This window comes from Homarus americanus, unplaced genomic scaffold (genome assembly GCF_018991925.1).
Source record: "Homarus americanus isolate GMGI-L3 unplaced genomic scaffold, GMGI_Hamer_2.0 scaffold4896, whole genome shotgun sequence".
Taxonomy (NCBI): domain Eukaryota; kingdom Metazoa; phylum Arthropoda; class Malacostraca; order Decapoda; family Nephropidae; genus Homarus; species Homarus americanus.
The window spans coordinates 744,759-983,847 of NW_024749657.1; the positions used below are offsets into that span (position 1 = coordinate 744,759).

At 38.6% G+C, this 239,089-nt stretch overlaps 3 protein-coding genes across 26 annotated transcripts; 1 reads left to right on the forward strand and 2 right to left on the reverse strand.

Moving 5' to 3' along the window:
* The first annotated feature begins 7,439 nt into the window (after nucleotides 1–7,439).
* On the forward strand, nucleotides 7,440–30,147 carry LOC121853439 (DNA methyltransferase 1-associated protein 1-like). Of its 3 annotated transcripts, XM_042347567.1 has the most exons (11): nucleotides 7,440–7,576; nucleotides 21,394–21,622; nucleotides 22,018–22,181; nucleotides 22,587–22,802; nucleotides 23,073–23,180; nucleotides 23,295–23,474; nucleotides 23,816–23,966; nucleotides 25,213–25,367; nucleotides 26,564–26,674; nucleotides 27,713–27,802; nucleotides 28,489–30,147. In XM_042347567.1, exons 2-10 carry the CDS (start codon nucleotides 21,412–21,414, stop codon nucleotides 27,773–27,775), a joined length of 1,359 nt encoding a protein of 452 aa, XP_042203501.1. In that variant the 5' UTR covers nucleotides 7,440–7,576; nucleotides 21,394–21,411; the 3' UTR covers nucleotides 27,776–27,802; nucleotides 28,489–30,147. The 3 variants fall into 3 exon arrangements, with proteins under 3 accessions (XP_042203501.1, XP_042203500.1, XP_042203502.1); XM_042347566.1 differs by lacking the exon at nucleotides 28,489–30,147 and having other exon boundaries at nucleotides 27,713–28,052; XM_042347568.1 differs by lacking the exon at nucleotides 28,489–30,147 and having other exon boundaries at nucleotides 7,448–7,576; nucleotides 21,406–21,622; nucleotides 27,713–28,052.
* A 6,435-nt stretch (nucleotides 30,148–36,582) lies between these two features.
* On the reverse strand, nucleotides 36,583–176,054 carry LOC121853648 (transmembrane protein KIAA1109 homolog). Of its 13 annotated transcripts, none has more exons than XM_042347953.1 (85): nucleotides 175,887–176,054; nucleotides 171,360–171,497; nucleotides 169,216–169,363; nucleotides 165,365–165,508; nucleotides 164,734–164,984; nucleotides 164,025–164,171; nucleotides 161,421–161,567; nucleotides 161,097–161,261; nucleotides 159,638–159,739; nucleotides 158,723–158,866; nucleotides 157,231–157,381; nucleotides 155,043–155,198; nucleotides 154,127–154,224; nucleotides 153,791–153,945; nucleotides 149,805–149,988; nucleotides 149,554–149,682; nucleotides 148,635–148,844; nucleotides 147,518–147,715; nucleotides 145,461–145,580; nucleotides 141,825–142,067; nucleotides 140,760–141,073; nucleotides 138,528–138,728; nucleotides 133,663–134,356; nucleotides 132,231–132,412; nucleotides 130,929–131,139; nucleotides 130,310–130,489; nucleotides 128,264–128,521; nucleotides 127,951–128,079; nucleotides 127,467–127,700; nucleotides 124,795–124,998; nucleotides 124,265–124,459; nucleotides 123,168–123,301; nucleotides 122,496–122,799; nucleotides 121,608–121,720; nucleotides 120,997–121,177; nucleotides 120,538–120,699; nucleotides 120,096–120,199; nucleotides 119,540–119,670; nucleotides 117,468–117,636; nucleotides 116,422–116,722; nucleotides 115,805–115,972; nucleotides 114,949–115,126; nucleotides 108,917–109,122; nucleotides 108,202–108,349; nucleotides 107,141–107,353; nucleotides 105,246–105,483; nucleotides 103,425–103,573; nucleotides 102,305–102,440; nucleotides 98,573–98,698; nucleotides 97,318–97,501; nucleotides 97,013–97,183; nucleotides 95,672–95,824; nucleotides 95,205–95,313; nucleotides 92,853–92,980; nucleotides 92,218–92,346; nucleotides 91,808–91,966; nucleotides 91,142–91,241; nucleotides 88,993–89,177; nucleotides 88,678–88,824; nucleotides 88,226–88,487; nucleotides 87,736–87,935; nucleotides 85,941–86,314; nucleotides 85,617–85,736; nucleotides 83,485–83,643; nucleotides 82,265–82,464; nucleotides 73,092–73,118; nucleotides 69,674–69,827; nucleotides 68,044–68,224; nucleotides 67,107–67,434; nucleotides 65,265–65,394; nucleotides 64,823–64,912; nucleotides 64,376–64,695; nucleotides 62,788–63,013; nucleotides 60,079–60,263; nucleotides 58,264–58,495; nucleotides 57,802–57,959; nucleotides 54,551–54,740; nucleotides 53,768–53,991; nucleotides 52,934–53,203; nucleotides 50,043–50,225; nucleotides 49,595–49,774; nucleotides 48,443–48,588; nucleotides 45,359–45,376; nucleotides 38,095–38,234; nucleotides 36,583–37,191 (listed from the first exon to the last, which is right to left on the reverse strand). In XM_042347953.1, the coding sequence occupies exons 2-85, from the start codon at nucleotides 171,486–171,488 to the stop codon at nucleotides 36,993–36,995; spliced, it is 15,345 nt and encodes a 5,114-aa protein (XP_042203887.1). In that variant the 5' UTR covers nucleotides 171,489–171,497; nucleotides 175,887–176,054; the 3' UTR covers nucleotides 36,583–36,992. The 13 variants fall into 13 exon arrangements, with proteins under 13 accessions (XP_042203887.1, XP_042203886.1, XP_042203884.1 ...); XM_042347952.1 differs by having other exon boundaries at nucleotides 127,951–128,073; nucleotides 133,654–134,356; XM_042347950.1 differs by having other exon boundaries at nucleotides 117,468–117,630; nucleotides 133,654–134,356.
* An 8,564-nt stretch (nucleotides 176,055–184,618) lies between these two features.
* LOC121853647 (tigger transposable element-derived protein 4-like) lies at nucleotides 184,619–225,264 on the reverse strand. 10 transcript variants are annotated; one of them, XM_042347943.1, is made up of 4 exons: nucleotides 225,181–225,237; nucleotides 204,199–204,299; nucleotides 191,399–191,526; nucleotides 184,619–188,609 (listed from the first exon to the last, which is right to left on the reverse strand). In XM_042347943.1, the coding sequence occupies exon 4, from the start codon at nucleotides 188,556–188,558 to the stop codon at nucleotides 186,237–186,239; it is 2,322 nt and encodes a 773-aa protein (XP_042203877.1). In that variant the 5' UTR covers nucleotides 188,559–188,609; nucleotides 191,399–191,526; nucleotides 204,199–204,299; nucleotides 225,181–225,237; the 3' UTR covers nucleotides 184,619–186,236. The 10 variants fall into 10 exon arrangements, 8 of the variants coding, with proteins under 8 accessions (XP_042203877.1, XP_042203876.1, XP_042203878.1 ...); XM_042347939.1 differs by lacking the exons at nucleotides 184,619–188,609; nucleotides 191,399–191,526; nucleotides 204,199–204,299 and adding exons at nucleotides 208,837–212,172; nucleotides 212,916–212,953; nucleotides 214,158–214,301 and having other exon boundaries at nucleotides 225,181–225,234; XR_006086376.1 differs by lacking the exons at nucleotides 184,619–188,609; nucleotides 191,399–191,526; nucleotides 204,199–204,299 and adding exons at nucleotides 212,194–212,561; nucleotides 212,916–212,953; nucleotides 214,158–214,301 and having other exon boundaries at nucleotides 225,181–225,234.
* Between the last annotated feature and the right edge of the window lie 13,825 nt (nucleotides 225,265–239,089).

Below are 239,089 nucleotides of genomic sequence, written 5' to 3' on the forward strand. Positions count from 1 at the left end.
CTTGTTCATAATCTACATAAACGATCTAGATACTGGGATCAGCAGTGACATAAGCAAGTTTGCGGATGACACCAAAATAGGGCGGTAGAATAATTCAGGGCAGGATGCAAATGCATTGCAGGAGGATCTATATAAACTGCAGAGGTGGTCTGAAAAATGGCAAATGAAATTCAACACCGGCAAGTGCAGCGTACTTAACATTGGAAGAACAAATACTCTCAATGTATACAGCCTTAACAACATCAACCTAGAGAAGTCGACTTGTGAAAGAGACCTAGGGGTACTTGTAAGCCCGGCAATTTCGGCGTGGGAGATTACTCCCATCTTCAGGTTGTCCCAATCGTGGACAATCATTTTTATCTGGATTCCGTTGATGTCGAGGATCTCCGCGAGTTGTACGGGCATACCATACTCGGCGAAGGTGATCTTGATGTCTCCATGCAGCTTCAGTCGTTCCACCTTGGTAACCCCCACGCTCCCTTTAGTTTCAAAGAACTTTTTGAACATAAGAATGGAGGAAACTGCAGTGGGCCTATTGGCCCATACTGGGCAGTCCCGTTTACACCCAACCTCTATTGCTCATATGAGCATCCAACCTATGTTTGAAGCAATTCAGCGTATTCGAGTTAGTGATGATATTTGGTAACTTGTTCCATTCATCCACTACTCTGTTTCCAAACCAGTGTTTACCTATTTCACGCCTAAATCTAAATTTGTCTAATTTAAAACCATTGTTACGAGTTCGCTCCTGGTTGGATAATTTGAGTACCTTTGTAATGTCCCCTTTGTTTAGCCCTGCCTTCCACTTATACACCTCTATCAGGTCGCCCCTCGCTCTACGTCTCTCAAGGGAGTGCAAATTAAGATGCTTTAACCTGTCTCTATACTCAAGGTTCCTAATGCCCGGGATTAGTCATGTCATTCTCCTCTGAATTCTTTCCAAGGATTCTATATCCATTCTGTAATACGGTGACCAGAACTGAACTGCGTAATCCAGGTGTGGTCTCACAAGAGCAAGATACAGTTTTAGGATGACCTCGCTAGTCTTGTAACTAACACTCCTTTGTATGAACCCAAGTACTTTATTAGCCTTGTTACGAGCAAAAACACATTGTTTACTTGGCTTAAGGTTCCTACTTATCATTACTCCTAAATCTCTCTCGCAGTCGGATTTCTCTATGGCATCGTTGTTCATCTGGTATCTGGTTTCCCTGTTTACATCTCCTATACTGAGTACTTTACATTTGTCGACGTTGAATTTCATCTGCCATTTTTCAGACCATTCGAAAAATTTGTTTAGATCTTCCTGTAGTTTTGCGAGTCCTCGTCAGATTTGATAACACGTCCTATTTTAGTGTCATCAGCAAATTTACTTATGTTGCTGTCTATGCCGATATGTATGTCGTTTATGTATATAATAAATAATAATGGTCCAAGTACTGAGCCTTGGGGAACTCCACTTGTGACGTTGCTCCAATGGGACTTAGTGCCGTTAATGCTCACTCGCTGTTTCCTGTCCTGTAACCACGCCCTAATCCATTTAAGGATGTCACCTTTGATGCCATGAGCTTCTACCTTTCTAATTAGTCTTTCGTGGGGGACTCTGTCGAAGGCTTTGCTAAAGTCGAGATATACCACATCATAATTGTGCCCCTCGTCCACCGATTCGAAAACTGATGAAAAGAATGTTAATAGATTAGTTAGGCAAGAACGTCCGCTTGTGAAGCCATGCTGGGAATCATTGATCAATCGGTGCTTCTCCAGGTGATTTCGAATAGAGTTTGAGATGATTGCTTCCAGTAATTTGCCTACTATTGATGTTAGACTGATTGGGCGGTAGTTAGAGGATAGTGATCTATCCCCCTTCTTGAAAATCGGTATTACATTCGCTATTCTCCAGGATTCTGGTACTACACCTGTTTTTAAGGACATGTTAAACAACTTTGCTAAGGGCATACTAAGCTCTTCCTTACATTCCTTTAATACTCTGGCAAATATCTCATCGGGACCAGGTGACTTATTAGGCTTTAGTTTGTCTATTTGCTTACTAACATCGTTACTAGTCACTACTATCTCATTTAATTTGTTTTCTTCACTATCTCTGAATAGAGTCGGTGCCTCGGGTATCATGTTTAAATTTTCGGTGGTGAAAACTGTTGAAAAATATTTATTCAAATTATTGCTCATTTCTCCGTCGTTATCAGTGAGCTGCCGGAGTCTGACCTTATTGGTCCAATCTTTTCTCGTGTTTTAGTTTGATACATTTGGTAGAATCCTTTGGGGTTTGTCTTCGCCTCCCTTGCTATCCTTACCTCATTATTCCTCTTTGCTTTCCTTATCTCGGTTTTAACCCTACTCGCCAATACCCTATAATAGTCCCGGAGGTGAATTTCGCCACGATTTATCCTTCTACCTATAGCCTTCCTTTGGCAGGTCGGCTTATTCGGGCGTATCCGCGCCGCCTTGTCGAATTCGTAACCGTTCATGGTGAGAGGCGCTAGGTTAGACGGCGAGAATGGGAGCTTATATACACGTCCAGCGGACGTGGAACGGAAGTACAAGTTGCCGGTGTCGACCCCCCCCCCATGTCTAGACACGTCAGAGAAACTTGGCGCGACTCTAGGCGGAGAACAGGACCCAAACAGGACTGAATGGACACTCCAAGAGAGCAAGAAGAGGAGAAGAGTAAGAAGAAAATCAACTTCAAGCTAACAAGAATACCAAGACATTTCCTCCAAACAAGAAAACACCACACCCAATCAAGCCGACCAAGTACTGAGAAACTATTGCCCAACCCAACACGCACCTGACGCTCACCTGACTCTGGGTCCTGCCACCTCCTCGCCGCGTCCGGGCGGGTTGCTGCTGCCTCCAACTTAAAACCCAAAATAACGCAAGCGGTGTTTAGCCACGGCACCTTTCTCTCCTTCTAAAATTCACTTCAATCCTCCCTTTATCCTTCCCCTGAACCTCCCCCCCCCCCTGTCACTAGCATTTAAGTCAAGGCAAGTCGTGTAGGGAGATTCAACCAGGAGGCCAGCAACACGCAACACCTCCTCTAACGAAGCTCCTGCACAGCAACTCAGCACGCTACTCACCCAACAAGACCTCTGAGCAAGCTTCTCACCACACGGCAACTCCCTAGCACTGCACTGTACTTACAATATATAAAGAAAACGCATTTTGAGTTTCCCTCCTACCTTGTCCTGAGTGTGAGATATCTACTGGCCACATTCATACCAACAGTGCATAACAATATGAAGTATAGATCGTTTGTTGCTACAGTACTTAACAATAGAACACACGGGTTAGCACTATTTAGTCTTTTTTCACCACGTATCAGCTTACTAGCTGTTCGGGTGGTTGGTCTATTCAGTGTTTGTACAGTAGGATGTAGGAAATCGGAGTCAGAGAAACATGTGATGCTAGGCCAAGCAGTCTCGAACCCTTGACATATTCGCCAAATATACATTTTTTTTTTACGGGGATTAGCCCACCTGGGCACAGGTCACTGACCCTCATCGGGGCCTAGGGGGCGAAAAATGTAATAATAATAATAATAATAATAATAATAATAATAATAATAATAATAAACAACAATAATAATAATAATAATGAACCATAAAGAAAAAAATCAAGAGTGAGAAATAATATATGTATGTTGTGTTGTCAAAGTAAGAGAAACAATTGAGACCCTGCACTTGTGTGTAAATGAGGCAGAAAGTCAGATCAGCAACCTGGGACTTGGTCACAATTTTCGTGATGTCATATGGCAGCAGGGTCTACCATTAGACAACACATTCTGCTTCCAATATCTTCCCAGGCAGTAGTACCTCCCTGTTTGGTAGCCGCCTACTACCCAATGGAAGCCCCTCGAAGTCGAGGATGGCCGTCCCAAGGGCCTCCTAGGCGTGAATTTGTTAAGGTGTAGAAGCTGTTGCCAACCTCAACCACCACACCCTAAGTTAACGCGCTGCATGACCCAGTGTCACGGAATAGTCCGAGAAGACTGGACAGCTCGCCAACTGCACTGGCTAACCATTACCCCGGAATACGATCCGCAAATCGATTAATATCCAGGTTCCCAATTACTGCTGGGTAGACAGAGGCAAAATGGCGTAAAGAAAGTTGCGAGGCGAGGATACTGACCATTGCACCTGGGGCGTACCAACGGTAAGGAGGCGTATCATATGTCCCAACGGGATGAAGAAACTGCACTAGTTGAGACTGTGTGTGAGAAGGACCTAGGTGTGTATGTTGACAATGAGCTGAAGTTATCTGGCCATTGTGAGAAGAAGGTAAATCAGGCAAATAAATTATTGGGTCTTATAAGAAGGTCGTTCAGATATCTAGACGGTCCGTCCCTCGTAACGATCTTCAGGAGTGAAGTGCTAACCCCATCTGGAGTACTGTCACCCCATCTGGTCCCCAAGATATGCTAGGAACTGTCAGTTAGTTGAAAATGTTCAAAGGAGGGCCACCAGACTGGTGCCTGCACTTCGGCACCTCAGCTACCCTGAGAGATTGGAGCGCCTGAACTTGCCTAGCTTATACTACAGACGGGCAAGGGGGGATCTAGTTGAGGTGTATAAGCATCTCAGGGGGCACTACTCAGTTGAGTGTCCTTACTTGGAGCTGGCGGACGCTCTCCCCACAAGGGGTCACAGCTCAAGATTGAAGAAGCCGCAAGTCCAGAAAACTGTGAGGGCAAACTTTTTTGGAGTGAGGGTTGTAAACTCTTGGAACAATCTACCAGAGAGTGTTGTGACGGCACCGAGTGTAAGCTCTTTCAAGACAAGACTTGACCAACACTGGAGTGGGTTCAGGTACATTCAGGAGCCGGTGCATGCCCAGTATTTGCCAACAGTGCGTGACAGAGACGTGACCGATCGCCCGGGCGGCTCGCGAGTCGATCTTTTGGTGAAGAAGATAAATGAAAAGGAAAAGTAATCAGAGACGTGACCGATCGCCCAAGCGGCTAACAAGCCAATCAGTGGCGAAGAGGATAAAAGTAAAAAAAGTAAAAGTATGACCATTACACCTACTACCTGCGATACGCATGTTACTGTTGTATTGTAGTGGATTCCTCCCCTACAAGCACCGAACCTTCTCGAATGCCCCAGCCTACGCCTCCAGCGCCGCCTACGGAGCGGGGGTCAACTATCAACCCACGCCTACCCCCGCCTTATAAGGCCTGACACCGCTGTGACCAGCCGCTTTCTACCCAGTGCCACCAGAAGCAAGACTTCCTCCTCCGCGCCAGCCTGGCGGCTCCCGCTCCCGCCGGCGACCTAGGCGTCCCTCAAGCCGTGTGCCCTCACTCTGGGCACCCTCACCACCCAGCTCTCTCTACTCATCGCTTGTTACCATGCTACCTACACAGCAACAAGCTGCATTGTACATCCAATACAATATGTATACAGTGAGCACATTGTGAGTTTCCTTTCTCCATCCCATCCTGAGTGTGAACCAATATCTCATACCCCAACAGTATTGTAGTGGATACCTCCCCTACAAACGCTGTTTGTCGCTGAGTATCCGACTCCGCGAATTCCCCAGTGTATGCCTTGTGGTCTAGGTCAACCAGCGCCGCCTTACATGACGGAGGTCAACTATTAAGCCACGCCTACCTCTGCTATATAAGACCTGACCTCGTGGTGACCACTCTCTTTTCTACCTACAGCCAGTCTTCAAGCAACACCTCCTCCTCCTCCTGCCTGGCGGCCCTCGCTCCCGCTGGCGAGCATGGCGACCCACAAGCTGGTCCTCCTCTGAGCACCCTCACCAACCAGCTCTCTCTACATCACGCTTGTAACCACGCTGCCACTTCCCAGCACCAAGCTGCACTGTACATCCAATACAAAATGTATACAGAGAGCACATTGTGAGTTTCCTTTCTCCATCCCATCCTGAGTGTGAACCAAAACATCACGCACCCCACAAATGGTGACCCCCGGAGATTCGCACTCACACAGGACGGAGGAGAAACTGATCACTCTCCCAGTCTTCAAGCAACATGGAAGACTGGCTTATCCACACAGAAGCAGCTCTCATCGGCTCTACAACTACTGTCTCTACACCGCAGGTTAGACATCCTAGAGCAGCACTGCTTCTCTAAGCAGATACCAGCTCCTCTTCCTGCCCCAAGCACCACGTTCTACCGGCCCCAACACACCCGTCCTGCCTCAGACGCCGCCCAGGCCCAGCAGTACCCCCTGCCTTTCCTCCTGACGCGGCCCCTGCTCCTGACGCGGACCCACACACCCCTCTTTTCTCCCTCAGGTACACCCTGCTACTGTCCTGCACCCTGCTGCTGTCGTGGACCCAGCTGCTGTCACGGACTCTCCTCCGCTCCTGCTGACGCAGCCCCTGCTCCTGACCCAGGCCCACACATCCCAGCAGGCGCATCTGACGACTCTGTACCTGCCGTGAGGGAAGCACAACATTCATCGTCTCCACACACCCTTTTTCTCCCTCTCTACTCCCACAGACATTGTGTATCTAGACAGTTGTCTCCTCTGGCGGCCGGCTCATCTACGCCCTCGCCGTTCTGCCTCACATGAGGCATGCACCGCCCGTTCTGCCTCACGTGTGCCATGCAACCCTGCAGACAACAAGTCTCCTACACCGCCTGGAGGGAAGGGGGAGTACTGTAGTGGATACCTCCTCTACAAACGCTGTTTGTCGCTGAGTAGCCGACCCCGCGAATTCCCCAGTGTATGCCTCGTGGTCTAGGTCAACCAGCGCCGCCTTTCATGACGGAGGTCAACTATTAAGCCACGCCTACCTCCGCTATATAAGACCTGACCTCGTGGTGACCTAGCTCTTTTCTACTTACACCAACCAGCAAGCAACACCTCCTCCTCCTCCTGCCTGGCGGCCCTCGCTCCTGCCGGCGAGCATGGCGACCCACAAGCTGGTCCTCCTCTGAGCACCCTCACCAACCAGCTCTCTCTACTCAACGCTTGTAACCATGCTGCCTTCCCAGCACCAAGCTGCACTGTACATCCAATACAATATGTATACAGAGAGCACATTGTGAGTTTCCTTTCTCCATCCCAGCCAGAGTGTGAACCAACACATCTCGCACCCCACAGTATCACCAACACTCCTTTGAATATGATCATATTAAAAGTTTTTTCTTGTATATTTAGATTTATTTACAAAACACAAATCATAAATAAAGAGTTAGTTAAAGTTGATTTTGCGATATTTGGTATTAAGTAAGACCAATTACAAACACCCAAAGTTTATCCTTAAGCAAGACATCTTTGTACTTTATACAGAACAAATTACGGGAGATGATTTTTCTTAATTTAGTTTTTAAGTCGTAATATATAATTTACTGGGTAATTTAATTTATAAATACTTGAATTCATCTAAAATTCCATAGATAATGTTGTTGAAAAAAGATTCAATAGATGTGTAGGATGAAGTAAGTTGTAAACAAACAGTGCAGCTGTGTCAGGTCACCCAGTGAGAGGTGTTGACGAGAGGTGTTGATGAGAGGTGTTATCACTGAAACAAGGTGGTCCTCTCACCCCTGACAGTGTAACGGGTCACTTGTTATAGTGAGGTAATACAGTGTGTCAATTGTAATATAAGAGTAAAGTGCTTCATTCATTAGTTTCCCTACAGTACAGTATTACAGTGGAGTTTGATGTCTCGAGCCAGTTATGTGAACGGTAGTACAATACTGTAATATTAATATATTTATATAGGTAGAGATTCGTTAGTGACCATAACGAGAAATTAAGGTAAATTTGTATTGTCACACCGTTCACTATTTGCAAGTAAAAATTTTTTTTCTAGTATATTTGTGTATGACCTTCATTTTTGGCGGAAATTAGCCGGGTTTTTTAGCGATTTTTTTCGTTTGACGTTTTCTGAAAAAAGTGGCTAAGCGACAAAAAAATACAAAAAAAAAACACTAGAAAAAACAAAACCTAACTTAACCAAACCTAACCTAACTTAACTGACTCTCACCATAAGATGGAATCACCTATTTCTTACCTTATTGGCCTGGTTCTTGTTCGTCGTTGCATTCTGGGATTCTTACCCAACGCCACATATGTTGGTCTTTGCGATATTTACATTCAGTCTTGCTCTTGGTACACTTTACTGAGGTTGGAAGAACACCATGCGATCGAAAAATGCTATAGTTTCTACGTTTTTTTTCCAAGAACTCGCAATCAGCTCCATATACTTTAAGTGACATCCATCGCAGACTTCCATGGTCGGAACTGAATTTGAATTTCAAAATATGAGACCCAAAATAAAATTCGATTTTGATTGGGCCAAATATACTCTGAATTAGAAAAAATGCTTTTAATTGGCCGCACGACGTGCACGGGTAAGCATGCGCGTCATGATTTATGAAGGAGACGCGAGAGACACGCAGTGTTGGGTGAGAGGCAGACGATAATAGCGGGAAATAATGGAAGAAAATAGAAATTTATTTGGAAAAGCTATCTCCGTTATTGTACATTTCCGCCGGTAATGTAATAGATGAAAATTATCTTATAATTAGACGTCTTATTCGTATGATAATAGATTAGTGGTAGGAATGAACGGTGTGTAAACGCAATAACACCGAAATTAATAACCAAAATAGGTTTAGTAATTTATGAGGAAACTGCTACCACCAGAAAACGTTTATGGATGTTCTTTGTTTCTTGTTGGTTTTGTTGAGTGCGAGTAGTTTAGAAGGTAAGCCTACTTCATATTTTGGGTAAAATTGCAGTTTCGGCCAATCTGCCCTAATAGTTTAGAAATTAGTTTATCCTGTGTATTTTGGTGTGATTTTTAATAGAATTTTACCTTTATTTCCGGGAAGTTAACCCCCCCCCCCCCAAATATGGAAAAACTTTAAGATTCATTTCTGACATTATTCTTTGTCCCCTGGTTGAAATGGGGTTAGAAATACTCCAAATAAGATCTAAAGGTTGGGGAAGGTTAAAACAGTTGGCCGTGTATTGGCCGAAATCGCAAAAAAAAACATTTTTACTTTAATTATTTATTTGTTTTCCTATTTAGGTTAGATAAACTGATTTTTCGGTGGTTTTCACCGATTTTGACATTCATTTGTATCGGAAATCAATAGTTTTTGAGGTACTCGTGCCCCCTTATCCCCAGTGGGATTCAGGGGTTTTGGGATGGGGAAAATCACAAAAACCAGTTATTCCCGATAGAAATGAATGTCAAAATCGTTCAAAACACATAAAAAAACATCGGGAAAACATAGTTGCCAAATCTAACCTAATCTAACCAACCTAACCCCTGTTAACCCAACCTAATTCTTACCTTATTCAGATGGGCAAGCTTCAGGTTCATCAACTTCAGGCTCGTTGTCGTAGTCTTTGTGGGGATGGCAGGATGTACTGACGCCTGCTGCTGACGGTCACAGTGATGAGGATATAGATGACCTGTGTCGATCAAAAATCTATGGATTTTGTCATTTTTATAATTCTTAATAAACAAATAATGTGCTAAATATTGTGTTAAATATGCAGCACAAATACCAGACTGTTAAACATGCTCTTTTACATTGCGCCAGAACCATTCACTGTTATAAGTGCACGTTTGAATTTGAGGGGTACACAAAGGTCTCTGAATGATTAACGGCTAAGTGAGTATACCTGTGATCCTTCAAAGTAGAATATGTCTTCCACGAGTCACTGTAGATTATGGAGCCTGTACAAATATACTTAAAAATAATAGTTAATAGAGTATCCTCATCTCATTTAGTACCATATGGTTCACCGAGGGGTACAGAGAATAATTTCTTACTGGTGCTTTCAGTACCACTGAACAACAACAGCTGACATAACACACGACCTCGTTCGTACTTTCGTTTCACTATTAAAGTTTCATCGATCTCTACTTCAATGTCTTCACCCCCAATATTGTCTTGATTTTGAAACCCAAATTCAGTTACTTCTGAACAGAATGAACGCCAGTCAAAAGATGTATGCTTTGATAATTAATTGTAGACACTTGATAATAATTTGGTGATCCCAATGTTTGCTTAACCAGTGGTTAATAAAATACAATAATTTCCATGACAGCATTACAAAAGAAAAGTGCCTTATCTTGCCAAAAATCACACTCATTATCACACTTCAGGCACTTGACAGTTGCGGGTAGCACCCAGTGGTCACGGAAATATTGCACTACAAAATCGTTCTTATTATAAAAACGTGCAATAGAAGACATATAATTGTCAACGCAGCCAGTGCACAGCGAGGCCATTTCTAAACTGACTTGTAATTTCAAACTGCCCACCAAGTTGGCAGGCTGAACGGATTTTTACTTGATTTTGAAACAATTAATGATGATTGGCTCCCTCAATCACATGACAACATGGTGATGCATGAAACGGGAAAAAACTCCTCCCACGCATTAGGCAGGGCCTGGGCAAGAGGGGTAATGCACATATGAACACACGGGAGCGCTCTCCGCGACACAGACAACAGCAATTTCCAATCTAAATTGCGCAATATTTCGGTAACCGTTCGTTTCCGATGCAGATGCCATAGAAGAAAAGTGTCTTAGAATGGTCTGAACTATGCGAAAAAGTGTTTTTAATTAAGAAATTGATTTGGGCCCAATAATGCAAAAATACCAAAGGAACTTATGGAATTGAACTAAAATTTCTGGAAATGTTATATGTATCATACCAAATGAGGCTAATATATGACTGGTGACCGTCAGCGGCTCGGTAATTATGGAGGGTCTTTTTAGACTCGGTTTTGTACGCTGTTTACTTTCACTTCTATTTATTTTCTCGGCCAAATGCTTAGTTTTCGAGATATAGGCGAGTTGAGATAGCATCATACAGTCGTTTCATCAGCTGTGATGCGGCAGATGTAAACAATGTACCGTGGCCGTCAGTGGTTTGGTAATTATGAGGGTGTTTTTAGACAGATTCGTATGCTGATTACTTTTAGTTCTATTCATTTTCTTGTGTAAACGGTTAGTTTTCTAAATATAGGCGAGTTAAGATATAGTTAGGTTTCTTAGGTTTGTTTAGGTTAGCACATGATTTTAGCTCTTTTTATATTTTCTCAACATAATGCTGTACAGTATCTCCTAATAAAGTATGTGAAAACTGGGTATTTTTAAACCCATTTCAATGAAAACCAGCAGACGGTCATTATCTGATTAATTATTGAAAATGGAAACGAGAGTGCACAGAACCTGACCTAACCATATTAAGTTGCTATCCAGGGCCTACGAACACTTGTAACAGCAAGAGAAACTTACCGTACTTTAATATTAACGTGGGTTGAGTGTAGTGATGGCATCCGACTGTTACACTTAAAACAATCATTTTTCCTTTAAAGTCTGTTCCCTGCTGCAATTTGGACACTTGCACATCCTTCCAATAAGTCCATGATCACACATTAAGTTCTTAACACAATCTTGATCCTCAACAAGCACTTGCTATAACTAATTGAATACTATCATGACATAATTGCATAAGAGGCTAAGCATCTTCTTCAGGGAGAATAATAAGATTAGGAAACAGAAAAGTGCAGCCTATTAAATTGAAAACAAAAGACAATCAAGCCAATATTTAAGGTATTAAAACCCCCGGTGAGATCTTTCAGTGTTTATTTTACTTTTTGTCATCCAGATTCAAAAATTTATTGTTTAATAGTGGACAAGAACAGTGGACGCGACTGGAGAATGAACAGCGGAATATTTCTGAAAAAAAATTGTTTCTTTGCATCGAAAACATGTCGAGATGTGAAATTAATGCCATATACCTATTCAGTTTTCACTGTGTTTTACCCTGCAATTTCCCTCTTCTTTCATATCCTGCCCACTACAGGTGATTTATGATTGAAGGTAGAGAAAAATGATAAAAATAAGTGATATTCTCCGTTAGCCGGAACAATTGGCACAGAGCACTTCCAAGAATGAGAGATTTCTGGGTAACGAGACGACTCTCTCAAAGCCGGAAAAAAATCCCTCATCCCTGGAATTTTCTGGGTAATGGAAAAATTTTCTCGGGAGTTCCAGAAATTGCCCATTATCTCAAACCCAGAAAAATCTTCCCCCATCCCCGGAATTTTCCGGGTATCGGGAAAATTTTCTCAGAATTTTCTGGAAAATAGTTCCCAAATCCGGATTTTTCGGAAAATTCTGGCTTTGGGAACGATTTTCCGAGTAAATTCCAATTCTGGCTATCATAGAGTTCCGGGTTTGAGGGATTCCGGCGAATGGAGATACTGTATTACTGTACTTACGTACTTACAATTAAAGGAAAAAGATGTATAATTTTTATTAATTACAGTTACTGTACTATCATCCAAGTAACATTTCTGAAACAATGAACCAATTCTTTAAACTCTTGATGATAACCGTCTCATCCAATTTTACCAATGAGGGAAAATATAAGGTTAAATCACGAATTAAACACCTGTCAAACCTTTGAAAATCTATCCTAACTTATCCTCATCTAAAATTATACCTATTTTTACAAAAGTCTTACCTTATTTAGCCGATGGAGGTGTGGTGTGGTGGATGTAATCCTAGACAAGGTTCTTGAAACTCCAGGGCACGAGCAGTAGGTATATTCAATAAGTGGTACAAGGCTGGGCGTGATAGCCAACCGATACAGGAGCGGTTACTAGGGACCCCGGACCGTAGGTAGGCCGAGGCTGATCTGAGGGAAATTAGCTAGCCAGGCAAAGAGAGTTGCTAGACATTCCTAGGACAATAAATGAGGTCTTCTAATTACTCGACTAGCGCGGTACAGACATAGTACATCGGGACATAGTAAATGAACATAGGCATTAGACATAAGCATGGACATCAGACATGCTATAATAATATGTAGTGATACAGACATGTGAATAAATGGTACAATGAATGGTAACAAGAGTCCTGGTGTCAGGCGTGTTCACATATCTTGGTATGTACATATCTATACACCTCCCTCCCCCTTTACGCTCGTAGTGCAATCTCGAGCGGCTACGGACTCTTTTTCCATGAGTCGGGGGGAGCGGCGAGGGACAATGGGAGGATCAACTGACGACCTTCGTTCCTGGTCTGGGCAAGGGGACACAGGGGACGGGGAGGAAGGTTCGTCACTAGAGGGTGGCACTGGGCGGAGGTGGCGTCTGTTTCGCCACCACACACGACCACTGGGGAGGCGGACTTGGTACGAACGAGGCTCGCCACGGCCCATGACGACCCCAACCTTGTCCCAGCGGTGTGACGTCGGGTCCTGGATTCGTACTTGCTGGCCGACGGCCAACCTGGGAAGGGGGCGGGCTTGGGCGTCATAGTGGCTTGTCACTTGGGCCATCCGGGCAGCCTCACGGCGGTCACACTCGTCCGCCTTGATCTGCCATTCATCTAAGAAGGACTGGGGGTGGGCAGGCACACAAGTACGAAGGGGGCGGCCATACAACACCTGGGCAGGAGAGCGTCCGGCAGGGGTAGGGGTGTTACGGAGTTCCAGTAGGCCCCTGTCGAACTCCTCGCAGTCCAGGTTCCCCGTCGGTGCTGTCTTGAGGATGAGGTATTTTACGGACTTTACCGCTGCCTCGGCGTGGCCATTCGCCTGCGGGTAATGAGGGGAGGTGACGATGTGGTGGACGCCCCAGCGTTCGGCGAAGCTCTTGAACTCGTGGCTATTGAACGGGGGCCCACCGTCGGTTCGGAGGCGGAGAGGCACTCCGACTTCCCGGAAGAAGCAACAAAACATCCGGATGACCCTGGAAGAGGTGGTGTCCCGACCACAGGGAACTACCACGGGCCATCCAGAGAGCCTGTCGGCGACCACCAGGAAAGACTTTCCGGCCACATTAAAGAAGTCGGCGGACACGGACTCAAAGGGCCGCTTTGGGAGGTCATTGCACAGGTACGGCTCTTGTTGCTGGCTGGGTTGGAGTTGCTGGCAAGGCTCACAGGCCTCAACCGTGCTCTTAATATCGGCGTCAATACCAGGCCAGAAGACGGTCTGACGGGCTCTGCGCCTGGTGGCTTCAACGCCGCGGTGGCTGTCATGGAGGCGGGATAAGGTGCGCCGGCGGAGGGCAGCGGGAACGACGATCCTGGGGCCGTACAACACCAGCTCTCCGTCCGCATAGAGGCTATCCCTTAGCTTCCAGAAGGGGAGGGCGGAGGCGTGAATGTCGTAGCGGTTGGTGGGGAATCCAGCGGAGACGTAGTCGAGGAGTTGGACGTATGCCGGGTCTTGAGCGGCGGCGATGCGAAGCTCCTGGAGAGTCCTATCGTCTTCGATGGAGGGCGTCGTCGTCGTCTTGTCAGCAAGAGAAGTGGCTGTGTGTGTCACTAAAGACCGAACGTGAGCAGCGGCCGTGGTACAGTCGACTTCATCTTCAGGTGTGGGGCGACTAACAGGGGCTCGGGAGAGGGCGTCTGGTATGCACAGAAGCTTCCCGGCGCGCCACACAGCTGTAAAGACGTAAGGGGCGGTCTTCTCTTTGAGACGTTGGAGGCGAGGATTTTCGATGGCGTCCAACGTGTAGTGATTAAGAATGGGTATGAGCGGGCGATGGTCCGTCATGAGGGTGAAATGCCCAAGGCCGAACAGGTAAAGGCGGCACTTGGCCATAGCCCAGGCGACTGCCAGCATCTCTAGTTCAATGGTGGCGTATCTGGTCTCCGTGTCCGTCAAAAACCTGGAGCCACACTGAACTAAGCACAGTCTACCCTGGCCGTGGTCTTGAAGGAGGGCATATCCGAGGCCGTATAGACGGGAGGCGTCGGTCTGGAGGACCACTGGTAAGGACGGGTCGAAGGGTGCCAGGACTGGGGGTGACAGCAACGCCTTCTTAACATTCCTGAACGCTAGGTCGTGGTCAGGAGTCCAGAGGAACGAGCGCTTGGGGCTCATGAGGGGGCGTAGGGGTTGGGCTGATGTGGCGATTTTAGGGGAGAAGTCGGCCAGCTGATTTACCAGGCCCATAAATGAGCGAAGGTCGGTCAGGTTCGCTGGAGTAGGGAAGTCCCTGATGGCCTTGACCTTCTCCTCATCAGCTGAGATCCCCTCTGGCGAGATGTTGTAGCCGCAGTAGTTAACTTGGGGGGCGGCGACCACAAATTTATCTTTGTTCAGGGTGATACCATGGGCACGACATCTTGTGAGCATCAGATGAACTCGGTTCAAGTGGGCCGGGAGATCATCGTCGAAGAGCAGGATGTCATCTACGACCTTCACGCAGTTGGTGACACCCTGCAGAGCCATATCCCCACGGAGGCAGTACGCATCCCCCGTTGCTGCGAAGCCCATGGGTCCGCGGCAGTGTTGGAAGCGGCCGTAGGGCGTGATGAATGTAGTGAGGTGGCGATCTTCTTCCGCCAGGTCGACTTGCCAGTACCCATGTAGTGCATCCGCCGTGGTAAAGAACTTTGCAGACGGGGTGACGCTGCGGACTGCTTGGATGGGCGTAGGCGATGGATGGGCGGGACGGGAGACCTGCGAGTTGAGATGGGTGAGGTCCACTGTGATGCGAACACCTACAGGCTTGGGTGCCAAGACCATAGGGTGGCACCACTCGGAGGGCTCCTCACCGGCGTGTCTGATGATCCCCTGCTGCACCAGAGAATCGAGCTCCGCCTTCACCTTGTCCCGTATGGCAAAGGGGATAGGCCTGGGTGTGTGGATGGCGAAAGGCGTCGCGCCAGGCTTGAGGTGGATTCTCATCGGGGGGCCTGTCATCTTCTTGAGCGGCGTCTTCTGGAGGTCGGGCTTGGAGACAAGGACGTCGCTGAACTGACGAAAAAAGAACTCCCGGGCGGCAGCAGGTGTGGTCATGGCTGAAACAGGTATCTCTGCACACCTGTTGAGGTGTGTCACAGCGAGGATGGGCTTTGGGAACTCGGATGAGACGATGGCCAAGTCCTGACAATGGCCACATGACAAGAGAGGGGTTTGGATGCCCTCATGGACGTGGACTGTGGCAAGGCAAGACTTGGGACCGAGCTGTAGTGTTGCCTTGAAGCAACCCAAAGGTGGAGACATCGGGGACCCGTCCGCTGTGAGCACGTCGTTCATGGCTGTGGGTGACAGGCTACTCCTGGGGATGTTGAGGGCGTCCAGGTGTGTTGGTCCAATCACCGTGATGTCCGCGCCCGTGTCAGGTATCATCAGGAGGTTGGAAGAGTTGGTACCGTAGGACAGACGAACATTGACGGGCTTGGGGGACCTGTCACTCGAGGTATCATCCACGCGTCGGCATCCTTTGTTATTCTTGGGAGACGGTGGTGTGGACGTTCTGTCGGGCTGTGAAGAGACGTTTTGACCTGGAGATGGAGGCTTCTTGGTGGACCTGCAACACTTGGCGAAGTGTCCTTGCTTGTTGCAAGCGTTGCATGAGGCCTTGTTGGCAGGACATCGAGGTGTGCGGGGCCAATGGCCTTGAAACCCACAGTTTCGACATGTACTATCAGCCGCAGGGCACTTTCCTGGACCATGCTGGTGCTGACAGTTTCTGCAGGATTCGGGAGAAGAAACTGGTGACTGTGACGGGGGCTGTGGAGAGGACGTCGTCTGCATCTGGCGTTGATTCCTCTTGTAGGTGGAGACGGCGTGGACTTGAGATGGCGATGAGTGTATAGCTGAGGCAGCCTCTCTTGTGGCCTCATACGACCTGCAACAGGTGACGAAGTCGGTGAGGGAAGAGGCGGCGTCGAGGGTGAGGAGTTTCTGAAGCAGGTCCTCGTCACGTACACCCATCAGCAAGATCATCTTGAGCTGGATCTCAGCACAGGTTACAGGATCGCCTGTACATAGGTCCACCTCGGTTGCTAGGTCCTTAAGTCGTGCATAGAAGTCTGAGAATGATTCCCCAGAAGCTTGTTTGCAGGATAGCAGTTCCCTACGACGCAAAGCTTCATTGCGGAGGCCACGGAAATGACTCTGCAAGGCGTTTAAAACCTCTGTCACTGACCTGGGGGAGTCAGGGGGGATGGCTAGCGTGTGCTCTAGGAGGCGTTGAACATCGAGGGAAATGCACGATCTTAATTGGATGAGTTGTTTATGAGGGGGCATTCGGTTGAGGTCAGACATAACAGCAAAGTCTTCGAAACGACGTCGCCATTGACGGTATACTTGATATGTTGCATCAGATTGAAGAGGTGGGGGGCTGGGAACTGAAGACTTGCTGTGCAGGGGTGTACTCGAGACGGCAGGCGGTGGAGGAGGCACGGAGAGGTCGACGAGAGTTGAGACTGGAACAGGTGGTTGAGAAGACACTGAGGCATACCTAGGGGAGATAGGTGACGTGTGAGGAGGCGTTGTCTGAAGGATAGATGAAGAGGCTGAAGCTGGCGAATTGGTTGTGGCAGCTGGTGAAGTCGTCCTCGTTGCCAGCAATTCCAATAGGTCCAGGAATTTGCGGTTATCAGCTTGGTGTTGTTGTTGAAGTTGAAGGCGGTAAGCTGATTCCTCTGACTGTCTTGACAATTCCTCTTGACGTCGTTTTTCCTCCTCTAATTGACGTCTTTGGGCTTCCTTCTCTTGAGAAACTTGTAGGAAGTGGATTAACTGACGTATATCCTGGCTCCCATCCTTTGAATTTGGCGCGCCCGGCGTGTGAGGCGTGAGGGGGGGTGGGAGGGTCTGTGAGGCGTCGTCTTCCTCATAATCCTCATATAAATTTCCCAGCAAATCGTCGTGGTCAGACATCTCGTGCTTGGTATTGTTGCGATGGGGAAGACAAGGAGAATAAGGTGAAGTGCTATATTTTCGCCAATGGATTTGCTTAAGTGCAGGAACTGGCTGGCAAGTAAAAGAGTACTGACTGTAATATTTGTGAAGTGAGAGGAGGCGGCTAGCGGCGGTGTATTCCTCCGCGCGCCCGGGCGAGATGCTGGTTCAGTGGGAGGGGACGCGGGCAGTGGCTTGCGAGCCTCCGTGGATGGGGGGTGTATGCCGGAAGTGCTGTCTTGGAAACTGGGCTGAAGGCGTGTCTGCTACCTGTAGGGCCGCAGAAACATAGCAAAGAGACATGAAAGGCACTGCACTTCACTTAGGGCACTTCACAAGGTCACAAAGCACTTTAAATCCAGGGGCACTGTGGAGTATATCTTCTGGGCGGGAAACACGAGGCCGGAAACAGACAGGGCCGGCTCTTGAGGCTTGTAAACTGTCGTGTTGGAGCTACTCAAACTGCGCCATGTGGTGTGGTGGATGTAATCCTAGACAAGGTTCTTGAAACTCCAGGGCACGAGCAGTAGGTATATTCAATAAGTGGTACAAGGCTGGGCGTGATAGCCAACCGATACAGGAGCGATTACTAGGGACCCCGGACCGTAGGTAGGCCGGAGCTGATCTGAGGGAAATTAGCTAGCCAGGCAAAGAGAGTTGCTAGACATTCCTAGGACAATAAATGAGGTCTTCTAATTACTCGACTAGCGCGGTACAGACATAGTACATCGGGACATAGTAAATGAACATAGGCATTAGACATAAGCATGGACATCAGACATGCTATAATAATATGTAGTAATACAGACATGTGAATAAATGGTACAATGAATGGTAACAAGAGTCCTGGTGTCAGGCGTGTTCACATATCTTGGTATGTACATATCTATACAGGAGGAACATAAAGTGATTCCGTGTGAGCGGTTTCATACACAGCTAAACATGTTTACTTCTATATGTGATATAGACAAGATCAACATTGATGGATTTTAAGTTCACTAAAGACACTTTTGCGAGATATATTAAATTTTCATTCACGTGAGCTTCATATGATCAGCCTCGACCAATCAGAGGCAAAAATTAAATTACAAGTATTCATTCGTATTATGGTTTCCTTGTGACGAAACACCGAAAATGTGCAAAAACAATAAGAGAATGACTTAATCCTTCTCCTTTGGTTAAATAAGAGAAGTTTTTTGTAGTACTGTACAGGGTATTGGGACTTTTTGTAGGTTAGGTCAGTAATTATTTTTAGTGTTCTAACCTTACATTTTCCCTCATCTTCAAACTCCTGCCCACCTTCTGTATATCATTGTCATATCTCCATAAATAGACATTAGCAATTAAAATAAAGGTCATATTTCCCATTATGGTTACTAACGAATCTATACTGAATGAGCAATTTTAGGAATAATCTCAACAGAAGAAAACATGCTTCTTACCTCTCAAGTATCCAATAATGGCTGGAGGAATTGAAGCTTTCATACTGCTTGTTTTTCTTTAGTTTTTGTAAAGAGTAAATACCACTTGGTTCACAGATGCCATGTTTAGGATTAAGTTGTTGATGGTAATATTTCTCTCCAAACTGTGTGCACCTTTTCCACAGTGGCATGTTTATCTCATTTACAGTAGTTCATATGGAAAGTGTACCGGGAAAAGGTCAAACTATAGGTGATTTATGATCGTAGGTCGAGAAAAACGAAAAAAGATTATAGGAAAAAGTTGTCCTATCATTTTTATCACACACTATCATCCAAACATCACTTGTAGAAAAAATAACAAAATAGAAAAACTCTTTCTGGTGTTAGCCGTCTCCTCCACCATTACCTAAACTTATAATAGTTGATGACTTAATTTTCAAACAAAATTATAAAATTATGGAGAAATAAAAAGCAACATGATAAATAATTAGTTAGGTGAGTCCCACCTTAAAAGTAAATACTAAATACAGTACGTATTGTACTACTAAATTACAGCACTATACCTTCATATTGGTAGCAACACTAGGGTATCCCTAATGAACCTGGAGCAGTAAGAGCTCCAATATGTCAAAAGATACTTAAGGTTCTTGAAGTAAGAGTTGAGATGTTAACTTACATACATATCCCACAACTATTACTCTTCAACTACTGTCTGAAACACACCAGTCTCCCACCTAACAACCAGGTCCAATCACAGTGGTTCACACTACACTACCTTCATACTGGGAAAGTCAAGTCATATATATTGTACATATGATGTTCAACTCTGATGGCCAACGCCATCTTTTGAGCAAACACTTCCCTTCTCCATATTCACCTTAGAAGAACTCATGAAAATACAGCTAGACCCCGACTTACGACGGGGTTAGGGACCCAAATCCAGGTCGTAAGTCGGACATGGTCGTAAGTCCGACATAGATAAAAAAAAAAAAAAAAATTTTTAATAAAAAATCTACAATGAAATACAGTGCAGTAAAAGTAATGAATAAAGAGGAATGGATACAGTACAGTGACAGTAATAAATAATAAGGAATGGATACAGTGTGACTGAGCACTTACCTTTAATGTAGTCAGCTGAATGCACATGGGGCCCCCATAATTTTCTAATTATACATGGAGACTACATTAACTGGAAACGTTTCGGTATAGAAAATGCGTGTCATTTGAAAAAAAAAATATATATATATTTTTTTTTTAATAAAAAATCTGCGGCGGTTGTAAGTTCATAACTATAGAATAATTTTACAGACAAATAATTGTTTTAATGTTTAGATTCCAATTCTTGATGGGATCAAGGAAAAATGACTGACTTAGCGAAGCAAATGGCAAGTAGACTGTGGTATCAGTGCCTTCAGTTCACCAATGAATTAACTAAAACATAATTGAATTATGAGTTATTTCAGCAGAAAGTACCATAGCCACTGAGCAATATATACAGTACAGTATCTATTATCTGTTTGTCAGCACTCTGGTTCATTCTTGCTAAAATCAGATTGTTAAGTGATGGTTTTTTGAACAGTTGGGATGGAGACTAGAAGACTATAGTGCAATTCTGTACAGTATACTGAACTGCACAGTACAGTACTGATCTTAGAATTTTTTCTATTTATTTTAGTTAAATTACGTTTCAGTTGTTCTTTGTGAATTTTCGCTCTCACTGTTTAGTACAATACTCCCAAAGAAGATTTGTTTGTATGTATTCAGGAAAGCTTTTAAAATATTCCAAATTAATACCTGTACTGTTCTACAGTTGATGTGCCTTTATTTGGCATCTTACTGAAATTTCAGTAAATGATGTGAATTACTTTACTGTACTTGTGCTAGCTACTAAAGATGTTCTGCTGTGTATACACTGGCATGTTTGTCAAGTGCTTTGTTTGATTCTGTTGTTATCCTGAGGAAAAAAAAAAGGTTACTAAACCACAGAAGTAAAGACTGATGTAATGATCATAAAATTTATAAATTTTACTTTTACAAGTCAAGAGAAATCTACCAAGGCTGGAATGCACAACTTAATGTAATGTGATGTTTTTTTAATTGGTTAGGAGAGGAGTACAGTACTGAACACTTCAGGCACAGTATGTGTGCTGACATTCTAGTATATAATCGTACGTGTTCCATTTATTTTACCTTTATGGATACCGGGTAATTTTTTATTTATTTATTTTATTTGACTATTGTTTAAGTTATGTGTTGTGCATTCAATGATTTTCCATGTGGTAGTCTCACACAAAGAACAAGATGGCGGACGTACGAGACATCTTGGAACTGGAGCGGTCACCTACCCCAGAGGTGAGCAAGGAGGTCATCCTGGGCCTGCGTAAGGAAGCGCCCAAGAAAAAGAAGGAGAAAGAGGGCATGCGGAGACCTGAAGGCATGCACAGGGAACTTTATGCTCTCCTCTACTCTGACTCAAACAAAGATCTGCCCCCTCTGCTGCCATCAGACAGTGGTGAGTATTGTTTGTCTGTTTACTGAAGTATCTAGTTCAGTGAACTTTTGTGTGTATTGTATATCTGTATGGTATTAAATTTTTCCCTATACTTAGTAAAGGTTGAGGCAGAGAATTTTTACCTAACCATATAATTTTCTATGCACCTGAACCTTTCTAGTTAAGAAAAACCCAGTATACCCTGTATAACAGTTTTAGGCAGACATGTTTACAAGTAATTTTTACCAAGTTTAGAGTCACCTTGGATGAGTAATTTTTTTCACAATTTCATTATTATGTTTATATGCTCTGAAAAAGTGATAGGTTGCTTGACACACACACACGCACAGAGGTAGATTGATAGCTGAATAGATAAATACAACACCATCCTTATCTTCTGATATCTTCACAAACAGGTCAAGGATATAAGAGCGTGAAGGCCAAACTTGGAATGAAACGAGTCCGACCCTGGAAATGGATGCCATTTACCAATCTTGCTCGCAAAGATAATGCTGTCCTGTACCACTGGCGGCGAGTGTGTGACGAGGGCAAGGAATACCCATTTGCTATGTTCAACAAGGTAATCTGCTTCAGTTAATGATTAGGTTTAGGTTAGGTTTATTTAAGTTCAGATTTGGTTAGGTTAAGTTAGATTAGGTAATGTTAGTCCTCGGTGAATCGTGTTTGGATTGACTGGCTGGGAACATATCAGATTGAAGTGACAACAAACAAACCAACCGCCCCCAACAGCTAGTAAGATTCAATTATTTTGCCATATGAAATTCTCTTGATAAAGCTATAGTATTTTATATTCGTTTGTGCTTTGGTCTGAGTACCTGTAAGTAGTCTGCCTTTCCTAACCTGATATCTTGACTCAACATCATTTTCTTTATTTTGTATTTAATGAAACTAATGTGGCTTTTAATTTTATGTTCAATAAACCATATTTGAATTGTAGACATTTTGATTGTGCTTTCAATTTCAGAAAGTGGAGTTGTTATCATATTCAGATGCAGAGTACAGTGAACACCTGCTGTGTGATGGCTGGACTAGGATAGAAACAGACACTCTTTTCGAACTGTGTCATAGATTTGACCTGCGCTGGCCTGTCATTCACGACCGCTGGCCATCACACCTCACCACGCGTAAAATGGAAGATCTGAAGGAAAGATACTATAGTGTCACCAACATACTGAAAAAGGTATTGTGTGTGTGTGTTGTGGTAGCTTGTGCTTACAGCTATTTTGCACAATTATTATCATTTATTGTTACTGTGCTCTATATCCATTTTTGCCTCCATAGCACAAGCAGGGGACATTTATATCCACAACTGTTCCTTTGTCTTTACCTCAATCTGTATATGTGCCACTCCCAAGTTTGTTAGGAGTACATTATTATGCAAAAAATATTCAGCATAGAGCAATAAAGTTTTGAATATTTTTTTATATACTGTACATGTTTACACTTACAGGTAAATAACTTGACTGGACCAGAAGGAAAAATTGTCAACTACGACGCAGACCACGAGCGACGACGCAAACAACAGCTCCTTAAACTCTGGGACAGAACACCAAAACAGGTAAGCAATCCTTCTGGGGTATAAGGTGAGGAATAGCCAATTAGTTTCAGACAGATAGTTGGAAACAGCAAGTGCTAAAATGATGTATTCCTTCTCTCATTTTGGAACTTCCAGATCGAGGAGGAACAACAGCTGCTGTGTGAGCTGCGTAAAATTGAGGCTCGTAAGAAGGAGAGAGAGAAGAAGACTCAGGACCTGCAGAAGCTGATCAGTGCTGATGCTGATGCTCGCAAGATTCCCAAAACTACCAAGAAGAAGATACAGCAGACGAAGATTGCCAAGTTGGACGCACAGGTAAGGTTAGGTTAGGTGGTATTAGAGGTTAAATTAGTTTAGGTTACACTTACTAAGTTCTTTCCTTTAGTAATGCAAGGCTATAGGGAGTGTGGAGGGGGAAGAGAGAGTGAATGGAAGGAGAAGGAGTTTGTAGAGATAAAGGTAGTTAGCTTGGTCCCTGGATTTTTTAGGATAGAACAATAAACATTGATACACAAATAGGAATATGGATTAATAAAAGTGGAGAAATAAAGGAAGGTTAGATAGACAATAAACATAATGCATTTTATATTTGCCATATTCTTTTATTTCCATGAGCAATCTTTCAAAAGTAATAATTTATTTCTCTTCACCTTTAGCCTCCAAGCCTGGAGAGTTGCACGGGCATCAAGTTCCCTGATGTGAAGTCTTCTGGAGTCAGCTTAAGGTCACAACGTATGAAACTTCCTGCCAGTGTTGGACAGAAGAAAGTTAAAGCCATCGAACAGCTTTTGACTGAACTGAACTTAGGTGAATTAGTTATGCATGTCTTTGGGGTATTCTTTGTGTTTATTTAGTAAGGAGGAGTAACTTTTTCATTATGGTTTCAAATTTTGATGTACATATGTATAGTACAGGTATAGACCCTCAAATCCATGAACCCTTGGAACCAAGATCAAACTGATTTTGAGAATTTTGCTAGTTTCCTGAGTCTTGGCCATCTATCTGCCTTAACTTGGCCTACCAGTGTGCTTCCACACACACACACACTCACACAGACTCAGTTGAACTTTTGTTTCACTTCTTAAATAACAAAATAAAGAAAACATCATTGTATGCTTCCTTTATATGGAAAAAACATTAAATATATCCATTTTCTTAAACTGAGTTACCTAGGTAGGCCTTCATCACAGTGTAATGTGTGTTTATGTCCGACTCCAGCAGCTTCACGTGTGCACCACAACAGTTAGGAAGTAGAGAGTTCAAAAATAGATTATTATTTTTTGTTCACATAGCTAGCTTTTAAAATTAAAATTGGTTGAATTAAATCAAAGATTCTAGGAAACTTATGGTAGATGCTGCCTGTTCTCACATGACTAATGTGACAAGCAGCATCTAGCAAGAGTTATGATACCTCGAATCTATGTGTTCAATCTGATTAATAGTAATTTTAAAATCTATATGAACACACAAATATTCTATTAATAAAAATTAACACATTATACAGTGAATAAATATAATCAAGTTATTGGGCTATTTATCCAATCAGACACGAATTGTTTATGAACTCTCCTTAATGTGTAAAAAAAAAATTTAACTAACTTTTAGGAAACACCCAACTTCTAAATAGATTGTACTGAAATGTTTTTTTATTACAGGTTATTACTTTATTTTGGTATTTAAGAAGTAAAACAAATGTTCAGGTGAGTGTGTGTGCAAGCAAAACCTGTAGCCAGGAAAAAATCCGGTTTTTGAGATTCATCAGTTTTATGAAATTCGGTTTTGAGAGTCTGTACCTGTAGTCCACCTGACTCTGTGTTTGGAAAAGGACAAGTTGAGTTGCTTCTTTGAACAGATAGGACAAGAAAAAAGATTAATATGCTATAATTAACTAAGACTTATTGAGAAGTTTAGAACTCAGTGACTGGAATTTTATCCAGTTGAGTCATCATACAGTACCTTCAATGGTTTTCTAGTATTGGGAAAATTACATTGAAGTACTGTACAATACTCCAGTTATTTTTTGTGATGTGAACAAGGTATGTTCTTTTGACAGAGACAAATCCAATGGCAGTAGAGGAAGTTTGCCAACACTTCAATGACCTGCGCTCCGACCTGGTGCTTATGTATGACCTCCGGACCATCCTGATCAACTATGTATTTGACCTTCAAACTCTCAAGCATCAGTGTCAGAGTGTCATGCCAGACAAGGTTTGATTCACGAGCCTTTTTCAGTCACCTCAAGCTTGATTGTGTGATGTGACAGGGGTACATTAAATAGATAATTGAGGCCTTGTTGTGGAGAGAGAGTACCATAGTGGAACACATCTATTAGGCACTAAGAGTGAATGATGGGAGAATGTGTGTGTGTTTGCTTTTGATCTAAGCCAACGAGAACATTAGTGGGTAAAGGTTAAAAAACAAAATGTGAACTATCATTAATACACCTAAATATTTTTACTCAATAAAGTAATGTACAGTATATAACAAATCCCCAAAGTTGGAAATTTATTGTATAATCCTCCACCATAATTTTTTTACCGTTAAAGTCAACATGGGGGGGTGAATGATGGAAGAGACCAGTGAGGATGATAAGAATAGAAGAGTGTGTAACCGAGAGGCATTAATGTTGCAGTGTTCGGGAGAAAGGAATTGGCATGAGAGAGTGCATGTAAGGTGTGTATTAACATGGAGGGTTGTGTGGAGATATATAAAGATTGATGGATGGGTTATGAGTTGATCGCTTAATTCCGTGTACTGTATGAGTGGCTTGACAAAATCGTAAGACTTTAACTGTCAGCAAAGTTACAATTAATGTCCTGGGCTCCTACCACTGTACATCAAGAGACAGCAAAAAAAACAGTTCTTTCATGAAGGGAGACAGAAATTGATATTGTAGTTTGAATGGAGGTAGAGAAGCTTTTCAATTATTTGGGAATGGATGTGTAGGCAAATAAAACAATGAGTAGATGAACTAAATCACAGAGTGGTGGATTGAAAGAAAGCAGTAGATGGATTTAAGAAAAGCATGGAGAGAGAAAATGGTGGATAAGGTCATGTTGGGGATGTACAGGGGAAGTGATGTATATAAATGTGATTCTGGTGAATAATGTGTGGAGTGAGTACATAAGGATGTAGAGAATAAAAAATAAGGAAGGACTTGCTACTGATGGGTAGTGCAGGAGCATGTGAAGTGACAAGTCAACTAGATAAGATATTTGAGGCCTTGTTGTGGAAGGAAAACACCATAGCAGAACACATCTGTCACAGCAGTAAGAATGAAAACATGATAGAAATTGAGGGAATAGTGTGTGTGGGGGTGTGTGGGTTCTTGTTTACAACCACCCTGAATCTTAGTAGGAAAAGTCTCTAAAATGTTTTAAGTTTTCGCTATCATCATCTTTCAGGTTTTGGAGATCCCCGAGTCACTGACCATCAACCCAGGGGAAGAATCACCAAGTCGTCCTCGGGCCATTTCCGAAATGATTGATGCTGTTGCAACACCAACCACACCTAATGTAAGTTGGCTGTGCATGTCAGCAGAGAGAACAAGTGTACTGTATTTCAAGTATACAACATTTGTTTCCAACAGTGCATTTGTGTTGCAAAAGTCAGAAATCTTTCTTGTTTGGAATTCTATATTTCTGTACATGTGTTTGTGTCACCAAAATACTCAATAACTAATGGGGATACAGACTGGAACACTCATAAAATTCTGGTTACTTTTGGACAAAGTCAAAGTCACCAAGAGCTGTCTGACTGTGGGTCTAACTCTAATAACTCCAACCCCTGAGTTTTCAATTTCATCACTACTTCTAATATTAGTCTTAATTACTTGGGTTAAGTGGTGCATAGGGTTAACCATTTAAACAAGCACATATTGAACTTACATACTTTGTTTTTAAGTTACAAGACAAGGAAGTGTGTAGGTTGTTGCAGCACAGTCCTTTCTGTTTCTATTTCATTATGTTCTGCTTCCACATCTCCTCTAATTAAGGATTCAGTTTCACTTGAGCCACCCCGCACATAACTGGGAAAGGAGGAAATATAATAAAAGTAAATATCATTGCTATTACATATGTAGGAAGGATACCACTGGTAATTATCATGGGATGGAGCTTGGGGTATGAAGAATGAATTCTAGGGTTTAGGACCTGTTTAGTTTTTGATAGTTGGTGTTTAGTATGAGTATGTGAAGTTCTGTAGGATAGCAGCAGTCTCTCTTAAGTGTTGATGACCAATAGCTTAAAATCACAGCAAGTATTTTCAAGTCCGCTTACAGGAAAAAAGGTAGCTGGGGTTACTAACAGGAAATGATTAAAAGATGTGTGAAAATTTTATTTATTTATTTTATTTTATTTTGCACTCATGTTGATGTGACTAACTTGACCAGGACAGAATTTACAGAATGAGAACAAGCATGTATGCTTTTGATATCATCAAGGGTGGGTCATGTTGTACAGATTCCTGTGTTGTTTTCAACTTCCACAAATTCTCTCCATATTTTATGTACTCGATATGTACAATATTTCCACACAAGTTTTTTACTGTTACAGAGGAAGCGGAAAGCAGCGCTGGAACAGAGCAACGTTCTCAAGAAGATAAAAGCGAGAACTTAGTACTAGTGTTATTGATAAATAAATTTCGTAAGTTAATTTTTACCTCTAACAGTATCAGTCAGATGTATATATTTTGATGTACCATTACTTTTTAGTTTCCCACCTAATCTTTCTCATCATTCCCTTGAAATAAATTATGAATAAAAAATCTAGAATGCCTTGAAGATTACTTATAAATCTTACTTTTGAAATCTTCGTTTTTTTTTATAAAATACTTTCTTCTCTGCCTGTATTACTTTGTGATTTGATAACCAAAAATAAAAATTGTCTGACTTAATTATGTGTGGTTATTGTGACTTGATAAATGCATGTTGCACCATACTATACCTAATAGTCTTGTGGACCTCTTCTGTCTAAGATATCACACCTGCAATTCCTTTATCATTATCATCAAAGGAAAACATTCACAGTTTTTTGAGATCAGAGGCTCGTGTTGAGGTGTAGAGAGTGATCAAACCATGAAAAATCCAGATTAAAGTTCAGTATTTTCAGTTAGGGACAGTGTGAATACAGAACACTAAATACTAAGCCTTTTGTTACACAAAGAGACAGCATTGCTGGCACTGCACTTGTATTGCCTTCCACTCCCAGCAATTAACTCCCCTGCACCAGACTAGGGTCGGTCTGTTTGTGGGGGCGGGGCATTCTAATCTTACAAACTGGTCATATACAATATAAATAGTAAAGAAATACATGTACTGTATTTAACACAGGTTGACATCATAGAGGCTAGGAAGAGTGTTGTTGCGGAGTCAAGAAGGGCCATGAAGTGTGAGGCAGGCAGTACAAGGTACACTACACTTGTTTTATTATGTTATTACTACAGTATTTACCATTATTATTACTGCCTCCAATGATTGATGGTCAAGACCCCTACCATTCTTGCACTTGGGGGGTAGAATCATGTGGTGAGGCATATGAAGTTGAAGGGTAAGGCTCCTCCATCACAAAAACGGGGATGGGAGGCTCGCATGCGTGAGCGAGCGAAGATAAATGCCTACTTGGCAACATTATCTAGATAGGCCCATGTGGCGATTCAAACAGTACCGTGAATATAAATTTTTTCATATGACGGGAAATGAAGCTTGGAGGTTTAAATAAATAGCATACAATATTTATAAGAAATGGTACAGTACTGCAATGTGTTTTGGAATCAAATTCAAGTGAGTCTTGTGTAGATTTAGCAAAGATTTTAAGGTAGGGGTTTAAGTAATGTTTATATACAGTATTATAAAAAAATATAGTAACTTACATCCAACAATAAAAATGTCAAAAGGATTATGTATGAAAAAAAAAAGCCAAGTCTGAGGAGTTCTATTTTATATACAGGAATTACAACTTGTTGTTTGACTAGACATAACAAGTTTGGGAACGGCAGGAAATTTTTTTACATTAGTGGCAGATTACTGAAAATTTGAGAGCGAACTCTGATTGTGATAAGACTTCACTTGGATTTTATATCTACAAGTGTAAATTCTGAACCCAAGTACAGTAATTGAATATTATTATAGTTATCAAATAACCTTTGTACAATTTAGTTTGAATATTTTGTATTTATATACATGCTCTGTGATCATGAAACAATAAATGCATCATGAAAAGCTACAACTTGGACTGGAATTTTATTAAATAAAACTGGTTTTATTACACTTAAAAATTGAAACTAAATTGACTAAGTAATAATAATAATAATAATTTGTGACAAGTATTTGATGATTAATTTATTTTCAAATTTGTTTCTTCATAAGGCTGCCACACACACAACTGACCTGACATACCAATAAACATTTAATAACTGCAAGTACATGACCTAACATAAAATTTGAACAGGTTTCACATATTGCAACTTCCTTCATGGATAAGCAGTATTTAAAATCTTTTGCAATACAAGAAATGGTATCACTGAATTTCTCTTGCATTAATAACCTTATTTGTCATAAATATATCTTTGATCAGTATACAGTAGAACTTCATACATTATTTATCTCGAAGTCACAGAGAATTGACATTTTGGGGGGGAAAGACTAAAGCAACCAAGTGCTATTTTAAAGCTATGCTGCCTGCACTTTGTTGTGTAACAGTTATCAGCTAGTTTCAAGTGTTTTAATGCTTGTACTATTATTTTATGAACTTGTACTTCATTAAAAAGACCCAATTTCAATAGAGTACTGTATTTAAAAATCAGATAAGTTTATGAAAAAAAATTTCATTATTCACATCTCTATACAAAAGTACATTAAGTTTTAACCCTTTCAGTGCAAATCCAGAGTGAAAAAAACTGAAAATCTCAAAATATTTTACCTTCCAAAGTTTTGTCTTACAATGTAAAAATAAATTTTATGCATTTGTGTAGACACACAAATACACATGTACAATGAATGACAAAACTCGTGTCGTGAAATTTGGTGAAAACATATGCCGAAGGGCTAAACTTTTGGTGCGCTCTGCCTTGTGGTAGGCGGCTCTCATAATGTTTCACGAGTTATATTTAATCTTTGGACAAAACCGCGACACGACTTTTGTCTTTAATTGTACAGTCGACCCTCGTTAATTTGGACCCCTTTAATCCGGATTTCGGATAATTTGGACAAAATCTGAACTTTTTTTTTTTTTAGATTTGTAGGAATATTACCTACGCGGATCTTAACCTAAAATGCTGGTCCACCCACTGCTGAGATAAAACACCAGCGTCTTTTTGGTTAAATGTAACATCACCACTAGTGTAGAGGGGGGATGCAACTTTTAGCTTCAGACATGAAAAATATTTACCATTTACTGCCAGTAAACAATGGAAACGTAAAATATGTACCAATTAGTAATGAAAAGTTGTGCAGTTCCTTCAGCAAATGAAGCTCACCAACTTACAATAGGCTAAATTACCTTACAACGTGTTTTCAGTTGTCTATGTTGAAGTTCTTAGCACAGGCTAACTTATCATATCACATACGGTATCACAGTTCTCATTGATCTACAAAAAATACCGGTAATAAAACCCTTTTCTATATTTCACACTTACTATAATACCCGGTAATCTACTTCAACCTCCTATTGTTACAACGACGCATGACGCACCACCAGCTGTTGAGTATCAGCTAGACCAGGGGTTCTCAACCAGGGAGGAATTTCCCCCCTCAGGTTTTCAGGGGGGGGGGGAACTGATACTAATATGGAAAAAATAAAGGATTTTCAGTATTATATGCATATTATTTGGAATGCACTTTTTGAGGCAGACAATCTTGGAAAGGAGGGGGAATGACATTCTGACATATGGTGAAAGGGGTGCATGGGGCAAACAAGGTTGAGAACCACTGAGCTAGACGGTACACTTGTTTCTCGAATCGTTTTCAGTTAAAAAACTGTTACATCACACGTATATTTTACCTTAACTGTGCCTGAATGAATATATTCTCAGAAATAAATAGTAGTTTTGCTGAAACGTGATGTATTTTAATGTAAAATAGGATAAAATACATGACGAAAATAAAAGATTTTACCTAACCTTCCGATGTTCAAGAGAAGTTACTCGTTTTTTTAATAGTTTTTGGTTAAAATACTGTTATATTACAATGGTATTCTATTCATACTGTGCTTGATATAATGCATTCACGGAAATGTAATATTTTTGCTGAAATGACGTACGTATTACAGTGGAAAGTGGGATAAAATTGTGACGAAAACAATGACTTTCGCTTTCTTTCGTTCAAAAGATGTTGCCGTAATTGCTTTTCGAATGGTTTTCAATTAAAAAACTGTTGTATTACAATAATATTCTATCCTAATTGACTTGAAAAAATACAACGATGCCATATTTCTGAATATTTTCATTAAAATCCATCCAAATCATTTTCCTTGTCATCGTCTGCAGCACCAAACAGCTTCTCCCAGTCCTCTCCTTGAGCAGGGCTAGAGGGTACGCGTTTTTCGAATCGTCTTCAGTTAAAAAACTGTTACATCACACGTATATTTTACCTAAACTGTGCCTGAATGAATATATTCTCGGAAATAAATAGTAGTTTTGCTGAAACGTGATGTATTTCAATGTAAAATACATGACGAAAACAAAAGATTTTACCTAAGCTTCCGATGTTCTTGAGATGTTATTCGTTTTTTTAATAGTATTCGGTTAAAATACTGTTATATTACAATGATATTCTATTCATACTGTGCTTGATATAATACATTCACGGAAATGTAATATTTTTGCTGAAATTACGTACGTATTACAGTGGAAAGTGGGATAAAATCGTGACGAAAACAATGACTTTGAAATATAATGCAATATTAACCACTAAATCGGTTAATTCGGACAATCGGCTAAAACGGACACCCTTCCCCCCTATTAGTCCGAATTAACGAGGGTCGACTGTACACACACACACACACACACATCCACAAAACTGCAGCTCAGCTCTGCCTAGTACAGTATGTCTCATTTCATCACATACTGTACACACTCATATACTCACACACAATACTACTATCATATCCTGGGTCATCTGCATCTTCTTCACTACCAGACAACCACAATCATTCTTCAATTTCCTGGGCACTCAGACCGTGGTGTGGATGCTTGGACTCTAATCTATTCTGTCATGACTGAGAAGTCACTGGCAGGCCAATACCTTCAACATACCAGGTGATCAAATGGAATGAGTTTATTTGCCAATATACCAGGTGATCAAATGGAATGAGTTTATTTGCCAATAAGATTCAAAGTATGGGCGGGAAAATTATTACTGCATGTGGTGTGGCGATCGCACTGATGTTCTCTGCTGCATAGGATGCAGGAATTGCATTAAAAGGGTTAAAATATAACTGCCAACCTTTGCTATTGTACATGAGCTGCACCAGGCCTTGAGACAATGATCAGTATTGAATTGGGCAGGTTCGCAGCACTACTACTGTACAGTGTGTTGTACCGTGTTATTGTAAATTAAAAGAAAAGTGACATAGCTCCAAAGAACAGTGAATGTAACTGGCAACAGTGTAGATGTGTGGCCAAGGCAGCAAAGCTGGTTGGCTAGCTGCCTTAAGAGTATCAGTTGATTCAGCCTGTTAATGTTATCTTTGGGAATTTATAAATGTTCACTTCAGTGGTGCACGGCTATTGAGAGGAATTTATTTTCAACAACCCCACAGTTTTTGTTATTGGAAACAACAAAGCACTGTTGTGACACTTAGTACTGTATGCATAATCACGACTAACTCGTTTTAGTAAAGTGATTTGTTGCTTATAAGATAAGAACTGTAACAACCAATATTGTATATAATTTTAAGAAAATTCAACTAAATAACTGTGCAGCACTAAACTGATCAATTATTTACCTCTGGGACTTCACCAATGAAATTCTACATGATTTAGGGTGTGGTTGGGCTGTAAAGGAAAGAGGTCCTGTTCAGAAAACCAAAAATTCTGAGTTTCTGAGGTCCTACTGTACTGTATACTGTTTATCCATTCTGGAAGAATAATCTTGACAATACAATTTCTTGCCATCTCTCAATAGATCACAATGTTGTATATTTTTTATCATGAAGACAGGGCCTACTGATAATTATTAACAGCAGTGTGTACAGCACAGACAGTAAAGTATCTATTCTGTAGTAGCCACACCCTCAGCTGTTACACTTTGCACTACAATTATTTTTGTATGCTATTGTACAGTAGCTAAAAGAACTATCTGTACATACTTTGTGGAAAACAATATGAGAACATGGATGATAAATATTGGTATATGAGGGCTGTCACTAGTAACACGTAAAATTTCGGAGCATATCGACTCCCACCTGCACAGATAGTTATTTTAGCTACTGTACATATACTGTAGCTAGAAATTGTATTTCCGATATAAAGTTTATAAAAAAATTAATAATTTTTTTAAATCAAATGGAATGATCTACAATAAATATTTTAAATCTACAAAATATTTTAAGAAAAGTATGATAATATAGTACCATTTTATAAGGCTTTATTTTAATAGAAGGAAAATAAATACATCTGCAGTATTCTCATCACAAAACAATTAAATAAAAAAAAAAAACATTCACAAGCTCATAACTAAATGAACAAATAGATAAATATTAAATAATTATGATACAGATTGTAGGCCTGAAGTATCACAGACTACTTGAAAAGTGTTTTTTTTTATATATTACATTTGTAATCATCACTCCTGTAAAAAAATTGTTAAAATATTTTTCCAATCTGAAAACAGGTACTCCTCGACATATGACCTACTCAACTTACGACCACCACAGTCGTACAATTTTTTTTTTTTTTTAATTACGTATTTTCGAGTCCCGACGTCAGTGATCGCGCTGTGTACTGAAAAATTTTTCGTTCGTAATTCCCTTTAAAATGGCTGGCAAGCGTAAAAGTGAGAATTCTCATGGTGCTGAGAAGAAAAAGAGACACCCATTTTAGATTTTCTATATATCATTTTCGCATTTTCGACCTGGTCGTCGGTCCCTAAACCCATCGTAAGTCGGGGACTGACTGTATATATTTCTCTCTCTTCATTATATGTTCCTATTAAAATAATAATTCAATAAACTTTCAATGCTCAATAAACAGTAAAGGTAAAAAAAAATTGGTCTTTGTGTAAATGATAAATAGCAGCCATTATATAAATAAATTACTGTACTCATACTATATTATATATCGCTGAGCTGGAGTCCAGTTGCTACATACTTTATAAACTATTGTCTGTCAGTTAGTTTAATTTCTCTCAATATATATTGCAATACTTATCATCATCGACTCATGGCCTGATACCTGATGACAGCTGTCCATGCTGCATGGCCTCTAGCAGTCTCTTGTCAAGTTCCTAATTCTTATGTAATTTCTTACAACCACTCCCCATGTCATTCTTGGTCTACCCGTGGCTCTCCTCCTTTCCACATTTAGGCTCGTGCACCTCTTAACCCAATTGGTCAAGAAAGGAGCGAGTGAAACCCAGAGCCTGAAGTTTAACTACTTAAGTTGAAATAAGTGCTATAAAACCTGTAATTTTCTCTTCAGCTTAATAGATAGTAACTAAACTTTCCTACAGTTAAGTGTTGTGGTGACTAGGCTCATTTGGTTCAAAACCTATGAGGATGTTCAACACATATGGCACAAACAGGATGAAAATCAGTTCCTCCATCACTGAAATATTGCTTAACTTTAAATACCATTAATGCAGGTAAACATTACACAATTCATGCTGGCGATGCAACAATGAAGTTTCATCCAATATCTCTACAAAAGTTAAGAGATCAGGCAGGAGTGTCTGGTGCTTTCTTTTGGTCCTAAAGTTGGTTGTGGCCTCATGATCCTTTCCATCTAAATCCATGACAAACTTGTATTAAGAGCAAGTGTTAAGGTAAGTACAAATGGATGATTAGATGAAAAAAAATGTGCCAGGAAATGATTCTCAGAACCATTTACAGTCAAACCACAGGAAGAGCCATATATGGTGTGTAAACAATGTAATAATCAGGCTTTCTTTTCAAAAGATTTCTGGATTTTGGATAATATATTGTGCAAGTCTAGGCTCCAGCAGAGGTTTTCTATTACAATTGGAGAAGCAAGATTTTCCTCCATATTATACATGGGAAGTTGGTTGACCTATACTGTATACACACCTGCTACCTTCAAGTCCTATTTAACTTCTTCATGAGAGAAATAAACTCATGTAGCAGTGCCCAAGACACTTGCTCTTTGAAGCACCATATTTTACCAGTAATTTTGTTTGTCTGGTTATGACTAGATATTTTCATGTACTGTACTGACAATATATTTTTTTGTGTACTGTATTTTGTATGTTTGAAAAGACTTTCTTTGCAAACAGCCACTGGAAAAAAAGTTAACAAATTGTGAAATTGGATGTCATGGTGTACTGTACTTTCTATATAAACAGTGGATCTACATACAGTGCTGTACTAGTAAAAATTTATTAATTTTTAGATTATTAGTGTGAGGCTTTGATCCTCATGTATTATAAATTTCTGGTTGTTTTAGTGACTGTATGAAAAGTACGTCTTAACGGTAATGCATCCAGTCTTGTGATGGATAAAATCATCAAATATGACAATACTGTACTATACATATATGTTCTCAAGACTATATAAATACTATTATGTCTGCCTTATACCTAAAGAATAACAGTCAAGTGATTTTCAATACTCTGAAAATATATATTATTGATGAATAATCAGAAGAGGTTTATAAGCCTAGCTATGTCACCTGATGTTTATGAGTACAGGTTCACTGGTCTTGCTCACATAATAAGAAATTTTACTGGTAATAATTCCTAGTGCTAGATTACTATTATCTCTAAATATTTTTTGAGACTGAAATAGAGGTAATTTTTATCATGATAAGGATGCTAATGAGTTGTTATTATATAGTGTATCCCAGGTTGTGGGTAATATGTATATACTGGACATATCTTGAAGTGAGTTCTGGGTTGTATTTTAATATATATTGTGCCCCAACATGGCTGACTTCTTAATATAGCTACCAGGGCTTACCACATAACAAAGAATTACAGCATATACAGTCTAGGGGCACAAGCCAAGATTATGTATGGAGGCATTAGCCATCTGGAAATTGGATTCTGTTGATCTCTTAAGTAGAAATTTTAGTATTTGCTGGGAATAGTGATGTGTACTTCATAAATTGATAATTCTATTACTATGAAGTAAAGTATCCAATGTCATTTAGAAATTATAATTATTTTTTTTGTGAAACTGAGAAATACAAAATCAACTATATTGTACTAGGTGATGGTGAATGTTGTGATTGTTTCTGTTAAACCATTAAGTAAAGTATCCAATGTCATTTAGAAATTATAATTATTTTTTTTGTGAAACTGAGAAATACAAAATCAACTATATTGTACTAGGTGATGGTGAATGTTGTGATTGTTTCTGTTAAACCATTACTATCTGCAGGTGACTTGTTTCATCAGGTTAGGAAAGTTTGGTTTTGTGTGGTGTCACAAATTAACATAACATCTATATTCACTCAGCTAATAATTTTTTCTCATAAATTAATGATTTTTTCTTCATAAATCCAATATAATTTTTTTTTACAAGTAAATGTATTATGAAGGTAGCTAACACTACTTGACAGGAAATACTTTTTTTCCACTGTCTTACTAACTTCAAGATTTCAAGAAAGACTCAAATAGTGTTACATATCATTAGGTTGAGAGGCCAACTGTAGTCTTACCTATTACCTGTTGGCAGTATCATGGTCATATATGGCTGCTATCATGCGAAACATAAGCAAAGACAAAACTTTATCAAGAGGATCCATACACCCTCGTTGGAGCCACTTAGGAATTGTAGTTCGAGCATGACTGAAACCAAGTTTCTGCAGGATGTAGTCCACACCATAAGGCTCCAGGTTCTTTGTGGCCCAAGACAAAAGCCTGCAAAACAAGGTGAGTCATTGAGTGTCAAAATATACACTGGGTCTAATTACAATAATTTAAAGAGTACAGTATTGTTAAAGGCAGAGAATCTGTAAAAATGAGGCGAGGATTTTATATATTTTTAAATGTGGGTGTTAACTGAAGGTAACATGGGTATGTGCTGATTCCAACAAATGTAGATATCTGTGCCAAGGCCTGGAGGTACTTGAGTCTTAAGAAGCTGAAGGTTTCTACATGCTTGGAAGTGCATTTTGCAAAAGTATGGGGCACTAATCTGAAAGGTAAAAAATTCATTACACATTTACAGCAAATCCTCTGTTTACATTCAAGATGCATTTCTGAAAACTAGAGTGTAAATTAAAAAAGTAGAAAATGTTTTTTCCCACAGGCATAACTGTAAAAACTTAGGATGCATTCATGGGCAGTAATTTTGGGTCTCCTCTCCTAACTAAAGTGAAAACTAAAGACAATTCATACAGAAGATAAATAAACAAATGAAGAACACAGATAAATATTTATAAGTATAAATTACTGTATTGTATTGTATTAAAAAAAATTGAAATACAATGATTTAATGACTTGAGTCAGAAAAATGTGAAATATTAATCTTCAATATTTTAAAGAACACTTTTCCGATTGTGAATACAAACCTTAATAATCTTGTGTAGCAAATAGATGTAAACAAAGCACACGACAGCTGAGCACATACATGTGGCAGGGCTGAACGTGGTGCTGTATGGTGGAGGCGAGATATTGTAAATGGTTGAGTTGTTTGATATCAAAGTGGAGAATACAGGTATGACAAATAAATCTGGAGGTTGTGCAAGTACAACTGCTGTGAGTCACTGGCACAACAGAGGATAAACGTATGTTACAAGAAGCTGGTAAGATCTATGGTACCTGACTGTAGGTTCCAGATGCCAGGTGGGGCAGGTGAACTCCCTCCAGTCTTGTTGAAGCAGCTGGGTTGGCTCATTGACTCGCACCACCTTGGGTTTCTTATCTGCGCTCTCCTTGTTGTTCTCATTATCAGCACACGACTGAAATTAGTATTTATTTCTCAAACTTGTGCTTCTTGGTTATGGAAACTTTTCATAACCAAGAAAGTGACAAATGGAATCTCTTGTGCTTATAAATTGTGAAGAAACATACTAGTCAGAATTCACTTTATTTCTGAAAACTACGGTAAATTTGAATCCACAGGTTTGTAATACAGGTTGCACCTCTCTAGTCTGGCATTCTGTGGTCCAGAAACTCCCGTGGTCCGGAACGACTTTAGTTTGTCCAATAGGTAGATAGGCAGCTCCTTCTTTTTTTTTTTTTTTTTTTTTTTACTTATCTGAATTATTATTATTATTACAGGAGTATTAAATTTTTGCCCCTCAGGCCCCAATGTGGGTCAGTGACCTATGCCCGGGTGGGCTAATCCCCTTAAAAAAAAAAAAAGCCGCGGGAAATTAAGGTTTGTTTACATCCGGCAGTTCGGCTGCTCTCTCTCTCTCTCTCTCTCTCTGCTTGTCTATACAGAGTACAACATTTAACCCTTCAATATATATGAGCAGTAAATAAGTGTTGCTTTCATATTCTTATGTAGAGTAATGACGATATGTTTTCACATGTGTGCACTTACATATGCGCAGTCTCACTTTTTTTTACCATTAATGGTTAGCTACTTATATTGTTCCATTTATTAACATTAAATAACATTACAGGTACTTTAAACAACCATATTAAGTTTTTTACATTAATTTTACTACAGCTAAAATCAGGGTCTTATTTTCTTCAGTTTTATATGTAGAACCAATCAGTCACTGGTTTTGTAAGCTTTAACATAAACAATGCCGGCAGCCGTCTCGTCTCCTCTAATATTCCACGTATTATTAATAAATTGTATTGTTAATTTTGCACACACAAACATTAATTCAATAAAAACAAATTCAGAAACATTAATTAAAATATATATGAACAGTAAATAAGTGTTGCTTTCATATTCTTATGTAAAGTAATGACGATATGTTTTCACGTGTGCGCATGCGCACTTACATACGCGATCTCTCTTTTTTTTCTTTACCATTATCGTTAGCTACTTCTATTGTTCCATTTATTAACATCACTTAAAACAACCATATTAATTTTACTACAGCTACAGCCAGGGTCTTATTTTCTTCAGTTTTATAGGTAGAACCAGTCAGTCACTGGTTTTGTAATCAACAAAAACACTGCTGTGTCATTTCCTCGTGTGTTTTAATATTCTACGTATTATTAATGAATTGTAATGCTCATTTTGCACACATAAACATTAATTCAATAAAAAAGACATGTACAAAAGATTCATTATTGTTTATTACTGAATGTCTTTTTGTACAAAAGATTCATTATTGTTTATTACTGAATAAGAGAAATGACGCTGTTTACACGATTATGCACGTCGTCTGCACGTTGGCGGGCCGTTCAAACCCGTCGAAATTCAAGTTTCTGCCGTCAAAATTTTTATTTATTTATTTTTTTGTGTTCCAATAAAATACGTTAAGAATTAAAAACTCGCGAAATTTGAGAAGCTACTATACGACACTTAACCCTTCAATATGTCTTCAAAGAGACCATGATGCAGAGAAAGTGGTGCTAGTGCTTCCAAGCATAAGCACAAGTCACTATCTATCCAGGAAAAGGGTGAATTTCCATGGTCCGGCACCAGTCAGGTCCCGAGGTTGCCGGACTAGAGAGGTACAACCTGTAATAGATTTAATGTCTCCCCATTTAGGCCTTAAATGTATGTATTTGAGTTTAGTATCATGGTTCTAATACTTGCATCTAAATATCCATTTGTAAATATGTGCTGGCCACAACTGAAGTGTTATTCACTCTATCTAATATGTGACACTTACCTGAGACTTGTCCAACTATGTTGACTTGTACTGTACAGTATTGTACCACTCATATATTATGATAACACTTCTTGTGTGGCATGAGGACTTACTGTTACAAAAATATGTTACCTGATGGAAAATTGTTAGTAAGTATTGTACAGTACAGGTATCCCTCAATATCCAAATGGGTTAGGTTCCTTGTAAATGGCTAATAACAATGAATGGGAAAAATAGGGTTCGGTTCCCCAACAAGACGGCCCCAATATTATACCCCAAAACGAAATTGGTTCACAAATAACAAAAATCCTACCTGACTGCTGGAATTTCCAAACTGCAAGGAAACCCCAACATTATACCTAAAAATAATGAAATTGGCTAAAAGTCTTCCCACATTCAGGAAGTCATTATTTCAAGCTTGTTTTCTGTTATCACAAGCTTACACGGTCTCTTACCAATGGTGGGGGTAGCCAAAGGATCAGCACAATGCTTGGATATCATTGCAAACACATTCACAAAAGGATGAAATAAATATACACGGATAGAGAGAGATCACTTCAGTTTCACTAAACACTAAGCAAAAGGCCCACGAGATGATGCAGGCTGAGCGGAATGCGAAGGAAGGGGGGTGAATTAGCTGACTCCCGGGCTGCGCCTGGCGAGCGCGATTTGAATTTTTGGGCAAACCTTCTTTTGGATAAGTGAAAATCACTCGGGTAGTGAAGAACAAGTGTAAGAATAGAATTTTGGGATATGGGGGTATACCTGTAATTACAATTTATGAGAAATCCTCCTTTCCCTGGGTAGTGGAAATTTTGAAGTCCAGCTCCTTCTATGGGCAAATGAGTTCAACCAATTTCAACTGGTCATCAAAATAACTGCATCCAGTATAAATTATTCTGGGAAAGTAAATTAAGATCAAATTTTGTCAATGTAATTTGACCATTAAATAAAATACGTGCACACACACACACACACACACACATGGAGAGACTGGATGAGATCAACTGGGTCAAGAAATACACACAGTCTAAATGTGAAAGGGAGGAGAGCCAGGGGCTGGCCATGAATGACATAGGGAGAGGCTAATAAAGTGTTCGAGAATAAAGAACCTAACGAGAAGCTGCAAGAAACCATGCAGCGTGGAGTGTTGCCGCCAGGTAATCGCAGCTGACTCACACGCATGGAAAATGGCCTTAAAAATTGATGATGATGATATATTGCACATACACATATAAATGCACACGCATATACCTGTAAATCTTGCCCAAAAGAACAAGTGTGAAAAATATTATCCATATTAAGGATTTAGGGAACTACTTTTTAACATTCTAACTTTCACTATCACCAATCTTTCTTTTGGAACATCTTATGAGGATTTTAACATTCCAGAAAAGTTGATTACCATGATGAGGAAATGTTACTCCATCAGTAAAATACTGTACTGTATGTATAAAACTAGGATTAAAGAAGGTCATATTATTTCAACACCACAAAAGAGTGTAGAGTGGAGGTGTCTGTTGTCCATGGCCTCCTTTAACTTTGTGTTGGACAAGGTCTATAGAACAATGTAAGCCATAAAAGAAGGTACAAAACTACAAGATGTAACAGTTAAGCATATGCAGGAGTGAAACGTCTTTTACGGCCATTCAAATTATCAGCTGTGAGAGTAAGACTCAAAATGAATGAGAAGAAAACAAAAGTGATGAAAGTATCAGGAGCAGAAGAACCAGTAGTCTAACAGGGGCAAACTGGTGACCTTAATATTGTTAAGTGAAGGACTTTAAATATCTCGGACCACTACTCATAAAAAAATGAAATCACAAAGGAGGTAAATCTAGAAATTCAGCAGGAAACTGCTACTACTACAACCTCCAGTCCTTGATGAAAACAAGAAGGGTCTCAAGAGCAGCCAAACAAAAGCCTACAACAGCCTGATGAGACTTGTAATGACATATGGCTGCCACACTTGGCCACTTACAAAAATTTTTGCTTCCTTGTTTTTTAGCACTCAGAGCTAAGGATAACATGTAGTCCAATCTTTGATGTATGAGAGAATAACTGACAAAGACAACACAATGCCCAACATAAAGCTGTTGGCAGCCATGGACCAACATAAGAATGGAGGAAACAGCAGCAGGCCTATTGGCCCATACTAGGCACCGTCAACATCAAAATCAATTCACTGTATTGTGACCAAATGTAAGGAAAACGGAACCATTCATAACCTAAATAAATGGGCATCAGGTAGACCAAGGACCTCAGGGACGTTGGTCACAGAACCAATTCTTGTGAACACCTTCAATGCCCTTTTCATGGACTGCTAACCACTGAGTGCTGCACAGCATCAATGTTCTCCAGTGTCCCTGAGGTCCTTGGTCTACCTGATGCCCTTTTATTAAGATTATAAACTGTTCTGTTTTCCTTACATTTGGTCACAATACAGTGAATTGATTTTAATGTTGGCACTCTTCTGAAGTTAAGGGGAGTGTCCGGCTGAAAAACAATGAAAATCATTAAATTACGAAAATATTCAGAAAAATTCCTGAGGAAAGCTGTTGCCTATGGCTATCTGCTGACATATTTTGATTGCGTGATTCATAATATTTATGTAGCTATGCATGATTGTTCTACCCCTCCACTTCGTTTAGAGGGCCCTTTTGTTTATGTAGCACAAGCTGTAGAAAAGTATTTATAATAATATTTTGGTGTAAAGTAATACCAATCACTTAGTAAAAATTAGTATCTGGCAACTTTCTCAGATAGCTAATAGTAGGACCAGTCTTGTACACCGCGGTTACACACAAAAGAAGTGAGGGAGAGGTCCCATTTATGGGCCGATTCTAATAAAACAAAAGCTAAGTAGTAGAATAACATATTTTGGGAAGCTGAACATATAGATTTTCTTTATATTTGGCTTTGTTTATTATTTGCTGATTTATCTTTATAAATATTTGGAAGAAAAAATTATGTTAGGAAAAAATTCATGCACCCACAACAAAAGCAATAATCAGAAATATCTATATGTCACATTCAAGAGGTGTAGATTTCCTATAATACACCTAAATTTCAATGTAATCTAGCAAGAAGTTATGGAGAAGTAGGATTTTGAAATTTGATAAGAGTATAAGGAAAAAATCAGGTATCAGGGATTAGGCAGAACCAATTCAGGGGTCTAGTAACAATGAATTTAGTGTCCTTAATTGCCGACATGAAATTGATATTGATTGTTCAATTATTAACGCATTCCGTGCTTCAGCCGAATGCTCCCCTTAAAGTGACAACAACAGCGATGTTGAGTCTGTATCACAGATTTTGTTTCAATGTACAGTTCAACACCTTTCACTTTTTGTGGCGTAGTCAAAACCATATTACTGTAAACTCCCAAGTGTCTCCTTCAATTATCTACAGACAAAACAAAAATATGTTAAATAATTACAGAAATACACGTACGTACTGTATTTAAAATTAGGTACATTTTATTGGTGCAACCTGTAGATGAATTTAAGTCATAACTGATGGGGTTATGACACATGATATGGAGGAGACTTCTGCAGCTGTATGTACTGTACTGTACAGTCACCCAAAAAAGTCCTGTCGCGAACCACGATTCAGACTCGTGAACCCGAAGCAGTAGACACTGATACATTATTCTGTCCATAAATGCTTCGGATTCAAGATTCTGAATCTCGGGGTTCATGGTTAGCGACGGGACTTTCTGGGTGACTGTACTTATGTCAACACCATGATATAAAACAACAACTTCACCTCAGGGTTGCTACCTTACAATACAAGTATTCATGTACAGCAGGTGACATCAAGAGTATGACTTAGTATTCATTCAACTCCCATAAAATACAGTTCTTTCGTAAATAAGTTGACTTTTTTGTTGGTTGTTTGGCAGTTCATTTGAGGTAATATACTACGGGCAAATTCACTCTTTCTCTCTCTTAAAAAAACCTTTCTGCAATGCCTCACCTTATAAATGAGAAACAGCTAAAGTACTACAAAGAGGGAAGCCTTAGTGATATCTCTCTAAGAAGGAAGCCATAGTGATATCTCTCTAAGAAGGAAGCCTTAGTAATATCTCTCTAAGAAGGAAGCCATAGTGATATCTCTCTAAGAAGGAAGCCTTAGTAATATCTCTCTAAGAAGGAAGCCTTAGTGATATCTCTCTAAGAAGGAAGCCTTAGTGATATCTCTCTAAGAAGGAAGCCTTAGTGATATCTCTCTAAGAAGGAAGCCTTAGTGATATCTCTCTAAGAAGGAAGCCTTAGTGATATCTCTCTAAGAAGGAAGCCTTAGTGATATCTCTCTAAGAAGGAAGCCTTAGTGATATCTCTCTAAGAAGGAAGCCTTAGTAATATCTCTCTAAGAAGGAAGCCATAGTGATATCTCTATAAGAAGGAAGCCTTAGTAATATCTCTCTAAGAAGGAAGCCTTAGTGATATCTCTCTAAGAAGGAAGCCTTAGTGATATCTCTATAAGAAGGAAGCCTTAGTGATATCTCTATAAGAAGGAAGCCCTCTAGTAGATATCTCTCTAAGAAGGAAGCCTTAGTGATATCTCTATAAGAAGGAAGCCATAGTGATATCTCTATAAGAAGGAAGCCTTAGTGATATCTCTCTAAGAAGGAAGCCATAGTGATATCTCTCTAAGAAGGAATAGTGATATCTCTCTAAGAAGGAAGCCTTAGTGATATCTCTCTAAGAAGGAAGCCTTAGTGATATCTCTCTAAGAAGGAAGCCTTAGTGATATCTCTCTATAGAAGTCTCTTAAGAAGGAAGCCTTAGTAATATCTCTCTAAGAAGGAAGCCTTAGTGATATCTCTCTAAGAAGGAAGCCTCTCTAAGAAGGAAGTGCTCTTAGTGATATCTCTCTAAGAAGGAAGCCTTAGTGATATCTCTATAAGAAGGAAGCCATAGTGATATCTCTATAAGAAGGAAGCCTTAGTAATATCTCTCTAAGAAGGAATAGTGATATCTCTCTAAGAAGGAAGTGATATCTCTCTAAGAAGGAAGTAGATATCTCTCTAAGAAGGAAGCCATAGTGATATCTCTCTAAGAAGGAAGCCTTAGTGATATCTCTCTAAGAAGGAAGCCTTAGTGATATCTCTCTAAGAAGGAAGCCTTAGTGATATCTCTCTAAGAAGGAAGCCTTAGTGATATCTCTCTAAGAAGGAAGCCTTAGTGATATCTCTCTAAGAAGGAAGCCTTAGTGATATCTCTATAAGAAGGAAGCCATAGTGATATCTCTCTAAGAAGGAAGCCTCAGTGATATCTCTCTCAGAAGAAACTCACCACTTTAGTTTTCCTGGCCTGAACAATGCGGCACAAATACATGGATAATATAATTAATAATTCATATATGGAACAGGATGACAATAACTCATAATAAAAATTCACAAATGTTGAAAAGATTTATAGACGTAAGCAGCAGTCCTTCCCTCATGTATGTTACAATGAACAGTCATCACTGACTGACTGTTTGTGAGCACTGCACTGAATAAAAGCCACAAAAATCTATCAAAGAACACTCGACATAACACGTTAAAAAGAGTGTATGGCAACTTTGTATGTCTTGCAGTAAAACATATATTCACACTGTTCAGGAAATGTCTCATCAATTTATGGTACACAGGTGAGACATAAAACATGAACTATTTGTCTCTGTATTGTGGGTTTGAAGATTCTCTGAACACAATAAGTGTAACCAACAGTTGGCCAGTTGACAAAGCTCTAACCACTTTTGTTATCCTCACAACCATTACAATATGTTGGGGTTTACTGGCTGATCATCGCTAAGTGAATCACTCGGCCACATTGAATTCACTGCCATTTTTTTCTTTTTAACTTTTAATCCTTAAACTGTGGCCAATGTCAATAGACACCGTCCTTTTCCGCCAAGACATTTAAGTGTGTATGGTGTTCCTGCACTTTGTTTTAGGCCAGCCTCCACTGGTAAACACCCTGTTTCCCTCCAGAAGCCTTTGTAGTTGTTTCTATGTGTGTTTGTAAGTAAGTTAGGAAAGTTGAGGAAATTAATTCATGGACAATATCTGTAAAGGTAAAATAAGTAAAAACAAACCCAATGACCTCATGGTAACACTGCCACTTGTCAACACCCAAATATCAGCCACTGCGACTGCCAACATCCAAACTTCACTTGGCAAGAGCGGGGTCCCTGGCCATTATTGTGTTATTATAATGGAATTGGGCATGAAGAAAAATGCTCGTTTCTAATTCCCTTTAAAATGACTGGCATGCGTAAAAGTGAGTTCTGGTGGTGCTCAGAAGAAAAAGAGACAGTCAATTACTTTTGAGATGAAAATGAAAATAATAATACAATATGAAAATGGAAAAACGGTAGCAACCATTTCACGCGACCTTGGCTTCTCTCACTCGACGATATCAACAATTTTGAAGGACAAGGCAGAGGTATTTGCTACTATTAATAAGGGGATGCAAATGTTTGAAGAATTTGATAAAAATGTTGAGCGTTTTGCAAAAGTTGACAGACAGATCCAAGATGCACTTGCTTGCTACAGGGAGATTTACAATATAAAGAAAAGGCAAACTGTGCAGTCTAAATTGGACATATATTTTAAGAAGTCCCCCCACTGCTGCCTCTTCACTCCCTAAAGATGATCCAAAACCTTCAACAAGCAAGTATGTTAGCCTGTCTTTAGAAAGCAAAATTGATGACCCACCCAGCCTTGTCTCCTCCTCTGCTTCATCCAATTAATGTAGTCTCCATGTTTAATTAAAAAATTATTGAGGCCCCGTGTATTCAGCTGACTACATTAAAGGTAAGTTCACAGAAACACTATTCATTTTTCATTATTGATTACCTTTACTGTACTGTATTTCATTTTAGATTTTCTATGTATTATTTTCGCATTTTCGACTTACGACCTGGTCGTCGGTCCCTAACCCCATCGTAAGTAAAGGACTGACTGTATGTATGGAGAAAAGCATCCACCAGATGAGTATAGTAAGATAAGTAAAGATGTTTTTTCCCCACAGTCTGTTATTCTGCTTGCTAGCATGCAATTGTATAAGAAAATATACTATTGCGATTTTTGTAAGATTTGAAAAACTCCAGTTTTATAACACCTAAGAAGAGAAGGTAATTTGTCCCGGGGAGCAGTTCATGCATAATAAAGTAAATTTTGGGGTGAAAGTAATTTTCACATGAAATAGTTTTACTAAACTAATCTTATGTGTTGCAGCATTCAGTATCTCTGTACGGAATTTACGGTGCCCCCAACTGTGGTTACATCTGTCTACCCAGCAATACTTGGGGACCTGGATGTTAACCCATTCTAGCACAGTTAAAATTATCTGCACTTTGTTTCAGCCCAATACAGTAGCTAATCATTAGTTTGTTAACCTAAAGAGTTACCAAATAGTGATATGCATTTGTAACAAGCTTAGTTAGTGCTCAATAGCTGTAGATAGAGAGGGTGTGTGTGCAGGGGCAGATCCAGGAATATCAAAAGGGGGACTCCAAGAATTTGTAGGTGGGAAAACCATTGCGAACACAGAGAGAGCCCACCCGGTTGAGGAGGGGTATACTGCACCCCACCCCTCAGAATTTTTTTGAAATCCGACCAATATCATGGGCATTTTGAAGCCATGTGCACATCATATTAGGAGATATTCTGAGGTCACTAGTAATTACTTTTTACAATACAAAAATGTCTGTACAATACTGCATTAAAGAAAAAGTATTAGAATTTTCTGATGAAAATGGGGAGTCATCTGTTTAGTGGTCCCATTCATGACTCATACATCAGTAATATTCTTCTCTCTATTGAAGTGAGAGAAAACGTAAAGTAAATACTTTCATAACAATTGGATATGGAAGACATTACTAAAAGTTAGTTTAGTGAAGATGAAATCAGTGATGTAATAAAAAATTCAAAGGTGGAAAACATCTTATAGCATGGCAGTCCCACTGCTGACTCAAGCAAGCAAAAATAATGCAAGTGATGTCATATCATGTAACTTTCAATGCTCTTTGTCACAGTAAGTAAAAATGAAATCTGCTTTTTTTCATAACTTTGTTAAATACACTAATGTATTTTTCCATCTTATTATAAAACAAAAATTCTCAATTGGCGGATTTGGGAATACAGTATGTGAGATTACCGGTAATTCATTAACCATTGGTTTAGGGTTAAACAATTAAAAGAAAAACTGGCAGTGATTTGGGCAAAACTCACTTAACAAATTATGGTGGTTGTTATGGACAATTAAGAGGACAGAACTTGGTCAAGTAGTTAAATGACACTATGGGATGGTCAAAACTGCTCTTCCTCGGTCATAATTAGTTTTTATGGTGGTGACTGATAAAAGTAAACAAAGCCATGGATGCCTTACCATCTTCTCTTTAGTATCCTTGACATAGGAGGCGATCATGTCGTGGAGGAAGAAGAAGTTCTCGGCGTCAACAGCAACAAATATGTGGTCCTGGAACTCTGTCACCAGTGAGCACTCCACTTTAGGCTTCTCATCTGTTGGACAAACTGTATACTGTAGTAAAAAATGCACCACCTCTTTATTTGTAGCTCATACAAGAAATTCAAGTAAAGTTTCACTTAAAGCAAAGTTTATTTATTTTATTTTTTGTGAGACTTAAGTGAGTGTCTTCCATCTACTTGGAAGACAAATACAGAAACTAGGAATTAACAAAAAGTGACAACATACAATTTGGTCACTATACTGTTGGTATATACATCTGCAAACCCAACCTGACCTTGACACATGCATGGGTGACCAATCAAGTGTTTTCTAGCTTCAACTTAATTTCTGTATTATTTATATCAAATACAGTATACCATTTGTTTTATCCTAATAAGTGAATAACTGATCCATGCGAAACACTGAGATCTGACCTAAACTTCATGAAATTTACTCTCTCTAGTTTGTGATTTATTTATTATTCTGTATGTATCTTTATGCCATTTGCCTGTCTACCCAGCAGTAATTGGTATTTGTGAATCGCATTCTTGAGTAATGGTTAGCCAGTGCTCCGATTTTCTCGGACTATTCCTTGACACTGGGTCATGCAGCTCGTTACCTTTGAGTGTAGTTGATGTGTTGGCGACAGCTTCTACACTTTAAACAAATTCATGCCTAGGTGGCCCTTGGGCCGGCCATCCTCAAACACGAGGGGCAACCATTATTATTATTATTATCTATGATACTCTGTTATGGGGCAGTAATGTTTGTGCTGAACTTTATCTGAGCACTTATGTCACTGTTTCTGTATACCATTTTACATATGTACACCACTTCACATCTGTACAGTACACTACTTCACATCTGTACAGTACACTACTTCACATCTGTACAGTACGCTACTTCACATCTGTACACTACTTCACATCTGTACAGTACGCTACTTCACATCTGTACAGTACACTACTTCACATCTGTACAGTACGCTACTTCACATCTGTACACTACTTCACATCTGTACAGTACACTACTTCACATCTGTACCTAAAAAAAAAAAAAAAAAAGATTTACCCATAAAGTCAGGCGTTGTTGCTGTCTGCAGATGTTTAGTGTTAAGGTGAATCTGCATGGAAGGTAAAGCAAAGATGGTCTCTGAAGAGTGGTTATGGTCCTGCAGGCGGGCTGATGACCGCTTGCCCTCTGATGAAGGTAAGCTGTCACTGCGGTCCAGGGAAGGGAACCGATCCACGTCTGTAAACATGACATACATCGGTTATAAAGATTCATTTACAGTAAGATTTTTTCCTCATTACAAAAGCTAAAATGATGTCAATTACATAACACTTTACACCAGAGATACTGTGTAATGATTCCAAGTGAAATGTTTCATGTCTTATGACACCCTGGATGGTTACTGACCAATCTTCATGAACAGACTTAAGATGAACCCTTATAATTAGTAAAAGAAACTAAACATTCAGTAACACTATTAAGTAATAAAATCTTATATTAAGCTTACTGTCAAGTTCCGAGGTGCAAAATGCATAGTGGAACCATTCTTGAATGGTGCGGAACTGAGGCGGGAAGACCATGTTTCGTGTTATCCTGCAGACAGTAGCCATGGAAATGTGTTGTGCGTGAGTCTGCTCCATAACTCCCAAACTGAAGGTCAAGTTCTGAACGATGTGGGTGTCACGAGGTGCTGGTGTGTCAGAAAAGAGGATCAGCATCAGAAAATTCAAACTGTATACCAATATCTCTATCAGTGTACTTCTTTACCATTTCTTGTCGATTTATTGACCTATCTTTCTCTATTACTCATTCTTTTTATTCAATACCTAGTTTTCCATTCCTGTTCCTTTCAAATATGTTTATCCAGCATTATCTTTATAAATTTGCTTAAGTTCATACTATATGAGGAGTATGAAAGGGACAGGGGCAGCCCAAGGATTGAAAGCAAATGGGTGGAGGGAGCAACTGACAAAATGGAAAATAGAAAGACAGCTCTTGGATAGTTGCAGAAATACCAAAAGCATCAGGTGATGTAGGCGTGTCAGTGGTGACCAAATTGATTAATGCAATTATGATGGAATGTACTGTTCCAGATGACTGCAGTAAGAGTGTGATCATGAATACTTACAAGGGTAAAGGTGATACTTGAATGCGGGAACTACAGAGGCCTAAAGCAGTTATGAAAGTTGTAGAAAAGTGATTGAGAAATTGATATAGGAGAGAGAAGACAAAAGAAATGCAATTTGGGTTTATGCTGGGGGGACTACAGAGGCAATGTCTATGGCCAGGCAGCTCCAAGAAAAATATCTAAGAAAAAAGAGAAAATTGTACTACATGTATGAAGATTTAGAGAAGGGATATGACATGAAGTTATAAAGTGGACAATGAGAAAGCTAGGAGTCAAGGAGTGTTTTGTTCGAGTGGTTATGGCAGCATATGAGGACTCTAAAATCACTGTGTAAGAAATTTTAAGTAAAAGTAGGAGTCCATCCGGGGTTTGTCTTGAGCCCCCTTCTATATATCATGGTGTTTGGAGGCACTATCACGAGACTTTAGGTCCGGTCTGGTCTGCCCTAGGAGTTATTGTATGCTGCTGAGTTAGTGCTGATATCGATAGTATTGAAGAGGTAATGGTGAAATTCAAGAAAAGGAAGGATGGAACAGAGGCAGTGGGCCTGAAAATTTACATGGCAAAAACAAGAGTACTGATTAGTGTTGTGGGAGAGAGACCCATGGTGGAAAGTGGAAAAGGGCCACATGCTGTCTGCAAGAAAGGTGTTGGCAGCAACTCAATAATGTGCAATGAGTGTGGAAGGTTGGCACACAAAAGGTGCAGTGGAGTAGACAATAGACTGTGGGATATTACAGACTCAGTGTTTGGTATATATAGGTAACCATGTGCCCACAGCAAGGCTGGAGAAACTCAACATTGGGGATATATCCCAGGGTGACATGATCAGTGCCGGTGGGGGTGGTGAAGCCTGCTCATTTGTAAGAGTCAGAAGTAGCTGGAAGAAGCTTAGGGAGCTGCTGTCTTCATTGATAGCATGAGGACCTTCCCTCCAAATGAAAGGAATAATATATGATGTTGGTTGAGAAGTGTGATGATGTATGGAAAGTGAAACATGGATATTTAAAGGGGATGACAAAAGTATACTTGAGTAAGCTGAAATGAGGTGAATGTTTAATGTGACACTGAAAGACAGAAGGCCCTGTTCAAAGCTAAGAGGGTAACTGGGTATTGAGAGTATTGGTGAAGTCCTACATAGGGCCAAGTTGAGATGGTTTGAGCATGTGGAGAGAATGGATGAGACCAATTGGGTGAAGAGATGCATGAGCTTAAATCTGGAGAGAAGGAGAGCCAGGGACAGGCCAAGATTAACATAGGGAGAGGTAGTAAGAAATGACATTGGAGTTAGGAACCTGCCAAGAGAGATTGCAAGAGATCATGCAGCATGGAGAGTTGCCATCAGGTAACCATGGCTAACCCACAGAAGCGTGGAAAATGGCCATAAAATGATGATGAGGATTATTTCAAGACAACACTGACTCTCCATCATCCTGGGATTTCAACCCCTTAAAAATATTATACTTTTATAAACCAAGACCCTAATTTTTTTTACTGAGATAAATTATTCTAATAAGTCAGTTTATGCAGACATGTAAATAAATGCAGATCACCCAATGAATAGCTCACAAAATGCTCACTTGATGATTTGCTACCACAGCTTAACCCACTTGCAGTTTAACCTCCCTGACACTACCTGGGAGGGAAGGCATATCTTCAGGTGATGGTGGACCTCAGTAGTCACCTAAAGAATGGCCCCCCAGCATATCCCACCTGGAGTTTAACCATCCTGATGCTACCTGGAGGCCTAGTCTTTAGCTGATCCATAAAGATTAAAATTGTGAATGTTCCCAACAGTCAGGTCTCAGGCTCAGTCTCAACAGTCAGGCCACAGTCTCAACAGTCAGGGCTCAGGCTCAGTCTCAATAGTCGGGGCTCAGTCTCAGTCTCAACAGTCAGGGGTCAAGCTCAGTCTCAACAGTCAGGGCTCAGGCTCAGTCTCAATAGTCAGGGCTCAGGCTCAGTCTCAATAGTCAGGGCTCAGGCTCAGTCTCAATAGTCAGGGCTCAGGCTCAGTCTCAATAGTCAGGGCTCAGGCTCAGTCTCAATAGTCAGGTCTTAGAATCAGTCTCAGACTTAGTAGTCTTGATTGCATCACTGATTTAAGTATAATTTTGTTGTAAAATAATTATAAAAAATTAGTAAGTACAGGACTGTTACCTCCCAATATCTGGTCTGAATTTGAATGTAAATCTGAAATAAATACATAGCCATTACTGTACATATGATCTGTTAAGATTAAAGTTCAATGAATGTGGAGCACAACTTACGGTCTCCCGGCACTTCCTGAACTTCTGAGGTGAAGTTGATGTATGGTTCCTGAAGACTGAATAATGCCCAAGACTTGCTTCTGAAGTTAACACCATGGAAACAAGCTAGAGAGATTGTTTTGCCATGGAGCTCCAGTGATCCACCCAGGACTGTCCCAGAGTCTGGCAGGGGCAGTGGCAGGGTGGTGAGTCGCAGGCCAGACACACGATACAGTACACCCTGCCAGTGTCGATGGTGGCGAGCGTCCTGGCCCGATGTCACTCCCAAGACTGGAACAACAGTGAGGGCAACATAAGAAATACCACATGTACTATCCAAAAACTGGCTAATATCCAGGATGCACACAAATGATGCATGTGACACAATGATAAAAGTTGTTCTTCAGAGATAGAGGAATTTATAGTCTCCTCTCTTGCTCAGTCAGACACCATCTGTCTTACACCATGCTCCAGGAAAAAAAAAAATTCTCAACCTTCAAAACACTACCCACCACATGGCTGCTGCAGTGTGCTGCCACCACCCACTACATGACCTTGTTTCTCTCATTTTCACATTTTGAAATGTATTATTACTTTATTTCTACTAATATTCGGGAAGGGAACACAGGTTTAAGTATAATCAGAATAATAAACTAATTATTCCCGTATATTACACAGACAGGTAAATGTTTAAAGACCCCCTTGACTTCTTACAATTGTGTCACTGTACAGGAATTTAATCCTTTTATTACCTGAGTGTCTATAACTATTAATTAATAATTGGTTATAAGATGCATCAAAAGTTCCATCAGTTATAGTTCAAAAATTTTTAAAGAATAGTTTAAAAAAGATTACCATTAACTAGCTTGCGGTTTCCATCCCTGAGTCTTTGTTTGACTGAGGACTTATGTCTGGTGGGCTGGAGGGAGGAAAAGACACGCTTGCTGGACTTAAACTGTTGAGAGAAGAATTCATCAAGCTTGTGGTGCATCTTCAAAAGGTCAGCTGTGGTGGACTTGCTGATGATGAGCTGCAACTGGTCCCACTCCAGGTCCCCCAGGATGAAGATAGTCGCACCTCTGTACAGTATGGTTAAAAAATTAATTGTTATCAAGTTATCTTCTACTGCATGTCTCTGAGGAAAAAGTCAAAGTAATAAAAAAAAAAAAAATGGGAGCTGTTATGCATTGCTTCTGGTTATTTGCATTTCACTCTGAACTATGCAAGATGATGATAATATTGGTTGCATTTGTACAAATAGACAACAGTGAATTGGGATCAGATTCAATCTTATTTACCTCCCACAACACGGTTCACATCATGAAGATAGTGGCAGCTGTACACAAGCAGTTACCACAACTTTAGGTTCTTTCACTATTGGCTGTTTAAGTAGACAATAGTAAAGTTTCTGCATTTTTCTTACTCTTGGTTTCCTAAGATATACAAGATTACACTGCCATAACAATGGTCAATATAGTAGCAGAATAAGACAAAGGCATGTGCACCTTTACATCAAAGTTAATTTCTCTATCTTTACAAGTAATGGTCCCACTATATTTCTCACTACAGGTTCATCATAAGCCAGGCCTTCCTACCTTCAGCATCAAAATGATTAAAGACACATAAGAATCGTCATACCTGCGTGTGGTATCTTCATCTGAGTCAGCACACTGCTTAAGCTTCCACTCATCTCTCAATGTTACTCCAAAGGATGAGACTCGGCCCATCAGGACGCTTGTGCCCATGTAGTCTAAGCGTGACTGTGAGGCAAACAGCTTGACACCAATAGTGTGGTCTGGCTCTGTTCCTGGGTCTTCACGAATTTTTACTGAAATGAAAAGATGATGCACTCACTCTTACTTATATTTTCTATTTTATCATAAATTAACAGAGAAAAAAATAAGGTAAAATGGTTAACTTCGTGTTTTTACTTATCCTCCCAGATTTTGTATCCCCACAGTGACCGCACCTTGTAATCCTTTATGCTACAGAAACATGTAAAGATGTATAGAATTAATGTGACCACAGCTGCAGTTACATTCATACATGTTCTTGCACATTTAAAACTGGCTACACTTTGTTTTGGTCTAATATAGTAACTTAATCACTTCTTTGGCAGCCTATACAGTTACCAGACATTAATATATGGTAATTAAAATGTTCACTGAGACTATAGAGAGAGGGTGTGTGTCATAAAATGTTCACTGAGACTGTAGAGAGAGGGTGTGTGTCATAAAATGTTCACTGAGACTGTAGAGAGAGGGTGTGTGTCATAAAATGTTCACTGAGACTGTAGAGAGAGGGTGTGTGTCATAAAATGTTCACTGAGACTGTAGAGAGAGGGGTGTGTGTCATAAAATGTTCACTGAGACTCTAGAGAGAGGGTGTGTGTCATAAAATGTTCACTGAGACTGTAGAGAGAGGGTGTGTCATAAAATGTTCACTGAGACTGTAGAGAGAGGGTGTGTGTCATAAAATGTTCACTGAGACTGTAGAGAGAGGGTGTGTCATAAAATGTTCACTGAGACTCTAGAGAGAGGGTGTGTGTAATGTGAAGAGATGTCATAAAATGTTCACTGAGACTGTAGAGAGAGGGTGTGTGTCATAAAATGTCTACTGAGACCTAGAGAGAGGGTGTGTGTCATAAAATGTTCACTGAGTGTGTAAAATGTTCACTGAGACTCTAGAGAGAGGGTGTGTGTCATAAAATGTTCACTGAGACTGTAGAGAGAGGGTGTGTGTCATAAAATGTCACTGAGACTGTAGAGAGAGGGTGTGTGCTAAAATGTTCACTGAGACTGTAGAGAGGGTGTGTGAAAAATGTTCATGACTGTAGAGAGAGGGTGTGTGTCATAAATGTTCACTGAGACTGTAGAGAGAGTGGGTGTAAAATAAAATGTTCACTGAGACTGTAGAGAGAGGGTGTGTGTCATAAAATGTCTACTGAGACTGTAGAGAGAGGGTGTGTGTCATAAAATGTTCACTGAGACTCTAGAGAGAGGGTGTGTGTCATAAAATGTTCACTGAGACTGTAGAGAGAGGGTGTGTCATAAAATGTTCACTGAGACTGTAGAGAGAGGGTGTGTGTCATAAAATGTTCACTGAGACTGTAGAGAGAGGGTGTGTGTCATAAAATGTTCACTGAGACTGTAGAGAGAGGGTGTGTGTCATAAAATGTTCACTGAGACTGTAGAGAGAGGGTGTGTGTCATAAAATGTTCACTGAGACTGTAGAGAGAGGGTGTGTGTCATAAAATGTTCACTGAGACTGTAGAGAGAGGGTGTGTGTCATAAAATGTTCACTGAGACTGTAGAGAGAGGGTGTGTGTCATAAAATGTTCACTGAGACTGTAGAGAGAGGGTGTGTGTCATAAAATGTTCACTGAGACTGTAGAGAGAGGGTGTGTGTCATAAAATGTTCACTGAGACTGTAGAGAGAGGGTGTGTGTCATAAAATGTTCACTGAGACTGTAGAGAGAGGGTGTGTGTCATAAAATGTTCACTGAGACTGTAGAGAGAGGGTGAGTTTCATCTGTCTTAGGAGGTCAGTGGCCCCAAAGAGTTACTGACTCATTCATCAGTTATAGTTTTCTGTCTCCTGAAGTAAGACATAATGATAAGCAACTACTTTTTGTATCCTTTGATTTGGGGAATAGTACCAAAATTAAGATTAATGAAGATGAAGTTTAGTGAAATAACAAGAGCAATGATTGAATAGGATAGGTAGGAATGGAAAACATTGAACAGTGTGAGTTTCTGCAGACTTAGTTAGTCAAAATAATACAAGTAACATCATATCATACAACTTTCAATGCTCTATATCATGGTAAGAGAAAATTAAATTAATTTTTTTTATTGTTTCTAAATACAGTATGCATATTTTTTTCTATTGTAAGAAAAACATGGAGAAAAAATCTTAAGTTCACAGCATTGGGACTAATAAATTCAATGAATTAGCCAAAGGTGTGTGGGTTAATTCCATTCATTCCAGTTCTCTCTCCTACCTTCTATTTTGCCCATTAATATCTCTATTATTACACCCTCATCCCTAATTATATGGCCAAGGAAGTGTCCTTATTAAAAAAAAAATCCAGTATTGTACAGTAGTTCTCTTGTTGCTCCAGTCAATCTTAATACACTACAGTATTTTTTCAATTGTTTTTGTATTAGTGTGAATCATCTTCAGCATTCTTCTATAGCACCACATTTCAAAAACCTGTCGCCTCTTTCAGGTGTCTGCTGACAATGTCCACCAGTTAATGACCAGTCCAACACAACCACTCACCATCACCACTACTGATCTTATTTACCATATCAGTCACCTTTCCTCAAACTAAAATTAATGTCTATTCTCAAATGATGTTTTTTTTTTACTTATACTGTACTATACGTGTAAATTTCTTTTTCACTTCTACCATCAAATACAGAAGACAAAAATGTCCACCTGTTTAAATTTTTTGTTCCCTGATGAATGGTTAAAATGCCTACAAAACAATTAACAATATAATGATTACTAGAACCTCACAGTAACACGATACAGGCATCCCTCCACTGACATAAGGTTTCCTCTCCTGAAAAACATTGCACTGTACACACATCCCCTGCATTTATGAAAGGGTTCCATTCCTGTGACTGTTCCCAAGGAGTTAGTATATATGCTGAGTTACTGTGCATCCTGAGTTACTGTGTATCCTGAGTTACTATGTATCCTGAGTTACTGTGTATCCTATTGGAAAAAAAAATATGAATAAGTTTTGGAAGCAAGGAAGTACTTGTATGTCATACTTTAATTAAAGAAGTTGTTGCTGCTGCTTCTGCTCTGTAGCTAAAGTACAGTCCAGAGAGAAGTAATAAATATGTAAAAGAAGATACCTGACATGGACAACTTACGGTACATGTTGATTTCTGAGAGTTCGATGGTGCCGCCGACAATTCCACCTTTAGCTTCCAGGCCCGACCCTCCCAGACCAATTCCTATATACATATTCTTGTGGCCAGTACTGCCTATTGACAGTCTCCCATTTGCCTTGAAGTCTTTTGTTGTCCAGCTGGGGTAAGAAAAAATCAGTGTCAGTTACCATAACAACTTTCACTATAAATTATATATCCTCAAATACTTAAATAATAATTCAAACAAAACTTGGATACTAATGATCAAAACTATTTCAGCAGATGCAATGATCTTATTCACAATCCTCCACCTCCCCTAAAACTCTAAAGAAGAGTAGAACATAATACTTTACAAAAATGGTAAGTAGTAGCTGAAGTTTGTAGCACTCTACTTCTAAAAAAAAAGCTTATTGATGATGTAAAGAGTAGCAGTAATGGAAGGTAAAATGATGTAACACATACACAACATTGCCCATCACATTTCCCATGTTCATCTGCACACCCAGGCGGGTAAAGTTGACAGCAAAGAGCACCAGCGTTTCCCAAGAGCCAGCTTTGTTTGCCATCTGAGTTGCAGCTGTTCCCTCAGTTTCCGACGACTTGCCCGATGCCGACGTGTCCGCTGGATCTGCTGCCCCAGTTGTAGCTCCTGAGCCTTCCAGGTCCTCCTCACTCACACCCTCAGCCTTCCCACCTATACATTGTACAAAGTTTCTCAAATATTATGGTGATTAAAACATACCTGAAAGTTATACAGTAATAAATTTTCTATTTTCAAATATTTAGTTCTTGTGCTTTCAGAAGATGTATTGTTCAAAGAGCTTCTGAGCTAAAAATGCTTAACTGAGCCACAAAATTCTTCACATAACATTTCTTAACTGTAGTAGCTGCTATGTGACATCTAGTTTCAGCTCAAAATTTCTCCTCAATGAAGCCTTTTCATCCCAATTTGATCTTAAAATAATATTTTTGAGATCAGATGACAGTTGAGGAATTTACCTAAATGTTAATACTTCCCAACATAGTAGTGAACAAGCTTTCTGATCAAGGCTTTTGCAACTTAAGGTGAGCAAAGTGTTCACTGAGTTTTGCATTGACGGCTTCACTTGGTGTGTTAACAATGATGGGTTTTATAGAAACTGACTAATAACTGTTCATTATAACACAAAATGCCATGGCTTATAGAAGCGGAAGTCGATCAGCTGATGGAACTGCACCAGTAGTTTTCCTTGCTCTTACTAGACGACAGGACAGCCATGTACGTCGTCTGCAAAGCCTCAAAGGCCCAACACTACACGAGTCACCTTGAGTCTGAACAACTGAAGGCCAGGAAACAGTTGTTCAGACTCAAGGTGAATTATAATTGATTAAAAATTGTTTTGAAGTGATGAAATTAGTATTAAAATGAGGAACAGTATTATCTTAAGAAATGTTTACTTCATTCCATTTTTTACTTGTTGTTTGTCTAACACACTTAGGGTACTGTAGCTTATCCTTTTGATATTCAGTGTAAGATCATAAATTATGGCTTTAATGTTTCATTTCTTAATGATGTGCTAAAAGTTTTTAACACTTTCCATTTCATTAAATAAGTTTTTAAAAGATAAATAAATAAATATCAAATGAAGACAGTCAATCAGTTGATGGAAATGCACTAACAATTCCCCCGCCCTCAATACTATACAGTACAGTAGATGACAGCACAAGCGGGCACATCGTCTGCCAGCAGATATTCAAAATTTCTGTACACTACAGTATTAATACTTAGTATTTTATTGCTTCCCACATATTGTCGAAGGTACAAATACGAAATATGTAAATAATTAATCAGTAATTACTGTACTCTTTAATGGTGATCAGTATGTAAGTTGTTATTAGATAATGTCATTATATATCTGAAATTACCAATACTGAACAACTTCAATTTTATAAGCTGTTCAGTTTTGGGAATTTCAGATTGAGGAATCTCAACCTGTATAATGTTTCTAGGACAAAGATGGATCAATCAGACATGTGAGCACACCTTTTTCATATCATAATAATAAAAGTCAGCCATAATATTTAACTTTGGCTTCTCAAATCCACATCACTCACTTCTAACTTTATCCTCAAAACATTTAAGCTTTAAAATTTGCACTACATATCAGTAATATCCAGCTACATGAAAACCTAAGTCTTATAAAATTATCATCAAAATGATCATGAAATAACACAATGATCTTAAAGTATAAATGAAATACTGTATAATAATAACAAGACCCCAATAATGTACAGTACCTGATAGCTTTGGGCTTCTCCTGATGTTGACTTCCGAATCAAAATTGAGTCTGAGTTTATCTCTTGCTCGACTGCCAGCACCAGCGGCACCAAGAGGCTGAGAGGAGGTGGTGGGCGTTGACTGGCTGGCACCGCTGCTTATGCTCCCGTTCTCCCTACGACTGTTGTCAATGCCCTCCGCTGAGCTGTGGAGTATAATCTGCCATGTCATATCATAAGCTGGTGCAGTTGGTTGTTAACACCTTATACATCCATCATCTTCAATCTTTCCAAAAACTAGATCAGAAAGATGATGTGAACTGAGTCTTACAAGAAGCTAATGACAACTCCTATTTTGGTAATGCTACTTTTAATTTTACCTTGACTGGCAGTCACAAAGCTTGTTTACACAACTTACATCAATGAATGATATCCACTGCCTGTTTATAAAGGCACAATTAGAGTAAAGTATAATGAAAATGGGAATACAGTACAGTGGAGTGGAGTCTGGATTTATGCGGTTTTGGTTAACGCGTTTGGTCATTTAAGCTGTGCCTTGCCAGAATCGAAATGCTTTAATTACGCGGTAAATTTGGTCATTTATGCGGGTGAAGTATAATTTGTTTACTATATTTACTGAAGATATTTGTTTTAGCTCATAAAATTCATACAAATTACCCGGCCAGAATATAATTTACATTGCTGGAATTCTTATAAGATTGTGATTATTTTCAATATAAACATCATAAAATTTGCATTAGACATACAAATTTCAGATCTAATTTAAGAATTGTAATTAGAAAGAGCAAAAATTTTATCTTTTGTGCAAAATATATGACATTTATATTCAAAATATTCCTTGTCTTGCAAGGAATCCAGCAATGTCAATTATATTATCCTAACTTTAGTCTGAGGTATTATTTATTACTAAAAGTGTAAGCCTACTGTTTTCACCCAAACATTTCTCAGAGAGGGAGGAGCCAGCGAGCGTGGGAAGAGGGGAGGAGGAGTTGAGTCCATTATTTGAATGGACATTAACCGGCGACTGTATTTCTCTTAAATATTAATTGTGTGCGTGTATCATCATAAAATTAAGATGTTATTTTTACTACAACTTAGGTATTGTGTCGGAAAAAGTGGAGTTTGGGGGTCGGCCCAGTCTCTATTTCAATTAATCACATATGTTCTGTTATTTCATTTACGCATTTCTCGTTTTACGCGGGCCTCCACGGGTTCAATTGACCGCGTAAATGCAGACTCCACTGTATATAAAAAAAAAAACGGTAGACAACTGCACCTCTGAAGGTCTGAGTAACCAAATACTATACAGTACATCTGTAATGCCCAATTTGCTACCATTACAATTTTACCACGAGTGCTCATCTGCATATCAGGAATTTCCACATAATCCCCCAAATTTTGCTGTAAGACTAAATAATCAGACTTGGTCCTTCTTGTTATGTGACTGGCTAGTAATTGAGTGATAGACCTGTACCATCACTGGCCAACAAGTCACAAGACTGCAATGTGAACTTGGGTATAGAGCATTGTCACTGCTGTGATCATTTGTCTCGGTCAATGAGATCCCGGCAATGATGTGCACCGTACTCACATCTGTGGTCACTGTTCTTTGGTTGTGTTCTTTACAATGCTCTACTTACTTTCTGGTTTATTATGGCTCTCAACCAGGTAATAAGATAATAAAATGGAAACAAGTGGTTGTTAACATCGTAAGGAATGCTGCACCCATTGACTACCATTCAACTTTCCATCTTGGCTACACTGTAAAGTATTACTTTGGGACTCATGCCCTTGAGCATATAACATTAGGTGTACTGTATAATGTACTGGGTGTACTGCATCCCCCGGGTTATTGAAACTCCGGTTACGGAAATTCGCTCTTGCGGATTTTGTAAATTATGACCAATAAATTTAGGATACGGACAAAAATTCCCCCTTACGGGAATTGGGTACATTTTGATTTTTTTTAATACTATTAGAAAAAAATCACAGAAATTATAAAATTTATTTTGTGTGGATTTCTTGGTGGTTGTTATAATACTGTACAGGGCGAGACAGGGGTCAGTAGTGTCCCTCCGTCTCCCTCCCAGCAACTCCGATTGCATCACCTTACCTCACCACCTCACCTAACATAGCACTCAACATCGTTTGTGGTAAGTTATATTCAAGTGTTTTGTATATTTATTATCATATTATATCATAAAATAATCAATGTATGTGTCAAAAAAAATTATTTTCATTCATATATACCTTCCGTACCCAGGGGATGCCTGTACGTATTCTAAGGCTTGTTTATCCATTCCTAGTATTTTCATTTTAACACTTATCTTAATCTTTTCTTTTCCCACAATATTTTATATTTATATAAATATATATATATATATATATATATATATATATATATATATATATATATATATATACACCAGTATCCATAACTTTTTTGGGGGGGACTTCTGGATACCTGTAAGACAAATGTTGTGTAAGGTCTCAGGGATGGTTCCCTTAGCTATGTGCACTTTTACTGTAGTCTGTTAAAGAAACAAATGAATATTAATGGAAATATTTGGAGATCATTCTTTTCCAGTCAACATACACAGGTAACTACAGTACCTGCACAAGGTTGGCTGTGAGGAGTTGCAGTGAGCAGTATTTTATTTACCTGATGACTTCCCCAGAGATATGTAACAATGTAATGAGGAGACATACCTTGAAGAATGTCGCTTAGGTGGGACATTGTGACTGGGTGGTGATTCTCCAGAAGAAGCGGCAGGACTGACCTCGTCCCACTCGCTGGACATTGCACCCCCTGTAAAGTCCCCTAAAAACAATCTTCTTACAATCGACCGCCTGTACCATGCCCGAGGGAACGCTAGGATTTCTGTCAGTCTCCGCATATCATATTTGAAGTGTGCGGCTCCGATGTCAACAATGGCTGTTGGCAGAAAAGGAAAAATATAGAGAAAATGAAAAGGTTGCCAATGATTATTACCAAAAATAGGGTTTTACTGTTTGACTAAATATGTAAAATTTGCAAACAATGAATATATCTAAATTTCTATTTTTTTTAATCGTTCGCATCTTTTCTCATTTATTGAGGTGTATGGACTCATGCAAGCACAGACAGAAAACCCCCTCACATGTTGCCATTCATTCCCTCTTACTGCTATAACATACAGTATATCGCTTCTCACTTTTGATCTTTTTTTTCATTTTTGTATTTATAGTTCTTTATTATCAATATTATTATTATTATTATTAGTTACTGTATTATTATCATCATTATTTTATTATTTTACTTTTGTTTGTTTTATCATAAATTTTATTTATTATGAATTATTATGACTTATTTATTATTATTAATACTGTATTATTATTATTATTATTATTATTATTATTATTATTATTATTATTATTATTATTACATTTTCGCCCCCCAGGCCTCAATGTGGGTCAGTGACCTGTGCCCGGGTGGGCTAACCCCGTAAAAAAAAAAAAAAAAAATTGTTTTCTGCAATTGTTCTAAATACTGTATCTACTAATATTAATAATTTTCTGTGATATACCTTAGACTCCCCAAGTACAAACACTGTTCACTGTTTAATACAATGGAAAAAAAGTAATATTTATAGAAGCCATCTTTAGCAGAGATAGGTCTGCCAGGGTTGTAATGTACATAACGAAAGGTTCCACTAGAATGTGTACAAACATAAGCAGTTGGAATAATAACTCCATCAGAGTACACATGAACACTTAAGTTTTCATATTTGAAGGTACAGTATATGACTCCTGAGTGGTTTATTGCCTCAGTCTTAACTGAGCAGAGACAATGACTTGAACAGTAATGAATATGTTGTACTGTACTCAGCAATTTTCATTCTTTTACCACTTGTAGTTAAAGAAGATATCTATCAATAAAATGCCCACACACACACACATACCAACAACATGACTGCTGTACAGTACAGGGGATATTCCCTTCCTCTCTGGGTTGGGGATAATATGAGGTTCCAATAATATTATGACAACAACACAATTTAGAATGTCAGAAGATAATAAAGATAGATAGTAAGCTACTGACCAACATTTAAATGAAAATGGAAATTTGTATAATGCTATTGTGCATCAGATTAGATTTTTTTTTCAATAAGTGTAATGTTGTATAATTTTTTTTTTCAGTCAGTGTGTGGATGAGTGACCAAGTAATGTACAAAGTTGCAGGTGCAGCTAACATTTGCTGATTTTATGGTTGCTGCAAGACACTGCCTGTGGTGGTACAATGTACTGTACAACTTACTGGAGAACCTGATGATTGCCTTGGCTGAGTCTGCAGCATTGGAAGTTTTTATCTTGGCGCTGAGCTCTGGTTTGTAGTTAATTTTACGTGACCTCGAGATGTGAAACTTGACAAACTCTACCATGACACTGAGGGAATCCTTTCGTTCACTGTCTGTGAGTGCTGCCAAGGGTGAAGCTGCCAAGTAAGGCGCCCCTGAGGTGCCTCGCTGTTTTCCACCGTACGGGTGAAACACGTAGAGTGAGAAGTCCTCCAAGACGCCAGTTACACTTAATCCTCCAATTGTTGCTGGCAGTTTGCTGGCTAAATCTGGCATGGATCTGTTCAAAGTTCAAGAAGGAACTATTAAAAATAATAATAAATGAAACAAGAAAGAAAATTGCACTCAAAAAATGTCACACAAAAGTCTACAATAAAATATACACAGCAGTTAAAAAGTCAACTGACCCATCTTCTGCCCTCTTGGAGGAGAACACAAGGTTGAGGGAGGGCAGCTGCAGCAAACATTCTACCCGTGACACTGGCTGACAGGAGAACCTGTAAGAATATACATAATACAGTAACTACAATATTCTCATTCAATTTTTGACCTTCCATTCTTACAAGTCTTGTATTACTATGATATAGGGGACCAGACATAAGAGCGTGATATTCCCTAGACAAAACTGGCTGAATGATTACAAAATAGTGACTGAGAGGGCCATATGGAACTAAAAAATCTAAATGTGCACCCTAGCCCCTTCAGTACAGGGATGCCACTTCCAATATTTTATTTGGCTAAAAGCAGATGATTTTATTCAGCTCAGAGGTGACCCCATACACAAGGGGTTAAGGTGGACAGCTGAATGAGGACGTAATTACATCAATGAAAATCATTAACAAAACGTACCTGATGGTTGATGGCTGCATGTGGAAGTAAACAACTACATCAACAGGGAAAGAAGAATACACATAAGGCACGCCTCCTCCGCCAGGAGCTCCTGAAGTGTCTACATCCACGTTGAACACTGATTCACGTTCTGAAAAATACCATAACAGAATTATTAATATTGAAGCAAGAGCACACACACTAATATTCAGTACAACACTGAATCATGACAGTGGGTTTTGTACTGCTCACGACCTGTTAGGGGTAGTGCTTACACAGCACACTGAAGACTAACATTTTTTTCTGTAAACAACAGGGCAGCATGAATGGCACTACGCTTGACCACCTTCACTTTCTCAACAGTAAAGTTGGGTAGGCATACACAGCTGTGTGGACTGTGAGTGCTCTAGGCACATACCTGTGGTGTAATGGTCAGCATCCTCGCCAGCAGTAATTGGGAACCTGGATATTAATGGATTTGCGGATCGTGTTCCGGGGTAATGGGTAGCCAGTGCAGTTGGCGAGTTGTCCGGTCTTCTCGGACTATTCCTTGACACTGGGTCATGCAGCTCATTAACTTAGGGTGTGGTTGTTGTGTTGGCAACAGCTTCTACAACTTAAACAAATTCACACCTAGGTGGCCCTTGGGCCGGCCATCCTCGATTTTGAGGGACTTCCATTATTTATTAGGCACACACAAGTTACTCTCAGGACAGGAGGTATGAGCTGTACTCATTGCCATATGTACAGCTAATCAGGGTGTGCAGCCTTGAAGATACAGCAATCATTTCTTGTATGAAGGGTTGCTGGATTGCAGCAGGGGGAACCTCCAGGTCAACTAGCTGTGAATGGGTACCTAAGTTTGCAGTTGGGAAAGTAAAAGAGGACACATTACCATACTAGCATGATTTTTCTCTCAGAAAAGTCACCATGGGTCCAAGAACATGTTAAGTGAGGAAAACGATCACATCCTCTCCCTGCCGAGTGAAAAAACTCATCCGAGGGACATCCAGGACAAGGCACAATAACAGTTAACACTGAAGCACACAGCACAGAATTTCCTGCCAGTTCTATTCCATCTCAGAAATCATCTTCTGGGAGGTCCAAAAAGACCTTCAAGGCCACTGACATGCTTAGGAGACAGGAAATAATGAAGATTCTGACAATGACTGCAGCAGAAAAAACCCATTACCCTATAATTTCTTTCAAGATGTATCAAAACAAAAGGTTCAGCACTTACTGCAAGTACCTGAACATCCCAACCCATCAAGCTGCCAAACAACCACTCCACACAAAGCATATGCAAGAACTACTGGAGTGCTGGAGTGACCTGGAACTCACTAAACCTAATTTAGTAAAGAGTTCATGGGATCACTTGTTACACAAGCTGTCAACATAGTACACATCATCATTAATTCTCCTGCAGGTGATAAAGCAGATCTGGACAATCCATGCCAAAGAGACTTCAGCTAGTTTTAAACTTAAATGGAATCATTAAAACAATATTAAATAATATAATAAAACAATTGTGTGTTTGTCATTTACTTTTCCTTATGTTTTTGCCAAGTCATGTAAAAAGGTTCAAAGAATCATTATTTTTGCATATTCACCTGTAATGTATTGCAGTAAATATGACAGTGTGTAACAATGGAGGGTGTGAGCATTGAGTGTCTGAAGGTTTTTTTTTTAGCCAATCACATATACATTATACAAAGTGATGCCACACCAACTTGAAGCTTACCTGGTGAGGGAGAGATAATATGGCACAAAAACTATATATGGAAGTACAGGTATTCAAATATTAGTCCAAGAAATTTTTTAACTTAAATAATGAAAGTTTTGTATTGTAGGAGTATAAGAGACCTTGTGAGGCAGCAGGAGACTTGTGTTGTGTCTCAGGTACTGGTAGTGGTTCAAGGGCTAACTCCAGGAACTCCAGAATGTTGGGGCTCACTGTGGTCTCTCTCTGTATGCTCTGTAAAGTCAGCCACGTAAACAGAGAGGCACGTTTAATGCCACCAGTGCCAATGCCACTCTTGCGGGAGCTACTGCCTCCCAGACTGCTGCTGCCTCCTGTAGTACCGGCAGGCGACCAACCGGATCCATCTGGCACCCCAGCACTATTGCCAAACCCACCACCGCCGCTTCCAACTGGAGTCTCCTCATGAATGTTGTGGGACTCATAATGTACCTGGGTAAGGAAAATACATACAGTATTTTTCACATGTTTCTTTACTGTTACTCATTACTGTACAAAATACCATATAAATACAAATAAAATATTTAAATAATCTGCATTTCATTATGATGTACAGTATTGTACTCATGGGTGTAATGCAATTAAATGGCATCTTAGTGAAAGTTAACGTACTGAGAGATTCAAATTACTGTAGGCACAAACATCTACAGTATATGGTATTTAAAAGTTACCTACAACTGTACTTAAGTATAAATATTACAAACTGATTAACCAATGAAGACCATTTCTCAAAATACTCATTACCGGATACTCCATAGCAAATCATTGTGGAATGCAGAGAAAAAACTTTGTGGTAGGTGGAGAGACAGAGTGTGGGAGCTTCTCAGACTAACACTGCCCATGCAAGGATGAGCATGCAAGTTGTAGTGAACATAGTTTTATTAAAAGAGAATCTTAATTTAGATATTTTTCTTTTCCTGTAATAGATAATAGGCAGAATATGTAGATCAGTATAGTATATACTGTACAAGAAAGGCACATTACTGTACTGTCATTGATTCAGTGACTGAAATAATGAGTAAGGTGAAATGTTGCACTGACCTTAACATCAAGACCTGGGATATAAAACACAGTGTCAGCTGACACAGAGAGTAACGGTGGTGGTGGTGCTCGCAATTTGCCACTTGGTATATTGGGGCGACCTTCGTTTTTTTTACGAATTGAGCCGGGGCTGCTGGGAGTCTCAGATATTCCTCCCGAGAAACTCCGCTCCTTCTTCATCCTGTTACACAATAATTCTTCAAGTATTATGACCTATGCTATGCCTAAAGGGAGCAAAGAACATGATATCCCAGCTGGTAATTTTCTCAACTTTCAACCCATCAGAAACTACTTCGACCTCACAGCCAAGCAGGGTTAAGGGCTCTTACTGGCTCTGTGTATGATGGTTCACCCACTCACAATAAGGATAATTGGCCCTAGGGTCCCCTATGTACCAATTTATTTAAGGCGTAGAAGATGTCATCAACAAACAACTACAGCCATATTTGGCAAATTGTGTAACCTTTCATCAAGGAAGAGCCTCCGGAGACCAGATGACTTATGAACAATACAGTGTGTACAGAGGTGGTCACCATACACCAGGAGGCCACATTAAACTAATCCATCTTGCTTGGGAGTGACATGGTACAACACAGCTAACATGTCATAATGAAGGTTAACATCTTAGCTATACCTGAACAACTGACAACATAATAATATACAGTATCTGGCAACCCAGACCAATATTACCGTACCATAAACTTCTATCTTTCTCTAAGCAACTAAAATACTGGGGTTACAGTGTCTCTCACACTCATAGCTGGAGGCAGAGGGGTGAATACTTCTTACACACAATACCATTAGTTAAAAAACACAACAATATGGCATAGTTCATATGTTGCCAACTTTACCACAAACAATCATATGTGATGAGCAAGTATCACTGTGGGATCCAATATACACAAAAAAGCACCAGTGTGGAATACATTATATACAGAAGGTACAACTGTGAAGTCTGTATACAAGGCATATTGGTCAACCTTTAGATATAATTAAACCATAGCATTATGAATTTCTCATCTTCATTCTTGCAAGCCATTTCCCACTAAGCTGCAGTGTAGCTGGAATCAAAATTAAGGACAGACTCTTGCACACACACTCATTCTTAACTGCTGGGACATCCTCATAAAAATCACTCAACCCCATGTTCTGCCATCACTCACATGCTCTGCTGCTTCATGGATGTTTATCCCCTCATTTCTGGTACCTCTTTTACTCCACCCTTTCACCCCCTTGGTCTTCTCCTCTTCCTCCTACCATCCACTTCTGAGATATGATTTTGCCTTAGCAATCTTTTACTTCCTATTCAACCAATATGTTTATTCCACCAGAACAAACACCTTGGTCAGTCCTCTTGTCTAGCACTCCTCATTTCCACACACTGTACTGTACTGTACTGGTATCCATCTAACTCCTGTACAGCATTTTTTATTCTCTGGATCTTGTTCATCCAAAATATAGATCTCAAGCATGTCATTTTTGTTGCTTTTAATTTGCTATTTCTTATGAATTCTTATACAGTACAGTACATAGAGGGAAGTTATATTCCCGAGTTTTATCAGATGTTTCTTCACCACCAGCTTCTCAGAACCAATGGTTCCAAACTGAAGATGAGAAAGTAGAAACTAACCTCTTCTCTTCCTCCCTGGAGACACACTTGGTGTACAGATTACACATCCCGGAGCTGATGCACACTCGCACGTCCAACTCCAAGTCAATGCTGGGGTCGAGGGGCTTGACTGTACCTGAACTGCTTGACCCGTGGCCACCTGGTGTGATGGGCCCTGCAAGATGATGTAATGTGAAGTTGTGTGTATGTGACACAAGCATAAGGCTGAGATTCTCAACGGACATTGACACAAGCTTCAGGGAACTGATGATGTTTCAACCTGTTTGGGCATAAATAAATCAAGCACAACATATCACAGCACCAGTGTATCACTTCAAAGTATATTCTGTTCTTCATACCCAGTTGCCATTACTAGTATAATGCAAAATAAAACCATTCCAGAAGAATGTCAAGTGACCAATAGCTATTCAAAGCTGCATTGATGGAATTCATCAGACACTTGTATACATTTATGGAATTTATCATAAACTTATATACCGTACATTGATGGAACCTATCAAGAAGCTTGCATGTAATGATGCAAATTAACATACACATGCAAATATTACTGACATTGATATCAACTTTCTTAAGTCTTTGCACACACTACACCCTCTTGTATACTGTGCCTTATACACACTCCCTCACTACTGAAGGTAAAATATAATAATTTTAGTTCCTACTTACTGGGTTTATATCTTGGCAAGTATGGCAAGTTCTGTATGAACCCCAAAAATTAACTCTTTCTATACCAAGCTAGCAAAACAAATTCATGGTGTTCATTATTATTTCAGTTGTGATCTTATACTGAGTAACTCTCTAACAGTCAGTGAGTAACAGTTTTTGCTCTACTAACTCTTCTAATATGATGAACAAGAAGGTAGAGAAGCCAGGTAATATAAAATGAAGAGTTGAAGGCAGTGGCATAGATGCAATGTAACACAAGAGGAACATTTCCTACCTTGTCTTGGTACACAGTCAACATGCCAACAATATGTGTGAGGTACCCCCAGGTCAATCTTAAGCTACAGTGACTTTGCCATGAGCAGTGACCCTTTAAAGATGCATATACATACATCGGAAAGTAATAATAATAATAATAATAATAATAATAATAATAATAATAATAATAATAATAATAATAATGCCTATCAAGTTGTCAACAAATCTAATCGATCCACAATTTATACATGAGATAAACACACCCATGAACACCTTGAGAGACAACAATACCCTTGGTTATAACTTAGTAAAAATAATAATGCACAAATTTCTCATTTTATGAGTTACAAAAATGGCACTCACCTCTTATGTTTAAATTAATGTACATATTGTACATGATCTGTGATGCAGTGTACAGACACATCATCCATACATTTAACAACAAAACATTAATGCAGAAGGAGGTACTCATGACAGAGGTTCAAACAGTACACTTCTGTCTCTATTACTAAAACTAATAAGTACTGTTACCTCAGAAGCTACACCACTCTACTGTCTCACAAGCAGCACCATACAAAGATGCTCATAAACCAACATGCAAAGTGTAAGGGGTCATATCAGAGGTTCAAAATCGGTGTCATCCTTAACCCTTAAGCCCCGGGTGACGTTCCAGAACGTCCGCCTATTCCCGCCACTTTTTTTTTTTTTTTACAAGTTGAATTTTTTTGTATTTATCCCCACAGGGGGGTGGGGGGGGAGGGGGGGTTACTGCCAGCATTCTAACCCAGGGCTTAAGGGTTAACATGATCAAAAATTCAAATGTACACCCCTGCCACCCCTCAACACACCTGAATTTTTGTATGAGTTCAAGCTGTGGGTTTAAAGTTGTCATGACACTGTTTTTCAAGCCCATAAACATACTGTAAACAACTAAACACACACACTGGTATGATCCCTTTAAGATGGAGAAAAAACAAACTTGGCACAACATAGAGCATCATTCATGACACTTGGAGGAAACATTGTGGCTGAGATTACAAGAAATTCTAATACAGGTACTAACAATAACAGCAGCTTTTCCACTCATGAGGGACCTGCAGGGTGGCCAGAACCAGTAGTAAACAAAAGCTCTGTCTTCATTTTGTGTCATTCATTCACTCTTACTGCTGTAACATATGTGTATTATTATAGTGTTCCTCTTCCTAATGCATGGTCCAAAGATATCCACCTGGTTTACCAGTCGTTTAACTCATTTCACACAAACCAGAAACACACACACCCTCAGGAAACACTCAATGATAAACTCTCCTGTCTCTCTCACACACACACACAGGGGCAGATCAAGGGGGGTCCTGGGGGTCCAGACCCCCCCTTTCACCAGAAAATCCCAACATTTTTTCTTTAATGCAGTATTGTACTCAGGAGTTTTTGTATAGAAAAAAGTAATTACTATTGACTTCTGAATATCTCCTAATATCAAGTGCACATGGCTTTAAAATGCCTGTGATATTGGTCAGATTTCAAAATATTTTCTGCTGTGGGGCTTACATCACCCAGCTGGGTTGTCTCGCTGTGCTACCTATGTACCCCCACCCACAACTTCTTGGACCACCCTTTTGATATTCACCCCATCCCCTTCTTCGTCTTTCTCTCTCCCTCAAACCATCCATCTCTAGTTATACATCTTTCATTTTCATATTAAAATAATTAAAATGAATGTGAAGTATAATATGTAATACAGTTATGTTTGTTGGCATCACTAACCTTTTCCTCCTGGATTCAATGTGTTCACCTTAAATTATCTCTCCATTTCAGACAACTCATATATTGTCGTGCCATATTGCTGACCTATATTCGGCTTAATTCATCTACTGGTTTATTATAGTATCAACAAGACTTTTGACTTCATTGGAAGTTGCATTTTTTTTATTTATTAACATTAAATGCAGTAACACAACAATCCTTGGAGTATTCTTGATGACAGTGCTGAAGTAATGTTCAGCATTAACACCTGACCACAACCCCCAAGCTAATGCAACATCACATTTAGATATGATGAATATTTACCTGCCTGAGTGGTTCAGTAAAGAAAATGGAATATTTACTGAACACTTACTGCACCCACTTAACACCACTGAGACCAAAACAACAAATAGAAACACACTTTATGTCTGTAAATAAAGTCTGGAGAAACTGCCAGCACACGACTCAAGAAGCAACTTTAAAAACAGTGAAAATTTATGGCAGCTTTTTAGCAGCATCAGGCAGCTCTATGAATACCAATCTTGACTGGCTGAGAGAACATTTTGACCAGCAGCACAATGCTGAGGATCAACCTTTGATCACACTCGTTTTCAAGTGATTGTTTAAAATAGGTGAAGGCTGAGAGGAATAAGTGTTGACCAAGACTGAGGGATTTAAGATACCATTATTGTACAGTAATATAAATAAGCATCAGAGAAAGATGAAGGAAAGGAAAATATGATTGTTCTCTTACCTGCACAGCCAGGTAGAAGAGGGAATACTGAAAGAAATAAGACATTGTCAATGTTTAAAACAACATCAACAATTAGGGTGCAGTACACGAGAAGGCCCCAGAGTACACAAATCATTTCAGTTGACGGCTACATATCCACAAGTCAGTACAGTACACACGGACGTACAATCTAATGGGTAAAAAAAAAAAAAAAAAATTCCACCAAACTTACAGTATATCCGTTGAACACTATCTATGACTTTTAAATTAATAATACATAAAGGAATACATTCACATGAACCATTTTCTACTAATATAACAACACATAAAGGGTCATCACATGCCAAGACAAGGTTGGTACTGACACTGATAACATGAACCAATACACTCACCAACTGACTAAGATGCACCAGTGATCACCACTATCATATAGTACACATAATAACGGACAAAGTGGAGATCTAAACGCACCATTAAAACAGTGTCCAATGGTAATTTTATAATTTATTAGGCTGTCAGCAATGAGTCACTGTCAGATACAGGTTAATTGCGTGCCATTAAGGGATATAAATAGAGTATTCAACGTTAGGTGTCATGAGAATTAACCTGGAAATCGTCAGCTCTAAGAGTGTTCTAACAACAATAAAGGTCTCTAGCTCTATCATGGCACAAAATTTTTAACTATGGCAACAGTGAACTTGAAGATGATGCACCATCAATATGTTTCAGGTACAGTGCAGTATCGGTGATCACTGTAAACTACTCTCATACGTCACACAAATTCTTACAGAAAATGTCATAATAAATTAACAAAATTTCATCACGATGAAGGCTTGGCACTGGAAAATAGATGTTAAACTGGGTGAAAGCTCAATACTATTCAAGACTGTACAGTAACATAAATGAATATACAGTATGTAGCAGAAAGATTAGTCTTAGTAAGTTGTTACTGATCACTGATCAAAATCCAATGGTTGACAAAAGTAGCACCATTCTAATGTGTTTAGTGATATTAGTAGTGATGATGATGATATGATGATAAAGATACTGATGATGACAATAGTGGTGGTGGTGGTAATGAGGACAATAGAAGTGGTGGTGATAATCGTTATGAGGCTGTTTCTTTCTATCTATCAATCAACAAGACTTCATTGTTACTCACAAAGTGTGGTCAAGATACACCAGCCTTTTGACTGCTTTCCTTTTACAAATTAACTCCAGTATTGTTATTCACAAGTACAGTACTTACATCACATTAAACTAAAAAAAATATATATACGTACAGTAATATATTTGTTTATTTCAATGAAGTGTGAAAGTGGCAATATACAATGTGTACATGTTAAGAGTGTGGCCAAGTCAGAGGAGAGAGGGGATGATGGTCATAAGTGCCAGCAGCGGCTGATTGGTTTTGTTATAATTCTAAATGTTTTATTAAACTTTCAACAGCTCAAATACACTGACAGTGAATGTAGGTCCTGTTAGCCTGATGATCCGGTATGGGCAGTGTTGATACAACACACTAAAGACTAAGCTTTTTCAATACAAAGGGAGATAGTATGTCCAACACTGCACTTAACAGTCTTTATTTCACCAACTGTAAATTTTGGGTGATCTATGGGTGCCCTGGGCATGAACCAGTGACTTTAAGGAAAGAAAGTGAGTGCTGTATCCACTCAGCTACCACACACCTTTTTAAACTTACTAGGCATGTGTCAGTATGTTAATAAGTTTTAAATACATTTCTTTGTTGTCTAGGTAACACAGTAACTTTTTAAATACTGTTAGTAAATGGGTGCTAATATATCTGCACTTGTACTCATATTTCTAAATTTCGTTTGTATTACTGTACTGAACCTGCTATCAGAGTACGCTGAGTGACGGAACACTTTCTGTAAGATTCTGAATGTTATTGTCCATTTCTGAGGCGATATATCACTTATAACCTTTAAACACAAACTGACTACAGTACAGTACAAGATAGACATAACTGCACTGTGTAAAATGCCATGCAAAACAGCTAAATACTATTTGCTTTCAGTGAGCATTGCTAGTGTTTAATGATTCATTCATAATACAGTATCTACTACAAGCAGCTCACCAACATTAATTCAAACCCTGTTTACTCATGTCAAATTTATGATGAAGCAGTTGGCGGAGCAAACACTAGGGGTAAGAAAACAAAAACACACCTCTACTGTACATTCTCTACTTGTTGTGAGACAGCTACAAGGGCAAGATAATATTGCCACAAAACACAATCTCACCAAGATGTGAGCTCTGCAAACCTCTTCTATTCCATTTAGTTGGAAATGGAGTAAGGTTGATAAGTGATGGAGCTTTTGAGAATCTTAAAAGTTAATAATGGTAAAAATGCCTTGGAAAATATATAAAACACAGAGTAACCTCACTATACAAACAATAACTTATGGATAATACTGCTAATGATGCCATGTATGCAAAACTGAACCAAATGATAAAACAAAATGAAGCGTGTTTATGAGAGGATGGGGTAAGTGAAGAATGACATGTGACACAGCACAGTCAAGAAGAGTAAGACTTTGATGAGACAAAAACCTGCAATGTATACTTGAGAAGGTCATCTTCAGGAAGTTCATTTACAAGTAAAGTGACCAAGATTTTAATGGTTGGGTGAGGAACTTCATTAAGTAATATGTGAAAGGTACAAGAGATGGGGAAGTGACCCACCTTGGGTATGCTCTGAGTGTCAGTGTTTCAATTTTTCAGGTCATGAAACAGGGTTTGGCTTATGTGTGTGAGATAACATGTTCACCTTAGCCAATTGTGGCCGTCATATAATAACTAAAACAGCAACGAGAAACTGATACAGTAATGAGCTTCTTTAATTTTCATTGTTGATGAATTAGAGAGAAAAAATTAACGGAGATGGACCATTTTGAATAGCATGAGCATGCTGACCAACCACTGAATTCTTCCACTGTGTCCCCTTCCCAGTATCAGTCTATCCTAGTGCTGCCATATTCACTTGAGCTTGTTTCTTTTGAGTGAGTTAAAACCTTATCAACACCCTATAAAATGAGTGTAAAACACCCAGCAAGTGATACACAGTATTTGTTGCTAGCAAGAAAAAATCAAGGAACAGTATTAAGCAAGAGGTTAAATGAATGTTTTGAAGATGGTGAAGGAGCTGTTGACATCACCAGTGTTTGGCCTACCTGCCATGGTCAGTGAGTGTGACCCAAACAGAGAATGCATCTCTACAGTTAACAAGTTAATAACAATAACTGCTACAGGCAGCTTCACAAAAAGAAAATGAAATGTCCATCCTTAGATGAAGAGACAGACAGTCCTGTAATAACTTCACCATCTCCAACCCCAGCCACCTAAAGCATCTCCAGTCAGTGTAATTTTGCCGACATCTATTTTATATATCAATAGCCACAGGTATCTAACTTTTAGTACTGTAGTTTACTATAATTTTGGTATAAAATTAATACTGTACTATACTTTAGTAAGAAAAATTTGACCAGAAATGTACCCCTATTTCTATCATTAGGTCTATGGTAAAACTGTGTTAACTATAAGCTGTTTCACCTAATGTCATACTTTTCAAGAAAGCATGTCCGACATATAGCGAGGCAAAAGATTTACTTTAGAAAGTTAATCTTTGTCAGCTAGCTCCATGAATACCAGTCATGAGTGACGGCTTCCTTCACTAACTAAAAGTACTTTCAGTTTGGCCCGCAGTACATGAGCTCCCTATGCACATAATTTATCAAAAAATTTTGGTTACTTTTGTCCATGTTTGTTTAGCTATAATACAAATGCAACACAATGAATCCCCAGAAATTAAGATTTCAGATGTCTAAGACAACTGGAACATTCAAAGAATAATATCATCATCATCATCATCATCACCCTTATACAGTACAGCCATTTTCCATGCCTGTGTGGGTTAGCTGTGAATACTTGAAGGCAGCTGTTGGGTAGACTATTGTGGAGAGTAAACTACACACTACTTTTAATGTTCTGTTACCTGTAGCATTACAATTTTTCATGCCTTACGTACACAGTTCTCAGTTTGATTTGTGTTTGGCAGAGCTGCTCTGTAATTTGATGGACCTTTATCATGTAAAAAGATGAGAAAGTGCCCAGCATCATCAATACCAGGATCTACACCCAAAAGAAAAGTGATTTGTTGAACTAGAGTATTGAAGTAGACAAAAGAGTCACTCCTCCCCATCCTCTGCAGCCACACCATCCACTGCTTTGTTTATGATCACAACTGTAAGACTGTTAATAATAAACAATAAATTTGATTTGTTTTTATAAATGTACTTTCTAAAATTCAAGAACATAAAAAAATACTGAACACTTAGCTGTTAAATTTTCATGATTTGGTTACATATACAGTAAAGGGATATTTTAATCACAAAATTTAAGTGCCAACCTCCACCACCCCCCAAAGACCAACCATATGATTTATCATCACACCAACATTTGGAAACTGAATGAAAATAAGAATTTAAACTTTTGTTTTTGAAAACAAATGTTGTAGGAAAACTGAGAAGTTGACTTTCTCCTCACCCAACTGGCAATGTTGTGGACACAATACTGAGGCATGACACAGTGCAGCACCAGTGCACTGTGTTTTAGGACTCTCCAGATGGAAAAACTCTGTGGTTTTAGGGAAGGGAACAAAGGGGTTGAGACCCTGTTCAGAACACTGACCAATTCGCATACTCATGATGCTCTTCATCCCACGAGTTCCAAATTTCCAAGGTCATCCTTTAATTATCTTTTGCCTGTATTATTATGTCTGAGATCTATACTTTTATTTAATTCTTGTCAATGTAGCTGTTTAGACATGAAGTCTTCATTGCATTAAGACAAAAATACTGGCAACACACTTGGTAACATGTTTAAGTTTATAATTATATGGAATCTACACATACATCCTCGGCTGTATCTTGCAAACTAACTCTGAATTTATTATGTTTTTAGAAAGTTCCACATCCAATGATTTAGCTTAATAAAATGATCTGTCTACAGAACTATGAACAACAAAGCCTTTTCTAATTCTCTAATACAATTAAATTTTATTATTAAACAGACTAGAATGAATGCACAACAGCGAATCTGTGTTGTTCTTGATGCCAATCATTCTGCACCACTAGGAAAGAGATTGATAGAGTGAAACAACATAATCCTTCACAACTTATTGGTGTGTTCTTACACTTGAATCACTCACTGTTGTGTGCTGTCTACCTCTTCTTCTCTTACTACCTACACCTGTTATCTAATTTCACTAACATTACTGTATATTGTTTCACTTGCCCTTCAAATCATAACACTTTCTCCAATAAACTGATGAAATTATTTTCATTAATGAAACTAAACTCTGTTAACCCTCTGGTACTCCTGGCCATAGTCAGAAATCTCACCCCTTCGCAGTCTTTTGATGCAGCTTGCATTGGTAACAGGAACGGCTTTTCCATTTCAGTAAATATTGGGTAGAGTGATCCAAACCTAAATTGCACCCTTAGAGATGCATTTGCCAGTCCAGGAGGCTAGTGTGGAGAACTTAGGCGGTTGATAGGACCGGTCCACTGTTACTGTGTTTCTGCTTACGACAGAGGTGCTCTCAGTGAGAGATATGGCTGAGCATGTGAGTGCTTAGCGACGTAAACTGCGTCAAAAAACCACGACAGGGTTAACCCGTACAGCGTCAACGGCGTAACAGTTACACCGCAATGTATCTGTACTCCCAGCGTCAAAGGCATAACAGTTAGGCCGATATACTTTCGAGATAAATGAATAAGTACTGTAAAATCTATACTTATAATGCAAAAGTGAAACAAAAATAAAAATAAATAATTATAAAATCATAAAAAAAAAATACGTATTGGTGAAAATTATTATGAAAATGAGTGTAAATAATCCGAAAAAGGATAAATATATTTTTGTTCCGAGATCGAGATAGACGATAAATAAAGAAAAAACGGCTACAGAAAGTGAAAACTTATGGTAATTAGCATAATTCCACTCTCACTCGATGTAAAACGTCAACACCCGTAAAACTCTACGGGTTCTACGCGTAAACTTTCAACGCCGCGCCACGTTCACCCATGGGCGTAACTACACCTTCCATGGTCTGGTGAGTTGCTAAATGATGTTTTTCCTTCATTATATGATAGCATAAGTCCATTTCAGCCAAAATCCAAAAGTTGAAAAATTTCCAACGCCAGCCGAACATAATTATATTAACTTAGCTGACGCCGTACAGGTTAAGGGTCTGCTTCCTTATTTAAAACTCTCTTTTTCTCAATATTTTCTTTCTTGTTCAAAATTTAGATTTTGTTGTAATATCTATACATACCAGGTTTGGTCAAAATCCATTGATGTTTGTCAGAGTTACCATATTGACAATGTAGGACACATGCACACAGACACAACGACACAAACATGAGCACTGGTCATTTGTCCTTCTCTGCAGGAGTGGCAGCAACAATGACCTGATTGATATACAGTATTTATGTTCACATTAATTAAAATACCTGTAACACTAATACCCACTATTGTACACAGTCCATGTACTATACAGTCAGTGTCCGCCTAACGTACGTTCGATGTATTCACATTTGCAGATACCTGTACATACATTGCACAAACATTGAAAGTGATTACTACCACATAATCACAGATACTGTTTGTTTACTTAATTTGTTTTGGCAGTTAAGTCAGGATGCAGTTGTGTAGGTACAATTTGTATTGCAACTGAGAAATTTGTTGTACCCTACAGTAGTATGAGTGAAAAGACAATGCAGTGTAAAGAGATGCTGCTACATCTGGTGGTATTAAGAAGAAGAGGCAAGCTATAACTTTTAATGAGAAAACTTAAATAATTTAAGAGATTGTTGAAAGAGCGAGAGCTTGGTATCCATAGGTCGTGAGCTTGGTTCTGTCTGTTCAACAATAAATACCATGTAGTCGAAGATAAAGAACAGGGCCGGTATACTGTACACAAAACTTTTAAGTGCTAGCAAACAGTTGTTAAGGCTGACATTTTCCTGTTAAGCACTAATAGTACATGCACAAAACTTTTTAGGACCTTAATAGTTCTGTAAAGTTTAAAGACCTCGGGAGCACTTTTAAGTCCCGTAATAGTTGTCTGTTAGTTGATACCATGGCGAACCATCAACAACATCAGCGGTGGCAATGCATTTATCGAGAAAGGAGAGACATATTTAATGAATATAGTGAGTATATATTAAATATACCCATAGTGTGTTACCTGACCTAACAGGCCATGTCCTAACCTAATTAAAAAAAGGTGATTTGCCCCAAAGATAAATGTCAGAATCCTCTAAAACAGCAAGAAACTTGCAAAAAAATATATTTTTCATGTGGAAAAAAGGGATGGGTGGTTAACCAAACAAAAGTGACACTGTGTCACCATAACATTAAATTGGGACTTGGAAAAATTCTTGATTTTTACAAGCCATAAATCGTGAATACAATATCGCGTTTATTTTTGGAAAGTGCCGCTTAATTCAAGTATATTCTTTCGTTAATCAATGAGATCTACTAAATGGTAAGAAAAAAGACCCGTAAAAAGGTGATGGGTTAATAACAAAAAATAAGCCCCTCTTTTTGTCTTTATTATTCAGGAAAGCCTTCAAGTGGCCATTCAATATTAACTTTTTCTCTTCAATGGCATTCACCAATAATAAAGTCTGGTCTGCTCTCTAGTTGGGCTTCCTTTTCTTTTGTGGGGTTGAGACTTCCATTTCCTCAATAACACGTTTGTTTACAAACAGCACAGTAAGGAAAGCCACCGATCACTATCCTTGGTTCATCAAGCCTCCTTCAAACTGCATAGATTAATTTATTTTTATTTTAATGGTCAAAATGTATATAAATGTAAACATTGAAATTAATCTTCATAATTTTATTGAGGTTATTCAGCCATAAGATCATTTTGTATGATGAACTCCTGCTATCTTTAGCGCTGTTTAGCGGTACTTAACAAACAACTATTTGTGCGGTAAAAGTCTGCTAGTTAAGCTTTGTGGTTAACTTTTAAATTTTACTGCTAGCTAACAGTACTATTATGTCATTAGCATAAAAGTTTTGTGTATACCGGCCCAGATCATTCAACACATGAAGAGTGGTGCAGGTAGTTAGCAAGTCTCTGCAACTCATACATATATACTGGTATAATGGAGGAGATGAGAAGTCTTCTCAAATTGTTGATGGAAGAATAATTTCAGCATTGTGCTCTTCTTAGCTTTTTTATAATTCAGGTAAAAAGCAAAGAGATATATGAAAATCTGAAAACACGAAGGGGGAAGATAGTTTTGCTAGTGATTTTGTCCCTCTTAATGCAAGTTGGGGGTGGTTCTGCAGGTTTAAGATCCATGCTGATAATATTAAGTGACATCTCCAGCTATATCTCTTTAAAAATAACCTGAGAGGAGCCACTCCACTACCTTCAAGCAATAAATTCTCTTCTCATCGTTAACTAAACCTCAAGGTAAAAAACCTGCTCAAACTTCTATGTTTCTTTGTTCATATTTCACTATTCTTTGAGTAAATCGGGGTAATAAAAAAATTGGGGGAGAGGGGACTGCTCTGAGACCAATCTTAATTTATAACACGGGTTTCTGCGAGAATTTTTTCCACCTAATGTACGGGTCTTCAGTAACACGTGTCTGTTAAGCGGTGATGACTGTGATTTACCAGAATTCTTCCATACTTACCTGTGACTTCTCCTTCTACTAGTGAACCTTCCCAGCCCTCCAGTACTCTCCTGACAGTAACCTAATTTTTCCCCTCCACTTACCTACTTTACTGCCTATTTGAAGACTCATCCAAAAATGAAACATCAAATTCACTCTTTCCCTTATTAAAAAAAAAAAAAAAAAAAAATCTTTGGTATCTAGTCCTCTTGTTTCTATCAACCTTACTTCATCAATAACTAGATGGTGAGGAAGATGCTCATGTAGACCTACAAAACTACAGTAAATACATTCATCATCAATACCAGAGAACAGAAAAGTGAATCAAAAGTTCCACATTGTTTAAATGTTTTGTAATTATTCACTCTTCTGTCACACTAAGAGGTGAGTGAGGTGGAGGCAGGGCAGGGCAGCATCTGGCTGGAAGTGAGAGTTACACCAAACTGTAGCAGTAATTATCCTTAACTTTACCTGAGCTGTGCGTACTTGAGTGGCCAGAAAGTGGTGCTGTAGCTGTTCCAGGAGTGCTGCCACTGCCACCACCCTGGGTGCCATCGTCCCTATAGTAACCATCGCCGGCACTGCCTCGAGTTGTGTCACGATCTAGGACTGTCACCAGGCCTGTCAGTCCACCTACGCTCTTGCTAACGGCACTCCCGATGTTGTCACTACTGCAAGAGATAAATTTTTACACTCCTGTTAATCCTTAACTTTACAATGAGCAATATAAAGTAAAGTAAGTGCTTAACTGGTGTACAGACTTAACTATTATTTCAAAGACCAATTAGCTTATATATACAGTACAAATAAATTATAACATTACAGTAAAAGTTACTAAAAAGAGTAAACTCTCTCTAATAAACTTTCTTCACTTAAAATTTGTGATATATCTTGACAGAGCTGAAGCCCCAAAATACTGTATAAATGTACAGTACAGTACAGTACACAACCCCATAATCTGAAAGTTTTTAAATAACAAAAATAAAAATAAAAATGATATTTGTCAAATATTTCATATTCTCTAAAAGAATTTTCAACTAACATTCAAATTTATAGACCAGTAACCTATTGTACCCAAAAGTTAGTGTAAACTGTTGCAATACTTTACAAAAGACTACAAGGAGATGTTTACAGGTTGTTATACAATCTGGTTATATCTATAATTATATCATAGTAACATAGTAACTTAAGAAGATTTGCTACAGATATGCCAGTTTTATGCTCTCAATGACACTGGTCTCAGAAAAGGTCTTTTTAAAAAGTGCTGTTGGCTTGTGGTTTATTGACTGGTTGAGTTGGGGTAAGTTTGGTTGATGTGAGAAATGTCTGTGATGCAATTTACATAATAAATCTCTCTACAAATGAGAAATGAAAAATTAAACCATTTTGATCTCAAACTAAGATGTCTAACAATGTTTATATCTAATTTCTGTTAAGTCTTTATCTGTGGTGTTACCCTCACTCAAGTTGTCAGTCTGTTAGTGAACCAACTGTAACACAGGTCTGATTCTGGAAAACAAATCCTCATGTAAAAGTGTCAAAACTCAGTTTACATATGTATATAGTATAAACAATACATAAATACATGTACAGTACAATATATACATAAGTAGACAATATACAAAGATACAATTATGTAGACAATATGTATACACAAAGATGGAAAATCCCAAGAAGATCCCCCAAAATACCTGAAGTTGGTGATAGTAATAGTTTCAGTCTCAGTGTCAGATACATTGGTAGGAGTGGGAGTTCTCATGTGCCCTGGTGTTGCCAGGAACACATCCCCATTGTCAATCTCATCTGTTGGGTATGAATCTGACGAACCACTAGTGAAGGACAAATGCCGTCTGCAAGGACAATGGAAAACACAATACTGTACTGTGGTAATCTGGTAAATGACAAGTGACATGTTATGACAAGGAAACAAATGAACAATTGCACACCAATACATGTTCCTAACGGGGCCTCTTTAGATGTTCCCTATTCATATTCCATGGAAGAAAAATGGCCACTCTATTGTCATTTTCAATGGGATCAAAACTTTGCTAAACATACATCACAATACAAGTGCTATGATGCTGATCATTTACATTGACATTTGAGGCGTCCCGCATCGTAAGGTGCATTCAAACCGTACGGCCGAAACCCGTTTTTTGTTGGAAAGCAGTATTTTCGGCCTAGCTCTATACGATGGTAGTTGATAAGATCTCCTTACTACACTGTAAATTAGGTTGAAAGCCCTTTGAAAATAGGGTAGAACAATGATTTGTGGCAGATCGGAAATTATGGGCTTGGCTTTCGCGTCGTAAGGTGCTCTCATCCCGTCAGTGAGCGAGTGAGAGGAGCGGGCGGCCAATCACAGCGGCCGGCATACAGCCTCCTCCACCGTCTTGGCCACTGACAGTGAGCTTCTGCTATCTACATCACGGCCCCTCCAGCCAATGAGGCGGAATCCCTCTCTCCCTCTCCCTCAGTTCTCCTTTGTTGTGGCGGGAACTACACTGATATCGATTAAAGTAAAAAAAAGCCATAAATGGGTGGGAGTTTTGTTGCTTCAAGTCAACACTGCAACAACCCAGTACATTACTTCATGATGCGCAATGTATCAATGGTAAGTACAGTTCTTTAGCTTCAAAATGCATCAAAAATGAAAGCTGTATCTCAAAAAACAACAAAGTTATGCATATTTGAAGTTGGAAAAACTTTACACTCGGTTTTCTCGGTTTCAAATTTTGGCTCGAATAACCCGTACGATGCAGGGCGCCTCCTCATTTACAGGTAGCAGGCAATTATCAAACAGCGAGGTACTACCCACCTGGGAAGATATTGAAAGTACAGTATAATGTTGTTGTCTAATGGTAGACCCTGCTGCCATATGGCATCATAAAAATTGTGACCAAGTCCCAGGTTGCTGGTCTGACTTTCTGCCTCATTTACACACAATTGCAGGGTCTCAAATGTTTCTCTTACTTTGACAACACAACATAATTTATAGTGTATACTATATCGTTTTTCACTCTTGATTTTTATTTTTTTTTTTGTGTGTTTACTTATGGCTCTTTATTATTATTATTATTATTACAGTACAGTATTATTATTATATTTTCACCTCCCCAAGGCACTGATGTGGGTCAGTGACCCTTGCCCGGGTGGGTCAATCCCCATTAAAAAAAAGAAAGAAAAATATGTAGAGTAGTTAATAAAGTGATGCTGTTTACACACAAACATACATAATGATGGAATGGACAAACACAGTCCCTCCTGGTTTCACCAACACTGAACAATATGATGATGATCACTTAAGTACTGTAACATGGATGATAATTTACTCAGTACTTTACTTTTATCTCTTAATGAACAAATTTTTTCCATATCCCACCACTTATCACAGAAAAAATTTGTTAAGTCAAAAGTTTGACTATTTTTGCTGGTCCTGAAAATTTTAGGTCAGTGGTCTGGAGATTGTCCAGGTCACCAGTACATGACCAATATCTTCCTTAATGTCTCCTAAATTTTCTCATTGAATTCATGCAGATCTCAGAAATGATCCTCAGCAACCAAAAATCCAGAAACTCAATCCAGTCTGAAAACTCTTTGTCTGGTCATAATGAAGTTTTCAAATACATGAAGCATCTATTCTCATCCAGGGTAAGACAAAAATTTCATAATGGTGTAATGTCATCATATTGGAATCATGGTCCCTGTACTTTGTATTGTATTTAAATTTATATTCCACAATAAAATGAATATACTGCAAAACTTGTAACTTGTACCAACTTACTCAGTAATAGTTGTGTGTACTTTAGTCATAATAACTCACCCATGAGATGATCCATCCACAAACTTGACTTTCTGAGCAGTGGCATCATTGGCAGTGTGACAGGGGGAGCTGTCCACACTGATGGAGGCCTGGTCTATACTCCCACGACTCCCACAACTTCTGAAGTACCAAAAAAAGTTGCTTTACATTGTTCTTAACCAAGTGTATGCTGAGTTTCAATGATATTGATACATTAAATTTTGATCATATTTTGGTAAAATACTTATATAATCACATTAGTGTTCCTAATGATAGGCCACACTATGAAATAAGCACAAGTGTCATCATTAAGAGCCATGTTGTAGGGAAACAGTGAACACTTACGCTGGTGGCTCTTTCACCTCAATAGTTGGTGAGGGAACTCTGAAGCTCTTAGACCTTAGGTGATGTTTGGGTCCCAGACCCAGCCGGTCTTTCATGGAAGTTGCCTTTACACTCTGGCGGCGAAGTTTCTTTATAACATCTCGACGGAAATCATGAAATACTACTGCTTCCAGTTCTTGTAACCGCCGCATTTCTTGCTCGATAGTGGATGCGGACGCTCCGAGCATCTTGAGATCATTTACCGTCTTAGCCTGTTCATTCATTTCAATCTCCAAGAGCTTCGCCCTCTGTCTAGCATCAAGGTTGGGGTCAAATATGAATGCTGGAAGACTCTCATTAAAAGCAAGTTGTCTTCGCAGGGCATGTGATTCTTGCTGAAAATTCATAAAGAGTTTGTGAGCAACACAACAACAAAGAGTACTAGTGTGTGGTAAGTGTTGAATCAGATCTAGTGGGTGTTGTTAATACTGTACAGTTAACCCTCCTATAACACAATTTTTTAATACATGGTTTTGGTTTTGGCCTCACAATTTTTGGGTTTTAGAAGCCCTCCTTGGTCACCAGGGTGTGTGTGTGTTGTCCTTACAGTTTCAGTTTTGAGCCTTAAACCTGCACCTAATAAACTGAATTAGCATAATCCCAGATTGGGCAAAGTTCCCCCTTACCCCATAAAAAAAAAGGAAATTATATGTCACCCATTATTACAAGAAATTACCGAGAAAGTTTAGTTTTTTTATTTCCTTTTTTTTATCTTCAAAAAATTTCAAATAAAACAAGGAGCAAGGCAAGACCACATTTATTGAAGTACAGCTTCTATTACTGAATTTTGGTCTGCACAGCCGAGTACCCTATCAACATTGCAGTGTCGGGCGACTCGGTTACCTATAAAAAATATGATTCAATTTACTGAGCATTTGATTTTGGCACAAATCCTTTATATTGGTCACTTTTTTTCCATTTTCATATCTTCAAATATATATCTTGAATCATGTAGGGCACTTTTTCTAGGCAACTGAAATCTTATTTACAGCAAAAGTTCAGTACAGTCAATTTTTTTTTAAAATACAGTATATGGTAACTGCATCCACACTTCCACAACAGAGGGTGGCTGCTATACATGAGCACCTACAAGAACATTGAAAGTTGCAAGACATGACATCAACTTGCTCAAGTGAGTAAGATGTATTTATTGACCTCCAGTCCTTGTGATTAAACTATGATAAACATTATGTAGCGGTTTGCCAGTCACTGATGTAACCTTCAGCCTATTCATATTAATTCTTTGTAAAACAATGCAAGTTGTTATCCATATAAGTGAAAATAGTTGGTCTTGGAGTAGAAGCTCAAGGGTCTAAGAGCCTAAACCCTTATTTTCCTCAAAGATTTTAGTCTCACACAACATGGTTTTGGTTTGTCTGGGGTTTTCAAGGAACATAACCTCTTTGTTATAGAAGGGTTGACTGTAACAGTGCCACAGTAAATGGTGGTAACAAATGGGAAGAAATCTAATAAATGAATAATGTTTCAGTGTAAGCCATTTTACATATAGGATGAAAGTCTTAATTAAATGAAGTAATTTACTGAAAAAAATATTCAGGAAAAAATATTGAGAAGAGAAGAAGGGAGTCATTGTGTGCTGAAGGAAGGAGCAGAGTTGAACTTGAGTTGTTATGAACACAGACTAGGCTGAATGCTATGTGGGTCACCTTAGGTTTTAGGAGGAAATGTAGTGTCATATAATATAAAGTGCTAGTATAAATAGCAAACTAGCCAGCTTTATGTCCAGTTACCATACCTGGGAAGTAGCATGATCTGTGTGGTCAACATCGTCGTCTGAATCATAATTGGCTTGAGGCGCTGCAGTATCAGGAGCCCCTGTGAGCATGGTAAGTGTGCGAGCTAATGCACTCAGGTGCTTACCAATGTTGACATCCAAGTGAAGGTCAACTCCCTCCATCTGCCACTGGACATTCAGCAACCACTTCGCATTCTCTGCTGTATGAGAGGGAAGTATAACATGAAGTTAACCTTACATGGGTTGAGGTAATAGAGTACAGCTGGAGAAAGTAATCAAGATAATGACAATTACAAAACTTGCGTCTATTGTTCACCGATAATGTCTACATGAATTTGGTTTTGGATCTTAAAATAAAAGATGTGAGCTGGAACTCACTTAAGAGTGCCTGAATTACTTTATCTCAACTTGAACTTGGATTTGGAGGATTCTACTACAACACTGATGACGGGTAATATCTCACAACAAGGACGTGAAAGTGGAGTTATACCCTTTTCGGAGTGTCCGGCAACTGTACGACTGCAGACCTCGTACGTTCCTTCGGACACTGTGCACAAGTTGATTGTATGGTCCTTAAAGTCAGGCTTCCAGTCATCTAAACTTGTCTCAAACTCAGGAGCAAAGCGCATGCAGAAGCCCTTGAACCTTGCCTTACACACTAATGAGCCAGAGTTACAGGCAGAGATGATGGTGCTCTCTAGTGTGACCACCAAAGCATCTCTCGTCTCTGTTGAATCCACCTGATGGCTCACCTATTAAAGGAAAAGCAAGTTTCATCATATACAGAGAAAGAAAAGATGCAATGCAAATCTACTGTAACCGATGTGCCTCATTTTAAGAAAATTTATAAGCATTTTATAAAGTAAATCTCAATGCCAGTTTTCAGGAAAAATCCTTCGTGCCACTGCCATTGCTGCTATTTAGTACAGTACGTCTACTCACAGTTCGACAAGGGTTCAGCGGCAAGCAGATGCCTATGTCATCTACCGTGAGTTGTAAGTAAACATTGTTCGTTATGTGGGCAGCTGAGGACAATGATGAAAACTGTGGAACCTTTTCAAACACCTGTTGTGTTGCTGTCAGTACTTCCTGAAGAAAAATTATATTTTACTCAACTATCATATAGTTAAACAAAATATATTAATTATTACCAGAGATGTGTATCTAACAAACACAAAGATTACTGGGGTCTAAGTGTACACAATGATATATGAGAGCAAAAAAAGAGAAGTACCCAAACTAAACTTATAAGCTTACTTTATTGAGAGACGCCCGCTGCTCACTCCAGTACTCATAAGCATTTTTGTAGTTGAGCCAGACAAGAACAGCTCGGTCTACGGCCAGGGGCTGCACACACACCAGTGGCCTCGTCAGTGTGATTAAAACCACCTCCCCATCATCACCAACACTCAGCATCTCGTTGTATAAAGCATTGCGCAAGCCTTCAAAATAAAATATATCAAAAGATCAAGAGGACAGTCAGTCATAGAAATAATGGGACAAGATTTATCTGAATAGTAAATACATTACAAGTTAAGAAGGAAGATCAGCTTTAGGAAAAACAGGACAAAACACCAGTTCACAAAATCAGCACCAGACATTTATCAAATGTAATCCAAATTTAATTTCCTTACTGTGTGATTAATGTGATGCTCATTCAGTTCTATGATTATAAATAAATTGAAGCAACATGAGTGGAGGAATATTATGAAAGTATATTCAGGGTTAGGATTCCTGATTTTAAGAATACAGTACAGTTCTCTCCTGTAAGTCCTATTTAAAATCAGCGTCAAGTATTTCCCAAGCAGATAAGGGATATTTCCCACTATTCCCCACCTGCAAGCTGTATGTTATGTTATGGTTATTTTTAACTCATAATTTCAGGTAGATACATGTATTTTTTAAAGTTATATACAGTACATTATGTGTGTATTCATGTATATTTGGCCCCCCCCCCCGTATACGGTATATACATACAGTATAACCTCAGATATCCGACATTTAACCATGCGGAACTCTCAAGCAACCGGCAATTTTTTGGTGGGGGTCAACTTTCAGTATGAAATGTTGAATCACATTTAAAAAATCAAGAGGTCCACCTACTTGAATGTTTGTGCTGGTGTAACCGCTATGATCACCCCATCCACATATACACTTTAAATGTACAAACAGACACTCAAACCATCCTCTGGGCGATGTGACACAGTTCAGCCTGGCAGTCACCCAGCTGACTCAGAGACGTGTGTGTCTGCTGCACTGTGTGTATACCATGATGTCACACAGGGAGAGGAAATGTGCAGCTGGGTGGCAAGTTGGCGATGCAGTTACAGCCCAATGTCTCCACAGGCACGTTCACTCCCACACATACACACCCATGCTTTTCAATTTTCTTATTTTATAGTTTATTATATTTTCTTTATTTCTTAGCCACATTAAAGTATTGTACTGACTTTTTTTTTCTCAAACGAGCACAGACAAGTGATAAACAAGCTGAACTAGCGAGAGATGTTGGGTGGGTTGGCTCACACGAGAGTGAGACCCAAGCGTAAGGGCGGTTCAGGGAGTCAGAGCAGGGTCTTATATTATGGATATGCGTACTGTGCAACCCTATGCTTACAGGTATGTAATTTTCTTCATTTTTTTATTCAGTTACATACACACACAATCCTACATACAGAAAGTGCAAAAATAAATAAAATAAATAATTATCATAAGGAATAAAGTTTTAAGTATCTACAGGCTTCCACCGTGAAATTGTGCGTAGACGTCAGAGGGTCCATGGTGGAGCACTGTAGCTAGGGATGATGCTATGTTGCTAAGGTGAGCACCAGGGGCGACTGTAACACAGTGTAAACACTAATTTGTATCATTTTTGTTCTCTTTATGATTTCATTAATGCTATTTATATCCTTTTGTTATTGATGTTTATATATGCCTACAATTTTAAGTTTTAATGTTACAGTGTACAGTAACAGATAAAGCTACTTTTAGTGGTGAATCTAGCGATCTGAAAAAGGCTTCACCGGCAGTTACAGATGGTTTACTGTACAGTTTGTATATTTCAAGCCTGGTGCTCCAAATCCCAGAAAAAAATACCCTATTCGGCAACCCCCAGGTCCCAAGCATGCCAGATGTATGGTCCCATACCTGTATAGTAATTGTATTTACATTGTGTGTACTATGTGAGCTCACTGTGTTGAATACATATAGGAAAAGATGTTACATTACATTTGTAATAGTTAATTATCCAGCCAGATGATGGATGGTATAGGCTTAGCTCTCTCATCATTCTGTATTCCATATGAATTCCTGTCAAGCTTTTTTCAGCACATCAAATAAAGTAACTGAGGTGAAAATTTTCTCTTTAAAAAAAAAAAAAAAACTTATGAACACAAGTTGTACGTACATATTCTTGTCCGGAAAAATGCAAGCTGCTGGAACTCAGGCTCTGCTTCCTCGAACATGTCGTTTCTGAGGAGCTGTCCCAGAGCCACGTTGATGTCCACCTGAGGAGAGGAGGAGGGTTAACTCAAGCTCCAGTCTGCTGTAACCTTCAATACTGCATCTTTTACTACAGTAATTTTGGACTGAGCAAAGTCATTCAAGCTTTTGGAATAATTATGTAGTTCTTTTAGGGTCTTGTTCAACAATATATTTTTTGTATCACTCTTTCAAGACCTTTCCCAATATATTGCAGGACGGCTGGAATAAACAGCCCACACAAACTTTCTCTCCATTCATTATTTCTTACTAACTGTACAGTACTGTATTCCTCTGTGTGGTGTTTCCCTGCCATAACAAGACCCCAAATATTGTATCTACCTGATTTATTCCAGTTACTTCAACCAGATTAATGCAATACAATAGTAAATATTCCTAAGTTTGCCAAGACATATTTTTCTCATTTTCAGATTCATATATTTCCGATTCATACTGCGGATAACAAACACATACAATTTCCAATACAAAATCTGAACAATTAACTTGTAATTCATCACACACTAACATGAGTTGAATGATTAAAGAATACACTTCCAAACACAGTACTGTACTTAGACAACAACTAACTAACCTGAGCTTTGCCAAATATTTTCATGTGTTGCGTTGGATCAACAGACGTGCGGCTCGGTCGACTAATGTTTTCCACTCTGTTGCTGAGCTGCAGCTCCACCACACCAGTCTCTAGCCGCACTGCTGACTGTGTTGGTGTAGTCGCTGTGATGATGATCCCCTGAAACCAAATCAATTTTACGTCCATTTCATCACTCTTACATCACACACTCCTGACCCATGCAGAGACAAGGTGGTGTGGGCACAGTCATCCCAAAGTGCATTATGTTACTACAGTAATTCTAAATGTAGATTAATTATGAAGGTCTTGCACTGATTTTAAATCTGTGAGACTTCACTATAGTACAAAGTCTACTTCTCTCCCATGATTACATTCACTACAATATACCAGAGAGATGTATAGTTGGTCACCTTAAGTCGAAGCTGGAGTGTAAAGAGGAGTCTTCGAGGCTGAGAGACATGGCTGGTGGGTCCCTCTTCCGTCCACAGTGGTACTGGCTTGTCTCCACCGGCCATTTTCTGCACCACTTCATTTACTTCCTGTTAAGCATTCAGAGACACGTTATTAATATGAATTCTACACATAAACTAGCACACCTTTCAGAGTTTTTTCAAGACCTTTTCTGCTTAAATGGAAGGTGGCCACAATCAGCAGCAATTACACATATATTCTCCCTCTTTATAATTAAATAATTAAGCAATGGATCTCTAGTCCTTAGGGGCCATCTTAATAAAACAAAATAAAACACACATATTAATAAAATTACTACTGTATTCCCTTCTTGTGCACACTTTGTGGCCCTTCACCGCTACTATCATCAGTGCTACCTTTACTACTACTCTACTGCACACACACTGATCCTTACAACTGACTTCAACTTTTTTATACAAGAACCATGAGTAAATAATAAAGAACAAAATAAATAGCCAAACATGTGAACATTGTCTACAACTACCCAGTCCTGTACTGTACACAGATACACTATAACTAATAACAACAATATCATTGGTAACTATGAAGAGGAAGGAAAACTTTTGCTACTAACTTTCATGAAGACTTTCTGTACAAACACCAGGTGGTTTAACAGGTCAGTTGTTAAGCTGTGTTCCAGAGCACCAATCTCTGCTACAGCACTGAGGTAGCTCCCCTCACGCAGCACCATGCCATCTGCTGCTGTAAGTTAGGTCCATTTTGTAATCTATCCATCTAAAATCTTTACTTCTCTTCCACTTGTGTAGGAGATGGATCAAGTGACAGGAAAAGAGATGAGGCAACAAGTTGAAGTTCTCCATATATACTTCCTCAACTTTCATATAGTTTAAGGCAATGTTTTACACTATACACTACAGTAACGTGATGGCCCTCCATTGAAACAGCACTAAGCTCTCCAACATCTTAACAAAAGTATTTTATTATGTCTCAGGGGGGGGGAGTGCCCAATAAACTAGCCCCCTCGGGGGCAAATCTGAATTATGTCTCAGCTGACTGACTATCTGATAATTTCCTGTTGACCTTGTTCTCTTGCACCCACTGTAACTTTATCAGTAAATATTGCAGACACTCAACCATCATCTATGTAGAGTATCCATAAGTAGGATAATTCTTAACCTTTATACTCCTTCAGTGACATTCCTCTTGTGCCTTTCCCATTTACATCATCAATATTTTACGGCCATTTACCATACTTGGATGGGTCAGTTGTAATTACCTGATGACAGCTCTCCATGCTCCTACATCAATATTTTCTTAAAAAATTAGTTATGCTGTAAACCATCACATCTCTCAAATTTATAAAAAAAATTATACCAATCTATATTGTCAGCAAATTTTCTTAATCTCAAACACTTACTCTTTATTACAGCCACACCTTCTGAAGCTTACTATAATATGGTGGTTTATGGAGACTCATGACTGCCCTTAATTAATTAGGATGTTGTCTGACCAAAGTAACTGAATAACAATTATGAAGAATACCTTTGAATACAAAGACAGGAAAATGCTCCTTCAACTTTATAAATCTCACATGCAACCCAGTCTGGATTATTGTATACAGTCATGTAAACCCTACCTCCAAGAAGACCTAACATCCCTAGAAAAGGTGCAACATAGAGCAACTAATATCCAAGTAGACTGAGGGCCTTAGAACTAACAACCCTTCAGCCAAGATACAATAGGACAGATCACATTGAAACATTCAAAATCTTGATAGGGAAGGAAAACGTGAACCCAGACCCTTTTTTTTGTGATGTCATGCACCACCAATGACGGGACATAACTACAAGCTCGCCAAGATATCATGCAGAATGAACATAAGGAAATATTTCTTCACACACGAGGCTGGTAGACCTATAGAATGGTCTACCAGCCCAAACTGTGGAACTGAAAACAGTGCTGGGGTTCAAAATAGTCCTTAACAAAGATTATCAAGAACACTGGAGGGATCCTACACAGGTAAAATCACTACGAGTAAATGGCTTTTACAGTAAGTCCGTGCTTAATGTCGTCCCGCTTAACGTTGTTTCGGTACTACGTCGCTAAACTTTAGAGACCAATAATTTGCTTAATGTCCCGGTGATCCGATACTACGTCGTTTTGTGTCGTTACGGACTACATTTTACGGTGCAACACCCGCTCTCATCTGGCCACGCTATGCTCTCTTGGCTTGGCACAGAGTCTCAGTGACTCACCACCCTCCTCCTCTCCCACCCTCCTCCTCCTCCGCTTCCACCCTCCTCCTCCTCCGCTTCCACCCTCCTCCTCCTCCGCTTCCACCCTCCTCCTCCACTCCCGCCATCCTCTGCTTCATTACCCACCACACACTCACTCTACCACCTCCACCCATCAGTGAGTACCAATACAAACTTAGTAGCTGTATATGTATGCATTATTTTCTATAGAAATGGCAATGATTTTCTGTGGATGTAATGTATTTCATGGGGCAAAGGGAGGCTCAGGAACGTAACTCCCGTATTTTATCTATTTCTTATGGGGAAAATTTATCCGCTTAACGTTGTTTCGTATAACGTCGTGTTTTTAGGAGCGTAACCCCGATGTTAAGCGAGGACTTACTGTATGTTAAATAGTTTTCATATAAGTATAAAGGCAGGCAAATAAATAAGGTAAAATCACTCGGAGTAAATGGCTTATATGTTAAATAGTTCTCATACAAGTTTCTATTTGCATCTAGGTTAAGGTAACATCATCATGAGACTTGTCATTACATACTGTACATATTGCTGTTATTATACTTTATATCAAAATCTATTCTTATACTTACTTTTATGAATAAGGTTTCTAAATGTGAATTTAAATCACAATTTCATTCATCCTTTCCTTCTGTAACTCAGGAGTGAGTCATAAAACTCATTCCATCATATAGAAATAAAGAGAACCACACCTGCATGTTGATCAATACGAGAGGGGGGGTCGTCCTGTATCAGCTCTGCCTCAACGTGCACCTGAGGTAACTGGATGCTGGCAGATGACGGAAGGTGAGTCTCGGTCGGCTGATGAAATACAACACTGATGTGAGTAAAACATATCATGAAAATCGTATTATCTTTAATGAGAATATCTTTTAAACTCCTCCAATATGGGAGTGTACAACAACCAGAATAATTACTATATATGATAACACTGTACACACATTCTCATCAAACCACAATACAGAATAACAGTGGAATATATAAAATGGTGCTTGTGTTTGATGAAGTCATTAAACTATTCTATCTGTTTTCAATAAGTCTTCTATTGGGGCTATGAAAAATAACTTCCTTATCTAGAAAAGGCACAAAGATGAGCAGAAAGAGAAAGGTGAGAGAAATGGGAGGAAGAAGAGGATGAGATAATGAACAAACCACTCACCAAGTCCTGCAGTCTGGTGGAAAAGGAGAGGTGGTGTGTGGGCAGATGTATGGTGAACTTGGCTTTGGCACCAGTGATCCCCAGGCTGGACACTTGTTCCATGCGGTACTGAGCCTGTAGTGAAGGCAGGAGAGCTGCCTGGATGCTTAAACTCTGGAAAAACAAAAAAATATGTTGAGAATAATCTTAAATGTATAAACAATATTAAAACTGTTTACATCTTATTCATCTTCCCCGTAATGCAGCAAGACAAGTCAGGCAGCCATTCTTCCACCAAATGGCACACACCTCACCTATCTCGCTCTCACTGCCTTTTATACTACAGGTATCTCCTTTCATTCTTTTTTGTGGTGTACTCTCTTTACCTAAATGTCTTTCTCACACTCTGCCTTTCCTCTCTCTCTGAGTTTCTCTCTCACTCTTTATCATTTTTTCCCATCTAAAAATATTTGCTGGATATATACAAGAGTGACCACAGGCAGGTAAAAATTTGTATTAGCAGTTTGGTCAAATAGTTCTCTTAGTCAGTTTTAAGACTGGTATTCATAGACCTGGAAGCTGCTGCTAAAAAAATAATTACAGTGCAACCTTGAAAATTTGAATTGCATGGGCCCATGAAGTATACGAATTTTAGAAAAATTTGAATTGCAGCTGTATGGAAGTGCCAGAGCAAATTGTTGTATCAAAACATGCTACAAAAATTATTTACATATCTAAAAACTGTCAATAAGCAATAGGTATAATAAATTAAAAGTATTACTAACTTACTGTATTTATATTCAACAACATTTATTCTAATATATTTAGAACATTATAGCTACAGTGGTCTTCATGTGATCCTGCCAGTCTCCAGTACACCACCACAAAACACGGAAGGGTAAACAATGCGTGACCTAGCATGTCTTGAAACCCGGATGCACTTGTTGTGCTTAGCATTATGATCGCATTTGAAAGCTTGAATTATTATGGTAATATTTTCAAATTCAAAACCTAAAATTTGGCACTTATTTTTAATCAGATGCTATTCGAATTTTAGAGGTTTTACTGTGTCTATTAATATTGATTGGTACTGTTTACATCCTAAGTGTTCATGCATAGGCCAGTGACTGGTTGGCAGAGGGAAACAAAGAGAAACTTTAAGTAAACTCTAATTCATATCTACACAACAATTTCCTGAAAGAAATATCTTAACCTTAAATTTTATTTCATGAAAGCACTTGTTCTTTTTGGAAAACCAAATAACACTCTGACACACAACTTGTTTTGCCAACCAGTGATCTGTAATACCCTCAGTAAATGCTTGAACACCTGGCAAGACTAACCATAACATAGACTGGGTACCTGTAGCAGGATAGAGAACTGAATGACCAGAGGGTGGAGCAGTGCATCAGGTGGGATGGGCTCCTGAGGACCAGGCGGTTCCTGAGGGGGACGAGGTGATGCTGTAACATCTTGCTCTTCTACAGTGGCTCCCCGGCTCAGGCGGGCACTTGGACGTGCCACACGCAATTCCTGTAATTCAGAAGAAGTGCGTAGGAAAGAGAAAAAAGACCTTAAAAGATGAGTGCTACTAATATTAGGAGTTAATATGAAGTGTTCAAATGAGAGATGTTAAAGATGTCAGCGCTAAAGATGTCAGCACTGACCATGAGTGTGGAGGATAGCTGCTTGCTGCCTCGAGTCATCATGTCATGGAGGATGACCGGGTGCTGGGGGATATCTATGTGAACATCTCCAATGGTGATGAGAGCAGAATTCTTGTCTTTGGTCTTACGAGAGAGGCTGGAGTACAGCCCTTGACTTTTGCCAATAGTCACTCTCACCACAGTCCTGAAGGATAAAGCTTACTATAATGTCCATTTACATTTATTTATCTATTTCCCTTATAGTCTTATCACTTTATTTGCCATGACAGCAATCTAAATGCGCCCCCCCCCCCCACACCGAGTGATTTTTTACAAGAAACTTCTGTCTTTTACAGTTACAGTACAGGGGTAATTTTTTTTATTTTTTACAGGAATCAGCCCACCCGGACACAGGTCACTGACCCACATTGGGGCCTGGGGGGCAATAATAATAATAATAATAATAATAATAATAATAATAATAATAATAATAATAATAATAATAATAATAATAATAATAAAAATAAAAATAAAAATAAAATAAAAAAATAAAAATAAAAATAATAATACAGGTAATAATAATAATAATAATAATAATAATAATTATTCATAATTAATACAATTTATAATAAAAAATTAAAAATTAAAATAAAATAATAAAATAATAATGATAATAATAATAATAATAATAATAATATTAATAATAATAATAATAATATTAATAATAATAATACAGTAATAATAATAGTAAGAGAAACAATTGAGACCCTGCAATTGTGTGTAAATGAAGCAGAAAGTCAGATCAGCAACCTGGGACTTGGTCACATATGGCAGCAGGGTCTACCATTAGACAACACATTATGCTTCCAATATGTTCCCAGGCAGTAGTACCTCCCTGTGTGGTAGCTGCCTCCTACATCCTACCTTAACTATTTTTATTTCATATTCCATTATAACAGGGTGACTATACATAATTTATGCACAACTATAATTTGTTTGTTTTAGTTGAGTAATATTATCTTTTCAGAGATGTATAGGAAGATGCAAATGCAAAAAATACAAACTGATGCATCTAACACAAATTAAAGCTTATCTTATGCTGTAGAGAGAAGGTTTACTTTCACCTACCTACACCTAATACTGTATATCTGCATAACCCACTCTAATCTACATCTAAAGATACTGGACAACTACTGCAAGTTAGTTAAGATAATTTGCTGAAATAATTTTCTTAATTCACGAATGAAGTCAGTTCATGATGGAGTGGACGACTTACTGCTGGTTGGGAGCGATGCCTTCGAGGAGTACGATCATGGTGCTGCCGATATGGCCCGTGTGAGAGAGTTCAGATGTTGTGCGCTGGGTGGCCCGTACTGGAGTTCTGGCTCCTCGCACTTTCTCTCTGCAGCACATACAGTGCAACACAATTAACTATTTATCTACATCTTATTTACTTAGTGACTTTGGCACATGTAAGAGATTTGACGGTATCTTTGGAATGACAAAATTAAAAACAAATTCTAAATGATATACAGCATACAGTACAGTAATACAAACACAAGATATACTGTATAAGGGATCATTTTAACAACTCAAAAAGTTATGGACAAAGGTTACATAAAAAAACTGCCAAGAAACACATCTCTAAATTTTCTCTTTCACTCAATTCTGTTTTTGCCAAAAATATATTTTTTTAGCCTTGCTGAGTAATGAACTTCACACTTCCTGTTCTACCAAGGATACTGAGTTTCAGAAGAAAAAAAAATAAAGAAAATCAATAACTCAAATTCCACATCTCCTAAGTTAGTTAGTTTTGGGAATGCGCTCCCCGCACGTAGCAAGAGGTTGTGGAACTAGGCCTATACGATATTAAATGTAATTTACCGAGTTAAAAGGGACGCGAATAATGAAATTAAATATCAGTTATCAAATTGAAAATAATTATAGATCGTTTCCCAGTCTGAAAATGTTGCGTACGTCCTAATTAAGCTGTTAATCGTCTGGTAAATAAGTCACTCCTGGAAAGCGTGAACCAGTGAGCAAGCATGGCTGGGGAGCTGTGAGAGAGGTCAAGGACCACCTCTGTGCTGTACCCAGGAGAGACTGATCGTGTGACCTGGTTCCTTCGTTTATTTAACATCAGTATTAACAAGTAAGTTTTATTCAATCTCAGACAAAGCTTGATAGGGCGGTAGGAACAAACGGTGATGTGAGACAATAGCTAACAGCCCGGGTTTTTCAGGGTTCTGTAGACCCCACGCAGTATGATAACGTCCACTGGAGGTATGAGACACGAGTGATGAAGCGAGCTGTATGACCGTCCATTGACCTGGGTTTGAGCCACCTGTTGAGTATGGTGAGAGTTGGAGTGAACCCAGCTGTCTAGGTGCCCAACTAACGACGTGACGATCATTTGGGGTCATCAACTCTCCTCTACCTCGGCTCACAATACCACATATCGTCAAGAAGCTTAGTGAAAACCTTTTACTAACGGGAAGCTAAGGCTTCTCTCAACTGTACAAGGTCTGAGTGGCTCACTCCCTTCCGTTTCATGGGTGTACTGGGGGTAAAGTGAAGCCAGCTGAGTGATACAGGGTCACACACTGGGACCAAGAGTCCAGTGGAACTTAGAGGTACATTTCCAAGGTTGAGAAAGGCTGGTTTGGGCCTTAAACTACGGGTGCCTGTTGGTTGTGTAAATTTAAGTGTTCTTGTGCTGCTTCGGGATTTCCCTCAAAGGGGCGCTTCCACTGCAAATACCATCGAATAATCTTTAATAAACCCCAAGTCTAGTGAGAAATTAAAGTCCAGTAAATTCTGACCGGTTATATATATATATATATATATATATATATATATATATATATATATATATATATATATATATATATATATATATATATATATATATATATATATATATATATATATATATATATATATATATATATATATATATATATATATATATATATATATATATATATATATATATATATATATATATATATATATATATATATATATATATATATATATATATATATATATATATATATATATATATATATATATATATATATACAATCCTTCCTGTTTACTTGAACCGTAATTTGCTGAACTGCCTTCATAAGGATCTTCAATTGATTACGAAAAAAAAATTCTGCTTAACGAACTTCTTACGAACCGACCTCAACATGTTTTCGCTTGCACTGACCGGGCAACCAGCTTTAGTATCAGTCCGCCAATACATTAATCGGTTCTAGGGCTTAAATTCCTTACTATTTTTGTAAATATCAAGAAGTTTATACTATTCAATAATTTTAAAAGTTTAATATTCAATTTTTTAGTCATTTTAACAATTATTGAACGAAATTGAAGGTAAAGTGACTAGTTTAATGCGCGGCATCCAGCCTCTTAACACAGCAAACAGGCGTCAGTCTCTCTCTGTTTTCACTGGAGGTAACATCTTGCTTGAGACTCTCTTCAACTAAATGCTTTTTTTCTGTGTTTCCAAGCAAATTATTGGTCATTTTGAAATATATTTTATATATTGACAATATATAATGCAGTGCAGCATTGATTTAAAGAAAATAATCTTGAATTAAACCAGAGAGCTAAAATTTTATGGGTGAAATGGCACCATGGGGTGACTTCTCTTCCACCCCAATGCCTTCTTTTCTTCCTTCTCCTCCACCCCCATTCTAAATCCCATCATCATCATCATCATCCAGGAGCCTTCTACATACACACCTCAAAGTAAGTGAACTTTTCTACCATTTTTGTTGAATTTAGGAAATTTTCGGTGAGCTGGAACCAATTACCCAAAAACCCATTGAAACAATGGTTTCGGTTAACAATTTTCGTTAACGAACGACCTTCTGGAACGGATTGAGTTCATACTAATATATATATATATATATATATATATATATATATATATATATATATATATATATATATATATATATATATATATATATATATATATATATATATATATATATATATATATATATATATATATATATATATATAAATATTTCATGTAAATCCACAATGAAAACGTGGATAAGATAAATTTGATAAAATCACACGAAAATGGAAACAACGGAGTACCTTAGCTTTCGTCTTTATTCAAGACATCTTCAGAGGCAACTGGATTACATGGACAGAGAGAGGCTTAAATATACAGGGTGACCTAAAAACATGAGGTCAGGTCATAATGATGACATCCACTAATCCCCACACCAACACACACGTAGAGGAGCTTAAGAGAAGGGTGGTGACGTGACTAGACAGGTCAGGTCAGAAAAAAGGGGACCCACAAAATAATTATCATACATCAAGATCAAAGGTTTTCAAAGCATTTTTAACCTTGGGCCACTGACAAATAAATTTATGTAACATATTATCAGTTTTGAACTGACCATCACTAAGGTTTATTGATTTTAATTCCTTAATCAAACTGTCCATGTAATCCAGTTGCCTCTGAAGATGTCTTGAATAAAGACGAAAGCTAAGGTACTCCGTTGTTTCCATTTTTCCCGTGATTTTATTAAGATATATATATATATATATATATATATATATATATATATATATATATATATATATATATATATATATATATATATATATATATAAAAGTTTAGCCTTATTATGTTGCAGAAAACACTTATAAAACATAAAATCAATAATCAGGTATTAATAAAATGTAAGAGTTAATTTCAGTTAGATGCTGAGTGATCTTCATGAGGGAGAAAGAGAGAGTGAGGGAACACCCTTCTTTCCCCCCCTCACACTGTACCAATCACAGCAGACACCAATTCAACCAGTTTTTTCTTTTAATTATAGTGGAAATAACAGAAAGGTCATATTATGTACCTCCCACTTTTGGCCTACAAAACTAGTGAGGTAATATCTCTTACTGCTCAAATGGTTCAGCATGAGAAAGATAGTGAGAGACACAGGTGACTGGTGCTAGACAGGTGCCTCTCTCACCCACCTGAAGGTTAGTGAAGAGTGAACAGCATTCATCTCAGCCTCCAGCTTCAGTCCACTCAGTGTTGCCAGCAGCTTCGTTCGTTGAATCTTTGCCAAACCAAACACAACAAATGGTGTCCTCTCTCCCGAAATCAAACCTGTCCACAAAACACAAGTATTTAGCAAGTACATGTATGTATGTATGTATGTATGTATGTATGTATGTATGTATGTATGTATGTATGCATGTATGTATGTATGTATGTAGTACAAGGAGGAGGGACAAAGTCCCTCGGGCCTGAGCCTTTGGGGGCCCAGACCGTGAAAAAAAAGTAGGGTAAAGTGTCTTAATTTGTATGTACAGTTCCTAAATATGTACATTCATAAGAAAAACAATATTGGCAGCACTGTGATCAATCAACCAACAAACTCACACCTCAAATATTGGCCTACGGGAGCCCTTTACTTACCCTCATGATCTTGAAAATGGAAGATGTTGCCTTCATGAGTAAATCACATTTTTGTAAACTAAACCGTCAAACATTAGTGGTGAATTTCTTACTGATCTAAAATTGGGTTATAAGTTTCCTGTTGAGTGTTTTCATTTTGGTCATTGTATATTTTATATGTTGCTGTTGTTGAAGTCTTGATGTGCTTAAGAATTATTGTGCTCGCTTAATTTAGCTGCCAATGACATCTGGCTCTTGTACATTTAAATTATTTTGTATGAATGTTTTTAGGAAGACTGTGTCGTAATAATGCACTAAAGCATGGTGGGTGTGTAAGTAGTGTGTGCAAGGCTGATCATGCCATCACATACCCTCCCAGACTACATGAAATTACCAGGACTTGAGCAATGTCTGGAAGGAAACTCTTATGTGTAACTAGGAAGTACCACATACAATGTCTGTTTACTGTAACTCCTCTCCTATTAGAGCACTGTGTCATGAGGCTTAAGGAACACCACAAGAGGATAAAACTATTTGGTTCATAACATTTTAAGGTGATTCACGAAATGATTCATTAACACTTCAATGTGATTCATAACACCAAGTTGAGTATTATCAATATACATTATGGAACTACAAAACTCCCATAATCAAAGTTTAAACAGCATAACAAAATGAAAAGGTTAAACTTACCAAGTTCTTTGGTCTTGTCGGCCACTACAGGCGGTGAGGGTACAGAGGGTAAGGGGCCGGCTTCTAAGTCCGACTGTTTGCTCTCCTTAAGAATGTCATATTTTCGACTACCTTTGTACCCATCTGAGGCCTCAACAGTTACTGACGACCTGATGGTGAAAATTAGCCCCATGAGTACAGTACAGTACCAACCCCCTGAGATCTATGCCTTAACCCCTTGAGTACGATGCCTTAATCCCTTAAGTAAAATTACTTAATCCCCCTTGAGTAAGACAACTTAACCCTTTGAGTAAGATGCCTTAACCCCTTGAGTAAGATTACTTAACCCCCTGAGTAGATAAGTCAGGGAGTTGATTCATCACACTCAAAAGGTTAAGTAGTCCCTTAGGTCAACTTTCAAACATACAGTATATATCAAAACCAAGTACTGTATACAGTCAACCCTCACATTACGCGGTCCCGCATTCCGCGGTTCACCGTTAACGCGGTGCCCTGCCGGAACCTAACATGCTCACATTCCGCGGTCGTGAACCCCATTACGCGGAGAGCGGCTGGCAAGCCGCGCCATTTTTGGATCCAAACCTCCCGCCATCCGCCATGTTGTGTAAGAGGCGCGAAAATGGTGCGCACAAGGTCGCCCAGTCATCAAAACATTACCAGTTCTTCACCCGCCACCCACTACAGCCGGCCCAAGTCAGTGATAGTGATAATTATAGTGAGGATATGGACTTATATGAACTTTGGGGGGTTTGACAAAGAGGCCCTGCAAGCCTCTGTGGTGGATAGTGATACAATTGATACAAGTGATACAGGTGAGGGCCAATAATCTGCCCTCTGCCTCGGAACCAACCGCCCATCCCCGTGTGCCCAGCCATCTTTTCTACTAATGTAAGTGTTAAAAAACCTAATATTATTGATATTTCTCTTAATTATTAATTGTGTGTGCATGCCATCATAAAGTTAAGATAATATTTTTACTACAACATAGTTGTGTGTCATCAAAAAGTGGAGTTTGGGGATCGGCCTGGACTCCATTTCAATTAATCCCATATGTTATGTTGTTCACTTTACGCGTTCCTCACTTTCCGCGGTACCCTCCGGGTTACATTAACCGCGTAATGTGAGACCCAACTGTATAGATACATGTTGATAGACCAGAAGAATTCATAAATAATAACAAAACAATAACAACTAATGTGCAGTGCTGTACAATGTAATAAAAGTCATGGTACACTTCAGGCATTCAATCAAGTAAAGTACATTGTAATACTTCCCAAGCCTCTGCCAGACACAGTTTTGTACTTTTATGTCAAAATACAGTATAGACCAGAGTACAGGTATCCTTCATTATCTGAAAGTTTGGTATCTGAAAATGTTATTCTTACACCTCTTTTTAACTATCTGAAAGTGATCCTCACTTATCTAAAAGATGGTCTGATCAAAAATTCAAATCAACCCCTGTGCTGAGCCAAGACTGCCCTCCAATAAGGTAATGTACCCATTGAGCAGTGTACCTTATTTAGTTTAGGTATAATATTGGGGTTTTGTTGTCACTGGGAACTGTTATTAATTATTCAAAAATTCAATATTCAAATAGTTTTCAAGGAACCTAACCCATTCAGATAATGAAGGATACCTGTATTGTTTCTGAAGTTTGAGTTGAAGTGTTTGTTTAGTTCTCCAGAAGGACATTTACAACTAATAAAATACTACACAGTACTATTAATGTTTATTAAGAAATGAAAAGTCTAACAACCTAATGCACATACAGTAATGATAGTGAACATACTGTATACATAACACTTTTAACAACTAACTTACCTCTGTTGTACTGTTTTAGTTTCAGGCGTTGTAGTGTACAGGTCCAACAGGTAGTAGATGTTCCGCCAGCACTTGGGTGTGGCAGTGACAGCAGCTGGTGGTGTGGAGGCTTCGGGAGGACCCAGTAGTGGCGACTTGTCAGAGGAGCAGATAGTGGCCCCTTCTAGCCCTGAGCCACTCACACTGATGCTGAACAGTGGACTGCCTGTACCACGCTCTGTCCCAAGATTGGTGTAGCCTGAGGAACACGACATGACACACCATACAAACAGGTGTGTATTTTTTTTCTTTGTCAGTTGAGTGGATGAGTAACTTATACCATCTTATAAAAGAGGTGAAATAGTAATGGACAGCAGAAATGTTGTAATTGTAATCAGGAATTGAAGTTATTGGAATCAATTACATATTTTCTGAATAATCATAATTGTAATCAATTCATTGTCTTAGGAAACCAAGGAATTGTAATCGTAGTCGATGCCAAAGCAAAAGGATTCATACTCACGATTACCGTATATTCCATGATTACAACATACCAATTTGACATTATGGAAATCAAAGGTGGGTGAGGCAGGACCTCACCCTTGCTATGGGACACAGAGTTGGACGATTCCAAAAGGACTTAATGCTTCTCTGCTGGCAAACTATTCTCACTCAGAAGCAAGACTGGGTGAAACATGTGTAACAAAAATCTGTCAATATATTTACAATGTTCTGAATTTATATAAATAGTACTTTATAATATAAGTATGAAATAGTTTTAAGAAAATTAGAACTTGTGGAGCCACACAACTATAAATTAAAATACTGTACAGTAATATAATTGTAATTTTTGTTGGGCCAATTGGAAAGTTATACTGTACTGTACTTTGTATTTTTTTTTAACATGTACTGCTGCTTTTGTTGGCACAGCATACTTACTGAAACACTGTGACTATCAGAGTGACAAGTTGGCTCTGCTTTATATTCTAGATAATTAATTATCAAATTATCATCAGTATGTTGGTAATAAAATCTTCAGTTGTGTATAATCATAAGAAGCCTGAATATTGTGAGAGTGGGTATAAAGCTAAGTGCAAGTATTGTGCATCCATCATATCTGGGACAGGCAAGACTACATCCAACCTCCTCAAGCACATATGATGTTCATCAAAGGTAATGAGCAATTTAAGTGAAGGACTCTATACTAATATGGTGATATATGACTGCTGATCAGCTTAATAGTTAGGCACTTCCAGTTGTTATACTTAGAAATAGGTGCATTTACCTGCAATATGTGACTTTAAAGAAGGAAGATAGATCACATCAATTGTAGGAAAATTACCAGAAGCAATAGTTACAACCTCAAATGATAATCACCTTCAGAAATACAAGTTGATCAATGATTTTTGGTATGGCTTCACCTCTGGGCATTTATGTCTCACAAATCTATTGTCATTCTTTTCAACTGTTTTCAAATCAGTTGATGACAGACCCGATTATGATGTAGTTTACCTTGACTTCAGCCAAGCCTTCGACGGGATCCCCCACGAAAGATTAACATGTTAAGTGAAGGCTCATGGAATTAGAGGGGATATTCTAAATTGGATTAGGGCGTGGTTACAAGACAGGAAACAGTGTCAGCATTAATGGCACTTAATCCAATTGAGATTATGTCACTAGTGGAGTATCCCAAGGTTCAGTACTTGGACCAATACTATTCATTATATACATTAGTGACATAAAGGCATAGACAGCAACTTTAATATTCACTAACGTACAACATTAAATTAATTTCATGACAGTGATTATATACTGTTTCTTTTGTTTACCTAATTTGAAATTGTAGGAATTATGATTACAATTTTTTATGTAATTGTATTCACTGGGAAAAATACATACAATACTAAATATATTACCTTTGCTCATCTTTGTGGATGACCTCAGTCTCTGAGCAAAACTCTGTGGCCGATTAACTCTGGAGGTAGTAGGAGGTGGAGAAATGCGAGCCGACAGTGAGGAGACAACGGATCCTCGGGGGCCCTTGATGCCAGCAAGGGAAGACACGGTTGCCTGCTCCTCGCTGATGCTCAGACTATATTCATTACCCTTGTATTCACCCTCATGCAACTCTGTAAATGATGATAAAAATTAAGGGGCACCAAAATGTAAACAATGGAAGTGTCTAAATAAGTTTGGCTTAAAATCCAGTTTAACATTACTATATATGTTCCAAACTTCTGGCTATTAAAAAATAACTTCCTGTTTTATGTACAAATCCAAATAATAACTTTTTACAAAATTAGTCAGTACGTAGTCTATAAAGGTCATGAGGCCATCCTCCAATGATTAAATTGCTCATACTAGCACTCAGTAATCCTTCCTATATACTGTACAGTGTATATTTCAGCATCCCCTTACAAGTAATATCTTAATGTGTATGACAGTTTGGGATGGGACAACTGGCATTTTTCTGGGGTCTCCTTTCACCTCTCTCCATATACTGTACTGACAGGCACTGGGGGCTGACAGGTTGTACAATATTTTAGCTGCCTTAATGCAACCATTTATTACCGAGACTCTCCTCAGCAACACCCCTGGAGACGAACCATTACCCTACTTGTCAAATGTAACTATGGTGGGCCAAAGGTGCAGAAGTAGTTTCACAGCCAGACAAACTGAGATGCCGGACATACTATTAGACGAGCTTAAATGCCACTATAGCACTGAGTCTTAGACCATCTCTTCTACAGTAAAAGGTTGAGTAAAAGATCACATAACAACCTTGGACTAGTGCTACAAGACTGTGGGGGTATGACATCAACAGCACCAAGGGATGTGACATCATCACCAAGGGGTGTGACAACATCTCCAAGGCTGTGACATCATCACTAGGGAGAGTATCACCTACACAGTCCCTTCATGCCCTACAGGTGCAGGAGATAATCAAGTGAACTACCCTTGAGCCTCATGGTCCCACCTGAATATGATCCTTCCTTACGGTGTGATGGCAGATTTGTATCCTTGGTGCGTGTTGGTCTCTGCTCTCGGAGTCCCAACTGGGTTTCTCTTGCATTCTGGTACATGGAGCTGATTTGGTGCAGGAGTCGCAACAGTGGCATGTTAACCTGAAAATAAAAACCATATTACTTACTTCTCTATTTATCTACTCATTTGTGCCCAAGTAAATTATTCAAAACAAAAGCACGATAAACTGTAATCAAACTACCATAAATGATTTACAAACAGTTGTCACACTTGATGCTGAAACATTAACGAGTCAACCTCCTGCACAAATTTCTTCTTCACTGATTGTCATTCAAAATCACAGTCCCACAAAATATTTAGAATGAAACTGTTTCAGGACAATGTATTCTGCCCACAGTATATTAAGCTGTATTATAGCTTAATGGTTAACACCTTTGAACACATACTGTATTCTAATAACTAATGCCATTTTGGATATAAATTTCAGGTCCATATATATCAAGACAGTCTTGTGTTTGTATAACACTAATGGCTATTGCAGCAAGTGGGCTATTAATTTTCATTTCATATACATACTGTGTTTCTTTACCAATAAAAGTCAACATAGGTTGTACAGTACTACAGAAATTAAAAATAAAAGCCCAAAACCAAAACTAACCTAACCTACTTTAACTTATGCTACAACAAACAAGTCACAGAAAACTAACCTGCTGAGCAATGTAGTTAACATTGAGAGAAAAGTGGACCATGGTGGACGTGTGCTGCTTCAGTGCACTGCGTGATACAAACAGCGTTGGCTGTTGGCTCACCCATTCTCGCGAGTCATCTGCTACTTTGCTCACATCAATCTCGAGACCAACACGCTCACAGAGGAAGGCTGGAACCTCACTCCCAATGTCTAGGAAGAATTTACCTGCACACAGAATAAAAAGAAAGTATTGAAACAAAATTCTCATAATTTAAGCAACACACAGCACACTTAACTATCTTAACATATTATTTTTCTCATTGTCTTCTCAACAAACAGAAATATTGGCATCGAATTTATACTTGTCTCTTTATCTACAAATAAATAAACTAAACTGGCCACCACCACAACACAAGCTTCTGCTCTTAACATAACTTAAGACTCTAATTTGAGACACACTGTCTACCGTTAATTAAATTTTTCCTTGTACATACAGTACAGTACAGCACTGTACCTCTCCAAACTCACTCACAAAATTCATCAAAATCACTCAGCACATTTTTAGACTGTTCACATACCGTATACCTGTACATGAAAAACATAGTGATTAAAAATACCTAATTAATTATTTTCTTAAGTCTTAGTACTGTACATGTGTTTAACACTAAATACATTAGAATGAAGTTAAAAAAGAAAAAGACAGAATGTAACCTATATATTAACTAAAAAATATCCCAATGTAGCTTATTTTGTTTACACATCTTGAGGAAATAAAATTCTTTATATTGTACTTTTGAAACAGGGATATTGAAAATAAATAAAAATTGTTAACAAAATGCATGAACTGAAGCAAAAGAAAGAGTTTCTCCATGAACTCTAAGAGAGATGTAACTAATGTGGTGCAGCAGAGACAAATGTAGTACCATGTGATTGTTTTTTTATGGCAGGGGATAAGCAGGTAGGGTCATGCAAAACCTTTGTATTACTTCAGGTTTCACAAGAAATATTAAACCTTATCATCAGTTATGAGAGAAGATCCACGGTGTAGAGGGCAACACAATGGACTCACAACTTAAGGATGCACAAAATTATACCTGGGAGCTATATGCAGTAAGTAGTGCCACGTACTGAGGCATGCATAGAGCTTGTAATCTTGTAAAATATACAAAAAAGGTCTACTAATCAGTTTCTGCCTCATTCAGGAAACTACATAGTTTGCCTGGGTCAGGTTAGGTTCTAACCTATCCTTTCCATCACAAGACTTGAACTCTGATCACTAGACCTTGGTGTATACCTGCTGTCATCCACAGGTCATTTGTGAACCCTGGGAGCCAGAAGCAATAAGCATTGTCACTTGCTGAGGCATGTGCAGAGCTGGACACTCTGTTGTTCACATAAAAGTTATGGGGGGTTACAGGCTGGTTCATCCTTTTCTGAGTCTGAGATTGTCTCCACTGTTAACAGTGGTCATGTTACTGACATATCTTCATGAATTACAAACATTATGCTCTCTTGTTCAACACCAAAGTTAACAACAGACAATAAATTTAGGCTCCTATTCTATTGTGTATTTATTTTAACCAAGTCTAGGAACATATACTTGGTTCACTTTCTCCTAACCTAACCTGTAGACATTCACTTTATTGTGCACTGACATCACAGCATAAGTTTACACCTCATAAAATTTCTATATGTTGTCATCTTATCTCAAATTATCTCCCTTAGAACTAATGCACTGCCTTGATTTTAACCTATTGTGATAATTTTTGCCCTTTCTTCTTCTGATTTAGAGCATTAAATTGTATTGTGTTGATTTTAAACCTACATGTGTTGTCTTGACATATATTTTATTCCATTACATCAGATGTGTTAAGCCTACATGTCATCCAGTTAAGAAAACACCAAATACTTTATCTTGAGTTATACAAGCATGATAGCACCTTCTTCATCACAGATTTGCTGACCCTCTATGCCCGGGTCATTACAGCCATAGCACGTTTTCTTTTGTCATGGTTTAGTCGTCCTGAGAAGCTAAGAAAGCTAACATAACCATATTCCAGTTGTTCTTTGTAACAGTTTTCTCCACTCGTACTACGTGCATCTTGCTGTTTCTTCTTCTCATCTTATCTAAAGTATACAAGTTACATACTGTATTACTTTAAATCAGTTTCCCTCATTGAGTTCTAATCTTCAGCCAGACTTTCCCAACAGCTATAACCACATCCTCAACTGCTTATTGTAAAAAACAAATTTGTTCACAAACATACAAAAAAAAAAGTGGTAAATATACTGTCCTGTCTCAACCAGTCTGTGATATGTGATGCTAGACACAAATGGATGCTATTGTACCATTGCTTGCTTTATAACACTTTTCACTGTAGGAACCAAACTGTGAATATAGGCTAATTCTTCCCATTAAGTTTTTCACAAAGAACAAACCAAAATCACTAATCTAAAGACAATATTGTTTCCAGCCACTCCTCCATGCACTTGGCCCCACCTTCTTCTTCTCTATCTCATTACTTTTTATTCATCCCTGTCACATGACCCAAATAAAACAGCTCTGTCTTACTCCTTTTCACTTTAGTTTTATTCAGGTAATCATTCATCACTCTTTAAACACTTCCTAGATGACACCTCCTTGCTATCCTCACTCTGAGTTAAATAATATGGTACAGCCTTTTCTTTTTTAATTTAATTTTAAGGTTCATAATGAAGTCAATAAAATCTGACCATTGTTCTGCCTGGTTTGCGATGTTTCCCATGCGTAGCAGTCATGCTTGTGTGGTCAGAGAGCATAAAGTTATCATCGATGAGACTGACTGTGGTGCACTAGTACAGGTATCCCTTGTTTAATGATTGGGAAGCATTCCTGAAAAAACGATTAAGCAAAACGATCGCTAAATGAGGGTTAATGAGAAATAACTACGTAGCCAAGTCACCGCCTCGCCACCCAGTAGCACTCAAGAGTGGGTGAGGCTGTGCTGCGAGTTATATTATTGTTCAACTCGTAATATCGGGTAGATATACGCAATTTTATTAATTTCCTTTTACTCTGTTACATGCATGCATAATCGTTCATACAGAATGTGAATAAAAAAAACAAACAAATTATCATCAGGTCAAAAACATAAAGGTAATAAACATTTCTTAAGTACTCAGCAGTTATCCCACAAAGTGGGAAGGGAGAGTGGGAACTTGGAAGGGGAGGGATCTCTCAGCTGTTCTCTGCCTTGTGTCCCATGAAATGATTGCCAAACTGCACTGCAGTATTTTCTCATATATTTTATATACTGTATTATTATTATTTGTATTTATTATTACGGTATCATAACTATTATTATATATATTTATTCCTTGCGTTTACTGGTGCAGTATACAGTACATGCAACACACTTCAACCGGGCAGTCACCAAGCTGACTCAAACGATGTGTGTGGCTGCTGCCTGTATGCCATGACATCACATAGGGGGGGATGGAGAGTTTGGCTGACCGCAGTTACAGCCTCAATACATACGTTCACTTCCCACACATACACACCCATGCTCTTCATTTTTCTTATTTTACAGTTTTATAGTACAGTAAAGTCTCCGATAACAACAGTTCGACCTACAACTTTTCATATTTAAAACCTTAGTTAATTTAGGACCCAATTCAATTTACGTCCTTATTTCATTCGTATTTACGACTAAAATATAATAAAAATAAAATAAAATTACATTTTCATATAAATAATATCTAAATCCCAATATGTTTCAAAAAAAAAAAAATTACTGTAAAAAAAATGAAGAGCGCCTTGCGCAAAGAAGCTGCCTTGCTAATGAATGGTAAACAACAGTCGGAGCTTAGCGGGCCTTTTGTTTTCACGCATCAGGAACAGGAACTAGAGAAAAACTTTCTCAGGTTTCTTACAGCATTTTTACATCCCTACTCAACATGAGCAAGAAAGCAAGTGATGGTAGTGTTGTTTCAAAAGCTAATAGAAAGTGTCTAAGCTTGGCCGAGAAACTAGATGTGTTAAAACAATATGAAAAAGGTGAGAGGTCTGTGGATATTATATGGAGCAAGCAATGAACATTTTTCTGAAGTGGATCCATTTACAGAACAAAGAATAAAATTTAAATAAACGCAAATGACCTCGACATAAAGATGTATAATGAGAAAAGAAAGAAGCTGTGCAAGGTTCTTTTGACAGTTTTATTATTCGAAGGCCTAAACCATCAACTTCAGCTACACCATCAAATTCGGCATCATAAGCAGCTTCAACACCAACTTCAGGTTCAGTAACAGTTTCAGCAACAGCTTTATGGAAAGCTACAGCTTCAGCCAGAGTTGAACCTGATGACTTCGTCATCTGAGAAAAACTTGCACAATATTCATTGGCTGTCCTTATGTTTTAGACTTTACCACCATTGGTGAATAAAATTTTAGTTTTACATTCGTAAATATTATTTACAACATATATGAACAGTAAATAAGTGTTGCTTTCATATTCATATGTAGAGAAATGACGATATGTTTTCACATGTACGCACTTACTGTTCATAAGTTGGCGTTCCCAATCGCCTTGCCATATTTCTTTACCGTTAGTTGTTAGCTACTCTTAGTGTTCCATTTATTAACGCACATACAGGTATTCAATTTTTTTTAAATTAAGTTCACTACAGCTACAACCAGGGTTGTAGAACCATCGTTCCCAATCTTGTGTGTTTTAATATTCTACTTATTATTGATGAATTGCATTGTTCATTTCACTTTTCTTTCAAATTCCAGTAATTTAGTTGTAAGATAAAGCTATGTTTCCTCATGTATACATTGGGTGTTCCATTTATTAACGTATTAATGAATTGTATTGTTAAATACAGTATAAACATTAATTCAATCAAATACATATTCAGTTACTTAAAACAGTATTCCTAAGATAAATGATGCGGTATCCTTAAATGCGCACATATTTGTTGGCGTTCCCAATATTGCCATTAGTGGTGAGCTACCTCGATTTTTTATTATCATTAAATAACGTTACTTAAAACATATATATTAATTTTTTACATTAAATTTATAACAGCTACAGCCAGGGTCTTATTTTCTTCATTTTCTTGTGTAAAACTATCGTCCAGGACTCCCAGCTGTAAACACAAACGAAAACAATGGAGTCCCATCTCCTCTTGTGTGACCATATTATAATTCATTTATATTGTATAAGGTGCATTCAGAAACATTATTTAAAGAATATAGTTTGCACTTTTCATTAATTGTATTGTTTTGGGGGGAAAAGAGGGTAAAAAGCCACACAATAGATATGAAAAGGTCACACTTGGGAAAGCATCTCATTATTATTGCTTTATTTTAATGGTAATTAATGATTCGCGATAAGACGATTCACCTTATACTGCAATATTGGAGGACACATTATGTCGTTATTCGAGGCTTTACTGTATACAGTCTCTCCTCGACTTACGACATATTCGACTTATGACGGCCATGGTCATATAAAAAATTTTCACATTACGTATTTTCGAGTCCCAACGTTAGTGATCGCGCTGTGTACTGACAAAATTTTCGTTTGTAATTCCCTTTAAAATGGCTGGCAAGCATAAAAGTGAGAGTTCTCGTGGTGCTGAGAAGAAAAAGAGACACCCATTGTAGAATTTCTATGTACTATTTTCGCCTTTTCGATTTACGACCAATTCGACTTACGACCTGGTCTTCGGGACGGAACCCCTTCGTAAGTCGAGGAGAGATTGTACTATAAAACTGTAAAATACCGTACTGTACCGTATACTGTATACAGTATTGTAATGATGCACACTTTGACCACAGAATCCCCAGTTTTTCCAACTTCCCTTACGAATTTTTCCAAGTGAGTCAAATATCGCTAAACCGAAAATTGACGATTGTTAAATGAGAAAGGGTGTTAAAAATTTTGAATCGCTAAGTGAATGATTGTTAAACGAGGGATACCTGTAAGCTGAGAGTTGGAGAAGGAGTTGATGGGAGAGGCAAGCAGGTCAGTCCATCACCATTACTTGACCCCAACCCTCTACCTACCGGGAGCATCACTGCTGTCCCCTGAGGTGCCGACTGTGTTACCTGGGTGCAGCCCCGTTTTTCTCTTCTTGCGATTTTGTTTGGATGCCTCTGACTCTATGATGTCGACACGGAGGGTCTCCACGCTTCCTGTGATGGACACGTTGGATCCTAGCTGCTCCAGAGCTCCACCAGTCACCTGTTGTTAGAATGAATTGTTCAGCAGCAATAGCCTAATTCTACTGACTTACACATGAACAATCTTCTATTCAGCATAACTCCTAAACAGTAAATTCAATCAGCCCTAAATGAGAGAGGCAACAGCTAACACAATAGTTAACACAAGCAAAAATTTACACACTTCTACCTTTATTAGCCACAGAAAAGATCCATAAAAAAATATTCAAACATACAAGATACAACATAACAGTTACATCACTACATCTTTAACTCAGGGGGATGAAAAATATATATTCCAGAAGCCTCAAAGTATCATATTAAACACTATTCTCAAGATAAAATAGAACATTTCTATTACTCTAGTATAACATAACTAACCTATAACGAGTTAGTTCAATCAGCCCTAAATGAGTATTAGGCAACAGCTAACACAATAGGGCACTTGGAGAGCCCCTGAAAAGAAAAATATTCAAACATACAAGATACAACATAACAGTTACATCACTACATCTTTAACTCAGGGGGATGAAAAATATATATTCCAGAAGCCTCAAAGTATCATATTAAACACTATTCTCAAGATAAAATAGAACATTTCATGAGATTTAATTAATTATATGAGTTTTTATGAAAGGTTAATGTTGTGTATTACTCCAAAACAGAACTATGTGGTATAACAGTGTGGAGATGTTCTAACCTGTTGAGTGATAACCCCGATGGCTGAGAGTAGTGGCTCAAAGATAACGTGGGCTTCCAAAAAGTGGGCACTTTGTGGTGGCTCAAGTACTGTGTTGGGGTCTCTGATGGGGGGGTATTCCCGCCGCTCACTGCCACCCTCACTCATGGCATGCAGGCCCTCACCCTGCTGTTAACACAATATTTTGGTCTCATTAATATCTTAATATGTACATCTATGGTCATTATCATATCTAAAATTACAAGTTAAATCTTTAACATCAATCTATTAATTTGCTATTTACAAAACTTATAAGAGAATCCTTCAGGCACAATATCCTTATTAACTTAAGCTCACTGCACTTTTCAATGTACTGTATTAATCTGCATGTACACATCTCTATACAGCAGCACATCTTTCAATTTACACTTTTACATCTCTCATATACAATGTTAATGATTTTATACCATCTTTGGTTTCAACATTTTTCTAGGACTTCAGGCAGTGTCCAGATTAGACCACAGGGTGGCCAGAATTAAGGAAGATCATTTTCATGTGTCATCATCTTCATGTATGTGTCCATCAATCTTAGTCAGACTAGTGGTACAAGTGTGTGGGATAACACAGAGACACAGTACCTTAGGAAAAGTGACAGTGGGTCTGGTGGCATCTGTGGTGTGGGCGTACTCCTGCTGGCGCACCATCCAGTTGTACAAATTTTCATGATCTTTTTCACAATTAACAGTGGGAGGTCGTCCAGGGGTGGCCAGACCGGAACCTCCTCCACCGTCCAGGCTGGATGATGAAACGTGATCTGAGCCAGAGCTCCTGCTGCCACCACTACGGTTGTCACCAGCTTGTCCACCGCGGGAAGGCTGGCCTCCACGTAGAAAGGCTAAGTGTCCACCAATACCCGTGCCAATTTTGGGAAACTGGAACCTGTGGTTTGGAAGACAACAAATTCTTTTCAGTGTGGAATATGTATTGTATTAATATATAGGTCCTGAAATTAAGTACTAATGTGTTTCCTTAAGTTATAAATTTTGTGGGGATTTTTAACAAACCCCAAAACTCTTCATTACCTAATAGTATTAATAAATAAACACGGTAAACTTTACATACATTTTAAAGAATAGGATCAAGTAACTAACCGACAATAATCTGTCAAGTTTTATAAAATCTCAAGTAAATTTTCTAAAATAAAAAATAACACTAATAACAACTTTTGATGTGTTTCCTACATGTTCTAAATGTACTAAACGTATTTATTTTCAAAGAAACACATTTGTTTCCATACCCAACATCCATTACAGAAATTTTGCCAGTGTTGTGGCATGTTCACAGAGCCATCAAGAGTCCATTATATGGATGACTGATTATACTGAGTTATCCTGCACCTGTGGATCCATCCTGAGGTCCATGAGAGAGAGGCACATAGCCTCTTAACGACTTAAGTCTTAACTTTATAAATAAGGAAACAAAACCCAGGATGATGGATCATAAGTGTTAAAGACAACACTCACAAGGCTGGATCTTGAAGAAGTGTATGAAGAAAAAAGAAATTTGTTGCAAAGTTATACATACAGTAAATGAAAACCAGGAAATTTTTACCCAAATTAGAAAGGTAGAATTTACAACAACAAACAATGCTTAAGGAAGTATACTTGGACCATGTTGCACTCACCTCGCTGGGGACTCAAAATTGGTGTTGAAGATGGGCAAGATGACTGATGCTCTGGATGACCGAGGGGGATAAGATGGAAGAGAGCGTCGAGGAGGAAGCTGAGTAGACTCTGAGCTCATTATACCATCGGTCACATCCTCTACACCATTGGTGACACTGCCATCTGATTCTTACAGAGAACACAGTTTTATTTTAAAAATAATCCAATATCTGTACATATATACTTAATGATATCCTACAAAGCACATCTCAACTCATATCATGTATTTCACTGACAAACTTACTATAATTATTTCCTTTTCTTTAATATTTCAAGGCTTTTCCTGTGTAATGTAGGGTGGCCAAATATATGGACAAACACATACAAATATTTTCCCTTCATTTATTTTCATTTATCCAGATTAACTGTTGAAAATGATGTGTTCTGCTATGGTAATACCCATTCACAACAAGGCCCTACATCTGGTTAACCTGTGACACATTAGCATCACACATGGGTAGTACGACCTTTCCTAGAAATAATTTTATTACAGGGGCAATTCTTTTTTAATTTAGATTTATAGCTGAAATACTGTCTTCTTCAATTAAAAACATTAATACAGCGTGCTCTTAAAATTCGCGGAGGTTAGGTTCTCAAAATGGCCGCAAATAACATTTGCTGACGGGAGAGGGGGTTACATTCTTACCCGTACGCAAAGAAATGTATATTCCCTTTACGTGCTTGGCCTTAGGACAATTATTTCTTTTACCTGTTAATAACTAAGAACGGAGCTGACTTGAGGGTAGACTCACCTTTTTAATACATTTTGTGTCTTGTTTTTGATTATTTGTGAGAGGATTTTCCCATTATTATGTATTTGTATGTGTTTTGTGTGTGTCTATGTGTGTGTGTGTGTCTACACACACACACATACACATACAATATATACAATACAGGTAAAAGAAATTACTGTCTCTAGAACGAATGGCTCCCTGTCCCGGCCGCAAAATTGCCAGCAACTTTAAAACTACCCTTAGCCATTCTTGGGTACATCCAGGGTGTCATCCGCAAATAATCGAGGTCAGCGAATTAAAAATCTGCGAATTGTCAGGGCATGCTGTACAGTATTTTCTCAATTTAATGAACTAATTCGAGCCACCCCTTTCTGTTAAATCAAAATTTCCGCTAAATTGAACTTTCCGTTACTTTCGCTCGATTACGAACTAGTTAGCTAAATCGAGCTTAATTCCATTAAATTCTGGAGCCTGGGATTTGTTTACATCCGCTCAGTCTGTGTCCTGCCGCCACAGCGTGTGTTGTTTACTGCTACCTCTCGGTCCACATCTCGGTCAACTAACTACTGTGCTTAGACATCATGCCAAAAGTCTCTCAGAAGTCTCAGAAAGGAAGTGGTGTGGGGGAGAAAGTCATGAGTGTGGCTATCAATTGAAAAAAAGTTTGGAAATTATAGACAAAATTTATAACAATCACTGAACCCCCAAGTTTAAGGCAAGTCATGAATAATGTTTCTACGTATATATCATGTGTCTGAGGTGTCTCCGTAGGTCTGAGCGTATTAATGGAATAAATCTTGAATTAGCAAACTCGTTCACTAAATCGGAAAAATTCATTACGCTAAATCGAGTTCGTTATATCGGATTCTGTTAAATCGAGAGTATACTGTACTGAAAGTGCATCCATCTGAAAAATAAGAACAGACATTAACTAATTATGTTTTCTTCTTATCATAACTCTTGCTCAGGGAATTCTTCAAGTTACAACACAGCAATACATATCAACTTACTCATCCTTTTGCTGCTGTCACATACAGTATAAACTTAGTGACTCGCCTATTGTGACTACTATAATGTAATGTAAACTTTCAATCATCTGGTTTACATTCACTCTCACTCTTACACATATATACAGAAAGTGGATCCTATAAACCTGATGGCTTATTATGGGCAATGTAGGAGGCACCACACTTGACACCTCACTTCCCAACTGTATCGTGTTCATAGCAAGAGAAACACAAAAAGAGAGAGAGAACAAAAATTAAGTGTTGAGTGGCCAAGAATTGTACAATACCTACCACAACCAGCTCGGGAGTTGAGTGACCCTCCCTCTGCCTCCAAAAGTGTTGTCTTCTCGTCTGTCACTTCATTGGGTATCACGTTAGGATCAAATCTGGGAGTTGTACGACCTTCAGGAACCGTGTTTGGCCTGTTGAAAATGGTCACATGGAATACACCAATAAACAGTGTTGACAGAGTGAGATATTTACACATCAAGAAGCTTGGCACACATAATTGACAAAACTGAAGATAGAATAAATGAAAAATTGAAAGAAACCACTTGAGTTTTCCCCTAACCCCTCTTTTGACCTCTGACCTTTATCTCTAACCCCTCTTTTGACCTGACCTGTGATTGACCTACATAGCTTTAAATTTCTCACTGGCAGAACCAATCCTGTTAACTGAATTAATCTGTGTATACTAATCTTAACTTTGACTAGTCTTCCAACATTCTCATTAATCAACAGAATACGCTGCTTTATTCATGAACACACAAAAACTATGTCGATTAAGACATTTTATAAACTAACCTTATAAAACTGTTAAACACTGGAGACAACACAAGTACTGTACCTATATGTGTATGTGGGACGGGTCTGTTTGTTCCTGAATGTCTGTTCCATGAGCAATGGCATATACAAGGCATTCTTCCACTGGCGACTCAGCACAACAACTCCCTGCAGGTGGGAAAGGGGATCAATCGATGAAGTAATAAAAGTTATCTATAGATATATATCCAACACATCAACATCCACTGACTAAAAAGGTGGCTACAGGTGTATCTATGCTCCACCCTAAAGTATCTGAGATGTGGCACTGGAAGTATTATTTCTACACAAGTTAAATCACCTGTTATTTGCACAACTGTGACAACAAAAATATGTTAATAAAAATCTTACACATGCATAAAATGATTCCATATTGATAATCTCATAATCTTCTACCAGACTCTGTACATGGAAGATGGTTCCTTACTGCCTGGATGATACTAAGCTTTGCATTACAAAGTACTTACCTGTCTCAATGTAGCAAGTTTAGGTAGATGTGGTGGGATGAGGTTCCCCTCGATGGTGCGAGGAGATGACTGTAACACGTAGCGACGCAGAACAGTGCACAGCTGGCATGAGGGATCCTCCTGAAGGGTCTGGCTCAGTGGCATCAGCTTCTCATACTTGTTCTGGTGAGTTTACCCAAATATAAATAACCTTTTCATACTCATAAGTAGGAGGTCTGCTGCTTGTAGCTTTGATATGTTATGCAAAACTAGACAATCAATGATGATGGTGTTTGTCTCTGTCAAACCTTCTACGTTAAACAGAAGCCATATAAATGGCAAATATTCTCAGAAAAAATTATTGAACTCACCCAAAATATCATTGACAGAAATTGCATATCCAAATACATTTTGATCTGTCAATCTAGGGTATACATTTCCAGAACTTCATATAACTGATATTGATGAAAAAATGGTCACCTTGACAGGAACATGGAGGCTCTGTACGTCCAGTGCCTCAGCCATTAGGGACGCCATGACACCCAGCCTGCGACTCTCTGAAGCATGGAGGAACTGGATGACAGCCACCGTAAGCCTATCACTTGGATTCATCCACGCATTGATGGAGGGCGATGCTGTGCTCAGTAGGTTCCAGTCCAGCCTGAAGTGTAGAGGTTTTAAGAATTAGGAAACAGTGTAAACAAGGAGGCCAAGTACAGTACTGGTCGTATAATTACTGTGTTAGTGTGAGCTGGGCCCAGGTGTAATGCTGAATAATAGTCTTGCAAGGGAGGGTGAGTCAATCATATTCAAAGCACATACACAGCAGGATTTTTGTAAAGTGAAACAGATACACATTGTTATTCTTCAAAACACTCAACCTCCCTCCAATTCCGTAATTCTCACAATACTCACTTCACAAACTAGGCATCTAACACTTCTTTTAATAAATGATGTAACCTATCTACAGAGAAGTTTGTAGGGATGCAGGTATTAATAGCTTATTTATAATTTCTTTGATCCTCTTCTAAAATTTCTAAACTTCACCTTTATCTTTATTCTACAGCTTGTACAGTTTTGTTTTCCCATACCTGGTGTAGTCAATCTTCTTGGTGATGGGTGTGTGAGGCGGAGCAGCAAAGTTAAACCAGACGGTCCTCAGCTCTACCATGAAAGATGTTATGTCCCTCTTGTCGCTCTTCATCTGCAACGAACATTACAGTATTGTATACATCGAAAGAAAATATTTTCCACATCAAATAAAGTGATCAGCCTACTTCATTACCAACACACCCTCATCTACACAGGCACAGTAATGCTCCTCACAGATGACTTGTCTTTACACACCTTCCCATGCCTTCAAGATTGCTTATTAAAGAACCCAAAGAGCATTTACAAATCAGTCCACACTTCTAGCAACTGATCCTCATGTGAAATCATAGACAGAGCAAGAGAATATAAGTTCAGGTATCCTTAACAGTTTGCATCAATCCCCAGATGGATGAAGGCCTCTCCCCTTAATGCTTCACTGGATGACAGTCTATATCATGTTTCCACAACCATCTACCTTGAGTCTCTGCCCACTGAATGACACCATATTTCCTGGTTTCTTCCTTCATCGGGTAGTAGAGGCATATCTTACCCCTTGTATTATCTTGATCCTTGTAAATCACCTGAGATGTATGACAAGCCAATGGAAGTCATGTCGGATATTAATGAAACACCATATTTCTAATTGGGCTACAAATCTGTGGGTGCTGGATTGATTAATCACTACACCATAACATTCAATGAATATATGATATTTAATTTATTAAAATCTATTCCTTTAGCTGGCATCTGTGATTACATCCCTGAGTGAGTTCATGGATAAAATGAAATTGTGAGAACATCCAAAAACTTTGTATATCATACAACACTAATGGATTATAAGACCATAATAAGTGAACCAATCTGACTATTTAACACCTTCAGCTTACCTGCATGATTGGGAGGTCCTTGGTACTATCATTGGCTGATGAAATGGAGTGAGCCACTCCTGAGTGGCTTGACATGTTAGACATTTGAGACACTGAGGCAGAACACAGACGGTCAGACAGTTCCCGGCGGGATTCGGGACCAGTCCTCGGAGGTTCCATAGAAGCCGTACCAGGAGCTGAGCCACAACTGGGGCCGGCTCCACTGCCTGCTGACGGCACGGCACAGTTGTTCCCAATTGGTGCATTAACATCGTGTCTTCCGCTTCCTTCTGCCTGTTGCCCAAAGCCTTTCCGTTTCACCGCCCTGGTGAACACACAGTTGAATATTAATGTATAGTAAATCTTTAAAGTTTGGTCCCCTATATTTCCTCTCTCTTTTACCATCAACCCTTCCTGCTATGATGCAGTGTGGGTGTGGCCTGTGTCAAAGTTAACATACATACTGTCCTCATATTTGCTGTCACTCACTGTTTCTGATAACTTTATCTGACATGTGAGCCCACAAGATATATAGTACTCATGATATACATCTCACTGGATAAGTTAAAAATGTGTTACAGTGAGTACTGTACACGTTAAATGGCACAAGAATTTGGTGAAGATGCATGTGACAATAATACTGACTTTAGCAAAACAAATGAACACTTAAGTGGAATAAAGAAAAACACATACCGCAGAGCAACATTTTCCAGGCCAGCCTCACACATAATGAAACCCATGCGATCATCTTCCATGACAGGAGTCCCACTGGCACCACCATTATCACCGTCCTCTCCACGTGCACACCGCCTGAACCCAAACAGTACCTGGAGGACACAAAAGCTGTGGTTATGAAAACATTTTAAACTGGGATAGATTGGATTAAGTTAAGTTAATGTAAGGTTGAATTTTTATTCTTACAACACAGTTGGTCTATGAAAAATGTCCATTGTCTATACAGGTACTCAGCATTCAAACTGGGTATATATTAACATAACAGTAAAAAACTAATACCCTTTACGCTATTCCCCACAAATTGTGGAAAAAAGACAAAACTGGTTAGCTTAGCCCACGATACTGATGTGGCTGGTGGGCAGCTTAGCAGAACTAAACCTTTGTCTCATTGGTTTGGAGCCCCAAGCAATACTAACTCAGCCAGTGGTGAAAGGTGAGTAGGTGGTGTATACATACTGTATGTGACAACACAAGAGGTCTCAAAATAATGCACCATCCAGCAGGTCACCTAAATACCTGTACACCTACATTACTGTACCTACATCACATCAAGCTACTCTGCTGCTTCACATACAGTATACATATGGTCAAATATTTATTATCTCATATGCAGCGAGAACAAATATAGATGAACAGTACTACAGTCAGTGCTCGAAAGTCCACACAATTTGGAGGGAAGGGGGTCCAGACTTGCTGATTGTCTGGACTATTACCAATTTGGGGGGATTTCTAGAGGCCACTGTACACTAAGCAGCCACTAATTAGCCCCCACCCCAGCAACCCTTAAATTTATATTTTAATGTGCAGTAAATATCATGTGTGTTTCCTTATATATATATATATATATATATATATATATATATATATATATATATATATATATATATATATATATATATATATATATATATATATATATATATATATATATATATATATATATATATAAAAGTAACTGTTACAATCTAAACTATGATCATTGTGTTCTTGTTGTGGAAGCTGAGAGTTGACATTTATTCTATCAATATATCTTTTGCAGGTGCTGCATTACCCACCTTAGACCTGTGGTTGGGTATGGCTGTAACACTTGCATCCTTGAGCAGTGCACTCTCATTCTTGAGACGTCTTAGCTGAACGTGCATCTTGTTCACATCAACTGACACCATATTTTCTTCCTGTTGCCGCTCCGAGGTTTCAATGTACACGGGCTCTGCCAACAAGTCCACCGCCTGTCTGGCCTTGGACTTGCTCTTGAGGTGATTAACATATCTTTATTAACAACAGTTAGTTAATCAAAATAAAACAAAACACAACTTATAAAACTGGGAGTCAATTACATCATGTGAAGGTCATTCACCATGGTTGGATTCACATCAGGTAGTCCACAAAATTTGGGGATATTGAACTACATTAGTTGCAATGACAATTGTGAGTGAAAACAAACTACAAACATGAATACACCAATACAAAATGAGTGACGACAAGACTCCTTGGACCAACTTACTGAGGGGTAAAAAATGAGGTGATATTGGTCCCTTAGAAGCTGAAGCAACACTTATCACAGCACACAATTATGAAGACTCACCTTCTTCTGCATGACGGGGTCATGTGGGTTCCTCATGTACATCTGTACGGACTTCTTGGACTGGTGACCAGAATAAAATTGAAGAGTCACACTATCAAGGCTCACAGAGAAGAGAGAAACACAGGTGAGATCTCGAATATTATCCAGTGCAGAGAATGAGATCACCTCCTCCACCACTGATGCCTGAAGCAGGGTGATATTTATCTGAAATGAATGAAAAATTATAAGAAATAATCTGGGATGAGCTCAAAGAAAAGTGTGAAGACTGAATATATATATATATACAAGAGTTTCAGAGTGTCCCAAGTGTTTTAGGGTGTCCAAAATGTGTATGAAGATGTCCTAAGTGTGTTTGAGAGTTGTAAGTGTGTTTGAGAGTTGTTCTATGTGTGTTTGAGAGTTGTTCTAAGTGTGTTTGAGAGTTGTTCTAAGTGTGTTTGAGAGTTGTTCTAAGTGTGTTTGAGAGTTGTCCTAAGTGTGTTTGAGAGTTGTCCTAAGTGTGTTTCAGGAGTACAATACAGTAAGTGCACTTCAGGGTTGCTATGGAGTAGAGAGATGTGTGTGTCCAGCCATCAATATAATGCATGGAAGATGTACAATATACTGTATAGTGTATGATGCACACTTTTGTATAATACTAAACACATTTTATTTTTGAAAACACATACAGCAACTCTTAACATTTTTCTTATTTCACAACAACCATTTGTTAATGGTCTAATTACTTAACATCTAAAATTAGATTCTCAAACTTTAGAATACACCTTGTGTAAGTTAGTGTAAAATGTTTTCCTGCCTCAAAGGAACCAATTTATTGGGAGAAGAGGAAGCGGCTCACAAAGAACGATCAAACTATCAAGTGATCATTATCACCATTTTCTATGCTTGCATGGGCATAATATAAATCTCAAATCTGTTTCTGAGTCACACCAAGCAAACCCTCCCATCTTGCCTCACTACTACAATATAAAATGCACAAATTGATAACTGCAAATGAATGGCAATATATATATATATGGTAGTCATGTGCATGAGAGCATAGTGGGGCTTGTTACAGATATTATGTACACTCTTGTAAAATATGTTCAACATCTTAGACAAGTACATCTCTCAAGAAAGAAAATCAGTTGCCAAATAGTCAATTCTTAGGTCCAAGTATGATACTCTGCTAGTCTGTATAAAACCAATTTAGCTTAGGACATGACCCTGTACTGTAAACATTTCACACAGTAAAGCTCCTCTAATACTGTCTGGTAACTGGATCAAACTCATATCTCCAGACTTTGGATTCCAAGGTGTTACCAATGTAGCCTTAATGTCTCAAGTATGTGACGAATGTTATTACCAATATAATTCTGGCACCTTCAATATCTACATGACAAGTAATAACAATGTAGTTCTGGCAAGCTTAATACAGTCAACCCTCGCTTTACGCGGTCCCACTTTACGTGGTCCCACTTTACGCGGTACCCTGCCGAAACTGGAATGCTCACTTTCCGCGGTGTGTGTACCCTTTTACGCGGAGAGCGACGCGAGCAGGGTGCGCACAAGGTCGCCCAGTCATCAAAACATTACCGAGTTCTTCACCCACCACCCACCACAGCCGGCCCAAGTCAGTGATAATGATAGTGAGGATATGGACTTATATGGACTTTGAGGGGCTTGACAAAGAGGCCCTGCAAGCCTCTGTGGTGGATAGTGATACAATTAATACAGGTGAGGACCAATAATCTGCCCTCTGCCTCGGAACCAACCCCCCATCCCCGTGTGCCCAGCCATCTTTTCTACTAATGTAAGTGTTAAAAAACCTAATACAGGTTGACACTCCCTTATCCGAAATCCTTGGGGCCAGAGGCATTTCCGATTTCGGAATTTTTCGGTTTTCAGATTTTTTTTTTTTTTTTTTAGCCCACCCGGGCACAAGTCACTGACCCCCATTGGGGCCTGGGAGGCGAAAATATAATAATAATTATAATAATAATAATTATAATAATTCATAGGCTCTAGGTCGTGTTTCTCACTTTTTATCTTTTTTCATTCTTGTATTTCTTTATTATCACAGTATTATTAATATTTTATTAATACAGTATTGTTGTTGTTATTATTATTATTATAAATTGTATTATATTTTATTATTATTATTATTATTATTATTGTTATCATTATTATTTTATTTTGGTGTATTTTTTTAATTAAAAATTATATTTACTATGAATAATTATTATTATAATTAGTATTATTATTATATTGTAATTAGTATTACTATTACTTTTCGCCCCCCAGGCCCCGATGTGGGTCAGTGATCTATGCCTGGGTGGGCTAATCCCGGTTTAAAAAAAAAAATTAAAAAAATTGCTCCACCAAAAAAGTTTCGGTTTTCGGAATTTCGGATAAAGGGTTGTCAACCTGTATTATTGATATTTCTCTTAATTATTAATTGTGTGTGCATACCATCATAAAATTAATAAGTTATTTTTACTACAACGTAGGTATTGCGTCTGAAAAAGTGGAGTTTGGGGGCGGCCCGGTCTCTATCTCAATTAATCCCATATGTTATGTTGTTCACTTTACGCGGGCCGCCGTGGGTTCAATTGACCGCGTAAAGTGAGGGTTCACTGTATCTACCTGGCACTTATAAGGAGAGTTTCAATACATATGGGTATATATCTCACCCTGGGCACTGTGACCTGCCCCTGCATCTGCTGGAAACAGCTCTCCTGGTATGTTGTGCTCAGCACTGCTGACTGTTCTGGTGTTCCAGCCACCTTCTTGTCCCTCAGTCGAGACCAGTACATGTAACGCTTCTTCTTCAGTGTGTTCTGGCCAGCGACGGTGGACAGAGACCTCATGTGGGCTTGGTTGATGATGGAGAGTGGATGAAGGCTCTCAAGAACTGGAGTTAGTGCCTGGAATGAAAGAAACCACATGATAATTTTTCTTGTTAATATTTTATCTTTAGTTATAAGCACATAGACAAGTACTGTAGATACTTAGGGAGACTAAGTGCCCCACACAGCAGAATAACACCCCAGTAATCCTGCTTAGCTAAGGGATTACCTGAGGCCTCAAGAGTTGGGAGGTCTTTCCACCTGAGTTATAGTCTTGGAAATTATAGTTTCATCAAATTCCTTCAATATAATTATTTCTACACCTTACCTCAAGGAAGAGCTGTGCAGACTCCAGGGCCATTGGAGAAAGCATGATGTCCACGTCTTTCTTCAGCTTGATGACAACAGTAGTGCGAGTTGTGTTAGAGTCACACACACCTCCCACAACATCCTGTAACTAGTTATTCATGATGAAAAAGATAAATTTTTCAATAATAAAACATTTATTTCCACATTATGAATAAGAAACATCCAACTATGTCTTCAGCTTTAGTGGTAAAATGAGACATTAAAAACAACTAATATAACCAATATTCTAAAAAAAATAAAAAATATTTCTAACCACTAACAGCCAGACACACCTGTGAATCTTCATGACTCTGTTCCTCCTGTGCATCACCCCAAGTGAATATGGGCGTATCCCAGGTGTAGGGATGTGACGGGGTGCGTCCAGACGGTGGGGGAGGCGATCGAGGCGGACCGTGCCTCCCACCCTCAACCATCCGTATTGCTGTGAACCCTTCACTTATCTTTTCAAACATAGGCGTGTGGATTTCTTGAGGTTTACTAGGGCTTGACTGGAAGCTGGGCACCGAGGCATCCCAATTGAGGCAACGCAGCTGGGGGAAACAACCAGAGTCAAGCACTGTGTTGTAGCAGGTTGAATGTGTCAAGATACATTCCTCTCACACACACACGCAAGAACGCACGCACGCACACACACTGTGAGGGAATTACTACACCATGTGAGGCCCCCTCATAACACCATCTGTGAGGGAACTACTACACCACGTGAGGTCCCTCCTAACACCATCTGGGAGGGAACTACTACACCACGTGAGGTCCCTCATAACACCATCTGTGAGGGAACTACTACACCACGTGAGGTCCCTCCTAACACCATCTGGGAGGGAGTTACTACACTACGAGTTTGCTGTTCAACACCTACATTAATCTGTATGTTCACTGTTTGTTCCTTTACCTTTCTCTAATGAAGGCTTTTGTTAAACCACCAATGTATGCAATAAGTCATTTATGTCCAATGTATATTTTCAGCCTTCGGGCTGCAGAATTTTTTCAATAAACCGTCAATTATTATTACACACACACACAAAAACTCTTCCAATCTTATAGTTCTCAGTCCCCTCATTCAGAATATAAAACTTAAGGTTAAATGTTGGTAAATGAGAGAGATGTCAATGATAAACAGACATATCTCATCAATGGATGAAAGTGCTTTGTGGGAAACAAGATTTTTTTTTTTTTAAACGGGGAATAGCCCACCCTGGCACAGGTCATCAACCCACAACAGGACCTACGGGGCGAAAAAATAAGACCTCTTATACTCTTGTACCACAGAGTGATGCTTAAAACACAGTCCCTCTAACCCAGGTTTTGAATCTATGAAAATACAAGCAAGAGTGTAGAGCAGGAGAGAAGGCAATTTTGATTTGGATTATTTGTGGTGAGTTACACCATTTTATCTACACTGCTGTTGTGTTACTCAGTACCACATGAGGCGTTAAGCAACAATCCCGAACTCGCCATGGTTCCAAAATTCCATTTTCTATGGTACCAGAATAGTCTCCCCTTTCTGAGAATGTGAGACTGACAGCTAGTTGAGTGTTAGGCATTGTCATCCTGAAAATGGCACTATTTTACAAGGGTAGCAGCCCACCCAGTTTCAGCTAAAGTTGCGAGTCAGCTGTCCGAGCAGTAACCCCAAACCTACAACACCCCACAAGTAGTGAATTAGCTGCAATTAATTTGTACTGTATTTATTATTATGCTATGTAAAACCCATTATTGTACTGGATCAATATTTTGTTTTGACTCATTTCAATTTTTTTTTTAAATTTCTACCAACTAAATCCATTTTTCATCATTATTCCCAAACCTTACAATCAATTGGGCAGTTTGTCTTATTTGTTAATGAAATAATTACTATCTTTCATAAATCTGATACAGGAGTGTGGTACTCAGGAGGGTTGTAGTTTCCATAATTGTTTACCTTTAGAGCAACTTTTTCTGAGACCATAACCATTGTTTTCTAACTATTATTGGTGATGTTAGGGCAAAAACCAGGTTTTAAAACTTTATTGCTCATTATCTAAGTTTTTGTTTTTGGTGAGTTCAAGGTTGTTGCATAGAACACCTCCTGGCACATTGTACCATTTGTCTGACTGCCTCTAATCTTTGTTATGTCATGGACAACAAAGGAGAGTAAACACATATGGACCTAAGACAAAATTGATAGAGTTGTATAGGTAAACACTTGAACCATCATTACTTGAATTATTTAGGTTTCCCTTCTAAAGGTAGGAAACAACTTTAAGAATACAGAGATCACTTATCTGAGGACCTATACTGTATACATTTATACACAAGTTGATTTGTTCATATTATACCTGAGTCATGTGGTTGATGTAAGATGACATGAGCAGGGGAGACTCTGTGATGGGTTTGTTTAGCTGCATGTGCAGGTCCACCAAGGCAATATCTTCCTGGGATGACACAGCCGAAATAAATGAGGTACTGGACACACTCCCTACTTCTGAGCTGCTGTCTCCACTACAGTCCAGAGATGCCTGCAAGTTTGGAGAATTTATTTACCATATACAAGGCCAACCATTTAGCTAAGAAATGATTCAAGTGCTTCTTCAGAGTAGTATCTCTCAGATGAAGGATTAGTTATGTTAGGTGAGATGGTGAACTTAGTCAAGAACATCAAGCATCACACCCAGCCAAGCTTGTCTCAACTCTAGACTGAAGGAATGAATGATTCTATGCCTGGTGCCTACAGGTAGTTTATAAAGTTATGGTGCAGTTGATGCACTAGCTTTTTGTATAAATCCACATTGGTCATAAATATCTACACAAATTGGGGAAAGATCTACCTTTCCTATTTCAACCTATCTGTTGTGCTCTCACTGAGGACGGATTTGTAAATTTTCACTGTAAAAGACAAGATCACAGTGTAGGGTAACAGGGCATATCTTCACTTAAGTCCTTCTTCAATTACTGTACCTGAATCCTATCCGCTTTCTTCCAGGCTCTAGTGGGACGATCACACTCCCATAATCTGGAAGACTCTGACCCAACAGAGTGTATCAGTGATGCCTGACTGTGGTCTAGACACGGACTCTGTCCACTACTACTGCAGCTACTGTTGCTTCTGGCACTGTCATGTCTGGTTCTGCTGTGAGAGCTTGGGCGGCGTCTGCGTCCTTCTTCAACACTTGTAGAATAAAAATTATATAAATTAGTCACTAGTCAGTATCATAACTTGTGTATTGTTTATCATTATTATATTTGGTTATTATCTACTGCACTGTACTGAGGTAAACAGGTAATACAGGTTGACAACCCTTTATCCGAAATTCCAAAAACCGAAAAGCTCTAAAAACCGAAAACAAAATTTGTGGCCAATTTTATTTTTTTTATTTCTTTATTTTTTTAAACAGGGATTAGCCCACCCGGGCATAGATCACTGACCCACATCGGGGCCTGGGGGGCGAAAATATAATAGTAATAATAATTATAATAATTATTCATAGTAAATAAAAAATGTAATAAAAAATACACCAAAATAAAATAATAATGATAACAATAATAATAATAAATAATAATAAAATATTATAAAATTAATAATAATAATAATAACAATAATACTGTAATAATAATAAAATAATAATAATAATAATAATAATAATATTAATAATAATAATAAAGAAATACAAGAATGAAAAAAAGATCAAAAGTGAGAAAAACGACCTAGACCTATGAATTGTTATTATTATAATTTTTATTATATTTTTGCCACCCAGGCCCCAATGTGGGTCAGTGACTTGTGCCCGGGTAGGCTAAAAAAAAAAACATTCCAAAAACCGAAAAATTCCAAAATCCGAAATGCCTCTGGCCCCAAGGATTTCGGATAAGGGATTGTCAACCTGTACAGTTGTCCCAGGGTTATATCTCTACCAAGGAGGCTGTATGTCATTAATACAAGCCACCATTAATGGTACAATTATCTTCCAACCAGTGCACTAAAACAAATTAAATGATTCACAAATGTTAGACATTTTACTCTATGAATTATATCTACAAGGTTCAGCAGTAAAACTTGAAACACGAGTTAAAGAATATCGCTAAATGCATTTGACACAAGAGTCTGAAAAAAAGAAAGAAAAAAAGTGAAGTAGAGTGAAGGGGACTAAGAGAATGAGCTGGGAATATCATTTGATCTATTCATTGTTTCTAACACTGGATTTCTATCTACCTAAATATATACGTACAGTATAGACCTACCCACTTTTCTGGTACACTGACCTAAAATGTCCATTTGAATTTATGGTGAGTGTCCCGGAGTCATGGTGAGGAGTAGGTGGAGTTGACGTCTCACTGGAGTAGCGGTCGTTGTTAGACTGGAGCTGGTCTTCGGGCACTGTCGGGAGGCTGAGCTGGGACGACACACGGGACAACGTGCCTTCACCATTGCCAACCACAGTCATCTGGTGTAGTGAGATGTATCCTTAATTATATAATATTTTTCATAAAGTAAGAACATGGTGGCCAGTGGTTTATGGGGAAGTCACTGCAGTTAAATAGTGAATGGATGAACCATAGTGAGAGGAGAAACTGTGTTTGCTCTTGACTCTGGCCACCCTGTAGTATAGTGGAAAATGGCTTACAAGATCAAAAACTAAATAAACAAATAGAATGGTACAGATAAGGGGAGACACCAAGGGTATAATGGGAAGGCTGATGCAAACACATATATGGTGTGAGTCATCAGGATGCAGGAATAGTGGAAGATACACACTGACTCTGGAACTGGAAGAATGTAATTAGATGACCCATTCACTTACTTACAATAATAAAGAGCCTTGGATACAAAGGAACAGACATGCATACATACAGACAAGTATACATTGATACAGTATTACACAAAATCATGCACACACACACACACACACACACACACACACACATACATATATAAACATATGCACAATGGCAGTAACTATTTATGAAACTACAAGACCAAATTCAATGACCAAAGTAAATGGTGATAAAGTCTTCAAGTAATGTGAAAGATTGTTGATTCATTTTGTCATTATGTTGAGTGTGTTATTTGGTTTCTTTGGCCTTCTTTTATTTGATAAATCAGTTTAGTTAACTAACTGTGTCTGCTCTCTAAAACTATAAGAGCATGAAGGTATGAACTGATCTTACTCCAGTCCCAACTTATTGTAAGAAAACAATGCACAAACCCCACAAGAAACTAAATCCACATCTTGTACTCTTAAAAATACCCAAGGGTAAACATTGACTTGAGTGAATAAACAGAGCTTATTGATAAGGTGATTCTTGGCAGTGCATGAGTCACTGTTGGATGCTGCTGGGTTGTATAAAGTGACAGGGGTAGACCTGGGGCCCTGTGGAAGGGGATTACCACAGTTAAACACATCTATTTCAGCAGTATGAATGAATGAAGAACATTAACTGAAGTGAGAATGTATGTATTTCAACAACAAAATAAATAAAAACTGTTAAGTGTGAGCAACTGACCAGTGAAGGTAAGAGTAGAGATAAGTGTACACTGGTTATGTGGGTGTTGAGGTTGGACCAAGTTTCATTTTTCCTCCTTATGGAGTTGTGTCCAGTTAATGAACTTCATGTAGACTGGAAATGAGATTATGACCGATACACAACAAAGAGATGCTGAAAATGTATCAGATACATGACTCACCTTACTTACCTGGTCTTCATCAGCAGAGAAGAAAGCCTCTGACTGGGTCTCACTGCCAACAGACACAGTTCTCTGTACACTGGCTAGTAAGCTGTGTTGGCTGGAGAGTGACTGTCTTGAATTTGATTCTTTCATCCCACTCACTGACAACCTGTGGCCACTTGCAGCATGAAGAGGTAGTTCTGTTTGTAAGGAGAGGCTGGACGGCATCTTACTCTGCCGACTAGAGTTCACATTATCTACGGAGCGTCGTAGATCTGATAGACTGCCAGGCGTAGAGAGACCCTCTGTTCCTACTGGAACACCCAGTACTACATCCTTGTTTGTTGCCCTCAGGGTACTTGAGTCCCCAGCACCCCCGGATCCCCTTGACTCTACTTCTGTCACGTGAGGATTGGAGTCATGACTTGTGACCGACACTTCTCTGTGATAACTGTGGCGGGGATTGAGTCTCTCCGTGCAGTGTGCGTCCGAGCTGTGGTGAAGTGAGCTGCTTCCTCTTGATGCATGTGCATCAGCTGGTGTAGCAGGAGATGCACTTTTAACATATCCTGAGCTCAAGACATAGTGATCTTTACTTGTTCCTGAATGTGAGTCATAATGAGAATGAGCAAGATCAGAATAGGCCCCAACATGAAACACCAGCTGATCATCATGTAAAATACTCTGGCCATAACCTGGACCTTCTGTGGGATCATTCACTCTGAAAAAAATAAAATAAAATAACAAAAATAAATAAAATAAAATAAACAGTTTCTACAGTACAGTATTTACCTCACAAAGCCTTTTACTGAACAGTATCTACATAATCTCTCGACTAAAATGTATTAATACTCTTGCTGTAGTCTTCCAGGTTAGGTAGGTCGCGGTTTCATCTTTAATGATGACAAATGATACCTAAATACTCTTTCCTGAATTACTGAGATAATTTTTGTCTCTCACTTTTGATAAGTTTGAAATAAATATACAGATTAAACCATTTGGCAGAGTAACATCACAAGTTTATTACTGTGAACTCTCACTGTTAGAGTTCTCCACATGAGACCTACGTCTTCTTTCACACTTGTGCGTGGGCTGGGTCAAGGGGGTAAAGGAACCTCACAAAGAAGAACAACCCTAAGGAGAATGGTGCAAGACAAATGTAGGTGACAAGAAGAGATAAGATGTACAAGTAGAAATATCCACACAGCTTACCATACACACATGGAAAATGGCTGTAACACTGTCGACGATGATGGTGATTATTTACATTGCTTCTAGATTTGAAACCTTTGTATTGTGTACATGACTTTCACACATCTTGACATGAAACAAGTACTGTACTGTTAAGTACTGTAATATAATAAAAGGTCCCTCCTGGTGCCTCTACTCTGTAAGGGACAAAAATTATTGCCAAATTGCTATTTTCATCTGCTTAAAATACTGTTCGTGTCAATCAGAGCATCATAATCCTTCACACTTGTGCCAAATATAAATGAAATACAGTAAGATCTCATATTTCGAGCGATTTCATTTTGCGTTTTTTAATTTCGCGAGCACTACCTAATGTAACCAAATCTTATGTTTGGCGTAAAATATCGTGAATTTCGCGAGATCCAGCCAGCTGAGCGTGAGATCCAGCCAGCTGAACACGAGATCCAGCCAGCTGAGCGTGAGATCCAGCCAGCTGAACGCGAGATCCAGCCAGCTGAGCGTGAATCTGAGCGAGATCCAGCCAGCTGAGAAGCCGCTCAGAGATCCAGCCAGCTGAGCGAGATCCAGCCAGCTGAGCGCGAGATCCAGCCAGCTGAACGTGAGATCCAGCCACCTGAACGCGAGATCCAGCCAGCTGAACGTGAGATCCAGCCAGCTGAACGCGAGATCCAGCCAGCTGAACGCGAGATCAAGCCAGCTGAATGCTGGCCACCGTCTTGAATGACGTCACAACCCTCATACCAGTTACAGTCATTTTTGCTGCAACGCGTGTTTTGTCAATGCGATTGATGAATAGGGGAACGCTGTTTGTACAACGCGAACTTTTGCATACGAATGTTGGCTATAGCGTGATTCCATCCTCAATGTTTTCATTCTATCCTCAACGTTTTAAGCATGGCCTGGGGTAATGCAATGTTTACAATTCACGTTCGACATCACATGTTCAATTGATTCGTGTCTTTTGTTTGTGAAATATTTTTTGAGAGGTAGTCTGTAATTTTATTTACTGTATTTATTTTTTGCAGATTTAGCTGTTACCCACAAATGCTGTATGAAAAGAATAAGTAAAAAGACTATCGCATTGAGGACTAATAACGGTTTACACCAACGCTCTCTGTTTACATCACGTGATCAGTTGAATAGCTCGGTTTCTGTCAATTACTCCGTGATTTTCGCTGTTTTCTCCATTTTTTTGGTGTTAGCGATGAATACGGAAAGACAAGGTAAGAAGAATGTCTCCAAGTAGCGTTCTGGTGATCGAATTGCAGGTGGTGAACGTAAAAGAGGTTTACAAGAATGCAACTATTGCGTTGTAGCCCGCGCCATCCTAGCGACCGCCCGGGCTGTTATTGTGTGCTTTTTTGGGTGGTGCTACCACCTGTCGAGTCAAGATAATGGCCTCTACCTCTACTGGGGGTCCTACTGGTGCTGGTGGGGGTGGGACAGACTCACCTAAGCGGCCAAATAAGGAAAAGGAGAAGAGGGACTATCATAAGGGAGTTAAGTTTGCCAAGTACTCGATGCAGGATAAGCAGCGTGTGATTAAGTTACTTGAGGAAGGCCTAAAAACTAGTTTCTGGAAAGCACAATCAAGTCAATAAAAACAGAATTTGTATCATTTGGAGGTTATAAATGGGAAAATCAGAGGTTGATGTAGAGTGGCCAGTCTATATTGTTATTATTCCCATGAGTTTATGTATTTGCATTTGGTGAATTTGAATTTGGCGCAATTTTTCCAGTCTATATTACTCGCGAAATACAAGATCTTACTGTAAAGACAGGAAAATGTTTATAGAAAACCCAATTTTGCCCGAGGGTGAGAATGCCTATTAACATGTTGAAGGGTGGATGAGTTACAACTTGTCACCAAGCAGAACCACTAATGTTTTTTGTAGCAGAGAAAAACAAACTTTTTAACTGCTGTGGACTTACCCTCAGAAACAGCAATACACATGACTTTTTAATAATGATTGCTCCTAGTAAATGTTTTTTGTATATAGTACAGTACAATTAATATCTAAGTTAGCCAGAATACCCCTTAACCAAAACTCTCCGATAGCCGGAATGGAAATTTTCTCGGAAAATCGAGGGGCACAATTTTAGGGAAATTCCGGGGATGGGGGATTTTTTTCTGGATTTATGAGATGAAATAATGTATCATTCTGGAAAATTCTGAGAAAATTTAACTTCCCGGAAAAATTACGGAGATGGGGGATTTCTTTTGGGGTTTTAGAGATGATGTAATACAGGGCTGCCATACTTATCGCAAAGGTTAAGGGCATGAAACTCGTTGTGAATGTCGAAATTGCGAATAGCGGAGCAATTTCTCCCATAAGAAATAATGTAAATAGGGGGAATAAAGGCATCGCGGTGGTCACGGCCGTCAGATTTTAACACTTGTTTTACTCAATACATATCGACATAAAATAAATAAAGAAACAAGGGCATAATATCAAATAAAAACATCAATAACAAACACTTTGAGTTTATTAGGTGCATATGTTTATAAGTACAGTATACAGGGGTACTTTACATGCTTGAGTGTGTGTGTGTTTGAATGTTTACGTGCATAGGTGTGTGTGTGTGTGAGGTAAGTTTTAAACGTAGACTGTTAATTTACCTCTAATGTGCTGTGTTGCTTGCTTGCTGAAGTTGGCATTAGGGGAGAGGGTGAAGGTTTACTGGGGTGAGAGGAGGCTGGGGTCGTCAGCCACCTCACTCGCATTATCGCTGTCAATTTGCACTGAAAGCTGTTGTTCTCCACTGCCTTCTGTTGAATCATGCATTGCAATAAAGGGGTTTTAAGGTGCTGGGTCTGGTCGTCAATCCACGTACTCAAAATCCGCTCCAAACTCTCCATCTCGGCATCACGGAACCTCGTCACCTTTGTAGCCGTCCGTGGTGTTCCAGACCCCCATCTCCTTGATCTTGTCGGCACTTTTAACGATAGAATGCACCGTAGAGGGAGTCAAGCCGTGCACGCGCTCAATCACTGACGTTCCTTCTCCGTGTTCGTGTCTTTTTACGATATCCAATTTCACGTCCAACGTAACTGCCACACTTGATCTCTTAGCAACATTGGTTGGAGTTTTAGTAGCTGGTCGCTTAGGCATTGCGAGATCACACAAAACACACGCCAGCAAGTGTGAGACTGAGGTGAGAGGGAGCATATGGCGGAGGAATACGTACACACGCTGTCCTATGCTACGGTTGAGGGCCGGCTCAAAATTTTTGCTCGTAAGAATTTGCGAATAAATGGGGCAACCATTGCGAATAGTGGAAATGGGTAACAATAAATTGATTGCGGATAAATGGGGTTATGAATACCGAGGCTATGAATAACAGGGTTTGACTGTACTGTACACAAGTTCTGGAACTTCAAGAAAATTTTCCCATTACCCAGAAAATTCCAGAGAATTCCGGGGATGAAGGACTTTTTTCTGGCTTTGAGAGAGTCGTCTGCTCTGCACCAATTGTTCTGGCTAACAGAGATATAACTAGTACCTTTGTTAGCAATTAGTAATAGAATATTATGACTATCTAACTATCTACCCATCAATCTTCTATCATCATCAATGTTTTACAACCATTTCCATACCTGTATTCCCTCCAACCCAAAAGTTTCCATTCAATTGCTTTATTAATATCAAGGTTATTAAAAAATGGCCTGGTGTACTGACCTGAGCTGAGCAATATTTACACCATTGTAGAAGTCCTGCTTGCTGGGCTTGAAGAAGGTCAGGCCGTTCTTGTTGTTACCGAAGAAAGAGCAGCCACCAACACAACCACACTTGCCAAACACCTGTGCTGACACTTTTGTGACCTCCTGTGGCCACAGGAACCACAGTCTTTTGGTATTCTCATCATGAAGTTTCAAGAACCTGGTCATAAACCAATTATGATTTAATACTATACAGTATAGTATACCGTATATACTCGTGTATAGTTCGAGTTTTAAAGATAAAATTTTTAGGCAAAAAATTGAGGGTCGTCCTATACATGCGTAATAGTTTTGTTAGGTTGAACCCGTGCATGATGGGAAGGGCGAGGAGCAACTTTTAGCTTCAGACATGAAAAATATTTACCATTTACTGCCAGTAAACAATGGAAACGTAAAATATGTACCAATTAGTAATGAAAAGTTGTGCAGTTCCTTCAGTAAATGAAGCTCACCCACTTACAATAGGCTAAAATACCTTACAACGTGCTTTCAGTAGTCTATGTTGAAGTTCTTAGCACAGGCTAACTTATCATATCATATACAGTATCACACTTCTCATTGATCTACAAAAAATACCGGTATTAAAAACCTTTTCGATATTTCACACTTAATATAATACCCGGTAATCTACTTCAACCTCCTATTGTTTACAACGACGCATGATGCATCACGCACCACCAGCTGTATCAGCTAGACGGTACAAGTGTTTTTCGAATCGTTTCCAGTTAAAAAACTGTTACATCACATGTATATTTTACCTTAACTGTGCCTGAATGAATATATTCTCAGAAATAAATAGTAGTTTTGCTGAAACGTGATGTATTTTAATGTAAAATAGGATAAAATACATGACGAAAACAAAAGATTTTACCTAACCTTCCGATGTTCAAGAGAAGTTACTCGTTTTTTTAATAGTTTTTGGTTAAAATATTGTTATATTACAATGGTATTCTATTCATACTGTGCTTGATATAATGCATTCACGGAAATGTAATATTTTTGCTGAAATGACGTACGTATTACAATACAGTGGAAAGTGGGATCAAATCGTGACGAAAACAATGACTTTCGCTTTCTTTCGTTCAAAAGATGTTACCGTAATCGCTTTTCGAATGGTTTAGTTAAAAACTGTTGTATTACAATAATATTCCCTCCTAATTGACTTGAATAAATACTTGAATGGAAATATACAATACTTTTGTTGAAACTACCCGCGTTTCAGTGTAAAGTGTCGTAATAATAAATGGTAAACAATTTGCCTTCGGCACCTGTGTTTCATGCACGGCGAGCCTCAGTTTATAGGACGTAGAGCGTTTTTAGTGAAGGTTTTGTTGTTCCATTACCCTCAAAAACGTGGGTCGAACTATAAACGAGGAATATCGTAAATTAACGATTTCTTGGGCAAAAAATCAGGGTCGACCTATAAACGAGGGGGGATTATAGACGAGTATATACGGTATGTCTGTCATGTACTAACTCAAGTCCCTTTACAATTAAAAACTTGATCCAATCTCTTGCTTCTCAGGGTGTACAGTAGCTTTAAGAACATGGTCACAAACACATTATAATACACTTTTGCATCAAACACTGTACAAATTTTCTTTAGTTCTTAATTATAGTAATGGGCTTAATATCTGATGTTATTTAAAAAATTTGACTTGATTACAAAAATTAGCACAATACATTTTATAACGGATTATTTTCTTTCTGATTTAATTAAAGAAAGTTTACTGAGACAAAGATTTAGGTAATAAGCACAGATCTAGTAGAGTAATTTCCAGGTGACAATAATATTACAATGATGATGCCTTAACCTTGATAAGAATAAAATTCTTACTAAATACTATTTACTTGAATCATTAACACAAGAGTAAATCAACCTTTTTCACTGTCACCTTAAACACAAAGTACAGTATGCCTAAGTTAACATCTCCACCTAGCATGCTTGCCATCAAACCCTACTTATTGTCTATACTCTGCCTTTCCCCACTCTACCTTGATCTGTACTATCATCCATCTTCTTTACCACTCAGTCATCCACCGTATGTTCTATAGCTCAATTAATATCACCAGTGTAAATATAAAATGAACACATTTGACACCATTACTCGAGGGAGTGACATTTAGACCCAGTCACTGCAGGGATCCAACACTAACATATGGGCCCAATAACCTGCTCTACAGTACATACTTATGCTGTATGAGCTGCATGTCATGGTGGAGAACATCCATGCTGGTGGCAGCATCCACATACACGGGACCAAGAGTAAGAGCTGCTGCCTCCAGCCACACATCATCCGTGTACACATCTGCTAGACCTAGACCGCCCACACCGCTCGTGGATGTACCACACATGGATGCTGCCTCGCCTCGGCCACCCCCCTCTTTGTGCCCATCCTGAGCACAGATGTAGTTTCGGGCACTGATGTTCTGAATGTGAGCAGTAATACCAGACCTTGTGTGCTGGCCATGCAGATTACAAGTTGCCACTCTCATTGGGTAAATCTGGAAACAGAGTAACGTCAAAAAGACTTTAAAATTATTTAATGCTAATTATTACGACAGTAACCTTCCAGGCTAAAACTTAATTATTCTAATTCAAATTAGATAAACAAATATCATTAACATGGAAAAAAGAGAAGTGGAAGTGTACCGGTATGGGGTATCAGATGGAGGGCAGATGAGGGTGTGTCACGGTGGTATGGGCATACTGAGAAAATGAAGAGTAATTGAGAGGTAAAAAAAAATTTAAAAAAATTTGAATATGAAAGGAGAGAGAGACAGTGGAACCCCAATAAGGAGGTAAAGTGAGGTACTCACAAGTGGAGGATAACATCCACTGAGGAAACAGCAGTTAATAGGTTTCTTCAGGTGGTTATGAGTGGTTTATAGGGCTGGTAATGGGTGAATGTTGGGCTGTGTGAAGCAACAAGGTTGTTTTGTTATGGAAGGGAATGCCACAGAATGCATGTGACAGCTGGTAGAGGAGTGACACCACATGGTCATGAAGGGAGAGTCTGTGTTGGTCTTAATTCTGATCAGCTCCTCCAGCTACACACAGTTGAGAAACTGAAATAAAATTAGCCAATTTCCCATGGATGGCTGAAACCAAGACCAAACACAGACTCTCCTTCGACTCTACTGTTACCCATTATTGCTGTAACACCATTCAATGCCATGCTCTCTCAGGTAGGTAATAAATATTCCTTTATCTTACGTGTCTAACCTCCCAGTAATATATATTGGCACAACTCACCTCAACATTAAGGATAGCACCGCTCTCCACAAGGTTAAGTGAGAGGCCATCAATGGAGGCTCGCACCATCTTGTACTTGATGACATCAGTGGTGGGACAAAAGTGCTCAGCTGTGGTGTGGATGCACTGTGGCTGTGGTGTTCTATGGTAACAGAACATGTGTGGGCGTGGGTGACGTAGACAGTTTTCCATGTCCTCAACAGTGAACAAAAATGCTTCCAATGCTGTAATTATGTTTTGTAACTGTGAATAGAAGAAATACAAAAGTTGTTACATCATAGGGCACATGTAATAATTTGTCTAATCACAAGGACATACCAGTACATAATAAAACTGAAACTTAATTCTTACCGTATATCACGGCCTATAAGGCGGCGGGGTGCATAAGACGCCCCCCCCAAATTTCCATTTAAAAAGTAGCTTTTGAGCTCTATTTGCTGTATAAGACCAGTACCCCAAATGTGACACTTACCCACTGACTCAGTAGTCCTTTACCAACCATCCTTGATTTTTTAAAATAAGGCCAATTCACTTCAAGTAATGTCATCAAATTATACCCGCTGGTGTAGTGTAAACACTAGTGACGTCACTGAAGCGTGTTGGGAGTGTTCCCTCGTCTCGGTGGTGTGACTATTTATACAACATGTGGTTCAACAGCAACCACCGTATTCTAATTGTGGTGTTTCATTAGGATTTGAGTGAAAAAGGTTACCAGTATGTACTTACTACATACATTTATTACACAAATATATATATATATATATATATATATATATATATATATATATATATATATATATATATATATATATATATATATATATATATATATATATATATATATATATATATATATATATATATATATATATATATATATATATATATATATATATGTACAAAAAATGAATGTTCAATGAATTATTTATGGTGCATTAGGGTACTGGTCACTTCTGATGGGCTATAAATAGCCTTCTTTATCTCCCCTACATCTCACCCTGAGCCAGACGGAAGGGTCTTGGTAAATAACATGTTTGCTTATTTTCCATTTACTTTAAATAGATTTACCGAATTATTTGTTTTATTTATTTATTTATAATATACTGTAATATATTAAACACACTGTAATTATTTTCTTTAATTTATAAACTGTTTTGCGACAAAGGAATGTTCTCCAGTAGTGTTTCATTAGGATTTGAGTGAAAAAATATTACGTACTTACACAATTGTTCCTCTTACTTTGACAACACAACATACATACAGTATATTATTTCTCAGTTTTGATCTTTTTTTTTAATTTTTGTATTTATTTATAGTTAGTTACTTAAAATAAGGCCAATTCACTTCAAGTAATGGCATCAAATATTACCAGCTGGTGTAGTGTAAACACTAGTGACGTCACTTGAGCGTCTGTAATTAACCGTCGATAGTTTCAAGAATTAATGCACTCATTTACTGAATATTCTTTGGAAAAAAATAAAATTTAAATCAATTATTTATAGGAGATAAATATTATTATGAGTAAATATACCGATACCGGTATGCATTACTGACCACCTCCACGGCTCCTCACTGGCAAATGGGGGGGGGGCGTGGGGAGGGGTGTGTGATGATAGCTGTGTTTATTATAGGGGTATAAATCTCTTTTACGGTATGTTAGACAGGTTTATAATACATTTTTATTATTTTAATATACCGGTAATCTTAATTTGAATCCAGCTTGCCAAACGTAAGTTTCAGTATAAAATAATTAGTGGTAAGACCTTGTGAGTGGCTTACGATGTTTTCATCACCACTCTTGACACACTAAACCACAATATTTAAGAGGTAAGAATTTTAAACTTGGTGGTTTAGACGACCCCCTAACTTTGGGCAGATTTTTTTAATGTTCAAATTTCGTCTTATAGGCCGTGATATACGGTACCAGTGAGAGAGAGAGAGAAAAATTAATAAACAATGTTGGATGTTAATAAATTATGTTTGTGAACTTAATTTTTATCATTAAATGTTCAACATAACCATAAGCACAGCCAGGATTTATCTGGGGGGTTGGGGGAGGCACACAAAATTTCCAAGTACAATTATCAAAAGGAGTTGGAAAATACACGAGGAAACACTCCTCCATTTTATTGCCCAACAACTTGTATAATTGTAGAGACTTGAAGCCTGCTACAGGCTGTCTACAAGATGAATGATGCATGAACCAGTCACAATTACTGCAGGCTGGTGGTGGGAAACACTCCTGTCGGATAGATATTATGGAAGTATTTCACAGATGTTAATGACATTTGAGTAATTAAAGTATACAGTAAACCCTCGATAACTCAGAATATATGGGGCTCTAGCCATTCCGAGTTATCAAATTTTCCAAGTTATCGAGGCACTTTCCTCCCAGTCTTTTATCCTACCCCAATACTCAACTTTTGGCCAAAATAACCTACCATAGTCAGAAAACTTGCACAAATATTAACACTTACCAGCACTGCAGGAGAAGGATGAGGATAATTAAAGCTTGTGGTGCCATGTGGTAGGTGGGGGGGGGCTCAGTACACAACAGTATATACAGTAAGCACTTACAGCACCAACTTTACCATGAACAACTGAGAGATGTTCACAGAACCAGTGCAAAAGAGAGATGGGAGCCAGAGTTAGCACTCAGAGCATTTATTTTCCAACTCGCAATTTCAGAAATAAATACATAATTTTCCTTCTTTTCTCTTTTACTCTGTCACGTGCACATACAATGTTTCATACAGAAAGTGCAAGAAAAAAAATATCATAAAGGTAGAAACATAAAGGGAATAAACATTTCTTATGTGTGCGGAGTCATCAAATTCCAAGTTATCAAGGGTTTACTCTTCCAATTCTTTCAATTCGTACAACAGCCCGATACATTATCAAATTTATGAAGAAAATATACTTTAAATTGGTGGGAGGGAGAGGGGTAATCTGCATTCCTATAATCAAGATACTTTAGAATATTTCTGAAATGAATTCCAAATCCTACAATTACCTAAATTACTTACCTTGCTCACTAAAACCTACAGTGCAGAGATGTCCATATTCCCATGTCACATCATAACAGAGATGTAAGGACCATCTATACATATCACGCCACAACAAACAACTCATGGTCACAAATATTCTCATGTCAGTTATCAAAACACAAGGTTGGCTGATATAGTAACAAGAGGGAGGTGATGCTATTGTCTTGTGACTGATCTGAGGAGAGTGCAAGTGATGCTGATTGATTGTGACATGTTGACACTGTTGCCCAACTATCTAACCACAATTAGTTTCCCTTGTCAGAAAGTGCTTGTTATGTGCTGTAAAAGTACTTCAATCTTGTGAGTAGTAAGGTAAAGTTTCCTTGCAAATGACTACTTTCAGTTAGGGAGATTCCATGCTGTTCCATGGCTGCAGATGATCCTAAATAATATTCCAACTCCCCATGGGAGTTTTTTTTTTAAAGAAGCCATCCTCACCCTCACGTCCCACTGACCACACCTCTGAACATATTCCTGGTGGACATATGTGGGTTATCACTTTGGTCGTTTGTACATGAATTAATATCTACTTTGAATAATCGTAGGCAGTGATGGAGTGCCACAAACAATGACCGACTAAACAACCAACCTGAGGGGTGGTGAGCTTGCCACTGAGTGTACCAACAGTCAGCTCAACCAACCACGCATACTCCAGAGTCTCTTCATCCAGGGACCGCTCCTCGGAACTGAACATGGCATGACCTCGCATCTGGGGGAGAGGGAAAACATATGTGACCAGTGAACTCATGGAGACCACAGTTCAGCATTTACTTAAATAATTATTATAAACAATTTGTAACCAGCTTCTGATCATGTAATCTAAAGGTTGATTTAAATATTTTAGTTGTCATACACCTGAGTATCTCTTGTTGTCATACATTCAACAATAATGTTCTGAACATTTGTGCGGGGAACCCAGATGATGCAGGAGTTACCTCATAAGAAACATCTTTCCTTTAGGTATCTCCTGCACACACTGTCTCCTATATTTACAGCAGTCAATAATCAAGGTTTAGTCTCATTTTGGAAATTGGTTAAGTTAAGCTGGATTTCTGTAGCTTAGCAATGTTAATCAATATTCAAAATGAGGCACAAACTAATGTGCTCCTGAACCCTTAGATTGCTCCTCATTTTTTCCAGAAACACCAATATAGCTAAAAAAAAAAAATTAGGCCTTATGAAAGTTCTGAAAAAAATTAAGGCTATAGTCTGGTCCAAGTACAGTAAGTCCTCGTACAATGTCGGCCTGCTTAACATTGTTTCGGTACTATGTCACTAATCTTTAGAAACCAAAAATTCGTTTAACGTTCTGATGACTCAGTACAACGTCATTTTGCGTCGTCAAGGACTACCTTCTACGGCGCATCACCCTCTCTCATCTGGCCACGCTACACTCTCTCAGCTTAGCGCAGTCTCAGTGACTCGCCACCCTCCTCCTCTCCCGCCCTCCTCCTCCTCCTCTCCCACCCTCCTCCTCCGCTCCCGCCATACTCCCCCCCCCTCCCGCCATCCTCTGCTTCACTACCCACTACACACTCTCTACCACCTCCGCCCATCAGTGAGTACCAATACAAACTTAGTAGCTGTATATGTTTGCATTATTTTCTATAGAAATGGCAATGATTTTCTGTGGATGTAATGTATTTCATGGGGCAAAAGGAGGCTCAGGAACTTAACTCCCGTATTTTATCTAGTTCTTATGAGGAAAGTTGATCCGCTTAACGTTGTTTCGTATAACGTCGCATTTTTAGGAATGTGACCCCCGACGTTAAGTGAGGACTTACTGTAAATTGATGTACAGTGATTAGGGAAGCCGTTGAGGCAATTCTAGCGGTGATCGCTAAAATATACAAACTAAAAGAAAATAAAAGAATGGAAAATCACTTTACAGACCACAATAATGCCCAATAATCACATAGAAGTAGTTATAAGCACAAAATAATACTCTGAGAAGCACTGAGAAATGTTTATTATACTTATAGCATATTTTTCCCACCTTTAAAATCTTTATTTTACCATTTTATTCACTCTCATACATCATAAGGACTCCAGCACACATTATCAACTATCATACAGGACTGTTCAGGTGGCCTGCACCAGCTTAAGGGTTAAACAAATGTCACACAAGTTCTGCCTCTTTGTAAATCAGTCTGGGAGATACACAACCCCACCAAATAGACAAAACTGAGGGGCATGAGCACTTGAGTCCCTCCTTATTTCAATGCCTGCAATAACTCCAGGGTACTGAAGGTTAAGTAACAAAACTATCAGCCACAGTTGTCCATGGTGTTACTATGATGGGAAGTTTAAGTGATAAGTGTCTCAATGACAATTGTTTTCTTTGGTTATGTTCACACTGGACCACTGCCACAATCCCATCACCAAACACTGGTGTCAGGGTTCATCTCCACATCTTCCTGTGTTAGACTGTAGAAACACCTAAAACAATTACTGTACTGAAGAATTTGTTCATGTTTGCTTGGTTTTGTCATAATGTTGCATTTGCCTATATGTCTTCCTCACTATTATCTATTTTCTGAATTAAATGAAGTATAACTGGAATCTATTTTACTAAGCAACTCAAAACCTTTATGTTTCAGAGCTTTGGTCCTGGTTGGGAAAAACAATAAGAAAATATATTAGCACCTGTAGCCCAGACAACATAAGGAAGCCAGTGCGAAGGTGTTGATGCGCGGGTGGTCTATGGTCGTTGATGTCAGAGGTGGTGAGGATGAGGGGAGACACCACAACTTGCAGCTGTGTCTCTGAGAACCTCTTGTCCATCTCAAACACCAGACGGTCCAAGGCCACAGAAGGGCAAGGTGGGTCATTCTCAGTACAGTCCTAAAAAAGAAAGTTTATTTAAAGGACTTGTCTGACCATACAGGTAAGTGCCCTCTCAAGAACTAAACCAGCACCTTTAGGACTAGATTATCTCTCATATATCAACTCAGGAGGTGCAGGAAATTAGATTCCAAACAATATGAATTTAAAATATTGAAGATTAATCACATCAAGTAACAGAACACCCAATGAAGAAAAATTATTACTGATACTGTAACTATTTGTGTGGCTGCTGCTGGATGAAGCAAGCCTCCATATTCCTTGACTATGAAGGTCATCTCTCTCCAGGATTGTATGACATTCAATCGATCAGAGTGCCATCCTCATATCTGAAGGTTGGCGACCACAGTCCTCCATACTAAACGTTCTCACGTTCTCAGGTTGTTGTTACCAAACCTCCAAGGTTTTGTATCTCTCAGAGGACCCAGTTTTTATTTCATTCATCCATCCCAGTTTCTGCCTTCCCCTGACCCTCCTACCCTCACTTTGCCTATTAATATTGTTATTATCCCCTCATACCTAATTATATGACCAAAGTATCTCATTCTTCTTTTTCTGTACATTTCAAGTATTTCTCTTGATGTTTTTGCTAATCTTAATACTTCTTGACATTACTGTTCCATTAAATTGTTTAAGTATTGCCTTGAACGTAAAATTTAACTAAAGTGAGGATATAGATGTTGGTTGGCACATGGCTGCCATGATAAAAGAATAGTTTTCCTTAACTTGTAAGGTAAACTAACTATTGTCTCATTAAAATTATTTTTTCATAGATTTTCAAGTGTAGCAATCAATTTTTTTAAAAGGAAACAAATTCCTTCTTTTAATTACTTCAAAGTTTAACAACTCTGCCAACAAATAATAAGTCCCCATTGTAAACTTGTTTGCATACCTTCCCTGCAATAAAGACTCCCCTTACCTTAACAAGGTGACCGAGGACATTTCTGATGTCTAAGTAAACAGTGACCCTAAACTGGCGGTACTTGCGACAGTCGAACTCCAGCTTCTTTTCCTCTACCAGACTGTTAGACTTTGACTCTTCCTGCTGACTCAGCTCAGCTGGGTTGTCTTCATCCACATGTATCTGGTTCATGTCTGTGAATTTCTGATCTTCACCAAAGATATTTTCCTAGGAGATAAAATTGTGAGATTCAGAGAGACATCTCTATCACAGTCACTAAGGTGTGGGGGAACTGGCATCATCTTCATTTACAACTGAAGGTCTTTTAAAAAAAAATCTATGGAGGACTCAAAAGAAAGGGATGGCTCAGAGACCCAATGTGGTCCCTTACGCCAACCTGAGGTGTCAGTCAAGAGGTCCTGTGTCATACACCACCAACTGGCTGCAACAGAATTTGTATTTCTTCCACAGTTTGACAGCAAATTTGTGGACAGATCTGAGAAACTTTTATTTATTAATGTCAAATTACTGTACCCATCTTTTCCCAGTGGTAAAGATAAGACCTCCAACACCTGCCTCCTACATCATTTCACAGCACACATAAATATTCTGCTTAATTTAATTTAGCTTTAAAAACAGCACAGGTATAATGCATACTTAACAACTACTGTATATGACCACAATACAATACTGTACAATATAACTAATTTTCAAATCCTTGTCTTACTAAAATCATAAATCTTGGCTTAGGAAATTTTTCTGGAGGTACAGTATGCTGCCACACCTTTTAGAAATTATTTACTGACTACAGTACCTTATTCTCTCTAAATTAATGTATATGAGCCCTTCTCTGATTTTCTGGGAAATCAAACAAAATACGACTACCCAAACTGTATACCAATACTAGTCGAGCAATCGAGTCTTAACGGTACTGTACCTTGAGGTGTATAAACTGACGAAGTACAGATCCATATAGTTTAATCTCTGATGGTTGAGAGATACGCAGGTCAACACTGAAGCAGTCGGGCGTCATGGATGTTGGCTCAAACTGTTCAGGAGTAATGTTCTGGGGGGGGAAAATACGTATCACTTAATAAACATTAAAAATATGCAAGAACTATTCTCAGGTAAAGATTGAGTGGTATAATATAAAGACTGTGACAAGAATATCAACAAAGAAAGCCTTACCTTTATAATCTCCATAGGTGACTTCTTCCTGTGTGGAGCTCTGATGGGAGACAAGAGCAACTCCTCTTTCTCCGGGGTGGACACATTGGCCTGAGGTGAGGGTCCCAGGGGTGGCACTGGATGGTAGGTGTAGCCAATGTTCAGCTGAAGTTCTGGTACCTGCCAGCAGTCCACCCAGCCAGCACTGGAATATCAAATTTCTCCTCTTAAGCCCTTATCTCATGTGTCTCCTCTGGTTACAATTTATTAAACACTGTTCCTTATTCCATTTTATAGAGGACAACTTCAACATGACTTAAAATTGTAATTTCCTATATAAAAAAAATATAAGGCACTTCTAGCCCTTTCAATATGGGGATATGATTTTATTCAGGTCCGAGCCAACCTTGGACACAATGGGTTCAGCAAATAATCTAACTAGAGTATTTTGATCATTACCATGAAGAAAACCTTCTGAGTAGTTGAAAATAGGTATTCATATATAATACAAGATATATCATCTGCACAATGTTTTAACCATGCTAAGACAATTTTGAGTGAAATAATGATCAAGTGAATATTGAAACTAAACCACTTACAGTTTTCTCTCTCTTTAGAAGTATAACTTTTGCATTTAACTAACAAATATGACCATCCTATATTTATGTAAATTCTTCTAGACTCCAAGTGTCTCAGACCACACTGTATGTCACCAAACACCATGATAGTCTTTAAAAACTCCACAGGATGATGACAACTCCATCCATCATCATCATACTGTTCACTTTATTTAAAATCTCATCCAGTGTCTTGTAAGTACAGGTATAAAATTGTTTTTGTATTGTACTGCATGTTCACTATACCCTCACTAATTCAACAAACAAGGGGCTCTGGGTCACTCAAATTACCGAAATATCCAAATTAACCGAATTCAGAATATGTTGACATTATGTGACAAGTTCCGAATTTTTATGTTCATTTTTTGTTCTTTTCTGTTCAGTTTTTGCACCTTATTCAGATTGTTCCAAATATTATTCCTCGTTATTCTAATCAGCACACACACACTCAGTTACCATGCCTTGGCTGCCACATAAAATATTTTATTTATAATTACTGTGCAAACAAATATTTTTTTAAATGTTGTACAAACAGTAATAATAAGGTAAATAATACAGTCACAAATAAATGTAACACACAAAGAGGTGAGGTGATGAGGCACTTACACAGTACTGTACTGTAATGTACACAAATAAACAGCATTACCAAACCATTGTCTTATAACATTTTAATTTCTAATTTCTACTATAAAATTAAATTCTAATCATTCATTTAATGTTTACAGAAATTTTTTTTCTTCAACAACATTTCACTAGAATCAACACTCGTGTATTGTACAGGAAAAACACTAGTGTACAACACACATGCCACACAGGTAGTACACAGGGTGTTGTCAGACGTATGGGCGTCCATGATGCAATAATAGTTTAAGCATGGTTTTATCACAAATTGCATTAATTTTACTCAAAATCTTATCCCACAAATCTACTAAAAACATCTGCTTTAAAGTGCTGAGCACCTCAACTAACACCTTAGGAAGCAGCACCACATAACCTCGCAACTACGCTGGTGACCAGTTCCCACATGGTAGCACCCAAGATTACATGCCACTAAGATACAGGTACACCACCGATTTTCCGGCACCCTTGATTCCAAAGCTTTGCCAGATTATCTGTTTTGCCCAACCAACCGAGGTCAGGTAATAATAATTCAACAATACACCTCTTACCCACTAATTGTGCACCTCCCGTGTCTCTAAAGCACCATGGACTGCTAGAAACTTAAATTAAACAAATGTTAAATTTAAATTAAATGTGAAAAAGCCATAATTTTGAGCAACATATTACTGTACACACTTTGTACTGAAATATACTACCCTAAAGGACTAAAAAATTTATTTGTTGTGCAAACTATGCGACGCTTAAACTCGAATTATTCACAACCTTACAAGAATTCCGGCAATACAAGTTATATTTTGCTAAGTCTAGTCAGCAACATTTTATAAGATAAAAACTTTAAGCCTAAAACCACCTTCACCCTGACTGGGAGGAAGGGGGAGGTGAGGTGTTGACAGCTGTCAAGGAGGGGAGATAACAAAGTGTGTAGGTAGTTATCCAATAGAAGGAGTTTAAGCTTTGCACTTATAAAATGTCACTGCATTTACTTGGCAGAATATAACTTACATTGCTGGAATTCTTGTAAGATAGTGATTAATCTAAGTACAAACGTCCCATAGTTTGCACTAGACATACTATTTTAGTAATTAACTTCGTATATTTGAGTACAGGTTTGCCTTTAGTACAATTATTTCTTCTACTCTTTTTCCCAATACGCTGTACAGTCTCTCCTCGACTTATGACGGGGTTCCGTCCCGACGACCAGGTCCTAAGTTGAATTGGTCGTAAGTCGCAAAGGCAAAAATAATACAGTACATAGAAATTCTAAAATGGGTGTCTCTTTTTCTTCTCAGCACCATGAGAACTCTCACTTTTACGCTTGCCAGCCATTTTAAAGGGAATTACGAACGAAAATTTTGTCAGTACACAGCGCGATCACTAACGCCAGGACTCGAAAATACATACAGTAATTTGACAAATATTTTATACAACCACGGCGGTCGTATGTCCAGGTTGTCGTAAGTCGAGGAGTACCTGTATGTATTTAGGATGGTGTGTGCATGTAAATGAGTGAAAATAGATGAATAAAGTTACCTATATCTACCCGAAAATGAGTTGAAAAACAACCATAACACCTCACAGCTTGGCCCAGTAGCCTGGTGGTTGTAGTGATGAGTCTAACCTGGCTACAGTGCCATGATTAATCACTATTAAACATTATTACAGTATATCAGTAAACACTAATAGTAGCAGTAAATCCAGTGAAATATGGCAGGGAGGGAGGGAGGAAAGTTAAGTACCCTCTCGTAATTTTGTCCGGACTAAAGGGGGTGCCGGACCTTCAGTTCCCGGAAAATCGGTGGTGTACCTGTAGATGATTTCTTTTCACTTGAACAATTCCCATGGAAGATTATAATGAAAAATCATCCATACATCAAAAATTCTATCAGAAATACTATGTTTATCTCAGGAATATATTATGAATTATATTAGGATGAATGAATTATAGGAATATTATATAAATAAGATTAGGAATAACAAAATACAGCATAAATTATCATAGGAATGTTTTACCATAAAGATTATACTGTATGAGTATAATGACGGTCTCCTCACAAACTCATGACTTAACTAAATGACCTCACTATTTCCACCTGTTTCAGCCTTGATGTTATTATGAGGTCACCTGATGTCAAGTGACCTGACCACATGTCATGTGAATATTAAGCTTGGCAACCTGACTTACTGACAGAATATACAAATACTTTACTTTTTCATGAATATGAATATTCTGGGAATTGTCCAAATGGGATGACACCTGACACAAGCCTGCTTGGGTAGCCATGAGAGCACAGTTGAATCGAAAGACTGAAATTTCAAGCCCATCGCCATGTAACTTTTTGGAACTGCTCAGTTATTTTAGATTCATTCCAAATTAAAATTAAAATATTCAAATTGTTTAATTCATTTTTGTAAAACATATGAATTAAGCCAAAGTCATAATTACAACAATCCAAATCAACGAAGGTACAGTGTACGGTATTTCATCTATTTTGTTAATTATTGGTTTATAGTCATTGTGTACACCAAAAAGTTTCAATAAAAACATGTTTTATGGCATCTCAGATATTTGGGGAAATTATTTTTTTGTAGGAATGTCCCTCAGTTTTTTATAATGGGAGTCTGTAAGAACATATGATTCAATTTACAAAAGGCAGGAACTGAACCCTTTCATAAATCAGGGAATGCTTGTACTGTACTGTACTGTATTGTTACAGCCATTATGTACCCTCACATGACAAATACTTCTTACTCTTAATATATCCATCATACCTGAGTTTACAGAACTTTCTCCACTTGTCATTAGAAAAAGCATGTTTGGGTCTATCTTCTTTGTCAATTAATTTAGCATTTCGGTCGAGGGCGGTGATGATGTTCCTTGAAGTGTTGGAAGGTGGCAGGTACAAGCTCAAGTCCACAGTTTCTGCCTGCAAGAAAATTTTTTTAGTAGATACCAGTAAGTATACTTATGGTACAAGAATTCAATTTAAGGATATTTTCTTTAGTTACAGCAAGAGGTGTGTACATATTTAGGAGAGGGTAACAACAACACGATAATGTACTGCAATGTAAAGTATACAAAAATACACTATACAATGGATTACGTACCAGTATTGCAAACTTTAGGAGGACAGTCTCAGGCAGGAAGTCAATGAAAGGCAGCGTGAATTTCAGCTCAAACAACTCCCCACAGAAGGCAACATGAGCTGGAGCAAGAAACAATAGCATTAACAGCCCCCCCAGAGAGGCATTAATGTATCATATAAATAATTCATGAGATAAAGCTTTTACTCCACTTTTATACTGTTGACAAAAACCTAAAATTTTACATGAAGTTACCTGAACAGGGGTAGCAACACCCTTCCTATCTGTAAGGCCAAAAACAATCAAATGAACAGGTGGGAGGCAAGTTTTGTGGCCATGTCTGAACACTTCCTTGATTGTCTCGTGAGAATCACCGTTTTTATGGCCATTTTTCCACACTTGCAGGACCTAGCCGTGATTAACTTATGGCAGCTCTTTATGCTGCACAGTCTCTTGCTGCCTCTCTTGTCAGGTTCTTAACTCTTATGATCACTCTCACAATCTCTTGCCAAGTCATTCTTGGCCTTCCCCTGGCTCTCCTTCTCGCCTTACTCAGACTCATGCATCTCAGTCGTGCAGCACCCCACCCACAACACATTATACTAAAAGATTAATTTTTTGAAGAAGCCTTAAAAGACAACTACTGTAATGCTTTTGCTAAAAAGGAATAGCTTTTCTGTCTCTTTCTGGTACAGTTATGTCTATTTTATGAGACAAAATGTACTTGTTCCATCCCATTCCATCAAGAGAGACAAAAAAATAATTTATACAGTTCTGCATTACAAACCTAACCTAACTAACACAGGAGTGTGTTGAAACATACAAGAGGAGACAATAATTAATAAAGTATTTGTACTCCAGCATGTGGCATAAATATTTCAAAGATACAGTATAACTATCATAAAAAGGTAAACAGTTTTAGAGTTTTGGTATTATCTACCATTGGCTAGATGCTGTGAAGAACAGTCCACCCAGTTGTAGCCATTGGCGAGGGTGACTAATTCAAACTGTTGTAGCTTGAGGGTGAAATTCCAGGCGTAGGGCACAAAGTGTAACAGGTCTGGGGGCACGCGGCACGACCAGTCTTCAATCAAATCTGAAATACAAAGACAAAACATGTAGCATTTAGTGATATTTACAGTGTTACCTACAAGCTAATCACAGTTCCCTCTGTCAATCAGGAAACTGTACTCCAATTCTATTTCTTTATTTTACTCTTTCAAGCCTTTCCTGTTATACTGTCAGGTGGCCAGAATCAACAACAAACAGACTCTCCTGTCATTCATTCCTACTGCTGTAACACATGTATTCTACTATGGTATTCCCTTCCTATAACAAGCCCCTTACCTTATCTACGTTACAGTATAGCATTGTATGTTACGATTCCAAAATAACTACTGTATATAAAACAAGTCTCCACATTATTTTCCTTAAATTAGGTGAACAACGGCAATAACAGCATAAATGACTATTGCTGTGTAATCATATACTGTACACAGACTAACAATTCATTATATAATGTAGTTACAAGTTGTTGCCATGTCAATAAAGGCTTAACTATGAACTTCTTCACAATACGTCTGTGTGTCATATTCTGTTTCTTTGCCCAACCATTTCTAATAACTAATACAGGTTGGACCCAGCTAATCCAGGGCCCGATAGTCCGGCAGCTTCGATGGTTCTGGACGGTGTCATAGCTGTTGCCACTATTTTACCTTTAAATACTTATAATTTACCCCTAAATATGCCTCCTAAGAGACCAGCAAGCAGTAGAAGTGGTTGTAATGCGGCGAAACATGAGCATGTGACGTGAACTATTTTAGAAAAGGTGTCTATACTGAAGAAATTAGACAATAATAGTTTATTTTATGCCTTATTTTGACTTTTTTAACCTCAGGTTCGATGGTTCAGAATTTTTGCTAATCCAGAACCGGTCTGGTCCCAAGCTTCTCGGATTAGCGAGGTCCAACCTGTATAAAGCTATGTAAGAGGTCTCTTATATAGTACAGTGGTCCCTCGGCTAACGAACGCCTTGGTTAACGAAATGTCGGTTAACGAATTACCTTCCATAAGAATATTCAATTCGGTTAACGAATTCCTCACGAATTCCTCTCAACATGTTTTCGCTTGCTAACCAGCTGGAATATTAGTCCGCCAATACAGTAATCGGGTCTAGGGCTTAAATTTTTTCCCATTTGAGTAAATATTAAGAAGGTTGTACTATTCAATAATTTTTCAAGTTTTATACTAAATTTTTTAGTCATTTTAACAATTATTTAACATAATTGAAGTACAGGAAACTAGTTTTTAGTGCGCCAAACAGTCACTCAACTCACCAAACAGGCGTCAGTTTGTATCTCTGGTCAGTAGAGGTAACATTTTGCTTGTGACTCTCTTGAACATAAATTATTTTTATGTTTTTACAGTACAATTAATGGTCATTCTGAAATTTATTTTACATATTGACAACATATAATGCAGTGCAGTGTTGATTTAAAGAAAATAATCTCGAATTACACCTAAAGAACTTAAAATTATATGGGTGAAATGACGGCATGAAGCATGGGGTGATTTCTTTTTCACCCCCACTTCCTTCTCTTCTCCCTTCTCCTCCACCCCCACTTCTAATTTCCATCATCATCATCATCAACCAGGAGCCTTCTACATACACACCTCAAAGTAAGTGTACTTTACTGCATTTATTTTTACTTTGTATGTAATTTTCGGTGAGCTGGAATCAATTACCTAAAATCCCATTGAAACAATGGTTTCGGTTAAGGAACGACCTTCTGGAACGAATTGTGTTCGTTAACCGAGGGACCACTGTACTGTTTAAGACATTCATTTCTACAACTTTTATTTTTAATTCCCTTTTATGTTAAGAACCTACAGCTTACCATCCAAATATTAGGTATTCATTTACACTTCATCAAATATAATCCTCTAGTATTTTCAAATATACAGTATTCAATTTTCTTGTGAAAAAATACAACTTTCTTCAACTCAGTTTAGCAAATGGAAAAGTATTAAAATACTGTACCTGACATAAGAGTAAAGATATAATAAGGCTAATGATACAAAAGGTCGAGAGCATCATTTAGGGCATCACACGAGACAGTCAAACCCACCTTGGAAGAATTCTTTATGGGAGTACAAGAAGTGGTAGGTGGCTTTGCTGCTGCTGAAGTCCAAGTCCCACATCTGGTGGTGGTTCCACACACGAGGGTAGTGGATGGTCACGCCGTAGTCCAGTGTCTCAGCTTCCAGGAGACTACGGTACTGTGGGCAGAGTGTGTACTGTACTGTGATAGCCAAAAGGACTTATAAAGATGGAATAGTGATATTGAACAAGAATCACCAACTGGCAACACATCCCTCAGCTCTGTAGGTGACATGAATGGAAGAATTAGTAATAATAAGAACAATAACAATACTAATACTAATACTAATAATAATAATAATAATAATAATAATAATAATAATAATAATAATAATAAAATAGTCATAATAATAATATAATAATAATAAGAACAATAATAATAATAATAATAAGAACAATAATAATAATAATAATAAGAACAATAATAATAATAATAATAATAATAATAATAATAATAATAATAAAAATAATAATAAAATAGTCATAATAATAATAATAATAATAATAATAATAATAATAATAATTATAAATAATAATAATAATAAAAAATAATGATAATAATAATAATAATAATAATAATAATAATAAAATAGTCATAATAATAATAAAAATAATCATCATAATAATAATAATAATAATAATAATAATAATAATAATAATAATAAAATAATAATAATAATAATAATAAAAAATAATAAAAATAAAATAATAAAATAAAAATAATAATAATAAAATAATAATAATAATAAAAATAATAAAAAATAAAATAATAAAATAAAAATAATAATAATAAAATAATAATAATAATAAAATAATAATAATAATAAAATAATAATAATAATAAAATAATAAAATAAAAATAAAATAATAATAATAATAATAATAAAATAGTCATAATAACAATAAAAATAGTCATCATCATAATAATAATAATAATAATAATAATAATAAAATAACAATAATAATAATAATAAAATAATAATAATAATAAAAATAATAAAAATAAAATAATAAAATAAAAATAACAATAATAATAAATAATAGTAACAATAATAACAAAAATAATAATAATAATAATAATAATAAAAATAATAATAATAATAATAATAAAAATAATAAATAAAAATAACAAAAATAACAAAATAGTCATAATAATAAGTCATAACAATAATACAATAATACTGTAATAATAATAATAATAATCTCAATAAAAGTCATAATAATAATAAGTCATAACAATAATACAATAATACTGTAATAATAATAATAATAATCTCAATAAAAGTCATAATAATAATGTAAAATAATAATAAAAACAGTCACTGCTTATGTCACAAAAGATCCAAGAACTTGCTTCAACATCTGATGCTGACATTAAAAATATAGAAAATAAAAATTCATACTAGAACGCTTAACATGGGAGAGGTGAATGTTGAAATATAATAGACTCACTCACTCACCTGTAGACTAGTAGAAGCATCCACATGGAAGAGTTGACCATTAATCCTGGTTCTATACCCTTCTTGGTTTATTGCCCACGGGAGAGTCATCTCAAAGTAAGATCCTCGCTGTACATTCATGTGGACTGCGTTGGTCACTTTCTCCTAAAAATAAATAAATTTGAAAATCATTGTACATTTTTTACACTTTATGCTTGAACATTTTTACACTATATTTGTACATTTTTACACTCTACGCTTGTAGAGTTTCACACACTTCACTTTCTGTTTGTACATTTTTCAAAGAAAGAAAATGCAAAAAATGGAAAATACACTTTCTTAAGCCAGGCTCACTGAGTGTGGGCTTGTGATGGCACCAAGTGTGAGCTCATTCAAGATCAGACCTGACCAACACTGATGCAGGTACAGGTACATTCAGGTGCCAGTGCATGCCCAGTACTTGCCAACAGTGTGTTACAGAGATGTAACTGACTGCCCAAGCAACTAACAAGCCGATCAGTGGCAAAGAAGATAAAGTAAAGTAATTGTATATCATTGTGCTCCAAAACTTAAAATACACAGGTACTGATGAAGGATTTGATAACACTCACCTGATCTCTCCCTGCACTTTTTATTTGTTAGGGGTGTTGGTGGCACACCAGTAGAACATTTGCCTAGGTTCAATTCCCAGCAAATGTCAGATATAAGAAGGGTGTTAACTTAGGTGACCCTCCCAATCAGCTTAGATTTTCTCCGGGTAATGTAATCTGGTTTCCTCATGTACTAACACAGGACAATGTAACAAAGAACAGACCAACTGCCTAAAAAGCCAGTAGCTAATAAGTTGTAAAACTGATAAATTAAAAATTGAATTAAAATAGAAGTTCTTCCAGTGCAAGAATAAAGAAAAAGCAGTAAACGTGACATACACAGTACCTTGGAGAAGAGAATGTCAATGGTTGCCTCAGTCAGAATGCTGAGACGTAAATCAAACTGCTGAACTTTACGTAACTCCCCAGGAACTGGTGCATTTGGCATCTGTTGGAGAAATGGAATAAGAACTTAAGTCAAATTCAAGCGCTGTAATAAACAAGAGCCATTGTTAGCCCCATCAGAACCCACTGGTTGTCTGCCCCTTCAGAAATGACAATACTGTACTTACAGAACAACATCAGAATAGGTGAGCAACTGATAGGGAGGGTTTTGTTCATCCTTACACTGAAACAATAGTAATGTAGATTAAAAAAAAACTTTATACCCCGTATAAAATTGCCTCAAATATATAATGCCATAAAACTAATTATATTTTCTTATGCAAACTTACAGGCATATAAAGGAAACATAAGAGCTAACAATTTTTTTCATTTACTAAGTGTGCAGAAATTAAGTACTAGGTGATTGTACCAGTATGAGGGAAACAGGAGATACAATGTCACATATTGCACTTCAGTGTGGGAGAGTATAGTGGGAGGTGTGTGGGAGGATGTGCTGGGGAAGGGTAGGTGGCAGGATGTGATAATATTTTGTTAAGTTCCACTGGTTATTAGTCTGGGACCCTGAGAAATTATTAGGGGTGTGTCTCACTGGTTACAGGAGACTGAGATATATGATATCTTCACCAGCCTGTGTGAACATGCTAAAACAATGTGAGCAGAGACAGCCTACAAACTGCAGGTCAGGGGACTAACATTCTGACAACAAACTATGTACAAAATAGTAAGGGATAATAAGAAATAAAGGTTGCCACTCATGAAACGAGCATGGCTGGCCCAAGGGCCACCTAGGCATGAATTTGTTTAAGGTGTAGAAGCTGTCGCCAACACAACAACCACACCCTGAGTTAACGAGTTGCATGACCCAGTGTCAAGGAATAGTCCGAGAATACCGGACAACTCGCCAACTGCACTGGCTAAATATTACCCCGGAACACGATTTGCAAATCAATGAACATCCAGGTCCCCAATTACTGCAGGGTAGACAGAGGCAAATGGCGTAAAGAAACTTGTCCGTAGTTTCACCCTGCCCGGGGATCGAACCCGGGTTCACTAGCTTGCAAGGCGTGCATACTGACCATTACACCACAGGTTGCCACAGTAGTAAGGGATACCTTGTTCTGTACACTATGTAACAGAGCAACATACAGCAATCTTAAGTCAAGACTACATCCACCACCTCACCCATCTTCTGATCAGTCTATTAACTTATCAACAGTGTCATAATGGTGATAGTATGGTGTTAGTATAATGACAGTAACATTACAATGATGGTGGTGATACTTAATTAGACCCAATATTTACCATTAAAGAGCAACAACCAAAGTTCCACTTTTTAAGGCTCCATGAACACAACTTAGCATCTAAAGTTCCCCTGGGAGGTCAGTGGGCCCCAGCCTCACCTTCACTGTCTGGTAATCTTGTGGGCAAAAGAAGCGAAACAGCTGCTCTCGTTGACGGTCGGCCCACGGACCATAGCTGAGGTTGGTACCCTTTGCACACTTAATATCCAAGCCCCACACAGGTGCTGAGGCCGTTACTTCATCTCCATTCGGCAGTCTCATTGTCTGAGATCATTTAATAGAAACTGTGTTTATTATTTAATGTAATACATCCAACCAAATATTAGTTACTGTGCAAAAACCATTTATGTACAGACAGGATAGCACCATGACTACAGTACCCGAAATATTTTCAATCAAGAATGTAACAACTACCAAGCTCACCTGAGGGTGCTCTGGCACAGGTCCTGGTTCATCCACATAATAGTAGAAGTGCACGAGGCTGGATGACATCACCACAAACCCTTCACCCATATATCTAGGTGGCTCATCTAAAACACCAGTGTATTTTGGGCTTGGAGCAAGGATCACCTGGTCAAAGAATTCCCTCATTAATTTATGAAGATCAATCATTCAAAGATAACTCAGTAAAGAGTGAGAGAGGTGTGGACATGGAGGAGTGAACAGACAAGTGTAAACATCACTGTAGAGTTTGGAGAAAGATTTACAACAATTAATCTATAATTAATTAGAATATCATATTGAATAAATACAATGGTAGTGAGTAAATATCTTCAACCCCTTCCCACCATAGGAACTGTACTTCACTATAAAAAGAAAAATCAGTTTTGTTATCTTTAATGGTCAACAAACACTTCAATTATGGTTTGAACTGACTGGTACATGTATATGAATTCCTCCAAGTGAAATTTTCAAAAAAATATATAAATTCTATAATTCCTAATGTAATGGTGGCAGGAGGATAATAAATATATTTGCATATTTTGTAGAGTACTGTACTCTTTAACTTTACTCTTTCTGTCATTACTGTAGTGTAGTGTAGGTTTTAAGCTTCAGCACAACTACAGTACACCACAATGTTGTACATGATTAACAAAGATACAGTCAACCCTCCAGTTTGGCGAATTCAAAGTTGGCAGTCAAAATTCAAAGTACCCTGCCCGCCATAATGGCGACCAAACCCTCACCTTTGGCGAGAGTTTAAATTTAAATGCAATCACAACTAATAATTGCACAGTAGAATAATAACTGCAAGACAAATCTCGCTTAATACTACTGGTGAGTATTATTGGCGAGTATTTACCAAGCGCAAAGTGCCAGTCAGCTGTTCTGGCAGCCATTTTGACCGCGCCAATCCACATTCCCGCTACTTGTTTGAGTGACCTTGGCCTTTGTGTCCCCCCCCCCCTTTTTCCCCCCTCTCGCTTGGCGCGGTGTTCTCGCATGGAATTATGGCCTCAAAAGTACCTGGGGGTATTGGAGGGGATGATAATGATGGTGAAAGACCGTCTGACCGTCTGAGCGCCTGGGAAGAAAATGTAAAAGTACTCAGATAGCAACTTAGTGTACGTTAAGCTGCTCAACTTTAATTTTAAGGTTGGTTTTCTGTTTATGTTGATTACCTAATTATTCATTCTCTTTCAGCAATAAAATATAGGTTATACAGTAGAACGTCGATTTAAAGCAAATGGTTTAAAATTATTGATTTACAAAGACACCCACAATTAAGGACACCTTATCAATTTAAAGAGAATCTTTCCTTTTAACGTGAATCAAATCTGGCGCGGATTACCCCGGGGGTAAGGTTACAATTTCCAATTTCAAGCTAAAAATTTTCAAAATGGGTTATAAGCACACCAAACACTCCTCTACACCTGCCATCCCACCTCTCTGTCTTCAGTTGCTGCATGGGTATTGTCAGAGTAACACCTGCCTCTAGTGTGTGTCAAATTAGTGCGCTTTAACCTCTCTCATACTCGTTCATAATGCCCAAACACAAGCTAACTCTGTACTGTATATGTACTCAAATGTACTAAATAATTACAAAATTTTTTATGCCTAGTGCAAACTATAGCATATTTATATTCAAATTAATCAGTATCTTACAAGGATCCCAGCAATGTAAGTTATATTCTCCCAGGTCAGTTCAGTGACATTTTATAAGCAAAAAACAAAAACTCATTGTAAAGGACAGATAAATAAATAAAAACTTATAATAGACCTCTCGATACCAGCTGTCAAGCACCTCAACCCCTATCTTCCAAGCCAGGGTTTGGTGGTTTTAGGCTTAAAGTTTTTATCTTATAAAATATCACAGACTAAAGTTAGGAGAATATAACTTGCATTGCTAGAATTCTTGCAAGACAGTTAATAATTTGAATATAGACATCATATATTTTGCACAAGGATAAAAATTTTAGTACATTAATGTAATACATTTTAGTAATGTACAAGTTTTTCAACTGTATTTTTGGGTAGATTTACATAACTTTCTTCATTTAATTTTACTCATTTACATGCACAATGTGCGGCGCCAGTGAGACTACCCTCTCACATCAGCTGATTTTAGCTGTGTTGATTTATGAGTCTTTGTTTTAGCATAATACTACAAAAAACAATGTTTTGTTTATTCTAGGAGATAGGCTGAGGTGCATCTGGGTAGACTCTGTCTTTTTAGTATTTTGTGTTTCTCTCAAGTACCAAACTAAATTATTCCATTGACACAACACTACGATTTAGTGCGAATTCAGTTTAAAGCGACCTCTCTTGGAACGTATATCGTGTTATATCGACATTCTACTTATGTTGGTAAAATAGGAAAAAATTGAGACTTTGGGTGGCCCCTCAGTGCCAATTAGACTTTTTCCCATTGGATTAAGCCCTCTGCTTTGGCGATTCTGGGTTTAGCGAGGTTTTTTCGGCACAAATTAGTCGCCAAACTGGAGGGTTTACTGTACAGTACTGTACAGTATATGTATCAAAGGAGCATAACACTACCAGGTCCATCTCTGACACCTAATGACATACCCTGAAGTTCTCTGCTTTTGAAGTGAGAACTTGCATAAAGTAGTCTAGGGAGCATGCTGCTGGCTTGGTCGTGTAGCAACACTCAGCCTTGTCTGTTGTCAGGAGGAGTGTCGACGCTACCAGACGGTTGCCAAATACAAACCTGGCCTAAAAGGGAAAATTTTCATAATTCTTGATGTTACATTTACATTCCTGCAAACTGTAAAGTATCTAAGTATTATTACTTATATTCATACTCCATAACTGTAAGGCATGTAACAAGGTACAGTAATTAAATTCTTTGATGAAGTAAAATGAGAAGAGTGACAACTGTACTATACTTATTTACATTTGTACATAATGAATGGCAGGAAGTGGACAGGAATAACATACAATTAATACAGTAATTTTAAAAAGATGTGTCAGGTTCTTTGGCCAAATTTTTACACATTTTTATCATACTAAAGATTTAAATACCAATTTCCTTATACAGAGGGTTATGCAATTTTGTTTGTTTTCTTATACTGTACTTAAAAAATACTCCACCCAAATCTTTACTGAATTCACATCCCATTAAGCCATCATTTCCACTATCTTATTTCTTGACTCACCATAATGAGATCAATATTCTAAATCAACATGAACAAGCTAAGAAGAAAGGAAAGACTCACCATATCATAAAAATATTCTGGATTAACATAAACAAGCTAAGAAAGGAAGAATGACTCACCATATTGAGATCAATCTTAACGACAGGGATGAGATCTCTCCAGTCATGCCAGAAACTCATGTCATGGTTCTGTGTCTGTCCCTCCTCCCCCTCCCCATCCTCCTCAGACTTGCCAGGTCTGTTCCCAGATCCTAGCTGATTATCTAATCCAAATGTTTTCTCTAATTCACTGTAAAGTTGTGACCGATTGTAAATGTGCAGTTCTGGTCCGTTGAGCTCAAGCCACACTCGATGGTCACAGTGTGACATATCTGAAATTATAAGAAGTAAGTTAGAATCCTTTAAATGTTGCAAAAGCCAATACTGTACATGATATCCGCTTTAGACAACCACCAAAACACAAGGTGGCAGTTTATACAAATGTATAAGGCCTTACAAACTTTTCCCATTTGGGCTTGTGTATTTTCCCAATATACTGTACAGGTGAGAACTTTTTTTTTTTTCAGTGTAGCAAAGTAGGTTTTTGGTTCTGTGGTATTATAATTTTATGACCCTGTTTTGAGGAGGCTGTTGGAAAAGGAAATCTTTCCTAACACATAGTAAATATCTAATTTGTCAAAATACACACACAAAGGACCACTACTAAAGGTATATTATGTGTCTCCTAATGTGAAAAACTTTAAACATTTACCTTCTGAGAGCTCACGCTTGGCATATGGCAGCCAGTATCTGAACTTGAGGATCCCATCAACGATGCGGAGGTTGTAGTCTTCTGTTACATATACAACATTACGAAACATGATCTTGCCCGACAATACCGACAATGAAAATGAACCTGGAAAGTTGAGAAAAATATTAGTGTAACGTTTGCCTGAAATATTTATAATAACACTGGTGTACCAGGTATGCATAAATAACACACCTAATATTTCAAAACAGATCAAGTATCTTTAAACCTTAGACTGTGGCTAGTGCAAAAGCTGCTTTTTACTGCACTGTACAGTATATGGAAAAAAAAAATTTAAAACACATGTGATATTCTTATAAATTAAAGATATACTGTATACACTGTACTGTACATGCAGAAGACTAAAAATTAAGCATTAATTTACTCATATTTGTTCAGCCCTGGTGGAGTGTTTAAGTGAGTGTGCAGGGGCCAAGGTAATAGGGGGTAGGAGGGAGAAGCCAAAGGATGGTGGGGGAAGACTGCCAGTAATGGAGATGAACATGCATCTTCCATGATGACAAGGCAAATGAGAGCCCTATACTGGCTATACTGGTGTGCGTAGTTTGAGGAGGTCTACTAGGACACATGATGTGCTTTATGAATGCTAAAAAAACGGTCAATCTAATAATGAGGGACGTTGCAGTTTAACCCTTTGAGAACTATGACAATCTCTGGGGATGATGGTTTGACAATTTAAGAACAATGGGTTAAGGGCCCATGACATGGGGCAAAATTTCCCCATTACTCAGGAGACACCATCGTACTCAGTTAGATTTTAAGCCGGAAAACAGTAATCTGAGGACTCTTAAAATGACCAGGAGTTTCTGGTGGAAATTAACGGGATTTTTAGTTCACTTCAGCTACTATAATATCTGATGCTGAATTGTAATGGCACAATTATAAATCTAAACTTAAAATAATCTTACAGTATACTGTATAAATAAATTTTTAAATAATTATTGGTTCTGTACCAGCAAAGCATTCACCCTTACACAGACACAGTAATGTATTTTTAATATTCTTAAACAGACGTTCAGCATTTGTTTACATCCAGCAAACTACAACATGCAACAATACATGTTGACAAAATGGATTGTGAAGCTACCAGAATTTTGTGCTGAAACCGCACCTATTTTTTTAATTCCTGATTCTTTTTCTTCATATATGTTTAATGCAATTAAAGTATGAATAAGCTTTTTTGGTGAAACACAGTACAGCTGACACCAACCTCATGTGCATCCATCATTGTTGTTTTTATTTGAGTGACGGTGGAATGACAACAAGGCGGTAAATGTGTGATTGGGACCACACGTTTAGTGATGTGGGGATGAGAAATAAGAATGATAAATGGTAGAAATTTTGCCCAGTGTGTCAGCCTCTCTTACCCTTTGATGAGTTAACCCTTTGAGGATGATGGTGTGACAATGTGAAGACAATGATTTACACCTTTGTCTCCTCAAAGTAAAGATATTCCCCTTAATATGGACACATTTTTTTCCTTCCATACAAAGCACAAAATCTTAAAGGCTCTACCACCTAACCCTTCACAACATGGCTACAAGATATTAGTGGCAGGTGCTGTTGAAGATTATTTTTTTATCACAAACTAGCATTAAACATTACTGTATTTTAATTAATTTACAATATTTGTCTCATACAAAATAATTCACTCATTGGATCACCTCAAGATTAGCCCTAGCTTATTTCAGCTTAAGACTAACCACAATAACACTCAACTAACGTAACCCACCAAGTAGCATTAGGCATTTAATCATCAGGTGAAATAAATTGAGGGGCTAATTTCAAGTATAATCCCACTTAACCCATAAGAATTTACACTGATTTCTAAAATAATTTATTGCATATGGTTGGCCTCAGGTTATGGCATGAATAACAAACCTCATGTTGTTATTATGTTTCTATTACACAAAAATATAACACTGCCTCCCCCCTTCCCCAAGATGATGATACATATTAACATTTCTATATAAAAGACAGGAAATAGTTTATCAGTAATGTAATACTGTATTCTTTAAATGGCATGGGAAAGGAAGGTGTTTATCAGCAATACAATATGTTACACTCAAGTAATTTGGGGAAGCGTTACTTCATATCTAAGTGGGAAGGAAGTAAGTCAGACAACAGACAGATATCCCAATGAAATTTATCTCTACGTGTGATATGCTACAGTAGCTAGCTATATATATATATATATATATATATATATATATATATATATATATATATATATATATATATATATATATATATATATATATATATATATATATATATATATATATATATATATATATATATATATATATATATATATATATATATATATATATATATATATATATATATATATATATATATATATATATATATATATATATATATATATATATATATATATATATATATATATATATATATATATATATATATATATATATATATATATACTTATGTTTTCCTGTATTTGTTTCAGAATTTTGTGTAATACAGTAATCATTCACTCTGTATACACATAGCAGAGTGGTGGCACAGCTTCACAGGTGGCTGGTTATCCTGCAGTGAGTCATCCCTCTAGTATAAGCTCCCCACATTTCTGCATATTCATGTAATGAACTCTCTCTCTCTGCCGTTTCCTTCAACAGATCTTTACTCTGTATAATATCTTCCAACTTATTTTAATACACTCTGTCATTCTCTTCATTGCCTTTCTCAGTAGAAGCTTACATCACCTCACCAGTCAAAGCTCTTCTTTTTATTTATTTATTGAACTTTTTCATCTCAAACAAACTGCAAAAGAACCACAGACCTTGAGTTGAAAATAAAGTAAATCACTTTATTATCACATTCAACTTGAAACATGTCCTCCACAAAACCTGAATACTTCACAGCTAATCATTTGCTGTAGTTCACTAAGTCCAGTACATCTATTATTAAGACACCAAACATTCTTCTAGTGTCATACACAGTTTGCCTCCGCCAGTACACAATCACAACATTCTTTACATTAAGCACTTTGGAACACCATATTACCCACTGAGTTTATCAAATTTCACTTAATTTATCTTATAAAACTTGTGTCTTTACTACCACAGCTCCAGGTTCTCTCAAGCAGTGATCAGTATGGACTGCACACTTTTTCAAGATTAAATTTAAATAATTCCACTCTAGAACATTTCCCTTCACTGTATGCCCAGAAAACCTGTATCTGATGTTCTCATGCATAGCAGGAGGGTGATTACTTTATTGTAGATCACCTGAAGATTAGGCATCCCAATTTACCTCACCTGGAGATTAACAAGCCTGATACTACCCTAACCTAAACAGTGAAATAAGCTGGTATGTCTAATCATAAGGTGGTCATTTTTTCTTGAAGTGAAGGGGAAGCAATGGCCCATAGTAATAATACACATATCTTTACACATTTGTCTGGGGTTTGGGAACCAGCAGAGTTATTACAGTATATGAAATCAGTGAAGGAATATATATAAAAAAATTCAAGTTACTCTTCAGGGTAGTTGCAGTTGACACAAAATACACATGGTACAGTAATTTCTTTTAATTTATCATTTCACCCACCTGTCAACTTACTAGCTATTCCGGCAGTTAGACTGTTCTGTGATATGACCTTCAATGTCCAACGGTAGTAGAGGAGGTAATCATAGTACCCATGCTAGGAATTGATCCCAGTACACAATGGTGAGAGGCATGTACCACCAACAAAGTTAGTATCAACACCATCCAACATTGCATCCAGATACCTGTGGAGTATACACTGAAAGTTACCGACTTACCTATTGTCAAGTCCCCAGTTTTGACGAATCTCCGTAGGATGGCGGTCAGAATGCTTCCTTGTACCCTTGAGTTAAAGAGTATGGTGTAGATGGACCAAGATATGGCCACCAGCAGGGAGAGAACCAGGTATCCCAAATCGGGATTTTGCTGTGGGAAGAGAGACGACTCATATTTTTCTCTAGAATCTTCAAGTGACACACAGACTTAGCGCAGTGTGCAGGCTTAATCTTCTGAGTGAGAGAAAGATATAGTTGCCTCTGAGTGTAATTCTGACATCATGTTGGCTGCCATATCTCTGTCACATCTAAAGCCGGTCAAGAAGATTTAATTCATCGGTCCCCAGTTATGAGGAAGACAATGCAAAAAGCCTCTGAGAATGTAAGCCCAGGAGGTCAAGGCTGTGGTGTAAGATCACCAACAGGTAGAGGAATGGTTGTACTGAACACTACACTAGTATCACGAGGTAAGAAAACTGGGTGTGAGTTTTGAAGCTGAAGAGTAATATTAAGCAAGAGCAGGAAATTACAGGTGGTTATATTAGTTGAGTTATTAAAATAAGACACAAGTGAGAAGAAGAGTAAGGACCATTGAAGTGTTATAAGCAAGAGGTCAGCATGGTTACTTCCTCCATCAAGTTTCTCTTATTCTTAGACTAAACTGTATATAATAACCAGAAAGATATATATATATGTTAGTAGAAAGACTGCAGAAGTTTCTACAGTAATCCCGTGTTTTTCGCGGGAATTACGTTCCTGAAACCCCTGCGAAAAGCCAAAACCGCGAATATTCTTTTAGGAATCACTGTACCTGTGGCCACCAAACAGCTCAGGTAGGTCATGCACTTAACCACACCATGCTCTCCACTCACGGCCCAGTGGTCACACTGATCACTGATGCACTGTATCGGCATTTACTAACATCATTATTTGAAACTAATCTTATTGTAGTATAATAATGGAAAAACGTAAACAGTTATATACCCAAAAAAAAAAAATTCTTTACAAGTAAATAAAAAAATATATATTTTGCTGAGGTCGGCAACACCTGCATTGCCAGCCTCTCCCTGCTATCCCGGCGTCTGCCAGCCCTCACGCAGTCACGCCAGCCAGCCAGTCCTCTTCCACTCACATTCCTCCACTTGTATTCTGACAAAAGACACAAATGAATTGTCAGTTTTCACCACATCTCGAGCCATAGCTCATACCACCTCTGAGCTTGTCCAATAAAACTGTTTTTTCCGTTAAGGTCATCACAATTCTTGATCTCTTGGTCACTTTAGTCTTTGCTAGTAATATTTGCCTTTGATGAGGCTGGCTTACATCCCGGAGCCATGTGGAATGCACGTGGGAGTACAAACAGAAGAGGCAATCACAGTACGGTAGGCACGTGAGGACAGAGGCTTCTCGGAGCAGCGGGTGTATGAGGCGGGAAAGGGTGGTGTCTGTTTGCTGCACCGCACAGGGGAATATCGAAAATGACGCAAAATTTTAATTTTTGTTTTTAAAGGATATTGTATATACAGTTTCTCCTTCACTTATGACGGGTTCCATCCCGACGACCAGGTCGTAAGTCAAATTGGTATTAAGTCGAAAAGGCGAAAATAATACATAGAAATTCTAAAATGGGTGTCTCTTTTTCTTCTCAGCACCACAAGAACTCTCACTTTTACACTTGCCAACCATTTTAAAGGGAATTACAAAAAAAATTTTTGTCAGTACACAGCTCGATCACTAATGTCGGGACTCGAAAATACGTAATGTGAAAAATATTTTACACGACCATGGCCGTCATATGTTCGGGTTGTCGTAAGTCAAATATGTCATAAGTCGTGGAGAGACTGTATATATAATTTTTTAGTAAAAAAAATGCGAATGGTCAAAACCGCGAAAAGCACGGGATTACTGTACGGTAATATGTTGCTCAATATTATGGCTTTTTCACAAGAAAAAGTCTGTTTAACTAACCCCAGTGGTCAGGATAATATGTTCTATATTTTTGGTGCTTTTTTATAGAATTATTTATCGTTTTTTATACATTTAGTACATTCACCGGAAGATTGGCTTTTTCCGACAGGTGGTCCCCCCTTTAGTCTGGATCTTTGAGGGTTCACTGTACAAGACAAAACATTCATATTTCTACTCACCAGATCTTCGAAGACATCATTCAGGATACCCGTACTGGAGTTCTTATCCGTGAATGGGGCTCCTTCTAAAGCAGTGTCCAAGAACACCTCCTCCAGCCCCTCCCCACTTGTGCCAGCCTCTACACTCATTATGTCTACCTGCAAGAATTGTCATACAGTATTTCAAGCAGTATTAACAATAGCAATACAAATTTTTCATTGTTATAACAGACCCTAACGTACCGAATGATACGTACCTGTACGTACGCCAAATGAAACTCAAGCATACTGACTATGAACTGTGTAAATGGATGAGTTGTCGGTTCTGTGTTTGTTTTTGTTTTTTTACAGGGATTAGCCCACCAGGCCACAGGTCACTGACCCACATCAGGGCATGGGTGACAAAAATATGATAATGATAATGATAATAATGATGATGATGATGATGATGATGATGATGATGATGATGATGATAATAATAACTATTATTATTATTATTATTATTATTATTATAATTCAAAAAATAATAAAACAAATACCTGTGCTAAAAATAAAAATAATATACTAAAAATAATAATAATAACCATAAATAAATACAAAAACAAGAAAAATAAATCAAGAATGAGAAACGATATACATTATGTATGTTGTGTTGTCAAAGTAAGAAAAACAATTGAGACCCTGCAATTGTGTGTAAATGAGGCAGAAAGTCAGATCAGCAAATTGGGACTTGGTCACAATTTTCGTGATGCCATATAGCAGCAGGGTCTACCATTAGACAACACATTATGCTTCCAATATCTTCCCAGGTGGTAGTACCTCCCTGTTTGATAGCTGCCTACTACCTACAAGAAATACACTGTCACATTCGTAGAGTGATACGGTATATATAATTTGTAATAAAAGTTTAAAGTCTTGTTATAATAGTCAAAATCAGTTTTTTTCTCTAGAAACAGGGCCGTCATTTGTAGTGATGTCACCACCTTCCCTGCAGATGAAGCAGGGATGGAGATACGAGTCGATTTAGAAGTACCTACAGAGTAATGACATTGTCTGGACTTTGTTTTGAGAATGCTTGATGCTAGGTAAATATGACAACATGGTGCTGTTATTGTTTTGATGATTCACTAATGAACCACTGGGATATATCATCATTTATATTAATTAAAGGGTAAAATTTTACTTTAACTACCATAAGTATTTGGATGCATAGATTCGAGATAGGCTATATTGGGTAAATTTTAAGTTTTAATCATCCCTGGACTTAGACATGCAGACTATGTTTTTCTGATGGCTTGCGATGTGTTATGAACAATTTAGGCCTTCATTTCTATCAGAAATCACTAGTTTTGAGTTACTACCCCCTTACCGATGTATGTTAAGCTAACCTTATAGCTTATAATATAACTTATCATACCTGTTACCGCAAGCGGTACTGAATTATGATGACACATAAACAAACGTTATGTTAGGCTGTAACTCATGTCAGGTTTATTGCGTGTGCCTGCCAGTATACAGTATATAGTGTTGAGATGGAGGCAGATGAGACCCCCCGAGTAGGTTGAGGTGTTGGGTGGTGGGAAGTGAGCTTGTTTGCGTATAATACGCCTGACACAGCGAGTTTGAAGTGGCCAGCTTGATCATATGGTGCCCAGCCGGGCACCGCCAGCCTCCCTGTAGCTATCCCCATCACACCACCAACACCTAACCTGTTTCTCCTGAAGACTTTCAACACCTAAGTTTAACTTGTATTTATTGTGTACACAGGTAGACTGTGTTCATTGCATCGTTTATCATTGTGACAACATAAAAATATGGCAAATTAAGTACTCTTTGTAAGTGTTAAGATTAGACTAATTACATAGCTATGATTGTTATGTAAATATATATTGGATTAGACATTAATGTGATTGCCTATGTATGATTTATGTGAAATACTAAAATGAATTGTATTCAACAGGTTTGACCGAATTATAATGTTCGAGTCCAATGTCACGAGTCTGAATATTCCTTTAACCGCCTGACTGGCGGTTATAAAACCCAAACCTAACCTAACATATGACCTGTATTTTCTTATGCTATTGAAAAATGTTTTGCGACAGAAATCCTGTAGAGATAATGTGTCTTATTATTTAAAGTACTTAATTCTAGAGTTGGAATCTTAAGGTTCCACAGAAGACCAAAACCAAAATAATACCAATATTGTTTGGAATGTTTAAACAATGAAATTTGTATTAGGGGCAGCAAATATCCATTGAATTAGTTAATGTGCTTAGTAATATTTATATATTCAATAAACTGTACATTAGTATTACTGTGTTGCACAGTAAAGCACAATTAATTATCTAATAATATTTATTTACACAGCCGATCAGCGGAGAAGGTTGGTAAAACTACTTCCAGGGTTCATCAAGGCAGATGAAAGAAATTTACCAAAGTAGATGTCTTTATGATTGTAGAGCATTATCAAGAACTCCGCCATCCAGCTATGAAGCACGTTAAATTACCTCTGTCATCTGATCATCTCAAGCCCATCCCCTGGCCATGGTCATCCCTTGTCCTTCCACAACATTAAATATAGACATCAGTGACGAAAACTTATATTTTCCAGACATGAAATAGAGAACAGTGATGAAAACTTCCCTGTTGGAGTTATCGGTCTTTTGCATCATTTTGTCACCCAGCAAGTAAATACACACGATGATACTTGAGCAGTAATTTATTTTAACCTTAAAATAAGGTATGCCTGTGTAATCAACATTGTATATGGCAACAAGTCCTGTATTTCTGCTGGTAACAACACATACACCACAGCTGGCTGCCTCCAGGCTCCTGCACTGCGGCTCGCAATCTACCCGACATCCACCTCAAATGCTTGCAAAGCATTTTTAACCTTACGCCACAGACAAATAAATTTATGTAACAGTATTCTCAGTTTTGTACTGACCATCACTAAGAACAATAGAATTCATTTCCCAAATTAAAGTTGCTTCAACCAGAAGTCATTCTGTGATACATGTTGATTTAAACACATTTATATTAGTTTTCCAATCCATGATATGATTATTGCTCCTAATATGAATGAAAAGTGCATTGCTTTCAGATACTGTTCTATTATTATACTTGTGTTGTTTTATTCCAAGTTGTAATGCTTTCCCAGTCTGACCTACATTACATAATTTCCATTAAAATTGCTACATGAAATACAGTAAACACTTCCATTGGGCTGTTCTTAATTAACATAATAGTAATAGTTGGGTCATAATTAAAAACAACATTAATGATAAGTAAGTTAAGTGGTTGAACTAATGGGATAAATTCCTTATGATAAGATAGATAAAATATTCTTAAATGGAGGATCTTGTTTAGTATGAGTACAATAAAGGGATTTTTTAACCCTTTTAAGACAACAGTCATCAAACAATGAAGGGTAACCAAGTTTTTGTGCAATGAACTGAATGTGTTGCAGTTCCTCTTCAATAAATTCCGGGTCACAAATTTGCAAATGTCTCAAAGGCAAAGCAGAAAAAATGGCATTTTGGTTTTTACTGTATAATGACCAGGTTAGGTTAGGTTCTTTTAGTTATTTTTTACCCAACATTTTCCCTCTACATATTTCAAAGCCCTGCCCACTTTGAACAAATATTACTGTGGGTCATTTATCGGTCAAAATACTCGAAAAACATAACTTCTGACAGAAACGTTATAGAATAAATTATATTTATTTTTTCTCTTTCTCCGTATATGAAACTCAATATATAAGTCGGTGTTAGCAACTTCTAAATATTAACCTCATCAAGCATTAACCAAATAATGTAAGATATCAAAAGTGGAGTCCCTGTAGCGAAGGGGTTAATGCCAAAATAATATGCCAGTGTTTGCAGAATAATTACTCTCTTCTTTCAATACACATCTAAAACAGCCACTTTAGGTGCACAGGAATGTCAAACTTTTAGTAATTAACAAATAAGTTCACAATTGAGTAATATTATCAATTCAGTCATGCAGCAAATTTTAGGATTTTAAGTTTAGTTTAGGTTAGGTTAATTTAGATTAGGTTAAAATTATGGTTTCCGGGAGGTTGTTGACGTGTTTTAAACAACTTCCAAATAGGTGGATGACCAAAACGATAATTTTACCCACAATTGTTCATCAAATACATACTGTATGACAGTACAGGTGTACCACACAATGGTTAACAGTAAGTTGACTTAACCAAGGGCAGCCTAAGATATGTTATAATCTTATATACATACTGAGATAAACGTAGTGACAGGGGTTCACATGTCATAATTTAACAAAACCTTAAATACCGAGGTTAGAGGTGGGCGAGGCAGCAACACCTCCCTTCAGTGTAAATAAACCTTTTAATGTTTATCTTGGCCAAATAAATCTACTTTTTACCACAGTTACATAAACATTTACCATATATTTGCATTGTCCAAGTACAAGATGTGCCAAAGTGAACTTGTCTGATAATATAACTCTAAATATCAATCTCTCGCTAACAAACTTCCCTCCACTACTGTACACACGGCTTTCACCTACCTTAATGATGAGTTATATTCTTCCCATAGTTACTGACTCGCTGCAGAAGTATATCAGAGTGCCCATCATGAGTAACAAGGTTCAGGTGCAATTTACTGGACATTTAAATCTTTAGTGTCATGCCGCTGGGTCATTTAACCTAACAGCAGCATCACTCTTCTCAAACACGAAAACAACTTGAATGACTAGCCACATAAATAGTGTTTCATTTATTAATAATTATCTTTTTATTAATTTTTCTAACTTTTGTAGGGAAGTTGAAGTTTGATATATAAGTTATTTTATTTATATTGCGGAAATAAGAAGTTAGAAGCAAAATTCAAACTGTATTTAATATTCGATGGATTTCTCGATTATTTTATGTTTAGATGAAAATATAGAACTTTGATTGATAATTTCAAATTACATAAACAAGTAGGAATAGTTTGTTAAATATAGAATATATCTTTAAAATATGAATATTTATATAAATTATTTCTTTCCATTTTAGTCCGTTTATATTATTTTCGTATTTCAGGATAAACTAACAACAATAAACTTCGTCCACTTTCCTACAGTGTTGTACTAATACCCTTTAATACCTTTAGTTCAAAAGTACCTAAAGCTTTATATTCATAATAATATGTGGAGAAGATATTCCAATAATAAACTATTTCACATGTCACTTGTTAATATAGATAATTTAAGATTGGACATAAAACTAATATATCAACGATAACATCATATTTAGATCCTTATAAAAATACGTTATATGACTTTTCATTTCATCAACGAGGATATCAAACAGAAAATAGTTATCGTGCACACCAATGTCAGTAGGTCATTAAAAGGGAACAGGCTGCCAATTAATTGCTTAAATTAGATATATATTTTTTTATTTTAACATATTAGTTCACGCCAGCCACTGTCCTCTTGTACAATATATTGCTATTACTAACGTCTTTGATTGTGCTGTAATTAGGGACTTTTTGTGGCAGAGAGGTACTTATCACAGGATTCAGATTCAGATTTGCCCCCGAGGGGGCTAGTTTATTGGGCACCCCCTTATATCCTGTGCAAGGTGAAGCGCAGAAGCGTTTACAGCGCCCAACAGGGAAGCATGAAAAGTTCATACTTGCCTTTATGATTCGTACATTAAGGGCGTAAAAGCCTGAAGGGTCATAGGTTCTGTCAAGTTACATAAAGTGAGAGAATGATGAGTGTGTGGGGGGAAAGTTACCGGTACATTTCATCTGTTTATGGCAAAGAGTGGCAGGTCCCTAATAATGTCAAATGCCAGGCCTGTGACTAGGAGGAGGGATATCTGGTCTGGGAGGGAAGAGGTGTTGGTAACGGCTGGGGACCTGTAGGAGGAGGTCATGGGGCAAGTGAGGATGTAGTGAGAGTCGGGTTGGCCACAAAGTTTACAAACAGTGCGGTGAGGCTCAGGGTTGCCAATGTACTCCCATAGGTACCTGTACCCTAGGCGCAGTCTCATGTATATAAGCTGTTGAGATCGAGTCAGGGATTGATATTCTTTGTAGTGGCGGTTGTCGTCACCGGTTACAGCGTCATTGTGGCATAGTGTGACGCTACCCCGTTGTTTCAGGTGTGTCCAATTTTCGTTGAATGCCTCTCGTTGTGTGGCGTGTATGCGAGATTTGAGATGATTCAGGGAGAGGGCGAGAGTGGCTTCAGTATCTTCTTCTTGCGTAGCTTCTTTGGCAAGCCGATCCACAGTGTCACAGGCAGTTATTCCTATATGTGACGGGATCCAAAGAAACTTGACACGGATGTCATCAGTTTGTTCTAGCCTGGCAACGGCGGCTAGGGTGTGTTGGGCGGCAGGGGAGGAGGGGGAGGGTAATTTGAGCCTCGCTAGCGCAGAAGTGCTGTCACTGATTATAAGGAGGTTCCGGCGTTCAGTGCGAGCATAGGTCGCCCCCTCATGAATGCCCGCGAGGATGGCTATGCTTTCAGCATCAGTGGAGGAGGCCCAGTCGTGGACCCTGATTTTCCTGCAGGCCTGGCGCTCAGGAATCCACACAGCTGCCCCAGCGTTGCCCAGCGTGGTAACAGACCCATCACAGTAGACGAGGATAGGAGGGTGGGAGGTCTTAAGAGAGGAGGCGACATCATTAATCTGCTCAAGGCAGTTAAGTTTGAGCATATACCTCAGTTGGGTGGATTTACGACCAGGGAAGGTGTGGACGACTTATCACAGGATGTTGCCGTGTAGTGGATTCCTCCCCTACAAACGCTTGTCGCTGAGTAGCCGACCCCGCGAATTCCCCAGTGTATGCCTCGTGGTCTAGGTCAACCAGCGCCGCCATACATGACGGAGGTCAACTATTAAGCCACGCCTACCTCCGCTATATAAGATCTCACCTCGTGGTGACCTAGCTCTTTCTACTTACACCAACCAGCAAGCAACACCTCCTCTTCCTGCCTGGCGGTCCTCGCTCCCGCCGGCGAACATGGCGACCCACAAGCTGGTCCTCCTCTGAGCATCCTCACCAACCAGCTCTCTCTACTCAACGCTTGTAACCACGCTGCCACTTCCCAGCACCAAGCTGCACTGTACATCCAATACAACATGTATACAGAGAGCACATTGTGAGTTTCCTTTCTCCATCCCATCCTGAACCAAAATCTCGTACCCCACAGCCTAATAACTTGTTTTAATCCTCTTCGCTACTGATCAGCTTGGCCTGTCGGTCACGTATCTGCTGGCAAGTACTGGGTATGATTATATATTTAATTTACTTGTGGCATGATGGCCTCAGTGAGTGAGGTAGGCTGAAATTATGGTCTTAGAATTGTCTAAAATACTGCTTCCAATAGTTAAATTACGAAGATTCCCTGGATGACCGAAACTAAAATAAACCGAAATTATCTTATTGTTTACTTAAGTTGTACTTGATCGCATGGAGTTTTCTGCCGCTTTGATGACGACACAACAATACATCCACACTCAGATGACATCACAATGCTACATCCATGTCCTGAAAACTTCTCTCAACGCTACAGCCACACCCTGATCTCAATGTTACATCCACATTCTGCTGGGGCGGATCCAGGGGGGTTCTGGGGGTCCGGATCCCCCCCTTTTCCATCAGAAAATTCCAACACGTTTTCTTTAATACAGTATTGTACCCAGGCGTTCTTGTATAGTAAAAGGTAATGACTATTGACCTCACAATATCAAGTGCACATGGCTTCAAAATGGCCCCAAAATGCCCATGATATTGTAGTGGATACTCTCCCCTACAACTGCAGATTTGTCACTTGCCGACAGCTTACCAGCCAACCAGTGGCGAGTTCCACAGACCAAGCCTCGCTTTCGGACTGTGCGGTGATTGGCCAGTTACCGCCTTCACCTCAGCCAATCAGCAGTGCCACTCACTTCCGATCTGTCTATCTGATCCGGCAGAATCATATAAATACCCCCAACCTTGCCACGAAGGTGATTCTACCCAACGCTCTCAAACAGACAATACCTCCTCTCAACAAGCTCCTCACCACACAGCAACTTCCTAGCACTGCATTGTACATATAATATATCTTGATAAAATCACACAGGAAAAAGGGAAACAATGGAGCACCTTCGTTCATGTAAGAAACAATAATCATCCTGTAGTGGATCTCTCCCCTACAACTGCGAAGCCGCATTCCAATGCGACAGTATCCTAGCAACCAGCGAGCTTCTCACGGGGTCGCCACCTGTGACGTTTACCCTAGCAACGGAGTCAAGCAACCTGCGAGTTCCCACAGGTTTACTTCCGGCTGCTGTGTATATAAGCTCTGTCTCGTCATTGAGAGGCATTCTTCCTTACGTTCCTGAACACGCAACACCTCCTCCGAGCAAGCTCCCCGCCGTCCAGCTCTCATTCAACCTGGAGGACAGCAACACGCAACATCTCCTCTAACGAAGCTCCTGCACAGATACCTCCTAAAACACACTACTCACCGAACGTGACTTCTGACCAAGCTTCTCACCACACGGCATCTCCAGTACCAGATTGTCTTGTATATAATATATTTTATATAAGAAAACCACCACCTAGAGTTTCCATCCAACCCATCCTGAGTGCTAGACAACATAACATCACGTAACCCTACAAATGGTGACCCCCGGGAAAACGCGCTCACACAGGATGGAGGACGGACGGACCTCTCTACTGACTTTCAACCACAACGTCGAGGACTGGTTAGATCATGTGGAAGCAATCCTCATCGGCTCACAAGCTACTGACGAGCAAAAGTACGGTGCCCTGCTCTCTTCCTTGCCCACGGAAGTTGCCACGCATGTATTACGGACTACTTCCAACCTTCCAGAGAACAACAAATTCGCCACCCTGCAGGACGCCTTAAAAACGCATAACCAACGGACCCGCCCCAGTCCTGCAGAACCTATCTTCTATCTCCCTTGGAAACTCAACTCCAGGACTTCTCTGGGAGGAGATGTGTAGGCTGAACTCCCAGCACGCAGACAGACTTCCCGAACCTATCCTGCGGCAGCTTCACGCACAAAAGCTCCCCACACAAGTACGTATCATTCTGTCCGCAGTAGATTACTCGACGACACCTGAACTCTATGCAACCGCGGCAGACAGAATATTCAACGAGTGCGCGGCTGCGTGCCTGGCTACCGCGGACAACCCAACGACCACACCAGTACTTACCTCCGAACTTGTAAGCCGGGTCAACACCCCTCAGCCGAGCAATACCCCACAAGACATCAGGGACCTGTTGCAAACTTTGAACCGCAGGATGGACACCATTGAACAGTTTTGTTCCTCCATGCCTGCCGCTGGACCTGTTCCTAACTCACGCACCACATTCTACCGACCCCAACACACCTGTCCTGCCTCAGACGCCGCCCCCAGCACAGTGTATCTACCCCCTGTTGGTACCATCAACGTTTTGGTGCCTACGCTAGACGCTGTGAGGCTCCCTGCAACCACACGGCGAAGCGACATCGACGGAGATGGGTAGACGCCATAACCTCCGACACTATCAAGCAGCACATCACACGCCTTACTTCTGACCTTGACCACTTCACTCCTGCTGCCTGTCACGACCTACTACAAACACTACGTCAGGCGATTTCTGCATTCAAGGCTACTGCCCCACGCCAGCCTTCCCACCGCCCTGAACACATTCATCCCGCACCTCCTCCGCCAGTCTACCCACCATTGCCACTTGGAGTACCACCTCACCCACAACATTTCTGCATACCCTCTTTTTATCCTCAGGTACGTACTGCTCCTGACGACCCCGCAGCCGGCCCTAATGACCCAGATACCCCACCCGGCCCTAATGACCCAGATACCCCACCCGGCCCTAATGACCCAGATACCCCACCCGGCACCCCTGTACCTGCCGCAAGACAAGCACCACATTCCTCGCCAGTACAACCTTCTCTTATCCACAACCCTCCTTCTCCCTCTGCTTCTCCCACAGATCTCGTGCCTCCAGACAGAGTCGTCTCCCGCAGCGGCTGACTGATCCACACCCCTTCCCGTTATGTTTCTCATGTGGGATACTACCCTGCCGACAACAAGTCTCCTACAGCACCAGGAGGGGAGGGGGAGTATTGTAGTGGATCTCTCCCCTACAACTGCGTAGCCGCATTCCAATGCAACAGTATACTAGCAACCAGCGAGCTTCTCTTGGGGGGGGGGTCGCCTCCTGCGACGTTTACCCTAGCAACAGAGTTCAGCAACCGGCGAGTTCCCACAGGTTTACTTACGGCTACTGTGTATATAAGCTCTCAGTCTCGTCATTGAGAGGCATTCTTCCCTACGTTCCTGAACACGCAACACCTCCTCCAAGCAAGCTCCCCGCCGTCCAGCTCTCATTCAACCTGGAGGACAGCAACACGCAGCATCTCCTCTAACGAAGCTCCTGCACAGATACCTCCTAAAACACACTACTCACCGAACGTGTCTTCTGACCAAGCTTCTCACCACACGGCATCTCCAGCACCAGACTGTCTTGTATATAATATATTTTATATAAGAAAACCACCACCTAGAGTTTCCATCCAACCCATCCTGAGTGCTAGACAACATAACATCACGTAACCCTACAATCCCATAGATTGGGAAAACAATTTAGAAGTGTATAAATCATCATGTGTCACAGAAAGACTTCTGGTTGAAGCAAGTTTGATTAGAGAAATGAATTCTATAAACCTTAGTGATGGTCAGTACAAAACTGATAATATGTTACACAAATTTATTTGTCTGTGGCCCAAGGTTAAAAATGCTTTGAAAGCATTCGAGTTAGATGTAGGATAGATGATTAGAGGGTCCCATATTTTTTACCTGACTTAATATGACTAGTTACGTCGCCCTATATTTAAAGCTCCTTTTGTGTTTGTGGTGGTGGTGGTGTGTGGATTAGTGGATGTCATGTTTTTTACCTGACCTCATGTTTTGTAAGGTCACCCTGTGTACATAAGCCTCTCTCGGTTCTTGTAATTTAGTTGCCTCTGAAGATGTCTTGAATAAAGACGAAAGCTAAGGTGCTCCATTGTTTCCCTTTTTTCTGTGTGATTTTATCAAGATTTATCTTATCCACGTTTTCATTGTGGATCTACATGAAATAAAATATATATACAGTATATAGAAAATGCCATTGTGAGTTTCCTTTCTCACCTCCATCCTGTGTGCATGATCTCTTACATGTAAGTATGTATGTGAGCCTAACAAAGAGAAAATAGACAAACACAAAGAGAAATTTGACAACTGGCCACGTACGATACGCTACAATTTTACTGGTAGTCAAATTTAAAAACAAAATCTGGGGGGGAGAGGACTTACACCCCCCCACGTTTAGCTGGGATGCTCGCTATGCTTGCACGTTCCCCACCCACAACTTGGACCCCCCACTTTTAATATTCCTGGATTTGACCCTGCTCTGATGATGTTACAACAATATGCACACCCTGATGACATCACAACAAAACATAACATCTCAACACTACAGCCACACCCTGATAATGTCTACTACAGCCACACCCTGATAATGTCTCAACACTACAGCCACACCTGATAATAACACCCGGATAATGTCTCAACAGCCACCCTGATAATGTCTCAACACTACAGCGACACCCGGATAATGTCTCAACACTACAGCCACACCCTGATAATGTCTCAACACTACAGCCACACCCTGATAATGTCTCAACACTACAGCGACACCGGATAATGTCTCAACACTACAGCCACACCCTGATAATGTCTCAACACTACAGCCACACAGCACCGGATAATGTCTCAACACTACAGCCACACCCTGATAATGTCTCAACACTACAGCCACACCCTGATAATGTCTCAACACAACAGCCACACCCTGATAATGTCTCAACACTACAGCCACACCCTGATAATGTCTAGGTGCTACAGCCACACCCTGATAATGTCTCAAGTGCTACAGCCACACCCTAATTATAGCATCTCAATGCTACAGCCACACCCTGATGACATCTCCACATTACAGCCACACCCTGATAATGTCACACTGCTATACTGTACAGTACTGTACTCTCATGTCAAATTACATTTTCTGCAACATTTACAGTAATGTTAAGTAGCTTTTATCAGCTTTCTTGGACTATGTTTCATTAAATTGACTTAAAGAGTTCTCCAATGCTTGTACACTTCCCCCTCACTTAACGCAGGGGGCTGTGTTCCCAGAAAAGTACATGTAGAGCGAACGCAATATAACATGGGGAGTAAGGGGATGCATCAGGTGGAGCCCTAAAGGTCACCCCCCCCCCCCACACCAAAACCAAAGTTCAAAGACATCGTACAGCTCTAAAGTAGCTCACTAATACAGTACTGTACACAACATACAGTATATCTAACAAATTCGCTTAAAACATGATGTTGTGGAGGCACTGATATGTCCATGAAATCAGTTCCCGAAAGTTTAACACAACAGTATACGGTAGCTATTTGCAGATGCTGGCCGAGTCACGTGTGGCCTCCCTCAAGCTTCACCTTTGCAACCAGACCCAGCTGGAACTTCCCTTAGCCATGCTCACACTTCTGTTGGCACACAAAGAAATGTTTAATCATTTTGTTTTTAAGCTAATGATTACTTTTTGTATTTTTTTTACACATTCTATATGTAGGATTGTGTGTGCATGTAACTGAATAAAAAAAATAAAGAAAGTATAAGTTCATCTACTTGAAATTACGAGTTGAAAAACCTGAACATAACTCCTGCTAAATCTTGCTGGTGCACAAAGAAATTTTTACATAAATTTTATGTTTATTACCGAATGATGATGATTTTTTTTTAACATGTAGGATTGTGTACATATAACTGAATAGAGAATATGAAGAAAGTTATATTTCTCTACCCAAAATTAAGACTCTAATCTTCTCGATTTCTTTTTTTTATGGGGAATAGCCCACTCGGGCACAGGTCATGTACTGTACTGTACTGTACTGTACATGTAATATGTATTATGTTTGTATGGTGATTTTTGTAACAGTAAAACTGTGTCTTTTTTGGGGGTTATAAGTTGCCTCATGATCTATAGGACAGTATTATGAAACTTTTTTTTCTCCCTATTTCCAGCCCTTTTTAAGGTCTTTAAGTATCTATTTATCTGGGCTCTAATTATCATTAAAAAAAATTGGTCATACTTTTTAATGCTGCCTTTAAATTAGCTGTTAGCTAGGATGTCACACACAACTGTTGACATTTGTGGTTAATAACACACCGTCTGTAGTTATGATTTAATAATGTCAAATGCTTGGAGTCATCACAAGATGGGTATAATGAGCAATATGAAGGCCTCTAACTGATGAGGCAATCTATTAATCAGTGAATTGTATTTATTAACAATTCTTTGTGTTCAGATACAGACAAGAAGTGTAAAATACTTATTGATTTTTGCTTAAAAAAAATGTTACAATGCTTCACTGTACAATATATTTCTTCTTAAATTAGATTGTAAAATATCCTAACTCACGCATACCACTTAATTGTAATAGAACATTAATAATGGAAGCATACTCTATGTAAATTACAAATAAAATTAAAAATTTTACTTTAGTGTAATTGTACACCCTTCACCACAACCCAATACATATATATACTGTATATATATATATATATGCCTATATATATATATACAAAAAAATCTCTAGTTTTCCTTTCCCTCATTTGATCCCTGTACAGCATGGAAAACTGAGAGGTATGCATCATTCACTGACTTGTCATACCTCTACACCAGAGATGGAGCACATGTCACCTGCTGCACTTGTAAGATGGATGTACTGCACATGTCTCCCTTTACACCTCTTAAAGAAGGATATGAAAGAAATTAACCGTCAAATATATCCTAAATCGAGGAAATATGAGGTAGGTCACCCACATTCTATTCCCACATCAGAAGGTGTGATGACATATTTTCCAATTTCAGAATGGGGTAAAAATTTCAGCCTGGCAAACACAATTAGGCAGAGTTGCTATATGGGAACCAGGCAGCTGAGAGTGGTACTACAGTATCACTTAATGTTCATTATCAATACTGACAGAGGAATCTTACACAACATGGCTAATGTATCACAAACCACATAAATTCATAAAAATAAGTACATTTCCTTATGAGCCTGTAGGGTCACTTGGACCTTACATCAGTCAACCATACACATTCCTCCATTACTCCCCAAATCTTAATAGTGCTCAGAATTAAAGTATTGAAAAAAAAATACCTTCTGATGCTGTACATTAAATGATCATACATATAGGTAATGGAGTATCATGAGGTAAAAATTGATTTAAGACAAGTTTGGCACAGTTCAAGTGAGAACAGTGGAAGGGGACTCCATTTTCTTAAGACATTATGGAACAAGTGAGAGCATCGATGCGGCATCACAACACTCTAGAATGAGCTGATCATTTATAGTCTTGCTGAATAGCACTATGTATTAAGATTGGTGCTATAATTTCTTACAAGTTGCAGGCACAGTCATAAGGCAGGATGACTAACGATCAGCTCTAATGCATGAAAAACGTGAAAGGGGAGGACTGAAAAATCAAATGTCTTGATAAATGAGTAACAAGGGTGAGGATAAGTAGATCTGGCTGACACATGAGTACACTGGCTACCCAAAACTGGATGGCCATGGCATGGGATTAAAAAGTTTGTAGCATCTGGACAAATTAAACTAGTTCTGGATGAAGCATGAAGAATGAAATTTAAATACAGTTCAGAGTTTACTTTCAGGTTAGATTCAGAAGACTGAACATGTGAAATGGTGACTTGGGTACTATGACCAAGGCTAGAAGAAGTGGACGGGTTAATGAGAGATGACTGAGGTACATATGGGTAGATGGCTAATGAGGGTTAGGTGTAGTAGGCTGAACTCCAACCCCTTTCCCACCTACCTGACCTTTGTATATAAGGTATTCAAGGTGAGCCAGAACTCTAAACATTTCTTGAGCACCTTCTTGATACTGAATGTGCCGTCGCAGAGTTGCCAGTGCTGACTCCACATCACTCAGAGATGGACCTCGCTCTCCTTCTTCCTCCTTTTTATCATCATCATTATCCTCTTCATCTTCTTCATCATCATACCGCATGTCATCATCTTTGTCAGCTCCAGTGACAATGGCCAGAATATCATCATCATTATTGAGGTTACATATTTGCACATCATCATCAAAATGAACAAAGTCATCAAAAGTCATATCAGGGATAGGAAGACCTAATGTTCGCAGGCGATGAAGGAGTGTCAGGTTTTCAGCACCCATAGCCGGGTCTGGAGGTGGAGGCGGTGCTCCCCATGCTCCATATTTGCTCACACCAGCACGTGTAAAGCTGGCACTGATGACAGTATCTGTAACACTATGCCATGCAGTTGCAAGCTGGTGTAAACAGGTGAGCAAAGTCAGTTTTGTATTGGGTTTCCGAACACGTTTATTGGCAGTGGGGTCGTCTCGCTGCAACTGATTCACCAAGATTTCCAATATACCACGTCTATAGTTTCTCTTGAAGGTTGTTACCACCCCATGTCGCAACGGACCAAGAAATCCTTGAGGGGCAGTTACCAAACGAACAGAACGTAACCCTCCAGGAGGCTTGGAATGGATGGGTAATGATGATGCAATTACCACTACACGTCGTCCTTGCTGTACAAACCAAGAATCCACATCTTGAAGCCAAGCACCAAAGCTGTCACTCGTCATCCAAGCTTTCTGATTTGCTACATATTGCACCGGGAGACTCTTTACATGACGAAAGCTAGAAGGCTTTGGATGTTTACCCACCACAAGTAATGGAAATTTTTCAGTCCCCGTCATGTTACCACACAACAAAATTGTCAATCGGAGTCTACTTCGGATGCCTCCTGCACACCTCTCCCCACATAGGGAAGGTGCAACAGTTGGCAGTGTGCGATAAAGAATTCCTATTTCTTCAACAGCAAATATATCGCCAGGATCGTACTCCAGTAACAGCTGATGTAATACAGATGTTTGCCACTCAGCAGGTTTAAGTTCTGGTGTACTATTATCTTCTTCTTCTCTCTTCCTTCTTGCTGGCGATCTACCAAAAACAATGTTTTTTCTTTTCTTAAAACGATCTAACCAGCCATGCGTTGCTTTAAAATCTGTGTGACCAAGTTTACAAGCAAAGGCAAGAGCCTTAGAGCATAGGATGGGACCAGAGACAGGAACACCAGTAGCAATTGCTTGTCTGTACCAAGAATACAGAGCTGCCTCGATATCTTCACGTTTAGGTCCTTTCAGTCGTTTACTGTCAGGATGAAACATTCCTTTCTTCCAACACTGTAAATAGCTATTGGACTTTTTCATTATGGACTTGATAGTTGAGCGGTTGACCATATATTCTTCTGCCATGTCAGACTGTTTTTCCCCACTATTGATTCGTTTGATTATCTCAATCTTGACTTCAAGAGAAAGCCCATTTCTTCGTCGATTTACATTGTTGGAATGTTCTACACTATGATCTTGCCAGGCTTCAGGAGAAGGTAGATTCAAACCACATAAAATGCATGGATACAATAAACCTCCTCCAGCTTCTGTTATAGGTGTTGGTAATTCTAATCTTGCTGGGTCCTTTTCATCATGTCTACCTAACTGGTCTTCATCAACAGTTCCCTCTCTACCTCTCTCATCATTTCTCCTTTTCTTACTAGGCAAAGGATCTACTACTTTTTTTTTCTCCTTTGTAATGTTTTCTGTGATGGTTGTGGGTGGTGGTACAACTGGTTGGTGCACAGGTTCTGGAGGTGGAGGTGGTTGATACTGAGGCTCAGGGTGTGTAGGAGGAGCAACTATTGGGGGATTGTTGTACTGCATGTCAACCATTGACACAAACTGTCCTCCTCTTCCATAATGTGGAGTGCGATCTGTGATGTACTGTATGGTGGGTGGTGCATGTGCCGGTGGAGCAGGCTGGTGATGGGCCGTGGGTGGAGGCCTTGGCACCTGATCATATGCAGGTCTGGGGTGTGTGTCATGCCGACTGTACTGGCGTTGATAGTGATCAGGAGGGAACTGAGGGGGCAGGACGGGGGCACTGACAGAGAGGGGGGGTTGATGAGAAGCTGCTAAAGACTCAGAGTAACCCATGGTGGCTGCAGCAGCAGCTAGCCGCTCCAGTTCTGTACAAGAAGTGCGATGAAGATCCTCCATTTTGTTGGATGAGTTACAATTCAGGACCTAAGACACTCCACCACATCAAACCTGCAAAAGGTAAGCTTTTCATTTATGATGATACACAAAATGTAAACACTAGCAGCAATACAGTACTCTCATGCCATTTCTTAATGGATGAGAGGGTAACTTCCATGGAAACCAAACATAATCTGACAGATATTAATCTTGATGAAATAATTGTGACATCTACTAATTCTACCCATAACAGAAGACTATATGCTAAAGAACTCAATATTAATGTAAAAAGGGATTTCAGAACAACAGTTATCATGAAATAATCCTCAATAAGATCAAAAGAAGACTATACTGTACAGGCACACCTCTTATGCTGATGTTTCATTATAATGCTCATTGTTCTGGAGGATATTTTTACCATAAAATGATTTAAATTTATAAAATGGTTCAATGGGTCTGTGTGAGGCCACATAGCACACAATACACTTCTCCTTGCTGAGCCATGCACCCAACCAATGGGAAGTGCTAATTACTGCTCAGCCAGTCACCATCCACCTCTTAACTTTTGAATGCTTCCCACATATATGTAGACACCACTGTGGTACTAGATCTTTTATCTTATTTTTGACCCACAATGGATGAAAAAGGCATACAAGTGATACTGCTGGTAATGTGGCCACACAATCAAAGTAGAGTATCAGTAAGTTTGTAAAGTACAGGTTGTTAGACTTGTGAAGGTGGGTGAGAATCACATCAATATTTGTTGTAGCTTGGGTTTGACGACATCAACCAATAGAATCATTCTTAGGAATGTAGACAAGATAAGGACTTCTGTCCAATCTCTCACTTCATCAAAAGCAACCAAGACAACTCATTTAAAGGATATACTAATAGCTCTTCCCACCTTGTCTCACACTGCTGCCATGTAGGAAGAGCCGGATCATGTTAGCAGTGACAGCAGATGGTGCCTGAATGCAGTGGTGAGCATGAACTTATTGTATTTTCTAATGTCCACCACCATTAATAAAAATATACTGTATATATGAAATGCTTTAAAATATCTATCATGTTTACATTATCAATATTAATGATATATTACCTGTACTGACTCACAAGTCAGAAACAGTGCTGACACAGACACACCTCCTTTGGAACTTTGTTACAGTATACCGTACTGATCTCTTTTATAGCTGTTTCTTTTAGTGCTCAATTTTCCAGGAACATATCTAGAATGCTATTTATATGCCTGTATGGTGTATAAATAGATAAAGTGAGTGCAGAATTAGATAATGCATCTGAGGAGTGTGGGTACAAACTAACAGGAAAAACAGGAATAGTGGGAAGACAAGTTACCAGTGCTAAATGAGGAGGGCCTGTGAGTGAACTGCCTGAAAGGAGTGACAAAAAGTGGAGGAGTAAAAGATGAGAAAGATGATATAAAAAATGTCGAGAAAGGCTGTGTCACATAGCATTAACGAGGACAATAAACTCGTCTGGAGGGAACTACCCGGTATATACAGTGAAAAAATAGAGAGAGTTGATGGAAATGGCAGTTAAGAATGAAAGAGGAGAAAAAAGAAAAAATACAAGGGAGATGATAATAATATTTTATGCAACTGCAAAATATAAGTGATGAGAGAGAGAAAACAACATGGGGGATAGGTAGTAAGTATTACCATCAGTAAGTAAGTTTATGAATGGTATGGTACCAAGAGTGTATGAAATTCTCAGTGACAGGGTGGACAGGCTACAGGTAACAATGGGAAGGGTATGCTGTACAGGCAGTGTATCCAGTATCTTTGTCTACAAACTGCAGCCATTTTGACCCTTTTCATGCTGCAATAGATTTCAAGGGAGTTCCATAAAAGGCATCAATTCTCCACCCAAAATGAAAGCGATAATTTAGGTTTCATCTCATGACTAGGATGACTGGGCATAGATTCAATACCTACTTCAGGTCATGGACCCCTGCATTAAAGCACCTGAAGGCCTGTATCTGAGGTCAGTTCCATCTCAACATCTCCCTGTTTAACACAGACATCAATACCCTGATATCCTGTGAGGTTCATGTAATTGTTTATATACAGTATATCTTTGGTATCCTGTGAGGATCCTTGTCACCAATAGCAGACTCACTATACCCATACACAGGCTATGATGACAGTTTTCCCTGTACAGTACAGTGTTCTGTAAGGATACATGCTACAGTATTATTTAGTTGAATGAAAAGAACAGTGCTTTGTCACTGAATGTGCCTCATACTCTCCAGAAGTCTTTTCTGAACCATGCATCACTTATGGATGGGCTGTTTTAAATTAGCAGTTTTCTTTTTATAAATTTTGTTCACAGAATATATGAGGCTGTAACTTGACAAAAGATTTATTATATTTTGAATTTTCATAAGTACAGTACAGTACAATGACTGCCCTGCATATTATACTAAAGTACAGTACAGTATAAACCATAAACAACAAGGCTTAATGTTCAACTGGTAATGAAATACTGTATACAGCTGCTCCCCGACTTACGATGGGGTTAGGGACCCAAATCCAGGTCGTAAGTTGAAATGGTCGTAAGACGAAAATGCTTAAATAAATACATAGAAAATTTAAAATGGGTGTCTCTTTTTCTTCTCAGCAGCACAAAATCTCACTTTTAAGCTTGCCAGCCATTTTAAAGTGAATTACAAACAAAAATTGTCAGTACACAGCGCAATCACTGATGTTGGGACTCGAAAATACGTACAGTAATTTGACAAAATTTTGGTACAACTGAGGCGGTCGTATGTCCGGGTGGTCGTAAGTCGAGTAGGTCGTAAGTCGGGGAGTAGCTGTATAATGATCAAAATAAGATGATAGTACCTTTTTTACTCTGCTTCCCTGAGAGTAAGATGTCTTCTGTGGGGCTGTGTGGTGTGGGAAGTCTCGGCAGGTGGGTGACGGCCACTACACACACTTGGGGACTAAGCTGCTGTTTGCCATTTTCACCACTGAAAAAAATTATGAACATATTAAATAAATAATTCTTTCTAATTTTTCTTTGTTCAGTACAGTAACCTTTAACATTTAACAAGAAAATTTATTATATCTTAGGTTTTTTGTTGCTGGTACAGTATTTCTTAATCATCAGAATCTTGTTCTGTACATAAGTGTAAAACATTGTACAGTACTGTAGAGAAAAATTCCAAACTTGCCACAATGCCAGTTCTAACGTGCTTCACACAACTAATGCTTTACAAATATGCCACATAAATAAAACCTATACTGTACACCGTTTACAGGTGCTGTTCTGTATTTCACACACACAAAATATTGCTGCAATTACCCTCAGTTCTTTATACAGTACTGTTCTATATTTGTATTGAATATAGATAAAATTTATAAAAGTTAACATATTACATTCAATACAATACAGTATTACAATAATCCACGACAGAAACGTGGTTATCAATATAATTTTATCTGATAAAAAAATTATTTTATAAATAAATAAATTAGGATCTTACAGTAACTGAAATACTCTACTGTACTTGTATACAGTACATGTATATAGCAGGGTTGGCTGATTTAAACCACACATATAATCAATTTTTTTAATCTCTGCCTTTTTCATTGTTTTTTTTTATTATTTCCCGAGTCTTAATGATTTACAGTAGTTTTCCATCACCACTGATACCTGTACTATTAAAATTTAAAAAATGCCATGACCAAGGATATAGACACAACTTACCTCTTATATGGTTAACTTCTTAACACTACATCTTGAATCATGTACAGTACCCAGATAAAATATGAATTCCCAGGTACAGGTATTTTAATGCGGCTATAAGTCCTACTCTAACCTCCTGCAGTGTTCGGCTCCTACTGCTGTTTTTCATCACTGCCATTGTTCTAGGCCATTTGGGTAATTTAGTGTTACTGTATTTTTCTTTTTTTATGGGTAATAGCCCACCCGGGTACAGGTCATTGACCCACAATGGGGTCTGGGGTATACGTATTGTATATTCTCTTTAAGTGCAGTCTGTCATCTTTCTTTCAACATGTAATAGATATTGTTTATAAATAGATACCAATCTTGTATTATCATTAACAACAATTGTCAACTACAGGTAAATAAATACAGTCAACCCTCGCTTTACGCGGTCCCACTTTACGAGTTTCCACGTTTACGCGGTACCCTGCCGAAACCGGAATGCTCACTTTCCACGGTGTGTGTACCCTTTAACGCGGAGAGCGGCGCGAGCAGGGTGCGCACAAGGTCGCCCAGTCATCAAAACATTACCGAGTTCTTCACCCGTCACCCACCACAGCCGGCCCAAGTCAGTGATAGTGATAATGATAGTGAGGATATGGACTTATATGGACTTTGAGGGGTTTGACAAAGAGGCCCTGCAAGCCTCTGTGGTGGATAGTGATACAATTGATACAAGTGATACAGGTGAGGGCCAATAATCTGCCCTGTGCCTCGGAACCAACCCTCATTCCCGTGTGCCCAGCCATCGTTTCTACTAATGTAAGTGTTAAAAAACCTAATATTATTGATATTTCTCTTAATTATTAATTGTGTGTGCATACCATCATAAAATTAAGAAGTTATTTTTACTACAACGTAGGTATTGTCTGAAAATGTGGAGGTTGGGGGTCGGCCCAGTCTCTATTTCAATTAATCCCATATGTTATGTTGTTCACTTTACGCGTTTCTCACTTTACGCGGGCCGCCGTGGGTAGAATTAACCGCGTAAAGTGAGGGTTCACTGTACTGTATTACAGGTTGTACCTCTCTAGTCTGGCAACCTTGGAACCTGACTGGTGCCGGACCATGGAAATTCACCCTCGAAACACACTACATAAAGCATAAAAACATAAGATAGGAAATAAATAAATAAGAAAAAGTAATACAGTTAAAATACTATTTCATTTACCTTTAATGCTACCATAATTCTGCTTCCAAAGTGAAGTGATGGTACTGTAACTCAAATTACATTTGAGTTACATCAGGGATGTTGGCTATTGGGCAAGCTAAACTCATTCCGGACCACAGAATGCCGGACTAGAGAGGTACAACCTGTACTGCAATTTTCTGCTGCATTACAAGAACTATTTTAAGAAAGGTAAATTATCAAACTTTATAAATGAACAAAGCATAAGTCCTTTAAATAAATTATAATATATTGGAAAAATACAAAACAAAATATACTTGTAAATGTATTCTTCCATTTTTCAGCAATGAAAATTATACTGATCTTTTATAGTTTATCCTCTTCACCACTCATCGGCTCATTATCCGCTCCAGTGACTTTTGGAGGTGAAAAAGAGTATAGGGTACTGTATAAATAATTGCTAAATCATCCTAAATGTAATGTTTATGATTAACACCATTTAAAAGGTTATAAAAGGGTTAAAAATCCTTGACTTATTAAAACCACTATATCCCCCAAAAAGTTTTTTTTTTTTGTAAAAGAAAAAGAAAGGATTTTGTCAAACTTGAAGTACAGTTATGCATCTGATGGCTCTGTTGACTATACTTGGTCAAATTGACTTACTGTTACTGTTGCCAGTGTTTATATACCCACAATATATACATATACACCTAGACCCCGACTTACGACGGGGTTAGGGACCCAAATCCAGGTCGTAAGTCCGACATGGTCGTAAGTCCGACATAGATAAAAAAAAAAAAAAAAAAAAAAAATAAAAAATTAAAAAATCTACAATGAAATACAGTACAGTAAAAGTAATGAATAATGATGAATGGATACAGTACAGTGAAAGTAATAAATAATAAGGAATGGATACAGTGTGACTGAGCACTTAACCTTTAATGTAGTCAGCTGAATGCACATGGGGCCCCCATAATTTTCTAATTATACATGGAGACTACATTAACTGGAAACATTTCGGTATATAAATGCGTGTGTCATTTAAAAAGAATAATAATAATTTTTACCTATATCTGCGGTCGTAAGTCCACGTAGTCGTGAAATCGGGGTCTAGGTGTGTGTGTGTGTATATATATATATATATATATATATATATATATATACACACCACACAGTTTAGTTTCACTTAACGCGATTTCTCATATACGCGGTGCCTCGCCAGAACCGAACTTTCACTTAACGCGGTTCATCTACTCATATACAAGCCGCGGGCACGATGCGCACAAGGTCGCCCAGTCATCAAAACATTACCGAGTTCTTCACCCGCCACCCACCACAGCCGGCCCAAGTCAGTGATAGTGATAATTATAGTGAGGATATGGACTTATATGGACTTTGGGGTTTGACAAAGAGGCCCTGCAAGCCTCTGTGGTGGATAGTGATACAATTGATACAAGTGATACAGGTGAGGGCCAATAATCTGCCCTCTGCCTCGGAACCAACCATCCCCGTGTGCCCAGCCATCTTTTCTACTAATGTAAGTGTTAAAAAACCTAATATTATTTATATTTCTCTTAATTATTAATTGTGTGTGCATACCATCATAAAGTTAAGATAATATTTTTACTACAACATAGTTGTGTGTCGTCAAAAAGTGGAGTTTGGGGGTCGGGCCAGTCTCTATTGGAATTAATCCCATATGTTCTGTTGTTCACTTAACGCGGTACCCTGTGGGTTCAATTGACCGCGTTAAGCGGGGTACAACTGTATATATACACAGGTATATGTGTGTGTGTGTAAGAGATCAACATTCTTAATTGGGGTGACTTATGGATGGTTACCAATCCAGCATTCCTCACAGCATGAAGCAACACTGGCCACTGTGCATGAAAGCTCATCACAAAATACTATTGTTTAAAAAACTCCTTTGGGCTTATTGAGGCCAACCACCCCCAGTATACCATCATAAACCATCTTTTCAATATGTTTTCTACATTTAATTATTGGTGTTTAAAAAATTCTATAATCAATAAAATTTTACTGTGCATTAACCTTCACTAAGAGGACTCCACTTTTAATATTTTATTTGGCTAACACCAAATGACCTTATTCAGCAGAGAAAGGACCCCATACACAAGTGGTTAGCTTACTGGAACTGTAAAGAAAGCTCGACAACCTATACCATTCCAATCCATTGTTTCATCAAAGTTTAATTTAAATCAAAGTGCAACTCTAACAAAAGAAAGACTTTACTTAATTTTTTACTAAGAGTTGCATTCTTACTGATGACTGCCGTACCTTTCATATCATTACAGAGCTTTATTGAATGTTTTCTGTACTGTGCAACCAATTCCTTTCATGCACTGTACTCAAACTTTCCTGAACCAACACAAACCACTAAATATTCCTTCTGTGTCATTTAGTCACCATTAACATCTTATTTATGAATAAAAATTTGAAGAACTGAGATGTACAGTACTGTATTACATTACCAAGTGCCCAAAGGCAGAATCTGCCACTGCCTTGGGAACACACAGTGTCTAGTGACAACACACTAGTTATTCCTGTGAATAATGTTTATACTACCAGCAGCTTTCTTATCTAGTTTACTTGAGATTCATTTTGTCACAAGAACCAGTGAGGCTTCAGGTCATTGACTGTCAGATGACTTACTTCATGACAATATCTCTAAACTATAAGGAGTCCTTTAGCTCACTCAAAGATGACCACAGATCCACCTTCTAACTCCACTAACCTGAAGCTCACCTGCTATTGTACCTGTCCCTAACATGTAAAATAAGCAATACTGTATAATTATGGATAAAAATAAAACAATTTTGCAGAAAATTATATAATTATGTATTTAAATCTACAATATGTTGAAAGGATCAGTACAAAAGTGGTGTGTTGAGATTAAAAAACACACACAAAATAGCTACCGCCATTTTAAGCCACATAGTGCTTAAAACTATGAAGGAATACCCTTACATACTGTATTATATAAAACACATACGACACATGGCATTATCTTGTCCAATTTTTAACACCACCAACCACCAATGCAATAAAATGCTCAAATACAGCCCAACACTGAGCATCTGTACAATGGCAGCTCAAACTCTCTAATACAAAACCTGAAAAAGGATTCTGAGAAAATTTCTGACACATTCTGAAGGAGAAAAGGGAATTAACTTTGTTCAGTCACATGGGAGCTACAAGAATTAAAATCCAACTGAACCTGTGAATGACTCAAAGGATTTATTGATCAATGAATGTATTTCCAGAACTGCATTATATTTTACAATACAGTCTCTCCTCGACTTACGACAACCCGGACATACGACCGCGGTGGTCGTAGAAAATATTTTTAAAATTACGTATTTTCTAGTGCCGAAACATTTCGGTCCCGTACGACAGCGTGAGCTGGGCCGCCCCGTGGTGTACAGCATCCACACCTAGCCCGCTCAGTTGGTGTTTGGCCGTCTTGTTAGTGATCGCGCTGTGTACTGACAAAAAAAAATTTATAATCCCCTTTAAAATGGCTGGCAAGAGTAAAAGTGAGAGTTCTCGTGGTGCTGATAAGAAAAGGAGACAGTCAATTACTTTTGAGATGAAAATGAAAATAATATTGCAATGTTAAAATGGAAAAACAGTAGCAACTATTTCACGCGACATTGGCTTCTCTCACTCGACGATATCAATAATTTTGAAGGACAAGGAGCGAATTCGTGAGGATCAGCACCTATAAAGGGAACAATTAATAACGAAAAAAGACAAGGTTCTCTTCACGAGATGGAAAAATTACTTGCGATGTGGATGGAAGATCAGCTGCAAAAGCATGTACCCTTAAGCCTTCTAACCATACAGGCTAAGGCAAGAAGCCTTTTCGAATGCCTGAAAGAGCAGGCAGGAGATGAGTCCGACCAAAACTTCACAGCAAGTCATGGGTGGTTCCAAAGGTTTAAGAAATGTTACAGTTTGCACAGTATAAAGGTGAGTGGAGAGGCAGCGAATGCTGATGTGGGTGCTGCCAAAATTTTTAAGGAGGAGCTAGATCATGTCATCATGGAGGGAAATTATTTACCTGAGCAAATATTTAATGTGGATGAAACTGGCTTATTCTGGAAGCGCATGCCAGAATGGACATACATCCACAAAGAGGAGAAAACCATACCGGGATTTAAGGCATTCAAGGACCGAATCACACTTCTGTTGGGGGGGAATGTTGCTGGTTTCAAGGTAAAACCCTTCATAATATATCTTTCAGAGAACCCAAGGGCTTTTAAAAATGTCAGCAAGCACACACTGCCAGTGTTTTATCGCAGTAATAAGAAAGCATGGATGACCCTAGCACTGTTTGAGGATTGGTTCCCGAGTTGTTTCATTCCACGAGCCAAGGAGTAATGTCTGCAACAAGGGGTTGTGTTCAAGATTTTATTAATTTTAGATAATGCTCCGGGACACCCACCACACCTGGACGACCTGCACCCTGATGTTAAGGTAGTCTACCTTCCACCTAACACTACCTCTATCATCCAACCCATGGATCAAGGTGCTATTGCTGCTTTTAAAGAGTATTATTCACGTACGACCTTCGCTCAGTCTATTGCTGCTACTGAAGGTGAGAAAACGCTCAGAGAGTTTTGGAAGGAGTACAACATTTTGCAATGTGCATGGGATGAAGTTACAGGTCAGTGCATGATTGGAATATGGAAAAAGGTACTGAAAAGATATGTGAACAGTTTCAAAGCATCTAACGAAGATGAGGCAATTTCTAAGATTAGTAACAAGATAGTGCAGATGGGTCAATAACTGGAGTTAGAAATTGATAATGAAGATGTTGAGCAGTTGGTGGAAAGTGTAGCAGAGGAGATAAGTAATGAGGATCTTATTGAACTGGATGCACAGAAAATTGCAGAGGAAGAAGAACATGCATGTTTGAAGAAATGGATCAAAATGTTGAGCGTTTTGCAAAAGTTGACAGACTGATCCAAGATGCACTTGCTTGCTACAGGGAGATTTACAATGAAAAGAAAAGGCAAACTGTGCAGTCTAAATTGGACATATTTTTTAAGAAGTCCCCCACTGCTGTCTCCTCACGCCCCACCGCTGCTGCCTCTTCACTCCCTAAAGATAATCTAATACCTTCAACAAGCAAGTATGTTAGCCTGTCTGAAGAAAGCGAACTTGATGACCCACCCAGCCCTGCCTCCTCCTCTGCTTCATCCAATTAATGTAGTCGACATGCTTAATTAAAAAATTATTGAGGCCCTGTGTGCATTCAACTGACTACATTAAAGGTAAGTTCTAAATAACACTTTATTCGTTTTTCATTATTGATTACTTTTACTGTACTGTATTTCATTTTAAAATTTCTATGTATTATTTTTCGCTTTTACGACTTACGACCAATTCAACATATGACCTGGTCGTCGGGACGGAACCCGTTGTAAGTCGAGAAGAGATTGTAGTTACATAAAATTTCAATACAAAATATCTGAATACACACACACACAGAGCTTTGCTGTGGGCACATGGTTACCTGCACATGCAGAACACTTAAAGTCACCAACATCCTGCACACCCATCTCTTCCACTGCACCTCTTGTGTACCCACCTTCCACACTCATTCCACATTACTGAGTTGCTGCCAACACCTTTGTTATAGACAGCAAATGGTAATTTTTTACCAAGAATCCCTCACCCACAACACTAATCAGTACTTGATTTTTTTCCACATTCCCTCTCAGGCCCTTTGACTCTATTCCATCCTTCCATTTTGTAAATTTCTCCATTGCCTCTTCAACACTGTCTGCTATCAGCACAAAGTCATCAGCATACAACTCCTCCCAGGGCAGACCAATCCTAAAGTCCCATGATAGTGCCTCCAGCACCACGATAAACAGAAGGGGGTTCAAGACAGACCCTGACTTTCACCTCAAATTCTTCACCATTTATTCTTATAGGGGTTTCGAGCCCTTATATACTGCCATAACCATTCAAACAAGTTACTCCTCGATTCCTAGCTTTCTCATTGCTCACTTCACTACTTTACGTGGTACCCTCTCAAATGCCGTCTCTAAGTCTACAAATATGAAATACAATTTTCTCTCCCTCCCTAGATATTTTTCTTGCAGTTGCCCGACCATAAATATTTTTGCCTCTGTAGTCCCCCACCAACCCCCCCCCCCTTGCCTAAATCCAAAATGCCTTTTGTTCAAGCGTACTCTTTCTATAACTTTTATAACCTAATCTAACTGCTTCAGGCCCCTGTAGTTCCTATGTTCAAGTTCATCACCTTTAACCTTGTAAGTGTTCACAATCACACTCTTCCTCCAGTCATCTGGAACAGTACTGTACATTCAATCATGATTGCATTAATAAATTGGGTCAACATTTTCATGCCTGCATTGCTTGATGGTTTCAGCATTTTTACAACTATCCCAAAGCTTCCAGCTGCCTTTCCATTCTCCATTTTATCGATAACTCTTTTCACCCATTCTCTTTCAATCCTTTGGGATGGTCTCTGCACTGGTTCTACTACCCGTCTCATTTGTTCTCATTCAGTAATTGATTGTGGTGTTTTCTCCAGGCCTCCTTGATTTCCTTGTTATCAACAACCCCCTTAACCTGGTCATTTCTCACACACTGCTCATCATCATCCTTGTTTCTACCCACTACAATATTTGCCTGGCTATCCAGAAAACCTCTCCTCTTGTGTCTCCACTATTCAATATTATCCACTAATATGTCCTGTTCATGTTTCTTAGCCTTGTAAACCTTTCTTCTGACCCTGTGCTCAGCCCAGCATCTTACAAGGCACATTCTTCCTCTGCTATAACCTTTATATCCCTAAAAAGATTCCTATTTAATTTCCTAATGAGGAAGTAATCAATCTGTGATTCTGATCCACCCGAGTCATACATAACCAGGCTATTCACTCTCTTCTTAAACAATGTATTACATACAACCATATATTCATTTTATCCCCAAGCTCAAGTAATCTTTTGCCCTCCAAATTTCTTATACCATAACCTTTTTCACTATGCACACCTTCAAAACCCTGTGTGTGCCCTGACATGACTGGTTAGGTCACCACTCAGTACTACGAAATCTCTTTTACCCAGCTCTGACACCACATGCTACAATTTATCCCCGAACTCATCCTTCATTTCTTCACTTTGCCCAACTTGTGGGGGTATATGCAGAAATGACAGTCACCAGATCCTTTCCTACTAGCAGATTCAGAACCTCTTATAATTTTCTCTGCCCACTTTTCAGTGATCATGACCCTCCACCACCTTTTCCAGATTCACTCCCCCTTGAGAATATCTTGTAGTTATCATTCTTACCAGTGATCAACCGTGCTGAGCCACCTTTCCACCATGTTTCTTGCATACAGCTCTTCCATGCATCATACAACTACAGTACGTATACTTTTTTTTTTTTTTTTACGGGGATTAGCCCACCCGGGCACAGGTCACTGACCCACATCGGGGCCTGGGGGCTGAAAATGTAGTAATAATAATAATAATTCAGATAAGTAAAATTTAAAAAAAAATAATGATAGCGATACAAAAATAATAATAATAAAGAACCATAAAGAAATACAAAAATTTAAAGAAAATAATCAAAAGTAAGAAACGATATATGTATGTTGTGTTGTCAATAGTAAGAGAAAAAAATTTAAACCTGCAATTGTGTGTAAATGAGGCAGAAAGTCAGATTAGCAACCTGGGACTTGGTCACAATTTTTGTTATGCCAATGGCAGCAGGGTCTACCATTAGACAACACACTATGCTTCCAATATCTTCCCAGGTGAAAGTACCTCCCTGTTTGGTAGCTACCTACTTACATTCAAACTACTGTTCCAGCTCTGACCCCAATTATGTCAAGTTCCCTCTTTTTGATCAAACTCAATTTTTTGGGGCTTTCATTCTTGTATGCATTCTTACAGTTATCAAATGCTTATTGTTTTAATATTATCGAATGGTAGCATTGACCCTTGATGTATGTGGTGGCTAACTGATGATGGGTGGTCAGTTGATGAATGACTGTGAGATGGAGGCTACACAGTATGCACACACCTTGTCTTTGTACAGTACAGTACAGTACAGTACAGTACAGTACAGTACCTGTATAGTACAGTACAGGTATTACATTTACTGATTTTGTTTTTTTGCTGTGTTCATATGTATGAGGTTTTTCCCCTAAATACTGCAATGACAAGGATACCTTTTCAGTTACAATGAAACTTTTTGTTGTTTAACTCTGAAAATGTATGAATGGTTTATGATGTCTTTTATTTACAGTATAATGTTCTTCAAAGCCAAGTCAAGCTCAGAAAAAGTCATTGCTAAGCAGAAGGGCAGACTTCCACTTAGTCTTGCCCCAGTTGTGGGACCACAGTTTACTAAGATTTTCTAAGTTTTATATACATGTTAATAAAGTACTTAAGATCCTTTCACACATTTTCTCTCTTCCATTTTTCCTCATTGTGACTCCTTATCAGAGCTGTAAAAAGTACCGGACTTTGTTACTTAAATAAAAGTATTGTTACATTGGCAAAATGTTACTCAAGTAGAAGTAAAAGAATAACTCATTCATAAAGTACAGGGTACTCAAGTACTGAAAGTAAAAAGTAACAGCAAAAGTATTAATTGTCCCCAATATTAAAATAAATCCACAGTAAATTATAAGAAATAGTTAACTAAAGATAAAAGTAAGACACATAACATTACACAAGTTTATTTGCAAATCTTTCTATTGAGATTAACCAATAACTGATTCTCAAAATTATGGCTGTCCAATCAGGATCATTTAGGCCTAAATATAGGCCCAGCATGACCTACCACTATTGCAGGGATAGTGAACTGGCTGAGAGTATATCCATCCAACACTAAGATCACTTTCTTCCTTATCCACACAAGTATCGTCGACGTGGACTTATGGCCCGGAGACATAATGTTGTCTCTGCTCGCATTAGGTTAGGATACAGACCTATCTGGCAAGTATCTGAGGTGGGGGATGACTTGCACTTCTCTTCCTGTAACTGTCCCAGTGCTAACACCCTTCAACACTTGTCCCACTGTCAGGGACCTCCTACCACTATATGTCACCACCTACTGCTAACACCCTTCAACACTTGTCCCACTGTCAGGGACCTCCTACCACTATATGTCACCACCTACTGCTAACACCCTTCAACACTTGTCCCACTGTCAGGGACATCCTACCACTATATGTCACCACCTACTTATTCATAATGATTTAGATTTAATTCTTGTACACTACCCATGCTTCAGTGGGTGCTAACTCCCATTGTCCTTAAATCATATCAATATTGTCTCCATATCACAAGTCATAGTGTGTCCTGAGAGACATGAGTACCAATGTCTAACTGCATGGTCTTGTGACTAGGCTTGTCGCCCCCTGAGGTGTAATAAATTAATTAAATACAGTAATAAATAATAAGCCCAACATGACTAAACAGACACTCACAAGCAGCAGATGCAGGTAGTGGAGTGCTAAGCTTGAGGATGTCACATTATTTTTACTGACATCAACTGTAGGAGCATCAAGGCTACCTTTATCCAAGAACAACAACGTTGGACTGGCCATGTTACCCGCATGGATGACAGTAGACTGCCAAAGCAGCTACTTTACAGCCACCTAATGAAGAGTAAACGTAATGCTGGCGGGCAACTGAAAAGGTATAAGGATAGTCTTAAGACAAACCTGAAAAGTGCCAAATAGACCCACTCACTTGGGAGACGATTACTCCACACCGTAACGCTTGGAAGCACTACACGAGAAGGTGCCAACACTTTCAAATTAGCCCAACTGCAAACCGAAGCAGGCAAGCGCCAACGCCGGAAAAATGCTACCACTGTCCTTCCCACACTAGATGGAGCCCTCCACGTGTGCAACATCTGTGAATGACCCTGCCGGTCCTGTCTCGGCCTTAGTCACCTTAAAACTCACCAATGAAGGTGACATCCTTAGTAAATCGTATCATCGTGACAGCAATGTGTGTGTGTGTGTGTGTGTGTGTGTATATATATATATATACAGTGTGTGTATATATATATATATATATATATATATATATATATATATATATATATATATATATATATATATATATATATATATATATATATATATATATATATATATATATATATATATATATATATATATATATATATATCGTCAGAATATGCCATAAAGGAAGTGCACATGGAAGATACATTGTGTTCATAACCTCCACTGTGCCGTGAGTGTAGCCCATGCCAAATCAATTTCAGTCATGCGTGGTCTGTTGTCAAATGATTGTCTGACCTTCATTAGGAATATTTTTTGCCAAACTTTCCCAAAATCCTTCATAATGGGTGGAAAATGACCAACAAACTCTCCAGAACATAAAGGCAGAGTTTCAAAATTCACACTTTGGATACCTAAACATCTTGGTCTTTCTATACACAATTTAAATGTGCAGTAAAAATTACTGTACTGTACTGTAATTACTGTATCTGTATATGCATGTTCCCTGAAATCATTTTGCCCTTAACCTTCATTAAATGTTATACAGCACAGGAGTATTTACAAGAGTAGCAGTAAAATAATGCAAAGTACTTTGATAAAAAAGAACTTATAAAAGCTGCAGTACAGTACTGTACCAGTATACAGTACAGTATATAAAAAATTCATAATTTACTGTGCTGTAAAATCTTTACAAAGGAAACATTACAGAACATTAAAAACAATAAGAAAATAACCTTTCATCAGTGTAGCTGGCCTTGGGTAATGCTGATCACTTAACCTATGCCAAGACTCAGTGTTACTGACCCGACAGGCAGCAACTACTGCCATACTGCACCTGTTTATACACAAATTATTATGTATACACAGGTAAATGCTAGGAGTTTACACTTGTGCAAACAAAATAATGCACTGCCACTGTTATGAAATGAAATGGTGTGACATAGGAGTGATAGGATACACTACTGCACTGCACTGCACGCTCTGTGTGACTGTTTTATGAATGGTAATGTTTGATTAAAACAATACCTTATGAGTGGTAATGCTTGAATAAAAAAAATCTTGAGGTACTGTATAGCTACAGGACTGCATATCTGGCATCTCGGTATCTGGAACATTCCAAAACCAGCCATGTTCTGGAATAAATTATTTAAAATGAATGTCAACTAATTCCCAGACTAAGCAGGGACATTTCCTACTGTTCCTCACCTCAGAGCTATATGTTGCTTATTTTTTACTCATAATTTTATGCCATGCACACACAATCCTGCATATGAAAGTGAAAAAAAAAAAATTATATATACTGTATATATATATATATATATATATATATATATATATATATATATATATATATATATATATATATATATATATATATATATATATATATATATATATATATATATATATATATATACAGTCAAGCCTTGCTTTACGCGGTCCCACTTTACGCGGTACCCTGCCGAAACCGGAATGCTCACTTTCCGCGGTGTGTGTACCCTTTTACGCGGAGAGCGGCGCGAGCAGGGTGCGCACAAGGTCGCCCAGTCATCAAAACATTACCGAGTTCTTCACCCGCCACCCACCACAGCCGGCTCAAGTCAGTGATAGTGATAATGATAGTGAGGATATGGACTTAAATGGACTTTGAGGGGTTTGACAAAGAGGCCCTGCAAGCCTCTGTGGTGGATAGTGATACAATTGATACAGGTGAGGACCAATAATCTGCCCTCTGCCTCGGAACCAACCCCCCATCCCCATGTGCCCAGCCATCTTTTCTACTAATGTAAGTGTTAAAAAACCTAATATTATTGATATTTCTCTTAATTATTAATTGTGTGTGCATACCATCATAAAATTAAGAAGTTATTTTTACTACAACGTAGGTATTGCGTCTGAAAATGTGGAGGTTGGGGGTCGGCCCAGTCTCTATTTCAATTAATCCCTTATGTTATGTTGTTCACTTTACGCGGGCTGCCATGGGTTGAATCTGAAAAAGTGGCGTAAAGTGTTATGTTGGGTTCACTGTGAATATATATATATATATATATATATATATATATATATATATATATATATATATATATATATATATATATATATATATATATATATATATATATATATATATATATATATATATATATATATGTTTATAAGGTACCCTGTATAGTTTAAAGTATCTATGGTTTCCAACATGAAGCCTTTCAGTGAGTGTGTGGAGGTCAGAGGGTACGTGGGGCAGAGCACCGTTGCTAGATAAGCCAGCCAGGCAGTGTCCCAGCTGGGCTGCATTGCTTAAGACAAAGCATTGAGGTGGCTATCGTCCCTTGGAATGTAATGCAGTGTGTACACTAATTTCTATCAGTTTTACTCAGGACTGTAATGCAGTGTGTATACTAACCTCTTTCAGTTTTACTCTTTTTATGCTTTCATTACTGTTATATTAATGTTTTTGTTACTGCAGTTTATATGCCTTCAATTTTAAGTTTTAATGTTACAGTGTACAGTAACAGATAAAGCTACTTTCAGTGGTGAATAATGATCTGGACAAAGCTTCACAGGCAGTTACAGATGATTTACTTTACAGTTTGTATATTTTAGGCCTGGTGCTCCAAATCACAGAAAAAAAGCCCTATTCAGTAACCCCCCAGGTCCCAGGCAAGTACTGTAGTCCCATTCCTGTATAATTATTTACTATTCAGTGTTTACTTATCTAAATATCGTCCTTATCCACACATACTGTATGTAAGGAGCCGGAGGGAGGAAGCAACATGGTGTGCACTTTTTCACTTCGTCTTTGTGTAAACCAATGGTGCTCAACCTTTTTTGCAAGAGGGTCAAACTTAATGTCCAGCAGTACTCAGAGGGCCACACAACTGTATGATTGGTTAAGGTGAAGCAAACAGACAACAGTAAACCCCCGTTTAACCGACCTATATGGGGGGGGGGTCGGTAAAGCCGCTAAGTCAGATAATCAAGGTACTGTACCAAAAATGCCAAAATGCGTTACTGGTCAGAAGATGACCACTTGAGTTAGGTATTAATCATAGATGAGAGTACAGGGTACAAATATATGTAAATACAGGTATAATATACAGTACTGTATACTGTAATACAGAAATAACAATACATACAGTACTGTACAATGATCTTTATCTCACTCACCCGCCTTTTCTCTCTTTTGTAAACAAATGAACTTACTACAGTACAGCACAGTAGTTATTCTGAGTCTGAAGAAGACTCCACCTGGACTTGCGGTTGATGCTGTTTGGGGAAACTGATGTCCAACTTTGATGCTGGGAATGTTTACACCTGATGGTGTACTGTAGGTGTCCCACGGGAGGTGGGTCGGTTAAACGAGGATTTAGTGTATAAATTATTAACATACTTTTATAACACTATATAATTAGGTATTAGGATCCAAAAAAAAAAAAAAAGGAAAATATTACCAAAAATCAAAGTTATAAGTTAAACATATACGTACTGTATAAACAAATATAGCATCTTGGATGCAATGATGGCACATATTTTGGCATCTTGATTTATGGAGGTGACTGTATAGAAATATCTTGTTGGCCACTGGATGGGCATCCCTGGCTTAAAACAACCATCAAATACTTCGTCTAATTCCTGGTACTAAACTACTAACCCCTGGCAGTGGTCTTAGAATTGTGAAAGGTAGACACATGGTTATGTAAGGGGTGAAGAGATCATTAAGTATTTGAATCAAGGATCAAAGTTTATCTCGCAGTAACCTCTCATACTGTCACCCGCACCTTTCAGGCCTCGACACACGACTATTTCTGGTAATTATAGTACAATACAATACAGTACAGTACAGTAATTTACTCACACATACATTTATCCGTGTTCTCCATTTACTTATTTATGGTCTGTATGAATATATTTAGTTAATTTGTCTTTAGTTTTCATTTTACTTAGTAAAGGATGACCAAAAATTCATCTTTAGTTTTTACAATCATGCCGGTGTGAAAAAAGTTTACTGTTTACGTTTTTTTGATTTACACTCAAGAGGAATACCTGTTTGTAGAGTCTTTCATTCTGGGGTCATCAGCACACCAAGTCCTCTAACCTTCAGTATAATTTCCCATACTTTATATAATGTTATCTATATTCTAGGCCAATTATTTCTCAAATTTGTTAGATTCACGAATATGATCCCGAGCTTGGCAGATATTACTATACCTATATGTACAATTAAAGGATAAAATTTAATATAATTACCAATTTAGTAAATGGCTTTATCAAGACTAAACTGCAGACTTGTGCTTTTAAATAAATGACTTTACAGCCAAAACACTATTAAAAAATTATGCCATCGGCAGATGTGGGAACACCTACACTAGTTAAAAAAGTAAAGTAGAATTTGAGTTGCCTGTAGAGTATGTGATTTTTAATGTATTACGTTCATTCAAATTTGTGGCATAAGAATATCTTTATTAAACTGAATGGAAACAAAAGTTGCAAGTCTTTACATGCCCTTTGAGATTCATGATAATAAACTTTTAAAAAAGTCCCAAACACAACAAACATAAGTGATAGAGAGCTCACGTTACCAATGTCTGTCCCATCAAGAAGTTACACACAACTGGGTTAACTTCATCTGTAACTGGTACAGAAATCTATTTTTTTTATGAAATTGACTGTAACAAATTACACAGGGCAGATAACTCGCATATCTCTTAATTAACCTTATGTAGACCATACATGGATCCTGTCATTATGGAGGTTAGGGGAATCTGTGCTCACACTGGCTGTCTTGTTGTCATGATTGCTTATGGCTAACTGAGATACTGGATTTATTTGAGACAATAATGACGTTTGGCAACTTTCTATGCTTCATATGCCATTCATCCACTTAAAACTGAGGCATTTATTAGAAAACATTAACATACATCAGTCTCATAGTCCCTGACATGTAAAGCTATGTTCTGGTCTACATGAGGTTAATGGTAATATCAAAATAAAATTGGAAATGTAATAAAAGCTTCAGTCATTCAACAAAAAATATTTACTCTTCTTTATAAAATTATGGAAAACAATCACAAGATGATGACATCTTTTTGTATATCAGTTTAATGGAAATTGAAGGATGACAACTAAAATAAAAGTTATTTTCAATGATTTACAGAGTTAAAACAATTCACTCATCATGAAACCCCCAAAACTGCAAGTACAGTACTGCTGTACAGATGCCATAGCTACTTCACTCTCGAGCAGTTGCTTCAAGTATATAAGGGATTCATCCACCCTAACTTGGAGTACTGCTCTCATATCTGGGGTGGCTCTTCTTCTGTCCCACTGTTAGATAGGGTAGAATCAAAGGCATTTCATCTTATTAACTCTCCTTTAGTTGATAATCTCTCTTCGCCGCAATGTTGCTTCACTCTCTCTTTTACAGGTACTTTAACGGGCAATGTTCGGTGGATTTGGCATCCTGTGTACTGCCGGCAAGGCCGTGGGCTCGTGACATTCGTCTTACCAGAGGTACTCACCGTTTTATGTGGATGTTGGTCACACAATAACCCGTTATAGTTCATCCTTCTTTCCTCACACAGCCAAACTGTGGAATGCTCTGCCGTCTGCTGTGTTTCCATACTCATTCAATCTGTCTCACTTCAAAAAGATGGTTTTCCTGCATCTTCGTTGTGGGTCGATGTTCTGTGCCCGGGTGGGCTATTCCCCGAAAAAAATAGTTCAGATGACACAAGCCCAAAGCTTAATCTCAAGTAGTGACCAACTACACTCAACAATCACTTCAGTTCTGATGTCACCACAATGAAAAGTATTAGAAGTTATGACACCTAAGCTTACTGCAAGATGCACTCTCACTCATTGGAATGATATAAGTTTTCCCCTTTATATCTAACACACCCACACTGTTATCTTGGAACATTGTGTGTGTTAAGAGTATACATGTAAATTCAAACATGCTGCATCTAAAAATTTCATAAACTGACAACTCAAGTGGAACATCCAAGTAACTTGCACGCACCAAATCATCCCATGATGTCTGAACTTGTAACAATATTAAACAAAGAACAGTACAATACAGTACACTGTACCGTATATAAGAAAATTTAGCTTGTTTCCTGTTTTTTATTTAACTGCATTTAAATATTTTGATTTTGCATTTTTAGTATACTTTCAACACATCACATCATAAGTTTGAAATCACAAAGATTTTTTTTCAGGTGGTAGTTTCAGAAGATGTTATTGCCAGTGGAGGTCTGCTGGTTCCTTTATGAATAAGAAACTCTAGGTGAGCTAAAACTCTAAACATTTCTTGAGCACCTTCCTGGTATTGAATATGTTGTCTCAAAGTACCAAGACTGGCATCCACCTCTGCCATGGCTGGACCATCTTCAACTTCTTCACCAGGTTCAGTATCACCACTCTCTGTTAATTCTCCTTTGTCCTTACTCCCAGCTTTAACCTTCTCTACTTCAACTGCTTCATCTTCACTGTCTGAAGACTCTAAATCAGCACCAGTAACAGCAGCAATAATGTCATCATCATCCATTAAATGACAAATTTGAACATCATCATCAAACATAACATATTCATCAAATGTAATGCCATCTGGAATTTTAAATCCTTTGGATTTTAATTTATGTATAAGTTCTAAATTTTCTGTCCCTAAGTTTGTTTCAGGCATGAGATTCATTCCCCACAAGGCATATTTCCCTATTCCAGACCTTTGGAAACTGTTGTTTATTGTTACATCAGTCACAGCATGCCAAGCTGCAGCAAGTAAATGCAGACATGCCAACAAATTTAATTCCATTTGTGATTGCTTTGTTTTTTTCTTTTTCTTGGTACTTTCCTCCTCCATAAAATTAAGGAGAGTTTCTAAAACTGCTCTTCGATAGTTTCTCTTCAATGAATGGGAAATTCCAAGTTTGCAAGGCCCAATAAAAGTCTGTGGGCTGCTTAGTACTCGAACGGCATTTAGCTTGGGTGCCTTCGGGTGAATGGGACGACTTGGTAAAATTAGCAAGACTTTTCTATTCTGCTGTACAAACCATGAATCTAGGTCATGGAGCCATGCAGTAAAACTCTCAGTAGTCATCCATGACTTGGAGTTTGCCAAGTATTGTACAGGGAGGCTTTTTACATTCTTAAAACATTTTGGCTTTGGATGTTTGCCAATTACTAATAAAGGGAATTTTTCAGTTCCTGTCATATTTGTACACATGAGGACAGTTACTCTGTGTTTACTTTTACTCCCACCAGCACATCTATCACCTTTGTAAATAGAAGTTTTATTAGGAAGGATTCGGTAAAGGAGTCCTATTTCATCTGCATGGAAGACATCATTGGCTTCATACTCCATCAGTGCACTGGGCAAAACTTGACCAGTGAAGTCCCCTTTCAGATCTTCTGAATCGTCTTGATTATCTTTGTCTTTGTTGGGTTTTCCTCGACCAAGAACGATGTTTTTTCTGTGTTTAAATCTATCAAGCCACCCATGAGTAGCTTTAAATTCTTTATAGCCTAACTTAACAGCAAAGTCCTTGGCCTTTTGACAAAGTATTGGACCTGTTATTGTTATATGCATTTGCAATGCTTGTTTGTACCATTCATACAAAGCTTCTTCCACATCTTCTCTTTGCGCTCCCCGCAATCTTTTACTATCTGGGTGAAATTTTCCATTTTTCCATACACCAAGAAATTTTTCAGCATGCTTCATTATGAAACTAAGAGTAGATCTCCCAACATTATATTCCATAGCCAGATCAACCTGCTTTTCTCCTGATTGTATCCGACGGATTATTTCAACTTTAGTTTCCAGAGAAAGCGCACCACGTTTCTCACCCGTATGAGCAATAAGATGTCTTCTAAACTGATATTTACGTAGAAACCTTGCATCGCACACACTACATACGTAATACTTCCTGCCATCAATAAGAATTGGTTCTGGAACTTCAGTATTAATTTTAGCTTCACCTTCAGTACTTGTGCCTTCACCTAACGTATCACCATCATTCAAAACCTTTTCTTTTTTTTCTTTCAATTCCCCATCAGGTTTCTTCTCTTTCTTTTTCTTTTTTTCTTGAGTTTGAGCAGGTATATTTCCTGAAGATTCTAATACTAAACCATCCTGAACAAAATGCATCACAGCTTGAGTGACAGCTTGAGTAACTAAGCTGGAAGATGCTGTTGATGGTAGTAAAGATGGCTGTGTAAGTGCAATTCCACTAGTATTAGCAATAACAGGCTTAGCATCTGTATACTGAATGGCTCCTGGCACACCAGCACTGCTACTTGATGCTGTAACAGTCCCATACTGTTGTGACCTATTACCTACATGACCAAAATTGGATCTGTCCACTGCATATTGTGAGTTCCTTGATGTATGAGCATGAGCAGGAGTTATGATGTGCTGCTGCTGTGTTGTTGCAGGGTGAGGGGCTCGGGTCTGATCGTAAACAGCTCGGGGTTGGTATTCACTCAGCCTTGCTACTGCATACTGCTGTGCTCGGGAGAGGTCATATGGGTCGGGATACTGTGGCACAATTGCAGGAGCCAAGGTACTTGGAGGAACGGCACTTGACAAATGATGGGCAGGCACAGGAATTGAGTCTGATGAGTAGCCCATTGTGGCAGCAGCTGCTGCCAACCTTTCCAAGTCAGCACAAGCAGCTGTTGTTAAACGCTGCATGTCATCCATCATGGAGAACCTGTAAAGAAATGAGACTTATGTAGTAAGTTATATAAATATTATTAGCATTCTAATATCTACTAACATGCAGTGTTTTAAAGTTAATATTTTTTATTGCATCCAACAGTAATCAAAATAATAATAACTACTACAATGACAGTACCTCTACAGTAAGTAATAACTAAATCAAATTTTAGATCATTCATATTCTAAATATTCTTCAAAGCATCCAATACAAAATGCACATTGAAAGAAAGAGTCAACAAGGAACAAAGTCAGAAGGGTTAAATAAAATGACTGAAGGTGAATATTTGTTTATTAGCTTCAACACAATGGCTGGACACAGCAGCAGCGCTGTTGATTGAAGATTAAGTATTCATCGCCAGTAACACTTATGTCCGCTTCATACTGGAAAGAGAAAGATGATATGAGAAGAAATATGGATAGACGGCAGTATAACAACCGACACCAAAACAATTTCAACTCAGAAGGGCTAGCATATGCATCTTGAATCTTAGTAACAGTACATGTACAATTAGCAGTCTTAATTTCTTGAGGGGAAGGAAGGAAGGAAGGTGTAAGAAGGCTACAAAATTGTACCAGTGCTATTCTTCAATTACTCAAGATGCTCATGTGCACGATCCGAGTTAAAATGAGTCGGCGACTTCTGCAATACTGCCGCAAGCCTTTTGCCTTTTGATCATCTATCACAGACCCGACTGACTTTGTTCCGAGTGATACTCTAGCATTCTTTTCACTAACCTGGTGTTCAAAACGGGTAACTGCTAGCTGTCATCCACCTAGAACAAAAACACCAATAATTACACAAATTGAATAAAATGTCAAGAAATATTTTCTCAATTATACATTGATTATTTGATATCTGACAATACTGTAGAACACATGTCACATAATGAGATGCTCTCTTGAAGGGCTTTTGACTATTTCTGCATTAAAAGAAAATCATGTACAGACTGGGACATTGTGTACTGAACTTATGGAAAGCAATTACTATGAAAAATCCAAATGTTTCATGTCTGAGTTATTAATTCTGACAAATCAAAATCTTTTGAGATTACCTGTTCCTCTTTCTTGATATCAAATATACAGAGTGGCAATTCATTCATGGACACATTTATTTTGTTGATTGTTTTATTTGGAAAGTATAACTTCAGGATAGTATTGAATGGGAATATTGGTGATATTCACACTTAATTTCTCGCCACACAAGCAATGCAATAAGGCAAATGGCGCAAGAGACTTTTCCAAATCACATTATTTCAAGGTTCGGGGACATTCCTGAGCTTACATCTCCAGATTATTTTTATGGTGCTACTTAAGGTCAAGGGTCTATGCAAATAGACCAAAATATACAGTACCTGAACTGAAAGACACCATCAGAAACAAAATAATTCAGATTTCTTCTGAAACACTTCAGCAATTTATGGATAACTTCTTCCGCTGCCGTGAATGCATACATCCTTACGAAAGTTACCCGACATCAGTCATTTTCAGGAAATGAAGAAGTGTAAATTTCACCAATATTCCATATTGTGTTCTTCTAATATTTGGTATCCCAAAGTTACTGTACACTGAACAATACAAATAAAACTATTAAGCAACAAAACTAATGTGTCCATAAATTAATTGTCGCTGTGTACAGTACAGTACAGTACTGTACAGTGTATATAAAACAGTGGTTACCAGAAACAGATCCAAATGCCTGTCTGTGTGAAACAAGTGAGCTTAATGGAAAAAAAATAATAATAATCTGACAATGTTGACAACAATAATACAAATATCAGGGTGGCAAAAATAGCTATCAGAATACTTCAGTATAAGGGAAAGTAAAATTATTAATCAGAAATCAACTTATTGCAATGAATTCCCAACAAAAATGCATCAACATTAGTGATATCTGCACATACAGTAGCTACTTATTCCATATATAAGACAAGCCTTTAAATGGATACAATACGAAAATACTGTAGCTAAATTACTTACATTTTCTCTCATTTGTTACGGCAGCACATCATCTGGCACCGTACAGCCAGGTCTGATGTTCTTCACTGTACATCTTCCAAGATCTTCATCAACTCATCCATACAGTTGATCCAGAAATCCTTTATATATCAAGAACTGTGCAGACTAATAAATATCCAGGTCAATTTTAAATACCCTGGTAAGCCTTTACTGCAACAAATACATTTTCAGCATAACAGCTACTTACAGGACACTGTTTACAAGACAAGATACTACTGTACAGTATTTAGAAATAAATGTCCAGTAATGCCCAGAATGACACAGAGAGAGGTTGTAAGAAATAACATTAGATTTAGGAACCTGACAAGAGACTGCAAGAGACTGTTGTGCAACATGGAGAGCTCCCATCAGGTAACCACGGCTAACACACGCAAGCGTGAAAAATGGCCATAAAACGATGATGAAAAATGAGGGGCATAAAAAGTAAATGTGTCCCGTTGAAATAAGTGAGCCTACCTGTTAGGTTTACATTAACCTAATACTGTACCATACTTGCCTGTATAACATCTGTAGTGTAAGATACAGTACAGTACAGTCAACCCTCGCTTTACACGGTCCAACATTCCGCGTTTCCACGTTTACGCGGTACCCTGCCAAAACCGGAATGCTCACATTCCGCGGTGCGTGTACCCCTTTACCCGGAAAGCGGCTGGCGAGCCGTGCCATTTTTGGATCCAAACCTCCCGCCATCCGCCATGTTGTGTAAGCGGCGCGAGCAGGGTGCGCACAAGGTCGCCCAGTCATCAAAACATTACCGAGTTCTTCACCCACCACCCACCACAGCCGGCCCAAGTCAGTGATAGCGATAATGATAGTGAGGATATGGACTTATATGGACTTTGAGGGGTTTGACAAAGAGGCCCTGCAAGCCTCTGTGGTGGATAGTGATACAATTGATACAAGTGATACAGGTGAGGGCCAATAATCTGCCCTCTGCCTCGGAACCAACCCCCCATCCCCATGTGCCCAGCCATCTTTTCTACTAATGTAAGTGTTAAAAAACCTAATATTATTGATATTTCTCTTAATTATTAATTGTGTGTGCATACCATCATAAAATTAAGAAGTTATTTTTACTACAACGTAGGTGTTGCGTCTGAAAAAGTGGAGTTTGGGGGTCGACCCGGTCTCTATTTCAATTAATCCCTTATGTTATGTTGTTCACTTTACACGTTTCTCACTTTACGCGGGCCGCCGTGGGTTGAATTAACCGCGTAAAGTGAGGGTTCACTGTACATGTAACATGAAAACCAAATTGTGGTCTGCACCATCAATAATATGTTCCGGGGCCAGTAAAATTTGGATTGTTAATCATTACAATAATAATACATTGGAGTCATGTTACATTATGAACTGACAGAACGCACCACCCATACAGCACAATAGCCCGCTAAGTGTCAACAAAACTTATTTGTATACAAATTATATTTCAAAATCTTTAATACTGTATAATGTACTTAAAAATACTACAGTATAGAGAAATTACCATATTTCCCACCACATAAGATGCCCTTTTTTCCCTAAAATGTCACCAAAAATCACACTGCGTCTTGTGTGCCATTGGTTAACATTTGGGTGACGCAATCACCCGTACTAGACCAGACTCCCCTATTTGATACACTGCTTCCCAGACAACCTCAGAGTGAAATATATATGATCCTACATTTCAGATCACAGCGTGAATCTTAGAACCTTGCTTTAGATGCTTGTAGCCAGACTTGTTTACACGTGTACAATATTGTACTCATATTATTCTTTACAAATGAGGTGAAGTAAATCATTACAGACGGGCATCCCTGCATTATGGCAGGGATTTGTTCTTGAAAAATTATCTGTAACATGAATTCAATTTTCTCACTGAAACCCAATACAGGTACAGATGCTTCTCTACTTACGAACACATTACGTTCCTGAGGCTTGTTTGTAAGTCCAACTTTACTCTTGTAGATACCAAACATATTGTAAAAAATAAAAAGATTATGGATATTTAGTACAGCTATACCCTTTAATAGAGCCTTAAAACCTGGCTCACTCTTCTCCTCTTAGGTAATGTTGGTTCTATCTACAGTATAAATTTTCTTCAAAATAATCCAGTCTCATCCACATTAAACACCTGTTCTGGCAGGTAGCCCCCCTCAGTGATGATGTTTGTATCTCTGAAAGTTTGTAAGATGAACGTTCTTAAGTAGAGGAGCACCTATGCCATATAGTAATTGGGGATGCATTCCTACAGAAAAATTTTCAGCCTTTTTTGGCTGAAAATCTGTTAAAAAAATACTGTACAGTAGGGTTGGGATATATCGCGACTTTATATAACGATTTTTTTTATATCGTGGCTACCAAAATTATCAAAATTGTCCTATACTGTACTTGTATATAGATAATTTATTTTATTTCGCAAGGGAAATCGGGCAGGAAATATTTTAAATGTACCGCCATGGCAAACAAATGCGTTATTTGCTCACCAGAGGCGCCACCGTGGCTGCTCACCCACGCATTCATACTCGCCCGCTCAGTCTTTTTGAGTGAATGACGAGACAGCAGCTGACTCTGCTGCAGATTACGACTTCTAAGGTGAGTGTAAATGAGTTGCTAGTGACGTGTGAAATGAAGATAATGGAAAGCTTAATGGAAAAGATTTAATACTGTAACTAATATTTTTGGTTTGTTCGTTTTTTGATTGTTAAGCGAGGGATGGCGCGTCAGCTGCCGAGTCTGGTGCAGAATCCAATTTCTAAAGTGAGTGTAAATGAGTTGCTAGTGACGTGAAAAGTGAAGTGAAGAGAATGGAAAGCTTAATGGAAAAGATTTAATACTGTAACTAATATTTTTGGTGTTCGTTTATGTAGGTGTGGGATTGTCAAGTTAGGGTGGCAGTGTGGTATCTGCTGCCGAGTCTGGTGCTCCCAGGATGGTGCGTCAGCTGCCGAGTCTGGTGTTCCTTGATACAGTATTGATAATGAAATAGCCTGTTGTTCCTGAGTCTGGTGTTCATTGGTGCTTTAGCTAATAAGAAAATGAACTCGTTAAGTCAAGTTTAGTAACTTTTTTTTGGTCTCCAGAACCTAACCTTATTTTCCCCACTGATTACGTACATATAATTATATATCGCGATTTAGTAAATAGTGAACATAATTGGACCCTACCTCGCGATATATCCCGATCCTATTGTATAAACCTTTTTAATCCTTAACTCTTTCACTGCAATTCCCGCACTTGCCATTTTATTCTGGGCACCGCCAAACGATTTTATTCAGCTTAGGGTTACCTCCAGCAGCCAAAGGGTTAAGAAGCATACGTATATGTACAATAATATCTCCATTAGCCAGAATCTCCCAAACCCGGAACTCTCCGATAGCCAGAATTGAAATTTTCCCGAGGGGCGCATTTTTTCGAAAAATTACGAGAAATTTTTCCCAATACCCGGAGAATTCAGGGGCTGGGATAGTTTTTCCGGGGTTGAGAGATGAAAATCAAGCACATTTTCTGTAAATTCTGAGACAAATTTTCCAGTACCCAGAAAATTCTGGGGATGGGGCATATTTTCCGGGTTCGAGTGATGATGTAATGGGTAATTTCTGGAACTTCAGAGAACATTTTTCTGTTACCCGGAAAATTCCAAGGCTGAGGGACTTTTTTCCGGCTTTAAGAGAGTCGTCTCGTCACCTGCAAATCTCTCATTCCCAGAAGTGCTCTGCACCAATTGTTCCGGCTAACGGAGATATCACGGTACTGTACTATATTTAGTTTCTAAGGTGTATAACTGTACTGTACAGTGTATCAATTCACCATTAAAATATGAAAATAGTAACTGGTCCTTTTTTTTACTAATTTTCTTGAAGGCAAAACCCTAAAGTTTCCATATACAGTATGGCATTAATATTTCCTAAGACACCGGACAGCACGAGAAAATATACTCGATGCGGAAATAAAAGAAATTAAATATTTATGAATGCCTCATTTAATGCTATAATAAGTAGCTAAATGTTCTCAAAAATTCTTTAAAAAAAATTACTTTGGTATTAGCAGTAAAACCTTTCACTATATAACTCCAAAATATCATACAGGTTGACCATCAATTATCCAACAATCACTGCCGGTCCAGACCAAAAGTCCAGGTCAAAATTTCATATTTCCTGGGCTCGGAACCTGGGAAATTCCCATGCAGCCTCCGCATTATTTACTGAAGGGTTGTTTTTGTTTTCATGTTACCAGTCTACCAGGCAAATATTATCTCTTATTATTCTTATTTAACCCCAACAATGTCTACAAAGTGTTAAATACATTAAATGAAAAATTTAATATTTTATGATGCCTGAACAGCAACAATGCCCCTCCTAGTGCTAATGATGTGTTCCTGGAAAAGAAAAATGCAGTGTGCATGGAATTGGCTCTAAAAGGGGCCATTATATACCATATATGAAAAAGTGTTCTTAAAAACATTATATTCACCTATGGCTGGGTGACACATGATGCTTAATTTCAGTAGTCAAAAAATGTACACAGTAAAATACTGTATTAAAGTATTTAATTAATGGAGTGGTGGTCTTGGCAGAAGCTTTTATATTGTCTACATTCTTCAAAATTGTCCTAACTCTCAAAGTAGCCAAGTTCAAAGACATACCCACATTCACCTGACCCTCACCGCTTCCAACCACAACAGCAAGGTACTGTACAGTGATGCCCTTTCTTGGCACTTTAAACTATTTCTTGCAGACCTTTCCCCTGACATTCTTCTTTGTAAAATATTTAAATTCAAATCCAAAAATAAGTTTAATAATGAACGAACATTATGTAATGTGTATCTACAAGGCAGCAGACTGGCGGTGAATGTTCAATACTGGCGCTCTCATTGGCTGACAGAGTACAGTACAGTATGAACAAAGATGGTGGTGTCATATGTTGGGGTTACACGTAACAGTTCTTTCAATACAAAAATATGGGACCTTGGTGTTTTTATTATTACAGTTTTAGTCTTACACACAAGATTATATTTTATTTTTCAAACTTTAATTTACCTTACTTTACAAAAAATTACTACTGTACAGTATTTATAAATTGGTTTACCAGATAAAAATGAAACAGACAATTCCACAACATAACCAGAAATTTTGCAGTGTTTCATTACCAAACTGAACATTAACTCATCACTATAAAAAGACTGTGGAATCAAAATTGGCCAAGATACACCAGATACAAAGCTGAACTGAAGGTGAAGACAAAACGTTACCTTCTATTCAACATATAAATTGAAATCAGAAAGGACAAATATGAAAATTGATCAGTATCCAGAGAGAAAATCAAACCCAGCCAACACTGACTCCTACAAGAGCACTGTAATATGGTTATAGCACAGAGTTGCTGATGCTTAACCCTTTCTCTGTGATTGGTACAGTATACAGAGAAATCCACCTAATATCACAACTCTGTTAATATACCAAACCAGTGACCCACCCCTATACATTTCACTATAAATGGCTCACTTAATATCGGAGTCCTCTTTCTTTATATCGTGAACTTGCTTATTGTTATGTGACTACTTATTGCTATCACACCCACCAATGAGCAAATAAGGCTGTCTGGGTGTTTAAAAATAGCAGCCTTGAGGTAGGGAGGTTTTACAGATAGTGTCCACACTTAGTCAGCACGGCAGCACACAAACTTATAGACTTCTCTCTCAACCCTTTAGGTGCGTAATTAAATTTCGCGCCGGTTCCTGAAAAGTGTCAATTATCCTGCCAAAAATGAATTTCATATAATCACATTTTCTATATGTTTTTCCTAGAGAACTTTTAGTATATTTTCCAAATCTGGAACAAAAATTCACATATGTGTGCAAATTTTAGAGAAAAAATGACATTTATACCCAAAAATGCAGGAAATTGGTATAAATCAATGTCTGGTATATGGCAAATAAATTTAATCAATTTGGTTACTAAACAGCAAATTTAGATATGTATTACATATTCAGATAATATCAAACAAAATAGCACAAAAATAAGCTACCGGTATATTGCATTCAGGAAATACCTGTACTCCTATACCTCAATACATAATATGTCCGCATGTCGTCTCATTTGGGGAAGTTTTTTCAAGGCCGTGGGATATCCCCGCTTGTCGCATTTAATTAATATAATATTTTGGGCGGGTTTACCCGCATGCCGCATCCAAAGGGTTAAGCTGAAGTAGGACACCATCAAGATAATTGAAGGTTCACCCAAGGTTTCCTTTGCTGAGGTTGCAATGAAGTTTGCTGCAAATCCTTCTACTGTTAGGAAAATTTACAAAAACAAGGATATCTACACACAAACACCTTCCTGCAGCAAACAAAGAAAGAAAAAACATACTAGAGTAGTACTGTAACGCAGCTAATGTTGATGGCGCTCTGTTTAGGTGGTTTTGAGGAACCTTCACTTTAAACTTGCCTAACAGTGGTGGCATTCTTAAAGCAAGAACAAAGAAGTTTGCTAAGGAATTGTTAAGTGGATGACTTCAAGGCAACAAACGGATGGTTGGATTGCTGGAAGAAATGGTATGCTGAGTGTTTTAGGTGTGCTCATGTGAAAAAAAAAAAAGGATGCAGATGTTTCACCAGATGAAGCATGAACCAAAACAAAACTTTTCGTGTTGATGCAACACTCAACACCAAAAGACATTTCAAATGCAGATGAAGCAAGACTTTACTACTGAGCTTTGCCAAGTGGTTCACACAACTTTAAGCACACGGAGCATTCAGATGGCAAGGTCAAACTATCGTGTGACATTAATGGTCTGTGCCAGCATGATGGGACAAAATACCACCTTTTGTCTTCAGAAAATCAATAAATCCAAGGTGTTTTCCCAGAAAAATTGTCTTGGGAGACAATGTGAAGCCACAAACAATCATCAACTGTTTCCAGAAGGCTGGCTTTACAATGCATGCAAATGCACAGGACACTGGCTTTCAAAATGTGTCAGCTCCAGAAGGAATGGCTGAATCAGATTAGAATGCTTATCTGGAGGTGGTAAAACAAGCTCAATGTACTTAAGTTTTGGACAGCACTGCAATCATTGCTGAAATACATATGAAATATGGTAATCAAGAGGAAGACAGATGTGCATGAAGAAGGAACTTCTATAAAACCTGTATATTCTGTGGTGGTGGACTATCTAACAAGGCTCAAGTATTTCATGGCACAAAATAACTGTAAATCGGACATTATTTGCCAAATTTGAACCCATGTTAAATACAGTTACCCGGTACTTTCAACAATGTAGGAAAACCTTTTATTTAGTGTAGCCAGATTATAATGCAAATGTGTACAGAACTGATAGCCATTATTACTCTTTTTATACACTGAGAAACACAGTCAATGAAATTATGTACATTTAACATTTATATCAGTCCTAAGCTGAGATAAATTTTCTCACACACCAGTACTGTATATGGTCCCTCTACTACATCTTAACTGTTGCTGATACATACGTACAGTACAGTATAAGGTTTCTGCTTTCAAAGTTCATGCTCGACAATCTGGCTGGCAAATACTGTACTACTGCAGTTATGGTAGGAGTGAGTTGCAAGCCCTAAAGTGTTGCCATACAGTATGGAAACAAAATTTCTGCATGAATTGGTCAGAGTGATTGATCATGTCGAAGGAGAGAGTACATACAATATGTCCACACAGCCACTGCCTTAAGGTCAGTAGTGGGGTAAGACAGTGCTAATTACCAAGAAATTCTTCAAATGATACGAGTGATTTAGAAAGTTACGGATCAGAAAAATATAACAAACAGAAGAGGAGAAATACCGCAGACAAAACACATGTTATGACATAACCCACCCACCAGGAGGGTACCTGCAACTGGACGACACCCACACATTCTTAACCACAAGCACAAACTCTATTTATAAAGTTTAAATATGATAATTAATTTATTTTTAATTTCATAAAACCTACCATTATATAAAGGGGTTAATTTCATGGAAATCAATTCAATAGTAAAAATCGTTCAGCATATCACACGATAGAACCTACGTATTAGGGCTTATGTTCCAAGGGAATGTAAACAGTTATATATTGTATGAGAGTCCATGCATTATCTCGGAAAATAAACCAAGGCTACTGTTCTGTAAGTCATCAACTTTACGATCTGCTTTGTCATTCTTATAATATACTGTACTGTACTGTACTGTACAGTATATACTGTAGTTCAAATAAGACACCTTTAGTTTCAGCATAATCTACTCAGGTGTTTTCTTCAATACAGTACAGTAATAACACTCACCCACCACCTCCCTCATGGAAGATGTAACACATTTGTTTAAAGGTCATGTGGATAATTCCCGAAAATTCAAAGCAATTACAATTATCCAGCAAAATTGGGACTCAAGGGAACTGGATATGAAAATAACAGGCTGAAAATAAATAATGCACTGTACATAAAATGTATGGTAAAATATGCAAAAAATGAGAGCTTGCAGTCCCCAGACTCCAGATAAAATATTTTATATTTTCTGTACCAGTAACTACTGGTAAATGTGTATTTTTTTCTGCGATGCTTGGTGGTTCATGCCTGCTAAAATCACATAATTTAGAGATGGTTTGTTTATACAGGTACTAACATAAGCAACTCTGCCAACACAAGAAACACCAACAATGTTCAGAAAATCTTACTCCATTGACTGTGAACTCACCACATATGGTTTGTCCTTTTTTTTCTGTTCACTACAGTCTCAATTAGTTTCTTCTTTTATAGTAGTTTGTGAGCAGAAAATATTAGTGTTCAGATAGTCTTCCACAGCCCATGCAATGCTACCATAAAATGGATCAATAATTTTTTACCTTCAAACATCACTGGCCCTCACAATGGCAGGTGACTAGGCTGGAGTTGTTGGATGGCATGTTATTATAGCAATCTTTAATAGTTCTTGCAAGAGATAAAGAAGACAGTACAATACATTGTTGTCTTTGGGGAGGAGTACTGTAACCTATTTGATAATCTTTCAAAATGGTAATTATATATATATATATATATATATATATATATATATATATATATATATATATATATATATATATATATATATATATATATATATATATATATATATATATATATATATGTGTGTGTGTGTGTGTGTGACACAGGAGAGGGGTGTTGGGTAACAATGGGTTTGTAGCAAAAATCTAACCCTTTATGTAAGGGCTCCCCTCTGCACTGAATAAAATCGTCTGGCCAAATAAAATATAAAAAGTAGCGACCCTGTAGTGAAGGGGTTAAGTATCATTCTATCCCACCCAAATTTTTTTTTTATATACAAAATTCAGAGTTAACAATTTTGCCTTTTAAATTTTTGGTGAAATTCTTTAGTGGCTCAATCATCTTGATGGTTAACCCTAAATAATATTAGGGAATACCCTTGTTTTATATACTGAGTATATGTGGTGATATACAGTACAGTACTATGCAGATGTGTTTATGAAGTCATTGTGTTTATGTATGCTTAAGAATGTGTACAGTAAAACAAAAATGCCACAAAAATGCACCCATGAGGTCTGCTGGAACTGAACAAATACCTGGTATATGTTGGGTTGGCATATCCAGGTTTTCTAAACATTTCATCCTATGTTCCTGTATTGTATATGTAAGCAGAGGCAAGCATACCTCCTTCAGGTCCCAACAATTATCAAACAATTGCCCCTCTCGACTATAATATCAGATACTGTACTGTACTGTACTGTCTCTCAGTCCTTTCAGTTTTTCACTCTGGGACAACAGTACATAAGAAAAAACCTGAAGCAAGTAACATATGTGTGTGTGTGTGTGTGTAATATTGTGTTTGAGTGAAAGATTGTGTGCACGTACAGAAAAACATGTGTGTGGAAGAGGTAACAGTTGTGCTGAGGGAGACATTATATTTTAAAAACTGTCTTACAATTTCAGTGGTTTAGTATTTGTATACACAGATGCACACAATGGCAATCAACAGTCGTATTGGCAATATTACTCAAAATATCAAAACATCACTGTCAGTTCTATTTGGCATACATGAACAGAAAACAAAATCAAGAAAATATTACTCCCATAACTAACTTTTCCTTTTGTAAAATAAGTCCCAGTCATGGTGTGAACCTCCTCAAACTGGCCATGTTACATCCATTTAACTAACATTACACAGTATAGCGACTTCTTCTATTTGTGTAAAAGTATTACACACAAATCCTTGACCCAAACCTTCCAGGCAGTGGATACAGACATGTTTGCTTCGCCCGTGCATCACCTATCACGCACTGTCAACCGTACATGGCAGCTATAGTGAAGAATGATACACCCTCAAGTACATATCTAATCATAGATAAAGGTTGTTAGTCAATCCTTTAAGTGTAGGTTGGCGGTGGAGCTCCGTCAACCATCCAACAGGTTGTCTCACCACCAGGTAACTTTGGCCTGCCGCTTAAACCCCGTTAATTAACCCTTCTTTACCTTCATACTTCACGTTAACAGGACCTATGGCAGACATTTATAGCATGTGTGAACATATTCATCCCTGGTGCAGATCAACTTAATGGAGTATTCGCAAAGTTAAGTGTTAAGGATATGGCGGTCAATATCGAGCCGACGCGGATGTCCTTGTATCGAAGCGCGGCAAGCCAGGATCACTCCCGTTTTAGTGGACATAATGTATCAACCAACTACAATACTCTCACCATAATTATGACAACAGCTTAGACGGCTCGCTAGGTGATTAATCAATTTTCCTTACAAGCTGATATAATAATATGTGAAGCGTTAATACTGCCTTAGTAACACAAACAAAATGCAACCGAGGTTGCTGCGACGCATCCAATAACGACCACTTCAGCCATTCTTTTGTTCGACCGCTATTTTGAACTTATCAGAGTTTCCTGGAGATTTCATTAAGGATTTTCATATCAACATCACCCAAAATTCCAAAATCGATGTAGACTAATTCATAATAACAATAAATAACGCTGCTTACCTACAAATTCGCTATACGACAGAATTCAGGCGTCCATGTTTACGTGGTGGCGGCGCGCGGCTGAGACAAACGTGCGCATGCGCGGCTACACTGTTACCACAACCGTCGGGGAGTAAACCTTTCTAACAGGTCATCATTTACTGTCCATAATAACATAGCGGTTCAATTGCAAGTAATGTATCAAACATGATGAACAAGCAACTATCCCAAATTAATATTCTTAACTTTACATTGTTTTTCTCTCAAATGTGACACACTGTATTCGACATAATTCTTTTACTTTGGTAATACTGCAGTTATCAATTTTGTTATTTCTAAATTGTTTGTAGTAAACAACAGCATTTTTACTGCTTTAGCACTGCAATTACTTTTAAGTGCCACGTATAATTAAGTACCGTTTTTTTATATTGTAAACATACAGCATTGAATTCCCATCAAGTAAATGGCTGTCCCAAGACAGCTAATTTCAATTATTTCACCACTCAGCTTTTGAGCGGTTCGAGCAGTTCAAGTTGGTCTGTCCTCCGTTACTTTGTTTCTGTTCCTACCTTAAATGTGCAATGTAAGTACAGGGGAAACAGAAGTACGTCCGGAAAAAACTGTGATATCTAGTAGTCAATTTGGATAACACCAAGGATTCTAATACTAGAGAAAGACAGCCCACTCAATTTTATGTTTTTGACCCTCTGTGACGGTGGCGACGACAAGCGGCTGGAGAGTGGCAAACACATTAATCACATAGCGCCTTATATTATAAGGGAGGGAGCATAATATTAATTTTTAGGTATTAAATAGACTAGCTATGTTATTGTGACTATGACAATATGAATCACGCGATAACACCAGATTATCATAAAAAACAATTTATATAAAGTCAGTCGCTTATTGACATAAATCTTTTGATTATCTAGGGATAATTTTTCAAAGCAACACATTGATTATATTGCAGTAAAATATAATTATTTGCCTATTTAGGGGAATATCTCCCTTCGGTTCTTCAGCAAGAGCGATTGTGGTATGTTACAGCATTACACCAGTTTTACACCTTTGGGTGGTGTAAGTACCGTGTACAACTCGACTCTCTTTATCTTTCGGAAGTAGAAAGAAAGAAAGGTTTCTGTTCCTTAAGGAGTTGTTAGAGCAATTAATAACTGTGCAGTACCAGGGCCCCATTACAGATGCTACAAATAATGCACTAAACAAATAAATCGCGATTTCCGTGAATTTTTCGTGCTCGTGCCATTATTTCTTGCCTGGTAATTATTTAGTTTACTACCCTGCCACTTGGCGGCATCACTTTGCGAGTTGAGTGCGTTCGCCCACAGGAGTGAGCCATCCTTCTCTAGTACTCTGTATTCGAATCCTTGATAACACCCTTCTCACACCTGTCCCCCTGACTCCTGAGTTGAGGATTAAACTAAGAACACAATAAAGTACAGAGGCGAATGAAAATAAGGGCAAAAGGGCAGTTGTCCTAGGGCCCCAGTGTTGGGGGCTTAGAGGCCACAACTACAAATTCATTGAATATATTGTATAATCCAACACTTTCTGTCCAGTAAGGAGATTAATTACTCTTTACTTTTCCTCATCGCCACTGATCGGCTCGTTAGCTGTTTGAGCGGTCGTTCATGTCTCAGTTACGCACTGTTGGCAAGTACTGGCTCCTGAATGTATCTGAACTTAGTCTGCGCTGGTCAAGTCTGGTCTTGAAAGAGCTTACACTCGGTGCCGTCACAACACTCTCTGGCAGGTTATTCCAAGAGATAATTCTCACACCAAAAAAGTTTGTCCTCACGTATAATGATGAAAGATATGTGTCCACTGTCCTTGTAACCATGATGACTGATATGTGTCCACTGTCCTTGTTACCATGATGACTGATATGTGTCCACTGTCCTTGTTACCATTATGACTGATATGTGTCCACTGCCATTGTTACCATGATGATTCATACATGTCCACTGTCCTTGTAACCATGATGATTGATATGTGTCCACTGTCCTTGTTACCATGATGACTGATGTGTGTCCACTGTCCTTGTTACCATGATGACTGGTATGTGTCCACTGTCCTTGTTACCATGATGATTGATATATGTCCACTGTCCTTGTTACCATGATGAATGATATGTGTCCACTGTCCTTGTTACCATGATGATTGATATGTGTCCACTGTCCTTGTTACCATGATGAATATGTGTCCACGATCCTTATTACCATGATGATTGATGTGTCCACTGTCCTTGTTACCATGATGATTGATATGTGTCCACTGTCCTTGTTACCATGATGATTGATATATGTCCACTGTCCTTGTTACCATGATGATTGATGTGTCCACTGTCCTTGTTACCATGATGAATATGTGTCCACGATCCTTATTACCATGATGATTGATATGTGTCCACTGTCCTTGTTACCATGATGATTGATATGTGCCACTGTCCTTGTTACATGATTGATATATGTCCACTGTCCTTGTTACCATGATGATTGATGTGTCCACTGTCCTTGTTACCATGATGATTGATGTGTCCACTGTCCTTGTTACCATGATGATTGATATGTGTCCACTGTCCTTGTTACCATGATGACTGATGTGTGTCCACTGTCCTTGTTACCATGATGAATGATATGTGTCCACTGTCCTTGTTACCATGATGATTGATATGTCCTTGTCCACTGTCCTTGTTACCATGATGACTGATATGTGTCCACTGTCCTTGTTACCATGATGATTGATATGTGTCCACTGTCCTTGTTACCATGATGACTGATATGTGTCCACGATCCTTATTACCATGATGAATGATATGTGTCCACTGTCCTTGTTACCATGATGACTGATATGTGTCCACGATCCTTATTACCATGATGATTGATATGTGTCCACTGTCCTTGTTACCATGATGATTGATATGTGTCCACTGTCCTTGTTACCATGATGATTGATATGTGTCCACTGTCCTTGTTACCATGATGATTGATATTTGTCCACGATCCTTATTACCATGATGAATGATATGTGTCCACTGTCCTTGTTACCATGATGATTGATATGTGTCCACTGTCCTTGTTACCATGATGACTGATATGTGTCCACTGTCCTTGTTACCATGATGACTGATGTGTGTCCACTGTCCTTGATACCATGATGACTGATGTGTGTCCACTGTCCTTGTTACCATGATGACTGATATGTGTCCACTGTCCTTGTTACGATGATGAATGATATGTGTCCACTGTCCTTGTTACCATGATGACTGTTACCATGATGACTGATATGTGTCCACTGTCCTTGTTACCATGATGACTGATATGTGTCCACTGTTACCATGATGAATGATATGTGTCCTGTTACAGATATGTGTCCTTGTTACCATGATGACTGATATGTGGTCCTTGTGATATGTGTCCACTGTCCTTGTTACCATGATGACTGATATGTGTCCACTGTCCTTGTTACCATGATGAATGATATGTGTCCACTGTCCTGTACCATGATGACTGATATGTGTGTCCTTGTTACCATGATGACTGATATGTGTGTCCACTGTCCTTGTTACCATGTCCATGACATGATGAATGATGTGTGTCCACTGTCCTTGTTACCATGATGACTGATATGTGTCCACTGTCCTTGTTACCATGATGACCGATATGTGTCCACTGTCCTTGTTACCATGATGACTGATATGTGTCCACTGTCCTTGTTACCATGATGACTGATATGTGTCCACTGTCCTTGTTACCATGATGAATGATATGTGTCCACTGTCCTTGTTACCATGATGACTGATATGTGTCCACTGTCCTTGTTACCATGATGACTGATATGTGTCCACTGTCCTTGTTACCATGATGACTGATATGTGTCCACTGTCCTTGTTACCATGATGACTGATATGTGTCCACTGTCCTTGTTACCATGATGACTGATATGTGTCCACTGTCCTTGTTACCATGATGACTGATATGTGTCCACTGTCCTTGTTACCATGATGACTGATATGTGTCCACTGTCCTTGTTACCATGATGACTGATATGTGTCCACTGTCCTTGTTACCATGATGAATGATATGTGTCCACTGTCCTTGTTACCATGATGACTGATATGTGTCCACTGTCCTTGTTACCATGATGACTGATATGTGTCCACTGTGACATGATGATGATATGTGTCCACTGTCCTTGTTACCATGATGACTGATATGTGTCCACTGTCCTTGTTACCATGATGACTGATATGTGTCCACTGTCCTTGTTACCATGATGAATGATATGTGTCCACCGTCCTTGTTACCATGATGACTGATATGTGTCCACTGTCCTTGTTACCATGATGACTGATATGTCCACTGTCCTTGTTACCATGATGACTGATATGTGTCCACTGTCCTTGTTACCATGATGACTGATATGTGTCCACTGTCCTTGTTACCATGATGACTGATATGTGTCCACTGTCCTTGTTACCATGATGACTAATATGTGTCCACTGTCCTTGTTACCATGATGACTGATATGTGTCCACTGTCCTTGTTACCATGATGACTGATATGTGTCCACTGTCCTTGTTACCATTATGACTGATATGTGTCCACTGTCCTTGTTACCATGATGACTAATATGTGTCCATTGTCATTATTTATGTATTTATGTATTTTTCTTACGGGGATTAGCCCGCCCGGGCACAGGTCACTGACCCACAACGGGGCCTGGGGGGCGAAAATGTAATAATAATAATAATAATAATAATAATAATAATAATAATAATAATAATACTAATACTAATAATACTACTAATAATAATACTAATACTAATACTAATACTAATACTAATACTAATAATAATAATAATAATAATAATAATAATAATAATAAATAATAATAATAATAATAATAATAATAATAATAATTTATAGTAAATACATTTTATAATCAGAAAAATAATAATAATAAAATAATAATGATAATAATAATAAAACCAACACTGTAATAATAATAATAAAGAACCATACAGAAATAAAAAAATAAAAATAAAAGACCAAAAGTGTATGTTGTGTTGTCAATAGTAAGAGAAACAATTGAGACCCTGCTATTGTGTGGAAATGAGGCAGAAAATCAGATCAGCAACCTGGGACTTGGTCACAATTTTCGTGATGCCATATGGCAGCAGGGTCTACCATTAGACAAATGACCTGACCTAACCTCCTAGCCTGGGTGCTCCGCCCCCCTGGACCCCCGGCATATAGTTCAAGTCGTTTGCGAGGGAAATGTCATAGAAAAAAAGTGTCTTAGAATTGTCTAAGCTATTAATTGCAAAGAGAAAATTCCTAAGATTCCGGTGTTGTCCGAAAGTAAAATAATACCGAATGCAGTGATATGTGAACAACATTTAAGTGTGAACAGAAAGTTTGAAATACAGTATTAATTATTGGGTTGTGATCGACCAAAAATTACCGGGATCTGAAACATAGACGCCGTACTGTACCTGATATGAATAATCAACCAGTTATCAGTGGCTCAAGGATTTTTGATACTGATGAAACACAATACTGAAATGAATCTTCTCAACAACAAACGTTAGTATGATTTAGTACTGTAACTTTAGGTGAATGTTTACAAATGGGCCTGACTCTTTTTTTTTTAAATAACCGATAAATCCATCACTTATACAGCAGTGAAAAGTTACAGTACTTGTTATTATAATCAGAAGTCAAGTGGGTGAGTATCACATACGGTCAACCTCTAATGATATTCAGTAAACAAAGGTATTCTTGGTGCAACTTGGTGCATCTGGCAGCCATACTGTGTTTAATGTTCTGAACGACCCACTACGTTTATTTCTGATTATCCATTGTTACTTCTTCAGGAAAATGTAAACAACATTATTTAAAGGACTGGAGAAAATAACGAGTAATTTTAATAATCTGCATCTACTGAGTGTTTGGATAAAACAGTGAATTATGAGACTCACCAGTGAATACAAAAGTACCACAAATAGAAGAAAAAATAAATGGTTCAGCTGATGGAAAGAAGCAGAATTCGGGCCATGTGAGGGAATTCAGTATACTGTATATTGTAGGGTGAGGCGTGCAGGAGCAGTGAAGCCTTGACGATGATGGACCCAAGTGCCCATACTACCCAGGGATTACGGTTGTATTAGAGAGAGCAGTACTGTGCTTATCCACCAACCATGACAGCCACACCAACAGCTGCCCTGGTCTTATAGCATCTAGTGAAATAACTGAAGAAATTATGCGGTATACTGTACCGTGTGGTGTGACCTCTTAAAATATTATTGTCGCTGTAGCGTTGACGGCGCCACCACAGATGCAAAATAATCTTAACTGATTTTTCATGCTTGCAGCTCCCAGATTGGTAACAACATATCTAGACTCGGAGCACAGGAGCAGATAAATGAGCTCTAGGAAATATAAGAATAATTGTTTACTGAGTAGAAGAAAAGGTGTATAATATACTTCCCACCAGACGTAAACATTTGTCAACTTGAGAGATGGCTAATGGCTGATTTAAGACACTGAGATATAAGAGATGTTATGGTATGAATCAGTTACATCAGCTGCTCTACCAATATAGCTCTTAACGTCATCTGGCTGTGTTAAACATGAACAATCTGTGTATCCGATATTTTGTTGAACGCTTTAAATCCCTTCTGTTTGCTTCTATTAATCGTTAAGTCTGGTGAAAAAAAAAACTTTCTAAAGTGAATATCCATGATACTTGTTATATGTTTTTTTTTCCTTCATATTTAAAGAGAAAGATGTACTTATAGGCAATGAAGGACTCGGCCACATAAAATCCTACTGTCCATATCAAAAAGTAAACCAAAAAAAATACAAATAAATATCGAAAATATAAAAAAGAACGATGCACAACTACGCCATCAAAGGCACACGGGGACCACCTGCTGCCTCACCATCATCTTGTTGACATAAGCTTTCCTAATTATCAAGACTTGTGCCATATCAGAAACATTCACCATGACTGAATGTTCATTTTTTCAATTTTCTATCTAAAGTTCTACATAATCTTTCATTGCCAACACATTTTTTTTTACATATGTGTGATATTTTACATTAGCACTGTTAATAGCAATTCATACTGAAAAAAATCTACTAGGCTGGTTGTGTTCCGGTTTGAAGTCGTGCGCTATTCATGTTGTTTGTGGGGGTAAGGGAAGCGTCACCACCTCTCCCTCAGCTTGGCCTCTTTGTACCTCACACCACAAAAACCCAACATCCACACGTCTCCATTCCTCACCTTGTAGTGTTTTCCGCATCCATTTTTTGTAGCCCCCACACGACTTCAAACTACTGCCTGATGAACCAACACCAACTTTCCTTATTACCTCAGTAAGATGATCATTATACGCGTTGTATTTTCACTTCCTCGCTTTTGATGTGACTGGAGACATCAGGGTAAATAGCTCTGCAATTCTTCACCTGGTACAAAGGAGCATACAGTATATCTTCGTACTATAGTTTTTCCGAAATGTATAATTATAGTAGTTAGTGCAGTTGTACCTCGCTAGTACCTCCAGTTAGGTAAGAAAAAATTATTATTATTATTATTATTATTATTATTATTATTATTTGTAGTAGTAGTGGTAGTGGTAGTGAAAGCTTATCTAGGTACAATACAAAGCTGGCTGTAAGGAAACACCTTCTGGCCTTCATTAAAATCGTGGTGGTGTGGTGAGGGCACGAGTCAGGGACACGAGTCACTGGTGGTGGGGACACGAGTCACTGGTGGTGGTGGTGGGGCATGTCACTGGTGGGGGCACGAGTCATTGGTGGTGGGGGAGTCACTGGTGGTGGGGGGCTGAGTCACTGGTGGTGGGGGACACAGTCACTGGTGGTGGGGGCACGAGTCACGAGTCATTGGTGGGGGCAGGAGTCACTGGTGGGGGAGGGTGGGGGGCAGTCATTGGTGGGGGGAGTCACTGGTGGGGGGAGTCTGATGGGGCACGAGTCATTGGTGGTGGGGGCACGAGTCACTGGTGGGGGCACGAGTCATTGGTGGTGGTAGTGGTGGTGAGGACAGACGAAACAAACCAGCCAGAAGTAACCTAATCTAACCTATTGCATGGTTAGGTTAGGATGCTTGAGTAAGGTTTGATTGGCTCTTATCGTGTGCTTTTAAAAATGAATAAAAGTCATGTAGCGACACCTGATAAATATCACTCCCAGTAGGAGCTTGAGTCACCTGTGATAAAGTTATTCGGTGTTCGATATTATTTATAAAAAAAAAATCAAATCCAACGAATATTAAAAAATAAATAAAGTTACCTTCAAAAAGTGTGCTCAGAAGCCTCCCGACACAACACTGAACAATTAATAAGACTGACCGAGAGGTTACCTGGGTGGGATTTTTGTCTTAAAGTTTGCATTTGGCAAAATCACAAGAAAAGTTGCTAAATTTAACCACAGATAGTACTGTTGTATGTCATCTGGAGTGTGTTTGTTGACAACCACTGACTGGATGTATATGTTAAGCTCATACGGGTCATCCTTGAGGCTTTTGAAAGGTATTAAAACTTGCTGGCTCTTGTAGACGGTCATGATACTGTACTGTCAAACCAGGAATGCGGTATATGTGTGGATACAGCGCTCGCCTTCTGCTCTAAAGGTCACTGGATCGATTCCGGGGCACTTCCCCTCCACCAGCTGTAAATGTGTTCGTAATCCTTCACTTGGGGAAGTAAATCATGCTGCCTCCTTGTGCACCGAGGACTTACACTGTCCCTGACGGCCAATGGGACTAATTTCCATAGATATTACACAATATATTGACACACATATGTTAATAATGTCTACTAACAAGAAGTTGTAACTATGAAAACAGATTTAATTAGTTGTACTGTATTTTGTTACACGGACTGTGACCACTCAATGACAGAAGATCATAGAGAACATAACGTGAATCAGTTAAGTAACACGACACAGTTCTCAACCCAGTGAAATATGTTCGACATAAAAAAAAAATTCTTCTTTAGTTTTCAACACCTGATTCGTACTAATAAGAAGATAACAAACAATGTTTCCACACGTATACAGTAGTTGTTGAAGCGCACTACAGTATTACCATTTTACGCCAAACATACAATAATAATACTTCCATAATTAACTCGGAAACGTAAATTAATAAAAGCTTTCATCACCAGACAGTTTAATATAAGAGACACTTTTTGCAATCGCAGTACTGTATATAGAAGGTACTGACCACATATGATTGTTGTGTACAGAGTTCATATGCAAAAAATAGACCACGAGCTTAAAGCAATAATTCAAAATCCCTGGTCTGTGCTGTTTTGAAATTCTACAACATGTGTATTAATAACAAACTCAACATATTCCAGCATTATGAACAATACTCACGATAAACAAAACCACTGCAGCATAACACTGGGACTAACACAAGGTAACAGAAGAAAACGGTAAATAGGAAAAAAGGAAATACTGAACCGCACCTGCAACAAGTCAGGGGTGAATAATCTGAAGAACAAGACCAACACAACAGCAATAGTGTGGCCAACAACGACATCAACTAGTGAGGTAAACAACAAACAGAGGAGCATCGCGCATTAACAAATACAAACACCCTATAGTTACCACCATCACAACTCGCTGTCTGGTGCACAACATGTCGCTAATACTGTCCCAAATTTCTTTACTTTTCTTACAATTACTTGACAGTGACTTTCTACCATCGCCTCAACTCTTGGTTTGATCTGCGTTCCTCCCACAAATAAACACCCAAAACTTTAATTACCTGTTAACGAGAAACAGTGCACCATAAACTCCTATTACTATAAACCCGAGTTTTAATTTAAGAGAAACAGTGAGACGGAGGCATCGTGTTGTTGACCTTTTGCTGGTGTGACCTGACTTGAACTGTGTATGTTGACCTCAGTTTAAAGTTTCCAGGTAGAGGCTGTCCCAAACGTTAGCACTCATATAACGAACTGATATACAGCCTGGAGTCGGTATTGTTTACGTTGTATTTACACGGGCACCTCTCCTGTTGTTGTTCTTCAGGAGGTATGGAAGGGTGCTGAGGGAGAGACGGGGGTTGAAGGTGAATATGCTGAAGGGAAGAAGTGTTGGAGGAACAGGTGAGGGAGAGAGGGAGGGGGTAGAGGTGAGAGAGAAATGGAGGGGGTAGAGGTGACAGAGAGGGAAGTGGTGTTGGAGGTAGGAGTGAGGGAGAGAGGGATTGATTTTTTTTTATTTTGCCGCTTACAGCGGCTACTTTATTGTGCACCCCACACTCATCCTGTGAGCGGTAGCGCAAAAGGATTACAGAGTAGAGTTTACAATGGGTCATAATAATTAACCCCTGTTGTCAGGATATTATGGCACTGAATGTTACACAGTATTTCATTTACATTATTTGTTTAGTTCTATACATATAGGGTAACTTATTCACAACTGCGTGAGTATAGGCGTGTGAGGCAGTATGTCTGGCCTCACGAGGGGGTGTTGGAGGTAGGAGTGAGGGAGAGAGGGAGGGGGCGGAAGATGCTTCTGAATCGTTATAAAAGATGACTATTAAAACATCACCAGCAAGAGCGATCAACAGTGTCTGGCATTCGCCTCCAACCCGTAACGTCATGCAAATGGAACCTCCGCCAGGCAAACGTTCAAGTACCTTCTGCCAGCACCGTCGATCCTCCTCTATAATAATACTCACAGCACCACAGGAGGTTGTGGTGGGAGGGGAAATGTCGGTGAAGAAGGGAAGAGAATGAGACAATATTTTCGATGAATTGAAATTGACGATATATGATGGAAAATGTTGGTAAAATCGCCATGCAAGTTTATTATTGATTCAGCAGGTATATAGACAGGGTAGGGTAGGGTAAGATAGGGTAAGATAGGGTAGGGTAGGCTAGGGTAGGTTAGGTTTGGATAGGTTATTTTAAGTTAGACACACACACTCGCACGCAGGTACCCCAAGGCTGTACAGGTATACAAAGAATGGTAAACAGTAAGTCAATTGGACCATGGATGAGATTTAGTGAATATTTGAAGTGACATCTGAAAGCAAACGCAACGAGAAGAATAAACAGACGAAGATAAAACGAGGAAAATAATCCTTAACAAGTACAAACCTATGTAACTTTTCTCACTTGACACTGGAGAATTTCACGAGCTTTCTTGGCAGCTGGAGGGGAGGGAAGGCATCGGGGAGAACCTTTAAATTCAAGTTCATCCCAATATCTCGACTTATTTACCCAAGAAGAATATACTAATAATAATAATACAAGTGGCTGGTAACAAGTACGAGAGAGCTGGCCCTACGCTTTAGGGGCCCTAGGCCAGGTAGGATCTTGGGGGCCCCCACCCCACGCAAAAGAAAATTTGTTGTTGCTGTTATTTATTATTACTTCAGTAGTTAACGTTTTTTATGGGTTTGCTAAAAGTAAGCACTTTAACCTTTCATTCGCAACTCACGAGGGAAATTGTTCATTATGGCATTATATCCACGTTATGTTAGTTACGAGACAGATGAATTATCAATAAGATACAATATATTAGGTGTTTCAAACACACTGAGTGACATATCATTATTATTTCTAAAATATAGAAGCTAGAATTTCAGTTTCCTGGCCTCATGTGTTGTGAAATCGTCAATGATGTCATCATATGACACTTGATGCCTGACAGCATGATTTATGCTGATGACAGCATATCCAGTGAGCCTATCCTGAGCCATCGTAGACCTTAAGAAGCTCCTCTCTGCTGTAGCCACAGTCACAGGGAGAGTGACTGCTGTCCTCCACGTATTTGGATACAGTTTTTTAATCTGATTTTTCATGCATATATTTTGTTGTCATATCCACAGAGGTTAAGTCTGGTAGACATCTTATCTATATGGCCAGTTCCTCTCCCTCAATGACTGGCTCTCCACCATAGCTCAGGGTGTGGCTCAGCTCATCACACTGTGGAAGGGGGAACTGGACGTGGTATGGTAGTGTTTGTGAAACACTGGAATGTGACAGTGCGTAGTACGTACAGGAAAAATGTCAAGAAATAAAATTACAACAGATCAGGAATTAATGATATTGTACAGAAACAGTAAAAATTTAATGCTTTGTTGGGTATAATTTTTTATAAGGCTTATAACACGGCAGATAACTGAGAAAATGGTAGCCAGCCTCAGAGCTTCTGAACTTTAATCCTGAAGTAGGTATCAGGGGGCCCTCGGTGGGCTTGGGGCCCGAGATCGACACCTAGTCCACCTACAGTATGTCTAGGGCAGTGTTTCTCAAACTTTGCCACTCAATGAGGAACTCTCAACCTGCCCCCCTTCAGTTCTCTCCCAAGCCCCTCACAAATAATGATGAAAATAAACTGTTCTGGTTCTCCTCCTTTATTTTAATGTTTTCAATAATCAAACATAATGTATATTGTGTTACAGTTCAATGGGATGGATGACATTGTTTCCTTTCATTCAGTCGACTGATTCGAGGTTGAGTCACTGATAAAGCACATCTCATGTAACCGGTTTCGGCTTTTATTCTCTATTTGAAGAAGGTGGAGAAACCAGATTCACATAAATAAGTAGTAGAACATGGCAAGAGGACTCGAAGTGCGACCTCACTAACTTTTGGATATGACTGATACATTGAGCACCAGAATACAGTCAGAGATTTTTCTTCATAGATGTCTCTGGCAGCAGAATCGTTCTGAGATCAAGGAATTCGTCTGAACAGGAACTAGAATCGTGCAATCTGAGCGAATCCGTTGGAAATGAAAAACAAGCTGCTGCCCCATACTATGTAAACTGTACCGTATGGGTATTATGATTACACACAATGGCAAAAAAAAATTCTCCCCTCACAAGGCGAAGTAACAAAAGAAAGTTGAACCAGAGTTTCTACATTTTCTACAAACATGTACTACTTACACCAGCCTGCCATGGCCCCCCTAAAATCTTGCCGTGACCCACTTGGGGGCCATGGCCCCCAGTTTGAGAAACACTGGTCTAGGGTCAGCCCTGGGTACGGTAATGTGTGCTGCGAGACATCAAAATTCTCCAGTAAATATATTATCGCCAGGACCGTTAAGGACATTCTCACTATAGTCATTTGTGTGAGGCTGAAGATCATTCAGTCATTCCTGGAATTCGTAAATGTCGGACTGGAATATTATTACATAAATTTTTAACTGGAATAACAATTAGATGTATTTTTAACGGGGCATCCAATAGAGACACACTATCATACAAAGAACGTTAGAGAAACAATGAGAGAGTGGCAATGAGGATGAGGTGACTCAGCATCAAGTAACACGTACGCCGGATGTACAGTGACGGACACAATTCCCTGGACACTTGGCAGTACAGTACCTGGCATGTAAGCACTTGAGGATCATTAGGTGAAGAGGATTGTAATTTTAAATTTTTGTCTCAGATGTTTTTTGGTTTAAGGAGGATTTTTGTGGCTCCTACATATAGTGATGAACAGCAGCGTTAAAAGATATATTCCAGTCTAACAAATGACCCAGATGTAGTACCAGATATTGCCAAGTATTCTGGGAATTTTGTCCGCAACTGAATATAACTGTTCATGATAGTGGTGTCGCAGGACGTGTGTGTGTGCGGCGGCGGTGGTAGTGTGGTAACTGTGGCGTCGTGAGTGGCGGGAAATGTGGTGATCAAACTTCGGAAATTAACCGCTGGAATGACGTCACATCATGTTTACCAGCTGCAGGTGTGCTCCCACTGCCAGCCGCACGAGCCACCGCACCATAACCAAACTGAATGGTATATTACCTCGAGACTCGGAGACGATATCCGACCAACATTGAGCATCACACGTGTAATACAACAGGTGGGTCATGGGAACTCATAACATCTAGAGGGTTACAATGTGGAG

Excerpts from the sequence above, each read along its gene's own strand:
- LOC121853439 (XM_042347567.1), top strand. The coding sequence starts at position 21,412 with ATGGCGGACGTACGAGACATCTTGGAACTGGAGCGGTCACCTACCCCA. Across the intron at positions 21,623-22,017 it reads TCTGCTGCCATCAGACAGTG|GTCAAGGATATAAGAGCGTG; the intron begins GTGAGTATTGTT and ends CTTCACAAACAG. Across the intron at positions 22,803-23,072 it reads TCACCAACATACTGAAAAAG|GTAAATAACTTGACTGGACC; the intron begins GTATTGTGTGTG and ends TTACACTTACAG.
- LOC121853648 (XM_042347947.1), bottom strand. The coding sequence starts at position 171,488 with ATGAGTGTAGAGGCTGGCACAAGTGGGGAGGGGCTGGAGGAGGTGTTC. Across the intron at positions 169,364-171,359 it reads ATGATGTCTTCGAAGATCTG|CAAAATCCCGATTTGGGATA; the intron begins GTGAGTAGAAAT and ends CTCTTCCCACAG. Across the intron at positions 132,413-133,653 it reads ATGAAGACCAGGTAAGTAAG|ATGACTGTGGTTGGCAATGG; the intron begins GTGAGTCATGTA and ends TCACTACACCAG.
- LOC121853647 (XM_042347938.1), bottom strand. The coding sequence starts at position 212,165 with ATGATGGATGACATGCAGCGTTTAACAACAGCTGCTTGTGCTGACTTG.